This window comes from Brugia malayi, assembly GCF_000002995.4.
Source record: "Brugia malayi strain FR3 genome assembly, contig: Bm_v4_Chr1_scaffold_001, whole genome shotgun sequence".
NCBI classification, from domain to species: Eukaryota; Metazoa; Nematoda; class Chromadorea; order Rhabditida; family Onchocercidae; genus Brugia; species Brugia malayi.
The window spans coordinates 586,155-874,512 of NW_025062475.1; the positions used below are offsets into that span (position 1 = coordinate 586,155).

The window sequence follows — 288,358 nt, forward strand, 5'->3', positions numbered from 1 at the left end:
AGAACAATAGAAAAAATAAGTAATAAAAGCTTTTCTTTATTCAAAAGAATAGTTTATTGATTAGATTTTAAGAGAGTTTAAAAATATTTTCAGGAAATAAAGGAAGTATGATTCAGTAGTTATGAAAAAAACAAAAAAATCAAATTAGAAATAAATTAAAGTTAATATTGTTGGATTTCAAAAAAAAAAAAAAAAAAGAAAAAGAAAACTACTTTTAAAATCTACAATTCATGTTTATCTGTGAATAACTGATTAAATTATTATCAGTAATTTTCATAATTTCTCTAATCAATTAAATTTTAAATTCAAAAATTCTTTTTAAAAAAAAACACTTTTTTTTTAAAAATTCAAAACAATATGAAAAAATATTTGTAATTGAGTAATAACTTATTATTTTATCAACATAGGTGCTTTTTAAAAGAAAAATTCTAGCCCCTTTTGATTTAAAATATTAGTGAAATTAACTTTGTGACAATTTTATTAAGTGAAATTTTATTGGAATGAAATTTGCATATTTAAATCACAAAAATTGAAATGATATAAAAAAGAATACTTATGAGAGAAAAATAAAAAATTTATTCGACATATTTGATTATCTAATCGTTTAGCGAATAATTTTAATTAATAATTTCAATTTCAATTAATGAGAAAAATTCAAACAAGAAATTTTCATTGCTTGAGCAATTATTGATGATTAATCTTTCAAGCAAATGTAAATATTTCATTGCTGAAGTCTTTAATTAAAATGATAAACAAACTATTACAATATTTTTTATCATTTTATCATTTACAAAATGCTTAAATTTTCTTTTCTAAATTTTTGTATTTTATCAATTATTAAAAGATTTATTTAATACTGGTTGATTAATAATTAGAGATGTATATGTGAAATATCTCTTTCAATTTATTAAAAAAAATGAAATGAAAAAATGAAGAGAGAAAATTTTCTGTCAGATTAAATCTCGTTAATGCTAATACTAATTTATTCCACATTAAAATGCTCAGTGATGCATATCAGTGGAAATAAATTTGATATGATATGAAGAGAATATTTCAATAATAAGTATTACTAAAGAAAAAAAAAAAGAAAAATGCTATTCCTATTATATAATAATAAAAGTTTTTTTTTTTCATTTTTAAAAATTTAATTTTTTCTAAACAATTTTTCAACTTTTTTTTTCTTTTTTCTGCTTACTTTTTTAATAAATTTGAGAAGTGATAACTTTTTAAAAGTCATAAATAAAATGATAAGTTATCAGAATTCTTTTTTTTTTTTGTATTCAAAATCTTTTTCTACACTACTAAATATTATTGGCAAAGTAATAAAAGTATAATTGTTATTTCAATAATTTCATAGGTTATTCAATCTCTCTCTCTCTTTCTTTCTCTCTCTCCCTCTCTTCCTCCCTCTCTCTCTATCATTTTCTTTTCGGTAAACAAAGAAAAAAATTATTTTTATTGCTATTCGAAAAAAAAAAAAAGAAAACAAAGTTAGCATTTTGAAATTCTTTGCTTCTGTCTATTTTCTTTGTCTAATATCAATTTTGGTATAAAATTTCTGATAACAATTTATCACTCAATGATAAATACATAAATTAAAAAAAAAAAAAAAGGAGATGAAAGTGTAAGAGTAACTGATTACAGATATCAGTGATAAGATAAATCTTATAGTTAACGCTATTACATATTTACTTGTCAATTTTATGAAATTCTTATTCAACATAATTATTTGATGTACTAATTCATTAACTTAAGAAATTCTTAAATGACTAAATTTTAATGAAAAATTTTAATTAATTTTTGATTGTTCAAAAAATAAAATTATGCAAAACAACGAATTTCTTAGTAATCCGATTGTAATTTTTTAAATTTTAAAATTGAATTTTAATAATAATAATAACATATACATACTATTTAGTATTTTGCTTATAAATCGTTAATCATTTCTATGTTTTCTTTAAAAAAAAGACAAAAATATTTTTTGATAATTGCTAATTTAGTTTCTTTCTTTTCCTTAAAATTAGTACAAAAATCCAAATGAATCATTCAAATTGCTTATAAAATTTTTTGTTTTGTTTTTTTAAAATATCCAAATTTCTTATTATTTCTTCGATTCTCTATGAACAACAATGATTATTTGATAATTTATTTGCTAATTTGATAATTGCTAATTTACTTTCGTTTTTTTTCTTAAAAAATAACAAAAAATATTCCAATGAATCATCTAAAAATTATTTCTACCGAATTTTTTTTTTTTGTTTTTATTTTTTTATTCTTATTTTTTAGCCAATGGCTTACTGATTTAGGCCATTGGCTAAAAATAAAAAACATTCCTGTAAACTGTCACATTTAGATGACATCACATTACATGAAGGTCAAAGGTTTTCAAAGCTGTTACTTGTGTTAATTTTAATTGCGGAATTTCTAAATGCAACTGGAAAGATTCTTTTCAGTTTTTCCGGACGGTAAAACAAAAAAAAAAATTCATGGAACGAAGACAATTTCAAAATGTTGATGAATTGGGATATGAATTAGATGAAGCAACGGATAGTAAACAGTCTAATATTGCAATGGCTGCTGCTTCCAACAAATTACTTAAAGTAAGTAATTAAAAGTAAGTAAATTAAAGTATGTGTGGATTTAAAATGAAATAATTTTAATTTTTTTTTTTTCTGTTAACATTTAGAATTTCTGTATTTTTCAATAATTTCATTTAGCTGAATTATTATACCTAAGTAAAAAAAAAAAAATGAGTTATTATTAATAAATTTTTTTCAGTGATAAACAAAAGTTAATATTTCATCAATTTTGAATAAAACTAAATTTTATAAGTTAGTTTTTAAAAATATTTAAAGCAATTACAGCAAGAAATTCTAATAAATTCGCAGTAACAAATTTAGAGTTAATTGAAGAAATAAAAAAAAAAAAAATTAAAATGAATCATTTTCTAAATATTAATTTGCATATCAAAAATTAAGTAAGCCAAAAAGAAAGCACATTAATTTTAATTAATTATACTTAAATGTTGGTAAAGAAAAAATAAATAAATAAATGAAAAATCAGTAATACTTAAATTTGATAATGAAAAAATAAATAAACAAAAATTTCATTTAAATAAATAAATAAAAATTTCATCTATTTTGTAAAGTAGATGAAATTAATAAATGATTAAATATTTTTCATTACATAAATACTTTCTAAAGTATAAGTAATTTACCCCGATAAACTATAAGTAATTTACCCAGACAAACTATAAGTAATTTACCTAGATAAACTATAAGTAATGTAACCAAATAAATTATAATTAATTTACCTAGATAAACTATAAGTAATATACTGAAATGGACTATAAGTGATTTACCTAGATAAACTACAAGTAATATACCCAAATAAATTATAATTAATTTACCTAGATAAACTATAAGTAATTTACCCAAATAAACTATAAGTAATTTACCCAAATAAACTATAAGTAATTTACACAAATAAACCATAAATAATTTACCCAAATAAACTATAAATGATTTACCCAAATAAACTATAAGTAATTTACCCAAATAAACTATAAGTAATTTACCCAAATAAACTATAAATAATTTACCCAAATAAACTATAAGTATTTACCCAAATAAACTATAAATAATTCTTTTAGGCAACTGACCAGTGTTCATGCTGCAATTGTGCAAAACGTTGGCAACTTGCAATTTTGGCTAATTTTGGTTTTTTAATTGTTTTTGGCATACGTTGCAATTTTGGTGCAGCAAAAAATCATATGGCACGTGATTATACAGATCCATGGGGCAAACATCATGTTAGCATGCTTTTATCTTTTTTAAAAATAAATTTTATTAAATTTAAATTTTACAAAAAAAAAAAAAAAAAAGACAGACAATTTATTTTTATTAGAAATGATTATTATTTCTTTTCCAAAAATGAATGATTTTTTTCTTTGCAAATTTGCAAAAATTAGAGTTAAAAAAAAAAAAAAAAAATTCAAACTAACAAATTGTTCTGTAAAAATTTGAATTAAACTAATGTAAAATTTGAAATCAACAATTGAAAAGTCTCAAATTTTTAGGAGAAAATTTCCATTTGCGAATTATTCTTTTGAATAAAACAATCAAAATAAAAAACTCCAATTTTTTATACATAAATAATTGTTTTAAAAACAAACAACAAATGTATAACTAATGCTTTAAGTAATTAAAAAATGATCAAACATTGATAATAAATTAAAAAAAAAAAAAAAAAAAAAACATTTTCAACTAATGTTTGTTTGTTTGTTTGTTTTTTAACTTTCCAAAAATTTCTACTTCAATAATAACTGTTATATCGATCGTTTTTCTATAACTGAACTTATCATTTCTTATCACAACTGAATTTGTCAATTTTTTTTGTTATTTCAAATTTTCTTGGACTACTTTTAACAAAATTGAAAATATTTTATCAAATCGATTGACAAATCAATTTGTTGCATTAATTTTTCACTCCAAATTATTTAAATTATCAAAAATTTATTTAATTTAAAAAAAGCTTATTTAAATTATCAAAAAAAAAAACAAAACCTTAGCCATCTCTTTTGATTATTTCCATTGAAAAGAAATTTGTCTTACAGTGATAATACCTGGCATTAATACCTGGTGGTTACTTTACCTTTTATTAATGTTTTACAATTATGAAAAACTTTTTCTTAATGACTGTCAACAAAAAAGAAATGAATAATTTATATTCTTGAATTTATAAATAAAAAAAAAATTATTCTTATAATTCTGATTGCAATAAAATTTTAGTTTTCATTTTAAATTACTCATTGTACGCTTAAATTTCTAATAATTTACCTAAAATGTTAAAAAATTTAAGTTTTTCTTTTTTTTTTGCAATTCTATTCATAATGAACTTAATTTTTTCAAAAAAAAAGCTAAAATAATGAATGAATAATTTTATTAAAATAAAAATTTTCTAACTTTCATAATGTTTACAATTTGATTATTTGTCTCAATCAATAATCGAATTTTGAATAAATTTTTGCATTCAATGGGGTCATTTTTTTAAAAATTATAGAATTTCATAAAAAAAATTTGAGTTTTATCCTCAAAGTTCCATGATTTTCCCTTTCTTTCTCTCTCTCTCTCTCTGTTTTTTTCTAATTTTTTGAATTTTATAATTCTTAAAAGTATAATATTCAGAGGAAAACAAAAACTTATTTAAAATTTTTGTTTACTAAATTAACTAAGAGAAATATAATTTCTAATTGTTGACATTTTCTTTCATTCAAAATTTACTAATTTTTGTTGTTATCAGATATTTTCTTATCATTTTTCTATTTATATCATCAATTGTGTATATTTGAACCTTTTTTTGAAATGCACTTTTTAGTGAAATGAATTTTAATAATTTAAAATTTCAACTAAAATAGTTCAAAAGCTTTTAAACAAACTTTCTAACATTTCATGATAAATTTTCATTAAGTAAGTAGCATTCAGTATTTCTCTCCAATTTATGACATTTCATTTCTTTATTTCAACTTCAAAAATAACTATATCATAATTTTTGTTTGTGCTAAAATATAAAAAGTGAAATAATGAAAAACATTAAAAAAAAAAAAAAAAAATGAACAAAATAAAATTAAAAATATAATTCCAGATTAAGCAGAAAGCAATGCAACAAATTATTAATCTATAAAAGTTTGATTTATGTGAATTTAATTTATACTTTAGCTATTAGAGTTAAAAAAAAAGAAAGAGAGAAAATCATTAATAAAAATATTGCTCAATAATTCTTTTATATTTTAAAATTATATTTTGAAATGAATCATAAAAATTAGAATTGTATTACAATTAACAATTAATTATATTTAATCATATGATAAGAATAAAATATTTATATGGAATAATTCCGGAAAAGTTAATAAATCTTCCGGAATAATTACGCTAGAAACAGAAACAAATTGCACTGTTTTTCTTTTTCTTTTTTTTTTGTTTTATTTTTTCTGTTTTTGATTTTATTTTATTTCATTTCAAATATGAGAAAAAAAAATTTTTTTTTTTTTTAATATAATAAATTATAGAAAATTTTAGCGACGTGAATTTAATTGGACATTAACAGAATTGGGTGTTATGGAAAGTTCATTTTTTTATGGTTATTTGGTGACACAAGTACCGGCAGGCTTTTTAGCTGCTAAATTTGCACCAAATAAGTAATAAAGTTAAAATTTTAATTTCTAATTTAAACTTTTCATTTCAAATTTATTTTTCAATTCAAGATTAAAGGCTTTTTTCTCAGTTGTTGCTTTTTCTTCGTTTTTCTTCTTCTCATTTTATAATTCAATATTTTGAAAATTATTTGAAATTAATTAATATCTATTATTATTACTTTAAAGTAGTGAAAAAAAAAAAGTTTCCTGAAAAAGTAATTATTTTTTTTTTTTTTTTTTTTTTGTAGATTATTTGGCCTTGCAATAGGTTTGGCATCATTTTTCAATATTTTGTTACCATTTGCATTTCATGCAAATAATGATACTTTAATTGCATTAATTCAAATATTACAAGGACTTGTACAAGTATGTTTTTCTTTTTCTTTTAACTGATAAACTTTTACTGTAACATTTTCCTTTTTTTAATTAAAATGAGTATATTTTAGGTAACAGTTAAATAATTTTTAATTTCTTTGTTATTTCAATAAAATATCATAATAATTTGAAATGATTAATTAATATAAGGAAAGTATTATGATAAATTATTTGAGAAATTAAACATTTTTCATTAAATTATTATAAAATAGAGCAAACTTCAGGGTGTATCATATCCTGCAATGCATGGTGTTTGGCGCTATTGGGCACCACCATTAGAACGATCAAAATTAGCAACAACCGCATTTACTGGTTCTTATGCTGGGGCGGTAATTGGTTTACCAGCTTCTGCTTGGCTTGTTAGCTACATACATTGGTCAGCGCCATTTTATGTGTATGGTTCGTTTTTTTAAATAAATTTTCCTTTTTTTTTTTTTTTTAATCGTAAAATATTAAAATAATATTAGAGTGACGTATTCAAACGTGTATAAAACGTATCCTAAAAAATTTATCCATCTATAAATTTTGTCTTTTTCTTTTATTAATTTAATTTTTACTCATTGATATGTAATAATTATATTTTGAAATGTTAATACTTCTTTTTTTGAATAGGTTTTGCTGGCGTAATATGGGCAATATTTTGGTTTGCATTAACATTTGAAAGTCCAACATTTCATCCAACAATTTCAATGGAAGAGAAAAAATATATTTTAGAAACAATTGGACCAGTATCAACAAGTCATCCAACAGTAAGTTTTTTTTTTTTTTATAAAATTTTTATTTATTTGCTTATTTGATTAATTTTAATTTAATATTTAGCTTTCATCAATACCATGGAAAGCAATATTGCAATCAAAACCAGTTTATGCAATAATTGTGGCAAATTTTGCACGAAGTTGGACATTTTATCTTTTACTTCAAAATCAACTTACCTATATGAGAGAAGTGCTCAATATGGCAATTAATAATGTAAGCAATTTATACCAAAAAAAAAAAATTTCACTTATTTTTTTTCGATAACAGCAAAATATCACTAATTTTTCACTTTCTTTTTCTTTAAAAAAAAAAAAAAAAAAAAAGATAGGTTAACAAATAAGCTAAACAATTGATAATTTAAAAGCAATGGCTTAAAATTTTATTAATTCTTTCTTATTTTATCATATTTAATTTTGTTAATTAATCGATGATTACATTTTATTTATTGTACTTACAGAGTGGTTTAATAGCTGCTTTACCGCATGCAGTGATGGGTTTAGCAGTACTTGGTGGTGGTCAACTAGCCGACTATTTGCGCTCACGTCGAATTCTCAGTACAACAGCAGTGCGGAAACTTTTCAATTGTGGCGGTAACTGTTAACTGTTAACAAAAATCTCTCTCTCTCTCTCTTTCTCCTATCTAATCAATATATTTATTTCAGTCATATTTAATTATCAAAATTTTTCTTTTCTTTTTTTGTATTGATAATATCAAATTTTAAAAATAATGCGCATATTTTCTCAATTATTATTTTTTCAATTTTCAATCCTCATTAATTAATATAATACTTTTTGAATGTGATAAAGTAACATTTATAGGTTTTGGTGGTGAGGCTATATTTATGTTAGTTGTAGCATATACTAAAAGTGATGCAACTGCTGTATTTGCACTAATACTTGCTGTTGGTAGTAGTGGATTTGCAATTTCAGGTTTTTTTTTTTTTTTTTTATTATTAAATTACAACTAGTTGTTTTTAAAATTCTCTCTGAAAAAATTTCATTCCATTGCTTATATTTTGATTCAAATGAGTTAAATTTTGAAAGCTTTATCAATGATTGAAAAAGAAATGAAACGATTAATTTTAAAAGATTTAGTTTAAAAAAAAAATTACAATTTATCATATTTTTAAATTATTTATTATTTATTTTATTTTTTATTTTTATTTTTTTTTTTTGAAGGCTTTAATGTGAATCATTTGGATATAGCACCACGTTATGCAGCAATATTAATGGGTTTTTCAAATGGTATTGGTACCTTAGCTGGTCTAACATGTCCATTTGTAACCGAAAAATTAATCGCACGTGGACCACGAGGATGGGAAAAAGTATTTTTGCTTGCAAGTCTCATACATTTTACTGGTGTTACCTTTTATGCTGTTTATGCATCCGGTGAATTACAAGATTGGGCAGAACCAAAAGATGAAGAAGAACCATGGTTCAGAAATAATACCTATAAAAGCACCAGTAAGTTTATTTTATTTCATTTTTCATTCTAATTAATACAAAATAAATTAATTGATACTAAAAATTTTGTTGAAATGTTAAATTGAAATTTAAAATGATATACCATAACTGATTTTCTTTATTTTAAGGTATAGATACCAGTGGTGGTGGTGGTGGTGTCGGTAGTCATTATGGTACAGTAAATTCAGAACAACGACAAAATGATCCAATTCCTGATTTTAACAAAATTTGGAATGGTTGTATAGCATAATATTGTTGATCATTTCTTTCTATAAAAATTATACTTTATTTAAATCAAATAAATCATCAAACTATCAAATTGATTATTTCCATTTTTCTTTTTTCCTTTTTTTGCAGATTCATCTTCGACAATAGATTCAAATGAAATGAGAAATAGATACGACAACTTATCAACAACAGCTAATCCCACCATCTATAATGATTCGAAACGATATAGCAGCACAAACAACAATTACGAAGGATGGTGATCAATCATAAGAAAGTCATTTTATTTAAATCAAAAAAAAAAAAAAGAAAGTTCATTATTCATTACTTTCGAGAAAATATCGCCAAAAATTACGAATCAGTCATATCGATAAAGGGAAACTTAAGTAAAATGTAAAAATGTAACATCAGTTACATTCAAATATTTCTGATATTACAGTTACTCTCTCTCTCTCTCTTTTTTTTTTTTTTGCAATAAATTGATACTTAACTTATTTTAACTGTATGCTACTGTTTTATTATCAACTTGAAACATTAAAATTTATAAACGATACTGGTATGCAACGATGATCCGTTAACAAACATTGATAATACATTTAGTAAAATTTAATTATCTTAGGGAAAAAGAGAAAATGCTTAAAATTTATTTCCACTGTTAATATCGTATTAATAGGAAAACATTAAAAGCAAAGAAATTTTAACTTTTCGAATACTTTTAATTTTATTTTATCAAAATGTTTCGATTTCATAGAGCTCAATCGTTTACAGCAAGTTGGTAAAGATGCAACATATTTGCAACAATAAAAAAAGAAATCAAAAATCTGTTATCAAATCAAAAGCTCAATAAAATTGTCACTCAATTCATAACTTATGCTGACACTGTCAATAATTAATTAAATTATACTAAAACGCATATTCAAGAGATATAGGAGAGAGGGAGAGAGAGAGAGAGAGAGGGAGGGAGAGAGAGAAGAAAAAAGAAGGAAATGTCAACAATGCTTACAGTTTCTATTTTGCATTAATTCATGCAAATAACATATAAATGATAGAAAAAAAGTATTTCAGAAAGAGCAAAGAAAAGAATACATCTTCTTTTATAATTTGAGCAAATTCAAATTTAAATTTAAAAAAAAAAAAAAAAGCAGTACGAATCTCAAAATCCGGTAACAAACAGAACTTCTAAAATAAAATTATAAATAGTAATTATTACAAATATTTTGCTTTTTTCTCTTTTGAGATATCACATTTAATGTAAAATTAATCTATTTCAAACTTTTTGAACCAATTCAAAATATAATTTTTTTGTTTGTTTGTTTTTTATTGAAGTGTTATAGCTGTTTCCCAAAAAAAAAAAAATGATCACTAACTTATTAATTAATTGTTGATCCTAATTATGATATGTGATACAATCCTACTACATCCTACAATCATTCCTAAGCTTGAAAAGAAAACAAAGGAATACAATATCAATACACACCGGGCGCAACAGATGAGATGAGCAAATTTCTCTTACAATATGAAACAAAAAGATCAATCACATTCTATTACTTGTTGTTGAAGGATAAAAAAGTGAAAAGAAAAAGAAAGAAAAGAAAAAAAAAAATGAAGAAAAAAGAAACTGTTAGTAAGAATTTAAAATTTAAAACTTAAATGAAGGAATAATTCTGTAAGGCATCATTTCTATCACTTAAAATTTCAATGTTAAAATATGTATCAAGAGTATCATGAAAATTTGATGCTATCAAATAAGCTGCTTTACCCATCTTTGCGCTCTTCTCTCCGGATAATACTGAAAGCTCATAATACAATAAATACTTCATACTTTGCAAGCTGCTATTTCTCAAACATGATGAATATTTTCAGGTTTAATTCATATTTACATAACAGAAATCAGAGTTTGAAAATGAACCAATCAATTTCCTATGTTGTTCAGGATTGTATGATCACAGTGAGATCCATTATAAAACTTTCCCGCTCTACAAAAGGTTCTGGGAAGTTAACCAAATTTCTTTAATCTCATAGCAAATCTATTTTTACAACATTGGCCATTCCGGAAATACTTCAATAAATCTGCTAATCCCATATAGCTATGATTTCTGAATATATTTGGCGTTTTTCAATAAGCTAGCAATCCTCAGTTATTTTCTGAATATATTTTGAGTTTTTTTTTTTTTTTTTTTTCAACAGATAGCTCTTCAGTTCAGAACTGACCTGCAGAGCTATCTGTTGAAGTTTCTTCAATAAATTGGTTAATCCTTAAATACTTCAATATCTTCCCATCTCAAAATCAAAATCGAAATTTACATTAAACAGATAAATTGACAAAAAGAGAACAACTAAAATACTATAATAAAGTTAATACAATAAAACAATAGGAAATATACGAAAGATAAGAACGAATCTGTTCAGGAAAGCAATATAGTGATAATAACAACAATTACGGATATGAGATTGCACCTCACCGAAAATGCCATTCATTTCGATCCTCCTACGCCTTTGTCACCCTCTTTTGTCATTTCTTCCTTCTTTTTTTGTTCATTTGATACCCGTTTCTGCTTCTCTAATCTCTCTTTTCGTTCTTTATATTCTTTGTATGTCGTTATTACTAAAAGGAAAATGTAAGTAACTGGAAATTTTCATAGCTATTTCTCTGCTTTCAGGAAATATCACGACCACATTAGCTCAAATTCTCAGAGGAAGAGGTGAGGTGAGATGTAAAACCTAACTTACATTAGCTGAGCTACATTAGCAGCTTTTATAACAAACTGCAAGAGACAAAAATAATTGGCTAACCTTCTGTTGGATGTTCTGTGGACTGGAAACATTTCCACATTCCAATCGCTGTTATTATTTCAGGTCGTTGCCTTATATCGACAACGGTTGGTGAACCTGCAGCTGATGCATCACTTTCCGGAAGAACAACTTGACGACCTCCATCCAAATTGAGCACTATCCCGGAACATCGAGGCTATAAACATCATGTTATCCATAAAACATCACTGGAAGTTCCATAGCTTCACAGATTGAACAAACCAAGACTAGGACAATTACCTACTACTGTAAATACAGGAATATTTTCCGTATTTGACTGCTTGATAAATAGGAAGCCATATTGTGATTTATAAAAGTCTAAAACTTATAGTACAAGAGCGAAAAATGTGAAATTCAAATTCTATATAAAATTCCTACTTTAAAAGCCTTCGAATCCTCGTCAGTTTCCTTTGGCATAGTTTTAGAACTCTTCGATTCTGATTCTGAAAGACAAACATGCTATCTTTGAAATAAATTTATTAAATCAACAGAAGCTATTCTTGTCATGAATTTATTGTTAGCTTCATATAACTAGCAAAACCAAACGTTACCTTTCGACACAGTTCCAGCAGCTTCGTTTGGATCAAAAAAGAAGGAATAATCTTTCACTGCTGGGTCACTGCTTACCGATTCCACACTTACAGTTCGCTTTTGCTTGCTATATCCCGGCTTTTCTTCACTTTCCATATGACCTAAAATCATGAAACTTAACAGTCTTTCATGCATTTCCTGAACAATCAAATTGTCTCAGAAATGTCACATCAAATATATTTTGATAATAGCTCACCAGAAATGGAAATCCCACTAACGGAATGTTCTTCTTTGATCGATGCACGAAGATCCAACGATGCAAGAGGTGCTTCACTTGGACGTGTTTCAACATTATCGTACAATCGTCGCTTGGCTATATCTGCCCAAGATTGTTGAGCTGAAAAAAACCATCTTTAATGGATTTGCAAGAAAAAAAAAAAAGAAAAATAAATTAATCACTTTAAGAAATCCTTTAAAAAAAATTTCTTTAGAATATGCTATTTATTCGTTCGAAAAATTATAAACCTGGAGCTTTTGTATTAGGAATAGTACCACTGCCAATATGCTGCTCCGTTATTTTGCACTTCGCATCTGACAAACTTTCCGAAAGAGATGCAACAGCCGGTGAAGAGCCACTCTGCAACTAAAATTTTCGAAAACTGATTAATCAACAGAGTTCGATCACATAATGAAGTACTTTATCGAATGGTTTTTTTTTTTATATGCATATTAAATAAATGTGAAAAATGAATGAATAGCCAAAATAACAAATATGATTCACAGCACAAAAAAAAAAAGAAATCCAAATTCATCACAAAAATTGTGAAAATATTTTTGTTTGAAAGAAAAAAAAAAGTTACAGATAGCTTAACTTACGCTTCCAGCAGCGACAGAATATTTTAAAGTCAACGGTTGACTGCTACGATGATCAGGTGATGCTGTTCGACTTGTTTGAAGGGAAGATGGTAACCCACATTTTCCCTTCTTGTTCATCGATACTGAGGTAGCAAATTTAGAATGCTCCTGCTGTCTTTGCTGCTCTGGACGAGCACTATCAGTGATGCCGATAAGTTGACTTTTTCCACTCTAAAACAAAAACTTAGTTCATCATAGCACAGCATATGTGATCAAAATTGCCAATTAGTTTAAGAGATGATACAGTGATTAACAAATATGTTGATGGTGTAAATTATGAATATTTCGTTTCTCATATGTCCATAGTAAATATCGCAAAACTGAAAATAGTTCAGACATTTCGTTCAAGTCATATCGATCAGTCAGTCAGTTCTGACAAACCTTGTTCTCTTGTGCTTTCATAAGAGTATTATCAACAACATCTGAAATTAACATCCGAAGTCGTGGAGGAGTCGAATATTTTTGAAAACTCTGAAAAGTTAAATAAAATTAGAAAAGAGTAGAAAAAGGCTACGAACACAAAACCACAATAAATTTAGTTTTTCTGTACACCATAAATTTCTTCTTCTCTTCCTGTTATCGATCACTTCCAAATATCGAGTTGGATCGGAGCGAAACAGTGGCACACTGCATTAACATAAACAAAGGTCAAATTTTTAAGAGAATGAACAAGCACGAAACAAACCTCGCAATCAACCGATGATGGAGAAGTGTTTCCACGTGAAGATAGTTGGTTTCTACGGCTGTCCGGTGGTAGTTGTACTGAGCTTCGTCGCAATCTATCTGCATCACGCCTTACATTTGTCCTAGCACCTCGATCTGTCGTGCTGCAACAATGATGTAACACTTTCATTGACTAAAATATTTCAGTTTTTTTCCCACCATTTCATTAATTATTAAGCTTTTCTTGCAAAGTTATATTCTCATGATAAAAAGGTCATAATTCACTAAATTTTCCATACCAAAGCTGGACTGTAGAAAAACTTCGTATTTCTATCATACCTATTGAAGTACACGTTCTTCCTATCCATTCCCGATCCCGTAGTTTGTTGTTGATGTTGAGTCAGAGCAGTAGCACCTTTCCTCTTACTCTTAGCAGTGACCTGAATAAATTCAGATTCTTCGGATGTTACTGGTAAAGGATTTATTTCTTCATCATCAGCACGATAATTGGCGCCATCACTTATAAAGTCGCGTGAACCAGAAGCACCGGATTGTTCATCCGTATGATACTGCAACTCAGTTTTCTAAAAAAACACTTATTTTACATCGAAACAAAGAATTAGAAAATTTCTGTTAAAATCAACATAAGCTATTTTAAATCTTGAAATTAATTACAGATTTTGTTTTTGTTTTTTTTTTTTCAAAGTTAAAATTTTCTTTTAGTCCTTATTCGAAAGAGAATGATGCGTAACTTCACGGCAAATCTATAATTACTCATACCATAATTAATTTCAAAAAAAAAACATACGATGTCATCGGAGAAGTTGGAATTTGCACCTTCATCGGCACTCAAATATTGCTCTTCATCGTCCATACCTTCATCCACTGTGCTCTTCGCTGCGATCATAACACCACTCCCAGTTTCTTCTACCTTATCAGGTGATAATGTTACGACTTCCGTCTACAAAATCAAATTAGAATATAAGTTATAAATAAATTTAGTTTTTCGTTTTTTTAAATCAAATTTTATATTATTCACTACGCATTAAGAACTACCAATAAATACCTGCAGAATGGACTGAATTAACTTTTAAGTAATACGAATTTTCTACTACTTCATACAGAACTAAATTATATTTTATTGTTTGCCTTCTCAACTTTCTTTCACTTCCAACAATCTATTCTTTCTTTTTAGCTCACTTCATGGGACTTAATATCACATGCGTGAGTATAGATAGAGCGTACAACTAAAATCCAATTAAACCAAAAGATAACACCTTCGATGTTCTCGTCTCCGTCGTTAATGATCCATGTTCAGGTACATGGGTAGTTCCCTCCACAACAACCATCTCTCCTTTTTCTATATTTAATGTTTCCATGTTGGTTGAGAGTTCAGCTATCTCTTTATCAGTTATGGCAGAGCGTCTTGCAGCCTATTAAAAAAAAAAAAAAAAATATCATGTTTAATAAAAATACCAAAAGCAATAAATCAAAAGTTCCATCTAATCATAGTAATATTTTGACCTTATGTTTTTTCTTTTTTTTTTTATGGAAGTAGAAAAACAAATCTTTTCATCATTAGAGACATTCAAGTCTCGCTAACAATCTCTTCTTTTCTTCAAAATCATCACCTATAATAAGAATCACAAAATAGGCAAACAGATATATGATAATCAAAAGTTCTTGAAATACTGAAACAACTTTACAAAGAATGTATTTTACGGAAAACTTCTAGTATCGTTCTTTGTTAAATTAACTCAGATAAAGTAAATACTAATTTTTCGGAACCTTATCTGCTTGTCGATCTTTTTTGTCACCTCTTTTACGACCACCACTATTTTTAGAACCGTTCGCTACAACAGTAGAATGATCCTAAAAGAAAAGAAACGATATTCTAAATCTTAAATATATTATTGCTGGAGTAATATGTGACATGCAGCATCAGAATCACACGTTCATCTGCTGTTACAGTGATTGTAATTTTATAACAGCTGAGTACAATTACTGTTAACAGCAGCTATAATAATTGCATCAGTAATAGAAAAGGAAAATATCTATAAATCTTGTGAATATCGATCTGATGTTATCGCCTAAAATGATAGGAGTAATAGTAATAATAATAGTGACACTACAAGTAAATGAGTATCGGATCAATGATCTGCCGAAATATTGTTGCATATTCGGAACAGGTAGTAGTATCCGACAGGGTAATGGTACCTGGAGATAATGGAAATGGAAGAAGCTAAAAAGGATGGAGGAAATTGGATGGAAATAAATGAGAGGAGAGAAAAAAGGAAAAGGAAGGGAGGAAAGAAGGAGAGATATGGTGAGCAGTACTTGAAAATGCAACCATTATGTGGTACTTCACAACAATTACCTCATAGCAGCCACAGCGATTAATAGTCGCTAACCATCATAGACTCAATGGTCAACACATTGACCTCAATAGCATCCTACCCTTTGACCTATCAAAATATGGATTGCTGAGTATGCACTGCAAAACAATAATTCCTCTGAACTATCTCCTCCTCCTCCTCCTCCTCCTCCTCCTGCATCAAAAAGACCACCATTACTCAGTTTTAAAAATGCCAGAAAAAAATTTCATTTGAATAGAAGTAAATACCTTAGACGCATTTGTTCCATTCTTTTGATTTCCTTTAACTTTCCCTTTGTCATCTCCCTCGATCCGCTTCAATATTTCTTCAGGTGATAAATTACCCATATAGCCTAAATTAGTGTCATATAAAATGCAAAAAAAAAGTGAATTAAATCATCAATTTAAATAAGCTTCTTTTCGAAGTTCGAGTTGTCGGGAGGAGTAATAGTTAGGATCAGATTATGAAAACACTCAACAAGCCTATTCCATTTATCATATCTCCTTCTACATTTATACATACATCGAAATTTTATATGCAATACTTTTTCAAATTGTTTAAACAATTTCACAGCTATGCATTACGGCAAAAGAAATAGTTCCTGGAAATGGATGGATAGATGGATGTATCAATATTAACAGAAGTTTACTGCCAGAAGAGAAGACTGAACTTTTTAAGTTCTCATCTGGTAACATTATCTTCTCATATCTTTTACACTATGTCTCCAACAATGTACACATGAATATCAAAAAAAAAAAAAAAAAAAAAAAAGGATCAGAAAGCAAAATTAAAATGTAGAATTATAGATAAAATATTTAAAAAAAAAAAACAGGAAATGATAATAAATTAAGGGGAAATGGTATTTTCTAACTCTCGTTATCTTGAATCTACTAAACAGATAAATGGGAGAGAGAGAGGGAGAGAGAGAGAGAGAAAGAAGAGGAAATAGAAAAAGTAAATGAAATGAAATGAGATGAATAAGTTATCCCCTTCTTTACCTATTACCAAACGAAATAACAATGCAGAATGATGAAGCAAATCAACATTGATATAGTATGTTTGGTGTTAAAAAAAATCTTACAAAATATAAACTTCCTTAATTAGAATTAAACTTCTACAACAAACCACTGATGAAAACATAAGTGAACGTTTAATCCTATAAATATAGTGGAGGGTTTAATTTTTTTACACATTACCTATTATATCATTCCTTGTATACAAATTTATGAACAGCAGATTGAAATGGAAGAGCACAAAATATTTCTCATCTCATTACTGCATTCCATTCTCGAACAAATATCATTTTAGCAGCATACTTTACTCAAAAGATAAAATGACCATATCATATATCATTGTGATTGCTGTCATAGCTTTTTCTCTCTCTAAGGAGAAAAAAAAAAAATAAGCTGAACAATTACTAATTTATGATACTTTTTAATATTGTTTCCTCTAAAAAAATGCTTTACTTATAAGTTTTACACAAGTATTTCACACTTTAAATCACATAAATTACAGACAAACCATCTATAAATTTCTATATTTTAATTACTAAAGACAAATCAATGAAGTGCTAAAATATACAAGCAATATTATCTGTTGCATATGTACATAATAATATCTAATGCATTTCACTAACAATATATATATATATCAAAAATCAATTCCATTAAGGTTTTACAAAATTTGCTATTTCAAAACAAAGCTAAACGAAAGGCTTAACTTTCCGATATTTCAAAAATGTGTGTTTATATTCATTTCTTTTATCATAAACTTTTGAATGGAATGGTAGTTATTTTTTACTAATAAATATTACCACATTACTACCATTATTACAATTATCACTAGAACTAGTGCATATTCCATTATTCATTAAATGATGTATATCCGAAAATATGATGACAATGAATCATCATCTCTCATTCATTTTTTGCAAATCCCTTATTGTTGTCAACACCTATCACAATAATAGCTGCACATCATCCACTATCCTAATAGTTGTCTCTTTAAAGAGAAAGAGAGAGAGAGAGGGAGAGAGATTAGTAACCCTAATCTCACCGTATGGAACAAAATTGAAGTTCCTTTCGAGTAAATTATTCATACGTTACCTATACATGAATACCAAACACTTATTATTCGCATAACCGTCCCCAACTGAATTCTTTAGGGAAGTCTATCACTTTTCATCACTGTTCCTATCTCATATATCTTTTAAATGGTTGGGAACAAAATGTTGCTGTTATAAAAAAGAAATAATTTTTATAATTTAACCGGTAATTACGTATCTGAAAAGTAAAGAGATATAAGAAAATTTCAGAAATAATAAGATATAACCATTTCTGCCTACTTCAATTTATCTTACAATAAACATTTACTGATTACATTTACTGATTAGTAACACTCTTAATCCATTTCCTAGTAGATATTTACCTCAATAGTTGCAGACGAATAGTTGAACTTATTTCTTTATTGCCTTTATCAAAAACATTATTGCTTCCTCATAATTATAATTGCTTTTCCTTACTTACTGATAAACGATCGATTGATTCCTTTTACAAAACCATTTCTGTTATAGACAATTCAAAAATGAGATATGACAATATTGCTCCTGGCTGTAGTTCACCTACAGAAATGAAAATGGTCCTTTTATAAAAACAAATTCCGTTATGGGATCAGTGACATTTCAAATCTTGAAACAGAAGAAGCAAAAAAAAAAGCGACAATATGACTCATCAGAAAGAAAGGGACACAAGAAAAATTTGTGAAAAATTAAATGACTGAAATGTGTCATCAGTCAAACCAGTTATCATCAATCTATTTAGCTATTTCAAAAAATATGCTAATAATGGTTAGATTTGTAAAAACAAAAAAAAAAAAAATAACAATAACACCCAAATCTATCAGTAAATACGTTACAGCATATAAAATACTATTGCATTCAGTGACAAGCAGCTTTTAATAGATAATTTAATGGATTTCTATCCAACAATACGAATTCTATTCTTAAAATTTTCATCATTCATTCTTTTGATATCACAATATGGCACTCAGAAAAACTATCATACCAAAGGTAAATAAATGAATATGCGATGATAATTTGAATAATAAACAATGTTTTTTTTTTTTTAGTTTCAGTCATTAGCATTAAAAAAAAAAAAAAAATTATCAATACTTTAAAATTGAACACCTAAAAAAAAGGAAAAGAAAAAAATAAAAACAAAAACAGGGAAGCATTTAAATGATTCACTCCTTTTTTTTTTTTTAAATTCTTTAAATTTCAAAAAAATCTACACAAGAATTTCTGATTGAAACTACTAATTGATAATGCCTGGTATGAAATGTACAGTAAAAAAAAAAAAAAAACAATTCTCATTTAAACAAAAATAAAAAGTTAAAATGAAGAAAAATCATTTACAAATGCATATAGAAATGAAAATAAAAAAAAAAAAGTTTTAATTTGTATTTGCATTGTGTTCAATTTTATTCCTTTCATTTTGCAAAATGAAAAGGAATAATACGCTTAATTAGCTTAGATTACCTAAACAAATTTAATTCAAGAATAATAATAGTATGGGAAATGAAATGCGTTGTGGATGAAAAATAAATTTGCACAACATATGTGCATTAATTGACAAAAAAAAAAAAAAAAAAAAAAAAAATAAATTGATGATTTCAAGTTAAAAAAATGTTAGTTTGTTTGATTTTAACAGCATTTAAAATATCTACTTTCATATGAATTATTATTAGTTTATATTAAATTTTTGTAAAGCATATTTGAAGTTTTCTTAAGTAAATATTACTGTTACATATGAAACTGAGCAATTGGAGTTTATTAAAAAAATTATGAATTTGAAATGAAAGCTGAGAAATAATAAATTTTTGTGATTGGAATATCTGAAAATTTAGACTTATAAATATACTATAATTCCACTAAAATCTTTTTTCTTTTTCTAACAAAATTAGCAGTGAATATTGCATAAGGTAAGATGAATTAAATTTATCTAAATTATAAACATAAAAATCATAAATTAGTTAAACATTTTACACATTTTTTCTCCTTGCTATAGTACTTTTTTTTTTTTTTTTTAACAAGATTTAATAGAATTATTCAAAGAAGTTAAATTCGTTGATATCACTATGTAAAGACTATCTATGTTAATTAATAACTTGAAAAAAAAAAAAAAAAAAAAAGATTAAATAATAAATTTACAAGTAATAAATTTTGTATATATTTACCCGAAAATTTTCCATTTCGATGATTCATTCAAAAGTACGAATATTTTTTTTTTTTCCGTCAGTGCTAATCATACGTCACCGTATGAAATGAACCACACTAATAATATATAGCACGAAATATGATGATGATGATAATAGTAATAATGATGTTAATAGTATGCGACGATTGATAGCAATAAAAATGATAGAGATAATGATGACTATTACTGCTGCTAGTGATAAGATCAAAGATAAGATTTAGAGGAAGAAATGAATACCAAGCAAAAAGGTTAGAATATTACCTCTAAAATGATCCATTCTATTACTTCTTTTACAACCAAAAGATAGCACAAGGTCATACTCGTAAACAAGTCTACAAATCGTTTGTTACCTTTCCCAGGAATATCCCCAGTGTAAATGATATATAATATATATGATAATGAACTAACCATCTTTCGGTTCAACAACATAACTATTTTTTGCTTCTTTCGCTTTTTTATTCTCTTTGCGTCTTTTAGCAATTGCGCATTTGTCCTATAAATTATTCTCTTTAGCAATTTATCAAAAAAAAAAAACTTTCTGGAAATTTATAAAAGAGATGGAATGATGCCAAATTATTTCGGATTTAATGATATTGTTATATTTTAAAATGAGAAAGTGATATTTCAAATATTCAAATAAAAAGTTTCAAAAAAAAAAAAAAAAAAAAAAGAAAGAAATCCCTCAAACTTTTCATATGGCATTCTATTGACTCTCTCTCTGCTCTTTGCAGTGAACTTATCCCATAATTCTCTTACATGTTCGAATGAAAAGAGAAGATTGGAAGAGAGAAAAGTAAAACAAGAAGAAAAACAGAAAAAGAGGGAGAGTGACAGAGAGAGGGACAGAGAGAGAGAGAGAGAGAGAGAGATAAAATTGATAAATGTAAACCAACTGGTTGATTTTTCAGATTGGCCATTTCGTTATCCAAATTTGTCTGCTGCGGATTCTGAAATAAATTTTGTAAAATTATTATATTTGTTATGATAAGAAGAAAATATAAAATATAAAAATTGTTAACAATTATCATATAAGTTAAAATGCTTCTTTTTTTTTCTCTTTTTTTTTCCTGCAAGTAATCAATCCTTAAAGATATAATGATAAAAAAAAAAAAAGAGTAGTGTTATTATTAGAAAGATGAAAGCCAATTAAGAGAGTACAAAAAAAAAATAAAAATGCAAACTAAAATTTACATTCATTCACCTTCTTATTGAAATCACTCAGGTGAATGAATGAGTTATAAAACATTTTGCCAAAAGAAAAAAAAAAAAAGCTTCTTATATAATTTGTAAAGAAATAAACAGATGAAAATGAGAGTACGTATCAGAGATACTGTCCTTTTCACAATCTTTCTAGTCCCTGCTATTCCCTCCTCTTCTACAGTACAATCAATAACAGATTGATTAAATAAACATTTAGAGATTATGTTATTTGCTATATAAATTTAATTAATAAAAGTTAAGGCTAAGTAAACAATTTACAATAACTTCAAATCATAACTTTACCTAATTTCTTCAAACTATTTCCATTTTTTTATCTGTGTTAAAATGCAGAGAGAGAGAGAGAGATAGATTGATAGACAGAGAGAAAGGAGAGAGAAAAAGCTAACGTAATTCCTTGAAATTAATAATAATAATAATAATAATAGTAGTAGAAGTAATAATAATAACAATAATAATGATAATAATAATAATAATAATAATAATAGCCATAATAATAATGGTAATAATAATAATGGTAATAAAGTAATAACAATAATAATACTCCCGTCACATTTACCAAATATATATATATATATCAATTTTAGGTTATTATCAATTCTTCCCAAAATAAGACAGTAACTTACTGACATTTCTTAATAAGATTTTTTAAACCAAGAGAGAAAAAAAAAAAAAAAAGTATTATCAATGTTTACTGTGCAACTGAAATAGCACAGTTCTTTTTTTTTATCCATAAAACAATATAGTAAAGAAAAAAAAAAAATAAAATGTAAGAAAATGTGAAGAAAAGAGTAAATTCAAAAAAAAAAAAAAAACCTTAAAATACTTAATTACAAATATAATTGTAACCTATATATATATATATATGTAAAAGATGGAATTATTTTAGCATTTAAAAAATTGCTACAAGAATTGTTTTAGGAAAAGTTAGCACAACAGCATATAAGATAGCAGCATAAACATGACATTTTAAGCTGTAACTACTTGCAGAATCATTTCTCATCACTTATTTGCTGATTCACATATCGAATGAACGTTACTTTCAAAATGATTTCGAAAGAACGAAACATAAAAAAAAAAAAAGAAAGAAAAAAGAACAAAAAGAAAACGACGACAAATAATCACCAAAAACTAACACAAAACAAACTTTTACTGCGTAGGAATACGCTTAGAAATATTCTTCAATAAAAAAAAAAAAACCTACAAAAATTTAGGAAAATATATTTTTAAAAAAAAAAAAAAAAAAAAAAAAAAAATCATTTTATAAAATGATGCATGACAAATTTCTCCAATAAAGCACACTCATCTAAATCACTATTACTTTCAAATTTTATAAAATGAAAAAAAAAAAAAAAAAAAAAACAATCATTTACAATGAAACGGATAAAAAGAAATGAAAACAAAACGTATTAGTAGTTGTATTTTTTTTTTTCCATTAAAAAACATCAATGCTTACTTATCCTTTAATTCATTTAATTCAATAGAATTTTATATGAAATAAAAAAAAAAAAAAAGAAAAAAAAAAAACTAAGCATTTTTAGATTCTTAATAGTTCTAAGAAAATGATGTGAATTTAAATATGATCAAGAATTCTTTTCGACCAGTTTATTAGGAAAACATAACTATGTTCTACCAATTAAAAGAAAACCAGCAAATATTTTTATCCTAACAATCAAAAGTTTTTCATTTCTGTTTTTTTTTTTTTTTCACTCAAATACCGATATTAAATATAAAAGATCCATCGATAATTAATAGATTGAAATAGGAAAAACAAACCAATTCGATACTAATATAAAATTTAAAATTACTGCAGCTAGTAAAAGATTGATGATAGCAGTATTGATTAGCATTTGGATGCCTTGTTTTGTTGTATAGCATTTATTATTCAATTTAAGTGAAAAAAAAAAAAAAAAAAACTAAGACCAAAAGCAATTTACAGATTAAACCAGATTAAATAACATCATCATCAACAACAACAACTGAACTAACCGGTATGAAACAGATCATTTCCGGTTCTTTTCGTTTTCATCACCTACTGCAACTTCCATGAGAGCAATATCCAACAATAAAAATGACAACAAAATTCTGAATGTGCTGATGATTTACACGAATGCATTAACTCTTCCGGTTCAAGAAAACGATAACAACTTTTTTTTAATTTTAATAAAACGGCAATACATCCAATAGACATTTGATATATATATAATAGGAATAAAAAAAAAAAAAACCAAAAAAGAAACGATAGAGAATAGAAAAAAAAAATCATTTATATACCTATCGAGTATATCGGTTATTAAAAATTCAAAAATTTCAGGGATTCATTCATCACTAAATACTGATTCCACAAAATAAACAATTCATACTTAAACATTTGGAAAATATAAACCCGCCGAAAAGTTGGAAAAAGTTGTGATGAAAGTAAATATGTCATCCATATTCCTCTAAAACACAATCACTTTTAATCAGTTTTTTTTTTTTTAAAAAAAAGAAAACTGACAAATCATATCTTAATAAATATCATACACCTAATATTTTTACTAATAAAAAGAGCTACACAGCAATACTATTCAATTACTCATTTCGCCTCTAATATAATTTCTAATTCAAAAAAATTCAATCTATATATTCATTAAAAAAAAAAAAAATCACAAAAAAAAAAAAAAATAAAAATAATTTTAAACATTTTAAGAAGAAATAAAGGTAGTCGTATAGTTGATAGGTAAGAAAAGACATGATATAGTTTATTTGATGATTACCAGCAACCCTTTCCTGTTTTCTCTTTTCTCTCAATTAACTAAAATTATTGCAACTTTAGCATGAATAGAGAGAGAGAGAGAGAGAGAGAGAGGGAGAGAGAGAGAGAGAGAGAGGGTGGAAAAGATGGAAGGAGAGAGTAACGAATGAGGAAGATTGTTTATTGATGCCAATTGACAACTTATTCTATTTTAAAGAAATTTCACGAATGGATGTTACAAGTAGACAATTATATTTAAAAAAAAAAAAAAAAAAAAAAAAAAAAAAAAAAAAAAAAAACATTCTTTCCTATTACATCAAACTATGCCAAAATTTATACTTAATTCATCAATGAGTATAAAGATGTGAAAATTTTTGATATTAATGAAAACATGAAAAAAATTGTTAACAGTTCATTTTTTTGAGAAAGAATATCACTCCTAATGATAAGAAAAATTTTTCCTTTTATATTATCACTATCAGTCAATAAATGAAATGATAACTGATAACATCAATTTGCATATTTAATTTTTTTCAACTTGCAATCAATGAAATTAAGGATAAGTTAGCAAATAATAATAATAATAAATAATAATTAGTAGTTAATAATATAATAATAATAGTTGATGTTGTTTTAAACTATCTATGTCTTCTTAGAAATGAAAAGAGACAAAGAAATGACATTTTCATCCAAAACGAAAAAAAAAAAAAAAATATTGGAAATGCTAAATGCATGTCTCATTTAATACATTTGGTAGACTATATATAAATATGCCTGCAATAGTGAACTGAAAATAATTAAACTTACACATTTAATTTTTCTCAGATTTCATTTCTGAAAATTTCTCACTACAAATTTAATCTTTTCCTTTTCAAGAAAAGAAAAGAAAAGAAAAAAAAAAGTAGCAAAAGAGCATTTTTCGTGATGTATTTATAAAAAATAGCAAACCGGAAGAGTGGATATGGAAAGAAAACGTAATAGTGAAATGAATATTCTTGATGATATCATAACTATGACAAAAAAGATAATATATTAGTAAAAAGAAAGGATAGACTAGAACTAATCCATTTCTTAATCTTTCGTTTATTTTTTTATTTTTTTTTTTTTTTTAAAGTTGTTATTTAATTTGAAAATGAAATAAGAAGAATAAAACGATCCTTTTTCTTCTGGACATAATATGAATGAATAAAATGAAGAGCATTGAGAAAGGAACAAGAAAGAACGAAAATAAATGTCACCATCACCATCACCATCACCATCACCATCACCATCACCATCACCATCACCATCACCATCACCATCACTATCACCATCACCATCACCATCAACAGTATCATCATTCATCAATACTTATATACATTCCCTATCGGAACATTTCCTAGTTGTTTGTGCAAAATGATAAAATGACACAGTGATCAAATTGTAAATTTCAACTCTACTCTATTCCTATTGCATCTTTTTATTCATTCAATAAAATGTCTTTAAAAAAAAAATTATAGAATAAACGATGAAGATAATATTAGATCTTTGAAAAATAGATTAATCAGAATAATTACTATTAATAAAGTCTTAACTAGCATTCAATTCACACATATGTTAAATTAAATTTATTGATACTGAAAAATTACCTCTATAGCTATTTGATAGTAATAATGAAGATATTAATTACATTACAAATACAGTAAGTAATTTCATTTATTTAAATTCAGTTAATGAATCTATGCTAAATACTACATCCCTCTACATCCTTTTGAATCTTCCTTAAATCTATAAATTTCCATATTTTCAATTTCAAAAAATCATAGCAAAACACTTGTCAATTGAGGATTTCAATACCATTTAACATTTTAAAATGCTGCATAATAGATAACATTTTAAAATTTTATCTTCCTATATATATATATATATGAATGAATTACCTCAGGAAAAACTGATAACCAATGATTGCAATATAAGCTCGATATTTTTAGTTATATTTGTAACCTAAACCTAATATTTCAAAGACTATTCAATAAAAGATTAACGATCTATTATCTCTCTCTCTCTCTCTCTCCCTCTCTCTCCTCTTTTGACAAAATTATTTGTAACATGAAATAATTGTTCTGCTTATTGCAGTAATGATACTAATAATAATAATAATAATAATAATAATAATATTAAATATATAATAATAATTATAAAAATATCAGCTGAACATTTTTCAGTAATTAAGGACAAATAATTAATATTAACTAAGAAACATAATTTTAGTTCGATGCATTTGTGAGAAATACAGAGAGAGAGAGAGAGAGAGAGAGATAGAGAGAAAACTAGTAATGATTTCTACATCTATACATATTTAGGAACTTTGTGTTTAAAAAATTGGCACTTGATTATTTCAACACCTTTTAAGATACCTATAATCATCAAGAATAATCAATCAATTTCTGCAATGTAGTCTCGATGATCATAATCAAATTTCAGATTTGCTGAAAAAGATTCATGGAACTATTTTACACTTCCTCCTCTTCCTCCTTTTTTCACATTTAAAATTAGTCACATCAAATTAAGAAATATTTATTACTTAAGCATGAATTATACGGATTAATTGTATTGATTACACTTTTATAATTTCTTGTAATACATATAAAACATTTTGACGACTGTAAAAATAACACATTAAAATGATGCATAAAATATATCCCTTCAACAATAAGTAATGCTAATATTATATTAATAACAGTAGTAGTAAGATAATATATTCTTGTTTATCTTAATTTATATGTAAATAAAAGTGGTTAGAAATTTTTATATGGTTTAGATATTACAGAAATGAATTTATTCACAGAACATGTTATTTCACTATGAAAACGCAAAAAAAAAAAAAGAAAGCTGTCAACTTTAAAAGTCCAAATTCATCTGTAACTCTTCATACAATTGTACATAAGATAATTGCCTATTTAGATTCATTTTCAAATCTCTCTTTTCTGATTATTTCACGGATTATAATTAAAATTTAATCAGATATCATCCAATTCAATTAAAATTTATACCAAATTTTATTAAAATAGTCTCGAAAAATGATCGTTCCTCTCCATCGTCAATCATTTGCATTGAAAAAAAAAAAAACAGAAAAAAAAAAACCCTAAGAAAAACTGAATCATAAAACTATACATTAATATAAAATTAAAAAAAAAAAAAAAAAAAACAACAAAAAAGTGAACTAACAAGGCGAGTGTCCTCCGTTGGATCCAAAAGTCCTCTAGCGTAAGTTTCACGTCCATCAAAATTTGCCGGTACCAAATCTCGCGCTAATATCGAATTACATGTATTATCCGGTATGAAGTTAACTGCAATTATTATAAAAGTTAAAGTAAATTGGTAAAAGGAAAAAAATTAGTGGAATTTTAATGTTTTTTTTTTTTTTTTTTTTTTTTTTAAATTTTAATGCCAGTGAACAACGATCAGGCACAACCTTAATAAGCAAATAAAAGAAGAAAAATTAAAATTAAAATTTGCTACACAACATTAGACTATAACATATAACACACTTTCGTATAAAACTTTCCGACTTCAAACATTAAAATACTTTTTATACTAAAAGAACTATCAACATAGTTTTTTTTTTCTTAAAAAATTTAAAAGGAAATTACTATAAATGAATGACAATGTAATTATCATTTATTATTCTCAATAAAATAAGAGCAGAACTAAGAACTCTTACACTTGACAAAAAAATAAATCATTCCTATCTTTTCATCTCCTCCTCCCCCCCCCCCCCAAAAAAAAAAAAAAAAGTTGAGAAATATAATTCTTCTCAGAACCATTAACACCCAGAACTTGTTTTCGTTACAATCTTTGTTTTTTTCTTTTTTTTTTTTTTTAAGCAAAAATTTAAGCTCAACCTTTAAAATAAGATCAAAAAATCCATTCTTAAAAAAAAAAACTTTTTTTTTTCTTTTTGAATAAGCAAAAAACATTCCATAGATTACTATTAAGTTAACAGTTAATACAAGAAAATGTTAGTTATTCATATCAGCACAAAATAATAATTAAAAGTAAAAAAAAAAAAAAAAAAAACGTCCATGCAGAATTGATATATGTATATGTAAGAAAGTAAATTATATGATATATTAACATATAATAATTAAATTATGATAAAATTACATAATTCACAAAATATGAAAAAACTATCCGTTTTACATTCAACCTTACAAAGTAGTACTAATTTTAAATATTATTCATCATTAATCATCTATTAGAATAAGAAAATAATTTTCAAAATACTTAACTATAAGCAATGTAACCTTTTTCTTAAAAAAAAAAAAAAAAAATCAACTATACCACCATATTTTACTTTATTCAAATTGATAAGAAGATAATAAAAAAAAAAGAGAAAAAACATAAAAAAAAAGAAAAGTAATACATAGTTTCATTGATAACATAATAATAAAAAAAAAAAAAAAAAAGACGAATAGAATTAGAAAAGTTGCATTAATGTTATAGATTTGGATAAGATATATAATTTATGCTATATTTATAAATATTATAATAAAAAAAAAGTTATGAATAAGAAGGAAAAAAAAAAAAAGATATAGATGAGAATGAAAAAAAGTAAAAAAAAAGGAAAAAAATAAAAAAATTTTTTCATAATCTATCTAATAAATAAATAAATAATCATAGATTGTTATCAGATCATTAAAAATGATTACTTTGACAAACACCAAAGAACAAAAGGAATAAATTTAGAAGTTTTATGAGAAAAATAGAACAAACATATTAGGTGGTTAGATTTTTTCCAATACAACCGCATCCAAAAAATGATTAATGTATCAGTGTATGCTAAATTAAAATATTTTTTTTTTCTTTTTTTTTTTTTTTTATTTTTTTTACTGATTCATATAAATTAATGCCATTAATTTATCTATATCAATAAATATAGCCAAATTAAAATCATTAATCTAACAAAAAAAAAATATTTACAAATCAATCAATAAAAACACATCGTTATAATGTTTTATAAATTTAAATGAAATCAAGATAAAAAGAAACGAAAAAAAAGTATACAAAAATAATCAATTTGTTATAAATCGATAAATTAACATTTTGATTCCAATTTTATTATAATAATTTTAATAAGTAGTTATGCAGGATATTTTTATTATAATTAGAATTAGCAATTATTTAACAATTATTGCATATAATCTGCTTTATCATATCATGTTTTAAATTAATGAATATTCAAACAATTAAATATAGTGAAAATTTTTTTTGCAAACTAAGAAGTGATTTATTTCTTTATTTGCATGCATTGAATTTTTTTTTTTAAATAAACATAGATAGTACAAAGACAAAAAAAAAATTAAACTAACATATTCGTTTGTAAATATATAATCCATACTTACCATCAGTTGCTAAAATATCCCTTTTAACTCCTAATGAACGAGATTTTTGCATATCATATGTACCAACTCGATTTCCATGTAAACGTAATTGTCCTGCTGAATAAGCAAATGGATTCTGCAATAATAGCAAAAAATTTTTAAACAACAAAACCACTAGAATTAGTCTTTTGTTTTACTTTCAAAAAAAAAAAAAAAATACATTACCTTCTAATATTATCATTATACATCCGTATATTAATGAATGAATGAAAGTTTTACAGCTATTCATTTCTCTTCTTCTTCTTCTTCTATTTCTATCTTTTATTTCATTTTCAATCATCATTTGTAATTTTTGAAATTATTCACCCAACAAAACAAAACAGGCGCAAGCAACTAAAATTGCTCCTTTCATCATCATTACTTCCATATGTTTAAATACAATTTAGTTAAACTTATGCTAACATCATCATGCTTCCCTTGAGCATCAGTAGTTGCACTAGCTTCAATACTTTTTGGAATTCTATCAATAATTGCTTCAACATTTGAAATATTTTCGCTTTCCTTTTTTGAAACTTTCGACATAATATTCACCATCACTTCATCGTCATCGCTATCGTTTAGCGCTCGAATCTGTAACATAATCTCATTTCTAGTTTCTTTCTTTTTTTTCTCATTGATCCCTACTCAGGATATATATACATATATTTAACAATAACAAAAAAAAAAAAAAAAAGTTCGATCTGGATCTATACAAGTTAACAAAAAAAAAAAAAAAAAAAAGTGGGAAAATTTGGAATTCAAAAGATCTCCTAAATCATTGAAAATAATATACTTCGATTAAAAAAAAACAAAATGATCGAGTTAATGTTCAAAATTGATAACAAAATATTATGAAAGATGACATAATGCAAATAAATTATACTTAACTCAATTCAAATAAATTTGCAGGGATCAAATTAGTCAAATTATAACACTTTTTAATATCATTAGATACTGAAGTGATACTAGCACTGTCAAGTGATATTATTCAACTTATCTCTTCAAAACACTAAAATCACAAATTACAAAACGATCCAATATTTTTCAGGTGCACAAAGAGAGATTGTCCTAACGAATCAATCAATATATTATCAATAAAAAAAAAAAAAAACGACAGAATTCAAAAATGCTAAAGTTCATTTGGATTTTGTTTTTTGTTTTTTTTTGTTTTTTTTTAAAGCTTACCAATCAAAATTTTACTACGCTTAATAATGGAAAAAATGATAAAACTTTACTAGAAGATTCTTTATTATCAATAAAGAAACATTAAAAACTATAGAATTAATTAAATAATTATAAAGCTAATAATTATTTATAATGAAAAAAAAAAAAAAAAAATTCATGCGAATAATTTCAAATTCATTTGATTTCAGAGAAGAAAACTAAATTGAACAAGAAAAAAACATTTCAGCACAAAAAATTTCACAACAATTTAAACTCCTAAACTACTGCAATGACTAAGCCTTATCACCCATCATTACTCGATTTATTTATATACACACATTATATCACTAAAACAATCATCAAATATTGCTGTACGATCACAAAGGTTTTGTTGCATCATTTTTTAGCTCAGTTATTTGTAGGTCAAATATTAGGATAGACAATAAGAATGCAATACAATAAGACAGACAATAAGAAATTATTAAAGATTATAAAAGTCTGAAATAATTTTACTGCCTTTTTGAATAAAAATAACAAAATAAATCAATTAATTAATAAAAAGCAAAAATAATCTGGAACTCCAGCATCAATTTATGAAGCGAGCAAAAAAAATTAGCAGTACTTGGTTTAAAAATTAATTTTATATTAAAAAAAATTGCCCGCTTCCCCTTTTCCTGATCAAAAATCGTATTCTTAACATCACAAAATATTGAATTTAAATTTTGAAAAATGATCGTAATTAAACTTAATTTCAGCTATTCTATTTGTTTTTTTCTCTTTCATTCGATTGGTTATTTTTAAATGAATTAAAACTGAAAGAAAAATTTCATTGAATTATGCAGCTGATATGCACTGCTAAGCGGTGCTATAGGGTCAAAAGCAATCAATTAATTACAGTTTGTTATAATTAATTCAGTACAGCGAACTGCGAAGTACTTTAACTTGTCCTTCACTTGAAATGTGTCACAAAATTTTTATTTCTGATAAAATGAAAGCACAAAAATAAATTAATTACCTCTCGAACTGAATTGCCTTGTGTATAAAGATTCTTGAAATTACCACCATTCATATGCCCACTTTGATTCTCTCCACTATGCATATTTAAAGAGCTGAAGATAAATTTGAATTTCGAATAAGTTTAAAATATTTTTATCTCAGAACTGAAACTCAAAATTCAAGAAAATGCAATATGTTATTAATAAGATAAATTAATATCACACATTTGATTTCTGCATTTCTTTTTTTTTTTTTTTTTTTTGTTTTTTGAAAATATTATACTTAATAATAAACTTACCGAAAGGAATCAATTACACGTTCATCCTCATCAATGTATGCTATTTTATTCGTATCCAAATATCCATTTTCAACTGATGATACAGAATTCAACTTACTGCAACAAATCAATACGTTTATCGAGAAAAAAAAGAAAAACATAATCACTGATCTCTAACCTTCCTTTACTTACTTACTACTATAAAATTTAACACATATTCCTTATAAAAAATTATATATACATCTATATTTTATTTTAACTTCAATAAAACTTACTTGAAATTTACAACACCAGATGGCTTATCAACTGTTTGCGTTGCACGTGAAATATCACTCGAAATATAGTTATTACTATTAGTATTTATAGTATTACTATTGGTCACTGCATGAATAATTTTTTGTTCCACAGCAATCTTGGATGGTCTACTTGATGTCAAATTAATTCTGACCAAATTTTTGGTGTTGTGATCATTACTAGCATTACTATTTCCATATTTGCTATGTTTTGATGTTAGATGTGTTTCCCAGTTTTCCTGAAACAATGTTACATTACTCCATTAAAGTTTACGTACGATAATTCTGATAATTATTATTAATATAATATACTGTTTATAAGATCTAAGCCAGCAATCGATAATTAATTCAAACTCTCGATGAAATACAAGCAATAGATAGATATTAGATAATGAAGGACAAAACAACAACAAAAATAAATATTGCAAATATTCCTAAAATTCATTTGATTCTAATCATCTGATAAAAGCAACTTCGTAAGCTATACTAGGAAAATAAGCTCAAAATAGCATAAACAAATTATCACATTTTATATTTTGTCATGCACTCGATTATTTATGGCAATTTATTGAGTGCAATAATTAAATTATTAACATCATCAAGTATAACTTTATAATGAACATACTATGTCTAATCATTAATGAGGATAAGCATATATCGTACTTATTATTATTTTTAAATTCATTCCTATTAAATGCAAGTATATATTTCATAAAAAAGTTGGATTAAATTTTTGCAAAAATAAATAAATTTAATGCTAATATAACTGAATTGATTCAAAGTTAGCTAAAGAAAGAAAATTGTGGAATAAAAAAGCAAATTGCATAACAGCACAATTACAATATTAACTAGCAAATTTCAAAGAGGTAGAAAGATTTAAGAAGCAAGCAAGCAGGCAGATAAGAAAACAATCAGATGGATCAATTTTAGAGATGATCTGACTAAACATAAAATATTTTCAAGTTTTGTGTAAGAAAGAAAGAAAGAATGAAGGAAAGAGAGACGTTTAATTCATATCATTCAATAATTTCTAATCATAAATGAATTTGTAAACAATCCAACAAGACATGTCCTTAATTTATTATCAAATATACAAGCTCGAGATTAACAATTAATTATGTAGTTAATCCATATATAGCAATAATTATGATAATCAAAAATAAAGTTAAATAATGTGAAGTTCCTGCTTATAAAATATTTTGTTCGTTTAGAAAAAGAAATACTTCTACATAATCTTTCATGTCATCCTATTATCCTAACTATATATATATATATAGAAAGTTTTCAGCATGTTCAAACAAATCAGCTAAATTTGAATTAATTTCAATTATATTCTTCTTTAATTAAAATAATGACAAAAAAAATTTTCACATTCATAAATCTGTTCATTAATTTCACTCAAATTTTACGTTTATGTTTACAAATAATTAAAAAAAAAAAAAACTAAGATTACTAGTGATAAAATTTTGAACAAGAGAAAAATTTCTTATCTCATAAATAAATAGCTGATAAGAAAGTAGAATGAATTATTATAATATATTTTTAAAATGCAAAAAAAAGAAAAAAGAAAAAAAAAAAGGAAAGAAATAAACTAACAGCTTCGGTATACTTCTCCAGAAGTTCACGTGCACGTGACGTAGCTGCAGCTTCTTTAATAAACGCCGTTATTGTACGTTGTTGCTTTCCTCTTTCTGGAAGAAAAAAAAAAAAAAAAGCATAAATATATATCAATGACGCCGAGATCAATGAGCACTTGTCAACAAAATCATCAAATATAATGGCCATACTCAATTCCTCCATTAAAAGACAAATATACATCTTTTCATTAGAAAAAAAAAAAAAAAAATTAATCTCTAAACTCAGCAACAATTACATAGGAATGTTAAACTATTGCATTATGTCTTGTATAAAATTATACATTAATCGAATCAGCAGCTAAAATTTCATACATAAACAAAATGTTAGCTTTAAAACTTTAAAAAACCAATAGCATTTAGAAGAAAAAAAAAAAAGCAACAATTCATTGTAGTATTGATTACAGTGTATACATTTATTTAAATTTATTACAGATATTGAATGATATAAGAAGAATTGATAAGCTTAGAAATTAATTTCTGTATTAAGAAACTTTAAATAATATAACACAATGAAATTACATTTCGAAAAATTTTCATATTATTTAAAATTTGAAAATTTTTAACTATTAATTTCTATAATATTATTAAATATGAATAATTTGCAAATAATTTTATATAAGAATACAATAAAATAAACAAATTTGTTATACTAAAATCAGTTGTACATATTATTATATTCTGATATTAGCATTATTATGTCATTTCATAGCCGAAATGACATTTTCAACTTTTGGAACCTATCAAGTTAATTTGCAGTAAACATTTTGATTGGTTAATCAACACATAAAAAAAACTATTATATATATATATATATCAGAAAATAATGGAAATCAGGATTAAACATCAATGAATACTTTAATATTTCAGTTAAAGGAATTTGTGATTCATTCAATATTTTAAGCTTCCAATTATAAGAGGAATAAGAAAAAAAGGTTATAAACATAAACCTTTTAACAACCAAGAAAATTGTTCATGTGGTGTAAAATTTGATAAAGATCAAGATTGAGTCAGATTTTAAAAAACTATAACCGGTAAAACTGCTCAAATGTAACTTTAGGGAGTACACAGTGCAGTAAAAGTATTAAAATCAAGAAATAGACATGAATTTATATACAATAAAGTATTTTTGATAAAAATGATGAAAAGAAATCAAAAATTTTTTTTGAAATTTGCATAAAAAGAATGAAAGCAAATGAGAAAATATGAGCAGTAAATAAGATGAAATATAATTTGATCAAAAATTATCTCGTCATACTGAAAATAATTGATGTAAAATAAACTAATATTACTTTTCTCATACATTCATAAATGTTTTTAAGATAACAAAAATTTTTCAATATTAGTAAATCATTTTAGAATATCTTAATTTGTATAAAAAAAAAAATTTTTTTCAGAAAAATAGAATAAAAGAATTCTATAAATATCAAAGAAAAGAAAAAAAAAAACTCTGTGAAACAGTTTAAGTAAGTTTGGATAATAATAAATTGCTAACAAAATATCAAACTTAATAATAAAATAAATGATACCAAAAATTACGTCACTGCGACGTAATGACCTGAATAATTAAAATCATATTCTTGATAACAAATTGTCTAACTAATAATCCAAACTTTTCGTGTCACATGTCACAACAAAAAATTAACATATAATAAAGAAATTGAACTGAAAAAAAGAAAAAAGAAAATCTTAAATTCAATAAAAATAGTTTCAATAACAATTTTTGAAATCATGAATTTCCTAATCCATTAACTCATATACAAACGAAAATTTATGTAATTGTAACTGAAAATGTAATTTTCATTTTGATAAAAAAAAAAATAATAATAATAATAATTTCTTGTGCAATTTAAAAGTGTTATTAAAATCAGTAAAAAATGACTTAATGTCATGCTGTTAGTATAATTAAACAAGCAATTTCATCAATTATGTTAACACAACTTCACATATTTATATATCACACAACAAGTAATTTTAAAAGTAAACAACTTTAAAATAAAAAGAAAAAAAAGAAGAAAAAGAAATGATATGCATTGAATGAAATCAGAGAAATTTCTCAACATCATTACCATCATCAGTAACATCATCACTAAACTTCATCCTCCAAACATTTTGCTTTAAATTTTTTAAATTAAAAAAAAGAAAAAAAACCATGCATATGTATAAATGACCTTTATTTATATAAATTGCAGAATGTAAAAGTATAGCTATGAACCTAAATGGTAATTATTAAAATATATTAAGTGTATAAATTGAAGAAAATAATGTTAGAATAAAGTAGAGAAAAATGGGAGAAAGAAAGAAGAAATCTGTTAGCAATAAATTTAACAATTACATTAGTCAAAAGCATCTATCCTTTAAATAAATCTAAAAAAAAATTTTTTTTTTTAAAAATTAACAATGATACTTCCGATAATAAACAATATATAGCACACGTAGATAATACATATGCACATGCATTAATATATGGCTAAAATAAATAGAAATATGATATGAAATATCATAAATAATAATGAGAAAACAAGTAGTTTAAACACATTAAAACTAACATTCCTTTTACTCATTAAATTAAAAGTTACAATCTTTTTTCACAAAAAAAAAAGCAAGTCTAACTATAGTGATAATAATTATCATGATAATAATTAAAACGATAATAACATAGTTATCAATAAGATAATTATACATTAACATCAAAATGCAACATATATTTTATTCAATTATGATAAAAGAAAAAACAACAATACTAATTCATTATCGATTTCATCTTGATCAGAACAATTTACTCTCCTCTCTTCATATCATCTTTTTTTAATTCATATCAATCAATCAATCAATCAATCAATCAAACGTTATCATTTCCATAATAAAACAACAATTATCGATTGATGCATCATAGTACAAACATCAATATTTGTTTTCATATCTTTCTATCAATAATTTCTTCCAATCACATGCTACAAACACATTTTCGTCCTCTTTTCTTTATCTTACAAAAAAAAAAAAAAAAATTTTTTTTTTTTTTCCAATTTTTTTTTCAATTCACAATTTTATTTATTTCTTTTGAACTACATAGCTCTTCATTCTCAATTCTTTTTCTTTTCTATTACAATAGTTTGTTTAAATAAGTGTAAATTGAGATTTCAATTTTTAATAAACTTATAGCTTGCAAATATTCAATAGTAGTATAATTTGTTGTTATTTTCAACAAAAATATCTTCAATAAATACTTAATAACGATTATTACTTTTTTTTTTAAAAAAAAAAACTACAGCTACTACAGCTTATTAGTTATTTGATTTATACGCATAAATTATTTGAGTATTTTACAAAATTTTCATTAGAATGAAAATGATAATTAAAAAAAAGCGCACAAAAAAAAATAGATGACATAAGCAAATGTTTCAATTTAGGTTAAACTTTTATCAATAATTAATTTTTTTTTTTTTAATTAGTAAAAAACCAATCAATATACAGTTAAAAAAAAAAAAAAAAAATGGAGTGCTTGAACATACCAACTGCACTTAGTCATTCTCATATTCATTTCTAAAGTTAGAAAAAAAAATGATAAAAAAATTGCTTTTCTCACTAGTACATCTCTCTCTCTCTCTCTTTCCTCCTCTTTCTCTCTTACCCTCCTTCTTTCTTTCTCTCTATCATCCTTAAATGTTCAATTTTTTTTTTTTTTTTGTCAACATCAACCCCAAATTTTTAATTTCATTTTCTATTTTTAAATATTTGTTTATGTTTATCTATACATTTGCCAATTTTAGCAATGAAATCAATTCCTTAGCTTATCATAAATTCAAAAAAAAAAAACTTCATGCAAATATTTCCGAAAGTACTACTACTTACTCTCATTTTCCATTTCCTGTCTTTCTTATTTTCTGTTTTTTTTTAGGAGGATAATCTGTCGGTATGTTAACACATAAAGCATCGTTTACAATCTTCTTCAATAACAACTGCTTCTAATTATAAAAAAATGCTAACTATATTTGCTTTCTTTAAATTTCTTTCAAAAAAAAAGAAAATATAAATAGAATTAGACTGTATTCTATTTAAAAATCAGTTCATACTTTAATTATTTAATTAACCTTAAAAAAAAAAAAAAACCATAATTGGTATTACTAAATCTAATACTCATTTATCAGTGATCATTTTATATGAATGATAATCGATTTCTTACCAATATTGATGATTCATATCTGTTATAGGATAGGTTAATGACCAATAAATTCAATATTGTTGTCTCATAAATATTTCACATTTCGCTTTAGCAATTTCTCTCACCTGCTCAAATTTTACTGTCCTAATTCATTTTATATAATAGTGATTGGAAATTTAACAGTTGTAACAATTTAATAAAAGCATAACAAATAATCTTAAAATTATAACAGAAGAATAAGAAGTAAAGAACTTTACAATATATAATAATAAGAATATTACGAAAAGGTATTACAGGTGTGAAACATGATCAATATTTAATACATACGAAAGCAGTCTAGTTAAGCAATAGGAGGAGAAGAAATAAAAGCTCAATTTTAGATTTGTTAAACGATTATAAAAATTCTTAAGCCAAAATATATTCTCTAAAAAATAGTGTTATTAATATAGAAAATCGAAATAAGTGCTTTTCATCTGAACAAATCTATTCAAACAAAGAAGTAAAATTGACTAGATTTTATAAGTGCTTCCAATTTGAAGTCTTTAATTACTGCGTTTTCCAAAATATTTTCCACAATTCATTTAAAAAAAAAAAGAAAAAAAAGATGATTTACTATTGGCATAAAACTGAGATTTCCAATTAAGTAACTAAGTAATGCAGTATAAAACAATAATCGATATAAAATTGTTTTTAATATTTTGAAAACTCCACTAGTATTTGGATTATTTTTGTGATTTGATTTGCTTATTGATATGATCCTTAAAATTATGGACGTATTCACTACAAGCTTTAGTTGCATTTTAATTCCAGGTTTAACTTTCAATTTCAACACGACATTTGCTTCATCAATTTTACCAAACAGATAAACGAATAAAAGATAAATTAATAAATCAGCGCAGGCGTAAGATTCATGAAATTACCTCCATTTATGCATCTTATATTCCGTCTACTTATAGTGTCAACCTATTTTACATATGGTTTGTTTACTTATATTTTTTGGCTATGATTCATTGCTAATTTATTTTTTCATAAATGATAAAAAAAAATTCGCCAAATGGTCTTGATCAATACACTAAAAATAATCAAACAACCCCGGACACAGTAATAACGAAGATTAATAACTTTAATTGTAATCAATTGCTTACTTATTCACTGACTAATGTAACTAACGTAAGTGTAACTTGAACTTGACTATACCTTACTCTAGAACTTCCTAACTATCAAAATAATTATTAATATAGTTATTGATTCAAGTGGTTAACTCATTGAAATATCATACGACAATTACCTTCTATTATTTATCTCACAATTTGTCTTACAAGTTAGAGCAGATAATCATTTTATATTTTCGCTGTTAAATTCATTTTCATATTTATCGTTCACATTATCTCTTACAAAATATTTTATAACCGTCAATGTATTTTAAATACAACTAAACTGTCAGTGATTTAAATTATTATGTAAAACATCGGCGTAAATTTCAGAAGAATGTCTCAAATGTTACAGTTGTGATGGTCCTACGGACTGCGCTCATCCACGACAACAATTATGTCCCCAAAATAATGAATGTTTCACGGTTGCACAAAATTACGATACAAAACTAAACGGTTTCTAAAATTCTTTGCATTTGACATAATACCAAATTTACTGATCCAATTGTGTAAAAACTGATCAAATAGTGCTTAAATACAAAGCAGCTTAATTCCGTAGATAATACAGTGCAAATTCTTTACCTTTCCTATATGTAACAAAGTTTAAAGTGAAAAAAAAAAAAAAAAAAAAAAAACATTCCTCAAATCCAAGTCTAATGTATTTTGTTAAAATTTTTTGAATAAATTAAAACTTTAGGTTTACGAAAAGGTTGTGCACCCACATGCGATCGAGTAAATATTGAAGGAATGTTGTGCAGAACTTGTAAATTCGAATTATGTAACGGAGAAACAGGTAAAGAATAATCCATATAAAATGGATAATCTCATCAAGAATTAAAAATTCTTCCAACCAGCGTATAAAATGCTATTAAATAGAATCTAAATTGTTCAATTCTTTCGTATTTCAATTTTAATTGGATAAGCAAACACTCATTTCTGATGCCTTTTAAAGAATATTCGAGAATAAGAAAATCAATACTATATATGCTAGTATAATAATGGATCTTAGTTTATATGTTCAAATTTTGTATGAACAATAACAGATAAATAGAAATCAAATGGTTTGGTATTGATTGCAACAAACTTTCTTGTAATTTCGATCAAATATGATGTGGAATTCCATTTTCAGGCTTAGGTAAAGCATTCGAAAAACCTACTATTTTACCACCTCAGAGACCTTTCGGTATGTGTTTCTGATTTTTTAAGTATAACAGATATTACTAGAGCATTAAATATTTTCAATATCTATATGCTCACTGTGTCTTAATCCGCATTATTTTTTAAGATGTTATACAAATAAGAAAAACTATTGTAAGAAAAAAAAAAAAATTAAATCAGTGAATTTCAGGCCGTAAAAAAGATGCAAACGGAAAGAACAGGATGTATATATTTATAGTAAACTTGCTATTATTTTTGATTTGTGAAACATACTACATATTATAATTCCATTCTGATTTATTTTTTTTTGAAATGTTCTCCTTACTACTGTTTTTTTTTTTCCTTTTTATTTATGCAAATGCATTTATCCATCACAACCATCTAATCGTTTAATTGCTTAATATCCTGGAAGTCATTTAAAACTTTTATGTGTAAACTTAAGATAACCAAACTGAACAACTTTTTTCTACAAAAATGTTAACCATCATTCTTTGCAAACTACCGTAATTTGAACTTATTTGAAATAAGATTGGTAATTACTACTGTTATGAAATTATTCGTGAGCTTTTCCATTAAAAAAAAAAAAAGGTATTAAATAGGAATAAAGAAGTGATTGTGACATTACAGCATAAGATCATAATATAATTTTGCCTTGTAATATCAGATTTAATTTCAACTTATAATATCGAATCGCAATTTTAGGGAATCTTAATTTTTAATTTTAGTGAATTTTGCCAATATCAGTAAGAGATTACAATAAATATGCATCATATTATCTGTTCACCTCACTTATCGTATGTCGTCTTTTGATAGCAAAATTTCTAACCCAACGATTCTATTCTAATTCATAAATTCATAACAGTGTAATTCAACTATAAATGCCAAAATAGAATACCTACTATCAATATTTTGAGTTAAGAATATTAAGAAAATATACTTTAAAGCATGATCTCCTTATATATCTATGTTATCTATGTCTTATTCATTCCTTGCTATTTTTCTATCATGAATGTTTATCCATTTAAACTGTTAAGATAGTTATCTTGGATTTTTCACCATCTCTTCACTCAATTCTTTCTTTCTGTAAACAATGAAAACTAACCAATATCCGCGTTTCGCTGATTTAGTTCTGCTTCACGTCGAAATTGTGCGAGTAAATTGTCCGCTTCTGCTGATAAGCCAGTATTTTCACCTGCATCACTCAGGCGACGACCACCGTATTCCGCTGTTTTTTGAGATTTCTAAAATGGCTATGTCCTATCGATGTTAGAGAAGCTGAACTCAAATTGTATATAGTTCTTAAATTTTAAACACAAACCTTAATTCTCATATTCGTTTCATATTTGTTAGTAAATATTTTTGGAACTAACAAATGCCATACATGTAATATGCTTAGCATTTCAGTGCTAATAATATTTTTGGTAAAGTTGTGAGACTTAAAGAAATTCTGAAGACGAAAAAGAAAATGTTATATGTAAAAATGAGTAAATAAGGTAACAAGTAAGATTATATTTATAGAACAACATCAAATTTATACCACCATAAATGTCTTCCTCGTAACATAATCTCAAGAGGTACTACAAAAGGTAAACTGATAAGTTTCAAACTTGTTAACAATCAAACCTTTCTTTTTCTTTGAAGGCTACCATATTGCGGTTTTGCTGCAGTATTCAAAAGATTGCGGAAATCGTCGTCAGCCAAACTTTGTAACATCGCTGAGGCAGATGAATCGTTCGTGTGCATCTTACCCATCTGAAAGTTTTTTTTTTTTTTTTTTTAAATCATTACTTTTAACTTCGGAAAAACAAAAGTCCCGCATGCAGGATTTAACCCTACAAAAAGTAGTTAGATAATTCTTTCACCTCATAATCATTTATTATGTGCAATATTGAAGTAATTTTTCAACATTATTCCATTTCATATGAAAAGGCTGACAAACTGAATTAAAAGAAAAAAGAGCTGAAATGGAAGTATGGAAAGAAAGAATGGCAAAGCTTTAATTTTATCTTATTTAAAGGTTTTCCGCCTTCAACTCGACCTTCCTTCCTTAACTGATCAGCACTGATTGATGAATCTCATCAATCATTTTTTATGAGAAAACCACTTCCTATTTCTTTGTCTTTCCCTCTCTCTCTCTCTCTCCCTTCCTCTCCCTACTTTTATTAGTCACCGTTCTCTTTGGTTTTTTTTTTTTTTCTAGCCTAAATACTTGAAATATTTATAATTGTAATTCTATTAGGACCCTTAATTTTATTATATTTTATTGAAACGCTTTATTTTCTGAAAAAGGATTATTAGTAAAAGAGAAAATCATTATAATAGCTCTAATAGATCAAATTCATTTATTCCTACTAACTCTAAAAGTATTTATTATTACTGCAATTTAAAACCCATGAAAGTATTAGATACACAATGAAACCATTTTGAAATAGATAAAGGAAGAAAAAAAAAACTAGCCCCTTCAGTGGTTTCATTATTATTTTTCTCGTCATCAACTACCTTTTTGTCTTTCATTTTACGTTGGCCACCCAAAGTGTTATTCGTTACACATAAATTTTTATCATCACTTTTCTCGCTCGACATATCTTACCTCCAGTAGCTGTAAGTTAATATCTAATGGCTAAATTATCAGTGAAGATTTATCGTTTTGTGTAAGTTATTGAAATAAGAAATCTAAAAGGGAAAGTGGCCAATTAAAATAACAGGTAGATGAGTATATGGAACAACAGTATAACAACAAGTATATGAATTAAATATTATATTCATGAGTATTAAACGATAATCAATTGTTAAGATGATAAAAATCCTTCTTTGAACATTACATGTCCAAAATTTGAGAAAGGGAATATGAGAGAATTAAAATTAGATAACCTGAAATTAGTAGTGAATAATTCAAGTGATAGTTATTCTGCAAATGAACTTCCTTTCATTCCAATTCAGAAATAGAAAGTCTTCAAACTATTCCACTGATGAGTTGTCTGTTTGTGTATACGGAAATAAGGTCAAATGATTTCTGCAAGAGTAAATTTTGAATTTAGCTAAACTGAATTGACCAAACAATTCGTAAACATCAACAAACATAATAAATCTATAGTTAAGCTCATTCGATCAGTTAGGAACATTACGACTTTAAACAATTTTCAAAATATAATTCAATAAATTTATTGCAATTGAAAAATTTTCATCTAAAAACGAATCCATAATTATCCATAATTAAATGCATATTGTCTCGATTTTCTTTTTCATGTAAAAAAAAAGAACAACTTGAATGAATAAACGATCGAAAGAAAGATTAAACATACTACAAATATTATCGATCCTAGGCATGTTTATTTTACAGCTTCATTTTATTCAAATATTTATCTAATAAAAAAACTATCCTCCTTTATAAATTTGTAAACTAATTACCCTAAATAACTTATATTTTTTAACTAAGTAAAAGATATGCAAATTTCCATCTGAATCATTATCGTCATTCCATTCCTTCTTCTGAATAAAACTTATATTTTATTCATTATATTATATAATCGATTAATCAACGTTATGAATTACACTTATCTGAAATTCCCGTACAGCGAAAATAAATGAATACAGAAAAGAAACAAACAAACTATCCTAATCAACCGGATTAACAAAAGAGCAAGGAATAATCCGGATCATAGTACCTGAATAGATTCAGCACATCTATTATTGCTCGTCCAAAAGTGAAATATCACTCGTCCAAATTGGTTAGTTGAATGTTTCCGGTAAAGGGAGATGTGGTGCTATCCGGTTGTTCGGTATCTTTTCTTTATCGGTAAGTTAGAGGTTTATTCAGGAAATGATTGCAGACAAACTAAACTTATATAATTCATTAAAGAATTTCTTGAAATTATATAATTCATTAAATAATTTCTTGAAAATTAAAAAAATGCGATGAAATGAATTTTCGAATGTTTATTTTTAATTTTAATAGCTATTGTAAGAGATCATCAAAAAAAAAAAAATCTGTCAATAATAAGCATTAAATAATTTAGGATTGATTATTTGACAAAAAAATTTGAATAATAAATATGTGTGGTTGAAAATTTTTAAGTTAAAATGATTGTGAAAAAGTGTAGAAGTTTTTTTTTTTTTTTTTTTTGAACGATAAGAAAATTTATGACAGTTAAACAATTTAACTGTTTTTTATTCATTTTCCACTTATCATTTCATTCATTTTACCTTTCCATAATAGTTGCAAATAAAAGTGATAAGATTATTGACAAAATTTTTTCTGTTCAATTGAAGTGTTTGAGAACGGTCGGTTCTTTAATTGATCATTTTGAATTAAAATGGAGAAAAATAAACGATTAATAAGTTCAATGGAAAAGATGAAGCTAATGAGTAAGGTGTGTTCTGGATGTGATCATTTGATCGATTACTTTGTTTTAATTTGAGACTTTTTCACATTGCAAATTTTCATTTAAATTCATTGAACGATTGCTTTGTTCAGTTATTTTTTCTTTTTTTTGATTTTGATTTTGAAATTATTTAAAATGATGTGCAAATTAACTGTTTGAAATTAATCCATATTTTTATTTCGTTTTTATTCTGGACATTTTAGTGGAAAACAAATGGAATATTGTCTAATTTACGGGATGAAGAATCATCAAGTCATGAAGAGATTGATTTAGATTTACCAAAAAAGAAAGTTAAAAATGGTTCGCCTAAAAAAACAATCGGAAAATCGGGTGAAAAAATTGAGAAACAAATAGATCAAAAAATAGCTGAGATTTCTGAGAAGAAGCACTTTGATTCCAAAGAATCCAGTTCTTTTTCCGAAGAGCATATGACAGGAAATCTTGGCTTCAGAGAAACAACTCGAAAGATTTCTGGCTCAAGAGATTTTTCAAAAGAGATTTCAAACTTTAAGGAATACACAAAGGAAAGTCAAAATGGACACACGAAAAGCGAACCAAAAGAATCTAAGTATATTATTAGCTCAAGAAGCTTAGGAAGTACAGAAGGAATAGAAGATGAATCAATTAAATTCGACAAAAAGGTTATATTCAGATTAAGTACATCAGACGATTGACACTATCAGACATTTCAGTTGACAATTGAAATTTAAACAATTGTCGCAGAGACACAAATTACAGTTTACACTTTTCTTTTTTAGAAAGAGCACACTGTGAGCGAAGTAATTCAGACGAAGAAAAAAGCATCAAAACGAAAACCGGTAGAACTTTTATTAATAATTCCGAGCGTAGTTCACTTCGAACAAAAGGCATAAAACAGGGATTGAAGTGGTAGTACGGAATAGTAAATCGGAAGTCCGAAATAAATGATCTCCTGTAAACAACTTCATTAATTCTGCAAAAAGAAATATATATATATAAAAAAAAAAGAAAAGAAAATGATGGATTCCTTTTAGAGACCTTACTATTACAATGATTTGTTGGATGGAATTCCAGAAAGTCTTCGAAGTACGAACGACGATTCATCACAGGTTAAAAAAGAAACTTTCTTTAGTTTCATTTTCGACTATTTGCAAAAGTAAGCATATCAGTAAATAACGCTAAAATTCTGTTTGTACATTAAGACTAAAGCTTAAATCAAGTTTTCCTGAAGTTAGTTTAAGAATTCAATATTTCAAATTTAAAGCTGATCATATACGCTGATATATACCGATGTCAATATAATCAAAATTAGTAAATGCTAGAAAATTATTAAAGAGTTATTGCTATTTTCGTATTACATGTATTATCATTTATAAATATACATTAAGCTGATTTGATATGTTTTTTTTTTTTTTTTTTTTTTTTTTTTGTTTTTGATATGTTAAAGCAAAATATATATCATTCTTAGAGATCATATCCCTATAGTAGGACAATTCCGCCAAATCTTAGAGAGATGAAACTGACAACGCCAATTAGACAAAGAACACCGGTATGTTTATACTAATAGTTTTATCTTTTCGCATTCATCTTTTATCTCTAAAAATTTCAAGCAATTACTGAATTTGAATGTTTTAATGGAAAATTTTGAATATCACTTGAATTTCATAAAATTGATATAGCATTTTTTTTTAAAAAAAAAGGCTATACAAAGTTTTTTATAGCGTCCTTTTTACTACAATGAACTATTGGATGGTGTAACGGAAAGTCTCATAAACTTAGAGGAATCAAAAACTTTTGGAGTAAAAGATTTTAATCTTCCATTGATACAATCACAATCTCAAACAGAAGAGCTATCCAGAGATAGTCGAACTGTTGATGATGAATCGAAGGTAAAGCTTGTTCCAATAAAATGGACGAATTAACTAGGATAATAGAATAATTTTGAAGATTGAACATGAAAATTGAAATATTAGATACCGATGGAAATATCAGGTCATTTACATTTTGGAAATTGCTTGTTGATTGGATACTCAAAAGACTGAAAACCTTAATTTTACAGTTGCGATTCAAATGATTAGAGTAATCTTGACTCATAATTTTCCGTTTTCAATATCCAGCATTTCTGTTTTGGATATATTTTTGATATTTGATATCTATTTAGACTTATTTATTATTATTTTTCGAATAAGAAAATTAATCGTTATCAGAGTAATAACGCATAGACAATTTTTTTAAATAATTTTGAAAGTTTTACTACTAGTAAATAACTTTAAGGTAGCAGAATAAATTTAGATGCTTCAATTTGAAATTGTTCAAATTTAACAAGTGAAATTATCATTTTAGGAAAGCGAAATAGATTCAGCTCAGGGAATGCCAACAGAAATGGCTGGTAAGTTTAATTTGCTCAAAGACGTTACATTTGTTTTCAGTCGGATAGGTGATTGTTTATTTATCTAATTATTATTATTTATCCAAAAACAAAAAGAAAAATATATCTTTTTGCTTTTTTGTTTTGTTTTGTTTTTTTTTTTTGTTTTTGTTCTTGTTTTTGATCATTTCATCAATAGCAAATACCGCCTGTGATCGCTTAAGCCATTCGAAATTTTATTGAATTTATTTCAATGATTCTTCAGCCATTACCCACAATTATTTCCATAAGTTTCTTAATTATTTGAAAATTTAGAGAACTAATAATCTAATTAAATCTTAAAAAGTTTATGTAAATCTCAATTCTTTCCTCAGAACATTTAAACAGTTCTAAATGAGGAAGAAGAGGAAGAAATTAATTAAATTGGGAAAGTTTCTTCACTTTAGATAGAAATATTGCAAAGGATGCATTAAGTGCTCAAAAATTAGTAAAAGGTGAAAATGTGATGGATTTCACATGCAATTATATTTTCTCAAAGAAAGATCTAGAAAGAGCAATGAAATTTGAACATAAATTTTTATGGAAACAACAACAACATATTTCTAATTTTTGCCAAAGTGAAGAAATGGTATAGTAATAGTTTCTTCATGTTTTATTTACTCCATTTAAAAAAAAAAAAAAAAAAAAGCATAATTAAATAATTTCGTTTTTATTTTATAAAAATAATTAATATTTCATGTGCAAATTCGTTTTTCTTGGCAGAGCTTAATTCAATTCAAATTCAAATTCATTATTAAAAGATCCTTTCTAAACATATATTAACAATTTAAATAATATATAGTATAATCTGATAATTCGAAAAAAAAATCTCTTCCAATCTTCATGTTAACTTTAAAAGAAATGAATAGGATATTCTTTATAGAGTTAAAATGATCGATTACTTTATTATTTTAATAATACTATAATTGTGATTAATTCAAAATAAAACAATAACTTCTTTCTTAGTTTAATTTTAATTTTAAGAATGACGGAAAGAATCGATCACCGACTGTGGTTAACTTTAATGAAGGTGCTGTACATTTGCTACCAACATTAACAAATGATTCACGATATATTCATGCATCACAAATTAATATTCCGTATGGCAATTTTATCATCGCACAAGTAAATTCTGTTTCAGTTGTTTCAGCAAAGTTTTCCAAAAGTTTCAGTAAAAAAAGTTTCAACGAAGATTTCCGGACAATAATTGATAATAATAAAATAATAACAATGTAATATAATAATAATAAAATGATAACAATGTAATATAATAATAATAATAAATAATTTCAATGAGATAATTTGAATAAATAATAAAGCACGAAGCATTAAAATTAGTTATATATCAAATAAAAATATTGATGATGTATTAGTAAAGATGTTTATGATTTGACTACAAAATATAATCAAATTTTTAATTAAGCTCTATTTTTATTTTTCCTAATTCTTTTCATTCTTATTTTTTAAGCTACCTATGTTTTTGCTAAATCACTATAATACACATAGTGATTTGTATTACTACTCTAAAATAATTAATATTTTCATTGCATAATGATTCATTACTTCCGTCTCAGTTATTTTCTTATAAAAGTTAAGCATGAAAAACAAAATTATTTGAAATTTTTGCTAAAAATTAAAATATTATAATCTTTCTTGTTAAACTAAAGATATTCTCATCCTAAACTTCAAATGAATCATTGTAGATTAATCATTTCTAAATCAAGTAAAACTTTCCATTCTAATTTTTCATTGAATTATCATCAAGAGAAAAATTCCAATCATACTTAGCTGATTAGTATTCTTAATATATTATAATTCTTTATTACTTTTCCGATTTTATTCTTTATTACATTTCCGGAAATGATATTAGATGAATGATTTTTGCAGGGTCCAACAAAACAATCACTGATTGATTTCTTTCGGATGCTATGGCAATGTCATGTGCGACTAGTGATTTGTTTGGATCCACTTACTGATCCAATGACTTGTTATCCATATTTCAGTTTTAAAAAACAACAATTAGTTAAGGTCATTTTCAATGACTCATTTCCTCATCAAAATAACACAAAAAATAATTTAATTTTACATTTAAAACGATGAATAATAACAATAATTTAATTTTTTAAAACGATTTTTGATCTCTGCATCAAATGATTGATTGATTGATCGATTGATTGATTGATTGATTGATTGATTCACTGTAAATAATTATTATTCCAGGTAAGGGAAAGATTTTCTCTTGAGACTCGAGAAATTATCGATACACCTGTGGCAAATTTATTTGTTTATGAAGCCGTGCTTACAAATATGGAAATTAGAAGTGGTAGTAAGTGATAGGATTTATTGCTACAACAATAATTTCAATTTTACCACTTCGAAAAGCATTATTCTTTCTTAGATCAAAAACTTAGAAACAAATAATGTTGTTGATTGTAAATATTTGTTAAAACATAAATTATTTATTTACCTATGCAATAAAGTTAAAAATATTTTACTTCACTAATCATAGATACTATTATAATATTTTTTAATTAATTTTTGAAAATTTAAAATTGAAATGAATGATATAGTTTTGTGATCATCTGCAAATTCTACGATCATTCTACAATTTATATTCATTTCTTTCATTCAATTAATCGTAAAATTCTATGATGTAGTAAATTTATTTAAACTAATTTGCATATTATTTTAATTTAGTAAATAAACGATGCATTCATATTATGCGATATGATGAATGGACAGATGAAAAAGCAATATCATCGGTGCTATTAATTAAAATGATTACTGTTATGGAAGTAATAAATGAAAAAAGAAGAAAACCAATTGTTGTTCATGGTAGTTATGGTATTCGAAGGAGTGGTATTTTTGTAATTACCTCATTGCTAATGAGACAGGTATGCTCATCGAATAAATTTATATCACTTTATATATATATATCTTTTTTTTTTTTTTTATTTTTGTAAATTTATATCATATTCTTCCACAGGTTGATAACATTACATTTAAATTCACATTCATCATATTTTATTTTATAGATTATAACATATTTCATTTTATTTTATTTTTTATTTTTTTTTTTTTAAAATCAGATCACGGAGACACATCGTATGTCAGTCTTGAATGCAGCTATAGCGGTGCGCAAATGTCGTTACGGTGTTCTGCGATTCTTGAAAGATTATCGTTTAGTACTACAAACTGTTTTATGTTATGCAAAGCAATGTAATTTGATTAAAAATGAAAGAAAATTTATGGATGCTATAAATGTAAGTAAGGATTAATCATTGATCTAAGTTAATGAATTATTATTTAATTTAATAGTATGACAAAAAATGAGACATATGGTAAAGCAAAAGAAAGAAATAAATTGAAGAGAAGAGTTTGACACAAATATTACTTTTATAATTATTACTGTTTAAGTCAGCATATTTGTATGGTAATTAAATAATCAATTACATATTTAAAAAAAAAAAATGGAAAAAAAGAAAAGTTGAAAATTTGGTGTTATTGCAGATTTTGAAAGGAAACGATGATTATATGTGATAGCATATTTGGATGCAATTTATTGGCATTTATTTCATTTGAATTTAACACTGCTTAACAAGAAGCATAAAATGAAATTCTTGCATTAGCATTTTATTACATTTCTTTAATTAAGTACTCCAAAAAAAAAAAAAAAAAAAACGAAAGAAAAATTATTAACTTTTTAATATATAAATGTTGGATATAAATCACTGTAAATTATTTCAATGAAAGAAAAAGTCTGATTAGATTTTTTCACAAAATTCAAATTGATAAGCATTGTATCATTGAGTAAATCAATTGAAGTTGATTGTTCAATTGCATATCCACCAATAATAGGTAAAGTGATACCAATTTTTGGTACTATGGTACCAATCCAAGAATTAATTACTTTTATTGTTTTCATAAGCATATTAAACAATCTGGAAAAAAAAAAAAACTTTTATTATTACCATTTGTGACATATTTTTTAATTAATATATTTAAATTTAAATTTATTACATTTAATACACTTACAAAGTTGGAAGTTGTCCTATATTTGCAGTAAATTCAATTATCGAAACATTTGCATCAACAATTTGAAATAATAATATTTGATCATGAAATGATGGTAGAATGGTATAACTGGTCATTGTTGCTGAAAGTTATATCAATCATTTCTTCAATTCTAATTTAACTAATTTTAATTTAACTAATCAAAGAGAAAGAAAAAAAAAAGAAAGAAAGGACAAATAGAATTACTTTAAAATTGCTTTAATAAATAAAAAATTGAAACTTACTGAACTGAGCAAATCCATCAATTTCATTTTCAAAATTTGGAATGAATAATTCGAATAATAATACAGCATTTACTGTAATACCATTAGGAGTTGTAGAATAAACAGGTGGTTTAATTGCATGTAAACGTATCGTTGCTGTTTGATTAGGAAATTTTGTTGCAAATATTGGAAATAAATGACCAATGCATAATTCATAAAATAAACAACTATAAAAAATAATTTAGATTAATTTTAAATTAGAATTTAGTAATTAGCAGGATTAATTGATAAATATTCACCTCAAAATTTCCAGCTAACCAAAAAAGAAAAAGAAAAAATGATAAATGAAATTACTTTCGAATTACTTTAATATCAATTTTACTCTTGTAATTAGAATTACTTTAGTACTTTTTAGAGTAATTTTAATAATTATCATATTTGGACATTTTCTGATTTATAAACTTTGATAAATAATTGCAAAAAAAAAAATGATATAGAAATTTACTCATTCATCCAATCATAATAATATTTCAGTAATTTTAAAAAAAAAAAGATTGGTTGAAATTAAAAAAGTAAACATAACAATTCTAATATAAATTTGATTAAACTATGCTATGAAAGCTAAAAATTAAAAAATTATCATTTCATTCTTTTCAATGTATAATTATTATTAAATTAAAAAAATTGTTAATTAATTAAATATAACTGAAAAGAGTTTTAAATTTTAACTTATTCAATAATTCATAACTGTTACTCAAAAATCAAATATTTCTTTTTGGTTAATTTAATATCATTAATATGATTATTCAATTTAGTGTATTCCAGTAAAAATTAACTTACTTTGTTCTCAAAAATTTTGCAAATATTCCAGAATGGAAATTATGATCTATTGAAAGTATTAAATATTCATTTTCAAATAATGTATTAAATAATTTATTTGCAATATTATCCGATAACCAAATATGAAACATATGTTTATTTTCAGAGATATTATAGAAAGCTGTAAACAATTTGCAATGATTAGATAAACATATAAAAATATTATCATTAAATAATTTTAGTATTTTAAAAAATGTTTTAAAAGGAAATTAAATTTTTATTAATTAATCCTAAATTACCATTAGATGATGATTGTATAGTGGTATTAATTTTAATTAAACTTTTATTAATATATAATGAAGGTTGAAATGCTAATATCTGCCAAAAAGCATTAGCTTGAAGATAATTCTCTTCGGCAATCATATCTTCCTGTAATAATTTTGTTTTTTTTTTTTTTTTTATAAATTATATTTAAAAAAAAAAAAAAAATGAAAATGCAATTTCTTATTATTTAGTATTGAATAGGAAAAAAAAATTCTAACAGCTAATTTATTATATTAACATGAAATTGATGATAATATGAAGTTTTAACTTTTTTATCATACCTGAAATTCGTAATTAGTATACAAATTCCCGAGAAGTTTTGAGTATTGAGGAATGCGTAATATCATATCATTTACATTTGCAATCATTGTTTGATTCATTCTTTTGCAGAACTAAATGTAAAATTTTTGTAAATTTTTGAAATGAAGGAAAAAACAAAAAGAAGAAAACGAAGAAACTTTTATTTATAATAAATATTAGCTATCATTCATTATTAATAATACTAAAAAAATAATAATTTAATATTGATTTGAATATATTTATCAAATTTTATATATTTCAAATTAACAGTAAGTTTTTTTTTTTTTTCATTTTACTAATAATACATTAGCGCCATAAGCGCTTTTTTTTTCTCTGTCTCTCTTCACTTACCTCAGTGCTTATCTTTCGTACAATAATTTGTGACATTAAATTTTTCATCGTTGATAAAATATTTAATAAATTACTGTTTGAATGATAAACAACACTGATATTTCTAATATTCATTGCACATTTTCGTAATTTAATTAATGGATGAAGATTTCTTGTGAGTACATCCATTTCTAATTTTACAATAAAATTTGATGCATTAACATCTGCTTCACCGGTTACTGTTACCTGTATGAAAATAATTTCATTAATATATGTTTGTATTTTAATATAAATTTAAGTTTAATGCAATTTAAATTTAATTATTACCGTTTTGAAGATAAGTGGAAGAAATGTTGTAAAAAAAGAATGTGATTTCAATGAACCATTGGTAGCTTCAATGACAATACCATGCGGTGATTTTGGTTTCAATTTTAAATTTGGCGAAATAAATTCGCTAATAGTTGCATTTGTGATATTTATTTGTAATGATGGATCTGATAAGTCCATGAATGGTATCATAAAATTGCATTGTTGATTGAGCTACAAATTTTTAACTAATAATTTTAAATAATTGAAAAAAAAAAAAAAATGTAAATGAATCTTTTGTTGAATTTTAATCTATCATAAAAGAAAAAACGAATGTTTTAAAATTTTATATGAATGATAAAGCATTGTTAAATATTTAAAATAAAGCAATTTTTTGTTTTTGCAAATTTTACTTATTAAAAATTTGAAAAAAAAAAAAAAAAGATAACTGCTAACAATTTTGGTGATAAATTCACTGATAAATTCTAAACCCAAATTTGTAATTCTCATTTGAATTGTTGGTGTATGATTGCTCATTGATCCAAATTCAAATAATACTGTTAGTAGTAAAAGCCATAGCATTTTCTTCATTTCTAGGAGAAATGAATAACAAATTCATAAAATTTTAAATATTCAGAATTTTCATTTTATTTCAAGATTTCAAATTTTGATACAATAAAAGTTTATTAATTTCAAAATCTACTTTTCTTTAAGCAGATATAAAACAGTGGGATGTATTTTTAATTTCAAATTATTTGATCATATTTTAACAATCATTTTGCTATGGAATATTTGAAAAAAAAGAAATTAATGATCAATTCAATAAATTTATTTGATACATTACAGTTTTACAGCTAATTAATCATACAAAATGTCATTAGTAGATGATAAATAGAATTTAAAACAAAAAAAAAAAAAAAGTAATCCAATAATTTTTTACAAAAATATTGACAGGATGACAGTTCATTCCATTTTATCATTTAAATAATATTTCATTTTGATTATTCTCGATGAATGCTCTATCCATTTTCAATATTATTAAAATTACAAAAAAAAAAAAAAAAAAAAAAAAACAGAAACAAAACAAAATAAAAACTGAGAATTAGCTAAATTTATTTTTCATCTAACTATTCTGAATCGATCTGTGTAAATTTAATTACTTAAAATTCTTTAGAAAAATGAATTATTCGGTAATTCTTGAAATCAGTGGCTTTCATTTAAAAAAAAAAATAAATAAATAAAATGTCGCGGCAATTGTTTAGGTCAAGACAAAATGGTTGAAACAGAAATCTTCCTTTTTTTTTAAAAAAAAAAAAACTGAAATTGACAATTAGTGACAGACAATTAGACTTACTCAGTAAGACAATTTTTAAATATGATAATTTCACTGTGTTACATTCTTTAATATATTATTATTAACAAATTTACACTAAGCTATTGATATCATTAGAAATGACCACCTGTTTAGATCATTTGTCAATTAATTAAAAAATTATCACTGATAAATTTTCAACTTTTCCGCTAGAAAAAAGAAAGCAAAAAAAAAAAAAATAAAGGGGGCTAAATAGTAAGTAGAAATGATCAGTGATATCAACTGATGACTAGAAGATGATAAAGTTTAAAATTAATAACTAGGAAGTGATAAAGTTTAAAATTAATGACTGGAAAATGATAAAGTTTAAAATGTTGTGCAAATTTGAAATTTCAATACTTTCTCAGTGTACTTTTTACATTTTTACACTTTTTTTTGTAGTATAGTTAATCACTAAGTTTATAGTTATACGGTACTTATGCAATGCTTCATAAATATCAGATAAGAATGATAGGCGGAATTTCATTATTCTTATCAGTTTTGAGAGACAAGCATAAGATAAATGAAACATTTTCTTTTTTTTTTTAAATAAAATGGTGTTAAAATTAGGACTGTCTGCTGTTAAATCGTCTTATCAGTTTGGTATAATACCATAATAATGTTTCAAATGATAATAAATTTTTGAGCTTTTGATTTATTTTGATTTGAACTGAATCAGTTGCATTTTCAATTTGATCTATAAGACTAATTTGAATTTATTATACAGAAAATAAAGTTGTGATACTGGTTGAAATAGAAATTATAAATGAAATGTTACAGTCATTTTAATTGATCTATTGATAAACTGATAAATATTGATTGATAACTATTAGTAATTATATAAGCTATTGCTAGCATATGGAAAATATTATTTATTAATTTAAATTTTTATTAATTCAAAATATTATTTGTTAAAAAAAGATATTATTTATTAATTTTAAAAATTTAAATTGTTGAATTAATTTTTTTATATTATCATTAATTAATTGAAAAAAACTTTTAAACTTATGCAAAGTTTGTATAATTTTAACAATAATAGAGAAATTATTTTTTAGCAAACTAAAATTTTAAAATTTTAATTTCGACACATTCATGCATAAATTTCAATTTTGTTTACTTTGATTAAAATTTTTATTATCATAGTGAGAAAAAGCGTGAGAGGGAGGGAGAGAAGGAGAGAGAGAGGGGAAAAGACAAAAAGTTGACATTTTAGGATGGAAAAAAACTTTTAAAAAAAAAATCTCCTACAATAAGTTAAACTATTATTGTAAGAGCAAAATAATGATCTGATAGAAATCTCTGATATCTAAAAAAAAAAAAAAAAAGAAATTTGATAGATCTAGTAGAAAAGAAAATTCAATTCAATTTGAACAATTTAAATAATATTTAAGATGAGAGTAGGAAGCTTTTTGAATTTGCTAAGATTTAATTTAATTATATGAATTAATCAATTTAATTAGTAATAGTAATAATTTTTTAATCGAATTATTTCCCTAAAATTTTCAATGACTATCAACGCAAATATCATTTTAATGACTAAAAGCTTATTAAAAATTAATGTCATTTTCACAATCTAATAAGCTAATCTAAAATCAATATTTAATTAATACTTAACTTTTTAAAGTAATCAATATTCGATGATAATACTTAAATGAATAATTGAATAATTCTGATTTATCGCTCATCCTTGAATCATAACTCTTTGAAAGTTTATTAAAAGTATTTAACTTTTTTTTTTATAAAAAAAATTTTATCTCAAATACAAGAAACTTTGGGAATCTAAACAAACGATTATTTTTCATTTTCAATGAAATTCAAATTAGCTAACATTACAGTTTTGTTTGTTTCTATGTTTACATTTCATTTCATTTCATATTATAATAAAATTTTCCTAAGTGCTTTTATGAAAATTTTGATAATATAAAAAAAATTTATTTTTGAAAAAGTTTATTTAGAAAATTTTGATAAATAAGATTTAAAAAAATTTTGATACATTTATTACTAAAATTTTGATAAGTTTATTTGGAAATTTTGATAAATTTATTTTGATAAAACTCATTTTAAGTTTACCTCGATATCATTTGTTCAGGTGAAAGAGCAATTTTCCGGCATAAATCGTTTTTAAACATTTAAATTAATTTTTTTTTTCTTAAATATAAATCCAACTATATTTTGAGCTTAAATCACATTTTGATCACATTTTGAGCTTAGACATAGGTTTAGGCTTAAGTTTAGGTTTGGGCTTGGTTTAGGTTTAGGCTTAGGCTTAGGTTTAGGCTTAGGCTTAGGCTTAGGTTTAGGCTTAGGTTTAGGTTTAGGCTTAGGCTTAGGTTTGGGTTTAGGCTTAGGTTGGGCTTCGTTAACAAATTATTGGATCAACGCATATCTAAGAAATTGCTAAACTTTGCTTTATTTGAACTTTTTGTTTTTACGCAAATTGATTGGAACAAATTGAAGACTTTCATTTGCATTTGACAATGTCCAAATTTTTTTTACCATTTCGATTAATTTCGATTATTTAAACTTAGTTTGAAGCGATGTATGCTAGCAGCAAATATCGTTGTAATTCATTTTTTGCGATTTTTTAAAAGCCTAAAAATGAACTGAAATAATTTGCAATTTTTAAAAATTACTCTTTAGATGATAACATTTTGATATAAAATGATAAATAAAAAGTATGAAATAAAAATTAGCTAACTTAAAAAAAAAACTTCCAAAGTAATAGCAACTATTTAAATATTACAAAAGATTTTCATGAAATTATTAATTTAACTAACTTTTACTTTTAATTTTTTGTATATTTTAAATCAATGCTTGTTTTTTTTTTTGAATTTTCCTCTCTTTTAACTACGAAATTTAAAAATATTTGAATTTAAATCAATCGCTACATGGCAATTTTTTTTTTTTTTTTTTAAAAAGTAGAAACGATTTAAAGTTGTCGATGCTAATTTGCATATCTATTTATTTGTCATCTTATTGTTTGCTTCTTGAATGTTCCTTTCATTTAGAACAAAATAACTTAGAAAAAATAAACTTATACTTATTTACCTTTCTAAAATATTGTTTAGGTAAGAAATTATTTCATATTGTTGGTGGTAAAGTTTGTTAAGTATTATTACTTGTGCAGGAATTATAATTGAGTTATGGGTTTAATTTGTTATAGCATTTTATCAAATTTATAAATCATTAAATGAAATTACTTTCAAATGTCTCAAAAGGTATCTCAGGTAAAATTTATTAGCAAAGTACGAATAATACCCTCAAAATATGTGCAAAAAAAATGAATATTATTGAAGAGGAATTTATTAACAATTTGACGTTGAAAAAATTTAATTAAATTAATTAGTTATATCTTAAGTGGTAAATTTTTATAATTACTCTAATCTCAACTAAAAATTGACAAATATTATCACAAATGCAATTATTAGTCTTATTTTTTTTTTTTTTTGATTATTAAAAAAGAAATGGGATAGCAAGTGGTTCTTACTTAAACTTAGAATAATATTTAAAAAATCCATTTAAATTTATAGGATCATTTTATATTATTTTTTATCCTATTGTTTGCTTCTTAAATGTTCCTTTCATTTTGAACAAAATACCTTAAAAAAAATAAACTTATACTTATTTAATGAAATCAAATTATTGTGATAATATAAATTACTTGTAAAAATGACAATGATCGATGTGCTTTTAATTTTTTAATTACTTTTGAGAAATTTAATTTCAAATTTTGAGTAAATTTTATTTCATTTACTATATAGTTAAGCAATTATAAGTTTAAAATAACATTGTCATAGCCAAGTTTGATGCAAAAGTAAAATTTTATTATTTTTTTTTTTTGTTTTCTAAAGATTTAGATGAAAAATTTCTGTATTTCATAGATAGAGCATGAAACTTTTTTAAAATAACTTCTACCATTTAACTTTTATCATTTATAAAAGTATAAAAACTTGTTGAAGAATTAATTGAAATAAATTTTTATTTTTAGTTTTTAAATATTTTTCTATTAAAAAACATTTGTTTGTTTTATAAATATTTTAATTGGATGATAAGATATTGTATTAATTTTTTATTTAAAATTTGTTTAATTCTTAAACATTTCAGTTAAATGATAAAATGTTATGCCATTATTTTTGTACTATGATTAAATTTAATGCTAAAGATTAAATTACTACTAAATTAGCCACCTGTTTACCTTCTATGAAATCATTTAATTTTTTGTTTACATTTGTAAATCATAAACATAAATCTTATGCAATAACTGATTGACTGTATTGTAATCTTAGTAAGTAACATTTTTCTGTTTACATTTGCCAAAATCTGATATTTTTCATATATTTTCTATAACATAAATACTTTTATTGTATCAGTTGAATAACTTTTTGTTTACTCATTGGCTTATCACTTTGAGTGATAAGCAAATCAGTAAACACAAATGAAATACTAATTGATTCACTAACAATTTACATTTTTAAAAAGTTTTGCACCATAATATTATCGCTTCCTTTGATGTAATTTATGATGCATGCTGCAAGCTGCAAATTGCAGGTTGCAAGCACTTCTTTTTTTTTTTTTTTAATTTATTATTTATTTGATACATTCGTTTTTTTTTTTTTCATCTTTTTCATAGCATTATTTCATTATATATTAATAATTTAGTACCATTTTATATTTTCAATTCAAAATCTAAAAGTGCATAAAAGAGCTTTTCATTTTAATTCTATTTCAATAGTAATTTTTAATTTACAACTTTGTTTTCGATTAAATAATGATTTAGCATCATTAACATATCAGTGAATAAAATGCATTAATTAATTCATATTATTTGAGTAATTAATTAATTAATTAATTAATTCATCCTATCCTAAAATATTTTGTCTATTTATTATTATGAGTTATCGTTCATTGTTAAAATACCGAAAATTTTTGATCAAATAATTTCAACTTAAAATTTACACCATTTTTGAGAAAATACAAAACAGTTCCTTGGATTTTTTTAACAATTTCAATTCCAATTCAATTTTTAATACATTTCAAATAATTTATTTTAACAATAAATTAGCTTCTTTTGGACATTTATTATATAAAGAAATTGAAAGGAGAGAGACAGAGAGAGAGGGAGAAAGAGAGAGGGAGGGAAAAAAGTCTTTTCCTGCTTTATAATTCAAAATTTATCATAATTTTAGGACAAGAAAGAAAAAAAAAATGAAAGTTTTTTTGGTGACAAAAAAATCTAAACAAAAGATAAATTTTCTTATGACACTAAAAAGAAAGTTTATAATAAACGAGGTAAAGAGAGAGAGAGAGAAAGAAAGAGAGGGAGAGAGAGAAAGAATTACTGAGAGTAGGAAAAGCAGGGTAAGAAGGACAAGGCAGGTCAAATTTAATTAATATTACAAAAACTTTACGAATCGTTCATAATCTTCAGAATGTTCCACTTTGCATTCATATTTCATCGTCCTCTAACATTAGTCTTTCGAATTAACTGTAAAATTTGCTATCTTTTCATCAAAATAATTTTTAAATTTAAATTTATATTTTAATTTTTACAAGAAAAAAGAAAATTTCATTTTGAATTTATTTATAGGATGCAAAAAGTTCGCAATTATAATAAATTCATTTAAATACATTCGAAAGGTCAAATGAAAATGCGCTTTATTTAACAATTACAACATTGAAAATGACATATGAAAATGAATATGCTACATATAAATGGTAGAATTTATTATACTTTTAAAATTTTAAAAATTTTTAATTAAATTAAAAAAAAAAAGAACAAAAACAAAAGAGAAGAATTATTCAATTATTGATGAAATTTAATTTTTTTGTTTTTTGTTTTTTTTTTAAACATCTTAGTATAAGCCATCAAAATATTGGAACACTGTTATCAAATGTCAATTTAAATGCGACAATTGCCACTTTGTTTGGTTCAAACTGTCAAGTAAGAATTTTTTTTTTCATAGCATTTTACATATTTCAATTTCATTTCATTTTCATCCAAACATTACTGCAAACATTTATGCTGTATTTATCTAACTTTTATTAATTAAAATTAATTAATGGAACAAAAAAAAAAAAAAAAAAGGCACAGAAATTACAAATTAGAAAAATTTAATTTAATATTTATAGATATTAGCGGCAAGCTTTATTGAATTATTGGAAGAAGATTTTGAAATGATAAAATGGAAAAAAATTGCTGATGGTTTAATATGTTTTATTTATGATTTCAATCAAAATGTTACATTTTTGAATCTAATCGAACCAATCTGTCCACAGTCAAAATATATCATTCATAAATGGACAATTATCTTGCATGAGTTTTTTTTTTTTTTGTTTTAATTTTAAAAAAAAATTTTTTTTTTCTAAAAATCTCATTGAAAAATTTCACTTCCCTCTCTCACTTTTTCCTATCGATTAAATTTAATTCATCAATTTTTTTTTTTTTTTTAAATTCATTAATTATTTAATTTAATTCATTAATTGGAGAAAATTATTGCAGGAAATCAACAATGATAATTGAAAAGATAAGTGCAAATTTTATAGTATTATATGCAGATGATAATAAAATTTATGGTATGAATTTTTGCTTAAAAATTGAAGCAGAAAATTTTTATCAAATGTTACTCACAATTCGATCATATTTTTCATCAGAATTTGGTTTGTTTCATTGATATATTTTTTAATTTTTCAATTTTCTTTTTTTTTTTTTTTTTTTTGAAAAAAAAAAATGGAAAAAAGAAAAAACAAACAAATAATTAAAATTTTTTTTAATTCAAAATAATTTATTTTTATTTATTTATTTAATTCATTTAGAAAGTAAATGGAAATGTAAAAATATGGATGATTTATTGGATATGCAATCATTTTCCACCGAAAGCTTTTCAATTAAAAGCATTAATGTAAAAGTGAAATTTTTAATTCTAAATTTTTAATTCTTTTTTTGAAGTTTATCAAATTTTACTGAAATTACTAATTGTTTAACACTTTTTACATTGTTTTCTCATAATTTCGTTATTTTTTTTTTTTGAAAAATTTTATTATTTTATTTAATATTAAATGTTTTTTATAATTTTTTACAAATTTTAATAAATATATTAATATTAAATTAATCATACATTTTTAGCCTCATAATTGGAATAAATTATCATTAATAATGAAATTTTTGAGAAAACTCAAACATATATTTGCTGGTAATTAATTTTTGTTTATTACAAAAATCTAACTTTTTTTTTTCAATAATTTTTTTTTTTTTGTTATTTAATTTATGCAAATTTCATCAAAATTAATTTCTATAAAATTTTTATATAATACGAAGAGTTGAATGATCTTTTTTTGCCTTCAAATAGTTTTTTTTTTTTTTTTTTTTCTTTCATACAATACTGAATAAATTAATGTTTGAAAAAAATTAATAATTTTGAAAAGAGAAAAAAAGTAATTAATAAAAAAAAAAATTTTTTTATAATTAATAACCATTGAATATTATTAAAATATAATACGTAAATTATGAATTTATGTTGTTTTGTTGATGGAACAAAAAGAGTAAAACGTATTGAAATCAGTGAACCAGTAAATTTTGAGTAAGTTTTATTGTTTTCATTCTTTTTTTTTTTTTTTTTTTTAAATTGAAATGATTGAATAAATGCGATAGAATTTAATTAAATTTTTAAATTAGTTAAATTTTAAAAAAAAAATGGAAAAGAAGTGATAAAATGAAAGAATATAATCACTAAAGGTTCTTATAAATTTTTAAATTTTTTATTTTTATTTTTCATATTTTACAGACATAAAATTCATATTGGATTGGATTCAATACATGGATTTGATGAAAATAATGATGAATTATTGAAAGAAATTTTTCGAGAAGCACAATCACTCATTGCTAATTATTTTCAACAAAAATTAATAGCAAAAGAATGGTATTTGGTAAATATTTGATATTTGTTCTAATTTTATTTTTATACAAAAATTCTAATATTTCAATAATATCTATTAAAAATAACAATTAAATTTCATATTTTTCTTTTTCCTTATTGTTTTTTAATGTTTAATGTATACATTATTAAGTCTATTAAATTAAATCTATTGAAAAAAAAAAAAAAGAAAGAAATTTCTTATAAAATATTTTTAGGCAAGAAAAGATGAGTGGAAATTAATCAAACAACAGCGTAGTTTAAAAAATACAATGGATAGCATGTAATGAATTTTCATTCTAATAATTTATTAATAATATCATAATTAAAAAATAGTTATAAAAATGAAATAATAATTTCACCTTTAACCTTTCCTTTTTTATTTTCAGACGTCTTCGATGTAACAAACAATCAAGGCCAACTTTAAATATTGTCAAATATTTTGATCAAGTTAAGGTATTTCTCGTCATTTCCACATGTACTATTAAAATTTTAAAATAATAGAAAGAATTGTATTTTAAATAAATGCAAAAGATTTTGCAGCAATTTCTTAATTCTGATATTTCATTAAAATATTTAACTAAGATAGCATTTAAATTCTAATATTTTTTAAATTTTACATCCCAGCTATATAAATTTTTTTTGTTTTTGGGATTTTTTCATCGATTTGAGAATATTTTAACCAATTTATGATAAGTTACTACAGAAGATGAATCATCTAAAAGATAAAACTCTCGAAGAATATTACTATGAAAGTGAAAGAAAGCAGATAAAATGCACGATGAACTGTAGCAAGGAATTCAACAACGATAGTAATAGCTGATCAGAATAAATTTTTTAAAGGTAAGTAAGAACTAATTAACTGTTCATTTATATCAATCCTTTCATTTTAATAATAAATTAGGTAGGATGAAAATTCCTTAAACCAATAATAGGTTGATTCTTTTTGGAAAATGAAAGAAAGTTAAATTTAATCTCAATTTTAGTCTTTAACAATAACAGTCTTGTGTACATGTTTTTTTTTTTTTTTTTTTTTTCTCGAATTCAATTCTTGTCCTTATTTTTATAGAGAAACAATAAAAATAACAATGAAGAGGATTAATAGTATTCTGAAAAGGAAAAAAAAAAAAAAAGAGAAAGAAAACATTGCTGAAAAACTCCCGTAATAATTATTTATCGACTGTTAATAAACATCATACATATCCGTATAATGTTTGTTGTTTGTTTGTTTTTTTCTTACAATGATGAGGAAATAAAAGAAGAGTTTTAAACAACTGAAAGAGATTGAAGAAATATTTTGCAGAAAATTTTTGTGCCATATGATTTAAATTGTAAATATAAATCCTTCATCATAATTATAAATGAACATATACCTCCCTCTTTCTCGAATGTGAAACATTTATCATCTAAAATTTACTTTCACAAAAACGTCTAATCTAATTTATTATCCTCCGAAAACTATCGATAAATTATGCCTGTGTGTAAAATATAACAAATAATCTGAAAGAGTACGAGTATTAAAAAGACGACAATATTATCGAATCATACAGCAATTTAAGGAACCAGTTCTTCATGTTTAGAAAATGAGAGCAAGCTAACAAATTTTTAGGAAACCTTAGCAATGCAAATATCACATATTTAATTCTAACTTATTTACACTTCACTAAAAAGACAAAGGTAAGTAAGTTAATCACAGAACAAAAATACCAATCTAATCAATGATAATAATGAAACTAAAATTAAGCACAAATAACAATAAGCTTCCACTATGGAATGCATAATCCCAATGAGAGAGCCCCTACAAAATGTCTGTATGTAAATTAAAAAGAAATCCACTAGTAGTCCATTTTGCTTGTTTCTCACTCTCGATGGACCTGCTAATTCATTCTATGCCATTTTGGATGTTACCACCATATTTTGTTCTTCCTTCAGTGCTGACTGAAAGTTTCACTACTCAAAAAGATAAAAAAAATATGATAAAAGTAACAATTATCACTTTTATACAGCAATATTTATGATTATCATCATTGATTCTCGCGCATTTCTTAGAATTATTATTAAAAAAAAAAAGTATAAATAATATGAGTAATAAGACTAAAACTTTATACCTCAGCATAAGATACTGGAGGTGAAAATGCACTGTTTGGTGATGGAAACAAAGGTTCACCAATTGACATCATCATTGGCACTGGATTCGAAGTTAACTGATACGAGATTTGTGATGACTGTGAGTCCATAATTGGAGGTTGTTGTAATTGTTGTTGAGCATACAATAAATGAGGTGGCGCTACCTGAACAGATAAATATTTTAGTGGTAAAAATGAAGTTGTCAAAATAAAGTTAATTTTACATAAACTTACTTATGAATATGCTTACATAAATAAATTTGCTTACAACTAATTTCACATAAACAATGCAAATAAAAGTACAACTGATAAGAAAAGCACAAACTCGATATAGTTCCATTGATGACGTAGCAAACTGCGTCTCATCATTCACTTTAGTCACTCCGGAAGGATCGTAACGATAATCAGTATTGTATATTTGTGCAATTTGAGCACATGACAATTGTTGACCTGAAGACTGTTCATCACATGTTATTCCACTTCGACTATAAACAATCGATTCTGCATTTAAAGTTGGCATCGAAGATTGCACATTTGCTTCAGGAGTGATAAAATGAGACTGCATAGGCGGGGAAGTGCTACCGGGATGAACGATTACTTCTTCCTGTAAGTAATTCGTCAACATAAGTAAATGTAAATAGCTGGTAGTAAAAAAGTGAAATGAAATTTAAAAATAAAACAACTATTACATTAGTTTGACAATATTTTAATAATATAATATATAAATCATAAGATTAAATAACATAAAAATGTAGCATTAAACTTCGGAAACACTGTAACAACAAAAAGATAAAATTTTTCTACCAATTCTGGAATCGAAATTTCCACTGCAGCTTCTGATAAATTGGCACACTTAGAAATTTCGTTGTCATGGATGATATGTTCAGATTCCATCTGCTCAAGGTTTGGAGATTGTGACTGCGTAGTTAAATCGATTGGTGGGGCAATTAGCACTTGTCTATCAATAATGAATTGTTGAGGAAGTATTGATGCAGTTTCGCTAGAACCGAGGTTAGTAATTTCAGGGTTTCTGTTTTGTAGAGGTGAATCTGGAGTCTCTTGTAATTTCCTATCAGGCAAATCCAACCTAGAAAATATAAAAATAAATAAAACCTTACTAAAACGGATATTTCAATAAAATTCTAAACGTATAAATCCAAAGTAGAAACAATAAAAGCACCTTCTTGGTGGGCCAGGCATCACTTCAGCAAGTAACTCTGGCAAGAATGTACCAATACGTGTAACAGTCATATCATATAAATCAGGTATCGTATTGAACATTTCAGTATTGTCCATGACGAGAATCATATTCTTTAACGATTCCGGGATTGATTCTGATAAAAGTTCACTACGATCCGCATGAAGATACTGATTCATATAATCTAGCAAACGTAACCATAACGATCGGAATGATGGCAACAAACTCAAAGGCCTAAAAAAAAAAAAAAAAAAAAAAAAAATTTTAAATTTTTTTAAAACCTTGATTTGGCGACAAAAAAACATTTAATAGCCTTTTTACAGTAGTAAAAATGAACTTAGTTTTGGTTAACTACAACACTAACATTGCCCTAACTTTAAATCAGATTGGTGAAAAAGATTCTGATCCATCTTTTCCAAGAATATTTTGCTAATGTTAGCTTCCAAATCCAAAAAGATACGATAAATTTTAATCAGATTTCAAGGTAAAAATTTAAACCAACGTTAAATGATTGAGCAGAATTTTTGAGATAAGTTGCATAACTCGTACTCTTGTCTCCTCCATTCCAATCGGATCCATTGGTGATAAATTTTCGAGCAACTTTTGTAGCAGAGGGAAAAGTATCTCACCAAAACATTCTTCCCATTGTTTGCCTTTCATCACTTGCATTTCCGGTATTAGAAAGGCTCGCTATAAAAATTTGATGAGTTTGTGCTTAAAATTTGTACAATTAAAATATAAAAGGCTTACCACAAGGAAATTAAGCGCTTGTGTTCGTACTTGTCGCCTGCAATCACAACAGAGACGAGCTATACATTGTAAAAGTGGTCGCCAACAATGGTTCCATAAAGCTGGTAAACTAGCATCAATCTAAAGCATAATTCAATGTTCAGCAAAATCTGAATAATTAAAAATATTAAATCGATGACGCTACAAAAAAAAAAAAAAAAAAAAAAGATAAAGATGGCTTACCTTATCTCCACCATCAGCCCAACTTCGATATATTGCAGCACCTTTCACATGCAATGTGTGACACAAGTCAAGTATCTGGAAGGCAACCTGTAAAAAAAGAACACTCATTGAATTTTATGAGAAGAATAAACAGCGAATTATAATATTCATTTCATACTTTAAAAAATCACAATATTTATGAAAAAATTTTGCAGTTCAAACGAAAAATATGGAAGATTGATAAAGATAGCATTAATCAAATTTTCATCAGCACTTCAAATTATGTGTAGCAAAATTAAAAACATTAACCTGTTGATAGCTTGCTGATAACTTTTGTGGTTCAGCTTGAGCTGACATTTCTTCGTCCTCATAGCTACTTCCGGTTTTCAAAGACATGCGTCTATGGCTATTTCTATCTGCAATATAAACTCGAATATTTAAATTTCCACCTATCATATACAATAATAAAGAAATTTTCTTTAAAATAATCCATACATTCACAATATTATCCCGTTCCTACAGAATCTAACGAACCAATAACCTTGTTTAGCACTATGCTTTAACTTTTCATCTTTTAGAACACTTCGTAGCTGACTTTGAGCATCACCACTAAGCGGACCTGCAGCATATCTGCAATATTTGAAATTTATTTGGAATCTTAGATTAAAAAATCATCTAAAAGCAAACAGAAAAATCGCCATAACTTAATCCATTAAGCTATATATAGCAAAACTAGAAATAAAACATATGTATACCGTCCACCATCCAGACTAGCTTCAGTACATGAACGCAAACATTCAATACACGAATCAAAGTTATCAGGAGTGATGTGAGCTGCATCTCGTACCAGAAATGCTAGCGTTTCTCCCACTTTGAGAAACGCTAAAGGATCGTGTCTAAAATAAAACAATTTATTTCCAAATTTATCAAAGCATTGAAAGATTAACATTTAAAATTTTCATTTCGAAAAACAACTGAAATAGTTGTAAAATTTCGAAAAACAACCTGATGAGATTAGTCCGCAGCACAACAGTACCACGATCAAAAACACTCGAATAAAGATGCTGCTTTCCAGTTGGCTTAAGTTGGAGCTGCTGTTGCTGCGTAGCAAGTACTGCTGAAAACGAATATTTTTCTTTTTTTCTTTTTTTTTTTTTCGAAATCCTGTTATCTCATTCTCAACCAAGAAAAAAAGAAGTATCTATATTTGCTTATTTATTAAGGTGAAGTACCGATCACTGAAAAAAGATTGAAGAAAAGCTGTTAATTGATTTTGTTTTGTATGCAAATCAAACAACAATTAAGTAATAGCAATTCCCGATGAATAATGAAAGCTCTCTTGTTTTTTCTCATATCTCCTTTTTTCCTTCTAAAAGATTGTGCACACAAATACTAATCTATAATTAAAACAAACCATCTTTGTGATCAACATGTATCCATTCTGTGCTTGTCTCCTTTAATAATGAAGCTGCACTATCGATATGTTCTGAAAGAGTCGAAAAGGATGATACTGATCCTGCAAAAAATTACGCAATAAATTTTACAAAAATATTTTTGCATATGAACTTTAGTTATAAGCAAACTAACGATATAAAATGAAAGTAGAAATAATTGATGAATAATAATTAGAAATATATAGTATACCTTGAACAACATCAGATGTGTAACCTCTGTCGACAGACATTGTTTCATTTGTGTTATCAACTCGAGGACGATTTAAACTTGGTTCCGTATCACTATGCACTTGTCGATTTAGGATTTTCGATTTTCTTTGAGATGAAGCAGGCTAAAAATCCTAAGGAACTTTAAAAAATTCGCAAAAAATTGTTACACTTTCATTCTAATCTACGTAAGAGAAGTAATGCATCAAACTCATCCTAATTTTATTCGCATTAGTATTGCTATAATGAAAACAGAAAAAAAAAAAAACTACACACAACAATAATAGTATACTAAAAATAGCTAAGTGAAATCTAACAAAAAACGCATAACTAATAATTTACAGTATCAATATGTGTATTGAAATCCTCCGGATAGACACCAGCTCCTACAGCTTCCATTAATCCAAAAAGAATCGCCCAATGTTCACGTCGATGTACATTTGCAGCATTTGTGCGCAACAATTCATGTAATCCATATGCAATTTGTCGCGAAAACATAAACATAGCTGGAGGTGATAGTTTCTGAAGCAAAAATGACTAATTAATAAATATTAGACGAAACATATTGACACTATGTTGTGAGATTTTCAAAATAAGACAAACCAGTAAAATCCCTAAAGATTGAAGCACTTCATCAGCAATATCATCTTTAAGATGATACAAATTCCTATTTGCAATCCTTAATAAGCCAACAACAGCTCTCTCCACAATCAACGGATTCTGACCAAAACTACTCATAATCCATTTCAAATGCTGCTTGATTGGTGTCCATATTTGAGATAAACGATCTTTATTTTCCAGTGCTGTGCTAATCATCATTTCCAGGTAAAGTACAAGTGCATCTTCTTCCTGAAAATAATGCTTCGTTAATTGTACCCACAAAAACAAGACTGGTTAAAGGTTTGTAGTGAATGAAACTGAAAAATATAACCATGGATTTCTGCATAGATAAGGAAGTACTAGTAGTATTGCATAATAAATGGTTCAAAGTGATAGTAAACTTATAAGCTCACTAGTTACAAAGTCCTTGAGAATGCAGTCTAAATTAAGAAATCTGAGAAATTAGAAGATAAAGAAACCTTCCCCCTCCCCCCCCCCAAAAAAAAAAAAAAAAACACCAACCTGTTCTTTCAATTTTCTTGTCACAGGTTCACCTTTATCCATTTCAGTGTGAGCAACATTTGTAGAAGCTTGAATAATAGTACTAATGAGTTCAGAAAGTGCAGATGAAGTGAGGTATTTACCATCAACGATGAGCTGTTCCGGATGACATTCAGCTATCACTTCTTGAGCTACCTACATGACATAAAACTTTTTATTTGAAAAATTCCAAAGCTAACTGTTGATTTTATAGTTCGGTAATTACAAGCCACTTTATAGGTATCTGAAATGATTCAAATTTCAGAAAACGTAAAAATTGTACTTTAATAAGTTGTTGCTGATCGGCAGTTGGCGTAAATTCCTTGTTGTCATAATTCGAGCTAAGTCCAAGCCAGCTAAGCAAACCAGAATCGCTTCGATTAGTTGATAACTTTCTGCAAAATTTCATGAGAGAAGTAAACAAGCTAATGATTCAGAAATCGATTAAATTTCCTTTAGCTACGTTTATAATTATATAACAGAATTTACGGTGGTAATACTCGTTGTATCGATACCCATCCTTTGCTATCCACAAAGTCTTCTACTTCCGTCATTGTACTCGGCAATAAACGGGCATAAAATAAACGTAAAATACTGTCTAGCACATTTTTCCAGCCCTATAATTCAGTAAGGATAAATCCTTAAAGAAACATTTATATTACAGAAAATACTTAAGAAAAATTTAAAACTATTATAGAATAAAATTAGTTTACCTCTCGAAGAATGTCACCATGAGCATGTACCAGCTGAAACATAGCTCTTGCAGCCATTTGCGCTTTTGTGTTTTCACCGAAAGCAATTGCAATTTGCTCCGCACTTTGATTGGAATTTTCAATCAAAACCCCATGTTGCCGAATTTCCAGACTCTGTTCCGGATTCTCTATAAATTACAATAATAAACAAAGCAGTGCTATTACTACAAATATCCCAAAATTTCCATCACTTTTCTTCGTTCCAAACCAGAGAAACGACATAATTGACAGACAATTTACCTTCATTTGTAGCCATCAAAGTAGAAAATTTGCACAAATGAATAATTAAATTGTCGAAAACATCGCTCATTCCATAATGTGCAGCTATAGATGCACACTTGCGATATCCATTCAGCACTTTCTGAAATGTTGATCTGAACAACTATTTTTGAAAATTCTGCTGAAAATTTTGAAATTTTTTTTGAAAATTTTTTTGAAATATCTAAAAAACATCTCTGAAATCGAAAATTTCTGAAATTTTGAATAACCATTCACTGAATGATAAAAATAGCAAAAAACTTCACTGGTTATGAGAGCACTGATTTTTTAATACCTGCAAAATGGTATCTCTTCCACTTTTGTCAAATACAAACGATAGTGCCGCGGAAGCTGGACCCCAAGTGATACTAAATAAATCATGGTCATTCCATCCTGCTGGTACATGGATAAATTCACCTTCCTTCGTTTCACCACGTCGTAATAAAACCTAAAAAATTTAACATATTGTTAGAATAAAATTTTGAAATGTTGTTTTCTCTTTCCTACCAATATTGTAAACAAATCCTACTACTATCTTCCATACTTTGACACTATCTTAATGCGAACATTTTGAAATCAAAACATGGTTTCAGCAAAAAATTTTTCTGACCTTAATTTTCCTCCACTCTAAGCATGAAAAATTATATAACTATTCAAGTCTGTTTTCATTCTTATCAAAATATGTTAACTCCTAACTTAACAGTGTCATTTAATTAGAATTATTTATTATAGGAGCTTCTAAGTCAAACTTATTTTATCTGCCTTACGAATTACAGGAATTTACCTTCCATAGATAATTTTCTTTTACAATTCCAACCTGTTCAGCAGGCATCACAATTTCTTCATTTCTGAAAAGGATTTCAAGATTGAATATTATCTATCAATGTCAAATGAAATCATATTTCATATCTTGCAGAAGATCTAGCCTTTCCTTCTGCTCAAACTTTCAATTCAAACATTTTTATCACATGCCTGATAGCATTATACATTTCATCCAACATTGCAGGATCAAAATCCTGACCACCGTTAGTACCTGATAAATTTCGCTTAAAACATTCTGCTTGCATTGGTCGCTGATTTTTCCGCACCTGAAATCATATTATTTTACTTTATATACAAATTAAGGAATGTTTGACCAATTCTTAATGTATTACAATGAATAATTTCAATCAGTGATTAATTAAATCAAAAATCAAACTTTCTTGCATATTTTTTCCTCTTAAGTAAATTATAAAATAAACAGCATATGAAAAAAAAAAAAAAAAACCTGTGGATTGTGCTGATCAGTATTGAGCATAATGACAGCATAAGCTAATGTGAAAGCAGCATCAACGTGATTGAAGGGTTCACCATTTGCAATATACCAATGATCTTAACATTCAAAAAAAAAAAAAACGTGAAAAAGAAGCAAAGGCAAAAAAAAAGAATAACAGTTAATAATGACGCAAGCATTTTTAGCGACGAAATCCTAATTATTTATGTCAGATCACTGCTTGTTCAGTGACTAAAAATTTTAATGGAACAATAAGACAAAACAAAAATAAACCCAATGGAGATATTATAATTTTTAGTCATACTGAAAGTGCCCTTTCCACTTTCGCCAGAAAAACAAAATTCCAGCTAATTTTACAAAACTTTACGTTAACATTAAAAAAAATTCTGTTTTGTCAAATTCCGCATTCACATAAAACATTACTAAAAATTTGTTTTATTCAAGTCAAGTTATTCAGAATTAAACGTCAAGGCGAATATATTGTTCATAAAAATGACAGATAAGCCATCCAAATTTTATTAAGTGTTTAACATCACATTACAGCACTAACCTGCAAAATGCTGCATTACCATCGAAATTTCTGCAGCTTCTCCAGGTAATCTAAATGCTTCCAAAAACATACGCAAAGCATCATCCAGACGAGTATTTCCAAATGGAAATGACCGAACAAAAGCATCCAACACAGCGGCATTTTTTCGGCTGCAGATTATGCATGTGAAATAAGTAATAAATTTAAAAAGTTCCACATATGTTCACTATGGAACACAAAAATGTAATGGAAACTTTACTATCTATCAATTCCTGGATTTTTTCGTTTTTTTTTTTTTTTTTTTATTTCTGGATTTCTGGATTCTTTTCATTTATTATTTTCAGAATGCACAACAATTCATATCGGCAATCTAATAGAAGAAAACTTTAGTAAGTGATGTGCTTCACAGCTCTAATAATAAACCAAATTAATGATTTATAGGAATATCAGACTTCAATATATGCAATCTCATAAAAGGAAAAACAACGATTTTAACAATATAACAAAACAAATAAACAAACAAAAAAAAAAAGACCAAATTGCATTATGAGTTTTGAAATATAACAAACCTGCAGATATAATCAGCAATTCGCTTTTTATCGAGGCGTGGATTTTCTCTTAACCAAGATACAACATCTACAGGATCCAGCGGTGATTTTAAAATTTTCTTCTCTTTAAGAAATTCAATTCCTATAAAATCCACAATTATAAGCTTTTCTGACTATTTAACTTCAAATTATCATTTAAAATTCAATTTTTTAATAAAAGCAAGAACCTTTCTTTGGGTCCTGATTAAAAAATTCTGTCGCTTCTGTAATAATTCGTTTTTTCTTTTTCCTCTCGATGACTTCGATAATTGATGGAGGAGAAGATGATGGAGCCATTCGATTTGCGTGCAATGCTATAGAAAGTAAAAATGTTTCAAAAAGTGCCGTTCTTCCCGCTGCAGTAATTGCTTAACGAAAATGCAATACTGCAAGCGGTTAATTATCAAAGATTTAAAGGACAAATTATAAAAAAAATATGTTCCGCAGTGAAACTTCAGCAATGCCAATTAGCATCAATATTATGTCACGTTAAAATTTGACTTGCTGTGATTAGACTAAGATCTGTTCTTTCTCTTTTCTCCTCTCACACTGTTCTAACATGATTTTTAAATCAAAATTACAAATTTTACTAGACAAATTTCTCCGACTTTAGCAGCCCTTTGATATACGCATATCATCATTGTGATATTCAATTTTAACAACTTACATAAACTTTCATCGATTGCATTCTGTCTTCCAAAAGCATATCCACTAATAGCTGGTAAGTGCAACTGCGCTGATATCGAACTAAAAAAAAAATCCATAAACTGAGAAAAATGAGGTCATAAACCAAAACTCAACAAAGTTTGTGCAACAAACTAAACCTACGTTGGAATAGCGGTTTTCTGATGAACACCACCAGCCTGCCTGTATACACAATTGTTATCAATCGTATCAATTACAGTAAGTAAACCATCCAGAGATAATAGATTGATAGAACGCAAACCAAGAACAGGAAACGCATTTTCAAGAAGAAGCTTAAAGTAGCAAATTGATGAAATTTTATTTGTTGCACTTGCAATTATGGAATTCCTATGCTGCATAATACAATAAGTTCAAAAAAAAAAAAAATTTGACGAAAAAGCAAATGTTTACCTTGGTAAGATTTTCAAAAAGATTTGAGCAATATAAATCACAATCATAATTCAAGTAAATTTCCGTAACTAGTCCCGCTATACGCCATAACTGTACAATGCTTTCTAGTGCCATTTCTTTTTGTTCATAACTAATACGAGTCTAAAAAGTCAAAATTTTATTTTTACACATCAAAGCTTCGAAATGAGACATATTAATTTTTTACATGCCAATTTTTCGCGGCAGGAAGTTTTAAAATAGTTTAAGAAATATATAAAATACAAATAAGACCTGTTCACTAGTAACGATTGATTGTAATTTTAGAAAATACATTTCAAGTTGGAATTTCAGGTCTGAACGAAGACCCTCAAACAACAAAAAGCAAAGACGATTCGTCGCAGCAAATACGGGCAATTTTTCAGTATCCAACAGCTAAAACGAGAGTTCCAAATTATAGTTTCATTTTTAGGTCTGCTATGACATATAATTTGAACGTTTATTAATGAAGTTCTGATAGTTTGATTACGTATAAACAAATAATTGTTCGGAGCGGCTTCCAATAGTGATACGTAGTTATAGAAAATTGTAATACAATGATTAAGAGACAGCTGTACTTGAATATCTTGAACTATAATATGAATTAAATTACTCAAATGTGAAAATATTTTAAGTAATACTTGTAACAGCGAACGACAAAGTTCATCTTTCACCAATGGCATCAGCAACGAAAAACTGCGAACATGATCGGCGCCAGCTTCCAATGCAACGGTAAGCAAATTTAAACCCATCAAAATCATTGATTCTGTGTTAGCACGATCCAAAGGATTAGTGAGAGCAATTAAAAACCTATAAAAACTTGGAGTCCAACATTTTTAGCAAAGTTCCAAATGTAATTTACAGCATTCCTTGCTTAATAAATTGCTGAATCAGCTTGTCAAGAATTTATGTCATATATATATATATATATATGTAAATAATGGTTTTTTCTGATAAGTGCTCATCTGACTCACCAGATCCTTTCCTTAATTCCAGCTTTTGCTGGCTTGCACTCACCGCTGGTTCCTCAGCTTGTTTGATTTAACACGTGCTTTTATTCAAGAAATACATCGTTGATTTTTGTAATTAGAACTTTTACAACTAAAATTAATAATCAGTAATCATCTGCTTACTAACCTGAGTAATTCACGAACACATGGTATGCCGTAAGGTATATGAGCGGTTAGGTTTGAAGTAATTATCGCTGTAGATGGTGCTGATTTTTCATCATTTACTACATGATTTTCCTGAAATCAAACAATTCTAATCTTTTCATGGATTCATGCAGTATTTATCCTTTCAACACAAAAAAAAAATAGCAGTATACCAACTTTTTCAGAATCGGATATTGGCTTCACCATCTCCTCATGACTTTTCATCCTTTTTCTAATCACTCGTCCTTTTTCGTTATTCTCTTCCTTGGATGATGCAGAACTCTGCAAATTTTGACAACTTTAAACACAGAGCAGGAAATAGCTCACAAAGAGGTTAATCAAAACCTTATTATAGATCAACCTGCCCAACATATAACTAAAATATTAAAAATCAATAACATTTCGAGAGAAACAGTCTGTAACTGACATCATCATTATCTGGTACAACACCATCATCTGAATCAGGTCTTTTATCAGGTCTTGTTGCTTCGGGATGTTCTTCTGATGGTTTAGAAACAATAACGCTATCATAACATTCAACAGATTCGGGCCATTCCGTTAAATGTTGATGAGAAACAGCACTAGCTGTAACAAAAAAAAAAATTAACTTCTCCAAATTGAGTGACCACATTTAGAAAGTAATGAGATATTTGAATTTCAAATTCAATAATTGACTTTAAAACTCTGCAAATTAGAAATTTCTAGGTTTCTCCAAGATTCTACTTTTAGATAGGATATATATTTCCATGTCGCACTTTTTTTTTTCCACAGCACTCCTTCCTTGGTGATAAGCAACAAAGACAAACAAAATGTCTAATATTTTGGTTATTTTAAACATACAAAAATGTACAAATTTACTTTCTTTTGTTTTATTGATAATAGTAGTTTGAGAATTATCACTTTTCAACTTTCTGTCATCGTTACTCTGCAGAAATGGTATCACTTCAATCGAATTTGACAGACCAACGTTTTGTGGTGACCCAATACTGTGACCGCTTTCCTGGCTATTTTCTTCCTGCATCAAATCAGCATGTTCCTTTGATTAAATTCATTCGTGCAATGGTTAAAAAAGTTGATATTAATTAAGAATATCCAGTTTCAGAAGTTTAGAAGCAGTCTAAATCATAAAGAAAAGAAACATTAAATGACCAGATATTCTTAATGCTCACTCCAACATCTCAAATATTAACAAAGGATGAAATGAAAGTTATCTAACTTGTCGAGACGCTGTGATATTGCTTCCAGTGCTGTCCTTTTCCCCTTTCTCATTTTTTACAATATCATTAAAATAAGTTTTTCGTTTCTTTCTCTTCCCTGCTAAATGACCAGCACGCTTCACCTGGAAAATAGAAACCGAAATTACATTCCAATTGTGTAGAAAAATTGTTTTAAGTTAAACTGCTAAAATTAAAATCCTTTCAGTCTCTCAATAACATTTTTGAAGTCAAAAAGAGATGAGCTAATCTATTCACATATTATCAAGACATAGAATAGAACAACTTAATTCCGCGACGGTAAGGATGAAAAAATCATCTCTGGATGACGTTAACAATTCTGATTTCAAAATCAGTCATTATATTAAGATCAGGCATGTATTTTATGCCGAGAAATTTGAAGATACTTAATAAACGACATAAGTTAGAAAGATAATACTAGTTTTCGAATGTAAGGATGACGAATATCTTCTTGAAATGTAGGTAGCCTTGTGAATAATAGCTGCGTCATATCTGATAAGGTAGCTTCAGCAGCTTCACGTAAAAGTTCACTCAAAGCTGGCTCAAAACTGATCCGAAAGCAACTTTGCATCATTTCGCAAACGCTTTCATTGGATAATAATCGCCCAACTGGTGTAAGCAAAAGAGTACGCAACACCTGAAGAAATAAATAAAAACCGACGTTTTAAACAGCTATAATAAAGCCTCTACAATTTTTATTGCTTGAAATGGAAACAATCCAACTCATCATATTATGTAAGAGGATTGAAAAATAAATCATTTACCACTAATAATGAAGCTACTTACAGCAGAACTTCTACTACTATCAAAAATAGTAAAGAACTGAAAATTTTCCTAAAAAATCATAAATTCAAATAACCTGAAGAATTTTTAATAGAACAACTTCATCTCTACCACTGTCAGCACTACCAATAAATTTCGCATGCGTTACGGCATCCGCAATGTTTTCTACTGCATTTGATGCTTTTATACTGCAATATTTACAACGTTTGAAAATCAATAGTAAGAAAACCTTATAAATCATGGATTTAAGAAAATTTTACAAAAACTGAACTCATTGGAATGGAAAGTAGAAAATAACCTTGAACTATCAATTAATCCATAACTAAGGAATTTAGCAACGGATGACAAAGCCTGTGCCGTTACTGGACCATTGGTCTGATCAGAACGTATCACATCAAGAAATGGACTTAGATATGTGTCTGGATTCATATCCGATAAATCGTTTACCTTAATTACAATATTTACACTTAAAAAGAATTTAAAATGTTTTCATTCATGAATATAAATTTTAACGAAGATAATAAGCACTCTCTGTTTCAAGCACAGAAAGACCGTACCACAAAACCGACTCTGCAAATGTTTTAGTATTTGGTATACAATTAAAAAATGAAGCTTATGAAAAGGATACGGAGAAATAGTCAGCAGAGAAAAAATAAAAGAGATGATAAAGGAAACAGAGAAATTAGAAATTGCTAACATTACATATTCAATAATCATTTCTCCATCAATTTTTATTCTATTTCGGTTTTCATGTAAATAAGAAAATCCAAACAACTAAAAACATTCAAAACAAAACCTATTGCTCTTTCGCCAATAAAAGTAAAAATGTAATGAGTGCACAAAGTGGAAGAAGAAATGAATTTGATATTGTAATCTTCTAATTACCAGTTTAAATATTCAAAATAGAACTTCAATTTAGTGAGATTTAAAATTTTAAAGTATGTGAACTTACAGAATTGAAAACATCTCTTAAATCTGCGAAATTCCTTAACAATGGATCAGTTTCATCAAGCAATGAGTGTCCTAAATGGATCTGTTGCTGATGATGGGACCAGTTTCGGTGTGCTTTCTTCAGCAATGCTACCACAGCATTGACTTCACCTTGAACTACGTACAAACCATTCACCGCCATAGATTCACCTTGCAGTTTAATTTCACGACAGCAAAGATATATGGTTAATTTTACCTTAAATAATTTTTCTGTTACATTAGAAATAAATTCAGTATCCATCTTATCTTACGCAAGAACAAAGACGTTAACCGATTGTTTATGGAAAAGAAATGAAAACTCACAAATTGACACAAAATCATATTATTATTATTATTATAATTGGAATTTCAGCCATAATATGAAATATAAATATGAAATGTGAAATTCATAAATGTGAAATTGATGTGAAATGTGAAATTCATATACATAAATATGAAATGATTTTCCAGAAACAAGTGAAAAAAAAAGGTAAGGATTGATGGAAAATCTGTACCTGAAACGTTTATTTAAAAAAAATACCAAAAAGTAGAAAGGAAATGAAGTAACATCAAAAAATCAGTATTAAAAATCAAAAACATACATCAAAAAAAGAAAAGAAAAAACGCTTCACTAACTCTTGCAATGATTCAAACAGTGCAATATCAAAAATACATGCGAAACAAATTTTTGAATACAATAATAAATGATAACATTAGCAATAATAATAATATATGTTAATTCTATAAATAAATATAAGAATCAGGTAAACAGATAAAATTTATTGAAATTAAGGTAGAATTACTAGCAAGTAATACGGTAACAAGTAAAAAATGAAGTACACATAAGAAATAACTTCGCCCTCTCTCCAATTACGTGTCCCCATTTACGTGAAAATTAACACGTCAATATGTACCGCTATTATTACGTCTGCCCCTACGTACCACACGCGGCCCGTCACCATGGCGATAACGTAACAAATTAAGATCACAATGCAAAACTTATGATTCCAAACACGTCGATGAATGTTACTCTATTGCTATCGACTAACTCTATTGCAATTCTTATAATTTGCTTTTCCCTCTTTCCCTCTCTCTCTCTCTCTCTCTCCTACCTCATTTATCACCTTGTATTCTCACTTTACATTTCACGACGTTAATCCTCATTTCAAGACAACATACTTTTCAAAATTTCATTCTTGCAAACTCTCTAAAACAAGAAAATTACTGCAAATTGTTTGTTCGTAGATTTAGAATTTCGATAATCTTTTTTTTGGAGTTATTCAAATTAAAACAAAATGGAAAAGTGGAAATACGTCAGGTACCTCTAACGCAATGAGAATAGAAAAGTGTAAATGTGAAATTTTCTTGACATTTATAAATTTTATACCTTTTATGATTTTTCATTATTTAATTGTTGTATTATTTCCTGTACGCATTTTTATTAACATTCTCTATTAGCTTTAAACTTTAGCTGAAAATTTTCATTCGTACTTGAGTATTATTACAGTGTGGCAAAATTAAAGTACAAGGCTGCTTTTTTTTTTTTTAAATATAAAGGCATATTTTTGAATGAAAAGAAAGTGACATACAATATTTCTATAAGCATTTAACAAACTCTTCATTCATTTATAGAAAAAGCAATAGGGTGTCTTATGTGCATATTTCTGTTGTAAATGATTGTAAAAAAAAAAAAAAAAAAAAAACGGCATTATGTTGTTAATACTTGCAGATATTTATTGCCATCAATAGCACTTCCAGTTAATTTTTTTTTTTTTTTTTCTAATTATTTTCACAAATACTTGACAGAAATACAAAATCAGAATGACCCTAGTTCGCTTTGTTTGCTAGTCATTCAACCATATGTAAAAAGCGTAACATAATACATTACAGTTTCAAATAAAAGAAAATCTATACGATCAGAAATTCTGACCAAAAAAGGCCTTAAAAAATCTATACAACTAAATCAATTACTCATTTGGCTTCTCCCAGAACCAATGTGTCGATATCCATCCAGCCCTCGATAATGGCCATATCCTAAGTATTAAACGAACTTGTACCAGGCCGGCTGGTACCGGACCAAAGACCCGAGAATCGGTAGAAGCTACCGTGTTATCACCTTCCAAGTATACATGTCCCCGTGGAATCACCCCATTCGGTAACAGATAACAATTTGTCACTATATCATGCTCCATAGCCGTTAAGCGTTTACAAAGCATTTCGCTCGAATCATGAGGTGCCAAAGCGCCAACAATATCGCCACGTCGTAAGTTACGCAAATGGATACTCAACCGCTCAGCAATCACCTATAATTTGACTATTTAATCTCTCCCTCTTCTTATTAACAGCAGCATTCAAACCAAAAATAACAAATATATTATCAGGATAAAATGAAGATAATACAAAACATAAATTTGCATACATTAAGTTAAAGATAGAATATTTTAAACATTAAATTTTGGATTGGTAATTTTAAAACAAAACACATCCAACATTTAATTATTAAAAAGCTATCGAAATTCATTAATCAACAAATATTGAAACTCTCAGGAATTTTTGCACATAGCTCTATGAATCGATGAATAAAAGATACAGTTGAGAAATACCTACCAAATCACCATCTTGTATTGTTGGATGCATCGATGGTCCTGAACATATCACTAATTCACCTACATGACGACCTAGAGCATATGAAGCACAATAGAAATAGCCGAAATTTCGGATCAAACGCCAATTTAATAGTTTCCCAAACAACATACCATTTGAAGGAATTTATACGTTAGAAATCTGAAAATGAAAGAATTTATTTTGAAAAAGTGATAAATCGAAAAAGTGAGCATGAGAAAAAGCAACTATTTTAGCTGAACCATTCTACCAGTTGAAAAGAAAAAAAAAAAAAGAAATAATAGAAAATATGAAAAAATTAAAGTAACAAATCGTAGTAATATAAACTATCATACATATATCACAAATATTACAGTCCAAATATTTGAATTAAAAGAATAAACCATAATGATTATTTTCCTATATGAAAATTTTTGCAACTAATATTCCATCAAGCAATTTATTTAAGCTAAATTATCTTTGCATTCATTCATGTGAAAGCTTAAAAATAAGTCAATCATTCCCTATTTCGGAAGTCGTTGTTACCATATAATTTTCTTACTATCACATTAAGGATTAACAAAATTACTCCAATATATTTGTCATTTGTTTAACATTCTAAATGTCATCTACTTTGTTTTTTCTTTTTGCTCATTTTCGGAAAAAAATTAAGAAAAATCTAAATCAAAGACAAAATGTTAGAATATCTCGTCGGTCATAATAATATATTTTTCGTTGCAAATGTCTGTCTCTGAAGCTCCTCTTATAACACTCCATCCTAATATATAAGCTAACTTAAAGAGGACAATTTTGATAAATACAAATAAAACTCCTCACTTGTATTCTGTTATTACTAGTACTAATCATAATAACATCCATTTCCGAATCTTCTCAAAATTTTTTGTTTGATAGAGGCTGAGACAGCAAATGCAAAGTTATTGCATATATCAGTTAACGATGAATCAAAGCAAATATATCAGTCAACGATGAATTCAGGAAAAAAACATCCTCAAGTGAGGTTAACTTTTAATATTGTAAACGAAACGACAACACGACATCCTTTTTTAACATCTTTTTTATTGGATAATAAACTTTGAATTCACCAAAAGACAAAACTCTACTTTTTTACAACCTTTTCCAGAACAATACTCAAAAGTTTCCATAAAAACTTGTATTATATATCATTAATTTGAAAAATTTTAGTAGTAATCATCCTACGAAAGAAAACAATAACATGAACATTCAGAGAAAAAAAAAGTGAGATGTGCACATTCTCCAATACTTTCAAGAATCAAAACTGAATTAGAAGTACTAAATCATGAATGCATGGCAAAAACGAAGAACTTAAATTTCGAAGGTATACGATTGGAAACAAGTAAGTCTATAAAAAGCACAGAAACAGATGATTCCATGTAATACTGATTATGTTCATTTTGATTAAAATCTTTATATTTCCCTTTTTAAAATATTCAGAATTATGTTGGACCTTTACGTTAAAATCACACGTAAAAGACATATATATATATATATAAAGCTTATGTAAGTTGACTCGATTCATCATCTTCATGGAAAGTTCTTTGTTCTCTCGCCTGTGTTCGAAGTGCACGATCTGCAGCAACGGCCTGAAATTAAACATTGAAGAAATGAAAAATCTCATATCTAACGAACTATGTGGGTATATGTTATTTTCCAATACCCAAACAAATTTTATAATTCAGCAAAATTAAAATAAAACCAAGTTTGAAGAAGCTATCAACTATTAGTCTCCTATTTGTAATGATGGGAAAAAATAAATTATGCCTTTTCCCAACTTGTCAATCTCACTCTGTGCGAATTACCATCCAAGTCTGCAAAAATAGTAAACAACTCTATTAACTTTTGTTGAATCTTTTGTTTAACAAGATTGTTATGACATTATCTTCGGTTTGAATCTGCCAAATTAATCGCTAATAATGTTGAAGACGTTTTTCTGTGTGATAATCTCGACATAACCGAGAATTGAACTGCACCAGAAACAAGCATTTTGAACATTTTGTGAAACATTAAAAATCCTAATGAACAGCTCTTACTTCTCCGCAACATGCGGTAATCTTCTAAAAGTCTTGATACCAATACCCAGGATAAACTATCATTATCTGAAAATTCTTACCTGCGAGCTCTTCTCTGAGGAAAATCCTTTTTGAACCTGTTAAACAGAATCTTTATTTCGAAATTCATTTTTTGAAACTGCGAATCAGAACGTAACACCAATCTTCTTGCAGCTACAGCGTAACCAGAACTTACCTTCATCAAGAGAATTCCCTGCCGTGCTGCACGACATAAAACCAAGTCTACTTCCTGCCGAGAAATTGCTGTCATAACATTCTTCGTATATATGTCGTGAATTACTGTTCTGGGATCTGCAAATGAAAGCTTCAATAGAAAGCTTCACTGGGATAAGTTATCAATTTAGAAGACGGATTAGTTGAATCATAAGTATAATCTGGATGATAAATCATTATGATGCAATTATCTAATTTATTTATGAAATAAGGTAAAATCAGCAACGTCAGTGGTATGCCACACCTAAAAAAAGAAAGTTTAGGTAAATTAGTTCTACCTCTCATGGACATAATTTCGGAAACACGTCGAATCCTGCACATCATTTTGAAGATCATGGGTGTTTTCTATGTTTCCTATTTGTGAATTTTGATAATTCAGGATTTGTTCATGTCCAATAGTGGGCAAATTTGCGTTCGGAACTGGTACTGGTACCATCACCGGTAAAGCTACTGGCATTATCATCGGAAACGCTGGGGAACAATAAAACGGCCTGAATTAATGTGTGAAAACAGCATAAAAAGGAAATCCGGAATTCTATTCAGTTATAGTTAAATCTGCACAAGTATCATCTTCATATAGCAAATCCGCTTATCATAAAAAAACAAAAATCAATATCATAAACAGGGATAACACGACAGTCCGAAAAAAATTGCAAATACCAGATGTGTCGAGATTGCGTCAAATCACGATTCGCAGTATTCAACGTTCCCAACATCATCGATGTCATAAATTGTTGCCCATATGTTTCATTAGCCAAATTCTTGCTTGAAGAAATCCCGTCGATATCTCCCACACCACCTATAGAATCCTGTTCCTAATTAACTCAAAAGCAAATGTAAGAAATAAATTAAATTACTACTGAAAAAGAAATAAATAACGATGAACATCAACAGCACCAATTAGAAGATCGTTAAAAGTGCTGCCAGTTTCCAATAAATCAACCAAATATACATCTTGAGACAGGGATTCCTTCACTCTCATATAGCAATCTGCTCCCTTTGAGAGATTCTGTAAGACTCTGATAATATACAAAATCTCTTAAGACTGTTTAATAATCCAATAAAACAAATTTTTTAATGTTAAAGCTAGAGTATTAAAAAAGTTAACAAAACTAAACCTAAAAATTTATCATATTCAAATCTGCTTTAAAATATTAAAATAATGACCTTAGCGTGTAGCACACTAGTCACGTCCTCTTGACAATGTATCATTGCTACTGGCAGATTTCGAATTGGATTAGACTTCAACAAAATAAATTATTATATACAAAAAAAAAAAAACCAATAATGTAACTGCAGCGTAAAATATACTAGCAATGACAATTATAGGATATATACATAATAAATAATCGCTGATCATCCCCATATGCAATTGCTGAATACTTTAACTGACCTTATCCATGGCAGATATATCGATGACATCTTTAGCGAGCACCCATTTGAACCAACCAAAATCCACCAAGAAAATTGAACATCTAAAATATATTCAAAACTGCAAATATGGAGGAAATTTAATTTCTTGGTCCTAATATCAGAAAATAAACTTATGAATGGACTAGTTATTTTAATTTTCCGCATTAAATACCTCTTTGTGCGTGCATCGAATCGAGAGGGAACTGCACGGTAGTAAGCTTTGTAAGCACTTTCAGCTCGGGTACGCACTACACATGGTATTTTTCTCATTAGGATATCGTTGTCTAATGTTTGACGTAACACTGGGAACCCTGATATCTTTCTGGAATTTTCTTTCAATACCTAAAAATAACTTTAGCATTAGTAATCCCTACAGGGTAGAAGCAAACTTTAGGAGAAATTGAATTATGTTTACTGTATACTGTCTTTCTAGACTACAAATTAGAAAGGAGATAATGATTGTGAAATACGACACTATATTAAAGTGTCGCAGAAAGAACTTCATGAATAACTCACTCTTTCAACTGTTGAAAATATGCTCTTGTTTACAACCCAAAATCTATCCAATACTCGATCTTTCTTATCGAATCGAACACTGACCACTGTTGGAATCACATCAGGTTTGTACTGTTTGAACGCTGTTTGTGTGAACAATGGTTGGGCCTAATGAAATATACATAATATTGAAGTAAATAAAAAATCGAAGACTTCAAGGAGCAGGATTTTTAAGAATCTTCACCTTTACCGTTTCATATTCAGTACGTAATTCAGCATCCACACAACTTCCTGAAACAAAACATAACTTTAAAATTTGATATAATGTACGACTAAAGTAAGCTTTAGAAAATTTTCGGCAATCAACCAGTAGAAGATATTTCTGCGCTAAAAACAAATGAATACTACCCTGCTGCTGGCCGTACTTGACCTTCTTTGACCCGATAGACATTCTTCTGCGTGGAGTGCAATCTCGTGTCCTTTGCGCAACCTAAAGTTTTTCCGGATTAATTAGTACATTTGGTTTCAAGGAGTTGAGAAGTTTAGAGTAAATGGTGAACAAATAATGATAGATAAAGAAATTCTCTTAATTCTTTCAGACATATATTCAAAATCTATCCAAACCAGAAGATTGCAAATTTGAAGTTGTTCACCTCTTCCGTAGAAGAACAACGATAAGTCAGTTCGCTGTTGGAACTGTCTCGCTGTCCACTGCCTGTGGATGAAACTATGTCTCCTTCAGGTATCTTAGCTGGCGTATTAGATCTAATGGATCGTTTAGCTTCAAATAGATAAAGATCAATACTTTGAAAGAGAAGACAACTGATTTATATGTTAATCAGAATCGAGACGAAACAATGTATAACTAACAAGTTCCAAGTCGAACTTTCTCTTTAAGATTTCAGAGGTGAAAGCCCATGAAACATTAATTACACTGTAACACAAAATAAAAAAAAATAATCTCTCTCGTTTTACCGAAATTGTTCACTTCAATTGCCACATCTCCACAAACAATGTCTTGTAAATCTTTATAAAAGTCACCATTTTCCACCAATAACCGACCACGAACATATCCCAACACGACAAATGATCGTGATATGGTTTCTAGACAGAAAAGATATTCAAAGAGAAATTAATAATGCCAATGCAGCATGATTAACACTCCTCCTATTAACAAGCAATTCCTAAAGTTTTATCATGTCGCTGATAACAGTTATGAACTGACTCCTCGAAGGACTTTGATCATGCTAGGGAGAGGGATGCAATGTTTGGTGATGTTCTAACAAATTTACTAAAAAAAAGTTGGTTACTGGGTTAAATTTATTAAAAAAAATTGGTTACTAAATAGTACTACATTGATGATGCCGGAGCACAGATATATACGCTAGTTCGGTCGGTGCATTTGGCGATATAAAGAAGTCCTAGGGGAAAAAATTAGCATTTAAAAAGGCTTATATTTTATTGAATATTTAAAGCCACTGTCGATTCAGCTAAACCTACCCTTTGAAAAAGAACACACTGTATACTATTTTCTACCATGGATTGTATATAGACTTAAATACCAAAAGCTAAAAAAAAAAACCCAGAAACTAAAAGCACTACAGTATTCATATTTCTCCTAGACATAATGCCAGCAACTTACATTCCTAGAAAATAATTAAGTACTATTGTAAAACAACCATGTGTCATGATACCTACCCACTTCACACTTGCATTTGTGTCCTATGAAAGCTTTATAGACATTGAGTTGATCAGCGGATGGTACGAAGACAGGACAAACACAGCTAAACAATGCAAAATCCAATAATTCTTGTGGAAATTCATAAATATCATCGAACTGTGCTTCACACTGCATGCCTTTATCAATGAGGTAAATCTGTGAAATTTACAAAGTGCAGTTAAACGAGATCATTAATAAATTATTAGGAATGTTAACTAATATCTGCCATCATAAAATCCCACTTCTAACTTTGTATGAAATCGATGCATGCAGAGTACACGCATTATTAACTTCTCATGTAATATATGTAGAATAGTATTGCATCAGTAAGACTGTATATGTACGCATGTATGACCTTCATAATTACAAAATTTAAATAAATTTACGGAATATGTATCAGGAGTTGGTCTTCGGATAATATATGACCGTTCCAATGAACCTTTTACATTTGCAATATATACCTCACCTGAAAGGGGTATGGTGTATGGTTCATCGATCTCTACCAAAATACATGGTACTACGTCTTATATATTTGCAAGAAACAATGTTTTACTCTTTTTAAACAGGAATGGAAATTCTAAAGTTTAATCTCTGGTTAAATTTGAATACGTTTAATACGCTTTCATTAATCCTCCATCTAATTTATTGGCTCACTTACAACTTAAAAGGACCATATAAACATTTCTTAAAATTGGTTATATGTTATGTACAGTAATGAGTGAATTACACTGCAGATAATAAACTGTCAAGTTAAATTTTATTTGTCACTACTGATCAATGTCATCCTTTAAGTGTTCTGGAATTTCACCACTTTATTGACCCAATCTCAAGACGTATGACGGATGATGTATAATGTCTTATCCTATTTTTAACTAAAGTCTACTAATATCGAAAAAAAGAATTTTTTTTATTGAATTTTCATTTAATTTTAACCATAAATAAATTGTCAGGTAACTTTAATACGAGAATTTACCAGATTTCACCGCTGATAATGACTCGAATTTCTTTAATGATTGTGCTAAACTATGCAGTTTTAAGGAGATCTTCTTTCTTTCTTCTTGCCATTGAGATGGTTTAATGAAGGTTAACGTTTCATTTCCAGCTACTACCACATGGCTAATTTCACCCTCAAAATTGCTAATTGTTGTTGGCAACGAAATAGCAACCATTTTTGTGCACTCAACCAATTATTCCTGAAATTCTGAAAGAAAAATTGTTAATTTCTTCAGCATTATTATAATCTTCGTAGAATTTAATCAAGATATTAAAAAGATTCTGAGAGAAATACTGCGAAAGTACTAATTGTACCATAAGAATTGTCCAAAAATATTATGGAAATCTCATAAATCTCGAGAAATACTAATATTGCATTAGTAAAATGCCAAATAATTAAATCAAACCTTTTAGCGTTAAAACCAACCGATCACGGACACTCCAAGAATGGAAACTAACGCATTACACGTCGTATTACGCTAGCCTAAATTTAGGATTTACAAAAATCCATTTCAAATTATGGTAAATATATGTTTACAGTATGCGCGCCAATTAAAATGTGAATATCTCGTCTATACAGCCCAAGATTTCTCATTTTTTCTTCAAATTATTTCAAATTTCAATTCTTTATGAATTATTTTAAATTTGAATTTTCTCCAAAATCCTAAAAACTTTTCTACCATTCGTAGTTCAAAATTTCAGAACAAATAAATATTAAAAAAATAAGTTAACTCTTCAAAAAAAAAAAAAAAAAAAAAAGCAAACCATTAAATTAATATGATACATTCCATAGCCTCTCCTACTACTATTATCTCAGAAGGTTTGTTAGTTTCCCATCTCATATCACTTCAACTGTTTCTTTTTAAAATTTCCTAATAATTTCATATAACCTTCATGCAATTACCTCGTTTTTCATTTGTTAAATTTCTCAACTCTTTCGCTATTACATCTTTGTTTAATTATTTAAAAGAAATCTTTGTCTCTTTGTTTAACCATTGTTATACATTTTAAGCACATCACTGTATATGTCATATGACTATATCTGGTAAACAAACGTGCATTTATTCGCACTAATAAGTCACACATGTCATTCATAAAATATGAAACAACGTAGAAAATATGCAAATATAACAACAAACATTTTAAATGGATTAAAAGTAAAAACATTGTGCGGAAAATTTGTAAAAAAGGGTGATAAAAAAATGCTCAACAACTATCGGTGCAGTCGACTTGACTACTCGTAACCAACTTGATTTATCCCTGAAACGCTGAATGTCTATAGATCTGGAAATATAAACAGTCAAAATAGTAGAAACGTTTAGATTTTATTTTGAATGTATTTACAACTCTTTACCTTCGAACTTTACGTGCAATGTTGGAAACAAAGGATGCGACGAAAACAAAATATTAAAATATGTATAATAGATAATTCATTTCAATTCAGCTTTTTTTCCGTGATAATAAACCTCTTGTCTCTATTTCTCTCTCTCTCTTTCATTCCATTATTATTTATACTAACTGTATGATACTCGAATGGGATTAAAGTTCTGAAAGTGCAGTTTGTTATGACATAAGTAATGATTAAACTTTTAAATTGACAGATTCAAATTAACAGATCTCCTAGATCGTCCTCGTCTTGGCGTTACTTTACTAGAACCGGTAGAAAAAGAAGTTGCATCATCTGTAGTTTTAGTGACATTGCTTAACTCACTTTCCGTATATGATGCATCGGCAAGAGTTACAGCACGATTCCAAATCTGAAATAAAAATTAAAGTATGATGAAAATCTAATGATGTTAAAATTATTCCATTTCTCGAGGAAAATATGGAAATCTTCGGAGGACAATAAAGAAAGGCACAATTAAATCCATTTACTTCTGATGAAAATGGTTGTCCAAAAAGTATCTGTAAACGAAATTTCGGTAATATGGATGATACTCAACGACATAGCAATTTTCACAGAAGCGATGAAATTCATTTCAGTTTTATTTTAATGCGTAAGATGCACATCATTAGTCTGTATCCAACCATAAACCATTAAGAATTGCCATTTCCATCAAAATAATCGAAATAGTGCTCCTGATTACAGTTATAATCATAATGAAGAAGCTAAGTGCAACCTCAACAGGATCATCATCATATCCAGATTCATATCCATCCTGTACCACATCTTCAATCATTCGTGCCCATCGACTCAGAGTGTACAATGCACGTTTCGATAACTGAGATCTGTCAGTGATCATTTTAGCAGTAATACCACCTTTTGGCGTTACTCGTAAACATTTTTCGACTGTTGGTGAAGCAGAAAGTTCTTTCAAAGCAGTTTTAATCTGGAAACCATGGAGGATAATCAAAATATATAGCAATCTGACCTCTGCTTAATAATTCATGAGTATCCAGATTTTACTATATCTTTCCTATTAAAAGATTAAGCAAAAATAAAAAATAGGTGAGGACTGTCCAAAAAAGCTGCACAAACGACATCATTATCATGTGGCTCACTTCCATTTGCCCATCAATCACTTAATCATGAGTAGCTCATAGCAGGAGAAGAATAGATTAAGCTTGATCATATGAATCTTCTACACAATTTAATAACTGATCTAAATTTTAAAAAAACAGAAGAAAAAGTGACCTCATCATTTGTTTTCAGCGATTTCCTTGATATTCGCCCAATATGCCAAATAGTATAAAAAGAACGTAGTAATGCAGCACTATTTGCTGATGCGGATGTAAAAGTTGGCACATTTTCTAGCTCAACACCATTAGGTGATATGTGACTTTGATCCTTTGCAGATGAAGAATTAATTGGACCATTTCTTCGCTTCCTTTGCTCTAGTTTTCGTGTCCAATACTCCATTTTCTGCATATAACTCTTCCAATTTTCATGCTGAAATAACTGTTTAACTGTTTAGACTATGGATATAATAATGGATTTCTCGTATGAATTAATCACAAACAATTACAGCAAAAATTTGCATAAATTCTTATTTCATTATTTCAAATAAGTTAATGAATAGCTTTAAAAAATTAACTCACTCCACTGATACAGTTTTTTATCAAAAAAGGAGGTTCAGCTTTTCTTTTATGACATTTTTTTTTAGTGACTCGTGTGGCATAACAATTCGACAGGATGCTTGGACCACGGTTAATTACAAGTCGCCTGAATAAAACCGAAGAATTTATATAAAATATTATAAGTATGGACCAACATGGCATTTACCTATAGAAATTATCGTCTATTCGATAATTTAATCAAAAAAATGAAGGAATAAATGATAACAGTATAATAATGACAATCCCATATATAAATGTAATAATAATACCTGCAAATCCTATTAATATTTTGCGCTTTCTTACAATAGCTCATTCTATTCCCATCGTTATCGTTCACTTTACGCCAAGGTTTCGGCTTTTTCATATACATAAGAAGTTTGAAGTGCTGCATTGTCTGTGTCATTCCCTTCTATCGTCTTCTTTCTTTCTAAGAATTAATCAATTTTCTGCTAGCAAAACAAAGCATTAAAACTTTTTAAATGGCTACTAACACTGGAAATGTTTTTAATGATGTTAAAAATATCGCACATACATATTTTTATCAGTAAATTTTCATTTTAATTTAAATAATAATACAAAAAAAAGTCAAAATTTCATAAATATCTTCTTAATCTCAACAAATATTACCTAAAATCACTTCTACTCTATCTAGTAATATCCATTTTCAAATGATAAAAGTGGAAAATGGACAGTAAATTGTTTGAACAACAAATTTAAGTTATATCACAATCTAAAATTAATTTATCATTTATTCCAAATATTTTTATATATTTCAAATTTACCGCTTGATACGATATGCAAATTTTATGTCTCCTAAGAATTTAGATAATTAAATGTGAACGCTGTTTTTTTTTTTTTTTCTAATTTAAATTTGACAAAAAGAATGAATGAATAACTTGATTGATTTAATGCAAATTTGTTTAGATATTTTGATATGATTCAAAAAAAAAAAAAAAAAAAAAAAATTTTGGTATAATTAAAATTTGGCGCAAAATGTTATTTCATCTGCTCACTTTCAACAGTCTTTTTTATTTTATAAGAAGAATGAACCGATTCATTTTACTTATATTTTCTTTATTTAAATTTGAACCGGATTAGCTGTAAAACCGGAAAGCAGAATAATCAGTGTTCAAATAATAGCCATCTTTTTTCCTCTCTCTCTCTCTCTTTCTTCCTATCTCTCTACCTCTCTTTCTCTCCCATGTTAATTGATTTACAAATCAGATATCAATTCTTACTTATCATTTTGAGTATAACTATAAAATATTATTTATTACAATATAAATATTATTTCAAATTATTTAAAAATTAGCAAAATTAACCAAAATATTTCATAAAATAATTGAAATTTTAAAATTTTCCATTATTTGAAAGAAGTAAATTACTACGAAATTTTAATTTCTCCTTAAAAGTTTATTTCACTCCTCTCTTCTTTCTCTCTCTCTCTCTCTCTCTCTCTCTCTCATATTCAGGTTTCATCTACATTACTTTATCACCCTGTAATTACTATCGTACATTGATCCATTTCTCTCTCCCTCTCTCTCTCTCCCTCTTAATTTATATAACCTTTTAAGTTAAATAAAATTTTCACTTTTTTTTTTGAAATATTCTTTCGAATGAAATTTATTCATTCTGCTAATAACTACTATCAATTTGAAATGATCACATTTGTTATAAATGCATTTCAAATTATACATCAATAATAATTATTACTAATAATTATTACTACCATTTCAATTTGTATGAGCGCAAATTGACATTGTTAATATATTTGTAGCACATTGGCAAGTAATTAATTCATTTAATAATTGAAATTTTATAAAACATTAAATTTATAAAAGGAAAAAAAAAAAGAATTGTAAGAATTTAATATAATACTTAAGAAATTATATAATATTTAAGAAAGAAAAAAAGAAATGACAATTAATTAAAGGAAAAAAAAAAATTGATTAACTAATTTGATGTTATATTGTTATTATTTATTAAAAATTATTGATAAAATATTACTTTTATTAAAAAATTTTTGAGAGAGAGAGAGAAAGGGATCAAAAATCTTTCAACAATTACTTTTAAAAAATGTAATAATAAATTTTTTAATTTCAAATTAATAAATTTTTATTCAATTTCAAAAAGATTGTGATAACTTATAGAATTAATTTATATTGTATAATAAATAATCGAAAAGAATGTGATATTTGATAATAACACATAGTTCAATATGAAATATATGAATTAATATTTTAATTTTTTATTTTTGGATAAATTAAAGTTCGAATAAATTAATGATTTTGCATGAATTTAATCGAATAGAAATTAGTATATCATTGAAATATTATTGGAAATGAATTTAAAATCATTGCAGGAATTAAATTTCAAAAAAACTTTCAATATCTAAATTATTATTACTATTATTAGTATATTTTTTTTTTTCTTGACTCAAAAATTTTTGTTCAATTTCGATTATTCTCGAAAAAATATAACAAAATTTTGCAAAATAAAATTAAATTTTTTTTTGTATGCGCAAATTATTTGATCGCTGATAATTTCAATAATTTTACAATTTCAAAATTAATTGAAATAACTTAACAGAATTAATTTGTCATCTATTATTATCATATCTAACTCTAGATACATATGAATAAAATTTTTCCTATCCTATTTTTTAGCATATTTTATTTTTCATTTAAAATTCTAATTTAATTATTACTCAATTACATCACATTTTTTTTTTCCTCATTTAATTTATTTCTTCTCTTGTTTTTGTTTTTTTTTTAGCTTATTTATTTGTTTTATTAAAGCAAGTTTATTTTGGAATAGCTTGTTGAATCAATTCATCCTTCCTTCTTTTGTTGATGTCTTTTGAAGTTTTTTTTTTTTTTTTTTTGAAATCTTCATATCAATCAAAATTTTCATTTTTGCAGTTGAAAAAAAAAAAAAAAGTGAAAACATAACTCAGAAAATTGACTTTTGATATTTCAGCAAAATGCATTTTATTTTTCAAAGATTCGTTTTCTTTCTTTTATTTTCATGCTTTAGCATAAATTTTTTTTTTTTTTTTTTTTTTTAAAAAAAGCATTTATGGTTAGCAATCTCTCAAAAATAAACTTTTTAAAAAATCACAAATGACCAATCTCTTCTCTCTCTCTCTCTCTCTTGTTTTATTTAGCATATTAATAAGAGAAGAAGCAAAATTTGAAGGGAAATGTTATAAAAGGATTTGCATATATTCATGGATTTTGACAAATATAAATTTCCTTCATTACATTATTATATTAAATTAATCGATCAGTAATCGTACTACTACTACTACAATTTGAATATTTTAGGATATTTTTTTCTTTTTTACAGAATATTTTTAAGTTTTAAATTATTTTTTTTTTATTATTCAAAATATCAAGGACAAATTGAGTTACTAGCGGTAATAGTAGTGTCGTAACTTGGTAACTTCTTTTCAAATTAAACCCAAATGGCGATTTTTATGATGATATGAAGGCGGTGATGTCCTTTCTCCTTCCCATTTAACTAACACACCACACCCATTCTTGCTGTCAACCCTTGTCCCCTTTCTTTCCCTCTTCCCCTCTCTCCCTCTCCCTCCCTCTCTCTCTCTCTCTCTCTCTTTAATCCATTTCTTGATGACCCAAGAAAACTGCGACAAATATAGCGGATAACTCTAGAGTCACCCTGTATAACCACAACTCATTTAATATTATAAAATGGATGATGAATTGACCAAATGGTAATAGTTGTCGCATCCATTTGAAATTTACTAAATTTTATTAGGTACCAATCATTTTTTTTAAAATTTCTTCATTTTTCAAAAGTTTTAATTTTTTTTCTTTTTTTCTTTTTTTTTTTTTAATTTTCTTTCAAAAGTTTTATTTATTTTTTTTTTAAAATAATTTTTATTAATTTAGTTTACTATAAATGCATTAAAATTATATTTTTGATATTTTATGTTTATTTTTAAGCAGTACAATTTTAAGAAATAATAACAAGTAATGCAAGTAATATTTAAGTAATATTACTTACATTACTTATATTGTATCATTTCTTATTTGCTATATTATTTGTAGTAATTACTTATATAACAGTTAGGTTTGTAATTTTAAGTTAATACTTTAAATGAAGTTTAAGTTAATAAAAATGAATTGAATTTTTCACATTTTAACATTATCTCTTCGTGCATGCATTTTTATTTAAAAGAAATGAAATTGAAATTTGTATCAAATTAGACTTGCTGATAAATTTTACAGCAAATTAAAAGATAAAATGAATTTTTCATATATTTTGAATTTATTAACATTATCAATGATAACAAATGATAATATAATTTATTAATAATAATTTTAATAATTAATTATTTTCATTGAAATAATATAGTTATTTTAAAAAAATGAAAATTATGATTAATGTAATTTGATAATTATTAACTTTCGGTACTTTTCTTTCATTCATTCATTCATTCATTCTTCTTTCTTTTATTGAAAACGGATGAATGAATGCTTTTAAAATGGCACTTTTCAGATACTTCAAAAGTCATCTTAAATTTTACTCATCCATTCCCGTTCAGCTATTTTTCACTGTAATTACTTTTTTCAATAACATTTCATTTTTCTACCTCTCTCATTGTCAACATCATTTTAAAGCTGTAAAATTTCATTTCATTGTATATGTTCTCTTGAAAGCAATAAAAACATTTCTTTTGATATATCTTTTAAGTTAAATCCGTAAAGCTACCTTTCAGGTTAAATCCATTAAGCTATCTTTCAGGTTAAATCCATTGAGCTATCTTTCAGGTTGAATTAACCTGCTTTTCGGGTTAAATTCACAAAGCTATCTTTCAGGCTAAATTGATAAAGCTATCTTTCAGGTTAAATCGATTAAGCTATCTTTCAGGTTGAATTAACCTGCTTTTCGGGTTAAATTCACAAAGCTATCTTTCAGGCTAAATTGATAAAGCTATCTTTCAGGTTAAATCGATTAAGCTATCTTTCAGGTTGAATTAACCTGCTTTTCGGGTTAAATTCATAAAGCTATCTTTCAGGTTAAATCCATTAAGCTATCTTTCAGGTTGAATTAACCTGCTTTTCGGGTTAAATTCACAAAGCTACCTTTCAGGTTAAATTGATAAAGCTATCTTTCAGGTTAAAATCATGAAGCTACCTTTCAGGTTAGATATACAAAATTTAAAATTCGTTGATTGTCTTTTTCTAATACCTTTTAGCTTTTCATTTTTTAGTGAAAAAGGAAAAAGAGTTCATTCTTTTTTTTTTTTTTTTCAAAATGAAACAAATTAAACGTTTAACATTGTTGAGCAGATAGATTCAAAGCCAATTTATTTTTCATTAATTCAACAAAGTTTTAAATTTAGTACAAATTAAACTGAAAATTTCATTTTGCTTTTAACATAAAAAATAATACTTTTTTGTTTTTCAATTAGCGATTCGGAATAGCAAAAGTATTCATATTTTATCTTATCATGTCTTATCTTATCTTATCATAATCCAACAAAATTTCAAATGGTTCAATGAATGAAATAATTATTAGAATAGATAAGATTCAGTTAATTTTTTTATCACCAAAACTTCATTTCAATTTTTTATAGTTAATAAAAAAAAAAAAAAAAAAAAAAAACAAAAGAATAATTTTTGTTAATTTTTTCATCCAAATAATATTTCTGACTCAATTACAAAAAAAAAAAAAAAAGATTTGTTTTAAAAAGAATTTTTTTTTCTGTTTTTTAAAATTAACAAAGCTCAAGAAGCGATAAAAATTAAATGTACAAAAAAAAAAAATTGAAAAATTTTCACAATTTCTAAAATATTTCGAAAAATTTTAAAAAATATTTTATATATAATTCAAGCGAACATTTTATTTGTAAATGATACTTTTTTTTTTTTTTTCAAATAAACCTGTTTTTTTTTTTTTTAACAAATACAAAAATTGAATGTCTAACATTTTTGTTACCCTATCATTATGTGTCAAAGTAATTTTACTGATACCGATACTATCCATTTCTTTTTTTTTTAAATTGTTCCTTTAAAATATTCTCAGAATATTGTTATAAATAAAAGTAGCGCTGATCAATTTTAAATTTTCATAAAGAAATAAAACTTTTTAATTATTACTTATAGTTTGTGAAAAAACAAAAAAAAAAAAATAATGTTACCAATAATAATAATATGAAGTGATTTTAACATAAACAACTATTAATTCTTTAAATTTTAATTTAAATTGTTGAATTTTGTTTATTATTTTAAAAATATATTAAACATTGTTAAATTATTATATTTTCAGGAAATGTATAAAAATTTTCAAATTATTATTTTTTTTTTTTTTTTTTAAATAAGAAATATTTGAATAATTTTTTGCTAAAAACAGTAAAAAAGAAAGAAAGAAAAAATCCTATTTACTCAAAATGTCTTTTTAAATCATTTTAAAATGACCTTTGCAAAAAAAAAAAAAAAAAAAAAAGAAGAAAGAACATCAAAGTATTAATGCCGATGTAATATATGCATGTTAATGCGGATCGAATCAAAAAATGATATCTTACTGATCATTATCATTTATACTAATGATTGTTATCTTTTAGACTGACTATGATATGATATCAATGATGATGACCTTATTGATGACCTCGGGTTTAACCTATAAATAAAAACGATCCATTTCCATTATACTATAATAATTCATCAATATTTACTAAATTATCCGAATGTATATAAATCAATTATTGATAATAATTATTATTAGTCTGAAAAGTATCAAATGTGAACAACAAAGAATATTTAATGTTTCTGAAGGAGCATCAATTGGATATATTATTGGATATATTAATGGTACTTCATCAGATGGTATTCAAGCTAATTTTTATATTGTTTATTCGGATAATAGTGGTGAAACCGAAAAAGTAAGTTATTAACAGTTATAAAGTATATACGAATAAATAAAATTCAATATTTCATTTTGGTTTAAATTTTTTTTTTTTAAATTTAAGATTGTATAATAAATTTATAAGGTTATTACCTTAAAAGATATCTGATAATAGTGGTGAAACCGAAAAAGTAAGTTATTAACAGTTATAAAGTATATACGAATAAATAAAATTCAATATTTCATTTTGGTTTAAATTTTTTTTTCAAATTTAAAATTGTATAATAAATTTATAAGGTTATTACCTTAAAAGATATCTGATAATAGTGGTGAAACCGAAAAAGTAAGTTATTAAAATAAAATTAAATATTTCATTTTAGTTTAAATTTTTTTTTTCTTTGAAAAAAAATTCTAAAATTGTATAACAAATTTATATGAATATTATTAAAAGTTCCAATGTTGATTTTTGTTTGTTTTTTTGATATTAAACTTTTTTGAAGTGTAAAATTTGCTAATAAAAATTTTCATTTAAGCATTATAAATTAAATAATTCAGTTTAGTTTAGTGTTTTAAAAAAGAAATTTGAAATGCATATCAAATTTATAAAATGTTATTAAAAAAAAAAAATATTAAAAAGAAAATCAGAAATCCATTTCAATGTTGAATTGTTGTTTTTGATAGTAAACTTTTTTGAAGTGTAAAATTCACTAATAAAAATTTTCATTTTAAACATTATGCTTTAAATATTTCATTTTAGTTGAAATTTTTTTAAAAAAAAAAAAATGTAAAATGCATAACAAATTAATATTAAAAAATATTTTAAAAAAAATCAAAATTCCATTTTAATGTTGAATTTTTGTTTTTAACATAACTTTTCTTTTCTTTTTTTTTTTAAAAAAAATTAAATTAGGTTATAAGCATACTGTAATCGATAATTTGCTCTTTTTTAATTGTGAAAAATTTCAATTTTTTTTTTTTATCAAAATTTTAAAATTTATAATAATTTGTAGTAATTTAAATAAATTGAAAATTTAAGTATTCATAACTAGACGATAAATTAATTATAAATAGAGGTTAAATGGATTGAAATTAGTTAATTTGTAAGGTCATCGATGCATGTGCTACCATTATTGTTGAACAATTAAAATACTTAGTAAACATTTTAATTTTTCATTTCATTTGCTACTTTTATAAATTTTCAACAAGAAAACAAAGAGTATTAAATTTAAAAAATTTTAAAACTTTCGAAAAAAAAAAAACGATGAAAAAGCGCTATGGTTGATATAATGAATAAAACTTTTCTGTACAATCATTCATTCAAAAAAAAAAAAAAAAAAAAGAACTTTTTTATTTTAAACTTTTTCATATTATTTTTTTTCAATCGTATTTTTTTGAATAAATTTCATTTTATCACTTTTTTAATTTAATAATTTCTTCATTCAAATATTCGTTTTTTAAAGAGAGAAATTAAAAAAAAAAAGCTTTTCTCTACGAAGAATTCAAATTTAAACTTCGAATTACTCTAAATTTTACTGAAACAATCAATAAATAAATTTTAGTTTCATTTCTCAAAAGAACATTGCAATCTTTTTAAGAAAAATGCTGCAAAGTACATTTAACTAAAATTAAATTTGCAATTTTCTTTTTTTTTTTTTTTTTTTTTTTCAAAGAAGCTAAAAATTGATGAAAAAAATTAAATACTATTTGAACGATAAGTTAGCAAGCAGAAAAAATGACAAAAATAAATTGAAAAGCAATTTTCATTTTTTTTTTTTCCAAAGAAACTTTTTTTCTTTTTTCGAGTATTAAAAGATGATTAACACTTATCATTTATCATTTATCATTTGCTCTAATCGGGAATTTTTTAAAAGTTAAATATAAATGAATGATTGATACTTTATTGATTTCATTCTTTAAATCATTTATAAATTTTAAAATAATTTCATCGAAAGATTCAAATTGACGTGTGAATTACGTGTTAGCATTTGCTTTAATTGTAGTATTTGGCTGTAGAAGAAGTAAGTGGTGAAATACGTGTGTTACGTGAACTGGATTACGAACGTCGTACTTCATATCATCTAATTGCTGTACCCATAAATCGTCCACAACAAGAAGAAGCAATTCATGTTATAGTGAATGTTATTGATGAAAATGATAATACACCAACTTTTCCAGTTTCTTCGATTGACGTACGTTTTACTTTATTAAATAACATTACGTTAATTTACGTTAACTATCCTAACATTAGGTTAATTTACGTTAACTATCCTAACATTAGATTAATTTACGTTAACTATGCTAATATTACATTAATTTATGCTAGCTATGCCAACATTACGTTAATTTACGTTAACTATACTAACATAACGTCAGTTTACGTTGACTATGCTAACATTACGTTAACTAGGCTAACATTACGTTAATTCACGTTAACTATGCTAACATTACGTTAGTTTACGTTAACTATGCTAACAAATAACATTACGTTAATTTACGTTAATTATGATAACATTACGTTAATTTACGTTAACTATGCTAACATTACGTTGACTTACGTTAACTATGCTAACATTACGTTAGTTTACGTTAACTATGCTAACATTACGTTAACTTTTCGGACTTCTTCGACTGACTTTTTAATAATTCATTTGCAAAATTAATTAAAAAAAAAAAATTAAATAATCGAAATTAAACAAATGAATTTAAATAAAAATTTGAAAAGAAATAAATTATGCAATATAAGCTTATAATCGAATTTTCTTATCACAAATAACAAATTTTCTTGTAAGTAAATTACAAAAATATTTTTTTTTTTTTTTTTCATCTTTCCAAGCAATCAAATTTTAATCTTAAATTACGTTTATTATTCAGCAATTTTGGTAATGGTTTATTTTCAACGAAAAAAAAAAGTTAATTTAAAAAAAAAAAACAAAAATTAGTCAAATCAAAAATATTTTATAAATCATAATAACTCACTATTACCATTCAAATAACCATTAAAAATTAAATCATTTAATTATACTAATTGCAAGGAATAAAAATTAAATTAAATTTTAAGTAATCAAAAAATTGATAAACTGTAAATTCTGTTATTTTTTTTTAAATTGAAAAAAAAAAAAAATTTCTCAAATTATTTCTGTGCAAAATTTAAATCGAAATTCCGCATCTTTTTTTTTTTTCCATTTTTAATGATGGAAAATATAATATAAAATTTGTTTGCAGTTAAATTTTTGTTCAAAATGAAATAAAATAAAAACAAAAAAAAAAAAAAGTAAATAAATAAATTAAAAAAAATAAAAATTTTCCATTTTCAAATAATGATTCAATCTTTCCAGCGGAAGTATATGCATTTGACCTCATTTTAAATTGAATTCAAAGAAAAAAGCTTTTTGCTCTACTGTCATAGTAAAATGTCACTTTTATAAAATTACTGTAACATCGATGTTTATCGTTTTTTTGATTTCAATTAATGAAATTTTCAAGACATAAATTTTAATTTCAACTTATAAATGAATTATAATATAAAATGGAAAAAAAAAAAAAAGTATTTAGCTTAATTTGTAAACCCTTCATAAATGGAAAAAAAAAATTTTCTTTTTTTTTGTAATTTATTAATTTATACAAGTTTAATTTTATATTTATACAAGTAAATTGTTTACTAATTTGAATATTTGTTAAAATTTTGATAATTGAATTAAAAAAAAAAAAAAAAAAATTGAATATTTGTTAAAATTTTAATAAATTGAATAAAGTAAAGAAATCTTTTTACTGTAATATTAATAATTTTCTTTCTTTCTCTTTCCCTCTCTCTCTCTCTCTCTCGCTTTTTTCCTTTTTACTAAAATTCATTTCGGTATGTGAAAAATTTTTCAAATTGAAACAAAAAAAAAAAAAGAGAAAAAGAGAAAAATTGAATATAATGTAATGAAATAACCGTTCGTTCCCACATTCAACAATAAAAGAAAAGGGCGGAAGAGTGACACACCACCGGACAAGGTGACATTTATGTCCTGGAAGGAAGGAAAAGTGATTGTCACAGTTGGATATTTTTCTACTCCAATGAAATATATTTTGTTGTAAATAGGACAAAAGACATTATTACTAAATTATATGAAAAGGAAAATTTCAAATTTTCAAATTTACTAAGCAACAAAATAAAATATAAAATTGTTAATGTAATTTTACTTCATTTAATTTAATTTTTCTTTACAAATTTTTTTTTTTTACAAAGGTATCAAAAAATTTAACAATTTATTTAATTATATGTTTTGAGTAGGAAAAAAAAAAAGTACAAAATTTTTTAGGTGTCTATTTCTGAATTTGCTGCATTAAATTCGGAAATTTCATTACCACCAGCAGTGGATAATGATTCGCCTCCGTTATCAGTAATCCGGTATCATATCTTATCCGGAAATGTCAATAATGCATTCAAGTATTATATTTAAATATTTTTAATCTAAATTTCACCTTTTTTTTTTTTTTTTTTTTTTTGCTATGAGAAATGATAAAATAAAAAAAATTAAAGAAAAAGATTTATGATTGAAAGTGAAATTTCCTTTTGTTAAATTTAGCCATAAATTTATTTACTATTTTATCAAATACAAAATTTAAGTATGAATGAGTAATTGTTAATAATTTTGAAATGTTTTAAAATATACTTTATCAGTTATTCATTGTAAAAATAATTAGTAATTTAATAATTTATTAATTTTTTAATTTAAGATTATCAAGTAAACGAATCAATTCAAAATTATATGTTGATTTGATTGTAAATGGACAATTGGATCGAGAATATCGCAGCCAATATGAATTACTTATTGAAGCATTAGATGGTGGCAATCCACCAAAGTATTATTATTATTTTTTTTTCTTTCCAAAATTTTTTTTGTAAATTTAAAAAAAAAAAAAAAAATTGGCATAAATAATAATTAAATGTTTTTAGTAAAAGTTTTTAATTAATTTTCTAGCAAAATATCAAATATTTTCTATTCATTGATTAGCTTTATTTAATAGTAAAAGAGTTTTCTTTTTTTTTCATCAAAATTATTTATTAAAAATTATTTGCTATTAAAAGTAAAAAAAATTTTTGCAAATTATAAATATTATTATTAAAGTACAAAAAAATCTTAGTGAAATTAATGTTAAAAGATGTGAAAGAAAAATGAGAATAAATTAAAGGAAAAATAAAATTAAAGCAATCAATCGTTACAAATTTTAAAAAATTATTTAAAAAAAAAAAAGAACAAAAGAATAACTCTGTGCATTGTATAAATATAATATGTTATGATAAGAAAATAGCATAAATAAAATTTTAGTAAATCAAAAAAAAAAAGGAGAGAAACAATGAAAGTCAGATAAAATACTGATCAAATAAAATTAGATTGAATATTATCCCTGAATATGATACTTTGATTATTCAGTGATTGATTATTTATCAGTAATTGATTATTCAGATAATTGATTACTCATTATTATCCCTAAATATGATACTTTGATTATTCAGTGATTGATTATTTATCAGTAATTGATTATTCAGATAATTGATTACTCATTATTATCCCTAAATATGATACTTTGATTATTCAGTGATTGATTATTTATCAGTAATTGATTATTCAGATAATTGATTATCATTATTATCATTATATATTGATTATTTAGATAATTGATTACTCAATATTTTTCCTAAAAACATGATATTTTGATTATTCAGTAATTGATTAATCAGATTATAAATAATTGATTATTTAGATAATTGATTACTCAATATTTTTCCTAAAAACATGATATTTTGATTATTCAGTAATTGATTAATCAGATTATAAATAATTGATTATTTAGATAATTGATTACTCAATATTTTTCCTAAAAACATGATATTTTGATTATTCAGTGACTGATTATTTATCAGTAATTGATTATTCTGATAATTGATTTCTCAATATTTTCCCTAAAAACATGATATTTTGATTATTCAGTAATTGATTAATCAGATTATAAGTAATTGATTATTTAGATAATTGATTACTCGATATTTTTCTTAAAAACATGATATTTTGATTATTCAGTGACTAATTGTTTATCAGTAATTGATTATTCTGATAATTGATTACTCAATATTTTCTCTAAAAACATGATATTTTGATTATTCATTATTCATAATCTGATTGATTAATCAGATTATCAGTAATTGATTATTTAGATAATTGATTATTCAGTATTTTCTCTAAACATGATAAGAAAATAGAAAAAAAAAAAGCAAAATCTTAGTGAATGAAATGAAAGCAGCAAAAGTTAAAACTAATTTGAATGAAATAATGATCAATTAAAATTTGATCAATTTTAATAATTAATTATTCAATGATATTTTAGTAGTGGTACAATGCTTGTAAATGTTACAATTCTTGATGCAAATGATAATGCGCCAGAATTTAATCAAACTGAATATGGCGCTTTTGTCCCATTGAATGTATCAATGAATGATATTGTTGCAGCTGTTCATGCCATAGATTTTGACCTTGGCGAAAATGCTCGAATAGCTTACTCAATTGCAAAGGTTAAAAAAAAGAAAAAAAATAATTTAATAAATTCATTTTTTATTCTTTTACTTTTTTCCATCATTTTTATTTTACCTAATTTCTTTTTCTTTTTAATCATTTATTTTTTTTAAAAAAAAAGAAGTAAAAAATGTTTTTAATATTATTTTTAAAAATATATTTAATTTAAAATGTAAATTTCTTCTTTTTTTTTTTTTTGTTTATAGAGTCATTCTGATTTAAAACTTCCATTTGAAATTGATGGTGAAAGTGGTATAGTACGAGTAACTGATCCGGCACTTCTCATTTCTGGTTCAATTTATCAACTTTTAATTGTTGCAAATGATCATGGATTACCACAACCACTTGAATCAACAACTTTTCTTACAATAACAATTGAAAAGAGTAATCAATCAAAGATTAACTTTGATATCATTTGGCTTACTGATAATAATCAACCGGAAATTTATGAAAATATTACAGTAGGATATGTTATTGCTCGGATTACTGTACAAAATGCACCGCAAAAAAGGTTTGTACAATTTGAAATTTTTTTTTTTTTTAATTTAAAAAAAAATTTAAATATATGAAAAAAAAAAAGTAAAATTATTTAACATTTTCTTTTTTCTTTTATGTTTATTCTTTCTTATTTTATTTCAATTAAAATTTTTAATAAAATAAATGAAACTATTCATTGGGTGGAAAATTTTTTTAAAATTATTTTAAAATGAATTTTAAAATTAATTAATTTTAAAATTGTAGTGAATTATTTGTAAATGGATGTGATGCATTATGTATTAAAGAAACTGATTCATTGGATGTTTACTTAGTGATTGCATGTGGATCATTTGATCGAGAGCAAAAATCTAAATATAATTTATTGTTTACGATGAAATCACACGGAAAACAATTATTAGAGATTCCGGTATTTCTTGAGGTAAATTTTTTTGATTTTTTTTTTTGCATAAATTAAATTTTAATTTTAATTAATTTAACATATAATTTAAATGGATTTTTATAAGATTTCTAGATTTATTTGGTATTTTTTTTTATCTTTTTCAGATAATTTTTTTGATATTTTTTTTATGGAAATTTGTTAATTTTAATTTTAATTAATTTAACATACAATTTAAGTGGTTTTTTTTTTTATAAGATTTCTTGATTTATTTGATATTTCTTTTTTCTTTTTTTTTTTTTTGCTCATAAATTTTTTAATATTTTTTCTAGAAATTTTTGTAAATTTTAGTTCTAATTGATTTAATATATAATTTAAATGGAATATATGTATTACAAGATTTTTAGATTAAAATTTCATTTAAAAAAAAAAAATATTAAAAAATAATTTTTAGATACTTGATGTTAACGATAATGCACCTAAATTTGACAAATCACCAATTCATGTGATATTTAATCAATCTACAACACAATTTAAATTAATACGAATTCATGCGACCGATTTGGATAGCGGTAAAAACGGACGAATAAATTATAGTCTTTCCGGTACAAATCAATTCAAAATTGAATCTGATACCGGTATTCTTAGCATTCATGAAAATGTTTGTCCTTTTTTTTTTTTCTCTTCCTCTTTTATTTCTTTTAGAAATTTTTAAACTTACATCATTAATTATACTAATTAATTTGTTTATATCAAAATAAATTTCAAATTCTTTTAACAATTATATTTCATATAATTTTTATTGACTTTTTTTTTTGATTGTTCAAAAAAAGTTTTTTTTTTTTTTTTTTAAATTTAAATGTTACATTCTTTTATAATTTTTTAAACATACTATTTTTATATTATTAATTAATTTGTTTATATCAAAATAAATTTCAAAATTATTTTAACAATTATATTTTATATTTAACAATTATATATATATATTTCAATTTTTACTACCTTTTTTTTTTTAAGAAAAAAAATAAAAAAATTAAATTGTTTACAGTTTGATTGTTTACTAAATCGAGAATATCATTTTCGTGTTTGCGCCAAAGATTTTGGCACACCATCGTTATCAACAACTGTTGATGTTATTGCTGAAATAATTGATAGTAATGGTCAACCGCCTTTGTTTACAAAACCGTTATATGATGTGACCATTGGAGAGGATATCGAATCAGGCACTTGTCTTCTCAAGGTCATTTTATCATTTCTTATTTATCAAATTCAAAAAAAAAAAAAAGTAGAAAAAGAAATGATAAAAAAAAAAAAAAAGAAAAGTGCGCAAAACAATAAACGAATTGATTTTTAATAAAAAAAATTAAAAAAATGGCATGGATTTAATGTAGCAAATAAAAAAAGAAAGAATAATAAAGTGAAATAAATGTATTATATAAATTTAAATTGATACTTAAATACTTGAATACTTGAATTTATTACAAATTGATAAGCGTATAATACTATTACCTTCTTCTTTCTTTCTTTTTTTTTTTTCCTTTTCTTTTCATTTAGTGTAATATTTCGTTGAATGAAAGAGAAGAAGTTTTGATGATAAATTAATTGGAAATTAAATGGTTTACAATTAAAAATTAATTAATACAAGTTTTTAATTATTTGAAGTGTAATCCAAATTCAATTTCATGTTGAGTTTTCTTTTTTTTTTCTTTTTTTTAAACAGTATGTCAACAAATATAGTAATAAACATTCGTTTTAAAATGAAAGAGAAGTGTAAGTGAAACGGAAGTGGAAAATAGGATTTTATTGAATTGAAGAAGAGAATTTAATTAATTAATTAATCGTTTTAACTTTTTTTTTTTTTTTTTCTATGACAAAAGATCAAAAATTCTTCGTTTTACCTAAATGTTACAATACATTTTGAAAAGAATTATATTTGTTTAAAATAATAAATTCATTAGAAATTAAGTGGTAATTATACCGAATGCTACATAATTTTTAATTTTAAATATATTTTAAAAATATTTTAAATTCAATATTCTTACATTCAATTTTTTAAATTATACATTTTGATTATATGAATGAATAATCATTTGAAATGTTTTAAAATAGTTTAGTTTTTTTTTATTTAATTTTTAAATTATAATCTAAAATTTGGTAGCAGTTTATATAAGTAATTAATTACTGCTAAAATTTTCATTTTTTATTTTGAATACAAATGACTGAATAATCATTTAAATCTTGCAAACAATTCAATTGTCCATTGAAACTTTTAAACTATAATCTAATATTTATTTGGTAGCTGTTTATATAAGGAATTAGTTAAATAAACTTAATTTAGAAATTTATTAAAGTAGCATTTGTTTGGGTTGAGCTGTTAAGCTTAGATCAATTGATCATCTACTTTTGCTTATTTACATTTGACAAATTGTTGACATTTTTCCTATTTGCAATTTCATTATTATTGGTTAGTAGTAATCAATGCAAAATATTGAAATATTTACTTTACTAAAAGTAATCTCATAATTTATGATCATTGTTTAATTCTTTTTAAGCATCTAAGAAGCACAGTGATATATTAAATATAAATTAATTAGAAAGTCAATCAATTGGGGGTCATTTTTGGGTCATTTATTTCATTTTCAAAATAATCCCATCATATGGTACCATCTAATCAGGTCACTTATTTCATTTTTAAAAATAATTTCATCAATATATATATTTATTGAAAATGGAAAGGAAAGAATTGTATGACTTTGTATACAACTATTACTTCTCAGAAATAAATGTGGTAAACATATGTGACATGATGTGACAACTGGAACAGATACAGAGATAGATGAAACTTAAGTTTGAAAAGAATATATTGCTAAGGTCATTGACTCTTTTTACTAAAACAGGGATTTACACTTTACTTTCTCTACTTTATTATTATTGCTATTATTATTATTATTACTATTTCACATTCATTTTAATAATTATTCCTTAATATATTGTGTAGTACAATGGAATTAATAAGTCTTTTCAGTGCATTTTATTCAAATTTCACAAAATTTTATGCAAAATTTTAATAAAATTTATAAGAAATTTTTTCGCATATTCGCAACAATTTAAATTTATTCAATAGTTACATGTAATAATGCATAATTATGGATTATTTATGTAATTTTAAATGATATAATTATTACACAAATAATTTGTCATAGAAGAATGACATGGCAAAAAACAAGAGAGAGAGAGAGAGAGAGAGAGAGAGAGAGAGAAAGAAAGGGAAAAGGGTGACAATAAAAATTATTGTAAACAAAATTTGATTAGATCAGATAAACATTTAATTCATTCTTAAATGATTAGAAAGTAGAAATAATTCATTTTTTCTTTTTTTTTTTTGAAAATGATATAAAATAATCAAAAAGGAAAAAATTTCAAAAAAAAAAAAAAAGAAAATTGAAATAATTCGTTGAAAGAAATTAATTAAAAAATCTTTTTAAAAAATAGTACTGATAATAATGATAAATGTATTTAAGATTAGTGATAAGACAGTAAATTATTTTTTATTTAAGATTAGTGATAAATGTATTTAAGATTAGTGATAAGACAGTAAATTATTTGTATGATTCATCTGAAGGAAAAAAAAATAAATAAAAAATTACTTTTATTTAATTTTCAAATTATTTCTTTTAAATGCATAAAAAAAAAGAAAACAAAAAAGAAAAAATATTTTTTTTTATTGACAAAAAAAAAAAAATTTTGAAAATGCTAAAATTGTTATTAACTTTTAATCAATTATTTGAAGAAATTTTTAATTTTTGAAAAAGATATTAAAATTAGAATTACTTTATAATCTACCATTAATGATTTATTATTTAGTCATTTAGCAAGAATAAATTGATGTCACGCTAATGAACTTCCGCTTCAATGCCTTTTAGTGAACTTGATTAGAAATTTAATTTTAAATTAATTAAAGCCTCAAATATGATTTTACCTTTATGCTTCAATCATGAAACTAAACCTTTTAAAATATACAATTACTTTAAATTACTCATACTTTTAGCATTATAAAGTTATCATTTCAGGGGTGTTATTTTAGAAATTACCATCAAATATAAAATTATTATTTTATACATTTCATTGTTTGAATATTTCTTAATTATTATTTATTAAAAATTATTATATATATACTTTTAATTATTAAAGTTTTTAACCTTTGACATTGTGAAAAAAAATAATACTTTGATAATTTAAATAATTTTTTTATTTTGACGATGAAACAATTTGCTTTGTCGAATTTCTAGCTGATATATCTGAACGATTTGCTGCTTCATCTAATAAATTTAGCATTTCTTCGCCTTTTTTCGATTCTTTTTCTGGTATTTCCATTTTTAACTGAAATTTTGCATTTTTTTCAAAAAAAGAAAAAATTTTTTTTTATTAAAATTGAAATTAATTTATAGTAATATAAATGATAAAAAATAATTACAAATTACAAATTTAAATTTTAAAGTTTATTTTTAAAGTTTTTTTTTTTTTTTTTTAAATTAACAAGATGATATAACAAAATTTAAAAAAATTTTTTCCTATCTTAAATTTGTTTATTTTTTTTTTTTTTTTTTTATAATTTTTAGTTAAGGAGAAAGAGATAAAAAATTAAAAAATTTTTCTTAATTTCTTAAATTTTCATGCTTTTTTAATTTATGTAAATTTTAGAAATAAATATTTCAAAATTTTCAAATAAATATTAAAGAAAAGATGATAAAAGATTAAGAGTTAATATGCTAATGTCGTAGTGTCACCATAATCTTCAAAATGACAAATGTCACATTTAAAATCAATTCAATTTTTTTTTCTCATACAAAAAAAAAAAAAAAAAAAATAGTTTAATCTTTTTAAAGATGATAACAAAGTTAAAGTTAGTATTACTTTAAAGTATGAAACGTATTAATGTTGTTAAAAGTTGACAGTTTTAGATTGAGTGAACAATCTTTCTTCTTTAAGCGATAATAGATTTGAGTAGTAGTAGTATTGACGATGTGACATTTAAATGTGTCCTTGACAATAAGCGACACTATTCATTGCCATCACCATCAAATAATTTCTCAATGGAATTTATCTCTGATAATCTCTCATTTCAATTAGCTATTTTTAGGGACAAAGATAAAAGGAATAAGTAATAATCAAAAAAAAAAAGGATTTAATCTTTAGAAAATAATCCATTCTAATACTTTATGTAAATTTCAATTTCATTTAAAAAAAAAAAAAGTAGGTCATCTGTTCTAAAAAAAAAACAGTTAAATCTATTTATAAAAAACTAATTTCAAGGTTAAATCATACAAATAAAAACATCGTAAAAATTTTGATAGCAAATAAAAGTAATAAAAAAAGGAAGGAAAAAGGTATAAAACTTTTTTCATTTTTAGAAATTGAAAAAAAAATTTTTAATTTAAATTTTTGAAATATAATAAAAAAAAAAATTTTTTTTTTTTAATTTTTACATCAGCAATTGCTGCAGTAATTGTTTTACGATGTTTTCGAGCATCGATATGAGTTATTGTTGTGATTGTTTTATTACATTCTTGCAGAAATGTTTGTTCCTCCATTTCATCCGTAAATAAACTCAATTCAAATCCTTAAATTTTAGAATTTAATTTAAAAAGAAATTCAAAAAAAAAAAGAGAAAAGACAGATTATTAATTATTTTTAAATTTAAAAAATTATATAATTCATAGAAATTATTACACTTTACAACAATTTGTTTTTTTTTTTTGTCTGTAAATTCAATTCTTTTTTTTTTTTTTTTTAAATTATTTAAAATTTTACAAAAAGGAAAAACCTTTTTGTTGATTTCGTTGAGGACTGATAATTAGTGCTGATAATAGTTGTAACTCATCATCTGGTAATGGATTCTCAGATTTCATTATTATTCCATCATTTTTTACCTGAAATTTAGACATTGCTAAAATAAAAGAGACAAATTTATTTGAATAAAATTTAAATTCACTAAAAATTTGTTTTGATTAAAATTTAAATTCACTAAAAATTTATTTTGATTAAAATTTAAATTCATTAAAAATTTATTTGAGTAAAATTTTAATTCATTAAAAATTTATTTGAGTAAAATTTAAATTCATTAAAAATTTATTTGAGTAAAATTTAAATCCATTAAAAATTTATTTGAGTAAAATTTAAATTCACTAAAAATTTATTTTGGTTGAAATTTAAATTCACTATCATTTATTTAATTAAATAAAATATCACAATTAAATCTTTTTTTATTATGATAAAAGAATAGTATTGTATAACAGATTATTTCTATTAGTAGAAATTTCTTTCAATTCTTTCTTTTTTTTTTCTCATCTTTTCAAATTTAAATTTTTAATAAAATTTCGCAAAAAGAAAACAACAACAACCTGTAAAGTTTCTGGTGACACATACATATTACAACCTAATGTTGTACCTCTATCATTCATATTCAATTCTATACTTCCCTGAAATAATTAATAATTAAAATTAGCATAAAATTAATTTAGGCATAATTAAATTAAATTAGCATAAAATTAATTTAAGCATGACGTAATGATAGTAATTTTTTTTCCTATTACTTTTTTTTTCCTAAAATATTTTTTTTTCATAAATTTTTGCCAAATATAATAACTATAACATTTTATGCATAATCAGTAAAAATTGAATAAATTAATCTAAAAATGCTCAAAAATTAATTGTAACATTTTAATATTAATAACTTTTATTAATACTTTTTAAATTAAAATTATCCATTTCATTTCAATTTTTCAAATTAAAAATTAAAAAAATTTTAAATTTAACCTTTGTGATGCATGGCTTATATGAAATGACATTATCATCGGTTATGAATGATTCCGAAAAAGTTTTTCCGTCACTGTCAAAATATCTGATCATTCCAGGTGGTTTACCATTGTAGGGTAATTGATAATTTGTTTCCGGAAAAAGAATAAAACGTCCGTCATCCGTTTGCTTATTTTCACGTACGAACAATGATATATTCACACGTAAATCCTTAAAATAAAAATTAATTCATTTAAAACAAGAGATAATAAAATATTTAAATCAAAAAATAATAAAATAATATGAAATTGAAAAATTTTTCATTTCATTAGATCGAAATTAATAATTCATTGTCATTAATTTCATTTGTAAAATATATATATAATCGATTAAGTATCGATTAAAAATATTATTGAATATCGAATTAATTATATTTGAATTAGTTAAAATACTCATATTGCTAATTAGTATTATTATTATTATTTTATTCAAACCTGAAAAAAATTTAACAAACAGCTTCGAATCATTGCTTGCTCCCAGAGTGGAATTTTATGATAAGTTAGAATAACCTAAAATTAGTGAAATAATTTAGAATTGAATAATAATAATAATATAATTAAATTTATTATCATATAATTATTAATCATCATTATCATATTATGATAATATTTTATAATTTAAGAATTTTATTTTTTTTTTTTTTACATATGAATATAAAAAGGAAATTTTATTTCATTTTAATTTATCAATTAATTAATATTTTTTTTTTAAAATTACTTTTAACTTATTTCATTTTTTTTTTTATTTCTTTTCAACAATAAAAAAAAATTGAATAAAAACCATTCGATGAGCCACGTCCAAGAATTGATTTAATTTTTGATCATCACGTAAAATTTCACGGACGCAATCAAAATGATTAAGCGTAATGAAGACGATATTTTCAGGTCCATTGCAAAGTTGAAGTTGATATTTGTATGTCATTGTCATCAATGCATATAATTTATCCATGCTTTTAAAAAAAAAAAAAAAAAATGGAATGAAATGAATGAAATTGCATAGTATGAATAGAAAGTGAAATAGGAATTAAATTAGATTGAAAAATTAAAATAGTTAAATTACGATTATTAATCAATAAAGAATTATCTTTTTTTTTTTTTTTTTAATTAAAATAATTTGAAGTTGAGGAATATTAAGCGAAGAAAATGTAACAAATTTCAATTATTTCATTTTATTAATTCAAATAAATTAAAATTGTGAAATTTTAAATGAAAAAATACAACAAATTATTTCATTTTATTAACTAAATTTATTTGAAATTGTGAAATTTTAAATAAGGAAAATGTAACAAATTTCAATTATTTCATTTTTTAAATTATAGAAAAAAATTTAAATTGTGAAATGACAAATGAAAAAATACAACAAATTTCAATTATTTCATTTTTTAAATTAAAAAAAATTTTAAATTGTGAAATACTAAATGAAAAAAATAACAAATTTCAATTATTTCATTTTATTAATTCAAATAAATTAAAATTGTGAAATTTTAAATGAAAAAATACAACAAGTTATTTCATTTTATTATCTAAATTTATTTGAAATTATGAAATTTTAAATAAGGAAAATTTAACAAATTTCAATTATTTCACTTTTTAAATTAAAAAAAATTTTAAATTGTAAAATATTAAATGAAGAAAATGTAACAAATTTCAATTATTTCATTTCATTAATTAAAATAAATTAAAATTGTCAAATATTAAATGAAAAAAAAATGTATCAAATTACAATTACCTCATTTTATCAAGTCTCATAATGGTTGAATGAATAATTTTTTCAAAAAAAATTCGCATAATTTGTTTGCTACAAATATATTGTGGCTTAAATAATTCTTTTAAAAATATCGTATTAAATAAAATATGTGAAATATCTCGTAGCACTTGTGTCATCCTCTCTTTGTCAACATTTTGAGCCTAAAAATTTAAAACAAAACAAAAAAAAAAAAAAAAAAACAATTTTTTTTTTCACATCCAAAAATTTAAATTTTTACTTCCTAAAATTTCAGTCTTATTGATTAGTGAAAGAAATTTAAAATTTTACAATATTTAAATTAGTGTAAAAAAAAAAAAAGATTTTTTTTTTTTTGTTTTTTAAAATATTTTATAAATTTTTATGAAAATTATTAAAAAAAAAAAAAAGAATTAAAATACCTTTAAACGTTGCTGCAAAATATAAATCATTTCGCTGCCCACATTAAGTATTAGCAAAGGCATACATTTCAATGACATCCTTCTGTTAAATTTTAATTTAATTAATTCAATACTTAATAAAAGTTTAAATTATTTAATTTTTAATCTAATGATTTGATCTTTGATCTATTTATCTGTAGAATCTGCGTAGATTATTTGATACTCAAATCAATTTTATTTTGCTAAAAGATAGTTAAAATTTAAAGTAATTAAAGAGAGAGGAAGAGAGAGACAGGGAGAGAGGGAGAGAGAGAGAGAAAGAAATAAAATATGTAATAATCGTTTCCATGGTGATAAAAGGGAAAAAGTGAAATTTAGGGAATTATTGAATAAAATTAGAAATGATTTACAGCAAACGTTTTTAAGGTAACAGCGAATAATAGTTGTGGCAATGAAAGTAATGTACAGTACAGTTTATCAAAAACTGATCCGGTCAACGAACCATTCCGAATTGATGCACAATCCGGAACAATATGTCTCGAATCAATTCTTGATTATGAACAATGCACCATTTATCAGCTTCATGTTTATGCTCATAATATAAGTTAGTGCTTAAGTTATACTTTCAATAACATATTCAATCACACACGTAGTTTACACGTACGTTATTTAAGTGTAAACAATTTTAGTACGTGTAGGATGAGTATTTTTCATAAATTATACTATACTATTTGTTATTCATTTATCAGATATATTCTTGCAATGCAGCATGCATTTGAAATGCATGCTGCATACTGCATGCCGCACAATGAGCGCTTTATTACTACTCATCATAAAATGATAGCAGATGGCATTTAATTAATTGTAAATGAAATTCTCAAAATGCACAGACAAATAATTTATGCATAATACTCGCAAAATGCAAATGCAAAATGCAATCTTTTAAATACTTTTGCCGCATAAGTAGCAAAAATGACAGATGGATGATGCATTTCTTACGAATGAGATTTATGAGCTTTAGACAGGACAATTGCGCTTTTCTTTTTAATATATTTTGCAGATGGTCACAAAAAAAAAAAAAAAAAAAAAAAAATGAAATTAATTAATTAAATTAATTTGCATAAAGCATTGTTATAAAATAAATTAATAAAAAAAAAAAAGAAATTAATAAAAATTGCTATGTTTTAGATGGACGATTCAGTCGAGCATTAGTAAATATTCACGTGAAAGACGTAAATGATAATTTACCAATATTTTACACGCAACAATATAACGTTTCAATACGAGAAAATATAGCAATGAATAGTTTACTCGTATTAATTTCAGCTAATGATGCTGATAGTGAAATTTATGGAAAGGTTTGTAAAATTATTTTTATTATCAAAAAAAAAAATTTTTTTTGTTGCATTTACTGAGATAAAAAATTTGATTATAGTTATAGGAGAAGAAAATGAATTGATAAGATATGATAAGAGATTAGAAATTATTTTTTGTTAACTATTTTCAAAAACATTTAAATATTTGAGTATTTATCAGCGAGTATATTTAAGGTAACGTGATTTACGTGAAAAAAATATCAATTGATTTTAATGTGATTTATGTGAAAAAGATATTAATGGATTTTAACGTGATTTACGTAAAAATGATGTTAATAGATTTTAACGTGATTTACCTGAAAAAGATATTAATAGATTTTAACGTGATTTACGCGAAAAAGATATTAATAGATTTTAATGTGATTTACGTGAAAAAGATATTAATAGATTTTAACGTGATTTACGTAAAAATGATGTTAATAGATTTTAACGTGATTTACGTGAAAAAAATATCAATTGATTTTAATGTGATTTACGTGAAAAAGATATTAATAGATTTTAAATTGCCATTGCATTTTGTGCTTTTCATTGAATTTTATTTGTTTTAATACTTGGATGAAACAATTGACGTCATTTCTAAATTCTATTTTAATGCTATTTTCAAAATTTTATTTTAATAACATTTCTAAAATTCTAAATTCTGTTTACCTTTCAGGTAACTTATCGATTTGAAACCGGTCAGTCGGATACGGATGCTTTCCGATTGGATGAAAAATCAGGTCGCTTATATGTAAAAAATAAATTATCAAAAAGAGATTATCATTTGAAAGTGGAAGCTATTGATGGAAGTGGATTAGTTAGCGAGAAAAAGGCATATTCTACAGTTTTTTTTTTTTTCAGAATATTTTCCGGAAGAAAAAAATAATAGTAATTTATAATTCGTTGTAATTTATCTAATAATTTATAAAAGAAAAAGAATAATAAAATAACTTACTAGAAAATTTATCTTTTATTTTAAAGTTAAAATGAACTATCTTTTATTTTTTATGTTAATTTAAAAAAAAAAAAATTTCCAAATTTTAGGCTACTGTTCATATCAGTGTTATCAGTAAATCCATATTAACACCACAATTTACAAATGCATTGTATGAATTTAATGTTTTAGAAGGAACTCTTCCAGGTATAATAATCGGTGAAGTAAGTTTTTGCAATTTAAAAAAATTTTTGTTTTTAAATTTTCCTTTAATTTTAAAAAATTTAATTAATCTTTTCTTTTTTCTAAAAAAAATTTTTTTTTTCTTTCTTTCATTTGTTTTTTTCAGGTTAAAGCTAAAGGATTTTTTCCGATAAATTATAATGCTTATTCCGGTGATCCGGATCATTTCTTTTCAATTAATGCTAAAAATGGTCAAATTAGCATTGCTCAATATTTAGATGCTGATAAATGGGAACAGTTATTACTTAATGTACAGGTAAATTAGTAATTTAAATTTTATTAAATTATTTACATATGCAAATTGAAAATCAAAATTAACTGATATCAAATGATAATATTATCAAATAATAATAATAATTTTTGTAGGCAATAATGGAAAATGGTGAAATGAATTATACGCAAGTTCTTATCAAATTAACTGATAGCAATGATAATGCACCAATTTTTGAATTAAATAAAATTGAATCATATGTTTATGAAAATTATCCAACAAATGTGCCATTCTTTGCTATACAAGCATATGATAAGGATCGTGGAAAGGTTATCAGTTAATTTTATTCTTTTTTAATTTAATATCAAAAATAATCAAATAAATAAAAGATAAAAATTTTTAAGTTTGTTTCTTTCTTTTTTCTTTTAATTTTTATTGCACAAATTCTTATCAAATTAATTTGATAACAATTTTTTTTTCTCGTTTTTTATTTTTAATATATAATTTTAAATAGTTTTATTGAAAAATTTTTATTATGTAATTTTAAAAAATAATTTTTTGAAAAAATAATAAATTGTTTTATTAAGTAACAATTTATGAAATTTAGAAAAAAAAAAGTAATTTGAAAATAATTTTTAGAATGGCGATGTGAAATATGCATTATTAGAAAGTGAACCAGAAGAATGTCCAATTTTAATTCAACCATTAAGTGGTGAATTAATATTAACAGCTAAATTAGATTTTGAATTAATCAATAAATATTGGTTAATAATAGAGGCGCAAGATGACGGAATACCGCCACGTTCATCTAATATCACTGTGATTGTAAATATTCTCGACATTAATGATAATAAACCTGAATTCAAGGAACAAATGTATTTTGTTGATGTAAGTTATTTGATATGATTATTTAATAGAAAAAAATGATTTTTTATCAAATATTAATTTAATGTATAAAATTTTTGAAAAATAAAAACATTTAAAAAAGAGAAAAATTTATGAATAATTTTGTTTTTTTTTTTTATTATTTTTTGCATATTAGCTATTTCAATTTAATTTTTAAAATTTTTCAATTTGTAATTAGGAAATAACTTTCAGTTTGTGATTTGTTTTTTCTTTTTTGGTTTTTTTTTTTTTTTTTTAATTTGATTTTTTATTTACTTATTTTGTTTGTTTGCTTTTAAAGATTATTCTTGATGTAATTGTTTGTTCTTCTTTTTTGATTTTATTAATTTTTTTTTTTTTTTAATCTTTCAAAAATTGGTGAAAATTTTTAGGTACCGGAAGATGCTCAACTTATGACTGATATTTTAACAGTTCAAGCAAAAGATTTAGATAGCGAACAAAATGCTAGGATTTCGTATCAATTCAGTGAAGAAAATGATAATTTCGGCATTAATTCGGTAACCGGAAATATTTTTGTGAAAGGAATACTTGATCGTGAAATGATTCCGGAATATCATTTATTTGTTATTGCTAGTGATAACGGAAAAGTGAAATTTTTATGTTTTTTTTTTTTTTTTAATATTTAAAAAGTTAAATTTACTTATAATAATATTAGAAATTCGTTAAATTAAAATGAATATGAATTTTGAAAAAATGTTTAATAATTTCATTTTTTAAAAGAAATAAATTGAAATACCATAAATATTACAAAAATTAAAATTAAAAAAAAAAAAAAAAAAAAGATTTCTTACTATATTCAACTTAAACTACCACAATTTTTTTAATCAAAATTATCAGAAATTAAAATTATATTATTTTTTTTTAAAGAAAAAAATTATAAATTAAAATATTGTGAATATTTTCAAAATTAAAATTTTAAAAAATTTTTTATTATAGACAATAAAATTACCTGTAAATATTAAATGAGAATTATATCATAAACTAAAATTTGAGAGTTAATAATAATTAAAAAATGTGATTAATTGTTAGAATATTTTTTTAGCCACAACTTTCATCTCAAACAAACATTCATATCAAAATTTTGGATGTCAATGATAATTCACCGTTATGTCCAGTGATAAATTCATTTACACTTAGTGATAAAATTGATATTGGTGTAACATTTGATAAAATAGTTGCAACGGATCCGGATGAAGGCTTAAACGGAAGCTTATTGTATCGATTAAAAGTAGAAGATATTAATTTTGCTATTCAGGAAAACGGTACGGATAATTTAATCATTCTATAACTCTTTACAAAAAAAAAAAAAAAAAAAAATGATAACCATTAAATGTGATAACAAAAAAAAAAGACAATGAAAATATTAAATTTTACTAAAAATAAAATTAATGAATGGATAAATTTTTCTTTTAATAATTAAATTTAAATAGGAAAAGATAATATTTTTGTAACAATATTTGCTTTTTTTTTGCTATTTTTGCTGTTTCAGAATTCTTTCTGATAAGTGATAATCATTTATGATAACAAAAAGTTATTTATTTACTTTATATAAAATTAAAACTTTTCATTAGTATTATAGGTGAATTATTTATGAAAAGAAAAATTACGATGAAAGATCACAGAAAAGAAAGTCGCTTATCAGTGATAATTTTTGATCGAAACGGTGATATGCAAGCACGATCAACTATTTGTCCAATTCGTATTATTATTGGAAAGTTAAATTCTAAAGTTAAATTATTGGAACCAATAGATCGTATTATTAGGTAAGAAATTTATTATTAATTTAAATTTATCAATTTTTTTTTGTTTAGAGATAAAAATGATAAATTATTAGTTAATTTTTTTTTATTAATTAATTTATTAACTTTTAAATTTTATTTAAAATTTTATATGACAGTTTATTAGTTAATTAATTAACTAATTATAAAATTTAATTAATTAATTGTTTTATTAGTATTATGACAGATTATGGTATAGTGCTATATATATGATTGTTAAATTAAACTATCACTAAATTTTATGCAAATTTATATAAATTAGATTTGAGTTATCGTAGATTACTTTAATATTATAAAATTATAATTGTTTCCTTTACTTTTCATTTTTTTTTGAAAAAATAAAAAAAATAATTTTAATTAATATTTATTAAAAATTTTGCAGAATTGATGAAAAATGCATATCGAATTGCTTGTTAAAAATATTGAATGCAACAGATGTTGCAAGATGGGAAATTAAATTGAGCGGTAGAAATTTCAATTTAAATTTTAATTTAAATTTCACAAAAAAAAAAATAAAAATTATCAGTTAGAATATTGTAAAAAAAAAAAAAAAAAAAAAAAAATTAACACTTTTATTATATTCTTTAGTCTTTTTTTCGATTTTTTTTAAAAAAAAAAAAAAAAAGAAATAAAAAATTTTGGAATAAAATTTGATAAATTTCAAATGACTGATTTCATTACTATTTTTTAGATATTTCAAATAATTTTGAAATTTGGAATAATACAATTCGTACTTCTGCATATTTCAATAAAACCACAATCAATGATAGTCAAACATTATCAGTGATAGCATTTGATAATGATAATCATCAACAACAAATTGTATTTATCATTCGTATATCAAAATTAGGATTGTCACATCGAGATGATAAGACAACTGTGATAAGGTTAAATGTTTTATATTCTCATCAATCAATTTAGGTTCATAATTGATCTATCAAGAAATGTTTCTGCATAATTTTTTAGTTTTTTATTAAAAAAGAAAATTTTTTTTTTAACTTATAAATAAATAAATGATAAGTTTTAACTGTTAAGATAAATGATAATGATAAGTTTTAACTGTTAAGATAAATGATAATAAATAAATGATAAGTTTTAACTGTTAAGATAAATGATAATAAATAAATGATAAGTTTTAACTGTTAAGACAACTGATAATAAATAAATGATAAGTTTTAACTGTTAAGATAAATGATAATAAATAAATGATAAGTTTTAACTGTTAAGATAAATGATAAGTTTTAACTGTTAAGATAAATGATAAGTTTTAACCGCTAAGATAAATGATAAGTTTTAACTGTTAAGATAAATGATAAAAAATAAATGATAAGTTTTAACTGTTAAGATAAATGATAAGTTTTAACTGCTAAGATAAATGATAAGTTTTAACTGTTAAGATAAATGATAAGTTTTAACTGCTAAGATAAATGATAAGTTTTAACTGTTAAGATAAATGATAATAAATTTTAGAATACCAAATACTATATCAGTTGGTTCAAAATTAGTAACACTAAGTAATGAAACGAATAATAATGCGACAATATGGCATTTAAAAAATGAGGTAAATGTTTTTTTTTTTTTTCCATTTATTTAAATAAATTTAAACAATTTTAAAACGAACAATTTTTTTTTTTTTTTGCTTTTCGTTTTGTATGAATGAAAAATTATTATTGTTTGAAGTGAAAACAATGTAATTCAAATTTAAATATTTAATTAAAATTTAGACAGATGCATTTTACCTGGATAGTATAACATCAACCTTATATTTGGCAACAAATATTCGTTGGTTTCATCAAAAAAGTTATCTTCTTAATGTGGAAAAATGGCATTCATTAAATTATAAGCAAATTGAACAACAAAATATTTACATTGAAATTGAGCCAACAAATATTCATTGGCCTCAATTTTTGAATTGTCCACGTTTTTTAACAATTAAAGAAAATGAGCCAACAGGTAAAAGTTATTAAAGATGCTAAAGTTAAAGGTATTAAAGCTAAAATTTTTGAAAAAAAAACATTCAATTAGCTGCAAAAAATTAACAAAAATTTTTTCTTTTCAAACAATTTTTTTTTTTTTTTCTTTCCTTTGTTTGTTTGTTTTTTTTTTTTTTTTTGTGGGAATGAAAAAATTATTATTGTTGAAATGAAAACAATGAAATTTAATGGAATATAATAGTTTTTATTATAGAAATAAAATAAAAATCTAAATGTTGAATTAATTTACATAAATTTTTTAATTAATTTCAGCGAAATATAATTTTGAATTAAATTTAGGTTCAATAATTGGAAAAGTATCTGCTGAGGATACGAATGATGATGATGATGATGGACAATTGAGCTATTCAATAGTTCAAAGTTCAACTGGATTATTTTCAATTGATCCAGATACTGCTGAATTATTGCTCATTCGTTCATTACATTGGGAAAAGGTTAATTAAATTAAATTAAATTAATCAAATACTAACCTAAAATATTATTGGTTTTTTTTTTTTCCTCTAATTCTTTGATAATAATTTTTAGAATATTCAAATTAGAAATATTAAAAAAATATTTTTGTAAGATTTTAGAAAGATAATAGATGAAACAAATAGAATAGCATATGAATAATGATAAAAAAAAATTGCAAAAAAAAAAAAAAAAATAAATTAAAATATAATTAATTTAAGTTTAATTAAAATTTTGAAATTAATTATTTCTAATTTTACTAAATTAAACTTTTTTTTAAAAAAGAAAACTATTTATTAATTCTAGGATTTATCATTGTTTCTGGTCGTTGAAGCAGAAAATAGTAACAGCGATGTGATAAGACGTTCACATTGTGTTGTTTTTATCAATGTTGAAGATATCAATGATCATCAACCACAATTTCTAAGGTTTCTTCTAATTTAATTAGTCGTATTTAATTTAAGAGTTTTTTTTTTTTTAAAAAAAAAAAAAACAAAATAAACATTATCGAAGATAATTTTTCCTTCGTTATTTTCATGGAACCAAAAATTTCGGTTAACTTTTATAAGTTTCATTTTTTAATTTTACTAAATTTAACTTTTTTTTTTTTTGTTTCTAAATTTTATTCATTTAAATTCATTTAATAATAATAATTTCATTCGTTTCAGTTCACAAAAGATAACGATTGATGATAATTTTGTTAATGATGATATTATCCATCATATTGTTGCTATTGATGATGATGCAGGCGGTAATGGCAAAGTCACATATGCGCTTATCGATGGAAATACTGATAATGCATTCAGTATTGATTCCAATACTGGTATTTCTTATTTATTTTTTTATATCATTTAAATTGTTTTTACATTAAAAGAAGCTTTATGAAATAACATTTTAAAAAAAAAAAATTAAAAAAGAAGAAATGAAATTAATTATTAATTTAATTATATTTAAATATTATGTATAGATGTCACCAGTTATTTCCTAAATAAATTTAATAATTTAATTAAGTTTATTCAATTTCGAAATAATATTTTAATTGAAAAATTATAAAATTTTAATTGAAAAATGATAATTAAATTTTATAACATTTATAATTAGTAATTAATTTAAATATACTATTACAGGTGCTTTAATTCTTAAACATCGTTTCAACAATGAACGACGCATACGCATACGCGCAAGCGATAATGGCGTTCCGTCGAGATATGCGGAAAAGGATATTACTGTTAAATTTGATTCAGGACATCAACAATGGAAATTTTTTCCGCAACGGAAATATTTCATTAATATGAATGGTAGCGCAACACCCGGAACTGTTCTACATGATTTTTTTGCAAATAGTATGTATTATTGCTATAAAAAAAAAAAAAAATTAGAAATTAATTTTAGGTGGAAGAAAATTAAACAAATAATTTGCAATATTTATGCGTAATCATACGATAATTTATTTGATAATAATATAAATTAAATAATTAAATTGTCATTTAATAATTATTTTTTAATTATTTAATAATTCAAAGAGATGACATATTTTTATTATTTAAATTTATTATTTATTAATATAATATAAATAAATATTAGGAAATGGATGGCCACAGATGAAATTGTTTCCATATTTTGTTTCGGAAAATGATATTTTACAATTATCAGATGATGGAAAATTGATAATATTAAAGGCAGTTACACCTGGAATCTATGATTGGCTTGGTATAAGTTTAAAATTTTTTTAAAAATTTTTTCTTTTTTCCTTTTTGTTTTTAAATTTTAGAAAGATTAAATTACTTTTTGAACAAATTAGAAGGAAAATTTTTAATAAAATAAAAATTTTAGTTTGAATTATTCACACGTAGAAGTGAAACGACTAAAATGATAACACATCTTTTAAGATGATTAAATTATTTTTAGAATAAAAATTTCAAAAAAAAAAATGAATAAATAAATAAAAAATGATTTCTTTTTTCACTTCAAAAAATTAAATATATTTTTTTTTAACTTTTTCAAAAATAAAAATTTTTTTTTTTTTTTTTTTAGTAATAGCATTAGGAGAAGAAAAATTGATTGATTGGACATTTGTTCATCTAAGCGTAATTGGCACTAATCAATATCCGCCACGAATCACGTCATCAAATTGTGGTAATTTAACAATACGTGAAAACGTTGCTGCAAAACATCTCACACGTATTTATGCATGGGATGAAGATGCTAGCAGTGATAATAAAATTTTTTACAAAATAGTCGGTGAGTATCTGATTAATTTAATTATTTATTTATTAATTATAAAATATACTTTAAAAAAAAAAAAGTCCATAATTCATTTCTTGAAATTTACAAAAGATATTAGCAAATATTTTTTAACATCAATTCTAAATATGTTTTCCTGAACATATTTTAAATTATTCGAATTTAATAAATCACAGATATACTTTAAATTATTCGAATTTAATAATTCACAGGTATTTTTTAAATTAATGGAATTTAAAAAAATCACAGGTGTGTATTTTAAATTATTAAAAAAATCACAGATATATTTTAAATTATTCGAATTTAATAATTCACAGATATATTTTAAATTATCCAAATGAAAAGAATTAAAAAAAAGAACAAAATTTTTCAATATTAAATAATACATTTTTTATTGTCTTAATTATCATTTTCTTGATTAATTAGCTGGAAATGAAAATTCGGCTTTTTTCCTCAACTCTACCACCGGATTACTATCATGTCGTGAATTGGATCGTGAACAACAATCACAATATTTTCTCGTGATCACTGTTGAAGATCAAGGCATTCCAAATCGTGCTGTAAGTTATATAATGTAAAAAAAAAAAAAATAATTAAAATAAATTTCAAAAAATTTAAATTATTCTCTAAGTTTATTATTGTTTTTCGTTTTTTCAGGATACTTGTGCATTACGGATTACAGTAACGGATGAAAACGATAATGTACCTGTTTTTAATGATAATAATCCGACATTGATAGAAATTGATGATAATAAACGAGTTGGTGATATATTAGGAAGGTAAATGACAGTGACAGAGAGAGAGAGAGAGAGAGAGTTATTCTATTTGCTAAAAAATTTTAAAACGAAATAATTTTTAAATGTGAATAATTCCTAATTTAATAACTTTGCTTTTTTTTTTTTTTTTTTTTTTTTAATCAAATAAATCAAAAAAAAAAAAATAATTCAAAAAAAAAACGAATAAATTTTTTGCTTTTTTTTTTTTTTTTTTTTTGAAAATTTTTTTTATATTTAAATATTTTGTTCAAAAGAAGCAAATTTTTTCTTTTTTTTTTCATTTAAGACTATCAGCAACAGATGATGATGAAGGTTCAAGTGGTAAAATATTATTTAGCATTATTGAAGATGCTAGTGGTTTGTTGGATATTCGTGCTAATACCGGCGAAATTATTTTTGCTAGGTTTTTCTTTTTTTTTTAAAAAAAAAAAAAAAAAAAATATTTCAATTTATTAAATTTTCATGATAAGAGAAGATAAATTGATAATATGAGAATTAACAAAGAGAATGAATGTAAGAATGAAATAATTTATTATTTGCTTTATTTTAGAGATTATCCAACTTCACAGAATGAATATACAATTAAAGTTAAAGCAGAAGATCAAGGTATTTCACGAGTATTATCATCAGAATTAAACATTAAACTTCATTTAATTCGATCTAAATCGGTGATCAAATTAGACGAACCACAATTTTTAAGTGAACATTATTTTGGTTTTATTAATGAAGGTGAACAACGTGGACAATTTGTGCTTCAGGTATTTGCTATAAATCAAATTATCACTTTATCACAAAAAAAAAAAATATTAGAATTTAAAAAAGAAAAAAATGTAGTTTATATGAAAAAAAAAAATCAGATTAACAATATCATTTCAATCAATTTTTGAAAAAAAAAAATGTAAGTTTGATACATTGAAAAAATAAGCAATTTAGATTAATCAAAATTTTATTTCTTTTTTTTTTTTTTATCTTTCTTTTATTTTTTTCTTTTTGAAATAAAACTTTAAAAATTTCCTTTCTTTTCCCATTTTGTATCTAAATAAATTGTTGATAAAATATGCTTATGATAATATATAATAATAACATATCATATGTATACATGCATAAATTTTCAATAATTTATTTTTAAAATTTTATAATAATCATAAATAATAATTACAAAAATTAATTTGCATAAATATAATTACAAATAAATAATTTACAAGAAGAAAAAAAAAAATTTTTTTTTGTTGAAAATTATTTTAGATTCGTAGCTCAGATCGTTTAACAGAAGATGCACCATTATCATATAGCATTATCAGTGGTAATATGGATAGAGCATTTGATATCGATGATAACGGACGTATAATAACCACTCAACAATTAGACTATGAAATTCAAAATATTTATGCGTTGAAAGTGATCGGAACGAGTAATGTAATGAAAATATCTGAAACAAACATACATATAAGAGGTTTCTTCCTTCTTTTTTCTTTAAATTTTATTTTAAATTAAAAATTATTGCTGTTAAATTAATTCTTTCCTATTTAAATAAATATATTAGAAAATTTATGTTAGATTATTTTAGTTTATGTATTATTATTATTGATTTTTATATTTTAATTATTATTTTATATGCATTATTAGCATAAAATAATTTTAAAATTTTGATAATAATAAATGTTAGTCAAACATATAATAATAGTGAATGAGTTGAAAAGAATAAATGAAAAATTGAAATTAGCCAATATAATAATATTTTTATTCATTCGTAAAAAATTCAAATTATCATTTCAAATTAAAAATTTTTTCAAAGTATTTTCAAATATTTCTATGAATTATTCAAAAAAAATTTTTTTTTTGAATTCATTAATTAATTTTAAAAATTGATTGTATTTAGTAATCAATACAAACGATAATGTTCCATCATTTCCAATACTAAAAGATGTGAAAGTACTTGAATGTTAGTCATTGTTTTAACTTTTTTTTTTCTATAAAATTTTGCATTTCCTTTTTTTTCTTTTATTTATTTTTTATTTAATTAATAGTTAGAATGAAATGGAAATTTTCAGAAATTTAAAAAGTAAGTTTTTATTTACTAATTTTTTATGCTACAAAAATAAAAAGTATGTTAAAGTATTATACTTTAAATAGTTAAAATTAGCCACGATAATATTTTTGTTCATTTGTAAAAAAATTCAAATTATCATTTCAAATTAAAAGTTTTTTTTTTCAAAAGAATTTGAATTTCTAGCAGCAACGTATGGTACCTTGATAGGAACAGTAGTAGCGACAGATGTTGACATTGATACACAATTGGAATATAGTTTATTATCATCCAATGATCTATTCGAGATTGATCCATTTACTGGAAAAATATTTCTAATTCAAAATTTGGATTATGAAAGTGATAAGGAGCATATAGTTCATATTCAGGTATCACTTATTATAATTAAAAATAATTGTTAATTATTAATTTAAGATAGATGTATCATCAAATTAAATGTTTATTGCACTAAAATAATAACATTCAATGTGATATAGTTATGAAAATTTAATTTTACATTATTCAATTTAATTTGAAGTCTTTTTTACAGGTAACAGACGGTGATAATACTTCAAGTGCTACGTTACGAATAATTGTGGTGGATGTTAATGATAATGCACCACAATTTGAACAACAATTTTATCTAATTAATATTGTAAAAAATATTGAATTAGATTCGGTAATTGCTAAAATACATGCAAGTGATCCGGATACAGGACTTGCTGGAACAATTCGCTATGAATTAGTTCTAGATAACCAGAAATATTTCAGGATTAATCCTGAATCAGGTACAATTATTGTTATATAGGAAATAATTTTTACATATTCGAAATGAAATTTCAAATGGTTTATCTAGCTAATTCATCTTTAGCATCTGATGGTTTAACATTGATTTATTGCTCAGATCAAATAAAATTTCAGGTGATCTATTGATAAATGGTAAATTAGAAGATCAATCAACATACTATCTAATGATTCATGCATTTGATCAAGGTAAACCAGTGCAAAGTTCTGCTGTTGCTGTTCAAATTAATGTTGGAATTGACGATTACAATCGAAAACCCATACAATTCACTAATGAATCATTCAAGTTTGACTTTTGAATAATTTTATGCTAATTCTAGCCAGAAATTATTAAGCACTGAACTTAATGAAATATTTCAAGAAAAGCTTTCCGATTTCAAATTCCTTTCATCATTTATGTAAAAATAACAATTTAACATTTGAAAATGCAGCAAAGATCATATTTCAATCTGTTTTCAATCATGGAATAATTTAAATTAACTTAACTTCCAGTTTTACGATACCAGAAAACATACATCCATATATTGAATTTGGTAAAGTAACTTTAATAGACGAATTACCAGTATGCACATCACTGCGAATTCAAAATTTTGAATTTTCCAATATTTTTGGTATCTCCCGTGATGGTTCAATTTTTCTGAAATATCCAGTTGATGCTGAATTTAAGAGTGACTATGAATTCTTGGTTAGTGCTATTTGTTAGATGTTTGATTATTAAAAACTGATGAAGTGAAAAGTTTACGTGTAAAACTTACATCATGAAAAGCGTCCAGAAATATCACGTGAAGTAATTTTTAGGTTGAAGCATCGTCGCCATATGCAACGTACAATTCATCCGTTAAAGTATACGTGAAAGTGATGGACTTAAATGATAATGCGCCATATTTTATTGAAAAAATGGATGAAATAACAATCAGTGAAGGAATGATAATAAATGAAGTTTTGGGAAGGTATGTCATACGTAACTTTTACTTTTATTTAGATATCAGAGAGTTTGGTGATAAATTTGTTCGATTAATGCTTTTACAGAAATCTAAGCATAGTTCACGCATCACTGTAATACCATAACATTAACAGTACGTATTACAGTAACAGCAGTATGGTAATACCACGTATATGGTTGAATCATAATGTCAGATATTACCATAATACCATAATATCATGTATTATGACAACGTGATAATACCACGTATACGGTTAAATCGTAATATCAAATAATACCATAATATCGTATGATACGATTATACTACTATAACATTATTTATTCTGACAACGTGTTAATGCCACGTAGACGGTTAAATCATAATGTCAAATATTACCGTAATCCCATAATATCATGTATTATAACAACGTGATAATACTACGTATACGGTTAAATCGTAATGTCAGATATCACCGTTATATCATAATATGTATCATGGCAGTGTGATAATAGCAACATGATAATACTACGTATACGTATCACGGTTAAATGACAATGTCAGATATTACCGTAATTACCGTACTGATAAAACCGTAATACCATAATATCATTTATCATGACAATATGATAATATTAAGCATACGGTTAAGTCAAAATACCATACATTACCGTAATATCACAAATCATAATATGTATTAAGTAATGTATGTTATTACTTTGTAAAAGAAAAAAAAGATAAAAGATAAAAACTTTGCGAAATATATATTTTATGAATAGTAAAAACTAATCAATTTGATTCATTGATAATGTTTCACCCATTTACATTTAATTGAAATTTTTTATAATCATAAACAAATGTTATATTTACAAACATCACAAATAGTTTGTCATTAGGAAGTTCAATTTTAATTTTATTGTTTCAATTTTTCATAAAAAATGATGTGGAGTAATTTTGATATAAAATGTTAGCAATGATAAGATATAAATTTTAGTTATTTTAAGTACAATTATATAACAAATTGAACAAATGAAATTATTATATCATATTGTCAGATTTGTGGCTGTTGATAATGATAGCGATGATAATGGACGTATTTCTTATCAAGTGTTATCTGGAAATAATTATGGAATATTCAATTTGAATAGCTCTTCGGGAGTGTTATATCTCGAGAAAAATATTGACATTGAAGAAATGAATTTCAATGATGCTTTAGATAATTTATTAATTGCTGCTATTGATAATGGCATACCAAGTCGATTAAATTGGACTTCAGTTCGAATTAATTTTAATTCTAATTTTTCATCAGCTACTGCTCCATTTTTTATCGTTTCACAATACGAAAGAAGTATATTTGAAAATTTACCAAAAGGAAGTATTGTATTACATTCAAAAGCTGTCAATAAATTAGGCCTACCTGGTGATAATTGGATTTATACAATAACAGATACCAATGAGGTAACTACTTTTGTACTTAAATTACTAAAAAAAAAATTTTTTTTTTCACTTTCCAAATTTATTTTATCTCTGAACAAAATTATTTTCAGTAAATTCATAAATCAAAAAATTACGATTTTTATTTATTTATTATTTTTTTTTTTTTTGAAACAATCATTTTTTTTTTCATTATTTATCTGAAATTTTACTTCGTTTTTTTTATAATTACTTAATTATATGTTATTACTTTAGTCATTTGTATGCAACAAAAGTACTGGCCATATAATACTTAGCAAAAAATTGGATTTTGAAATGCAAACAAAGTATGAATTCATCCTGAAAGTTCATGATAATCAAAATCGATCAGCGATGGTATCAGTTCGGATCCGAGTTCTTGGCATTGATGAATATCCACCACTTTTCACAAAAACTAATTATATCTTTCAGGTTAACCATTATTTATAATCTATTAATTAAATATTGCATTTAAAATTTAATTTTATCTGCCTAATTTTAAATTTAACTTTATCATTTATCAATTCCAAAGATAATTTACAATAATTAATTCTCCTCGTATTCATTTCCAACTGATGTTGTTAAATTATAGTAGTATATATTTCCTTCCAAAAAATAAAAATGAAAAACAAAAACAAAAATGAAATCATTGATTTAGAAATAGCAAAGAAAAAAAAAAAAAACTTAAAATGAAGCTTAAAATATATACACTGAATAGAGAGTAAATTTTGAAAAAAAAAAAAAAACACCTGAAACGAGTAAATATTTAAAAAATTTGCATTTTTAATAAAATGTCGGCAACTTCAAAGCTATATTAGATTTCGAGAAATTTACAAATTGGCGAATATATTGGTGTTGTATCAGCAATAGATCATGATTCGGGTATAGATGGTATTATCAGATATGAAATACAGGGAAGTGCATCGCAATATTTAAGTATCGATTCAAATACAGGACAAATTATATTGTCACATCAATTTCCACACAGGTACTGATGACAAAAGATAATTAGAACTTTTCAATATATTCTTTATCAATTTTTAAAATTTATAATTTTCATAAATTTTTTGATTCATAAAATTTTCTAAATTACTAATTTTGCTTATGTATTAGCATATGAAACATTTGATAATATGAGTTAAAAATTTTTGATGATTGAAATAATTGAATAAATTTTAGAGCAAATACTAATATTACAAATGATGAATTCATCGTAACTGCTAGTTCTAGTGCAAAACAAACTTCTCGTACTAAAGTAATTCTTCAGGTGGACTTTTTAAATTTTTATTACTTAAAAAAAATTAAAAAAAAAAAATTTTTTTTTTTTCAATACTAAATTTTTTTCTTGTTGAAATTTATAAAAATTTACATTATGGCAATTTTTTTTTTTTACTCTTTTACTTTAAATTAAGTAAATTTGAAAGTAATAAAAAATGCAATCAAATATGAAATAAATTACTTTTCAGATTGGTGAATTTTTACCGCGTGATGTATTTTCAACGAGAAAAACTTTAACAATGACCCAAAGTTTGACCATTGGCTCATTATTATTACTTTTTGTCCTACTAATTACTCTTATTGCATTGGTCATCAATATGAGAATAAAAAATCGTACAAAGTCAAAAAAAATGGTAAATAAATTTTCACTTTTTTTAAAGAAAAAAAAAGAAGGAAAACTTTTTTTAATTCTATTATAATTGAACGAATAATTTTGTATGAAAACAAATTAAATGAAATTTTTTGATAAAAAATTTTTGATTCTTACTTTTTGTTTAGTTTTTTAGAATTTTTGTAGGTAAAATATGCTATGAAACTTGTGTAAAATTCTTATTTTATTATTTTACAAATGATTAAGAAGAATAAACTGAATAAATTTAATTAAAATTTGTCGAATTAATAATTAGACAAAATGATAAAATGAAATGAGAAAGTCTTATGAGAGTGTAGTAGTAGTAAAATTCATTAATAAACAATGCTTAATTAATTCTAATTCTTAATTAATTCTAATTAAATTCACAAAGAAGTATTTGCTTAAAAGATTTTTTGTTTTTTTTTTTTTAAATACTTAAATTTTTTCCAATTTTTAAACATTTTACAGGTACATAATAACAAAGGTAATTTTACGGTGATAAGAAATACGAATGAGTCATCGCCACGTTTTCAAAATGAAACACAAATTGCTCCACTTCCATCTTCATCATATACCAAATTTAAGGTATTACTTTTTACACCAATATTTTCAATTTTTCACTTTACTTACTACTATTTATCATTTACTCTAAAGTAAACGTTTATTCACGTTTTTACGTTTACAGAATTCTTCCATAACTTCCACGCATCTCAACAATAATACTACAAAAATTCTATATAAACCGTAAGTTTTACTTTTGATGAAAAAAATTTTGAAATACAAAAAAAAAAAAAAAATTTACATTTTACAATGTTTAAAATTTAAAATTGTTATGAGTAAATATTTTTTAAGAATTAATTTCAATTTAAATATATTTTCTTCAGACCAATAGAAACACAAATGGGAAATTATTCCATCACATATTCAATGCCTGATTCCGGTATTGATCCGGATGAGATATCAGTGACAAGTTCAGTTACTGATTATCTTAATCAAGTTGGTGTAACACCAAATAAGGTAAATTATTCATTGCTATCGGTTAAAGATTATATGTTTACAGCTAATTGATATTCTTATCAGAATTATAATTCAAATTAATAAGCAAAAATGATAAAAACTAGTTCATTTGTTTAAATCAAATTTAAATATTCCAATTTTTCATTTTCCACCGTTTTGCAGTATTTTGAATCAAATCAAGGCACATCCAGAGAGTTTTTTATGGATTACAAAAATGATGCAAACAACGATCCGGAAATTAGTGAATTAATTTATGCTAAAGTTGATGAAATTTTAAGTCCGGCAAACCGGATGAATGCATATTTCACATCAAATAATTCAATTAATATTTCATCATTTAATGTTAGCTTTTTAAATTTCTTTGATAAATATATATTAGGATAATAATGAATTAAAATTAAAAAAGTATTTCTAGACTAATCCAATATTTAATTCCAGGCTAATCTAATACTTAATTCTAGGCTAATTTGATTAGCACTGATTCAGTACCTTCATTTCGACCGCTCAGTGAACTTTTATTGGATATGAAGAAGCAACAACGTTGATAGATTATTGATATATCATTTTGTTTTAATTTTAATTTAATAAAATTTTACTTTTGTACAAATAATAAATTGACAATTTCAAGTGTAATTTAAAAATTAAAAGTAAATTATAGGTAAATTTGAAAAAAAAAAAATTTATGTAATTATAATTTTCAAAATTTTATTATCAATAATGAAAAAAAGAAAACAATTTTTTGCACTTAAATCAAAAAAAAAAATCACAATAAATTGCTTCTGTTTCCCAAAATTTATAAAAATTTATGTTAATTTAAAAAATTTCAAATTTGTTTTGTTTTGTTTATTTGTTTGTTTTTCTTTTTCTCTCATATTTTTATACGGGCAATACTGTATTAATCTTACATATATATATTTTTTTTCGAAGAAAAAAGAATGTATTAAACAAAAAAGCATAAAATTGTTGTAAAAATTAATTAATGAATAAACTTTTTTCACATTACTATTGAATTTCGTTTTTTTTTTTTTAAATTATTAAATTAAATTCTAATTCAATTGAATATTATTTTAGTGGTTGATTAAAACTAAAAAGAAAATATATTATTAATAAAACTTTTTTCATATTACTATTGAATTTCGTTTTTTTTTTTTAAATTATTAAATTAAATTCTAATTCAATTGAATATTATTTTAGTGGTTGATTAAAACTAAAAAGAAAATATATTATTAATAAAACTTTTTTCATATTACTATTGAATTTCGTTTTTTTTTTTAAATTATTAAATTAAATTCTAATTCAATTGAATATTATTTTAGTGGTTGATTAAAACTAAAAGAAAATATATTATTAATAAAACTTTTTTCATATTACTATTGAATTTCGTTTTTTTTTTTAAATTATTAAATTAAATTCTAATTCAATTGAATATTATTTTAGTGGTTGATTAAAACTAAAAAGAAAATATATTATTAATAAAACTTTTTCATATTACTATTGAATTTCGTTTTTTTTTTTAAATTATTAAATTAAATTCTAATTGAATTGAATATTATTTTAGTGGTTGATTAAAACTAAAAAGAAAATATTTTATTAATAAAACTTTTTTCATATTACTATTGAATTTCGTTTTATTTATTTATATATTAAATTAAATTCTAATTCAATTAAATATTAATAAAACCTTTTTCATATTACTATTGAATTTCGTTTTTTTTTTATTTATTTATTAAATTAAATTCTAATTCAATTAAATATTATACAGAATTAAAAAAAAAAAAAAAAAAAAAGGAAAATGAAAATATTTTTTGTTAATATTAATTAATATTTTGTTTATTTTTGTTATCATAGATGAATGAATTAATATCATTTTGCCTTATCACAAATATTACTACTAATCAACCACTAAGATTACCCGCAATTTCAAATTTATTTTATTTTAACAAATTTGTCAAACAATTCATTCCAACAATTTACATTTTTTTTTTCCTTTCAATTTCATCAATCATTAATTTCATTTACATTTACTCTAAATAATTGTATTATTACAATTATTTACTCTCAAATTGCGGTACTATTCCTTTGATGCTTTTTAGTAATTCTTTTTTTTTTTTTTTTTTTTAAAAAAAAAGAAAAGAAAAGAAAATTTAAAAAAAGAAATACATTTAAGCAACTGTCCTATTTGATTGTCATCTTCATCCTATTTCATCTTAAAATTATTTCCCTTTTTCCCTTTTTCCTTTTTTTTTTTTTCTTCTTTCGGAAAAAGATAAAATGAACAGCCGTTTAAAATTGAAATGAAATCATTTTTAGCTTCATACTAAAATCGTATTTTCAATATTTTTTATTATTGTAAAAATTTAAAAAAAAAAAAAAAAAGTTTTAAATTTTTAACAAATTGTTTAATTTTTTATTCAAATGAAAAAGAAAAATTCATTTAAAAAAAAAATTTACTTATTTTCAATGATTAAAATAATTTTTTATTGTAGTCTTTTTTTTTTTAAAAAAAAAAGAAAAGCAGAAAAAAATGTTTTTTAATTTGAGAAATAAGTTAATTTTTAGAAATGATTACATCTGATGCATTTCATTTTTATTTTTTAAAATTATTTAATTAAATTTATAGTATGAATTAAAATAAAACAAAAAAAAAAATATTTTAAAGATGAAAAACGAATAAAATGTGAAAAAAAAAATGATATTCCTATATTTTAGTTTAATTTTTTCCTTTTTTTTTTAAAAAAAAATTTATGTTTTACTAACATTAATAAGCATACATTGTTGATTCATCAAATTTTGATTAATTTAATTTCATTAATTTTCTTACTTTTAACAATTTAAAATAATTCATTCTTTAGTGCTTTATAAAAAAAAAAAAAAAAAAAAGGAAAAAGAAAAATTATTTCAAACAAAAAAAAAATTTACACAATTTATGAATGAATTTCATTTATTATTTACTCATTTTTAGATAAATCAAATTTTGTTTATTTTTTTATTTTATTTCAATTTTTTTTTTTAGTTTTAATTTTTTCTTTTTTAAAATTTATTTTAATAAGCAAAATAGTATGAAATGAAAGATTGAACTATACAAATGGAAATTTGTTAACAATGAAATTATATGAAATGACAGAAATCATATAATTAATCATTTTTTTTTTCAAAATTTGATAATTTCATTCGAGCAAATTTATTATCATTGAAAATTTACATTTATTTATCTTTAAGAATTATTTATTAATTTATCAATTTTCAATTTTTAAAAATTTCAATTCATCGTTACAATATTCAATTATATAATTAAATTAAATTTCTATATGATTTACTTAATAAGAAATAGTTATAAAAATTAATTTATAATTTAATTACTTCATTATTCGATTCCTTTGCTTTTTTATTTTTTCATTTTTTATTTAAAAAAAAAAAAATTGATAAAATTGGCTTATCAAATTATTTGTTTATTTTTCAGAATTCATCAAAACTTTTTTTTATTTATTTTTTTTTTTGATTAGTTTTTAGGTCAATTATTCATCATCTTTAAACTATTTTCAATTGCTTTGTCATTTTATTGATCAAAAAATTTATCGATTTGTTGTTGATCAGTTATTGATTAGTTGAATTCATAGAAAATAATTTCTTCTTTCGAATTCGTAAATTTTTAGGTGTTTTCAGCTTATTTTAAAACTTTCAAACATTTGAACAATCAACGAGAAAAAGAAATGAAAGAGAATAGATAAGTGCAAATTGATACTGCCACCTGTTATTTGCTTCTCAATTATCTTAGCTTCATTAACCTTTGACCTTTCAAGTAGTTATGAAATAAATTTAACAAATTTTGCAAAAGAATTGTCGGTGAATAAATTGAAATATATTTCGAAATTTAAAATTGATTGTGCTTTTTTTTTTTATTAAAATTATGTAATTTAGGTGACAAATTTCATTTTTAAAATCGCGAACTATTAGAAATTACTTTGAGTTACTTTAAATTAAAACAAGAGTATAACAAATTTAATTGGAACAATGAATTAAGAAAAAGTGTTACTTAAATTTTCCAAATTTTTTTTTCTTTGAAATTTTGGAAAACAAAGTTTTTTGTTTTTTTTAGAGCAATTAAACTTTATTAAATTTTTTCTAATACCTATATTCTTTCTATTCTTCTTTTTTTTTTTTTTTGATGCAATCTTTAATAGCAATTTTATTTTTAAATTTAAATGAAATTCAAATAAAACTTTTTTCTTGTGAATCGATGATTTATTTGATTAGTTTTGTTTTCTTAATCAAATTTTATTAACACTTAATGATAAAAAATATATTTTCATTAAACTTCAAAAAAAAAAAAAAAAAAAAGGAAAAAAGAATTTAATTTAACTTAAATTTGATAAATCACAGTTAATTTACTACATTTAACTTCCACACATTGTCCACTCTCATTGTCATTTACTTTTGTTCACTGCCATTTTTGATCATTTTTTTTTTTTTGAAATTTAAATGAATTTTGAAAAAAGATTCATCCATTTATCATTTTTTGAATTTTTAGTTTTTGTTTTTTTCCTACTAAAATTTACTCAATTTAATCTTTTATTTAAATTAACATTCTTTTCAGTTTAATTTTTGAAAATTTGTTTAAAAAAAAAAGAAAAACATTTATTCATTTCATTGTTTCATCAATTTGTTCAAATAGTTAACATTAATCTCATATAATTTTACTTAACTATTATTAATTAATTAATTAAATTTATTAATTAAAAAAAAAAAAAATTTGCATTACACTAATATTATCACTGTGATCATTCATTGACAACAATTTATTTAAAATTTTATTAAAATTAAACAAAATTTTGTTCGATTGTTTCTTTTCTTTTTTTTTTTCTTACTTTTATTTAAATAATAAGTATCAGAAATCAAAATTTTTATAATAAAATTAAATTTTGTATAATTTTTGTAATAAAATTAAATTTTTATATAATTTTTAAATATTAAATTCGTATAATTTAAATATATGAATAAATAAAAATAAATTTGTATAACTTTTATTATAATAATTTTTTTTATAATAAAATTAAAATTATAATTTAATTTTGATTTGCCTGAACAAAACATTAAAAAGGAGATATTTTTGAGAGAGAGAGAGAAAAAAAATTGAAATGAAATTATGATTACTAAAATGATTGATGATGATAATATAAGATAAATAAACAAAATTAAATATATACAAACACAAATTGCTCTATGCTTTGCATTCCTTTTTTTTTTTTTTTTTTTTTTTTTTTTAAATTAAATTATCAAATTAAACAATGCAAATATTTGTAATTGATTTCATTTTTCAATAAATAATATTAAATTAACATTTGTTAAATTTTATTTTCATTTTTTGATTAAATAATTAAAAAAGATAGAAATTGAAAAAAATTTTTATAAAAATGAATGTTTTGTTTTGTTTTTGTTTTTTTATTGCTTAATTAATTAATTTCTAAAATCAAACAAAAAAAGTAAACAAAAAAATAAGAGTAAAAAAAAAAAGAAAAAATTTGTTTAATAAAATAGAAATGACCAATGGTAGACAGAAATAATAATCGAATTATTTGAATAGCAATGAACAAATGATTTGAAATGATCTGATCCGATCTGATCTGATCTGATCTGATTTTTTGATCAATTTTTTATCATGTTGAATAGTTTTTTTCATTTTCTTAAAAATTTTACATTAAAATAGCAATGAACAAAATTCATATAAAATTGTATGGGCGGTTACAATTACCGCCCCAATAATTACTTTCATCAATTCCGAAATGCTTTTCTTTACATTCTTACAACAAATTGCAAAATCCATTTCATTCGCCGCCTTCCTTCAACAATTTGCGCCTTAGGCAATTCTTGTCCTAAGCCACTTAACTTGTCATCTTTCTATTAAATTTTCATTTTAATTTAGCAACTGTTTACCACTTTCATTACTTTTTCTTATTAATAATAAATAACAAATAATGATAAGCAATAATAATAATCTTAATTAATAATAATAATTAATATTAATAATAGTAATAAATTTTACATGTTAAAATCATTTTAAAAAAAAAAAAAAGATTAAAATTTTTTACTTCTTTTTTAAAAAATTTATTCAAATAAATTGAAGATTAAATTATATGTCATTTGATATGAATCGATTATATTCATTTAAATACTATAATATGAATAAGTTGCAAAATTATTTTGCTTAAAATATTTTTCAATAAATTTTACTTAACGTTTATATTTTTAAATTATTATACTTTTTGAATTAATATCAAAAATTTTTCCATTTCATTTTCAAATATATATTATTACAAGCATTATAGTTATACTTAAATAATGAATGTAACTTTTTGATAAGTTAATTTTGTTTTTATTTATCATTTATTATTTTCTTAAAATTCTATCCCATTTATTTTGGCAAATACTTAATGATATTTATAAATTTAAGAGAGAGAGAGAGAGAGAGAGAGAGGGAGAGAAATGAGAAGAAAATTGATAAATGATAAAGCTATTTTGATAAATGATAAATATTTGAATGTAATGAATTACATTCAAATAACAAAATTAAACATTGATAATTATTATTATCACTATAAATTAAATATGATATGATTGACAATTATTAATGCTTATTATTAATGCTAATGCAATTGTTATAATTAAATTATTCTCAAATTTACAATTATTGTAATTGCAATAATATGTATGTATAAAGTTGTTAAAATCTATTAAAATAGTTTAAAGTATTGAGATGCTATTATCAGTGATAAATTTGAAACATTTGTCATTCATTTAAAACTTTCCTCAAAATGCTTTCATTAATTTTGCTAATTCAAAATTAATGCATAAAATTTTTGCATAAATGATTTTAGCTGTAAAGTATTTTAAATGCTTATTTAAATTTTATGATTAAAATTTAAATCTATTTCACTTTTAATTCATTTTGTATCTTTTTATTGTCTGATAGAATATGCATAGAAATAGATCTATGATATAATTAATATTTAAATTCATAAGTTTTCGATATGTTTTTTTTTTTTTATTTGAAAACAAACAGACAAAGAAGGAAGAAAAAATTTCAATTATTTGCTTATCAATTAATTGATTGATTGATTAATTAATTAATTGATTTATTGATTAATGCGCAATTTTTCATTCCAATCATTTATTATTGCTTTTTCTTTTCTTTCTTTTGATTTTTATTTGATTTACATAGATATTCGATAATTAATTATTGAATTATTGCAAAATTAATTGTTTGCCTTCTATGATTTATCAGTTTTCAAAATTTTTTCATAATTTTAAAATTTTGAAGAAAAAAACGAATTCTTTTTAAATGCAAATAGTATCAATCATTTATCAGTATTATTATTATTACTGATTATTAATATTATTATTATTATTATTATTATTACTAATTACTATTAAAAATCAGATTGTTACTTTAAAATAATGCATTAATTTTTGAGAAAGAAATTAAATTCATTATTTCATTATTATTTTAGAATTCGAAAATTTCTTATTTTTTAAAATTTTGCTTCGTTTTTTTCCATAAATAATAAATGAATAAAATAGTTGTAATTGACATTTTGTTTTTTTGTTTATTTTTGTTTTTTTTTTTGTTTTTTTTTTTCTAATTGATCTAATAAATAAATGATTTGAAAGTGTAAACAATAATTTAACAAAATAAAAAAAAATAAAAAGGAAAAGAAAAAATTTGGATATTTTCATTCTTTTATCTTATTTGAATTATTTATTTCCCAATGGATTATTTAGCAATGAAATGAGTCATTCTTGAAAAAAAAAAAAAAAAAAACCATAAATTAAATTTTAAAATGTCAGTTATCCTTTTTCTTCTTTTTCTCTTTTTTTTTTTTTTTTGTTGGTTTGTGATATTTTATTATGAAAATCTTTTTGAAAAAAAAAAAAAAAAATTATTATGGTTAATTTTAAATAAAAATTTTTTAAATTTTATGATTTAAACATTTTTTTTTTTGACGAAAAGAATAGAATGAGAAATTACACAAAAAATCGATTATCGATTTTAGTTTAATTCATTTTGTCAATTTTTTCTTTTTTTTTTTTTAACAAAGTTTATACAAAATTTTCAAAAAAATTTTTAAACTATTTGCAATCAAAATTTTTGAATATTTTTTGAAACGATTAATCTTTAATTTAATTTTTTAATTAAAATGTGAATTATTCCGGAATTAAATTGTAATAATATTTCATCAAAAACTCGATTTCAGTTTACAATCATTTTTATTGCTTTCATTTATTTATTTATTTTTTTCATTAATGCATTTATATAATTAGTGTTTCATTAAAAAAAAAAAAACAAAAAAAAACAAAATTAAAATATTTAATTAAAATTTTGTAAAAAAAAAATTAAAAAATTGTTATCAAAGAAAAATCTATGAAAAAAGTTAGAAAAATTAATGCAATAAAGAAATGATCAACAAAAATTTGATCTAAAAAATTTTGCATCATTAATTAATGAATAAATCAATAAACCAATAATTTGAATTTCATTAAAATTTTATAAAAATTTAAGAGTAAAGAGAATTTCTTTCTTTGTTTTTCTTTTTCTTTAAGGCGAACTGAACAAAATTTCATACAAAATAAAAGTTAGTAAAATAATTTAATAAATATAAATTGTTGATCGATTATTAAAAAATATAGCAATAAAATTTTTAATAAAATTTGAGTATTTGAGTAATAAAATATTGGTACCATTTGATGCTAAAGCAGCTGTCATTTATTATTATTATTTTTATTTTCAACAATAATAATTTTTTGCTTATCGTTAATTTTAATTCTCATTTATTTATATTCCAAAAAAAAAGTTTTTTATTTCTAAAAGTCAAAAGAAAAAAACAAATGAAGAAAGTGAGAAAACGGAAAAGCCAAGAAAAATAAATAAATAAAAAGTTTTTATAAAAGAAATTAAAAATTTTAAATTAATGATAGTAAAACTTTAAAAAATTTTTTTTTCCTTCTTCGATTTTAATTTTAATTATATAAATGCATCTAATTTCTCATAAATTTATTTTCCACTTTTCTTCATTTCTGAAATTTATAAGTTTAAATTGTAGTCGAAATTAGAATATATTAGAAATGAAAATAAATTTAGTACTAAGAAAAAAATTGAAATGTTCACTTAGAAATTATATGTGATACACTTAATTATATATCATTCAAGCATTTCAATTTTACCTTAGTAATTTACCTTAGCTTTTTATACTTACTTCTATGACCTTTGACCCAGTGCTATTTTAATTATTTAAGTATTATATGCAAAAATTACAAATACATATGAAATTAAATGAAATTAAATTTGCAATATATTAATCAATAATTATCAGTTATCAGAAAGCAGAGAATTTCAGGATGATTATTGCAAAACTTTGATAAGTTCATCTTTCAACCTTTCCCCCTCTCTCCCCCTCTCTCTCTCCCTCTCTCTCTCTTAGCATCTTATCATCTTCTAAACAGCTGTCCAGCTAACCAAATGGCTAACAACAACAACAACAACAATAATAATAACGACGACAACAACGACAATAATATTATCATCCATTTTGCTTACTTGCATTCTTCGCCATTTATCGTTCACTCTTCTATTTAATATTACAATTTCCTATTTTATTGATTTTAAAATTTTAACATAAATATTCTGATATAGCTATCAATTTGTTTTTGCAAAAATAATTTCATCAAATTAACAATTGCAATAAATTAATTAGTCAAACAAAATTCTTTTCTTTTTTTTTTAAAAGAAAAATAATTTTAATTTGAAAAGAATTAAAATGAAATTTTTTTTTCCAAAAATTTCATCTATAAACTTTAAAAGATTAAAAGAAATGATGATAAAAAGTGTTGAAAAAAAAAAATGATCAATTTATTAATACAATTAATTCATTATTCTAAACTATAATTACCAATGTTATTTTAAATTTAATCATTCATTTCGATTATTTTCAACAATTTTAATTTAATTACAATTTTTATTCTTACTACTTCTTTTTATATTCTTGTAATGCTATTGTTTGATTTGTTTATAGTAAATGTCATTTGTGAGGTTAGTTTTGATATTGTTGTCACCAGTACTAGTCATTGTCAATTGTGCTGGCTATTGTCCTTTTATTATTTATTTATTATTATTGTTATTGTTATCAATTATTTGTTGTTGTTGTTGTAAACGTCAATTATCATTTTCTGATATAATTGAAAGTTTAATTTCTTTTCTTTTCCATAATAATTGTAATGCATTGATAAATTCAACCATATCTGTAATAATCAAACATAATCATGATTGCAATGCAATCCTAAACAAATCATAATAGTAATAATAATAATGCTAATAACCATAATCATAATAATAATATAAAATGGTATTAATAACAATGATTATAATAACAATAGCGATGCCAATAATCATAATCATATTAATAATATAAAATAGTATTAATAAAAATGATGATAACAACAATAACAGTGCCGGTAATCATAATAATAATAACAATAGTAATATTAACATAATAATAATGATCATAATAATAATAATGATCATAATAATAATAACAATAATAATAATAACAGAACCAATGATCATAATAATAATAATAATAACACTACCAATAATCATAATAAATAATAGATTATAAATATAGTAGAATGTCAATTAATTCATCAAACAAGTCATTTTTTCCATGATAAATTGCATATAATTTATACTCAAATAATTCTTTCAATTTTTTTAATTTTTAAAAAATTAGAAAATTTTTTATTTCAAATTATTCTTCGAAATTTGTCGAGATATTATAAAATTTATCTAAGATAGTATAATATCATTTACAAGGTGTAATAAAAAAAAAAAAAAAAAAACAGTAAATAAATGATTGGATGAAAATATTTTGATTAAAATTAAAATTTTTTTTAATTGGTCAATTTGACCATTTCCATTTCTATCAGTGAAAAGTTGTTTAACTTAAATTAATGTTATCAATTAAGGAATAACAAATTTTGATTTTGTTGTTATGATAGAAATAATTTTAAATTTATGAAATTAGATAAATTATTTGCTAATTGTTATCAATTATCATAAATTTATTATTATCAAAATTTTATTTTTTTTTTTTTTTTGTTTCTTTTTTTTTTTTTTTTTTTTTTTTCAATGAAATTTTCTTGTTTTCCAAATATTTTTATAATTTAATTAACAAAACAAAAATATTAATTTATTATTTGCCAATTTTGTTTCCTTTTTGAAAATTTAAAATTTAAAATGTAAAAAAACAAAAAAATAAATAAATTTAATTATAAATAGCAAATATTATTAAGAAGTAATTCCCTCTATGGCATTATTTTTAAACGATATTCTTTCTGATTTAATTTCATATTAATTTTATATTTGATATTTAATTTCATTCCTATTTATTTTGCTCATATAAAATTTATTCCTTTTCACTTCTTCTGTACCACAATAAGTGTAATTTAAAGTTTAAAAAGAAAATTGCAGTAATTTAAAAACATTAATTCAAAATTAAACTTATGTACTTATTTTGTTGCTTCTCTCTTATGTCTTTCTCTCCCTCTCTCCGTCCCTCTCTCTTCCTCTCTCTCTCTCTCCGAATGATAGAAAAAGGATAAAATTAAGTATTAAAAATAGAAAGAATAGTTAAGTAAAATATGATAAAAAGAATTTATTACGTATAATTTACTAAATGCAATCAAAAAATTTTAAAATTGAAATTTTCAAAAAGTATTTTAAAATTATTTTATTTTTTTTTTTTGAAAAAAAAAATTTATATTACAATTTTTTATGTTAATTTAATTTTTTTATTATTACTAATTAATAATAGGAAAATTATTAAAATACACTTTAAAAAAAATTCACTACAATATACTTTTAGTTTTTTTTTTTATATATCCTCAAAAATTAGTTCGAAGAAAATTTTTTTTTTTTTTTGAAGTTAAAAAGAAAAAAATTTTTTAAATAATATAAATGAGAAAAGTTATGTTAGCAAGAATTTTTCCAACATTTCCCTTCAATACTATTACTTTTCATTTCATTTCAAAAATTTTTTTATTTAAAAAAAAAAATTTGCAAAAAAGAATTTTAACAAATAATATTAAATGTCAAAATTTGATACTAAAATTGTTACTCAATAATTTTCTTTCTAATTTTTGTTTTAACTAATTAATAAATATATTTTAAATTTTTTTAATAAAAAAAGAAATATTGAAGAATTGTTTTTCTTTTTATAATTTTTTTTTTTTTTTTTTTTTGTATTTTTTAGTTTTAAAAATTTAATTTTACATTAATAATAGAATATTCAATTGATTAGTAAGTAATTTGGCAAACAAAATTAGAAATATTCAATGAATAGAAAAAATTTAATTAATAAAAAAAACGACGAACAAAAAGTTTTTTCATTTTTAAATTTTGCATTATTATTTTGCAAAATTTTAAAATCTTTTTTATTACTTTTTCTTTTTTTCGAAAAAAAAAGAAACGAAATTAAATTTTTACTTTTAATTATTCATTTAATTTTATCAAAAATTAATTATAATATAAGAATTTATTTTTGTTTAAACAAATCTAAAATTTTTATTTTTTTCTTTTTTTTAACATTCAAAAATTAAATCTTAAAATAATTAATTCGATTTTTTCCTCAAAATATGTTTAGCTGATTATATAATATTTAAAAATATTAACGCATAAATTAATCAATCAATTAATTTTTAATTTTTTTTTTAAATTTTAAATTATACATGTAATTTTATGGTTCAAAGGTCAAGTGACAAATTTTTTTTTTCTTTTTTTGAAAACTTTCGCATTTTGTTGTAATTTCATATTTCATTTCCTGTTGTAAAGACTAGCAGTTTGCTTGTTAAAAAAACTTTTTTTTTGAAATTTTTATTTTCTCTTTCATTAAATTCGTCTTTTTTTTTTTTTTTTTTAAATTTACCATTAACAAATTTGAATTTTATTTAAAAAATTCATTTTATAAAAAATTAATTTCATCAATTTTTATATTATAAAATATATACTTATTTTTTATTAATTAATATTTTTTTTTTTTTAAAATATACAAAATTTTGCTAAAATTAAATAATGATAAATGGCAAAATGATTAAATTAAATTTTATTTAATTGCTGTCAAAACTTTTTTTTTTTTTTTTTGAATTTATGAAATTTTTAAAATGAAATGCAATAATTATGGTATCGTAAATATTTTTATTACTATCAATAAAATATTAATAAAATCATTTTTTTTTTTTTTATAATAAAATTCATTTATTAACAATTTAATAGATTTATAGTTTTATTTTTATAGGTTCAATTCTTTTAAAATATATGTTAATCTGTTCAATTTTAATTAATTAAGATTTGCTCCGTTAAAAATTCTTCCTTCAACAGCTTTTTCTATTTTTTTAAATTTACAGAATTTATAATTAAAATATTTATAATTTAATTTTAAGTATAATTTTTAAAAACAAAAAAGATATGATAATCTTAGCATTTCCATTTATATATTAACATTATTTTAAAATTTATATTTTATTTTATTAATTTTGAAATAGTTTAAATAGTAAAATAGTAATTAATTAATTTTTATTTTGTTTTTTATTTTTTCTTCTTGCAATGAATAAAAATAATAAAAGAGAATTTCGCTTAATTAATTTTATTAAGTATTAAATTTTTGTCCAAAATGTAAAACGTATGTATGCGTGTACGTACGTGTACGTGCGTGTAAGTGTAGGTAAGTACGTTGTATTTATGTTTGCAATTCAAATACGAATACTTTACTCAACTTTGCATGTACTATTAATTGTTTTATATTTAAAATGCGAATTTTAATTTTTATTTTTTTAAAAATTAAATTATTTGATAAATTTTGAAAATGTTAAATTGAAATTCCACTTTTTTTTAAATTTAAATTTAATTTTTCAGATGAAAATATTATCCATTTTACTATATATTTTAATGTACAATAGCAGTACACGTTGGAGTATATTAGCACAGCCACGTAAAGCATTCGTTAATCCGCAAAGTGAGTGTCGCATCAAATGTCTCAACGGTGGCTTTTGCGCATATTTAGTTGACGATCCATCGATACATACGTGTCTTTGCTTACTTAACGTATATTACGGTGATCGATGTCAGTATGCTGGTAAAATTTTAATTAACTTAATTATTTTACTATTGATATTTTATCATATTTTATCATTGGTATCTTATCAGTTTATCATTAATTTTAATTAATTTAATTAATTTATCATTGATATTTTATCATATTTTATCATTAATTTTAATTAACTTAATTAATTTATCATTGATATTTTATCATATTTTATCATTGATATCTTATCAGTTTATCATTAATTTTAATTAATTTAATTAATTTATCAATGATATTTTATCATATTTTATTATTGATATTTTATCAATTTATCATTAATTTTAATTAACTTAATTAATTTATCATTGATATTTTATCATATTTTATCATTGATTTTATTTAAACTTAATTAATTTACTATTGATATTTTATCATATTTTATTATTGATATTTTATCAATTTATCATTAATTTTAATTAACTTAATTAGTTTATCATTGATATTTTATCATATTTTATTATTGATATTTTATCAATTTATCATTAATTTTAATTAACTTAATTAATTTATCATTGATATTTTATCATATTTTATCATTGATTTTATTTAAACTTAATTAATTTACTATTGATATTTTATCATATTTTATCATTAATTTTAATTAACTTAATTAATTTATCATTAATGTTTTATCATCGATATTTTTGTCAATTCATCATTAAATTTATTTAACTTAATTAATTTATCACTATCAATTGTACTTATTTAACAACTTTATATGATTATAACTGTAAATTACTAACGTATAAAAAAGTAAGTCATTTAATAAAATGTTTAAATTTTATTATTATTAATTTTAATTGATTGAAATTGTAAGTTAGTAAAGTGGAAAAGAAAAATGATTAAATCATTTAACAAAATGTTTAAATATTATTATTATTATCAATTTTAATTGATTAACACTGTAAGTCAATAAAGTACAAAAAAGTAAGTTATTTAATAAAATGTTTAAATATTATTATTTTTTTTTAAATAATTAAAGCTATAAGTAGTAAAGTTAAAAAAAAAAAAAAGAAAAAAAGATAAATTATTTAACAAAATGTTTAAATATGAAAAATGTTTAAATATTTTTATTATTAATTTTATATTATTAAAACTATAATTAAGCAAAGTAAAAAATTTTAATTATCAATTTTACATAATTAAAACTATAAGTTAGTAAAGTAAAAGAAAAAAAAATAATAAATCATTATGTTAATTACTTTAAATGATAATTAATTTTTATTACAATCATACGTCTATGTCTTTTGTCTTTTTTTTCTTTCTTAATTAGATAATTTTTTATCATCAAAATAATAAATTTTAACTGTTAAGTGCAAATCTAAGTTGTAAGTTTCTTTGTTTTTTAAAAGTGATTAATGATTAAATAAATGTTTCAGACAAATTTCATTAATTTACTCTAACAAATGCAATTTATTATCATCAAAAAAGAAACGAATAATAAAAAAAAAAAAATGTCAAATTTTTTTTTTTTAGTTTAAAAATTTTAAATAAGCAAACAAAATACTTTTTAAAAAATCAATAAGTGAAAAGTTTAACTTTCACTTATTGAAAAAAGAAAGATATGATAATTTTTCTTTCCATCTTTTTTTTAAAATATTTATTTATTTTATTAATTATTTTCTTCAACTTTTTCATAGATGACTGAAAAAGAACAAAGAAAATTGTTTAAAAAAAAAAATTTGAATTATTTTTTTAATATTACTTTCGTCTACTAAAGAGGAAGAGAGAGAGAGAAAGAGAGGGAAAAAAAAGAGAATTGAAATTGAAATGATTGCTTGGTTGTGTAATGGAAATAAAAATGAAATAAATTGATTATTTGAACAGTTGTTGTCTTAGCATAAATAATAAAATTTATTCAAAAAGAGTTTTTAAAAAAAAAGAAAGAAAGAAAAGAAAAGAAATGAAATGAAAAATTGAATATTTAGTCTTTTACAAAAAAAAAAAAAATTATTTTTGCAAATAAATAAAATGCAAAGTACAATTTTTTTTCTTTTTCCAAAAAAAAAAAAAAATATTTAGAAAAATTCTTTTTATTTTTATTATATATTATAATTTATTAATTTTTGTAATATTAAAATTAAAATCGAACAGCAAAACAAAAAAAAAAAAAAAAAAAAAAAAACATATTAATAAAATTTTGCAAAATATATATTTGAATTTATAAAATTTGATTTTGTAATTAATTAATTTAATAAATAATTGGTTACATATTTGTAAACAAACATTTTATTCACTTATATTTATACAATTTATTGGATTTAAACATTTATTATAATTTTATTTAAGCATTAATTTCATTTTATACATTTTTTTTTTTATATTTCAAAAAATTTTTACTTTTAAATTCTAATATTTAATAAATAAATAATTAATTAATTTATGGAACAGAATATTGCATTTTGATTTTTATTTATTTGTTTTTATTTTGCTTTTTCACGTATAATTTCATTTTTATTAATTCAATAAATTTTTTTTTTTTTTACAGTTGTTGAAACGACAACGTTAGCAACGTCTGTTATTCCGGAACGTCCGTTTTTACATCATTCCGGACGTGAACGATCAGGAACTGAACAACAACGGTATGAATTATCATCACCGATTAAAACAGAACAAAATTTTGATGATAAAACAATCAAATATAATGAAATGTCACAACTTGATCACACTAAAGTATATCAAATTAAACAATCAAGTAAGTTAATTTTTATATTATTTAACAAAATTTCATTTATTCAACTTTTTCATTTGTCAAAAAATTTTTTATTTTAATTTAACAAATACTTATTTATAATTTTAATTGAATACTTATTCATAATTTTAATTAAATACTTATTCATAATTTTAATTAAATAATTATTCATAATTTTAGTAATTTACTTTTAAATTATTTGAAAAGAGATAATTAGATGATGCGAAATGATTTTTTTTTTTTTTAAGTATTAATTAACTCTTTGCTTCTATGTATGCAATCATTCTCACTGACAATTTATAAAGTCTTTGATCTTATTAAAATTTTAATTTGTAAAAATTTACAAATTAATTCAATTAGTTTGCTTCTTCAATGAATTAATTGATTTTATAGCTGTGTAAATCTTATTTAATGAAGTATTAGCGTGAATTTTTTAAGTAATTACTTCCGTTATCACTTTAATACTTTCAAAATTAGCTAACATTAACCTTTGACCTATCAAAATCAACAGATAAAAGTTATGAAATAGAATGAGATTAGAAAGAGTAAGAAATGAAAATGTAAAAAAAAAAGATAAATTTAAATTTAAAAATAAATTTGAAAAATTAAATCAAAAAAAATTTAAAACGAAAACGAAAAAGTACAGAGAATATTTATTGTATTTCTATTTAAATAATTTTTTTTTTTTAAATTGCATGGAATTGAATCAAATATTATTTCCTTTTTAATTATATGATTAAAAAAATTATCATTTAAATGATATGATAAGATGTTATCATTATCACTTGCATAATTTACACTTTTAACTAATGCAAATCAGAATAATTTCACACAATTCTCATTTAATAATTAGCATGCACAAAATAATTTACGCAATATTGTTATCATTATCATTATCACTATCATCACAATATTTAAATTATCAAATCATACAACAATTGAAATTATCAATATGATAATTTACAAAATTAAATAAAAATTTTTAATTTGAAAAAAATTTTTTTTTTCCTCTTATTTACAAAAAAGACTCTAACCATTGACAATTATATTTTAAATGAAAATTAAAATATAATGTTTTTTTCTTATTCTTTCCTTTTTTTTAATAGCAATTTTTTTTTTTTAAATTTTAAAGAAATATAATAAATTATTGAAATTTTTTAAGAATCAACTGAGGAAACAAAATTGGAAGAAAATGATTATACGGAAGGTTGGGATACAAGAACTGGTGAAGATGATGAATATTTATATGAAGATCATGCTACCGATCATTCAGGTTTTTTTTTTTTTTTTTGGAATATGAATTTGAATTAATTAAATAATATTATTTAATTTTGAAAATGTTTAAAAATGTGAAATATATGAATTAAAAGAAAAAGGGAAGCAATTTGAACAACAAGAATAGACTATGATTTATTGTATTTATTTATTCCGTTTTTCCTTCCTTTTTTTTTTTTTTTTAAACTTAAACTTTTTTTTTTTTTTTAAACTTTTTTTAAACTTTTTTTTTTTTAAACTTAAACTTTTTGGAATATGAATTTGAATTAATTAAATGATATTAATTAATTTTTAAAATGTATGATTTATTTTGCTTCTTCATTTATTTTGCTTATTTTTAAGAATCGACAAGAACTGAATCATCAATGCCAGCATGGTTACAAGGATCAGATGATTATCAAATGATAACAGAACATGGAAATGCACAACGAATTTATTTAAACAAGAAAAAAACTGATCAAATGATAACACGTTTAAATAAAGATAAGAGAATGAAGATTAATGAGGATGCATTAGTACCATGGACAAATGAAAATGATAATTTTGATAGTGATGAAACAATGACAGAAACAGATTCGATGGATGATGGTTGGATGATAAGTAAACGACGACGTGTTATCACTAATGGTGCAACTGTTATCACTAATCACTTATTGCAATCAGTATTCTTTAACATTTTCATTGTGATAATCTTATTAAGGTGACAATAATTTATCACAAATGGTATTCTAATTAAACAAAAGAAAAGAAAAGAGAAGAAGAAATGAAGACAATGAGTAAATTTGGAGAGAAATAAAAACAATTTTAATTAATGAATTTTAAATTTTAGTATGATAATAAACTTGGTTATTATTTTTTCATTTTTTTTTTCTTTTTTTTTTTGAGATCGTAAAAATAAAAATAAGTAAAATGCAAGAAAAGAAATGAAACAAAACAATGTAAAATTAATTTGTATTAAATTTGTTTGTAAAATAAGCAAGAGTTGATGGTATTGAAATTGAAAAAGTTTGATGGAAATTTGAAAATAATAAAATTTAATTTTTAAAATAAAAAATGAAATTTTTTAATATTTTGCTATAAAATTAATTTGAAATTTTATGAGGAATTATAATAAATTATTGGAAAAATTATATAATAATTAGTCTGTTTTTTTTTTTTTTTTGTCATTTATTCTTCAAAGCATAAAACATACCATTAAAGTTTCGAATTGAAATTTTAAACAATTAAAATTTGTAATTTTTTGATAATTAACAATTCAGCAAACTTTTTTTTTTCAATTTATATTTTTGTTAAAATGTAATAAAAAATTATCACATAAAAGAAATTGTAAATATTGTTATAAAAAAAAAAGAAAAAAGAAAAAATTGAACAAATTTTCTTCTAAAATTATCGAAATTTATATTAATAAATTTATTTTGTTTTTTTTTTAAATAAAAATTTCAAATATTATTGATTTTTTAAATATAAATTTAATAAAAATTGTTTGTTAATAAATAAAAAAATATTATTGCCAAATGTTTAAAGTTTTTTTTTTTTTTAATTTTTACTTTTTTTTTTTTTTTTGCATTGTTGTATAATTTTTAATTATTGATTAATTCAAATGTTTTCATTTATTATGGATGAAATAAGTTTTTTATTTTATTTTAATTTTGCATTGATTGTATAATAAAGCATTTTTTTTTTTTTTTTTTTTTTTATTTACTATTATTACAATAAATCAAAATTTGTGTGTTATTTAATTGTAAATTATTACTTATTGTACACTTATTTAACTGTGACAAAATTTAATTCCATCCAAAATATAATTTTAAATTTCAAAAATTTTTCAATTTATTTGGAATAAAAATTAAATTAGTTCTTTTTTTGCCCATTTTTGTCATTTTCAAATTTTTTCACTTTTTATTTTTTTTTTATATTACCGAAAAAATTCATTTTAATAGAAATATTGAAATAATCAAATCATTTCCCTAGCAATGTTAATTTCGATACTTAATTATTTCAGGAAATAATGATTATTCATTATTTCTGTTAAATAATTACTAATTAACTCATAATTATAGGTAACAAATTGTAAGTGTTAATTATATATATTTCGAGATTTACTACAGTAAATTTGAATTATTTTCAAAATTTTATGAAATAAATTATTATCACTAAAAAGTACACTGATAATGGATAACAATGAAATCTGATAAAAAATTTGATTTGATAAACGTTTACATAAATAAAGTTAATATTTTCTTTTTTTTTTTTTTGTTTTTGTTTATATTTACAAATTTTTTTTAATCAACAAAGAAAAAAGAATAATATATTATCATTTTAAATAATATTAAATATTGTTTTTTTTTTTTTTTTTAATAAGAAATGTTTCATTTGCATTTTGTATTATTGAAAGATAATTTTTAAAAACTATAATTGCAAGAAAAGAAATGAAAAATTGATCTCAGTTTCTACTCTTTAATATCATTTAATAATTACTAAATAATCATTGTTTATTTTATTTATTTGTTTATTGTTTGTTTACTTTTTTTTTCTTTTATTTTATTTTTTGGAAAGAAAAATTGTTTCATTCATTGCATCTTTTTTCTTTTCTGGTTTTCTTTTTTAAAATGTTAATTAATTATGCTAATTTAATTGATAAATTCAATTTGAAATACGTATTTCTATTAATTATAATTAATTATGATTAATTTTTTTTTTTTTATTTCCTTCAGAAAAATTTTAAATATTTGCTTTTGTTAGCGAAATGAATGAATCAATTTGACAAGTTTTAAGAATTTTTCATAACTGATTGATAAATGTGACATTTTTGATAGAAATGATAAATGCGAAGAATGAAATGTTGAATTAAGCTGTCACAGAGTATTCTATTATAATTGTTTGCAATAAATATTAATAAATTTTGATAAATTTTATTTTTAACTAATAACGACACATTTTTGACAAATGTCACAAATGAAATTGAAATGTTGAATTAATAGCATATATTATTGTTTGAAATAAATTTAATAACAAATTTTGATGAATTTTAACATCAAACTAATAATAATATTACATTTTGATAAATATTCGAAATGTTAAATTAAGTAATCATTGCATATAATTATTTATAAAATAGTTTGAATTAATTTACTACTATAACTCAATAAATTTTAATTTAATTATCATATTTGTTGTTAGTTTAAAAGAAAAATATTTCAGAACTTTTTTCATATTTAATGATAAGCAATTGATATTTACACTAACATTTCATTTTTTTTTTTCTTTTCAATTTGAATTTTAAATTAGAAAAAATTTTTTATCATTTTTGTTTTTTTTTTTTTTTTTTATCAAATAATTTGAGTAATAATTATAGCATTTTATTGTTATTATTATCAGTTAAAATAAATTCATACAAAAAAAAAACATTGGAAAGAAAAGAGATTCAATCTATCATCAAAATTTTTTTGTAACATTTTGATAACAAAAGGGGATGCTACGCAGCGGGCAGGATTCGAACCTACGCGGGCAGAGCCCATTTGATTTCGAGTCAAACTCCTTAACCACTCGGACACCACTGCACCGACGAATCATCGCCTCAAATTCGATTGATAGAGTTGAAGCATTTTCAAATTTAGATTTAAATTAGTGGCATTTTTTAAAATTGAATAAAATTATTTTTGATATATCGAAATTTCTGTTATTTGTATTTTACAAACAAAAACAAAAACAAAAAAAGTTATCGAAAAATATTAAAATTAATTAAAATAAAAGAATAATGGAATAAATGTTAATACTATGATTTAGCATAACAAATGAAAATTTGTCTGCCAATGTAATGTTTACTGCTAATTTGTAGTGAAATCGTTAGCTGAAATAATCGATGCGACGATATAATGCAAAATTTTATCATAAAAGAGACATTATTTAGATAATATTCGTAAGGTTAATGTTGTCTTTTCTCTATGACACACAGATCAAAGATTACCGCCATAGATGGATGACATGTCACCGTGTCGCTTTATTTTGAAATCAGAATGAATTATTGATGTGTTCTAAGCGAAAGAAACGTTTTTTTTGTAGTACTTTTTTGCTAGTAGTGAATGAGATGATTATAGAGTTAAGATTTGAAATTAAATGGAAGTAATAATTTTCCGTATTGAAGACGTGACCTTACTGTTGACCTCTTTCATTGAGCAGTTAAAAGATAACCATAGATAATCTGTGATTCTGATCCCTACAGAAGAATGTACACATTGATTTTGATGCTTTTTTCCTGGTATTTTTGTATTCTATATTTTTGCTGAAATTTCTCGAATGATCATTGGTCATTGCTAATCATTAATTTAAATATTAAACTTTCAGGAAATGATATTTGTTAGATAGTTAAATTGATCTTAGCCTTAATTCATCAATGATAATGTGAAAACGATCATCTACCTGTAATAACAGGTGGATGCAAAACTTTTGACTTCTTTAAGTTGATCATTAATCTTAAAAAGCTTCTTTAGCAGAACAGGAAATAATGTATTGAAAAGATACACTTGCTTCCCTACGGGTAACGAAGGCATAACTACCATCATATCCGGGATCACTCTCGAGCAATCAAACTCTTGAATTAACTACCTACATGTACCTGTAGGGTTGGGCCCATAATTTCCAGTTTCCTTCGCGCATCTCGTCACAAAGTCTAGTGAAAATGTACGCAATTGCTGTCATCTTTTACACCTAAAGTTCATCCCTAGGCCAAGTTATATAGCTTCACGATGCTATCAAGACCTAAGTGAGACTTATTTGCCCAACCTTGAAAGACACAGTTGCCCTTCTAGGCATCTTACCCATGCATACACCTTGTCTGAACCTTCTGTTGAAGCCTGATTGACTTGGGTAACACTGCTGCAAGCAAATGTGTCAACCACCTCAACTTCATACGGGTAGGTAAGCAAGCGCCTTGCCCAAGACACTGGATGCCCGCAGAGGTGATAGTGCTCTTTGTACACAGTTAAGAATGTAAATAAATACTATATCAAACATGAAGTGTCATAACCCACGCAGCGGGTAGGATCCGAACCTTTTGATTTCGAGTCAAACTCTTTAACCACTCGGACACCGCTGCAACCACCCGGCCTCGCTAACCACGAAATTTTAACTGAAAAATTAGTGGTATTTTTCGATGGAAGAATTTAATTAAAATTTTCAAATGAAAATTTTCCATTAATAAAATAATCTGGAAAACCATAAAAATTAAAAAAAAAAAAAACATTTTAAACAAAAAATATTTAGTAAAATTGTTTGAAATTTTATTTAAATTTGAAATTTTTCGTTCATTAATATTAATAAAGTAAATTGTTGAAATTTACAATAAAAAAAAAAAAGAAAGGATAAACATAAATATTTTGAGAATAACAAAGACGAAAATGACTAATCGTTTTAAGTTGCAAATTTCCAATATTTGCATCTAAAAGGTTCCGGGCGCAGCGGGCAGGATTCGAACCTACGCGGGCAGAGCCCATTTGATTTCTAATCAAACTCCTTAACCACTCGGACACCGCTGCATCAGTACCACATTCACTACAACGCTGTGATTCTTTTTCATAAAATAATTTTAAATTTTATCTTTTTTTCTTTTTAATAATTTTTTCCAACATTTTTTTTTTTAATTTGAAATTATTTCAATAATTTTAGCAAAAAAAAAAAAATAGTTCAAATATTCTTATCAAAAATTTTCCAATAAAAAATTTTATGTTTAATTTAATTTTATTTAAAAAAAAAATAATACATTGATAATTTGAACAATTTATAAAAAAAACAAATTTGTTATGATGGAATTTATAACAAATTATAATTCTATAATTATCAATTTATCATTATCAGAGAGTAAATATTAAAAGTTTCCTATGAGATAGTCAAAAAAAAAAAAAAGGAAAGAATTATATTTGATAAGCAAATGATAAGCGAAAATGTAGAACGAAATATTTCCTTATCAAATTCACTTAAATTAATTAAATAATCAAAAGATTTACACTGAAAGTATGAGGATAAATGCATAAAATTGAAGCATTTTAATTCTCTTTAAATACCATTCATTTTTAGGATTAATATTAATATAAATGTAAAATTTTTCTAATCTTTAAATATATTCTCAAATTCTTAAAATTCTTTCATAATCAGTCTGATTATACTTTTAAACAACTAATTGATTAATTTTAAATAACTGATTATAATTATAACTATTTATTGAAAAATCATAAAAGTTGCATATGTACATCTATGTCAAAAAAAAAAAAAAATCTTATCATTTTCCTTTTTTTTCACTTAATGAAAATAGAAATTAGAATCTTTTTTTACTTAATCAAAATAAAAATTGGAATCGTTTTTTACTTAATTAAAATAAAAATTACTATCTTTTTTTACTTAATTAAAACAAAAATTAGAATTTTTTTTTTACTTAATTAAAATAAAAATTTAGCATCAGTGTATTTGATATGTTTAATGTGTTATTCTCATAGATTTATGTGTTAATTAAAATGTGCTAATAAAATTTAGTTACAGTTTGAAAAATCATAATGCATTTGAAAATTTTAATGCATTTTTTATTTTAAAATTTACATAAAAATTCATTTAAATATCAATTAATTTTCTTTTTTTAAAATTTTATTTTGCTATCATTTTAACTGTACATAACGGTACGCTTATTTGATGCAGCAAAAATGTCTAACTTATTAAGTAGTAGTAATAGTAATAATAAAACGATTAATCATGAAATGACACATTTTACAAAATTGAAATTATTGAATGAATCATATACAATTGATGATGATTCATCAGTGTATGCACTTCGAACTTGTCATAATAACAATAGTAGCAGTAGTAGTAGTAGTACTGATGATGATGATCAATCATTGGCTAAATCAAATAAAACATTTTCAAATTCTTCAATTAAATTGAAATCATCAATTCAAAATCAAACAGGCGATAATTGCAGTAAAAAGTAAGTAAATTTTTTTTTTTTTTTTTTTTAAAATTACGTCATAAAATTTCCATTTGTAATTTAATTTGAAGATAAAAATTTGCAATAATCTAAAGCTAACAATTAGTAAATTTTAGAATTCTTTTGTGATATTTTCCTCATTAATAAAAGTATAAATAATTATAATGCTAGCAACAGCAATTGTATTTTAAAGTTCTTCTTTTTTCTTAATTATTATTTGAAAATGAATTGTCCGTTTTTTTTTTTTTTTCATTTCATTTCAGTTCAATTTATAAGATTGCTTTAACGCAATCATCGGAAAATACATCGGATAATTTGAAAAGTTCTGAATTTGATGATGAATTGTCGCAATTGTCGCAGCTGTCACAACTGTCGCAATCATGTTATACAGCTCGTGTTATTTTATCAGAAGAAATTACTAATCCTGAATTTAATTATTCTCAAATTTTAGATGTAAATTTTGAAGAAATAATAATTGAACACTTCTTTCTAAGCATAAAAGAGGGAGAGAGAGAGAGAGAAAGAGAAAGAGAAAAAACATTGAACTATTGCATTATTGCTTTGAACTTTCTTAAATTATTTAAATTATTTAATTAAAATTAATTAATAGAAATCAACTATTAATTCATGTTTTTGATTTAATAAATAATATGTAAATAATGCAAACATAATTATTGTCAGAATTTTAACATAAAATTAATATAACTGTGACTAATTATAGTGTTTTAACCGATATATAGAGCAAGTAGTCCAGCAATTTGCTTGTTTCCATGGAAAAGAAATAAACAAAAAAAAAGAAAGAAAAATCGATTATAAATTGTTAAATTTATTTTTAAATGTTAACAATTATAGTGGTAATGCCTAAATTATTTAGTATTAAATGTTAAATTACTAATTTACAATGTTTTAGGAACAATTAACATCACAACAATCTAATAATAATAATAAAAGCGAACAAACAAACAACATTCTAAGTGAATCTAATATGTAAGTGAACAAATACATCAATTTTTGGCTCGAATATATTTTGAAGTAATCGTATTTTCAAATTTAATTTCTTTTAATTTAACTTAATTTAATTTCACTTACTGATAGCTTTTTAATACGAAAAATAAGAAATACCTGTAATGGAATTGATTCATACATTATCAGATAAAATGGTTTATATTATTCATACTATCTAATTTTATAATTTTGTGAAATTTGCTTTTTTTTTTTTTTAGAAAAGAAACAAATGACGGTGCTATGCTAGAAAGTACTACTCGAAGTGTAAAAAGTATATTGAAAGCTACAGAATCATCATCAGACTCATTGGCAGTAATGAATTTGAAAATCTTGAAAAATTTTCCAAATTTTTTTTTTCTTGCATTTAAAATTTCCAATTATACTAAATCAGAAACAAAACTTTTTCAAGCTTATATTACCAATTTCAATTTAAAAAAAAAAAAAAGCCTGAATATTTAAATTTTAAGCTCTAATAGAAATGTGAACATATATCGAGGAAAAATGACCTCTCAAAACTACAATTTTTCTTTTACTCATTCTTCTTTAACTTCTTTAATTACTGTTTCATAAAATAGTAAAATAAAAATCATTTTTGTATTAACTGTAAACAATGATTGAAGATTCACTTCTAATATAAACATTTTTAACCTAAAAATTATTATTTCTTTAAAAAGATAATTCAATTAGTTTGAAATAATTTCATTTATATTGTTGCCATTGAAATTTTATTAATTACATACAGTTAATACTTAATTAATTTATAGAATGTAAACAGTGAGTACTGTATAGCAAGAATGAATGATACTTCGGCAATGATTAACACAGGAACATTATCATCAATCTATTTTTACAAAGAAACTGATCCGTTTCAAACATTATACAATACCAATGAAGGTATTCACAATTCTTTTTTCTTTCTTTTTTTTTTTTTTTTTTTTGAAATAAATTACAGCGTTTTCAGAAGAAAAACAAAACAATAAGCAAACAATGAAAAATTAAGCTAAAAACATGATGTAAAACAGCGATAAAAATCAGAAATTGCTAATTTTCTGATTTAAACTAATTTCTAAAATTCAAAATTCACACAAAAATTATATATGCTAATTATGAATTGTTTATATTTAAAAAAATTTTGCCATTTTCAAAATTTCAAGCAGTACTTTATCACTGTTGCTAATTTCAATATTTCAACAAATATGATAAGTAAAAGTAAGCAAGTCAAAAATTGCAGCACAATGGAGTTCATTTATACCGCATTAATAATAATAAAGCATGGCGTTGAAGAGAAGAAAGTGAAATCGAAAGCTAAATGATCAAACTGGTTAATTCAAAATAGCAAAGAAAAAAATCAATTTAAACTTGGCAAAAAAAAAAAAAAAAATAAAGAAAATAAAGCAAAAACTTCAATGACAACCTGTAATCACAAAAATGATCAACCCAACCCTTCATATTCTTAGATCAGATATGATCATGAATACATTAAATATATATGTATAAAAAAAAAAAAAAAAAACACCAAACCCTAAATAGTTCAAAAATTCATGTCGAAAGCACAAACGACGAATAAAGAAGGATTCCTGCTGTAGTAATTATATGTAAATAAAAAATGATAAATGATACGCAATAAAAACGATTGCAACTAGTTATTATATGCTAGTTGAATAGTCATCAAAAACTTTTCTCAATAACAATCCCACTGCGAATTTTGAATGGTTAGAATTTATACACCAAATACATACAAAAAAAAAAAAAAGAAGAGAAAAAAATATGAAAAAAATATTATATTGATAAATGCAATATAAAATAGATAAGTGAGAATAAAAATTTAACTTCCCAATTTCTTTCAAAGCTATAAAAAAAAAAAAAGCTAGAAAAGATTCAGCAATAATTAGATAAAACCTATTTGAATGAAAAACATACAAAACATATAAAATCAAAAATATATGTAAGTATACAATATACTAAAAAATTAATCTGATCAAAATAACTGCAATGATTTAAGAAATAATACAACCACTATCAGTTTGTGACGACAAATTAAAAACTATCAAAAAAGCTCAAATTAGTAATTGATCATTCTTGTTTACTGTATGGAGAAATTTTAAAAATCAGATATGAGGTAGCTAATTCCACAAATTATATGCTAACTTCTTACCATTTATTAATTTCGTCAGTGTTTATACTATCATAATTTTATCGTTATTTTTAAATTATATATCAAGAATTTATTTCGTAGGACGAAATCAACCTAACAATTCAACAGAAAGCAAAAAAAAAAAAAATGAAAGTATTTTTGCCTACTCGCGAACTTAATAAAATTAGAAGCAATTTAAAAAAAAAAAAAAAAGAAATTGGACCACAATAAAAGTAGATACGCACAGACTGGGAATTATTATGTAAAGCAGAGAGATGTAAAAGATTGATTAGATCGAATATCTTTCCAATAACTAAAAAGCATTGTCCTAATAAATAAATATGATGAATAAACGTTGAAAAATAGCAACATGACAAATCACTTTGAACGAAACATTAAGCTTATCATTCTACTGCAAACTGAAAGAATCAAAATTAAATAGCTGATGAACCACTTGAAACATGTTCGGGAAGGAAATGAAACTTATTCGTCCTGGATCAATTAATTGTTAATATTTATTTTTCGATGTTCAACTAATTTCCGCACCTGAAAAAGAAATCAATTAGAGATTATTGAAATTTCAAATTTATTTCTCATTATTAGAGCAATTTAACTATTTTCAAATGTTCAGTTAGAAAAGAGGTTTATATAATGAACAGCATATAACAGCTCTCTAATTTAATATGTAATTAAAATATCCCTCTATCTCTTTAGCACCTCATTAAATTCATCGATTTTCACAACTCAGTCACATCTGAAGCAAAATATATGCATTCCCAGGATAATTAATCCTGCCGACCAATATTGTCTCAAGAATGTCATGTCACTTCACAGTGGAATTAAAAAAAAAAACGATGCAATTCAATAGGAAATCATTATAAAAAAAGTAAAATTAGCAGAAGGTAAGCTAAGGTAACTCAACTGTGAAAATTGATTTAAAAATTTTTTAATAATTAAGGACTTATAACTTTGCAGATTCTAGGACTCAAAAGCCTAGGATGTTATATAACTTTGAATTTCAAACCAACAAGACTAAACAAATCTTTCTTGATTTTATTGGAATACATCATAAGAAGATATGAACTACAGCAAAAATGAATAGTCACTAGATGAAGGCAAATAAAAATGAAAGATTTCATTTTAGGAGTAAATAGTTAAACGTAATTTTTTCTAGCATATGAATGTGACTAAATGGTAATTAAGATAACTACTGCTGCTGATGAGTTTAACAAAAGTTTCTGAAAAATTTATGGATTTTTTCCATATGAAAAAAAAAAAAAATTTCCTATAACAATCTTTTTATCTTCTAATTTAGCCGTAAATAAGCGAAAAAAAAAAAAAAAAAAAAGATAAATTTCAAATCGAATGTTCGTGGTTGAACATAGTAAAAGAATGAATCAACACAAAGGTTTCGTCGATATCGATACAAAGATCAGAGATTTTAATTAAGAAAAGCTAAAAGCTACATAGAAATTTAATTCTAATATCAAAATATATTCAACGCTTACTTCACGTCCTTCTTCTATCCATCGTTGTTGCTCTGATTCAATTAATCCCTCAATTTTATATTCACCAACTGCCGTCTTATCGATATAGCCATACAGTACTGCGTAGAGTTCGGGTATCATTTTTGGAGTCAAACAGAGACAGAATAGAGGTGAAAGAAGTTGGCAAATTGGAAAATACAGCGCTGTGGCATCTTCCGGAAAACTAAATCCATGAAAGCGGCTTTCTGATATCCGGAAACCATTGTCCTGATATAGATTCAGTGCTGTATACAAGATTTCAAGTTGCTTTTTCATCACACCGGTGAAGAAGAACCGTGAAAATTCATGCATTGGAGTAGAACTGATTTCTTGAGCGTCATAAATCAATCGATAGCACAAAATATTGTGAAATATAAAATGGCGGAAAAATGACTTCTGCAAAACAGAACTACTGCGCCCTTCCAAATGAGTACAGTGATAAGTAGTAAAAGCTATCGTTGCTTTGAACTGTTGCAAATTCATTTGTATGCAACTCAATCGGAACTGATCAGATTGCCAGTTAACAAATGGATTTATGATTCCATCCAATGATTCTTCCAAAATTTGATTTAAATTACTGCAAAAAGTAGAAGTCTTCAGAGTTAATAACTGAAATCCGCAAAGGAGTAACCGCAAATTAAGCAGCAAAGATTCTTTCAAATCGTTTTGAATAAGCTGCTCAACCAAACTTCGGACATCTTCATGGTTATCATCAAAGTTCAACAGCACCATGATAGTATTTATAATACCATCAACAGATTGTGGTACAGATGACGAATATCGTGAAATGATTGTCTCCACTGCTCCATCCCAATCATAACTATTTCGTTCCAATTCTAACGGCCATATAAAATGTGAGAAATATGGCTCACCGCTTCCTTCATCCAGCAGACCAGTATACAAAGCCAAAAGCATCCGAGGCACAATATCATCCATTCGTATTGGTAAATTAGTGTATAAATATAGATTAGTCTCAATAAGCATGGTTAGAAAACTACAGCTTGGAATGATTTTTGTATTTTTATCATATGTTGAACCTGACTGATACGATGGTATTTCAAAAAAATTGACGAATTTCAGAAGCTCATCGTGATACCATTGCCAAGATGTCGTACTAGACGAAGCTTGATCAATGTCATTCCAACATTTTGTATTTGTCAAATCAACCACAAATGGATCATTTGTAAAAGAAGATTCATTCAGAGGATAAATTTGAGCACAATCCGTACCCACCAATGGTATTTTTTGCAATGCATGTACCGTTACGCTATTGCTTGCAACTGCAGCTGATGGTTGAGATTCTTGTGAACCATCAACAAATTCGTTTGCATTCATAGCATCGTGATTTGCTGTTGTACCATTTTGTGTCAATAATCGATGAAGCTGTCTGAAAGGAAAAGATAACAGGCTTAAGTTCAATGCGAAACGTGGACTGATATTTTTATGCATACAGTTAACGAAATCCAAAACTAACTTGTCAATACTTTCTTCTATGTTATTGTTTGAGCTGGTCTCGTATTTCACGGATGCTTGAAAATCTAATGGATTATATTCACATGGCTGCTTTCTGAAAAAGGTCTTTCAAAACTGCCCTGGTAAAACAACCAAATCCGAATTTTTCATAAAAAGAGTTAAAAACAAAAATATATCAAATGGTTTCGATGATGAAATTGTTCAGTAAACGTGATGCAAGATTTAAAAGCGATAAAAAGGTATGTTATTCAACTTTGATGAATCAAATCTACCCTAATGCGAAGTCACTACACTAATGCGAAGTCACTATATACAATGACGCATTGAAGATATTTTCAAAGCAGTAAAAAAAGACATTGCTATTGAATGTCCTATGGCAATATAGCACCAAGATCATCTCGAGGCATAGCAATATTAAATAAAACAAAACCATTATTTAATATAAAAGATGCAAGTGTCGAATAAGCGATAAAGGCAAAACAAAGTTTAAATTTAGCAAGAAGGAAAGAAATAAGAAAAAAAAAAAACTAACTGAAGCGAATCAGGCAAAAACGGTTCCACAAATTTCATTGCAGAATAGAATGAAAATTTTGGAACATAAGGCAGTGAATTTGATCTCAACTTTTTTAAAGTATTTCGCTCCCTCACAAATCGTCCCTTCAAGCAGTTCCAGCGTTCACGACATTTCTCACCTGCAACATCCTTAATATTTATGATTACTAACGTTATCTTACCACAAAATTCTTACCTTCGATAAAAACATTCAATAACAGAGAAGGCAAGTAATCAAGTGCTGACTCATCGACAACAAAGATCGAAATAATTGCAGTAGCAGTAGCTGATCAATAATCTCCTTTATTATAACTGGCTTCATCCTGTATGATCCCAAAAAAAAACCAAATATGTAGAAGCCATGAATTTAAGTTTTAAAGTTTGTAGCACCTTGCAATTAGCTGCTTTTTATCCAGTATGCCGAACAGCATAAATTTGAAGTAATTTTACTGCTATATCACTGGTGATTTCCTGACAACATGACGAATCCTTTTTAACTTTAGTTTCTTAACTTTCGCAAAACAAAAAACACAAATATATCTGTTTACAAATAATCATCAAAAACGTTTCAACCTTAGTCTTACCTAATTTCAATTATTTTAGAATGAAAGAGGCAACTATTCTTACTGCCAACTAAACAATAATAATAACCTGTAGTTTTATATCCCATCGCTTGAAGCTTCTTCGATACTTCCTCCCATAATTCCACCCTTGACCGTCCTTTTTTGTAGTGTTTATTGGATGGATCATACAAATATGGCGAATTACGGACGGTGTGAATTAAAGCATGATTATAATCCTTAAATTCCATCCTGAAAAGAAAAAAATGGGAGGACATTTCAGTAATAAAAGATGTACATTTTTGATTACAAAATAATGTAATGTTTATCGTTAATCAGGACGATAAGCGAAGTATTAAGGGAAATGGAAAAAAAGTAAGGAACGATCCGAGAAATGCAAACTGAATTCACAGAGATATGAATTAATGACAACTAAGTGGTATAGAAAGTTCTAAACTTCTTATATAATAAACATTCTGAACTAATCATAACTAAATAAATAATCGCCATGAAATATTGTAATTAGGAAGAAATATGAAAAACAAAATTTGCGGGCAAATAAACATGATCAGCAATAGAAATATTGATAGATATCTGTAAAATTCATTTAAAAAAATCTTACAAAATAATCAAAATTCAACAATTCCAAAAATGATAATTCTATCATAAATGAGATAATTTTTATTTATGAATACATGAAAAAGAAAAAAAAAAAAGGAAAATAACATGACAATTATTATAAGCATTTTGCTCATAATTTGAGACCAAAACTCATATCACTCACCACAGAATATTTGATGTAATAGCGAAAAGCGGAAAATGTCATATGCAGCGGCAAATGTTCTCGTAAACGTAAATTCAATTAACCTTAATGTTTACTGCCAATCCATTTTATCAAGTTATGATGTCAAGAAATCAAAAATCATAAAAACTAAAATAAACGAGCAATGAATATTTGACGGCCTAAACGATGTTCTTTATGTAAAGATGTTGTCTCATAGTTAATTATTTTCATTTTTGGAAATGAATAAATTCGTTTAATTTTTATGATATTAGCAATAAATTTAGAAAATCCTTCTCTTTTTTTCTTTTAAGAAAAATTTATTTGAATTTTTGCAGCAGCATTCTGAGCAATTTTTTAGAAAGAAGAAAAAACAGAGATGTGTTTGAAATGATTGAATGAATGATAATAGAAAATTACTAAACATTAAATAGCAAAGCAAAGAGGTAAGCTTTAACTAGTTTTCATTGACTAAAATTAATTTAATTGTTGAGTGTTCTTTTTTTTATATGCATTAAGACTTTACTAGTATAATAAAATTGATGGTAAGTAACATTGAAACCTATGTAAAAATTCATAGATATTGTCCGAGCTTTTTTGTTCTTAAAAGTTTAATTAATGGAATATAAGTATGAATGTTGAAAATTTATTGTAGTAATATGTATTGTTGACATTGAAGTATGCTTGGTGTAATTCATTATTATATTTTATACGTAACATAATTTTTCGATGCATTTTTATTTCACTGATAATTAATTGGCTAATTTGTAGATGATGGAAATTTTTTGCGCCTTTATCGATGAAGCGGTATTTACACGTCTTATTGGAACGATCGGTTGATATTTAGATAATAATGAAGGAAGACAAGGACACGGTGAAGAAAACTCTTTTACGACGTCGTAGTGATCCAACTTCGAGCCATATTGGCACACTTGATGCGTAATCATTTTATCTTTCTTATTATTATTAGATATTATTGGACAAAATTTTGCTTATCTGTCTTTTGTCTTGTTCTAGATACCAAAATTGACGATGATGCAGCTAGAAGTCTTGAAATTTACGACTTATAATTGAAGAGTTAATTAAGTATAATATTTCATCCATCATTCTTTTTAATGGATGCTGCTATTAAAGTTTTTGGAAATCACTTCAGTTTTCCATATAATATCTCGCAAAGAAGATGCAAAAAAAGTAAAATAGGATCGCAGCATTCATTTCAATTCATTATTTCTTTTTTATCTGTCATATTTTGTAAGAATATTTCTTCATGTTTTTATGTAACATTGTAGAATATTTTGTATCATATATCTTCTATTACTGATAATTTTTTTTTTCTTCCTTCTCCATCGCATTCGCTATTTTCATATACACACTCCAAACACATTCACAGAAATGTATACATTTCTGAAATAGCACAAGTGTTTGTACTACTTAACATAATTCTGTATTAATCATTAGTCTTGTCGATTTACTCAATTTTTCACTCTCATCCCTTTGTAATTGATATTAACCTTGAAAATGCTATTTGGTGATAGCACATTTTTTTAATGGTTATATAAGAATTTTCACAATACATCTTGAAATTTCATGGTTTAGTATTAATTGAAATTTTAGAATTAAACAGTTTTATTTTTTTTTTTTTTTTCAGGGTTGTAGCAGCTGAATTGCCATGGGGTTCGTTAAAAGTTGTCACTACAACTGCCGTTGATTTTGCATCTCCACCAGGTCATTTCGCTGTCAAGTCATTATTGCAAGAATTATTCATTGTTTTCGATCGTCGAATTCAATCTATCGAAGATGGCGACATCGTAAGTGTTAGCTGCTCGTTGCAATGTTTTTTTTTTTTTTTTTCAACTAATTACTTTAAAACTAGTTAGACAAAGTTGTTGCTCTTTCATTCATAATATTATACGTTTTAGATTACTCTTTATTTCATGAGATTCTACTTAGATTCCTGACCATATTTTTCATAACGTTATGCTGCTTTGTTTCTACTAGTGGCATTTACCTTCTGGGGTAGATCAAAATGGTTTTATTATGATGAATCTTTGTTTACATTTTTTTTGGTTTAACAATTTTCCTCACGTATTTTTTTTTTTTTTTTTCATTTTCTTCAATTTACTGAAATAATTCAGTCATTTTACGGAATATGTAAACCAAAAATTATGGTGATAATGAATTTGTTGTTTGTTTTCCTTTAAATTTACGATGAATCTTTGCTGTGAATATTTTTCTGTTTACATTTTTATTTATTATAGGAACGTAACATTAATAAAGCACTTCAAATTGGAGAGGATACATACGTAGAAAATCTTCTACGAGTCTTGAATACGCTTTGTGAACATTGCTTACCTTCTGTTCTGGCAACATTAGTCAGTTGGTATGAAAAACAATTGGACCGTTTCAAAGAATTGAGGTATAAGTTGTTTTATGGTATATTCTAATGTAACACTTTCATCTGTATAAGTTTTTCATTGGAACAGCTTTAATATTTGTCTTTGATCTTATTATATATTTTTTGATTTATAATTTAAGTGACAAATTTATGTTTTGTTTGTCGCATTAACTGCGTAATTTAGAAATCAATAATTTGAGTTGTGTTATCTTTCTTTAAATACAGTTAATAGTGATTTTTTTATATAATGGAAAGCAACCAGTACTTAAATTATTTGATTCTGTCATTTCGTTATGCTGATCACTTTTTTTTTTTTGAACGCTTCAAATTGCAGTGAAAAAACCGCAAAATCAGATGAACAGCGTTTAGCAATCAATTATCTCTTCTGCATCGTATTAATTGAAGTTTTACCACAGTTACACTTTTTCCCTACTATCTGCGATAATTCCGTCTCATACATTGTGTCTTTGGCATTTGACGAAGTTGCATATCGTGATATGTATGTTTTTATGAAGTATCTCTGTGCTTAAACTAGTGGAAACTAAATTTAAAAAATAAGTCAAATGAATTTATATAAATTAAGTAAATGCATAACTTCTAGACAAGCTAATGATAAGTTAATAACAACATTAGTGTAATAAGTTAATAATATTGAAATAGCAAGTAAATAATTGAAAAATTCAGGTCATTAAGATAATGTATATATCGGATGCTATTTTCGATTTACATTTTTTTTTTTATTATTTACTTCATTATCTTGATATTAGAATTTGAATTAAGTACTTGTAATATTTGATGATTTTGAATAGATTTATTTATTGTTAGTATGATTTCATTTTGGTTTATAGATTTAATTTTTAAGTGCAACGTATGGTTCAAATTATAACAATTATTTGCTGGTAGCCGAACGTTATGCTGAAGTCCTTGGTGTTTTATCACAAACGCATGCTGTTCTAATACAGCGTACATTTCTTAGCACATTAGATGAACTGCGAAAAGAGAATCCAATGACTCCATTTGGTATGAATTGCATAATCGCTTTGCTGATGGCTATGAAATTTTACAGAATAAAGGTAGAGTGCTTTTTAATTTAATTTTCCATTTTAGAAGTGAAAAGTTAATATGTGTTATTAAACTTTCAAATTAAATATGAGGTAGTTAAATTTTTATGATTTCACTATATAATTCTTTTTCATTTCTTTTTAGACCAATGACATCATTGAATTTGAAATTGGTGTACGTTTCTTAGATGAACTTGGACAGTATTATTTGGATGTAAAACAAAAAGATATCAAGCATGCAATCGCTGGATTACTGGTTGAGATTCTTCTTCCAGTTGCAGCAGTTTGTTTTTTTTTTTTCTTTTTTTCTTTCTTTGTATTTTAAATTACAATAAGTTTTTTAGTTTATTAGTTATGATAGCTTTCGTTACCTGGAAATTTAGACTGAACACACTAAAGAAAAGTTTTTTTCACTTAGATATTTTTTATTTATTTGAAAAATAGTTCCATTTTGTCAATTCACTATGTATATTAAATTAGATAAAAGGATAACAAAAGATCATTAAGTTGTATTGGACATATCACAGGTAATTTACACTAGAATTCAGAATCCAAGTCAAAGGTGCTAAGAGGCAATTAAAAACTTTGTTTTTAGCAGTTTCCTCGATAATGTATAAAAATTTAAACGCTTCAAAATTTTCAGCAAATCAAAACAGAAGCAAATATACCCGCAGTAATATCATTTGTTGATAAACTTTATGCGCCTACATTTGAATTGGTTAATAAGAAACGCGACAAAATGGTAAGAATAGCTGTATTCTTTTTAGGATTTTTGTTAAATATAATTTGTCTTTTATTGTTAAAGACTTATTTCTCTTCAGATCTTTGCATAATTTACGCTGTTCTTTTTATCATAACTATTCGTTCACCTTTTAAATGGAGTATCTTTGCAAAAGATGATAATTGTATTTTAGGCAGCATATCCGTTGCTGACATGCTTACTTTGCATTAGTCAGAGTAAATTTTTCTTGATGAATTGGGCACAATTTCTTAATTCTACATTAGCTAGCCTGAAAAATAAAGATTCGAAAGTTTCGAGAGTTGCACTGGAATCGTTATATCGGCTTCTCTGGTACGTTAGTTTTTTTTTTCTGCAGTGAGTAGGATTAATGTATTAGTAATTTTCAGTGCTAGCTTATGCTACATCTTGGAAATGAAATTTGAATGAGTAGTCAGTTTTTTTTTGAAGTGATTTATTTTATAGGGTATATGTGATACGAAATAATTGTGAGGGTAATACGACCACGCGAAATAGACTGGAATCAATTTGTAATTCGTTATTTCCGAAAGGAAACCGAGCTATTGTACCACGTGATGCACCGCTGAATATTTTCGTTAAAATTATTCATTTTATAGCACAGCAAAAGCTTGATTTTGCTTTCAGGGTATGTTAAATAATAAGCTTTCAGTTTCCTAATTTTAATCTACATGCATTGTCTTTTATTGGAATCTTAATACTTTACGTTTAGCTTACATATGCAGTAATTTTGACTGGGCATAAATTTTGTTTTTTTTTTTTTTTTTTTTTTTTTCAGCCTGTTTTGCAATTATAACATTATTAAATATAACTATCATCAGCTTCGTTAAAGGAGGAAGAATTATAATTAGATTATTCCCTAATCTTAATTTTTTAGGAAATCATATTTGATTTGTTGGGTTGCAATAGGGCGCACAGTGTACTGAAGAGTTCAATTTATCCGGAACGTATGAATATCGGAATACGAGCCTTGATGGTCATAGCAAATAGTTTGCAGCAGAAAGAAGGACCACCTGATATGCCACGTTCAATGAGTAAGAAAACACTACTAGTAATGAATAGTACTTCACTTTGCTTTACTTTTTCAATTTAGCTAATTTATACCATATTTCAGCTTTAAGTTCTTCTCAAAGGTTGAGGAAAACATACATTTCTCGCCCTCTTACAGCAGAAATTGCTCGTTCAATAGGCATTGAGCTATACTATGCACCATGTAGACGAGCTTTTGATTCGATTCTACGATCGTTGGATTCACAGGTATATTACCTTATTCTTATTTTATTCGAATCATACTATAGTATTCATTTGTCGAAAATACATTCAAATCTACTTGCTTCGTGGAATGAACATGATATGTACTGATGTCTAATCAGTTACTTAAGCCTTATTATCTTACTACTATTAAATAGTTTTGATTTAAAATAAAAGTGGGATAGAAATTGCGAACTAAAGATTCCATTCATTAGTTGCTTATGTTTCATGATAATTTGCAAAAGTATAAATTTTGTTATAGGTTGGGAAGCCGTTAATGATGACTGCCGCACATACGCGAGGGAAAGAACCGGAAGAGCTGTTAACGTGAGTTGAGACATTAATTGAGTTTTGGACTTTTGGAACTAGGTGTGATATAGCAATGCTGTGATATATCTGAAATGACGTTAGATTTCAGTGGTGACGTGAGACCTAAGTTGGATCTATATCGTACGTGTATTGCAGCAATTCCTCGCCTTCTTCCTGAATCAATGAGTCATTCGGTATGTTTTCCCTAATTGAATTTCTTGGAAGAACGAAAGAAAGTACGCAAAGTCTGTTCGTTTTTGAACTTATTATAGTTCAAATATAATTCTCCTTATTACCTTCAGATATATTTATCCTCAGAAATAGAGCGGGTTTATTTTTATTTCGAGTTTCATCTTTTTCTTTCTTTGAGTTTTGATTTTTTTAAAGGAGCTTGTCGAGTTGTTAGTACGAATGAATGTGCATATCGACGAAGAATTGCGAGTACATGCAGCACAAACGTTGCAGGCGCTTATGAGTGAATGTGCGGAATGGCGTGAAGATATTGTTCATTCCTTTCTTAATTATATGACAACTCAATTTTCTGTAAGACTCTCTTAATTTTTATTCATTATCGAATACTACTTAGGAATTAAGAAATTTATGTTCTTTTATACGCTGACTCTTATTTCTCCTGTTCTTCTACTTAATTCTTATTATTCCAAATCCTATAGTTTATTGTTTGAATATTTTCTCTATAGGAAATATGAAATTCGAGAAGGTCGAAACTTCTAATATTTATTCTACGATAATTTATAGCTATAAAATAAATTTGAGCTCATTGTTATACATAAAGAAATCTTTAATTTTTCCGAAATTTAGATCTTTTTAGAATGCAACTAATTTTCCTACTCCAACAATTAATTTTTACAAAATTTAGTGATGTTTTTATAGGACACATATCCGCTTCTACTTGATTCATTATTACGACTTCTACATCAGTTATTATTTACGTGGAAAACAGCTGCATATATGGAAAAGAAACGTGAAATGAGTGGTAGCTCCGAGCGAGATAGCGGTTTTATCAATCCTCTGAGGTATAACTATTTAAATTACTTTTGGAGGAATTGTATGAAAATTTTAGATATTAGGATTTATAGCATTGTTGATTAGCGAAGTGTGTTATCATTATTTGAAGATACATAGAATATAGTGCATGATACATTTGAAATAAAATTATGAATTATACAGTAGATTATTTGAATTTGAAAATTGCAAGAACTGTTTGCCATTTCAGAATGCAGATTTCTCCGATGCTAACAAATTCGATTGCTATCGCATTGCATGCAGTAGAAGGTTTTGCACTTGCAATGATGTGTCAGTATAGGACACAGTCCAGAAAAATTTCTATAAATATTTTGAAAGAGGTTATTCAAAGTTCAAAAGATTTTGTGATAGCAGTTTTTATATAACAAGTAAAGTCTGTTGTAAACATGTATTTATTGCAAATATTTAGGTACGACATTTACTAACACTTGTAGCATCACAACAACATGATACACCTGTAATTGAAGTATTGGATAGTGCGACATCTTATGTGATTAATAAATACATCGAGCATGTTCCGCTATATGAAAGGGTAAACTTTTCTTTTTAATTAAGTCAGTATTTTCTTTTTTTTTTTTTTTTTTTTATTTCGAAGATAAGAATTAACTGATTTCAAGTTTATATTTTTATTTGCAGCAATCATGGAATCATGACTTTTCATCGGCTTCGGATAAAATTGCATCAATTGAAACAGATAGCTGTTTGGTAGGCTAATTTTTTATGCTGATATAATAATTAGTTGGAAAATTATAATTATAGGAATAGTACATTAGTATATATGTTAATCATATGACGAAAAAAAAAACGCGAATTATTAGTCATCTTCTCATTCAATTTAATGTTTTGAGTTGTTTTATCTTGGTTGACCAATTTTTCATCGCTGTGACTTGTTTATAATTTATTTAAAACTTTCGGTCCGTATTTCTACATATATTCAAGTTATTGATTAGATATGGAAGATAAATTGACAAAATATCCGATTTGTATCACAAATGATCATATTTAGTGATTTAACTCTTAATTTTAATGCTAATTGTAGATTATTACAGGTGAATAGTGATAGAGGTAATGAATATTTTCGATGGGATCCATGGGCTTCTGCACTTTCTGGTTATTGCGAACATCGTTTTCTCTTAACGCAATGTCCAACAGCAGTTTTTCATGCTTGGCCTGTGGTACAAGCTCGTTTAAGTGCATGCAGTAGTTTTGTGGATCCCAAGTACGTTTTGTTTTAAAGATAAATATATACTTTGTATATTTAAGCATAAAAGTATTTTCAAATATATATATATATATATATATATATACTTTTATATTTTTATTTACTTGTTTATATGCATTTTTTTTCAAGTTGCCACCTTCATGTTAGTTTGCTAATAATTTTTTGGGGGAAATGAATTTTGATTAGAAGAGAGATTTGAAGAATTATTTTTAATATATATATATTAAACTTCACTAAAGTGCATTTCAAAAACAGCTAAAACGTGAAGTACTCAACTAAGTGACAATAATTTGACAAATGCTTAAGTTATACAATATATACTACAATATATACCACGTGATCTATTCATTCACTTACCGCATTGTTATGTATAGCAGTGCCATAATAAGCCTCTATTTTCTTGTATATCAAAACAACATAAATCAATCGTACGTGAGACAAGTTCAGTTTAAATCGATCATATTCATTCATATTTATTAAAAATGTGAGATATGTTTAGATTTATTAATTCAGATTTATTGATAGTAATCCACTTTGCAGTAATCCACAAAATGAAAATCGAGCATCTTTGTTGCGGTCATCAAAAAGTAAAGCAACAGCTTCACCATTATGTGGTGAATCACTTGGTCAAGATAGCTATTTATCATTATGGCAGAAGTATCTTGTAATGGCTTGTGCATTAGCACCACCACATACTGATTATACAGCTACACATAGTCGAGGATTTTCACCTACTTCATCGTCAGTTTATTTTAGTAAAATTTTTTGCAAACAAAAGGGAAAAGAAATATTTTGTGATCAATATGTATATAAATTCAAATTGAATTATAATACTAGTAATCCTAACGTTTGCAAAAATATTTGACAATGAGAAGTATAATGATATACTATGCTATATCTGAATAGTCCACTCGAAATATGCATGAAATTTCTTTTTTTTTTCTTTTTTTTTCGTTGTTTTGAATTGATTTTTTAGTATTGACGCAATTTTTATTAATATCATTAAAGTCCTTGAAATTTAAATATTTTTTTTTTGTGGAATTCAAATCATATTTCATAGAATTTTTGATTCTTTGCTTCTAAACCAGATATGAAGTATATTTTTAGATTATTTTCGTTTAATATCTATCGTTTAGGATAGACAATGATGTATTTCGTTCTTTGGCATCATCCGTTCGTGTTCCACGACCATCCGCTGCAGTGAATGCTACATTCTTCCAAAAAGTTGTAACTATGTTACGTTGGGATCATATGACTGATATGCGTGATAGTGTCGTTTTGGGTATTGGATCAACAAATCCTCTTTCATTTGAGTTAGTATTTTAAACATTAAACATTAAATTTGTGATGCAGGAATTTTGCTTATAATTTTTATAATTAAATGCTATAACCGTCAGTCTAGATTTTTGCAGCAAAAAAAAAAAAAAGAAATCAAAAAATGATATCATAACATATTCATCTGCAAGAGATGAAATATTTTCCAGTTTTTTTTTTTTTTTTTTAACCTAAGTCATTGATTTACAGAGCGCTTCTTGATGAGATGAAAGGACTTCTGAGAGAAGTAATGGATCGAAAGAACGATAATAATGCTCGAAGGAAGAAGCGGAAGGACTTGTTGCGACTGCAAATTATCCGTATACTTCAAGTTGGTTTTTTTCTGCAATGACTAACCTACTATTTTGTTACGATAAACATTTGATTTTTTTTTTTCATATTGTTTTATTAGTTTTCTGCTTATTAGTACAATAAATTTCAAAGAAACAAAAAAGAAAGAAAAGGATGTATATTTAAAATTAGAGTATTTCATTTTCATTTGATTAGAAATGGAGTACATTTCAAAACTATGAGATCTAAAGTATGAGTATCCTGTGGAAAAGCTAGGTCAGAAAATATAATGACTGAGGAACTATTATCAAAGTCAAAGATGAACCATAAGTATAAATACGGGAGCATAATATGACTTTCTACTATTAGGCATTTTTTTTTTTTTTACATTTCATTACATTGTATTATAAGTTTAAAACATTAAAAATTTTTTTGCTTCAGATTTAAAAATGATGCTTGGATTAGAACTAAAAGTTAGCCAGAAAAGGCCATGAATGAATCATTCACTCTCGTACTCATCTGTTGAAGTCCCAATAAAGAAAACTTTTTTTTTTTTAGGTTGCAACATTTCGGGGTGTACTGCAATGTTCTGGTTGCATTGATGTTGAAAGTGGACTTTGTTCTGTTCTTGTCGATTTCTTGGATTCAATGCGGCAAAATTTAGAATCTGATCAGGTTTACCTTTTGTAACAATATTATCACTTTATGAGCATGAAAAGAAAAAAAATATATATATATAAGTAAGAATGATTCAAATGATGGTAGCAACATTAACAAATTGATTGAGTTATCATTATTAAAAATGCGTTGTTGTTAAACATTTTACATGTACTGTATTAGGATTAGCTTTTATTTTATTTTTTTTTGTAATATTTTTAGGATCGTGATATGTTATTATTAACGAATTTGCGACTGCATTTTGCAAAAACAATGGCAATGATTATTAACAGTATTACACGTATGTTTATTTATCTTATAAGAAATTAAATATGTAGTGAGCGGCACTATATAATTAAGTAGTTCGTCTAATTAGTATTTATTTTTTTTTCCATCGATTACTATTAATATATGTTTTTTTTTCCATTAATTAATATATTTTTCCATTTTTCAATCTATTGAAATCGTTTTGGATTGAGCATAACTGCGAATGCAATATGAAGCGTATCAGACGTTACATTGTTTTAAGATTTATTTTTCTTATCTGTTTCTTTTTTTAACTTATTATAGTTTTATGTTTAATAGCATTTGTTTGTGAAAATATAAGATAATAAGTTTGTTTGTAAAAAATATAAAATGATATAAAGCAATTTATTTTGCAGCAGAAAAAAGGCGAAATTTGTTGGGAAATAATTTGAAACAGAATTTATTTTTCCTATTTACTTCATGGTGTAGTAGAAGTATTGCATCCGATAAAAGGTTAGTTTTGAAATTCAAAAATTAGAATGGATTGAAAAATTGTGTACTGAAGGGAATTTGTTCCTCAATTATTGCAATGCTTTTATATTCAGACACGATGGTAACGTTGGAACATACGTAGAGCAAAGAGCTGTTGAAGCAATGTGTGCTTTATTATGTTGCGGGCCAATATTTGAACCGATTAAATCTATTGGAGAAGATGGTTATTTATATGGATGGCTGGAAGCTTTGCTTGATTCCAGTAATCCGGTGGTAAGATTTATCATTAAGAGAAAAATTATAAAAATTTATGTTATATTAAAATTTTCCTATGAAATGAAATTCAATATTTTTTAAGAATTTAAGATCAAATTCATTTTTAATGTAAGTTTTTTGTAAATTGCTACTTTTCGTCAACTTATATTATTGATATATGAAGTATTGCATGATACATGAATGAAATAAAAAAAATTCTTTTTTTTTAGTTATAAATTGGTTGCCCTTGAGGAGGAGAAATTTTTGTCATTTGTTGATTACATCAATTAATCATAGATATATAAATATGAATTAATAGATTCTATTTATGTCTATGGTCTAGATTGATTAATATAATAGTATAGGTAATAGTAGTTCACTCTTATTTTCATACTTTAAATTATTGATATTGGAAAGAAGAAAAAGAGAAAAATTGGCTAATTGCAGCTCGAAAAACTATTTGAATCTACGTTGAGTATAATGCTTGATTTAAATGACGAAACATCGCAACTTCTCGAATGGACAATTAACGTTTGTTATTCTAAACCTGCTTATGTTGCAGCAAAAAGCTTTCGTTCATTGGTTATGCTTTTCTCACGAAGGTAAGTTAGAATAAAATATGAAATTAAAGTATAGAATAAAGTAGATTTATTACTAATTTGCTTTTAACACTGAGTGAAATCGACATTTTTTGACTTAAATTGCATTTTATTGAATTTATGGTTCGAATTAGAAAAGATATTTAAGATTATAGGAAAAAAAAATTGGTAATAAATTTGGTAATGGAGCAGAATTTCTCCTCCTCATATAAGTTTTTTTTTTTCTTGTTTTAATAAAAAAGGAACGCTGTTTATTTTTAGAGAATATCCTTGTGAGTTCGATTCATTGTTTGTTCTCTGTCAAATGTTAGCAGGCGATAGTGATGCACGTGTTTCTGAACTAGCAGTACAGCTTCTTCATCTTTTGCGACGACAGTTTCTGGATGATTCGTTGACCATACCAAATCTAACAAATTTGCATAATTTTTCATCGAATCAAGTTGAAGTTTGTCGTTTGCTAGCAAAAACATATCCCAAAATAACGATGTCCGTTTTTTCAGGTATTTTCTTTTTAAGGTGTTTTAAATTTCAAGCATTAAAAATCAATTTAATTAGTTTATTAAGAAATACTTAACAATTTGATCACAGAGCAATAGAAACAATAGATAATATTAAAATGAAGTAGAATATATATGTTAGAAATTTAATAAATTCAAAAATGATATTGAATGCGAAAATAACCGTGTGCATTAGTACTCATATCAAATAAACATGAATAAAACTTACTTCATCAGCAAGCAACAGTTTTTCTAAAAATAAATTATTATCAATTGTAGTTATTCAACTGTAAGTAAGCTAACAATTTCTGAAATAATAGCTTTTGAATTATCTAAACTCTTGATCGATATATTAATTTGACGAAACAGTTTGAGTTTAATTGTTGTTATTCTCTTCGATGCATTGAAATGTGGTACAAAGTAAATTAATATAACTTATTATGATACCAAAGTTTTTGACAGTTTATTCTGCTTTACGATTTACTTCTGAAAAGTACAAATTTAAATGAATTATTTCAAAAAATTTTTTGGGAATAAAGTATTTTAGAAGTTTGTTCTCGTGTTGAAAATGCTAAGTGCAACAGAAAGACTGCTATATTATCGCTGCTTTCCGCATGGTTGGAAAATGTTCAACTTGTAGATCCTCAAGTAAGTTATATTAATTCATTCTTTTTTTTTTATTATTGTTGATTGTTATCTATGTTATCCGTAAGTAAACATAGCTGAAGTTTATCCTTATAGCAAAGTGATAAACAACTGATATAAAGTGATAAGTTGTATAAGAATGATTACTTTTAGGAAGAGAGTGCCACAGATGAAAGTAATGGAGTAAAACCAGGATGGGGTTCAATTGAAGCAACTCAACTGATCCTTAACAATCTTCTTTATTTAACAGCAACATTATCTGATAAGCATGTGAAAGAAATTTCATTGCTATGGAATACATTAGCTATATCACATCCAGCAAATTTATCAATAATTATAAATTACCTATTTGTGATGGCTTCCTTATCTCCTGATATATTATTGCCATACGTATGTTTTTATTAAATTTTTGCTATTTTATAATCAAAAAAGCATATAATAGTTAAGTGCTACAACTTTTTGGATTTTTTGAAAATAATATTAAAATTATGAATTAGAAAAAATGAAGTGATGTTATACAATAACTTTTGCTACATAATTGATCGTTTCATTGAAGAAATAATAAGTGATGAGTAAGAAATAAAAGTTATTTAATTCAATTTACTTCAATTAATTTCAAATATCTTTAGACAAAACGTGTATGCTGCTTGTTAATGGATTCAAATGCGCATAATTTGCTGAAAATTTTAATGAACGATATGGATTGTATAAATGAGCAATTCAAAGCAAATTTGGAACGATGTGAAATGCCACCATTTTATCGTTTTCAAAATACTTTGGAAACAGCACATGAAAAGCATGCAGTAGTAAAAATGAAAGAAACTACTTCTTGTACTGCAGAAGTGGATTCAACTAGTCCATTAAAGGTTTTCATTTCATATTTTTGCATTTTAAAATACATTTATGAATTTATTTTTGAATTCTAATAGAACTTTTGTCGAAATATTAGTTTAGTGAAATTTTCAACACTTTTCTTGATTGTATAAATCGGCTTTGCTGTTCCTTACGGTTTATAACTTATTTAGTTGTCTTTTTTTTTCCTTGAAGATCAAACTAATCCCAATTTTTTCCTCAAAGATGATTAACAGAACAAATCTTATAATGATTTTTTAATTTCTGTTTTTTTTTTTTTTGGATTTTATACATTTAATTTTTATTTCAGATCAACGCATCAGATGAAGACACTGTTAGTATTATTCATGATTTACCAATGCCAGCTTATGGAGGACATTACTCAAAGCTATCGTCTTTTTTGCCAACCACTACTCAACCAGTATTGTTATTTACAAAGTAAAGTTTCTTTTTTTTTATGTTGTTGATATTTTTGTTGCATTTTGAAATTGACAATTAGTTTTGTCCGCTTGAATTTTTTTTTTTTTTCATTTCTCCTTACATTCTCCAGCAGTATATATATATTTAGCAAGAAATTTTTATTAAACCAATTAAAATTTGAACATTGTTTGATGATCAAAATATGTTAATCGAAATTAATTGAACATTATCTGATAATTTCATCCTAATTTTCAGAAGTAGTGTGGCATTACTTCATGTAACAGATTTATTGCGATGCTCTTCATCAGAAGAATGGTGTGATCATATACCATTGTTGTTACATATTGCTGTCCTAGGATTGGATTCATTACGACCACTGATATGTCATCATTCACGACAACTTATCATTAATATTATTTTATTGCAATCTGGTGAAATCGTTTCTGCTTCACAGCTATCGAATATTTTACTTACTAATCAGGTTTGTATCGTATAATTACAAAATCCAGTAATATTTATCGTTTAAAAATTTTTGAGAATGAAGTTAATTTTCTAAAATTTGTCTAAAAATCAATGTGAGAAATTGCTAGTGAATTAATTGAGCATTTTGGTTTTGTTTATAATTAAAAATTCATGTAACATGAGCGATCATTCAAAGAGCTGTAAACTTAAGATAATTAATTGAACAGCTAAGAAATTAAAAAAAAAAAAACAAACAATTCGATAAAGTATTATTCAATAAAGCAATGTGATCACAATTATCATTTTTGTATCTCTCTAATTCATTATGTTATGTTACTACTGATCATGTTACTTTGTTTTCTTAGCTTTATGAAAAAATTGTTTTCTTTGTTTTATGAAATTTGATTTTAGATAAATTGGGGCGATCAAGCAAGTATCACATCGAGTGCTGATGATAGTCGTACTGATAGTGTTGCACGTGGTGAAACACCTACTTTTTCAACAATGAAATGTAATGAATACCAACAAATGCTGCTAGGCAATAATGGTTTATTTAGTACAACATCCGATCTAATTCAAGCATTCATATGTTGCTTATCTGATAAGTTAGTTATATTTTAATTTATATATATTTTTGCAAGTATTTTAAAAGGAAAAAAAAAATTATGATATTAGAAATTCTATAGTAATAATACTAATCACACTAAAAATGGGTCATCCTTTCTGAATATTGTGATTATTAATGAGAAATAGATAGGTTGGCATGAAGTGATACTTCTTATTCTTACTAATAAATGTGGAATCTAGGGCACTGAAAAAATTATTTTTTATTTAAAACAATATGTACAGTATCGAGCAAAACATTCATTATTAAGAGTTTGACTGGAAAAAAATGAAAAGCACTTAAAACGTCGTTTTTTTTTTTTTTTTTTTTTTTTTTTAAGTATACTTAATTTAATGAACTAATTCAAATTTTGATGCACCAGTATTTTCCTTAAAGCTTATTTTTATAATTTTAAATTTATTATTGTCAAATTTTCGAATTCATTTACTTGCATAGCTGTTGATATCATTTAGAATGGATAAACCTCTTTGGGCTAACGAAGATGTGACACCACGACAATGGCGAATTGAAAGTGCAGCACAGCTCGAATGTATGGTACGTCATCTAGCTGAACTACTGATTGAAGCAATTCCAAATTTAGCATTACGTTGGTCACAGCTATCAATGGGAATGGCATTATCAACTTCAAATCGTCATATTGCTGGTCGTTGTTTCCAGATTAATTCTGCTCTTTGTCAGGTTTGTCCTATATATATAGTGATAAAAAAGTTGAATTAAAATATCTTTTTTTAAATTTTAAAATTTATATTCAATTTAATTAAATAATTTCAGTCATTATCATCATGGATTCCGAATATTTTGTCACGTTTAGCAGAAACAATTGGTGAGCCACATGAAGAGACACAATCCTATATAACAGATATAATGCTTTGTCTTCAAATAGCTGTCTCTCATTTAGTTTTAATACCTCATGCACCAAATATTGTCCAATGTCCTACTCATACACGTTCTACATCCTATACACCAGCTGTACTTCATCAAATTTCAAATGCAGCTCTTTCAACTGTGTTATCACCAACTCGTGAACGAAAAGGTTTTCTTTTTTTAATTTAATTTAATTTATAGTAAGGTCTAATAGCATTCATTTGAATTCTATAAACATCTTTTGATTTTTTTTTTCTTTCCTTAAAATCTTTTTTAAAAAAATTCTTTTTATACGAAAATTTTTCTTTTACTAACTGCTAACAGTTGAGTGAATTTTTGACAATTTAAATATACTGACTCTTCTACTAGATCCTTTTGTTTTAATTCATAAAATTGCTAAAAGGAAAAATACACTCTATTATATCTAATAATTGTTCAATTATTGCTAGTTCTGAGGATTTCCCTAATGTATTTTATTGATTCGTCATGTTTTGTTGAGTTTGAGGCTGTTTTGCCGAAATTATTGTGAGTTTTTGCCTTTTTTTTTTAGCGACAAAAGATAAGATTTTTTAATTTATTAGTTTCATATGATTTGTTATGACATGAGCTTATTTTTCAGATATGCGACATTCAGTTTTGGTAACCAATGAACGTGAAGTGCCGACAGGTTTAAGTCGAAGTAAAAGTGCAACAGCTTTGAAAACTATGGATGTTGGTGCTGGAGAAGAAAATTTCTCAACACTTTGTCAGTTATTCTTAATTGCTGTTGCGATGCTTGAATCAAATTTTGATAACGAATATCTTCTTGCACTGCATTTATTGGATAAGGTTATTCTTATTAATTTATGCTATCATTTAGGAGTAGAATTCTGGATAATGTGACATATCTTCAAATTTTGTTGGTCATAAACTAATGTCACAAATATTGTTTACTTATAAAAAAGTGCCGAGTTTATTATCTAGTTCATAGTTCTTGCCTTCTTTTTTTATTAACTGTTTTCTTGTAAGCCATGATTGTTTCAGAAACAATCTCTCACCTGATATGTTATTGGTATGGGTTTGAAGTTTATGCTCATTAATTTAGTCGTCTATGAAATGTTTTTATTCTTGTAATTTCAAATTCAATTTTTCAACTAGATGACTAGCAAATTATCAGTATTATCACTCCTTTGTTTCATTAATGATACTATTAAATGTTAACTAGTGACTAACGGCATTACTTTTTTTTTTTGCATTCAGTGTTGTTACTAAGTCATTAATACTTGAATAGTATTATTAATAAGAAAATCCGTTGATAAGAATAAATTTAAGTTGTAAATTAATCAACTTTTCTAAATGATTTTTCTCATTTTGTTTAAACAAAAGAAATAACTAGTTCGTTGATTATGAAAGATGCATTTCAAAGTATTCACTGAAAGTTTTTTTCTTTTTTCTTGCAGGTGTTTGATACAGCAGCTTCAGATAAGGCATTATGCTTGCAACGTCTGTCAAAAACAGTTTCACAATTAGACTGGAAAAATTATAGTGGTATTGCTGGCTTAATCGTAAAAGGTGAATTTATCTATAAATAATTTTTGAAAAATTTCTACCTTTACTATTTTTGAAAAATTACCAGGTCTTTTTGATTTGTAACTTTGGTATTGAAATCAAAAATTTCTTCATTTTTCGTAACCTTAATATAAGGTAATAAAATACTATAAACAAGGAAAAAATCAAAAAAAAGAAAAAAAAAAGCTGAATATCCACGCATTATTTCATACTTTTTAATAGTATTCTAAATCAGATTATCAGTTTATCACCTTTTATCGTCTTATATTTGAATTAAAATCTAAAATTTGAGAAAGATTGCTTGACTTAATAGTTACAATAATGTTAAATTTTTTGTTATATGTAATTTACTTTTATTCATTGTGGAATTTCTAGGTGCAACGATACAATCAGGTTATGAATTATCTCTGTCATTGCTACTGAAATGTCTGGAAGTAATAGATGAACCAGCAATGGGACCATGCAGTCTGTTACCTTTACTGATTACTTCATCTATGCCATTACTTTTGCTTAATTTTGAAACACCTACACCACTTTGCTTATTGATTACCAGGAAGTTAACTGAGGTAAGTCAAATTTTAAATGGAAATTATAAAATTCATTATGCTATCTTAGTGTAAAAGTCTTTATTTTATGCTGTACTGAAGAACTGTGAGAGTTAGTTACATTTCAATTATAATCTAAAGATTCAGCTAGGTAATTTCTTGTTGGGACTTTAGTAATCATGAAAAATAAATTCATGATTGTGCAAATTTCAACTTTTTCATTCAAATTAATTTTTAATAATTGCATACTAGATTAAGAATGAATTATGTCAGTTCACTGTTTATTATCAAACAAATTTGTTTATTTTGAAGAAAAGCATTTTGTTGTTTTAAATCGTACATTTCCACAAAATAGGTAACATTTCATTTTAGTTTCTTTCGGAACGGATAACAGAAACGGAAGAGCAATCAGTTGATAATCCACTTTCCCATTTATCATCTGTATGTTCTCATCCAATAAATCTATATTCTGTATTAAAAGCTATACTAAGCTTATTTATCAACCATTCTTTTCAACGTTTTGTTTACTATTAGTTTTTCAATTTTTTTTTTTGCTTTTCACAGTTTGTTTTAATTTTATTTTGATTTAGTTCTTTTCTTTCCAAGTTCAATTTTAGATGATGTACAAATACTCCGAACGTTGTTTTCCACGTGATCGTTTCCAGTGGGCAAAATGTGTATTCAAATATATGTATGATGGCTTAACACCTGATCATACTCAGCTGTTCGTCCTTCTTGCTGAAGTTAGTAATTCTAGTTTTTTTTTTTTTTTTTTTTCTCTGATCCATCAAGGTTGATGATACATATATGTATATTATATTATACATACATATATATATCATATTTTAGTGATAGAATGAATTAAAGTTTAGATATATCTTATTCTATTATTTGATTTCGAAAGAAAGTTATTTTTTCAAATTCACTATCAAAATTTATTTGTAAAATTGAAACAAATTAAGTGTATAAATTTTAAAATCTTAAATTGATATAATAGTACTTTGGTACAATTTTTATGCATATCATTTTTAGATTATAGATATTGTTAGTTTTATTGTTCCTTTTGGTTAGATTATTCTTCTAATGCATATTATCAAGTCGTATATAGTTTGACCGATTGATGACCGCATGATATGTGTAGTAGTGTGACCTATAAGAAGTATATATGGTAGAGTGATGATACTGTTGCAGTGTTTAATATGAAAGATTTGAAGAGAAAGATATGCATAATTTTATGATGTCACCGCCAAAAGGTCACAATCTTTCATCATAGCTTTATGGCGGTGTATCGAATAAATTTGGAAACCTATGTTTAAAGAACTGTAGTAATAGTAGTAGTAATAGGTAATAATATGAGATTAGGATTGAGAATGATTGAGGATATGATTGTGACAAGCGGCACAAATAACACAAATTATTTATGAATAATTGCAATTTATATATGCTCAATTACCTCGAGAATTGTCATAAAACAATTATGACTGTATTCTTCTCCTTTCTTATACCCGAGTTTTCCCAGAGGAATTTAAATAATGAAAAAAAAAAAAAAGAGAAATGATAGGAATATTATATGCTATTGCTGTATTATCTTTGATGAATTCATCATTTAACTACAGCACTTCATTATATTTAATTTTGGAAAGTGTATGGTAAAATTGTCTAAATCATAAATTATTAAAATATTACAACGAGAAGTAAAATAAGAGAAAAAAAAAAAAGAAACTATTCGTAGATTTTACAATTATCCATCAATCTATTTTGATAATCTATTTTGATTATCATCAATGTGCTCTTATTATCATTGAAATAATTGGAGACGAGAATACTGTAAAAAGCAAAAAAAAAAAAAAAAAAAATGAGAAAAGAAAGAAAAAGATAAGCCTAATTATAAGATGAAATGAAATATAAACAAGATTCAATTTTTTGCATTTTTTAAGAAAATACTTTAATCATTAGTTGACCATTACATTAAACAATAAATGCATTTTATATAATATATATTTAAAAAGAAAGAAAAATACTTTAGAATTAAGAAGAAATAGATGTTTATGAAAAAAAAAAAAAAAAAAGTTTGATGTGTATCTTTAGAAACATAGATTGAAATTAAAATTTTAATAAGCATAAACAAAGTTTGTCTTTTACTTTGATAAACTTTAATGTGCCTTCAATAGAAACAAAATATTTGAGATAAAAATTAAAATAATTCAAATTATGAGCAATTGAAATATTCTCTAACATAGAAGTTATAAATTTTGATACTATATCATTGTTTATATTAACAACAAAATTAAACAAATTTGATTTAATTAAATTAGAAAGCATAGCATAGATTTATTTTAATAATTGCATTTTAATATTACAAATGTTTATTTTAATATTACAGATGTTGGAAAGAAGTATAACATCATTACATACTTATATACTTTCTTGTTTACATTTATTGGCTGGTAATGCTGATTTATCACGATGTTCACCGTTATCTTTAAATGCTCAGGTAATTTTTTTCTTTAATTTGATTGTTGTTTGTTTAATTTATGCTTTACCTTTTTTTTGTTTTTTTTTTTTATGAGTTGAAAAAGTTACTTGAAATTTTATAAGAAAAGTATTATTTTTTTTTTTTTTTTGACAATAGATAGGAATCTCTTGTACAAATTTTTATAATAGAAATAATGATTGATTAAAATAAAATTTATATGTGATAAAGGATTGTGTTATTTTTAAAATAATTTTACATATATCATTTTATGCTGAATGATATTTATAAGATTTATAATTTTTAAAAAATACAACAGTGAAAAGGTAAGAAAATAACTGAACGAAAGATAAGCAAAAGATTTGTGTGAAAAAATTTTAAAAAAAAGAAAAAAAAAAAAAGATCAGTGAATAAATTTGGAAAACTTTTACAATTTTGATAGAAATATTAATAAATTTATTACATTTGAAAAGAAAAAAATCCTTTTCATACTTATTTGATTAGTTTTAGTTCTTAATCCAATTTTTTTTTTTTTTTTTAATGTCAAATTGATTTTTTTACATATCGTAATTTTAACAATATTTTATAAAATAATAATAAATGCAAGGATTTGTTTTATTTTTTTTAAATTTAAACGATTTTTTTTTTTTTTTGAATAGAAAAGATAATACATACCCTTAAATTATATTATGTATTATTTTCAAAAATTTAACATTCAAATTTAAAAGTTCATTTATCAGTAAGTGTAGATTGTTATCAGTTTTAGACATAAAGTGCTATTATTTACTGTTTGTTCTTTATATGAGATAGTTATTGAAATAAATGCACCTGTTGTAATGAATTTTAATTTTACTTCCCCTTTCTTTTCCCTTGTTTTCTTCCACCGATTTTTCACCATATGTTATTGAAATGATGTATGTTTGATTTGAGCCGCCATTAAAATAATCGCCATTAAAATTTTCCTTTGAAAATTCTTTATAAAAGATTTGCCGATTATAATCTATCCTTGAAAAATTTTTATAATGTTTTAATATTATCTAGAAATATATTTGTATATGTGTGTGTGTGTGTGTGTGTGTGATTTTCGTCACCAATTAAAGATTTATCTTAAAATACTTTTGCACATGAATTTAATGCTCTAAAAAGACAGATTTTAAAAGTTCCTTATAATAGTTCTCTTTGTCACCTGTTATGCTTTTATTTGTCCATAGGACATAATAATAGTACGAAGGACATCTGTCAACAACTGAATTATACTTTATTCAAATAATTAAACAAAAAGATTGCATAGTTGGAAAATGTTGAAGTGAGTAAAATCACAGATTATTAGAAATGCTATGTGTGTTAGTTTAATGAGATTGTTTTGGGTGAAATTATTGATAAAAAATAAAAAAAATAAAAAATACAAAATGAAATTTTGATCCATTATAATCATTTCATATATTACTGATATAAAAATTCATCATATTTCAATCAAATTCCACAAATCGATAAAGATAGTTCTGCAAAAAAAAAAAAAGGTGAATGAAATTTAACGAAAATTTAAATTTAAAATTCTACTTATCTTTCATTTTGTTTTTGTTTATCAAATATTATAACATTTTTACATATCATTAATTTGTAGAAATTAAATTAGCATATGTTGAAGTAAATCATAAAAATTATCATTTTTTTTTTTTTTTTTTTTGCTGGAAAATTTTTAATAATTTATCAGAATTAATTGTTCCCTTTTCTTATATGAACATTTAAAAATACTTATAATAAGTCAGTTTTATGATTATTCCCATGGGCAAATTATCAATCGCATCTGTATCAGTTTTACTTTTATTATTTCTCATCTTTCATTTCTTATTAATACTTATATATCGATAGTGGTTATTCCTAAAATTTAATGTCTTTTTCATAGCTCATCTACCAAACATATTATGGTTTTTCGGTATCTTATATTTATTTATCCCAGTAAAATTATCTCTTTGATAGAGTCTCTCTACATCTTTCAATGATCTATATTTGCTGAATTATTGTAAACGTATTTATATTACTCATAAAATTATCCAATTAATCTTTAAAATCTACTTTTTATTATTACCAAACATTGTGCATTAAATTCATTGATTGAATAAATTATGCAAAATTTGAAGTTTAAAAAAAGATTAAATTTTATTATTTTCAATGTTCTTTTTCGCTTTCTTTTTTTCAGGTTATACGAGTTGTATCAAAACATCTACAGGTTAGATATTCCTTTAGTTTTTAATTCCAATTAAGGAATGATTTATTTGGATTTTAAATTTATTCATTTTGAGACCAATATCCAGAAGGGTTTTTTTTTTTTTTTTGTTATCGTATACTTAAATTAAAGCAATATTGTTATTAATTTATCATTGAAACATATTGAATCATTTTTTTTTTTTTTTTTACATTATCTACTCATCGTGATATAACATTAATCAAATATAACAAAATAATTAAAAAGAAAGCATAAATTTAGGGTCCAAATTGGAAGGATGCTTCGAAAATTTTGAAATGTTTTGTACAATATGATAGTGTCGCTATTGATGGTCATATATCAGTATGGTTTATTTGCATTTATAGTTGAATATTTTATTTGTCCAATTTAAATGACCCTGAATAAATATCCGTACCATTTACATATGTTTTTCTTATTTCTTTCCTCAAAATGTTACTATAATTATCGAAGTAAGATTAGAGGAAACCTTTTATCCTTTGCGCAATAATCTGACGAATTTAGGAGTAACACATATTTAAGGATCATCTAAAAGATTGTTATAATGGTTCCATTCAGGTACCACAATTAAAAAAAAAAACGTAAATTTTAATTACACCGCATTATAAAATTGACAAACATGTAGTGTAGTGTTAATTACTCGATTACTTTATTGTAAAATTTTTTTTTATTTGTTAATTTATCAAATTCAAATTTAATTCCTACACTTAAATTCAAGAAGATGTTTCAGTAAATTTTGTTAGTACCAATTGTCAAATGATTCTGCTACATGGAAAAACAGTATGAAGGAATTTTTTTTTTTTTGTGTAATTCAGGATGGACCAGAATCAGATGAAGTTGCTCGACCGGAAGGACTTCAATTGGAAGTTCCACTACGTGGTTGCTTTATACCTTCAACTTTACATAAAAGTACTCCAGAAACAGCATCATTACGAAAACATACTACATGTAACCAGGTTTAAGTTTAACATAAATTTGTAAAACTTTACAATTTACAGCTAATTTATTAACTATATTTGAATTTCAATTTTAAATAAAATTAAAACATAATTAAATTTAAAGATAAAAGTACGAGAACGTTTGATCAGTTTACTGAATGCTTCCGGACTTCGTGTTGGTTTACCAAAAAGTGCTTCGGTAATTTTTTCACAATCATTGCATGATATCTCTTATGAACCACCAAATTCAAATTCCACTTCAACAGAACGAATTTCACCATCATATGTTGGTGACGCTGAATCAGCATCATCATTAGCAGTGGATCAATCTGTTACCAGTTCTTTTCCTCGTGTATTCCGGTAATTTAGCTTTCTTTTTTTTTTTTTTTTCCTTTTTGTAATTGAATTAAATTTTAATTATACTGAATAAAGAAAATATTCAAACTTTATTTTTGAAAAGATGAAATTATAATGTAGCATTTAATAATAGTGCAATTATAATCAGTGGTTAGCATTTTTAGTGAATTTGATTTCTTGGAAGCGGAACATGATACTGTATCAGAATCAACAGAATCATGTTTTAACTGGCTTTCAACAATACGACCACATTCTATCAGTAAAGTTGGCATTGATGTTGAGGAGCAGTATCAGGATGATGAATGTACCGAAATTGCTGGTGATCAACGTCCATCATCAGCAGGTTAACATTGTGCAGATGCAAATTTCTTCTTTTCTTTTTTTTTTTTTTTTCTTTATTACACTTTTAAAATGTGCATTATTGATGAATTTACCTTTATTGATGCAGCTTCTGATTCACTCGAAGTATCAAGTGAAAGGACACCACTTGAATCAGGAATTCGTAGTGAAAGTGTTTCCGAAGAAGAAAGTTGTGAAGAAGAATTAGATGAATTTGCTATCGATGACGAAAAGCATCGGTAAGTGCTTTTTAACATCAATTTTTTATGAATTATTAAATTTTTTATGATTAACCAGAAATTCATATGTGTTATAAAATTTATAGGATGGCAGATATGTCATCATTAGCCGAATCTATTCGATGTAGTCATTCGGTAGCATCGGTAGAAAATGTACCACTGAAACGACCTCCTCTATTTCTACAATGTAATCATCATGCTTCAACTCAAGTAAGTTCATGTTGTTTGTATTTGTTTGTTTGTTTGTTTGTTGAAATCCTATGTGACATTTATAAAGTCCAATTTGAAATTGATATTTTATTTGAATGACCTATAAAATTTTTACACTCTGTATTACAATTAATCTTTATTCCTTTCTACGAATTAAATATGCATTAATTAGCTTAAATGATTATCATTATATAAGTACTCTTAGAAGTTCCAAAGTATAACTCTTAGAAAAGTTAGTTAGTTCTTTGGAAAATTTTTGTTTTTTGTTTTTTTCATTTGTTTATTCAGAACTTTACTAGATTTTATGTGAATTGATTTATTAATCAGTAATTGATTTCATCTTTTTATCAATAAAAATAAGATTATTTGAAAACTTGTGTGCGATGAAACTTTGTTGTTATTGATATTGACAGAATGTTATTGAAATATTTGAACTTGTAAAAATTTTCAAGGGTGAGCATCAATGGCTTTCAAGTTTTGTGGATTTGAGTGCTGATGAAAGTGGTGATTTGACGGCGCATGCAACTTTACTTTTTACCCAGCTCTATCGAGTAAGTTATCTTGTATAAGATTTTTTTTTTCTTTTTTAAAATCGATAAAATATATTTAAAATATATTTTCATATTTTGACTCTTTCTGTTCTACATCTGTGTAAAGAAAGTTTGTGTAGAGTTGCCCTAAAATCAGGCATATATCCGAATCCATAATAATCATAAACCAAAACGAAATATTTATATTAAATTATATCATAATTCTTTTGTTTGGTTAGTATATAATCACTAAACGATATTAACTAAAAATTTATCTTGTATAAAGATTTTGTATTAGATTTCGTAGTTCGATGAATAATATAGTCGAGAGAGAGAATAAATTTTAATTTAGTTGAGAATAAATTTTAATATATTCGAGAATAAATTTTAATTTATCATTTCATTAATAAAATTTAAAAATTTTCCTTTTATAAAATCTCAATATTATGTTCATTTGTTCCCTTAAATATAATTTTATGAACTAAATGCTTAAAGACTTTTAATCTGTATTATAATTTCTCGGTATATCATATTACAAAATAGAAATAAGAGAAAAAATCCATCCTGTCGCTTTCATTTGCACTGCTAGTGTTAAGCAAATAAAACATACAGCAGCAAATTGCTTGACTTCATCCATTCAAAATCATCAATATCAATTTCATTGTCCATTACTTATGAGAGAATAAGTTAAATAAATATAAGAGTACTTACTTCATTCTCAAATTACCTGTATGATATCTTTTATGCTACTGGAGAGAGAGAGAGAGAGAGAAAAGAAGATGATATATTCAAAGCAGGTGTTAATTAAGTTTTATATATATTATATATATATATATATATATATATATATATATATAATATCAAAATTGAAAGGAAATGGAAAAGAAAAAGAAAAAATCGAAATGATAATATAATAAAGTTTGCAAATTTTCTCAATAAAACTAAATTAAATGAAAATTTCATCTCCATTTCTAATTTGTATATAAAAAATAAATTTTTAGGAATGTTGTTTGAAATTATCTGGTATATTGCGAGATGCATCACAAGTACTTTCCACATCTCATCATGAAATTTCTGCTCAATTCAGTGAAGCATTGGATCTTGTTCTTAAAATTTTCGACTGTCCATTTCTGTTTGTTACAACTCAACATGTATGTTGATTTTACTAAATTTTTATCCACAAATTTTAAACATTAATGAAAATAGTGAATAATAGGAAAATGAATACTTTAATTTAAAAAAAAAAAAAAAAAATTGAATAATGTTAATTTGGAGTAATTAATTTTGTGAATTCATAGTCAATCAAATGAATTTAATAATAGAGAATCAAATAAGCTTAAAATAAGTTTAATAATAGAGATATTTAATTATTTGACTATTTTTTATTGATCTTTTCTACTTTCATTTTCCCAACCAAAATGGTTTATACTGTTAATATTTCTTTAATTTTTTTTTGTTTTTTTTTTTTTTTGACTTCCATAAATTTTTTAAGGAATTATACATATATATATATATATAATATATAATATATATATATATATATATATACATGAAAATTTCGTTTTACAGTGATTTCAAATTATTCTTAAATATAATTTTATTTGAAAGTAATTTGGAAAATAATCTATACTGCTGAACTGTAAGAAGATATTTTTCAACTGAAATGAAATATTTAAATTTAAATGAAATCCAGTTCCAGAGTTTTGTATTATATTAATTTAATTTTGTTAACTAAAAGTTGTTAAAATTATTTGTCTACTAAATTTGCTGGTCCCTATCTTCATCATTGTCCTTATTTGGTAGTTATAATAATACTAAAAGATAAGGTAAGTATTAGTCATCATCTATTAAATTCCATATTTATTATATTTGAAACCATATGTAAAAAAGCAATCTGTTGATTATTTAATAGCTAAAGGATATAATGAAAGAGAGAGAGAGAGGGGGGGAGACTGAGCTACTTATTAATCAAGTGAAATTTGAATCCAGCATGCATTTTGCATTTTAGCACTACATCTGAAGTAATGCATGCACACTTCAATTGCGCAAACATCAAATACTTTTTACGATTAAGAAGAGCTTACCGCGATTATGTTACCAACTATTATCACATTGCATATGCTATAACATTATCACATCTCAAGCAAATAATTTGCTCCTTTTTTTTAAAAAAAAAAGTATTAAAATAAAAAAAAATTTTTTTTTAAACATAAATAAATATACATCTACTGTCATACTTGTATTATTTGACTTCTTATAAACTATGTAATTAATATTTTTTTTTTTTATTTCGAACGAATTTATATTTTAAAATATTTTGAAAACATTTGAAGAAATAAATTTTTTAGTTAAAAATAAGGTGAAAGTTTTTTTTAAATTAAATTTAAAATTGTTTAAATTTATGATTTTTAATGATTTAATATAAGAGATTTTTATAATGAGAAAATTTCAAAAAAAAAAAAAAAAAAAAGGAAAAGAAAAAAATGTTAAAAAGTTATTTAACGAAGGATAGAGAAGAAATTATTGGTGAAATTTATAAACTTTTAAAGATTTTTTGTAGTAATACTTTGTATTTACTTCAATCAAACAAAAGCATTGTTATAAAACAATATTAGGCATTCAATAGTTATCACTAAGAATAGCACAGTACTTTCATTGAGAAATTTCCGGAAAATTTCCGGAGTAATAATCTTTTGTTTACACTTTTAGTGAAAAATTTTCCGAAAAATCATTTACATTTTACAACAATAGTTTATTATATCAATTATAATTTTGAAATATTTGATTCAATGTATTTTAAATCTTAAAATAAAAGAACAAATTTAAAAAAAAAAAATCTATTAAATTTTGATGAAATAACTACTACTGCTAACTACTACTATTACTCTTAGTTATATCCATAGTAATAATTTCATTATCTTACTGTAATCATTTCATTTTATTTTATTTCATTTTATTTTTGCCATTTTATATTAATGTTTTTTTGTTTTTTTTTTTTGCAGTTACGTAACATTGAAATGTTATCACAGCAGAAATGTTTATTACTAGAATTACATGAACATTATGAGATATTTGTGGAACGAAAAGAACAATGTATTCGGGTAAGTTTTTTTTTTTTTTTATTTATTTATAAAATAAATTAAATTAGAACAAAGAAAAAAGGAAGAGAAGAGAGAGAGAGTAAGTAATGAGAATATTGGGTTATTTAGAAAAATTTTTAATGAGAATATTGGCTTTCCTTTTTTTCTTTTTTTTTTTTTTTTTTTTTACGATTCATTCAATTGCTTAGTAGTTTATTTTAATATTTATCTATTAAAATTTTCAAAATTAGGCCTATTTAACTACTATCAAATATTACGTAAAGCTTTTTTTTTTCTTCCTCTCTCTGTCTCTCTTTCTCTCTGTATCGTTGCTAATTATTTATTCATTTTATATTATTTATTTGTTTTATAGACTTTGAGTCTATAAAATTTTTTTGTTCATATTAGCACAAATAAGAAGCTAAATGCATGAGTGATTTTTAAAAAGTCCATTTAAATTTGATAGAGTTTTGAAAAAAAAAAAAAGATTAGCATTTTGTATGTTTTAAAAGAACAAAAGCAAGATTATTAGAAAGAAAGATTATCTGAGATTGTCGAATTTTTGATATATGATTAGCAAGCATAATAGAAGGATGATTTAAAAGTGTGCTTCTGAAGTTATGCTTTGATATTTTTTGATTATTTTTGTTTAGTATTATATGTTTAGTACTTTTATTTATATTATTTCATATGGTATAACTTTCAATTTTTACGTAGTATTTACTTTGTTAATAATTGTTTAACTTGTTTACATCAGTTAATAAGATAGATGGATATAAAATTTTTTGCATGAAATTCATACATAAATTAATCTATCTATTTAATTAAATCATTGTTGAATTGATTTACACTATACTATTTGTTGAAAATTATATAGTTATATCTTATGGATACACTGTTATGTATGATATATTTCACTAATTCATCTTTTCATTTACTTTTAAATTACTGAAAAATTTTTTGATTTTTAATATCATATGCTAAAATTGTATTTTTTTTTTGACAAAGGAGGAAAAATAGATTCATTATCAGAAAGTGAAAGAAAAAGAACTTTGGTATTAAATTATTTGTTAAAAATTTAAAAATAAGACAAAGAGAGAAATGTGTGAGAGTTCAATAAATGAAGCATCCAATAATTTGTTGTTTGTTTTTATTGTCATCTTTCCAAATATCATCTAAATATACCGATTATAGATTTGTATCTAACAATAAATTTATTGTCTAACGGTTAGTACCAGATATTTCCTTTCCTTCCTTCCTTCCGTTTTGTTTTGATCATTCCGTTTGCATAACGGAAGCAATTCATAACATTTTATGGAACGGAAAATAATTTCCATCTTTTCTTTGCTATACTATCATCAGAAATCAATCCACTGTCATTTAAGTTTTTCAGTGAAATTATCAAATCTGATGATGTTTGATGTAAAAAAAGTTAAGAATAGAAAATTCACATCTAATTTACATCAGATTATACTGAAAAAGTTTATTCAAAAAATTATGATACAAATAATTTATATTCTTACTGTTATATCAATTATTTGTATCATAATTTTTTGTTATATCATGCTATACTGTATGAATAACTAATTTGTTAAGTTATTACCAATAGTTTAGATTGGAAGATTAATTTGATATAATTCGGAAAAAAAAAGGCATAGAAATATGTTATTAATATTTTATACAAAGTAACAATAACAATCGATTAAAAAGATCGGAAGAATAAAATTTTTAATGTAAAATAAATTGATTGGAAATTTAGGTTTATTTAGATTAGAATAATCATTACTATACTTTACTTATCGTTATCTTTAACATATCTCTTCATTGATAATATGATTGCATGCTATCGAATATAATGATCTATCTGATAGCATGCAATCAAGATATTTAGATGATATCTAAATGATTTTTGTAAGTATAAATGATAGATGATAGTAGTAGGTCTTGTAATTAATAATTTAGATAAAAATTTGTAGTGTGAATTTTAGACTATTTTATTTAGGATTATCTTTTTTTTTTTAATATTTGTAAATTAGAAAAGTATTATACATTTAGAGTGATAATTTTTAGGCTTTAAATGCGATAAAAGCAACAATGAAATTAGCCTTAATTGGTGGTCCATCATTATCAGCGATTACTTCAAATCAAGTTTGTATTCGTTTAATTTTGTTTTCATCCTAAAATTTCATACTTATTTTCTTTTTTCTTTTTCTTCATATTTTTTTTTTTTTATTTGTATCATTAAACTACTGAAATTTGCATTTTCAGTATTTAGAATTATGTCGATCGGTGCATAAATTATTCTTCCAGCTACTTCAAATTACGGATAAATTTGATGAAATGGTAAAAAGTATAGTGAATGCATCTGATGTTCAGGTATTAATACCCATTCATCTATTTTTATAATGAATTTTTTTCTCTATTAAATGATGTAAACAATCGTTTTTTTTTTTTTTTTTGATTCAATTCTTTTTGCCAAAATGAATTTCTATAATTATAAGATTGCTTGTGGGGTTTGCTAGCTGTATGAAGTTAACTAGTAACTTTGTATCTGTCAAATTTTTTAATAATTATTTTGGGATTGAATGCACCTTAATTTAGTATATTTGTTTGCTTTGACTTAACATTGACTTAAAATCAATGTATCAGCATTTTGTAGTATTCGATTTGATACATTATTTGACAATATGAATACTTATGCTTAAAATTATCTTTAACAATGTTTGTTTATAATGATTTTTTACATTTTTTTCAGAGATTAATTAATAGCTATAAAAACATAATGAACAAAAATGATAGTGAATATAATTATAAAATAGCTTTAATTATTTTATTTTATATATATATAGTATACGTATATATCTATGGCGGTAAATTAGTAAAGGATTAATAAAGCTAAAGTAGACTTTGTCAAAATGTAATGACATTTAAAAACAAAATTATATTAATATAATCTTTTTTTTCATCGCTTAATTGAATAAGCAAATTAGGATTACTGAATGAGTAAATATATTAATTTTTGCCCTTTTTCTTTTTATCTTTTCATACTATTTCAAATTTATTTTTATTTTTATTTTTTTTTTTTGTCGTTTTTGCATCGATTCTTGAATCAATTTTTTGTTTCCTTTTTTTATCAGTAATTTTTTTTTTTTTTTTTTAATCATAAATAAAATAGTTAGTTAAATCAGATATATTATATTATTTTTGAGCTAAATATATGACCCATTTTTTTTTTCTTTCTTTTAATTATGATTATTAATGTTTGTATTACTTTTATTATGGATGAATGTTTGATTGATGAGAGAATAATCCCATCACGAGAACTTCATCGTTGTAACTTGTCAACACCTTGCATTGATAATTATCCGACTGTTAGTTGCAGTAATTTATTACCAACATCAATAATTCCAGTATTAGATATGATTATTAAATATGATTAATATAATTTAAATTAACTGAAATATTCACTTTCTTTCGTTTACTCTAAAATATACTATTAAATTTTATGAATTAAAATACATATATATAATCAGTTGCAAATTTATATATGTATACAAGTAATAATAGTTAAAATTTCACCTGAAATTAATTTTTTTTTTTTTTTTGCAAGATAGTAAACAATCTCAATAAGAAGATTTAAATAATAAATCATAATAATAAGATACAAATAATATTCATATAAGAGTGAATTGAGTTATTTATTCAGTTTATTGAAATGATATAATTGAGGTCAAAAAGATCGATGATTTGAAATAAAAATTTTAAATAAAAAAAAAAAAATATTCCAAGATATATTTGAGAATCTTAACATCGATGTGGGAAAAGATTTTTTTTCTTATTACCAATATGAAATTAGGTTGAATGGTAGCGAATTCACAAAATGACCTTCTAAAATTGCTATAATATAAGCAAGAATAATTATTAACCGGAAATTCATGTTACTCGAAGAATGGTGAATCCGGTTACGTTATAGCAATAAATCTTTTATTGACCAAATTTAGAAAATAATAATTGATTTGAAAGGATAATATTAAATAATCGAAATATATATAAAATATTATTAATGTTTAATGTTTCATTTCAGAATGCTGATATATCAGCTGAAGTATTATGTTTGCATAGATGTTTACTAGCAAGTATTCCGGATTCGGTACACGGTTTAGAAAATGGTATATCAAATGCAACAATTGAATCAAATACGGATGCATTATTAATGTTAATGCAAAAGAAACAATACAGGAATGCTTTACATTTGCTACGGCAACTCAGGTAATAGTTGTATTTTACCTGATGAATAATTTTAATTTCTTTTTTTTTTTTTTTTTTCTAAATTTAAAAAAAAAATGCTTCAACAATTATTATATAGCCATTTTCAAAAAAAAAAAAAAAAATTGTTGAATACTTTGAAAATAGTTCATCGATTAATTTTTTTCTTTTCTTCAATGAATTTCAAATTGTATTTCTCAAAAATGAATCATCACTTCTGTTTGACTTTTTTTTTTTTTTTTTGCAATACATAGTATCTGTTTCTTTAAAAGATTTATTATCAATTTTACGACAATTATTCTTAGCTATATTATTTGTTATAAATGTATAATGATGGATAAGTAAATTAGTTAGCCTTAATAGGATTATGTGCTATTTATTGAATATTTTTGTTATTTTTAATTTTGCAAATGTTTACTATTTAATTTTCTAATTTATCAGTATATCAAATAGATAACATGTATGTAAATAATTGAGAGAAAAATTAAAATGTTGAATTTCAATATTTTAATTATTAGTTTGATTTATTCAATTTAAAGATCTGTTTGATATTAGCATTTAACAAATTACTTCATAATTTTTATTAATCAAATTAAATAAGAAGAAGTTTACATTTGAGATAGATGACTTAATTTTAGCATACAATAAAAATAATATGGTGTAAAATTTTCGAAGTTTTTTTTTTTTTTTTTTTTTAGATTATCAAGAGAGAGAGAGAGAGAGAGAAAAAATATTATCAGTAGAATATAATCATAGAATATGTATATTAATGAAAATTAATTAAATTATTTCTATCTCATCTGTTTTTTTTTTTTATTCCTCTTACTTTCACATCCCTTTTTAAAAATGATAAAAGAAATTGAACAATTTTAAACGTTTCTTTTTTTTTTTCGGCATAAAAAAAAAAAAAAAAGAAAGAAGAAAGATTTGTTTGATGATTTCGTTATGGTAGTAAAAGATTTTATTCATGATAAAATCATTTACTATCTTCAGCTTTTCTCTAAACCTTCTTTTTAGCAGATGTTATTTGTGAGGAATATTGGCAAATAAATGATGGAGTGAGTGAAGATGTCAAATAAGTTTTCTTTCCTCTCTTTTTTTTTTTTTTTTGTTGTTTTGAAGAATTCTCAGTCATCATGGAGCCAATCTAACCTATTGGTGATTTGATTGACCATTTTTTAACATCTCATCAATATCATTTTATCTCTCTCATTGGTAATTTTTTACTATATTTATTACATTTAGATAGAAATTTTATGATTAATTTATTTATTTTTTTTTTTTGAAGTTTTTACAAAAAAATTTGCAAAATGTAGGAGAAATATTTACAATTATTATCAACTATAATTTACTTTTAAAATGATTTTTTTCTTTTTGTTTTTTTTTTTTGTTTTTTTTTTGTTTTTCCAAGAAATTTTTCAACAAATGCTAACATTAGTTTTAGAAATATGAAAGAAAAAATAAAGTAAAATAAAATCGAATTTAGCTTTAGCTTAACTTAATATTAATTCATATTCATAATTAGTTGTTAATTTGAGAGAAAAATGCAATTAAATTCATCATTTTATATTCCAAAATTGCTTCCTAAAATGTTTGATATGATATGGGAAAATTTTGTGATGCATATAGTGTTGGAAGAAAGTACTGTAACCCTAAAATTTATTTTAACAGAATGAAAATATTTATAAAATTTGACTGGTATAAATTAAGCAAACAAGATTAGTATTTAATGCACTTATAATTCTCGAAAACACCTTCTACTGTAAATGTTTTTTTTTTTTTTTAGTTTTATTTAATCAAAAAAAAATAAATCAAAAATTACGTTTCTCATAGTAAAAAGAAATATTAGATTAGCTGAGAAATGTTATGATTGAAAAAATAATCCTACAGTATGATTTCGATGAGAACATTTTAGCATTTGTTGCATGGTAATTTACATCATAAATAGATCGGTAAAAAAGGGAGAGAAAAAAAAAAAGAAAAAAAGGTGAAAGGTTAAGATAAGAATCTGCATATGGCGCGTCATAGGTAAGATTACATCGATCATCTCACGACTTAATTAATTTGTACAAAATCATCTTTATCCGTTATTAACAACAGATGTTTTGTTGTCATATTTCAACCTTTTTTTTTTTTTTTTTTAAGGAAATTTTTTATCATATTTCATAATTTCATTCCGTTAGAATTTATTATAAATATAATAAATTATCATCATCTATGATGCTGATGATGATGACCATCTATAATTACGAAGGTTAAATGATGACAAGTGAGCGAATATAATCTCGTTGTGATCCTTTTGTTTGTTAGTGTCCTTGATTTGACTACGGTGGTGTGATGATTTTCCTAAAAGTGAATTACAACAAATAATTTTTGTTGTAATTATATATCATATTGAAAATTGAAAAAAAAAAAAAGAAGAGGAAAAGAAAGATCAAAAATTTCAAGATTTAGCCAATAAATTGTCTTTCACTTATCAGGCTATCATTATCATACTATCAGGTTATCAACTGGAAAAACTACAAAATAATGATATAACTTTGAAATGATACTATTAAATTAGCATTCGAGTTTTGTAATTGAGTTGTAGCAATATAGTATTTAGTGAAATGTAATATAGTTAAATGAATTGTAGTAATACTTTAATTACATGTAGTATTTAATTTATAGTATAGTATTTTTAATACGAGAAAAATATATGTATGTATGAATATATAGTTAATTAAAATTTTAGAATTTTAATTTTAACTACTAAAAAAATCATACGTAGTCCCTAAGTTTTTTTTTTTTTTTTTTTTTAACTCATTTTTCTTGCAAAAAACCACAAACACGTTCTTTTGTTTGTTGAACAAACTTCTTTTTCTTTTCGTTTCATCAATATTTATCATTAACTAGCAACAACTGACTTTAGATGAAAAATGTTGATAGCTTGAAGAAGAAATATGTTAAAGGAGTAGTAGTTATGAATTCAGAACAAAAGAAATAACAGATATTTTAGATGATTGTGAAGAGTCCAAAAGACATTATAAACTAAAGATTTATTGATGAAAAGATGAAATAATGGCAATTCTTTGTCATGAAAAAAGAAAAAAAAAATTGTAGTCTTTCTTTTTAAAAAAAAAAAAAAAAAAAATTGATATATTAATTTTATTGATGTAATAAAATAAGATTTAACATTTTGTAAAAATTGTTAGTAATATTAACAAGACAATGTGATGATAATATTGCAAACATTTTTTTAATTCATTTCTTTGATTTGAAAAAATTTCTTTTTTACTTTTTCTTTATGATCTAAAAATATAAATTTAAAAAAAAAAAAAAAAGACAATGAAATGTATACTTTTAATAAATGAAGAATAAGATGATAAAAAAAAAATAATAAATACATATAATTTATTTATCAAACTTCTTATTCTTCTTTGCAGCTTTTATAATTTTTTCATGAACATATTTTTTTCTTTTTTTAATTCGGAAAAAAGAAAACAATTGTGAAATGGATTAAATTGAATGATATATGAAATTTTTAATATTTTTCGTTTCGTCTTTTTTTTTTTTGATTCTTTCTAACATTTATTTATATATTTGTTGTTGTTGTTATTTAAATATATCACAAAAGAATGCTTAAAAAATAATTTAAAAAAAAAATACCAATCATAGCATATCTGATTTTCTGATTTATAAATTGAAAATTTCATATGAAAGAAGAAAAAAAAATTTTTTTTTCTTTTGATTTACTAATTTACTTTAACAATATTTTGTTAAAGTAAATAGCTAGGAGGAAAAAAAATAGAGAAATAGAAAAAATGTAAAGGTAAGAAAAAAAAAAAGATTAAAAAGCGGATAAGTTTTGCTTAAATACATTATTTATTTGTTACACATCGTTTTTTACTCTTTTTTAAACCTAACTTTTACTTCCTATATTTCATTGTATTTGTTTTTCTTGACTTTATTATTTTTTAAATAATTCAATCTGTTTTATTCATAATTATTCACATTTAAATTTATGAAGAAAGAATTAGCAATACTTATTATCAATCTTACCTGGCTTCATATGTTATAATATGCTTACTTTTAAACATTTCTCATCTTTTTTTTTTTTTTTTCGGAAAGTTTTCCAAAGAAAAGAAATAAAAGTTAGATGATAATTTCTTTGAATTTTTTCCAAACTAATTGATTCGATTTTCCTTCTCTGTTTTTGTTATATTTAATTTATCATTACCAGCTGATGCTTAACATTTCATAAATGCTATTACTGCGATTGAAATGTTTTCGAAATGGAAAATTAGTCAAAGAGATAAGTAAAAGATCTTATTTCATTGAATTTTCTGCCTATCCTACGGTAGTTTTAATAATATCGATCACATTTTTATTGCTCAATATTTAATAATTTAATGTGTAAAAAGAAAAATTTTTTTTTTTTATTTTAAGATATAAATAAAGAATCTAAAAATTTTCTAAGATTTGAAAATTTGTAAGCAAAAGAAAAAATTACTTTATTGAAGTATAATTCAATGTATTGTTTTCGAAATTTCAACTATTCTATTGCTAAAAATTCCACAAAAAAAAAAAAAAAAAATGTCCTAAAATTGTTTAATTTCAATGCTTAGTTTCAAGTTGTATTAATTTAACTAATAAAAAGATAAGAAATTGATTAACTAATGAAAAATTGATTATTGTTAGACTGTTATATGATTTGCTGATTGATAATTTAGTGATTACTTCTAGAAGTTTTATAAGCTTTAAATAATATAACGGAAGGAATTTGAAAAAAAGAAAAAAAAAAATGAAAATTTAATGGTTGAGGAAAAATTTTTTTGAGAAATAAATGCTAACTTCATTTACATTCTAAAATGAAGGAATGTGATAAGTGAAAATAGAAATATTGAAAAAAATTAAAAAAAAGAAAAGAAGTGAATATTGTTTTGCTTTTGTTAAAATGATAAAAGCTAAACGTCCTATAAAATGATTTAATGAGAGCAATTGATGATAAGAAATTACATTTCTCTCCTTTTCTTTATCAGTTATCATTTATTGTTAGTGCTTAAAAAGCTAAGCATTTATTAGCAATCTTTTATGCCTTATATTCATAATACGAAAATGATTTTTTCAAAGTGTAATTTTGCTGAAAATGCTATTTGCGTCATTTCAAGTTTAATTTATGGCTTTGTTTGCTACCTCTTTCGTTTATATCCTTTTCTCTCTCTCTCTCTCTCTCTTTTTTTTTCTTTTCTTTCACTACTTTGATATCAATATATATATATAATATAAAAGAAAATAGAATTTTGAAAATTAACTATAACTGAATGATGTAATAATTCAATAATTTTATTTTTAGAAATTTTAATGATAAAGATAGATAGAACATATAACTTTGAAAAAAAAAAAAAGAAGGAAAGAGAAAGAGAAATAATTATTAGATTTTTATCAAATTTTTTTATAAAAAAAAAAACACTGTAACGTTTTGCAAATGATAAAATGATAAATGATACAAATGATAAAAAAAAAAAAATATATGACATATATAATCTATTAATTTGATAAATATTATTTTGCAGACAACAATTTGGTGCAGAATATGGTTGTTGTGATCAGGTTGATGTTGAAGTATTACTACTGATATATTGTCGTAACTATCAGAATTCTTGTTGGGCTATTTTGGGAAGTGATAAAGCATTAACACTTAGTTGTAATCAATTAAGACAGAGTAATATGCAAATGTCAACTATTGTTCGTGCAATTGCGCCTGAAGCGCTTAATTTACGATCATCTCGTGTTTCCAGTGCTTCTGAATCGTACAGATCTTGAATGTATATTTCTGTTAATATTTTCTGTTATATCTTTTTTTTTTTTTTTTATTTCATGAATATACAATCTTATCTATTGTCTTTTCCTTTTGAAATTTTTAGTTAAAATTTAATACATCATATAAGAATTACTTGTACAATTAAATTCAAATATGTTTAATTCTGATTATTGTTCAGGAATTTGTTTCCATTTACATTTTAATGATTATGTGATATTATCATTATAAGCTTTATATGAAAGTTATAAATGAATAATTACATTCATTTATCTCTTTTTTTTTTTTTTTTAATTTGATGTCTGTTTTAACAATTTTTGATTCGAAATATAGTTTTTGCATAATTAATTATTAATTATGCTGATTACAATTTGTGTATGGTATATCTTATCATTTGATGCTTTCTTTTTTCTTTTTTTTTTTTTTTTTTCATTCGCAAAATTATAAATAAATACCTGAATGATATATTTTGGTTAATTAGTTTAATGATTTTTTTACACTTTAAATGACTAGTTAATTAGTTGATTAGCTAATTTGTATTTTTGGATAATTAATTTCATTTCTGATTATTTCATCGTACTTTATGTATTCATTTTGTTTATATTTGTGCTGATAAATTTGTGATCGTTCATAATTTTTCAATCTTTTTTTGATGCAAAAATTCGTTCAATTATTATGAGTGATGAAAATGCAATTAACACTCAAAATGCTTGAATGCTATTTTGAGGTGAAAAATTGGTGAAAATAATTAAAATTTGAAAATGATTAAATATTTGGTACAAGATGTAATCAATTATTCATGATTGCATAATCTAAAAATAGTCGAAATTGCAACTGAAAAAAGTGGTAACATTATAATTGTAGCGATAGTAAAGATTCATGAATAAGGAATAGTGATAATGATAAGATGATGAGTAAGAAATAATGATAATGATAAGGTTATATCAGTTGGGATGATTGTGAAATAGAGAGATGGAAAGATATATGGTGATAATTTATCAGTGAAAAAGAAAAGGAAGGGAGGGATGATTATGTCAATAATACAGAACAATGAACAAAAAGAAAAAGAAAAAAAAAATTCATCGAATAATTGAAAATGATTCTTTCAAATTATTTATGATAAATTATTATTGTTTTAACACAATTATTATAGCTATAATTAATAATAATTATTTATTATTATTTTGTCACTGTTATTGCTATTATTATTATTATTATTATTATTTTATTCTTTTCTTTTGTTTGTTTTTATTTTTTAAATTTTTCTTATTGTTTGACTTAATTAATAATCGTTTTTTTATTTTATTTTGCTTTTTTTTTTTTTTCAAAATTTCTTCATTTGAAAAAATTTACATTCTATAAAGATGAGAGAGAGAGAGAGAGAGAGAGAAATATTTTATATTTATGATATACGGTAGATCGAGCGGTCATCATTGATGAGACAATATTGTAACAGGAGTTGCTGATAGTATATGGTATGTAATGTTGAACAATATATAGGGAAAAATTTATTAATAAATATAATCGAAGAGGAGAAAAGAAAGGGAAAGAGAGAGAGAGAGAGAGAAAAAAGAATAAAATATCTAGAAAATAATTATCATGATATATTAGTATTATTATTCAATCGATATTAAACGATAATCATGATAATTTATAGTAATAATCATTATTATAGATTAAATATTGAGTGAAAAAAAAAAAAGGAAAGGAAAGGAAAAAGGTTGACAAGTAATTTGGAGAGAACAAAAAAAAAAAAAAAAGATGAAAATTTGAAGATGGGAAAAAAGTTAGAAAATGAAAAGAGTAATCTCTTTGCAGAGGTGACATCTTTCACAGCCATTATGTACCTCTCTCTCTCTCTCTCTCTCTCCTTTTTTTGAACCTACAAACATTTGATTATTTAAGTTTATTCCCTCAATTACACTCTCCCATCTCTTTAACATTGTTATCCTGTAATTATGTGACAGTCATCATTTCATAGATTGATTGATTTAGTGTCACAGAAATGATCAAAACATTGTATCAAAATATTTGACAGTAATTCAGAGAGAAAAAAGAAACCAAAAATACTAATCGTTTCTTTTTTTTTTTTTTTTTGTTTATTAATTATTTATTTTTTTTTCTTCTATTTATTGATATATAATTATTAATTTATTTATTTATCAATCTTTCTTCCTCTTTTTTTTTTTTTTTTTCATTTTAAATTATTGATATATGAAACAATCAAATTATTATTTAAAATTTGTTAATAAACTATTGTTTGAAAAAATTTTTTCTTCTATTGTTAAAAAATGTTTAAAATAATAGCATAGTGTGAGTTTAATATTAAAATTTATTAATTAGTATTTTTTAATAATTAATAATACTATCAAATTGCTATTAATACATTGTATTAAAGAATAAATTGAAAATATTAAAAAAAAAAAAAATGAAAAATAATTATGTAATTTAATGAAAGTATAAAAATGCAACAATATTTTAAAAATTTCGCGCAAATTTACTTATTGCAATTAATAATTAAAAATCAAACGATGAAGAAAAAAAAAAAAGCTCAAATATTTTTTACAAAATTATTTTTAAATTATTAGTAACAATTTGATAGTATTATTAATTAGTAATACATTTGATTTATTAAAAAAAAAAAAATTAATTAACAAAATAATTTATATAAATTATTTTCATTTCATATATTAATTATATCTTTACTTTTTCTTTTCAATATTTTGACAAAAAATATATTGCATTTTTTGTTTTTTTTTTTTTTTTTTTCCCATCCATTGCTAAAGTATAATATTACTAAAGTTTTTATGGTTAAAAAATATTTGTTAGCAGTTTTTTGATGATATTTTACAGGTTGACTAATGGATTAATGGTACTTGATCAAGTTAAAATACAATGATATCGGATATTCTAGAAATATTCGAAAAAACATTTCTAAAAAATGTAAATATGTTTATATTCTTAAAGCGTTAACTTTTATGATAAAGTATTCAGGTTACTATTGATATTTTATTTGTCTTGTTTCACTTTTCCCGGAAATACTTGAAAAAGCTTTACGGTATATTATAATAACCAATGTGCGCAAAGAAAGTGTATTTATTTGTATGTGTATGTATGTGTGTGTGTGTGAGTGTATGTTTTAGCTTGGTACTCGAGAATGAGTACACAATGTTTCAGCGAATAAATAAACAAAATCTATGGAAGAAAGGGAGAAAGAGAGGGAGAGAGAGAGAGAGGGAGAGAGAGATTGTTATACATTGAATTGCTACCACAACCATCAAAATTTATGTAAATTTGAAATTGGATATTTTATTGCTTCAGAGTAGAAGTATCAACTTATAAAAGCAACACTGATTATTTATATATTCTCAGATGCTCTAATATAACAAGTATAAATTTGAAATGATATAATATACTATGAAATGTTAGAAGTATTTGATTACTTTCATCAATTGCTAAATTTTATAGGGATTAATTGTAATAAAATTGAGAAGAAAAACGAAAGAAAGAAAAAGACAGAGGTACAAATTGTTTTTTTTTTTTTTTTTTTTTTTTTTGTTCTTTCAGAAAAATAATTTTAAAATTTAAATTCAAATTAAATATTTTAATTAATGTGAAAAAGAAAAAAAAAAAAAGAACATTTACATATTATATTGCTGATGGAAGAAAATGTTTAATATTGTGTTATAGTGAATTTTTTTTTTTTTTCTTCTTTTTTATTTCATTTATTTTGTATAACATTTTACTTAATACATTATTATTATTATTAAAATTTATGGCTATAAAATGAAACAAACAAAATGAAAGCAACAAGAAATTATTCATTAATGCAATTTCATGTGTACAATTAAAAATGATATTTAATTTTTTTTGTAAAAAAAATTTTTTTTTTTCTTCTCATTTTTTTTGTTGAATGAATAACCAAATACAAAAAGAAAATGAACACATTTCTTATAAACAGTAAAGCTATATGAGCATTGCATTTCTTTTTTTTTTTTTTTTTTTTTTTTCAAAAAAAGATTTTTTAAAAATTGTTTAATCATTTAAATAACTAAGTAATTGGCAAAAATTTTTTATTCCTTATCTGAGCTTCGTTTTTCTTCTTTTTTTTTTGGTTTTTTAAAGTTTTTTTTTTTGGTTGTTGTAAATGATTTAACACTATCTTTACAAACCGTCGATTTGTGCAATTGACAACAAAATAGAAAGATAATGAACAAATCGATAATCTGAAATTTTGAAATGCTCAAAAAGAAAATTACTCTTTAGTTACAATTAATATTTGTACATTTTTCAGTTTATTATGTTACCATAATTGTAAAAGTATTAGAAAATGATAGTGCTAATTTATCATTTCAACAAATGTTTTGCTATTTTCTATTCAAATTGCTATCATAAATGAAAATAATTGATATGTCAGTTAATTTCCTAGCTAATTTTTACAGCTTTCTTCTTCTTTTTCTTTTCATTTTTTAACTTACAAAAAATAATTTCAAATTTCAAACATTCTTGTCTTTTTTTTTTTTTTTTTTTTATGTATTAACCTTATTTGCATCATTTTTTTGTCGAAAAATTATGATAATAAATAAGAATTCATTTGATGAACAAGAAAATTACTTAGAAATATCACGATTAAGCAAGGAGATCAGATACATCGAATCCTCCTTTTTTAGGAGCTACTACCGATTTTCTTGTTGTAGAAACTGGACATGATGGTATACCATTAGTGCTTGACGGAATAACGGTAGTTGCAATCATCGGTGGTAGCGATTGCGATACAGTAACGGAAGCAGGAGTAACAACTGTTGATGGATTAATTGTCTGAGGTGTAGTAGGAAGTGGTGGTGGAGCGGTTAGAGATGGTCGAAGTAGGTAGGGAGAAAATTGCGCCGCAGCAGCGGCAGCAGCTGCCGCTTGATGCATTAAAAAATCACGAGGAAAAGGAGCAGAAGGAAAGAAAAATTCTGTAGCGGGATGAAACCCGTAATGTTGAAAGAATGGTGCAAAATGAGATGGTGGTGGTGGTGGTGGTGGTGGCGGACCGCCGCCTCCGCTTCCTCCGCCACCACCACCACCACCTCCGATACAACCCGGATGAAACAATTGAAAATTGGCAGCATCTTTGGTTAGTAGTCGATGATTTTGTAGAAATTGAAGATGTTGTTGAAGGTTATGATTCTGGGATAGGTGATTATTCTTATTTTGTAATGAATCATCGGTAGTACTTTGACTACTTCGAGTTCGTTTTGGAAGTGGCGATGAGTCATCGTCATCAGAACGATCTGAATCCATTGAGCTACCAGCTCGTGCAGCTGGTGATTCCGATGTTGCAGGATCATCATTCAGGGAAATCACCGATTTCGACGAGATACCAGTAATGACTGCATTACATTCCGTTCTATTCAGTAACCGTTTCTTCTCACGTTTTCCGGCACCAGCATCACGGAATCCTTTGGCAAACGGATTATTATCGATTTTAAGTTGCGTTACCTGCAAATGAAAAAGAAAATATAATTTTTCTGATTTTCTATTATAAAATATCATCCTAAATTTTAGGTTTAGAAATATTTTTGCCTAACATTATCATTCATTTAAATTATAACCTGAAATTAATAATATTAGTGAATATTTGACAATCAATCAGGAAAAAATGTTGCCAATTTCAAAATAATGCTATTTTTGAATTTGTGGTAAAGTTAAACTTACAAAAAAATTCAAAATGCATGATTATATCATTCAAAAAATATTTGCAAACGTTAGTAATATATGAAAAAATAAACATTTGATTAAAAAAACATTAAATCATAATTTTGAAAACATTTTATGCACATAATAATTTTATTTTGCATAATTTAATTCGTCAAATTTTGAATCAAAATTTTTATATTTTGAATTTCAAATGAAAAAAAAAAGTATATATGCTAATATTAATTTTCTGAATGATAAATTATTGAAAAAAAAAAGAGAAAAAAGGAACAGTAATGATGATAATAAATGATAGATTGTTTCATTTTTTAAATGCAATAAATAATTAATTGAATTAATTATTTACTTTCCTATTTGATCTATTTTACTGTAACTATTGATTGGTTTATTTTTGCTCTTTAAATATAATTTCAATCTTTTAATTTTTATTTTTTTTATTAAATTTATAACTTTTCATAATAGCACAGTATAATAGATAGATAGATAAATGTAATATAAAGAAAATTATACTTTTATTACAAATTATCATACCCTCTTCAAATTTTGATATATGAAATCAATAAAAGCATTTACATTTTATTTAAATCATTTTGCTATTAAGCTTAACAGTAGTAGTAATGATGTTTAATAGATAATTATACTTACATTTGTTGTATACACTCACTTTCTTGCCCAAAAGTAGTGAAAATACCCTCAATGTAATACTTTTACCCAGCTAAAATGAATTGACAATTTTGGAAAACTACCACTTCCTTTTATTCAATTGCCTATTCCCACTGGAATTGCTTTCCTCTTCCGAAGCTTCAGTTTAACCTTCTGTTATTTTAAATACACCGTATACCATTCGAGAATAGGAAAAAGGGTGAGAAGGATGATGAATAAAATGAATCGAGAAGAACCAATAAGACTTTTATTTCATTTTTCGAACTAATTTTATATCAGCTTTATTTCGTGTTAAAGCTAATATTCTTTAGCATGTCTCTTTCACTTCCGTTTCCTTTGGTATGTGAAATAATCTTCCATCTTTTTAATCCAAATTCTTTCATTCATTCATTCTTTTTTTTTTTTTTTTTTTTTTTTTTTTTAAGTTTATCTTTTTGTTTACAGTTCATTTATTCTAACTGACACAATAAAAAGTCAACTATCAAAAACAAAAAAAAAAATTCAAAAAAGATGAAAAAGAAATGAGAGGAAAAAAAAAACTTAATTAAAAGTAAATTAATTATAAAATACAATTATAAATTTAAAATACAGCCAAAAAATATAAGTATGAAATTTATAACAAAAAGAAAAGATCGAAGTAAATGTAATGGAATGTAAGAATTGCTAGAAATTTCTTCTTTTTTCTTCCTTTTCTCTCTCTCTTTCTCGTTTTTTTCTCTTTCATAGAAAGAAGAGAGTAGCAAACAAAGTCACAATGAAATGTTAATAATTCAATTAAATTATTTCTTCTAATTTACAATTTTATCTTATTTCATTTGTAAATTTGTAAATTAATTAAATTTTGATTTTTATAATTCATTATTAAATTTAAATGGAAGTATCAATAGCTTTTATAATTGATATAAAATTTAAATTATTGAAGTATCAATAGCCTAACTAATAATAAGATTTTTTTTTTTTTAAATGGACGATTTAACCGTTAATCAATTTGTTTTAATGGGTTGGTATACCTGTTGAAGGTAGATGACCGGATAAGATGAATGGGCATGATAAAATCAGTGCTCCGGTTTTACTTTCTCATTTTATCTTATAGATTAGATTAGGCAAAAAGGTAGACTTTAAAATTGATTAACTACAACCATTTGATAAACAAAATCATTTCCGTCTTAAAACTAATTATTTTTTGGCAATAGAAAAATAAATACAAACATTTCAACAAAAAAAAAAAAAATGGATAAATAAATAAATTTAATTCAAGTGCTTTGAATTTGTTAATATCTCTAAAATTACAATACTTTATGCTATATTTTTTTTTATTTGTCTAAAAAAAATTTTTTTATTAAATATTAATCAATTTTTAGTATTGTAGTAATTGATCTAAAATAATTCAATAAAGCAAAAAACAAATGTAAAAATTGTAAACAAAGTAAAAATAATTAAATAAATAAATGATTGAAGCAAAAGAAAAGGCAAAAATTTGCTAATCTACAAAATCTTATTTAATTAATTTTTATTATTTAATCATATATTTTCTTTATTCAAATTTAACTAATCTCTTTTTTAACTTCTTTCATTTAAATAAAAATTTTAAATGTATTTTTTTTTTAAACAACTTTTAAAATGGATTCTTCAAATATATATATTCAAATATTAAATTTGAAATTTTAGATGGAAAAATTAAAGATTAATATGAAGAAATTATATTGGTTATTGTGCACAGCTGATAACATATGTTCTCTTTATATGAAGAATTACAGCGACAACATACATCATAAAATTAACCTTTACAGATGGAATGCAAATTGATTTTACTATTACTACTACTACAACTGTTAACCTTTGTTATCATTACTATTGCTATTATCACCACAACTACAGTAATGTTAAATGAATCATAAAAATAATTATCTAAAATAAGTACTATCACTAAGATAATAAATACTATCAAGATAATATACTATCAGTAAAATATCACTAATATGAGATCATAAAAGTATCATTTTTGAAAAAATAGATCGTATATATGTGATATGATATGAGTAGTAAAAAAGAAATTAACTGATAAAAGTGATAATAGTAGTAATTAACATTCATCACTGTGCTAGTTTATTGTTACTTTTATTTCTCATTATCATAGCTGATATGAAAATATTATGACTATTTTTATTCTTACCATTATTATTTCTAATCTTATCAATTACTATTATTATTACTGTATGTTTACTTCCAAGACTTATGGTCATTAAAAACAAAGCAAGTGCTCACTGTGATAATCAGAAAAAAAAGATATCCAAGTCTTATCTTTATTATCATACATCAGAATTTTCTAAATTTTATCACCTCATATCGTGATTTTTCAGCATCAATTTTTGTTTAGCATTATTATCAGTGTTAGCATTATGTAATGAATATAGTGGTTAATTTAAACATTTTTCTTGCAAAATAATTATACCTATCGCTTATCACTAGTATAGTTTAGTATAGTTTGTAATCTTAATCATTAAAATGATTATTTTATAAAGAAAAAGCTCAAAAGAAGAAAAATGAGTTAAAAGATAGCGACAATAAAACTGGTTTATTTTATGCAGTTCGGAAAATTATTTCTCAATTTTTGCATCAAAAAAAAAAAAAAAGGAAAGATGACAAAAGGAAGAAAGGACAGTTGGAAATGTCAACAACGAAAAAATACGGTAAGCCAATATGCATTATTAACGATTGATATATGTATATATAGCTCAGCTTGAATTAAAATTAATAATAAAAATTTGTTCTAATTATATAATTTATAAAGATAAATTTGTGAAGAGAGAGAGAGAGAGGGGGAAAAAGAAAGTGATAAAAAACAAATAAGAATGAAAATAAACATATTTTAAAATGTTTGTAGAAATCTTTAAAGAAATGCTATTATATACTATTAAAATTCAAATCTACTTTTTTTCATCCTTTTCAATCATTCATTACTTTTCGTTTTTTCTAATAGTAATAATAATAATTATTATTGTAATTTAAAAAAGATAAAAACATAATAAACTTTTATAAAATCTATCAAAAAATGGAATCCTTTTTTTTCTTCAATCTTTTCACCTCGTTGTCCTCTCTCTCTTTTTGCTTAATTCTTTACTGATTTACTAATTAAAATAAGAATTGTTATGCAGAGAAAAAGTTAACAAAATAACTAAAATATAGTGAAATAAAGCGAAAACATTACAGTACGATTAAAATTAGTAAACTTTTAGGCTTTCCTATTTGCTTACGAATGCAAATGAAAGCGGAAGGAAAATCGGTTGCGGTCAATGATAAATAATTCCAAGATGGGAAATAATCATTATTCTATTATTCATCCATAGGTAAACAATAAATGCATTAAACTGGTAAATCTAATGTTTATTTCCAATAAATATAGCAAAAGTAAATAAATGAAATAAAAGATGAATAGATAAAGTGTAATTTAAGTTAGACGTTGAAACGTGTAGAAGGTAGTATAAAAGTTTAAGATTACATCATTAATTATTTCGTATATTTTGATATTTTTTTTTTTTTTTTGTTCACAATTTGCAAATAATAAAAAAAAATGAATAAATAAAGCAAAAGAGGAAGAAATGATAATTTATGTAATTTTATTTAAATAAATTAATAAATTTTTAGGACTATAAAAGAGAAGAAATGATTTGATAGTTAATTTAAAAAAAGAAAAAAAAAAAAAACGAACGATTATTGTTAGCATTTCATTCTGAATCATTATGTAATCATTTTTCATTTTCTTTCTACCACTTAAAAATTCCTGACATATTCCATTAGTTGAATCATTGTTTTTTTTTTTTTTTTTTTTTCTTTCTCGATTAAATATATTTAAATTTTATTTTGTTTTTTTTTCTGGAAATTTTTAAATAATTATTGATAAGGAAATGATAATTGTTGTTGTTGTAATAATAGTAGTACAGTAAAGTAGTAATTTTCAATTTTAAGAATTTTTTAGTTAGCCAAAAGAAGAGAGGAAAGGATCAATTCAAATGGCACAATGGTCACCAAACAATTTAAAAATATATGATAAATATATGTGTTTGTTTGTGTGTGTGTATGTATATAATCGGTAGGACGGCATGGGAATTGTTGTTGGCGGCATTTGATTTTACGATTTAATTATTCAACATTTTCAAAATTTCGTTAATCGATTGAATAGGAAAGATTATTGGAGAATGAGATAAGGGAAAGAAAAAAAGACAAAAGGTATATGCATAATGTAGAATAAAATGGATGTTAGGAAAATTTTACACTTTCTAAAATTTCCTCTGCAAGTAATAAAAAATGAAAGTAATCCATTTTTTGGAAATATAGTATAGTATAATATAAACATTATAGTATAATATAATATAATTATAACATTCACGGTATAGTACAGTATAATATAGTATGAACGATATAGTATAGTATATTATAATATTCACGGTATAGTACAGTATAATATAATTACGCTAATAACAGTATAGTACAGTATAATATAATAGTATGTACGGTATGGTACAGTATAGTATAATTATATTAATATTTTACTACAGTATGATATCATTATAATACAAACGGTATAGTACAGTATAATATAATTATAATATAAACAATATAGTATAGTATATGACTCATCATTTCTTCAAATAAAACAAAAAAAAATAGGGCAATAATGAGAAAAAGATTAAATTGGTTGGATGGTATACGATATTAAAGCATTTGATTTTTACAGCATAAATTTGATTGTATGAATGGACAAATTTTTTATTATCAATAAAAAAATAATAAAATATTGAAAATAAAATATATTAATTCGAATTCATTTCGCATAGATCATACTTTAGTGTAATTGAATTTAAAAATTATAGCAATTCTATTCAAAGTCATAGTAATATGATTTTAAATTATATTTTACCATTAATTTTTTTGTTTTATCATTTTGCTAATATTGCTTATTGAAAGAAATAAAATTATTCCAATTTCTTATTGTTTAACGATTTATGTAAAGCTAATTAACATTATGACTGTTGACCAATGAATGTTAAATTAGAAAGGTCACAGTAACTTAAATTGAGCTATGCTAATAAAATTTTCGATTATGAATTTGTGTACGCCTTGTCATCAAACAGTATAAAATGGTTTAGGAGTAATTAGTGGTTGTTGTAATATGAGACAATTAATTAAGGATATACTACGAGTTGGTTGATTGATTGTTGTTTTGTCCTATGTCTATTAAAAGCACAACACAACAGTACCAATTGGTGCAGAAAGAAAAAATTGTAGCAATTGATGAAACATTGAAAATAAACTAAACAAATTGATTAGTAAGAAATTAACCAGGAAAACTGAAATAAGATAACTAAAAATAAATACAATAAAATAAAGCTGTAAAAAATAGAAAGGAAAAATTTTTTCAGATGGATAAGTTAGAAATGAATTGATTACATTATTTGTTATGTTGTCTCTAGATTGAAATAAATATTACATAAATAAATGAAATTTAAAAAACTTTTTAAAACAAATGCACAAAATCTAAATTATAATTTTTGATAGAATTTAATTGAAAATATGTAAAATTTAATTGTATAATTTAATTCATTGCATAATAAAAAAATTTGATTTTTAAAAAATTTTTTTTAATTTATTTCAGTAAAAATAACATATTTAACAAATTAACCTTTTCATTTTGATAAGCAGTAACTGCGATGAATTCGGTCTCCTTGAAAACAAATGTACGAAAAGTTGAATATGGTAAATTAATAAGCTCTGCGCACCGGACAACGTGTAACCGCGGTTGATATTTATGCATTGAATTTAAAATAGTCTGAAAAAAAGAGAAAGTCAAATAATTAAAAATATATTTGATTATTTCATTATTTTTAAAATTTTTTTTTTCGTACAAACATATTTATGCAAGCGTTGAATTTAAAATGGCAACTTGTCACTTAATAATAAACTTATATAATTGTAAGCAACAAATATTCAATTTGTTAAAATTTAGTAAATTATTTAATTTTAATTTAATCAAATTTTTTCGTTTTTTTTATTTCATTTTATACTCTGATATTAAGTAATATGGTGCAAAAAATTTTGATGTCTAACATATGTTTTATAAAGAATTGTAATTTATAATCATTTTATTTGAATAATATTTAAATGAATTAAGAACTTACATTTAATGTTTACGTATAAATTGATAAAAAACAAATATTTAAATTTCATTTAAATGCAAATTAATGCACTAATTTGAATTATATTTTTAAAAATGCTAATGATTCACTGAGATTAACTTATTTTTCAATTTATTTATATTCTTATTCTCATTTCGCTCTTTTTTTTTTCCTTTGTTCTATGTATGTAACAAATTGTTGAAATTAGTTTAAATTTTAAAACACAATAACAAAGCAATTCCACCAATGATTTTGCTTTCTTCTTTTTTTCACTTAAAAAAAAAAAAAATAAATTTAAATTTAATATCAAATTTCATTTCTTCACCATTCATAAATCACTTTGGCTAACACAATTTCTAATCATTTGTTATTTTTTTGTAAAATGTTGAAAAACCTGCCAAAATCCGTGTGGCAGCACCTATAACAACACTTTTTGTTGCACCCTTCAAGTCATTACTAACTTTGTTATATCACTTTTTAAAATGATATCATTAAGTGTTTCGTTTAAGTTCAAAAAGTTTTTTTTTTAAAAAAAAAAAAGAGAGAGAGAAAACGAGAGAAGAAAAGTATGTAAAGTTTATTATTTGAAAATTTTAGCGAAAAAAATAAAAGAAAAAAAAGAAGCGAAGCTTTATTAAGTTATAATATTAAAAGTGAAAATCTGGAATTTTTGTTAAATTAATAATATTTTTGATACAATTTAATTCATTCCAATCATTTTTTTTTTAATTGGTATTAATGTTTTAAATTAAATTAATTGAATTATGTATGTGCAAACAAATTTGTTTTATTATTTCTTTTTTTTTTAAAAAAAAAAAAACCTATAAATTTATTAGAATAATAATTCGATTAAATCAATAATTGCAATTAATTACAATTGCATTTTTCTTAATTAATTCATATGTATGAAAGTAATATTATATTACAAATAGTAATAATAAGTAATTTAAATCTTTTTTTTTTTTTTTTTTTTTTTTTAAAGAAATTAAATATTCGAGGGAAAAAAAAAAGGAGGTGGAATATTCAGTCCCTTAAAGTAATACATATATAGTATCATATATTGTCATTCCTTATCACTGTTATCATTAACATTATCAATGATCAATTAACTAAAGCGCATTAGTTAGAGCAACTGTTCGTGTAATGGATGATGTTTAAGCATTGTTGCTTCATTAATCTTCGAAGTCGTGAAACCACCATTTCCCTGACAATCTTTTAACACTCTCAGGAAACCCTCAACTTATTCTCAATTCTAATTTCTTTCCGCTCATCTCAACTCAACTCATCATCACTCTCGTTACAACATTCTTCGCATGGCGCATTATGTATTTATACACATCTTTTTGACATTAACAAATTTCCTTCAACAATTTTCAAAAGTAACAAAAGAAAGAAAAAAAAAAAAAAACCGAAGAAAAAGATTTGAAAAGATGAGCTAAATTAGTTAATTTCAAAATTTAGTACAAATGCAAATATTAACAAATATTTTTCTGTTACATTATTAATTTTTCATTAATATATTAATTAGGAATTAAAATTTTTGTTATTAAATGATAGCATTGTTAAATAAAAAAATAATTGTTAAATAATGCTAATAATAATTTTAAATTTCTTCAAATAATATTAGTATTTAATTATTAACAATAATAGTAATAAATATTTAAATTATTTTTGCCTTTGCTTTTTCCTACATTTTTTATATTTTGTATTTTTTTTTTTTTAAATTATATTTAGGAAAAGAAATATAGAAACTGAAATAAATATTGAAAATTTTTAATGATAAATATTTTTGTTTAAAAAAGAAAAAAAAAACGTAAAATTTTTGTTTAATTAAAAAGTTGATAAATGAAACTGTCAAATATTATTATAATATGAGAAAGGTTTTTTTTTTTTTTTTTTTTTTTTTTTTGTCAGTAATAATTTATCAGTGATTATTCTGATATTAATCTAAGTAAAAATATTAAAGAATAACATGCTGAAATAGTTTCCGGAAGTAATTCATAATTCATTTATGGATTGTGTGTAGTAGCTTTTCCGATTTTCCTGTTAAACTTTTAACTTTCCCAAATGGCTTTTTATATCTTTTGCCTTTTTATGAAGTCATTGTATTTATGAATTAATTCTTTTTGCTATATTTTCAGTGGGGTAAATCGGTGTCATCAAAGCATTGAAAGCTAAAATAAGTCTTAATGGATTTATAAAGTTAATTTGTAGTAGCAAAAGTGATGATGATGATGATGATGTAGAATGAAATAAGATGGGTAGAATAAGGGAGACAGGGGTAAGAAAAGGGTAAGGTGTATATGAATAATGTTACCCATCAATCAACCCGAAATAAAAGAGGAATTGATGGGACACAATAAAGCGGTCACTGTAAAAGTTACTCTCTTCCCTATCCTTCGACATGTATCACATCTTGTTACTATGATACATTGACGCAACAGCTGTCGTTGTCCTGAATTCATAAAAGCCGCTTAGCAACCTATTGTCAACCTAGTCGTCGATCTTGCTAACCATTTCTCTTCAAATTTTAACAATTTTGTTAAGCTTTTCTCAAAAAAAAAAAATTGTTTAAAAAAATAAAATAGAAAAATGAAGCAAAAGAAAAATAACAAAAAAAAAAAGAAGAAAATACAAAATAAAAAAATAGGAAATAATAAAATTTGAGAAAAAAAAATGATCAAAATTATGATATTAAAAAATTTAAAAATTTTTTTATTACTTTCAAAAAATTTTTACTTAAGACAAAAAATAAGAAAAAATAAAATAATTTTTTCTTATAGTTTCACTTGATAAAAATTAATTGAAAATTAATTTTTTCTTTTCTTTGCTTTTTTTTTTTTTTTTTTTTTTTTGTAATTTTAAAAAGTCTGTCACTGTGATAAAAATTTTTGTTTAAAATGTTGTGCAAATGTTTCATTAATTTTCATTAATATATCTTTTAATTTAAAACGATTAGAAATTAATTTCTGCTAATTAAGAAATGGCAACAACAATTGACATTGTTGAACTTTCCTCAACTGCGCAATACTTTTTTATCGTTGCGATTTACAAAAAAAAAATGAAAATTTTATAAGTTTGAAATTTTTAAAAAATAAATAAAAATATATTCAGAAAAAAAAAAACAAATAATCAATTTTATTTAAAAATAACTAACTTTTTTGCTACTCAAATAAAAGAATTTAATTGGTAAATTAATTGTTAAGCATTAAATTAAATAGTGTTGTAAAAGAAAAGATTTAGTTGTAAAAAGATGAAAAAAAAAAATTTTAAAAGAAAAAAAAAACCCAATCATTTTGTCTTTTCCATTTTAAAAATTTTTGCAGAACACAAAAAATAAATTAAGACGAAAAGGAAATTTTTTTTTAAATTTATTTTAATTAATTTATTTTTTTTCTCAAAATTTTTTTTTTTAGTTTAACATTGCGAAAATTTTTGTCTTCAGAAAAGTTTTATGATGTTAAAATTTGATTAATTTGATTTTATTTAAGATAAAAAATGGCAAATGAATGGTAAATAAAAACAATTGCTTCTTAGTTTGACTTAATAAAAAATTAAATGACAATTAATTAATTAATCAATTGTTATCATTCACTGCTGACAGTATTGTTTGATTTCTATTGCAATATATGTGAGCTTTGTATATGAAAATAAAAATTTTATTGAAATTTTATTTTGCAAACAGAAAGAAAGCTTAATTCGATATTTTTTCGAAATATTTTAGAAAATAGAAGAAAACGAAAAAGATAAAATAAATAAAAGGAAGAAGAGCAAGTTCAATGAAATTTCCTTATTGTTAATTTATTTTAAAACAATTTAAAAAATATGTTGATGAGAAGAAATGAGTGAAAGATACAAATATAAACTTGATCTGTTGACATGTTTTAGTGTCATCTTTCTTTTTGTTTTCTTTGTCCTTTTTAATTTGATCTAATAAAATGACAATTAATGCTTCAATCTTTTTCGTTCAAATTTCCTTTTTTTTTTTTTTTTTCTCATTTATTTTTGGTCGGTTAATCTTTAATAAAAACAAAAAATTAAAATTATAGTAAAATTGTAAATTTACATTGATAATGAAAATTATTTTTTGGTATTTTTCAAACAAATATAATTTAATGCAAAAATTAGGAATTTTCAAGTTGACACAATTAATGAAAGTATGTTGGTTTAGCTATGCTACAGTATCCTTATGAATATTTCTTCATCATTAACCTATTCATTCATTTACTTTTTCACAATAGATTTCATTTCATTTCATTTTTAATTAATCAAATTTGGATAAGCAAAAAAAAAAAAAATTGTCAAATATTTTTGGTTTAATTATATATTTTACTTTTTCAAAAAAAAAAAAAAAACGAACAAATGAAGTAATATACATTGCATAATGTATTTTATTGTCATTTAGTATTATCCTTTTAATTTAGTTATACAATTAAATTTTAATAATTTTCAAAATTTAGAGTTATTTAAAAGTTAGAAAACAAAACAAAAATTTTTTTTCGTTTTTTCATTTTTTTTTAAAAAAAAAAAAAAAAAAACGTAATGAAAATTTGTTTATGGGTGTGAATGCTTGCAATAAATGAAATATTCTGAAACGTCAGATGTTCCGTTTTTTTTTTTTTTTTTTTGCCTTCTCTACCACCGTTTCAATTTTATTTAACACATTTAAAAAAAAAAAACGAAGAAAGATGCGGCAAATTTTGGAGAAGAAAAGATGAATGATGAAATGATTTGAATTGGTTTGTGATGGATGATGATACGATAGAAATTGAACAACTTAACTAGGATTATTCTCGATCAATCAGGGACTATCATCATTTACCATCGATAATGAACCATCCATTTTGTATTAGTTATCATTTTGACAAGAAACAAACAGAAAATCAAGATAAATAGATAAAGGGAGAGAGAGAGAGAGAGGGAGAGTATAAAGAAGACAGAAAAAGTAAAAGTTAAAAAAAAAATCACTTTTGTATTAATAATGAATTATATAAATCTTTTTTTATATATAAAGAAATATATAAAATTTTTCGTAATAGATTTTAAAATTGTTTATATATTTATGAATGATAATATTTCGGTGATAATAGTGATAATAGTATAATTAAAACTTTTTGGATTAATAGATTTCAAATAGTAGTATTATTAATTATATTTTGCTGATGCTTTTTCTATTTAATTACCGCTTTCATTTTTTCAACTATTTTTTTAATAGTTGACATAACATATGATTTTATTAATATTATTTCAAATAATTTAATTTAAATCTCAAAATATGAATAAAGAAAAAATTTCTCCACCTATCTTAGAGCATTTACAATTATTACTAATGTTATTAATAAATGTTGTAGTGCAAAAAAAAAATTTTGCACGAAAATTAATAGTAACAATGTATCTCTCACAACTATTATTATCATTATCATTAATATTGTTATTATCGTTATCATCATCATCATTAGAAAAAAGTAATATTATTATTTTTATGACTATCAACAATACTATTATTGTCATCAGTTATTAATACTGTTATTTTCGTGATTACCATTGGTATTATTATTATTGTCAACATTATCATTATTGTTGCGATTATTATTGTCATTGTTGTTATTGATATCATTGTCATCTTCGTCATCATCATTATCATTATTGTCGTGATTATTTTTGTCATGATTACAATTGATATTATTATTTTCATCGTTATTATCAGTAATATTATTGTTGTAATAATAGTTATTAATAATAGTATTACTATTTGCTACCATTATAATCATTAATATTATTGTCGTGATTATTCTTGATATTATTATTGTCATAATTACAATTGATATTATCATTTTCACCACTATCATCATTAATATTATTATTGTCATGATTATTATTAATAATAGTGTTATTATTTGTTGTCATCACTACCATCATCATCATCATCATCGTCATATTATTGTGAATTGCATCATTCCTCAAATCTCAGCAGATTAAAGAAGAACCAGACAGACAGTGGTAAATTTTGAAATGTACAGACTGACAAACAGACCATTCTCCTTTCCTATTAATCTTCCTCTCCCTTGTATACATAAACAGAGACAATGACAAGGGACAGACAGAGAGACAGACAAGGAGACAAAGAGATACATTGTAGTGATCACTATTTGATGACATCTTATCTTCTTGCCATTACCGTAGGATAATTTGTGGGAGTTGACTTCATTTCATTGTCAAACAATGAAAAGACGATAGTTACACCTTTTTGAAGTACACAGCACATCATTTTAACGGTATTTTAAACAAATTTATAAAATCACAAAGAGTAAGGGAGAGAGAGAGGGGAAAAGGTAAAGAGAGAGAGAGGGAGAGAGGTAAAGAGAGAGAAATTGATACTGAAAAAATGTTAAATAAGAGGAGATAAATGTTTATGTAAGAATGAAATTTTGTATTGCTTAGGAGAAATTTTGAAAAATTACCTTTTTTGATCAATAATCGATCAATCAATCAATCAATCAATCAGTTCATTAAATCGATTTATATATCATCTGATTAATACATATCAATACACTATATATTTCACTTTTTTTTTCCTTTTTTTAACAACCAAAGGAAAAAAAAAATTATAACTTAAAAGATAAAAGTGCAAAAAAAAGCAAAAACGAAAAAATATTTCATTTCAAACTATTAGTTTTTGATCACTTTATTTTTTTTTTTTTTTAAATGATGCAACTAAAATTTACGTCAACGAATGATCTAACATATAATGACTGATTAATATGTTAACATATAAACAGAAAAAAGAAAAAAAGAAAAAAAAAAACGAAGTAAATAATTATTTGTAAAAGTAAAAATAAAATTAACAAAAATTTTTGTTTTTTTTTTTTTTTTTTTTTTGCTTAAACCTAGTAAATTTCTCGTTACATAATTCTTGGAATGATTAAATAGAAATGTCCAATATAAATTTCCTATCTTAATATTATTGTTGTTGAGAATTTCTCTCAAATTTTTCTGCTATTGCTTAAAACCAATTTACTGCTTTATATATTAATTCTATTCCATTGGGGGTTTTCTTTTTTTTTAATAGCATATTCACAATTTTCTTTTTCTTACTTTTTTTTTTTTTTTTGTAATAAATTTAAATAGTGCTTCGATTTGAATTTGAGTTTGAAAGCACTTTGTTTAGTATATGAGCTGCCTAAATGGTAAAAAGGTGTCTATTTACACATCTGCTATTAAATTCTCTCCTCTTTTTTTCTCTCTCTCTCTCTCTCTCTCGCTTTTTCTATTGAAATGGCGGTGATGAACAATGCGGAGCGCAGAGATTAGCTTGAAAAGATACCGGTAGCTTTTGATTATTAGTTTGCTTGCTTGCTTGCTAGCTTGCTAGCTTACTTTTTAGCTTGATTGTTAGCTTCTGGCTAATGTCGGTATGCTTTACTTTAAAGTGTTCACCGCTTTTCATTTCTAACTTCTTTTTCATTTTCTCTCTCTATTGCCGCTATTATCCCATTGCACTCATTCTCGACAAACCTTTGCTAACAACCACTAACACTTACAAATGTCGAACAAACAATCATCTCGTGATAATATTTCAAAATAGAGAGGGAGAGAGAAATAGAGAGAGAGAGAGGAAAGATTATGTTTAATATTATTCTACTTCTAATACTTGCTCAATAAAATCCATCATAATAATAGTAATCTTTCAAAACTATTAGCATAATAGTTGAATAACTCGCAAAAACATATAAACGTAAAATACGTGAAATAATTGCGTGAAAATATAAATTCAATAAATCAAAAAAACAAAAAAAATTTGTATCTTTTGTTAAAATTTTAAAATTTTTACTTCTATTTTATGCTTTTTTTTTTTTTTTTAAGAACTAAAATTAAAAATATGTAATGTTTGTATTTTTATCCTGTTTCTTATAAATTTGTAAAAAAAAAAAAATTTAGTTCAAAAATTTTTGACAATTTTTTTTAAAAAAAAATAAATAAATAAGTAGCAAGAAGTAAATTAAAAAAAATGGAAGATGTTAGATTTGTTCGATGAATTGATTAAATTGAATCGGAAAGAAAAAAAAAAAAGAAAATTTTTTTTCTTTTCTGTTCAATTGTACATTTGTCACACTAATTAAATTGTCTCCATTAAGAAAAATGTTCAATGAAAAATTAATTTTCCCACTGAATGAACAACGACTTTTTAATTTTGACAAAATATAAATTATCACTAAAATTTATTAATTTTTGTTTTTCTATTATTGCACAACTGGGATAAAAAAAAAAAAAAAAAAAAAGGTAATTACTACTGAAAAATATGATATTATTTGAAAATAGAAAAAAAAAAACAATTTTTGCAAAAAAAAAAAAGAGGAAAACAAATTTTTATTTATAGAAAATCGATTTTGGATAAATGAAAAATGCAATCATATGAATAGTAATGTTACCGTATGTATAAAATATGTTTTAGCAAAAATTTTTAAAACAATTTTTAAATTTTAAATTCCTCTGCAAAGTATTCCACCAAGAAATGGAAATAATTAATTTTTAAATTGACACTTACCGTTTTTACAATTAACAAATTTACGCCAAGTACATCAATTATGGTATGAATCATTGCTAATATATTTGTTTGTTTATTTAAATTCAATTATTTACTTAAATATTTATGCGAAAAAAAAAATATATGCAATGCTTGCATATATTGCATACAAAACGAAAATGAAAATTTTCAATTTTGAATTAATTCCAATAAATAAATATTAACAATAGAAAGGAATGATTGTTTTTTTTCTTTTTTTAGTCAAAGAAATAATTGTAAATTTTTTACTTTTATAGTTGAAAGATACGAATTTAAATTTTAAAAACTTTTATCATTCCTCTAATTATTCATTTAATTAATCTTCTTTTTAAGTAATTAAATTAAATGGTTTTAATAGTTTTTGGCTCTGTCCCAATAGATCTTTGGATCATTTTTTTTTTGTGTGACCTATGATTAACTTTCATTAACAATGAAAAAAAAAAAGTCAACTATTGATCTTTGTTAGAAATACTTGATGAATTTAAAGAGAGAGAGAGAGAGAGACAGAGAAAGGGAGAAAGAAGAAATGAGAGAGTTAAAAAAAAGGAAGAAAAATGCAAAGATTTTTAGATAAAAATTATTTTTTCAATGATTAAGCAAATATCATTGAAACTTTTTATCACATTTTGTATTTTGTTAATTAATTTAAATCAAAATTTTATTATAAATCAAACAAAATGACATATAATATTATATAAATTTTCTTTCAAAGTTTTTAAGAAAAAACAAAAAACAAAGTGAAAAAAAAAAAAACTTACAAAGCCGTGCTTATCGGAGATATTATTTGTTAATTTCAATTTATGAAAATTTGCTCCCTTTGTCATCCAATGTTCACCGGTTGCCGGACTATCCGGATGTATGTACATACGTTTTGGCATTTCTGGATCTGCTTTACCTGCTACCATCCATCGAGAATTGTGAAATTTGTAGCGACATTCATCAGCCGGTACAATGTCCATTAACAAAATATATTTGGAACGTTTGTCCAAACCGGAAAGTTTTACTTTGAAAGCCGGAAAAATCCGCCTATAATGTAAAAATGTACGAGCTAAAAAAAAAAAAAAGTCTGGAAATATTAGATTAAACTTTTTATCTCTTAAGATTTTAAACAAAAATTTTGAACTAATTCAGGATGTTTAATTAAAATAAATTGTTTCGAATTTAAATTTTGACTTAATAAGATTACTGTGAAATTTAATGCTGCCATTAGTAGGAAGTATGCAACAAATAGAATAGTTCGAATTAAGCAGTTTTTTCGAGTTTAAACTAAATTAAAATTTAATAAATCAAATAAAGCAATGCTATTGCTATTAATAATTAGCCATTATTAAATTTCAAATTTACAATAGTTAAAATTGAATTATTCAATAGATAGTGCAATATGTTTTCTCTTCACTTATCTTTTTATTTATTTTACAGTTATGCAATTTTATCATGATTATATTCGTTTTATAATAGTAATTATTATTATAATAATTAAATGTTTCACAATAATAATAATTATATGATTTTATTTGCTACAATTATATCTGTTATCATCAAATTATCGTCTTTATCAATAACATTTTCTATTTTATACTGCCATCAATATTATTTCTTTTCTATTAATATAAATGTATTAAAAAATTTTTCTATGTAAGCCATATTTATTCTATCAATGAAATATTTTAAATTTTAAAAATAATATTTAATTAAAATTGTATGAAGAAAGTTTTGAATTAATTAGACAAACAGATATAACTGTAATTAAAGAATGAAAATATATTTAAGTCCCCACATTCACACCCATCAAAATACATGCTCAATTCGTTGGAAAATGTCAACCAGATAACATCAATAAAATCATTTCGATCTGTTACATCAAATTTTCTTCTTACCTTTTTCCATTTATTTCATCTATTGTCTTCTCATTTATGATACTAACTCATTTATATCCTTTCATCTCTTTTTCCTCATTTAAATCAACAATGTTTTGTAAATTTTCAAACAAAAGAAAATTTCACGAATGATAATGTCACCATTTAACAATAAGATGATAATATTTAATATAATTCGAAAAGTATCAAAATGTTAATAAAAATTTTTCATTCAATTTAAACATTTCATTTCAATAAAAATTATTGTTTTATTATAATTGTAGGAGAAATATAATAAATAATTTGTTTTTTTTTTATTTTCCAAAAGTTTTGAATTATTGTTACATTAAAATTTTTGATTTTATAATTTTTAAATGCATCGATTTTAATAATAATTTATTTTATTAAGTATTAATTCATTAATTTTATTATACGCAAAAAATTTTTCAATGTTGCAAAAAAATTTTGATAATTTTAATTTGTTTATAATAAAACTGATTGAAAGAAATTGTTAAAGTTAAACAAATTTGGCATAAAAATTTGCATTAGTTTTATTTAAGCATTTAAATTTGATTAATTAACAAATAAATTGGAGTGATAAATGAATGATATGTTAAGGTAATATAATGGCCATACATGATTTTATCCGGAATAAATTTTCACTTGAGATAACCGGATTCATCACAATTGCTATTAACTGGATAGTATTGATGATATATTTGCTAATTCATTATGACAATTTTAAATGGTTAAAATTATAAATTACAATTGATTAATTAATATAATTAATTGACTTAAACTTGTTTTCGTTTAAAAGATGTAAAAACAAAAATTATTTTATTAAATTTTGTCAAAAATTTATCAAAATTGTTCAATTATTTTGCTTCTTTTTTTTTTTTTTGTTTCTTTTTTTTTCTCTCTCTCTCTCTCTTTGTCTTTATTACATTTCTAACAATTAATTGATGAAAAAAAAAAAAAGAAATCAGGAAACTAATCTTATTTTCATTGTTTCAATTTCACACCCATTAATTAAATTTAAATTAATAGATTGCAATGTGTTATCCATCTGATATACACCATCTTATTCACTTATAAACTGTCATAAATCTTTTTAACACAAATGAAGCAAAATTGAGAAAGAGTCAACTACGGAGGACGACAACGACAGAAAAACGGGACGATGGAGAAAGATGGGTAAAGAATTGATAAATGGAAAAGTGAGATAAAATTGGATGAATGAAATGTGAAAAGGATTGTTGATCAAAATTTGAACAACTTTTTCAAATTGATCATTTTGTTTGTGTCACTGATAAGTGTCAAATGTCACAATGATACAAACAGATTTAGATAGACATGCTTATCAGAAGTGTGTGATCTTTGAAGTGAAGTGATAAAGAAGAAAGGAAACTTTTAAATTATTTTCAATTAAATTTTAACTAGCATGTGTTTGTGTGGTTATTTATGATAAATCGTATGAGTATGGAAACTTATGATATGATAAAGTTATAATTTCAATATATCAAGTATGATAAATCAGAAAAAAAGGACAATTTTGATAAATCTTATTCTCTTTTGTTTTATCAGTGATTAAGACTGATTAAGCAAAAAAACAAATATATTAAATTCAAATAAAAAAAAAAATTTTTTTTTTGATTATTATCTGTTTTAAAATTCATTAATTTCATCCATTGTTTTGTTTCTTTTTACTTAATTTTGTAAGAATGCAAGATGAATTTATATGAGTTAGAATATGGTGATAATATCACTGCTTTTTGATAAATGATAAATTAATCAAAAATTTATCACATTTTATAAATTGAAACTTTTAATTCTTTTCTTCAAATAATTTCATTACAATCATTGATTTAAAAAAATGAAAAGATTAAATGATTTTATTAAAATTTAGAATTGTTTTTTAAAAAAAAAAAAAAAAAATTACTCAACAAATTTTAAACAATTCTTACTATGTTAAAAATATTTTAATCAAAATAATTTTTTTTTCTATTTATAAATTAAATATTGTGTAATTTTTTTGTTCTTTTTTAAATGTTGTGTAAATTATATCAATAATAATTTGCAGTGTAAGTTAATTTAAATTATAAATAATATACTTTCTATGCTAATATTAAATTGTAATATTAATTTATATGTAAAATTTCATATTTTATCAATTATAACTTGTAAGTAATAAAATTATTTCTATTCTAATCTTAGAATAATTATGAAATTAAATTTTTAAAATAAAATTTAAGTATAAAAATACAAAAAGAAAAAAAAAAGATTAGAAACAAAAAAAAATCTCTCTTTTTTTTTAAAAAAAAGAGAGAGATAGAGAGAGAAAGAGATGAATCAATGAAAGATAACAATGAATAATAATAAAATGTATAAATTGTCATCATCTTTTGTCTGTCATTTAATTGAGTAATTTGATAAGAGGAAAAATCTTTTTGGTTTTTATTATCTTTTCAAAATATCTTTTTTTTTTTCCTCTTATTTCTCAAATAAAATTAAAAAAAAAAAAAAAAAGAAGAGCTATTCTTAAATTTTACACACAGATACATATATACGCAGAGAGAGAGAGAGAGAAAGTGGAGAGAGAGAGAGAGGGAGATAAAAGGAAGAAAAATTTGTCTGCCATTTTAATCGTTCTAAATTTTCTTCAATTTATACCAATTTTAAACATATGTTGTCTTTATTGTTAGTCATTTACGACATTCCACTGTCATTTCCATTTTTAATTGTGCTGCTTATCGATTTGTTTCAAATTTTAATATCTAAAATTTAAGCGAAACTTACTCATTCATTCAATCATTCATTCACTCATTCATTCAATCATTCATTCATTCATTCATTCATTCATTCCTTCAATCATTCATTCATTCATTCATTCAATCATTCATTCATTCATTCATTCATTCATTCATTCATTCATTCATTCATTCCTTCAATCATTCATTCACTCATTCATTCAATCATTCATTCATTTCATTCCTTCAATCAATCATTCATTCATTCATTCTTTCAATCATTCATTCATTCATTCATTCAATCATTCATTGTTACATGTTTATTCGTTCATTTAATACATTTATTGATTTAATCCAAAAATTGATAGTACAAAATATTTCTTATCTCTTCATATCTTTATATCTTTTCTTTCTATCTGTCATTTTCTCCCTTTCTCTTCTTTTCCTTTTTCTTTCTGTTGCTATAAATAAAGTAATTATCAAAAATAATAATTGAAATTTGTGCCAAAATAATAGTTAATGAGGCATTTTCAATTCTCATTTATCATTAACAAGCAGATTTGGTTGTTCAAATTGTTCATTTTAATGTGAAAATTTTTTTTTTTTTTTATTTTATTTTTTTTATCCATTTTTTTTTTTGATAGAAATTCTTGAGAGATTAGAATGCATGTTAAAGATATGTTGTAAAATTGTATAAAATAGTCAAAATGGATGAAAAAAAAAAAAAGATAAGAAAATAATGATTAAAAAATGTTTGGCATAAATATCTTTTCATAAATAAATATATAATATATAAAATACTAAAAATATATATTTATAAATAAAGGTACATTATCTATTCATAAATAAATATATAATATATAAATACCAAAAATATATATTTATAAATATAAGTACATTATATATTCATAAATATATAAAAATATAAATACATTGATTATGGAAAAAACAATGCTAATTATATGAATTATCAACTTTTATTTTTATCAAATAAAAAAAAAAAAAGTTTTTAACTTAAGGAATAAATGAGTGCATTAACTTAAAGTAAGTAATAAAAGTGTTCGAGTGGTGAATAAACTATTAATTATGAGTTATGAGATTTTTTATTTTTAAATTAAAGCTTAAAGTTTGTTGAGTATTTGTAAAATCAGAATAAAGCAAAAGAATGAATTGTAATTTTATTCAAAATGGAAAAAAGTTATGTGACAGTGTCCGAAATTAAATTATTAAAAGAAGAAATAAAAAAAAAAAAAAAACGAAATGAGGAAAAAAGAAGTTGAAATTACTTTAAAGCAAATGACGTAACTAATGATCTACGTAAAATAAACATATGTAAGTTTTAAGTTAAGATTAATGAGAGTACTGTAAACGTGCTTACAAATGATATATGAGGGATGCAAAAATAGGAAGAGTGAGGAATGTCAAGGAAATTAATGATAATGATTTAGTTACCTTGGCAAAAACATGATTATAAAACGATCAATGATTAGTTAAACTATTGGATGATAAATTATGATCTTTAGTAATTCAAATAAAAGGAAAGTTCCTTTTTTCTACTTTTTTTTTTTTCTTTTTTTTCTTAGCAACATTTTATACTAAAAATTGAATTTTAATTTAAAGCTAAAAATTTAACAATATTAGCTCATTTTTTTTTTTAGTATTAATTTAAAAAAGAAAAATTATAATAAAATATTTGTAAGATTTTCAAATTTAGAAAACAAAAATTTCGTTTTTTTTTTTTGATTTGCAAAAAGAAAAATTTTATGCACCTTCCACTTTTGGTGATAACCATTTCGGTACCACAATTACAAAATTGATCCCAGAGATTTTTATCATCCAATTCCACTTTTGGATCATCAATTATACCATCATCATCCATAATTCGTGTACCTGTTGATGGTAATGATGGAGTAAATTCGGTTATTTCAGTTGGTAACCGAGGAAAAAAACCCGTTGGACCAGGTAATGATGGAAATGGTGGCGGTTGCAGATAAGGTGGTAGCAAAGCTAATTCTGGCCTTGCCAAAAATGGATTAAATGCCATGTGCATACGGTACAATAATAATTTTAACACATTACTAAAATGATTAGCTGATTATGATAGTAATATTATCGGCTTTCTTCAGTGAATATTGCCAGTACAATAATTGTAATAGTAATAATAATAACAGTAATAATAATAATAATAATAGTAATACAATAATAACAATACCACAGGCCTTTTTCTTTTTTCCTTTCTTTCGATGAAATAATAATCAAATTACAGTAATTAATCAGTAAATCAATGAAATTATTGATAGTATCATTTTAGCGACCATTTGATAACCATCCGTTAATATGCACACTGTAGAAGTAATCATTTGTTTTGTTTTGTTTTTTTTTTTTTAATTAATTAATTAATTTTTTTTTTCATTTCAAACGTATAATTTTTAAATAAATTCATTTGAAACGTATATAATTCTAGTAAAAATTTGTTTGTCTATAATAAATAATTAAAGACAAACAGCAATACTTGCATACATGAAAAATAGGTAATGATTAATTAATTAATTAGTTGATTAAAATTATCACTTATCAACAATTAATTATTGTAATATATTGTATTAGTAATATCAAAAATGAATATATTAACCAAATATATGAATGCTATCTAATGTTACCAAAAAAATAAACAAATAATCTAATATACCGTATCAAATGATGCAAAAGAAAAAAAAAAAAAAAGGAAAGAAGCAAAAATTTGATAATTGAAAGGTTTAAAAAAATTTCAATAGATAATAAGAAAACGTAATCACTTATTGATATGTCACATACATACGTACACACACACACACACACACACACACATACATACACACATACACAACTACAGACACATACATACATTTGAATACAGTACAATTCATTATTGTTAATGATAAGTGATGAGAGGTAATAAATGTTAATTGTGGTTGATTAGTAGTGGACAGATGGACACATTTGGTTAACATGCGAATGGACAGACAGCTTTTCGATGGGAGCGGTAGCAAGGACAACTGACGAAATTGACACCTTTGGAAGTTGTGTTTACTGCTCTCTGGATCTATGTGTGTATGTATGTATGTATGTGTGTGTGTGTGTGTGTGGTCTGTATGTATGTGTATGTATGTATGTATGTATGTATACTGGAATTTTGTTTTATGAATGGTAGTATTTAGGTGGGCAATTCGATAAATTTTGCATCTTATTGGTTGCTTTAACATCTAAAAGGGGGTGGAGTAGGGGAAAAATCTATTCAGTATGGAAATAAAAAGATAGGGAAAGAGGGAGGGAAATTTTTAGTAGGAGGGCGGGGAAATGGGTAAATTTTAGGAGGTGGGCATCTAGATAGGTAACAATGGGAAAAGGGTGGAGTGGAACGGCTAAAGATAGCAAAAAAAAAAAAAAAACCCTACCTAAGATAAGCTGGGAACTGTTGCTCCACTGATATATTTCTCTGCTTGCTACTGCTGTTTGGTGCACTTACTTTTTGCTATTGCTTGGGCATAACTTGGGCGGTACCATTTTAACCCATCCCATTTCTCATTACCGCTAACACCAATACCACACCTTTACTACCATTGCCACCACTTGCTAACCACTTGCTACCATTATTCGACTACCACCACAATTAATATTGTCATTGTTTAATGAAATTAAGATTTCAAACTTTTTTCCTTCTTTTCGAAAATTATTTCTTCTTTTTTTTTCATATCTTTTCCATATTTGCAAATGAATTTGTTCATTTTTTTTTTTCTAATTGTCTAAATACTGTCATTCAATATTTTCGTCTTTTTTTGATGTGAAAAGTACTATAAATCAAAATTGTTAAATTTGCACCCTAAATATTTGTTAGGTTAACTCAATTTAAATTTATTAACGAAAAGAAAAAAAATTTTTATGTAAAGTATTTGTAAATGTAACATTTACTTTGATAATAAAAAGTAAGAAAAAATGCTTATTACGGCTTATTACGTGATACGTGTGGGATTGAATGATAGGGTAATAAGGTGATAAAGTGATAAGCTGATAGGATGAATGAATGAATGAATGAATGAATGAATGAATGAATGAATGAATGAATGAATGAATGAATGAATGAATGAATGAATGAATGAATGAATGAATGAATGAATGAATGAATGAATGAATGAATGAATGAATGAATGAATGAATGAATGAATGAATGAATGAATGAATGAATGAATGAATGAATGAATGAATGAATGAAAAAAAAAAAAAAAAAAAAAATAAAAAAAAAAAAAAAAAAAAAAAAAAAAAAAAAAAAAAAAAAAAAAAAAAAAAAAAAAAAAAAAAAAAAAAAAAAAAATGAAAAAAAAAAAAAAAAAAAAAAAAAAAAAAAAAAAAAAAAAAAAAAAAAAAAAAAAAAAAAAAAAAAAAAAAAAAAAAAAAAAAAAAAAAAAAAAAAAAAAAAAAAAAAAAAAAAATGAATGAATGAATGAATGAATGAATGAATGAATGAATGAATGAATGAATGAATGAATGAATGAATGAATGAATGAATGAATGAATGAATGAATGAATAAATAAATAAATAAATAAATAAATAAATATTTTTGCTAGCAACTTTTATAGGATACGGTATGTTATATTATATTATTTGCATCAATCAGAGGTCAGTGAAGAAATTGTGGAAAGTTACTTCTTATACTGTAATAATACGAGAAAATGAGACGGAAAGTTAATTTTGACGTACGTGATTATAGATGGAACAAATTTTCGATATTGCTTTTTAACAGATTTTTATGCATGAAGATTTAGTCAATATAATTAACATAAACTGACGTGTAAATATCTTTTAAGTAGCTTGTCTTTTAGGCTTAATTTATATGATAATGTTATAGATTAGTATAAATATGATAAGTGACGTATCTATTGCTAAGCGTATACGAAGTCAAGCAATTTAATTGACGTAACAGACGTGTTACTTAAGATGTACTTTGTGTTTACCTATGTTAGCATTGCTAAAATAGGTAAAATTAACCGGATAGGATATAAAAATGCCTATATATGCTAATAAACCAAGGTATACGGTAATGCTATCAATCACCATGATATACATAGCATATTTTAGTTATGTGGTAATAATGGTGCAACAACGGTACCTCGGTGTCACAACATAATATTATAATTGTACACAGCGCTACAACATTAAATTTTAGGTATGCGGTAATGTTGGTGCAACAATGGTACCTCGGTATCACATCATGGAAGCATAGTTCATTTTTCCAAATTTCCATCATTGATATTGGGTATGATTTAAAATTAAATAATGAGTGGTACTTATAAAAGATAAACATCGATTATTTATTATTTGATTCAAATTGTAATTAAAATGTTTTTTGGTAAAGCATATATTTAATTAAGATATATTGAATTTTTGAATGATAAAATAAAATGTAAATGAAAATGATAAATTGCATTGGTATATTTATACTTTATATATAAGTATGGTAAAATGAATTTATATAATTATTTATTAATTAAATATATTCACTGTAAATATATTAATTGATTATTTATGTAATCAATTACTAAATTTCACAAATTTATCAAAAACTTCAATCAATATTGTACTTTTTTTTTCTCCTATTTCGCTATGCTTTTATTGTGTGTGCATTGATTGACTGATTTCATTTTTTGATTTCCTGGAAAACTATTTCTGCAATCCATTACAATAATATTTATTACTGCATTTTATTTTAATTATAATCACTAATATATAGAATAATATTTATTATATATACAGTTAGTAGTTGTAGATTTTAATTTGATTATTAATAAGAAATTATAATTCTTTATGCAAATTTAAATTTGAAATTTATCTAATCTATGTTAAGAGAAATGTTTCAAGTAAGGTTTTATTTTATTTTTATTTTTTAAATTATTGTCATCTTTCTTCTTTCCTTTAAAATTCCCAAATTTCAGTATTGACATTTTTCTTCTAAAAAAACAATTTAATAAGTTAGCTTATAAATAATAGAGATAGAAGAAATTTGTTGCTTCAATATGCTAACAATAGTTGTCTTTAATTAAAATAATTATTTAATTTACTAAATTATCTAAAATATAAGTAATTACTTCATTTTGAATTACTAATACTATTAAAGGAAATGAACAAAGTAACATTTGTGTTCCTCTTTTCCGTTCAATTTAATTGCATTTCAAAAATATTGGAAAATTTTGTTATTACTACAAAATTTGATTAAGCAATCAAATTGATAACAAAAAAAAAAAAAATTGTAATTTCAAAGAAATTTGATGAAATTTTGATATATATATACAATGATGTTAAATGAACTCATCGATTTTCTTTCCGCACATTCTTCTCATTTTTGCAATGTTTCAATTCGTAGATATTTGATTACTTTGTAAAATCATTTTAATTTTCAACAATCTGTTACACATACATTTAATATGGATGTATATATTATCTGTGTATGTGTGTGTATGTATTAATACCGTAATTTCATCAATAATTAAATAAAATTATACGGCACTTGTTTACTGTATTACAAAAATTATTTGAATTAAAATTTAAGTAAGTATCCTTCATTTTAGTCTTACTATTATTACAATGAAAAGCTATCATGTAGAATATAAATAAAATTGATTATATATACATATATGCGTATAAAACTGTTTATTGTTAATTCTTGAATGACACTTTTTCGCGAGTAATTCAAGAAGCGACAGGCGACAGATAACTGTACCATCTGTTTTTTTTTTTCGTATGAAATGAAAAAAAAAAAAAGAAAAATATAGCTCATTTGCCTGTGTATTACTTCAACCCATCCGTCATCATTAACAAACTCATTTTTATTGACATAACATCGAAACTTCTGTCAAAATGTAACACCTACAGGACGATTGGCACGATCGAATTAGATCTGATTTAATTGCGACATATTTCTGGTGTGACAACAAGTTTTTAACACCATATGGTGAAGATTGTCGTCGATTCAGACGCTTTAAGTGAAAGATAATCGATGTTAAAATGTCAACATAGCGTATCATTTTTTTTTTTTTTTTAAATGAAGAAAAAGAGGAGTATAAAATTTTCTTTTTGATGAAAATTTTTTTGAAACTTTCATGAATTTACTAGAAATTTTGCTAGATTTAGATTTACTTTTCTAATGGTTACGTCAAATGTTTGAACAATTATTGAGAAGCGTTTATATCAAAATCTGTGATAATATAATGCATAATAGAAGGATGACGCATAACACTTAATCATCCTTGTGATGAATACTTCATCCGGTTGAAAACAATAAAACAAAACGAAGAAACGAGAAGTAAGAGAAAGTTGAACATGAAGCAAAGTGCAGAACAAAATAGCTTTAACGAATGCAGAGTAATTCAAATTATTTGTGCTAAATTAAACTAGATGATTTTGAGCCTCAATATTTCTGTTAGTTAAGGTTTGGAGTATTTCGCCCAAATATTTTGGCCGTTAAAATAATTATTTCAATAGTGACTGCTAATAATACAGTATTTCAAGGAATTATTTCATAGAATGGAATTGATATCAAGAAAAAAAAAAGTTGCAAAATAGTAAAACAGTAACAATAAAGCAAAAAAAAAAAACAAGACTTCATCCACTAAACTTACATTGACCTTTACCTATTTCTTTTTTCTTTATCTCCATTGAAAAACTAAAAATCATTATAAGCACAAACCTCCATGGTAGCTAATAACCTTAACAGCAATTCATAAAGCATTAGAATAGTATTCAATAGAAATTTTCTTATCAGCTTTTTTTTTTTTTTTTCAAGTATGATCAGAAAATGAGCAATTCTAATTTGGATCTTGTTTCACAAATCACAAATAAAAATAAGATAAGAAAAACAATAATAATAATTTGAATCTTGTTTCATAAAAAAAAAAAAACAACTTAAACTCTCCATACCCCTCTCCCCTAATATCTACATATACAGACTTAAAATTTCAATCCTGAATAAGTAAACCAATCAATGCATGTAAAGTCGAACAGTTTTGTCCATCTATGTATATTAAATTTTCGTTTTCATTCATAAATTCCATATTTTGCATGTTATCACATTCTATACTCAGTTCCTGAATATTATGAACTGTTGACACAACTTGCATATCTTTTGAATCATCAATTCCAGACTGAGAATGATTATTCGTGATGTTATCCACATTATTCGATATCATTGGTGATGTAATCATTGAGTCCTCCTTCTTCTTTACTGATAATAATGAAGATGATGAAGCACGATCAAATTCTCGCAACAATGCATAGATATTTTTGATGCGTAGTGTTTCACGACCAACTTTACTTTCGCATAACTGTAACAAAAATAAATTCAAAAAAAAAAATAAATGAATAAATAAAATGATAAGACAAGATAAAATAACAAAATTTGGAGATGAATAAATTATTTTAAATCATTTGAATAAAATATATTTAATAAAAATAACATGATTTAATAAAAATTTTTACATGTAACATGCAATATGGTCATCTGTAACGTAAAATTGAAATATGAACTGTATTAAAATTGTGGATCAATTTTTCAAGAAATTTATATTACATTATTTTCATTAAAGAAAAAGTCAAATGTGATCTACAAGGTATCCATTCTTTATCAGTTATCCGTTTTTTTTTCAATGCTTTAGTTGCAATTTTTCCAAATGTAAACAGATTAAGCATAGAATAGTAGAATAATAAATCTAATATTTGAGAAAGTCAGAAATCGAAGTACGCATCAATGTATACATTTGGATTTTAATAAAATCTAAAAGATTGTATTTCTTTCTTCATAATTTAATTCCCATTTGTTTTTAATTTTTTCGACTTCTGACTTTCTCAATGACAAATAGTAATATTCTGCTTTAGAAATGCTTAAAATATCACGGAGGAAAGAAAACTTTGCAGAATACGAAAAAAAAAAAAAAAAAAAACTCGTTCAGTAGATATAACAAACGATATTATCAATTTTCCATAAAATTTTCATCGTCGGCATTGATTCTAATATTTGGAGGAAAATATGAAATAAGATGAAAAATATCTTAAAAACAGTAACATTTTATATGTTAAGAAAAGTAAATAATGCTGTTGAATTATATGTTCGGGAAAATTCTTGTGTAATCATCGGACAATGAAAGCAATGATAGCACCAAATTTTTCTATCTCACATTCTTTCCCGATTTCTTAATACAAGATTTGAAGATTATTTTTGGAATATGTGAATTACGAATAGTGAAATCGTTATTCACAAATCATAAAGGTAATGATATTGAATCGAATAACATTGATTTATTAAAAAGATAGAAGCTAAAATGATAAGTGATAACGATGATAACTAAAATATGAATTATCAATAGAGTTAGCTGAATAACTTTCAAACAAAATAACACATTTGCATACATCAACAATTTTGCACTTTTATCCATGTATTATTATTATTATTATTATCATCATCATCATCATCATCATTATTATTTGCTGTCATCATAAAAAAGAAAAGAAAAAAAAAAAAAAAAAACGGAAACGAAATAGTATCATCAACAATAAAAATGTGTGAAAGGAAACGAAGAAATTGACAGACTGGTTCCTTTTTCCTCACTCCTATTTATCTTACCTTTATGAGTTGCTAATTTGTTAAAACGGAAAACTGAAAAAAAAGAAAAAAAAAAAAAAAAGAAAAAAGAAAAAAGGTTAAACTGTGCGCTAATTGACAAATAACATGAATTTTCCGAATAAAAAGGGGATGCTGAATAATTCAATATTTGTAGTAATGTTTCGTCGGTTCCTTCGCATTTTTCTATCATCATCAATGGTACTCTTTTGATTCTCAGACATTTCATTCTTCATTAAAACTAAAAACTCTTTTTGCACCAAACACAGTTATAACCGTCAAATATTATCCATAATAATTTAAATATTAGTATTGCAGATTGCAACTTGCAATCATATCTATATCTATATAAAACTCCTATAAATAAAATTAAACAAAGTACAGAATTTCACAATTTTCAGTATGAAATAAATCTATGAAAACTTCCGCATAATCGAAATACAATGCATGTATGCGAATTAAAATTAAAGAATTCAAATTTTAATGAAAAATGAATAAATGAAATAATGAACAATACTATGCCATTAATTATGTAAAAAATAGAGGTAATATCAAAAGATAAAACTTCTTAAATAATAGTTTAATTTTATCTGTAAATAGTTATTTAACGCTAGTTGAATAAAAAGATGTTATTCTTCACCTCGTAAATTACTATCTTGGTTTTTCTTTTTCTTTCTTTTTTTACCAGAATAAAAGTTGATTAACAGCAAATTTCGTATTACAAAAATTGACAAGAATTCTATCGTTAATTTACTATCATATTTCTTCGCTCGTTTTATCTTTAGCAATTTCATTATGGTTCTTTTTAGTGTTATATTTCATTAGAGAATTTTCGAAAGAAAAAAAAAAAAATTACCTTTTCCTCGCTCATTAATAATTTCAACGGATGAGTAAGAAACAAAAAACACATACAAAAAAAAAAAAAAAAAAAAGAAAAGATTAAAAAACAATCATTGAACATCCAAAAGAATTTAAAAAGTTATAGAGAGAGAGAGAGAGAGAGAGAAAAAAAAAGGTGTTAAATCAATCGTTTTAGTTTCTTGTATCTTCTTGATTCAATAAAATTTTCCTGTCCTTCAACTCTTCTCTTCCTTTAATTATCCTTACTAAAGAAGTGAGAAATTGTGAAAATTTATTCATTTTTTCTTTCAAAACCTAAACATACTCCTCCTATATATCGCTTCTGTTGAACCACCCGAAATGAACAATTTTTCATTTACATGAACAAGAAATTTGCACCTCCAAATTTGATTATTTTTCATTCAGCACAACAATTTTTGTTTTATTTGTATCTCGTATTATTTCTTTTTTTTTTTTTTTCTCTTTTCTTTTCAGCCATCAAATAATACTGGTCTATTAAAACGCCACTCAGCAATATCACTTGTCTTCAACACCTTCTTCAACACCCGATTCATCTCAAAAAAAAAAATTACTTCAATTCCCTTTGAACTCTTTCATTCCATACCCTACTTTAGCATTCAACTTTCTCCTATCATCTTGTTTCCTAACACCTTCTCTTTCGTTTATTCACCCTATTATTTACAATCTTTTCCTATTTTCACAACTTTTTTTTTTTTTTTTTTCGCCATCTTTTTCCTCTTTTGGTACATAAATAATCAAATAATCTTTTTAACTTATCGAAATTTGTCCTTCCGTTAAATCATAAAAGTCTACTACTGAAAACACTAAAATACTATCGTGAAATGAAATGATGGTGCAAAATTATCTGGAACCATCGTTACTCCTCTTTTCCTTTTACTACAATAAATATGATTAAAAAAAATTTTTTTTTTTTTTTTAAAAAGAAAAAACCTTGGATAGAAAAAATTGTCAAAAAAAAGTATAATGTAATTTTAAACTCAAAAATTGGTACCAATGGTATACATGCAGTCTTTCCTGTTGTGATATCATCGATAATAAAAGAGTTAAGCAAAATGACAGCTGTAAGTCTTTTATTACTATTGATACTGCAACTAATCATTGTGATATTATCTTTGCTACTATGGAAAAAAAAAAAAAAAAAAAAAACTTCAAGGGTAATATTTAAATATATTTAAAACGATGCAAAATAAGTTAGTGAAAAAGGATGATATATCAGTGAAAGTATAATCTATCAATGATAAATTAATAAACACTATGAATTATTAATAATACGAATATAGATTTAATGATTTATCAAGCTATATAATATTAAATACTTACTGATGATTTTTGAATGAAAAGATAGCTCTTTTTACATATTACTATAATCATAAAACTAAACAATTTTGCTGAAATAATCCAAAATATCTGTTTCTATGTTCACAAATAAATAATATTTGTCCAGCATATCATTAGCCGTTGTCTTCTGAACGTTATTTCAAGCTTCTTATCTAACGCCAGAAGCAATTAATTGTCAACTTATTGTAAACTTCTTGTCGGCATAACCTATGATCGTCTTTCTAATCAAAATATAAACAACTTAATTCAACTCAGTGATAAACTTTGCCTATTCTAACAATAATTCCTATAACTATAGCTTTATTTCATGAAGGGATCTGCAAAGATCAATGTTATATAGATAAATTTATGAAAAGTGTGTCCGGAAAATTGATATTCAATGTTGTGAATAGTTATTTGACAAATGATTTTATTGATTTCAACAAAATTTAAAGTTCACAATTTTTTTTTTTTTTTGAATTAGACTAATCTCGCATAAAGAATCTAAATTTTAGTAAATATGTATCCTTTCACAGCAAATCATATTTGTCGGCATTGAGGGAATCAGTATTACTGAATTATAGCCATCATTTTATCATCACTCTTATCACTTATTTTATTATCACAACCATTAACATTATCATTACTCCTCTCATTATGCTTATTATCCCTGTTGCTATCATGATTAATTATAATCAATATTATCATCATTATAAGAAGATCTATGCTCTCCCTTTTCGTCATTTTTTTTTTCAAACAAAATTTGTGGTAAATTTGAGAAAACAGAAAAGCGCAAGCATCAAAGTGTAAAGTCTAACAAAAAGCGCTTTTGTCAAAAGTTGTTGTGAGCAACAACTTTTGGAATTTGCCAGAGACAAGAGAGAGAACACCGAAACAATCCATTATATAAAAATCGGTATTTTCTTTATTCCTTTCTCAAGTATTTCTGTCAATTTATTTTGCAAATCTGAAGTTACTGAAAGAACTAGTTTTACCATAGAAAATGTATTAAAGGTAAACTGTCAGGTTGCAGATGAAATTTGAGTAAATGCTATCAGCTCGAGCTCAAGTGCTTCTCTCCTTTTCTCCTCTCACATCTCCATTATAACACCATTATCTTACTGAAGTAGATATGCTTCCTGACAATAATCTAGTAAATCTTCAATACAAACAAAACAAGACATATGAACGAATGGACCTCTCTCTCTCTCTTTCCCTCTCTCTTTCCTCCTTCAGTTTTTCCATTCTTAACGATAGCTTTATTCAGTGTTAAAATATTAAATTTTTAAGCAAACGTCTAAATTCTTAATTTAAATCAAATCCTATGAAAAATTGTCTGATATCCTAACAACTATTTATCCTACAGTACACTTCTTTTCTCTCCCTGATATTTTAATGGAAGACAATTCGCCATTATGAAAATGATTTGGGAAGAAAAAAAAAAACATTGTCAGATAAGAACCAATGTTAAAATAATAATGTTAAGTAATAATAATAATAATAATAATAATAATAATAATAATAATAATAATAATGTTAACCAATGTTAAGTATCATTTTATTCAATTTGTGAACTGATGTTATATGGTAATATGAAAAGTTAGTCGTAAATTCATAAGTAATACCTAAGAAATAAGAAAGTATCGAAGTAAAAAATTATTCCACAAAGAGAGATACAAAATCCAATCTTTAATCAATTAAATAAAGTGTATAATCAAAATCTAGGTCTAATATATATGATCAAAAAACAGAAAAAAAAGAAAAGAAAAGAAAAACAACTGATAAAAAGATGAATTAATATCTGCTTTTTGGAAGTTTATTTACAAAATATGCGATAATTTTTCTTCACAGGTTTTTCTAAAAATGAATCATTCCATTTGGAAAAAATACAAAAGAACAAGAAGTGAATCTCAATAAAAAATATAGATGATGATCAATGATATTCACAAATATGGCTGATCTTCCCTTCTTTATTATAATGCTACAACATTTCGACATCTTTCTAACATAAAGTTGTTTTGGTCAAATGCTTTAAAATGAATATAAACTGATGGTAAATAATACTCAATTTCCAACAAGAAAAATAACACCAAAACTATTGAAATAAATGACAATATGATTTCTAAATGTTCGAAAATAACACTTCGATGAGTTAGCTATATTATTACTGAGAGCAAAAGTACACTTAATACACGCATCTTATTTGTAATAGCAAACGTAATAATAGTAAAGAACAAATTATTAACTTCAACTTAAACATGAATTAAATTTTATATGTTACATGCTAATATTATTACCATTATTGGTTCCAGTTTAATAATTAAAACCATTTCATGGCTTAATATTACCTGCTTGCTAATTTTTAGTTTAAATATTAATATTACCAATACAAGCTATTTTACAGATAATAAAACAAAACCATTCCAAATTAAGATGTAAAGAATTATATCGGAAAAACTGATGCATTATTGCACTAGTTTTTTTTCTACTATATTATTATAAACTATCTGTAATTTATTGTAATTGTTTTATAGAAATATACTCACCTGATAGAGTGCTTCGACAACTTTAGTTGTGATTGAAAAATCTTGACACCGGTGACCTTCATAGTATTGCAATTGAAGTGGTAACTTTTCAATCTCATCATCCTTCAAATTATCATTTATGTCAGCTAACGGTTTCAACAGTGTGCTCAAAAATTCATCATTTTTATCCAGAAGTATCGAATGGCAACCTGAAAAATATATAATTTACTCCTTATTCAAAATTTAAAACAAATAGTGAAAAAAGAAAACAACCAAAGCTAATCGTTTTCAGACTGAAAAAAGATTTTTTTTTCCTTAATTTATAGAAGAATGAAATTTTATGCTAGATAAATAAACAAAAAAAAAAAAGCAAAGTTTTTATTCCGTGATAAATTTAAGGCTAATTTGGAACATTTATGCTAATATAACATTGCCAAATATGGTAATGCCAACTCTACACAGTTTCGTGCATTCTTTAATGAGCGTTATCAATGATAACATAAATGGAAAATGATCAGTGACATAAAACCTAGAAATCTGATAATAAAGAAAATAATGCTAAAGCTGCATTTCAAGAGGGATGATGATAGATAAATGACTGTTGCATTATAATTATAATTTTGAAATATTCGAAATAAATAAGCAAAATTGAGAATGACATATTTATAAGCAATTAATGTTCTGCTATATTGTGGTCTATTATTGTTATCATTATTAATATCGCTATCGTTACTGCTATCATTCGTACCATAATATCATTGGTATCATGAAACTGAATTTCTGAAAGTATTATAATCATGGAGATGAATTAATAAAGGAAAAAATCAAGTCTACGTTATGTCATCAAGCAAAATTTAAAAATTGTCACCATTGAAATATATATATGCTATTATTCAATTTAATAAATTAGTAAGTGTGTAAGTAAACTGCCTTCAATTATTAAGATGGCTTATTTCAATAATTGAAGAATCGCCAACAATGCATTTATTCCAAGTGTTGAACTGGATATAATTATATGTGACGGAAGTGAAAATATGATGATTAGAGCATCAACATATCAACACTACTCAATAAACTTAAATATTCTGTCCATAAATTAAGGTAAATTAAGTTCTTAACTTTGTGAGTTTGAAAAATAAACAAAAAATCAACTTAAGTACGGTACTACAAATGAGGATTTGATTTTTAAATTTCAATAATTATACCCACTTTCATATATGGAGATACATTCCTAACAGTTCTTGTATTATCAAATACCTTGCAAGAATATTTTAATAAGTGTTATAGTATCAATAAATTTGCTAAATTATCTAATAGACCAAAAATCAAATATTATTTTAACACAATTACAAAGAGCAAATTTCCATTTAGTCAATAATGATATAAACAAAAGACTTTAATCCCCTCTTCTGTGCTTTAATTCTATTGGCCTATCATTTTTAAAAATTCGACCCTGCAAGTTTACTAAAGAATAACTATTACTAACTACAATAAATAGTAATAGCAACAATAATGTAATCAAGAATAATAATATTTAATAAAAATAATAATAATAACGTTCATTAAAACGTAAATTTAATAGTCTGAGCCCATATGCTTACATTATTTTGCAACAAAGACAATGGCAAATAATAATTAACTAGCAAACAAATCATTCTTTATCTTTCAACTAATCTTCATACCGTTATTGATGTGACTAATTTCTTACATTTAATATCATATTATACATAGATTTATTCTTTCTTATATGTAAATAAATATACAATAAATAATTTGAGCCCATATGTTTACATTATTTTTGCAAAAATAGACAAAAATAGGCTAGTTCCATTAGCTTGTCAATTTTTCATAATGCTACTTTTACTTTTGATAGTAGTACCGTATTTCAAGCAAATACCTCTTTGTTTTCTCCATCTTAACACTTTCCCTATTAAATATAACCATCAATTTATCAGTTGTGCCAAATGATTTGAAAGGTGAAAACAAAACAAAAAAAAAAAAAAAAAAAGAAGGAAGAAAAAAAGAAAACAGGTCCTTTCTAGAAAAGTAACAATCCATTTCTCAATTCTTATGCAAGTAACAAAACAAAAAAAAAGAAAAGAAGAAAAGCAACTTTTCACTTCGGCCATATATCAATTGTATTTGAGTAACCAAGCATGATATCACCATTAAGCTTTTTCCTCACCAAATCAAAAGAATAAATATTTAGACGTTCAGAAAGAAGAGTAATCAACGATTTATGTTCAAACTACGATAACTTTATTTTGTGAATAGAAGCAAAAGATTGTCAAATAAAACATACTGCATGATTTTAATAATATTATTCAAGCTACCTAAATAAGCACCACAATTGTAATATTACCATCTTACAACACTAATTAAGTTAACAATAAATTTCTTCACTATTTTTTTGCACCAACTATAGATAAGATAATGAATAGTTTCAATGATATAATCTAATAATTCAATACTTGTCTATGGTTAAAAGTTAACCAAAAATGCATTATTATATTTTAATTGATTTTTTGAATGATCAGTAGAATTAAATCACTAATTATATCAATGATATTTAGTAGTGACAGTAAAAGAAAAATGTGACTGATAAACATTATATTCGAAGGATATATAACAAAATTATTTGTGCTACAGTACATATTTACGTAACCAACAAAACACTTAGAAACGAAAGAAGTAGCAAATTATATTGTAGTAATCAAATTACATTTGTGTGTTAATGCTAATGAAGCAATTAGTCGTTGTCGTAATTCTAAGTGGAATGAGGACAGTACTTGATGAGAAAGTGAATGAATAAGCAGTAAATAATGGTATTTGACAAGTTAGCCAAAAATGCTCACTTAATAACAAAAAATTTGAATGATTTCTTAAATAAATGATTGCTGGATATAAAAATCCCTTGACTGCATCTCAGATTACATCAAATATAAAATCAATCACGAACTTCTTTTTATTTACTTAAAGTAAAATAACTAATTACTATGCGAAATGGTGACCCAGCAAGATTTTTAGCATATTATTGTAAAGTAATACATATGGAAATTAAGCAGTTATAGATAATCCAAAAAGAGAATTCTTCATATCTAAGGTTCTAAAGCAATAGCAGTGATTCATATTAGCATCTCAGAGTCTGTTTTGGTTGATCAGTAGGAATACAAAAAATCCTAAATAAATAACTAATTACTATGCCAGTTAACATTCTCACAAAATGTTTCTGTTTGAATTAAACCTAGTCATTGAACGCAAAATGCTGTCAATTCTGCATAAGATTATTTTAAGAAATGACTCACTGAAAGATTGAAATATAAGAACATACTAATAATACTGATATCTACAAAGAGATGGCTTATAAAAATTGGGTATATATGCACAGATAAAAAATGAATGTGAAATTTGTTTTATATCTTTTTCTCTTAAAAAAAAAAAAAAAAAAAAAAAGGAAAAAAAGATTTAACGGTATCCCATCACTTCCAAGATTGTTGATTCATTGTATTTAAATTTAAAAAACTAATTTCATCCATGTTTCATTACTGAAATGGGAATGTAGAACATTCACACTTTACGCAGAAAAGTTCAAAATCCATTTCTGATAGAAAATTTAATCGATCTGTTACAATGAAATTCGATGGTTATTTGAAAATTTTTGAAAGGAAATAATATTAGTATGTTTGCCTTTTTATTACCATCGTCGAAATTTTCTAGAAGCATCTTTGAGGCTTCATTCCTAAATTTCACTTTCCAAAAAAATTTTTGTCTAGTGAATTCTAAGACCTTCTGTGTAAGGATTTCATCACCAAAATCTTCCATGTAACAGTTGCATTGAAGTTTTTAATTCAATATTAGCTATCTAACTCAAATAGTGATGTAACGAAAAATTATGTATTAAAATTTAAATTAAATTTATTCCTTGGTTATTTATTTAGATTTGAATCATATTCATTCTTTTTCACATTCACTCATTAACCTACCTGCTTAAATTATATAGGTTATCAGTCGTTACTACACGTGTAAATCATCGTTTCTGTCCGTCAATTCTTAACCATTGAAGTGATAAAAGAATTTGCAAACTACTTGAAATTGGTAATAGCAAGTAAAATACTAAATTCAAAAATAGATTCTCTTCTATAATATCCGTTTCTACTTCACAAACTATCAACAACAAATATTTACTTCAAATCCAGAGCTAATTTATTTGCTGTATGTTAATGTTCCAAATATATATGATAACTATTAAATCATTACAGAAATTTGAGCATGTTCATGACAAGGAATGCATGATAGGATCATCATAAACACTTCATTAAATAAAGATCAAGTGTACTGATCGGATTGAATCAGGTTTCATTCAAATATTCTGCAAGATAATCCGTTTGCAAATAAAAGTAAAATCAACTTCCATCTCCCTTCAGAACACTACTGTGATATTTATATTTAGCGCATTCCAAGCCATTTATAATCCCTCATTAAGCTCTTTCATTCATTTACTCCTTTTTTTGTATGTCAGTATTTACCAGTACAAATGATAAGAAACTATACACCGTCTCACACTTTTTCTTCATTTTTCATCAACTCTCTCTCTCTCTCTCTCGTTCACTTTTATCTTTTACTGTTACTTTTTTTTGTTAAATAAAGCTAAAAATAATATTTCTCCCTCCTTTACTATAATAATCTTTGTACGATATATTACGACTTAACGTTTTCATCTGAATGATATCTTATCAGCTATTAGGTCGGAATGAATTCAAACAGAAAAAAAGCGTCACATCTATGCCACTTTTATTTTGCCATTAATTTAAAAAATGCCATTAAACTACACGGAATAAAATATATAACTGTACAACTGTTTCTACTACATATTAAAAAAAATCAAATATTAACAGTCTACGAGTATGTATTGTGCAATAAAATGTTACCAATCTTTTCAAAGAGGGAAATGATAACATAAACTGTTAAAGGTAGCAATAATGTTAATAAAAAAGAGATTAAGCTTTATCACTTGCTAACGGCAGAATAGATATTAACTTTTTGTTGATATCACTAGTTTAATAATACATATATGTAGAGCTTTTTTGTCTTCTATCGAAAATACTTTTAAACTTTAAGCAGTGAAATATTAACTTAGACGTTTATTCTAATATTAAAGAATTTCAATTCAAAAAATTTCTCTTATTTCATTTCCTCTCTATTCGATATAATTATACCGAATCGAGAGGAAATTCAAATTTTAGTAATGTATATGCAGTCCAGAAAAAATTTTCTCATTTAATGAGAAAGCAAATAATGCAAAAAATTCTTCACTTTGACAGTGAACAAACAAAAAGTGTTGAAGTGTGATGATAGATGTTATCAGCGAAATATGAATATTCCAAATAATATAATCGGCTTAGGTGCTCCTTGGCGGTAGCCTGTTTGATGTTTTCTATGCTTGCCGTGTAAGCAAAACGCTTCAATGTACCGCTCCTTACTGATAACCTAGTACGACAACCTTATCAGCCTTTACAGACACCGCTATTTAACTTACGCATATTTCTTCATTTGAAAGAAAGCGGGGGAAAATCTCATCAAACTTTTTTAAAAGACTAGAAATGAAAAGTAAAGACATAGACATATTCTGCAACAAACACTAATTCTACTCTACCCGAGAAACTATTATTTTCCACCAAAATTTGAATTTACATATAGAATGGTAACATTCTACTTATAGAACTGAGAAATTTTCTCTTCATTTTCAGCAGAAACATGGTGAACATGCAGCAAAAAAAAAAAAAAAAAGAATCTATCAAATCGATGAAAGTATCGCAAATCTTATATCCCACAACATAACCCTTTTTCCAGTGAATTTATGTATTCAAAAGCAACACTAAAAAAAAAAATTCTGCAACTTACTGATTTCAAAACACATATTCCGTAAAATATCAGTCGCAATTAAACACCTTCTTGGTCTCTTATTCCAATCCACCAGTGGTAATATTTGTCGAACATACTTCTCACATAATAAACAGCGGACATTTGCAATTGAAGTAAAGTTTACAAGCACGTAACCAAGATAATCAGCAGCCTCGCAGGACGTTGAATCATTTAATCTTCCTGCAATCATTTAGTGCATAATTAAAAAACAAGCATAGGATAATCAAAAAAAGACTGACAAAGAATTTAATTTTTCACAAATTATAAATCTTTATAAATTCCTCGCTAATACAATTTACGTATTTTTTCATTTGCATTAATCATATTTGCGAATTAGCCTCAGTTAGAATTATTCGTTGCAGTTTTTATTGAAAAAGAACTCGAAAGTAACTTACTTATTGTATCAGAAATAAAATCATCCCAATCTTTTATCAAAGCATCGTACAACTGAAATGTCAAGAAATTATATTACGGAAACCAATTCAAAAACGATATAAGTGACTGAAATTTTTTCAACTTATCAAACAACGACTTCTACCAATGCAACAATCAAATTAAACTGTTCAACTGTATCCTGGAAGGACCGCTAAAGTATTCGACAGCATTTCGAAATCATTTGCTGCCAAAGAAAAGAGAGAAAAAGGGACAAGTGCACTTATATATTCCAAAAAGTTTGTTTTTCATTTAAAACTTTATCTCTTCATTTTTTTTCCAGATGAGAATGACAACATTTATTTCCGAAAATAATGAAATCAATTCGGACAAAACACGACTTTACAAATTTAAGTCATTTTATTCAAAAATAAAATTTGTCTTTCACATAACTAATTCTTGAAACAAACGCGATATGCTAAATGTTAATTTCTCAGTTGGTAAAATGTCACATTTATATCCGAATCACTTCATCTTTAGAAAACAAAGAACTAAGAATAAACCTTGCTTAAAACTATATGTATATATGTCAATCTAATATATATCAGTCTAATATATTATGCAATATGTCAATATAAGTAAAACCACGACGTATAACACGTTATTAACTATAACGTTATTAAGTATAACAAGAGAAAAAGAAAAAACAAACGTTGTCTGGAAAATGTAACGATAAATTGGTTAACAATTTTGCTGCATTCAATGAATATTGATCATTGCAATCTCGACAATATTCAATACATCGCTGGACAAGTTCGGTGTTATCAGTTACATATTTAGCACAAACTATCTCGGTAGCAGTTGCATTAATTATTGCAGGAAGTACATCAGTGTCATCTATGTGGCCTTCGCAGATTAATCGACACAATGACCGTCCTAACAAGAAATCATTTGCCTACAAAAAAAAAGAAAAAATCACGATAAAATTATGCCAACTTTAAATCTTTGCATAGGAACATTCTTTTATTTTCTGAACGGAAGGTCAGTATTTGGATAAGATACATGAACTTTGTTAGATATGATCTCACTAATGATTACAAAATCAAGTCCTAATAATAACGGCTATTCCGCCAACAACCGCAATTACCTCACTGAATATAATATTCACTGTATTGATATATATATACCACTATTCTATTTAAATATGCAATCATGCTATGAGTTCATTAATAAATATAATCAAATCCGATTAACTTATTCGTCAGAAAAACTAAACTGATATTTTACGAGAATTTTTAGGAAAACAGAAAACTGACAACAGTTAAATAATGTAATAAATAATGTAATCAATTAGTAAATTCTGAAATAATAATAGTGGAATCAATCGGCAAACTTCATGCACCTGGAAAATCCAGGTACATAAAATCTACTTAATACTGCATCTTATCGAAATCGTAATCAGGTATATCCAGTATCCAAAGAAGATTCATAATACTGCTACCATTTATTTCAGTTCAGCCAATGCTTTACAGAACTATGTCTGTCTGTTGTAAATCACTAACAAGAGAAATCCTTCCCTACAAAAAAGAAAACATTAAACCTGAAATATCACATCAAAGTGATCAGATGCCGAAAGACCAATAACATAGTCCAACGCTTGCTGTCGCAAATTACGATCTATATTCGGCGAAAGAAATTGTATCAGTTCATTGATAACTTCTGGTGATACTTCATGTTCCTTCATTACCTATAAATTAGCACAACATGTGTACATAAACTATATTTTCTCGTAATTCTATTAGTAACTAATTACTCATTTTTTGCAATTCGACGTCAACATAATTTGATAGCAACATTGCATTACCGATATAATGCAAGAAAAAAAGAATATATAAATATAAAAATTGAATAGGCATTGTGAAATCTATTTCGGTAGTGTTATAGTTACACCGTTAGGTGTATAAATGCTGGAATTCTTAAGTGAAATAGGAATTTTTAAAGATTGCTTTTATTCCCATTTTTTACTGACCACTTGAAATTCTGAAATATTTGAAAAATATCATACGTTCATTTTGACTTACAACATGAACATAAGCACCTAATTTCCACGTTCCTGATTTACCAACGTAAAAAAACGTGAAACTTCAATGCTTGAAAGTTTAGAATTTACTTTATCATTTCCATCCTTACTTCCTCACAATCTTAAATTAACTAAATCGACAACCGCGTGACATACCTGCAATTGTCTCGTAAAATCTCAAAGAGAATTCCGGTATTGTCGCTTTATGAAACAATAAAATATCACCATTGTTGTCTTCAAAAAAACAAATAAGTGCAGAATCTACGCTCAAATTTCCCGGTAAAATAAATTTTGCTTCAGTAACATCAACAAATTTTCTAATGGAAAGTGAAATTTTTAAGTTTTAGGAATAATTGGAAAGTTTTTTTTTTTTTTTTTAACTTTTGTAAAAATTAATTAATTCAATAAACAAATTCCAAACTTCTCATATCGAAAAAAAAAAAAGAAACTTATGTTTTGCACTATCAAAATAAAATAATTTTTTTTCAATAGTTTTTAAGAATAAAGAAAAAAGAAAAACTGTGTAAAAACAAATATTTTTTTTTTTTTTTAATTTTATTTAGTTAAACATAACAATAAACAAATATCAGTTTTTTTTTTTTTTTATTAAACATAACAATAAACAAATATTAGTAAATCAAATTTAGAGACATATATTAAGACATATATTTAATTATTATAACAAAAAAAAAAAAACATTTGTTATTTATTAAATGTGAACAAGAAGAGAATATGATAATAGTAATAATGAGCAAATAAATTTTTTGCTTTATTTACCGGATTGATCAGTCCGGTTAATAGATAAACAATGATCAAAGTGGTAGATTTTTTTTTTTTTGTTGCGTAAATTTAGCATAAAGAAGAAGAAATCAAATAGATTTAAATCAAACAAAAAACCGAAAATGAACATAAAAAAAAAAAAGGAAAAAAGGAAAAAGACTGAATTGTTAATATGATATTAACGTTAATGTTGTAATGAATCGGTAAAAAGCGCAAAAGTTTTTAGCTTATTTGGAACAGATTTTCATATTTTCCTAACGGATCATTTCCGGATTATCCTCTCTCTCTCTCCCTCCCTATCCCTCTCTCTCTCTCCTTAATTTCATTCTTTCCTTTTTCTATTCCTAATTGTTGGAGTATTTTTGTCAGGTAAAGAAAAAAACACGATAATAGTATGTTGATTAAGTCAAAGCTTCTAATATTTGCTTAGATTAAAGTTAAACATAAAACTACCATAAAGTATTTATTTACATATTACTTAGCAGTAGCTATAAAGTTGCAGCTGAGAGAGAGAGAGGAAGAGAGAGGGAAAGAAAGGGAGAGGGAGAGAGAGAGAGAGAGAGAGAGGTTAACCAAATCTCAATTAATTGATCATAATTAAGAAAAAAGAAAAACATATAACTTTATTATCTTATCTTTTAAGCTTAACTTATTTCATTTTGATAAGCATTGAAGCAAAAAATGAAAGTGAAAAAAAAAGCGATAAATTTGTTGATGACATTAATATTTTGAAATTATTTTAAAAAATTTTGAAATTATTTGTTAGAAATTTGAAAAAAAAAAAAAAACATATTTCCTTTGAATTAATATCATTTAAAAAAGAAAAAGAAAAAACTGTTTTTTTTTTTTTGCTATTTTTTTTCTTTAAATTCCTATCAAAAATTTCAATTTTTCTTTTTCAAAAAAATTTTTCTTATTTATAAATTTTTTTTTTTTTTTACAAAATTATTATTAAATTTAATCAAATTATTTGTGAAATATGAATGACTTTTAAAGAATTGCATAAAAGTAATTAATAACTCAAAAATGAAAATAAAAATTTTTAGTTTTCTAACATTAGAATGACTGAAAAAAAAAAAGCTTTTCAAATTGAATAAAAAGATTTTATAAATAGAATTACAAATAATCTTATTAGAGAGAGAATGAGATAATTAATATAATTAACAAATATTTAATTGGAAAATAATTTTTTTTTTTTTTAAATAAAACATTAAAATGAAAAATATTTCTAGTCGAAAAATAAATTTTGTTAAATTTTTGTAAAAATTTTAATTAATACTTGTTGCATAGCGTTTATAATTGCTATAATAATAAAAAAAAAAAAAATGGTATATTTTTTTTTAAAAAAAATTACTTAACCCATAATTTAAATTAAATATGAAAAAAAGAATATTTGAAAAAAATTTTTTTTAAAATGACAAAAAAACATTTTCAAAATTAAAAATAATTTATCCATTAAAACAAAAAAAAAAATTGCGGAATTTATTAGACTAAAGAGAAATTAGAAAAAGAAATGCAAAAATGAAAAATCTAAATAAAAAACAAATTTATTATTTTAAAATAAATTTATTAAATTGTAAATTCAGATGAATAAAATTTTATCTAAATGCTTGTTATTTATTGAAAAATTCATGAGAATATTTTTTAAAATTTTCAATTTATTAACTTTCATATATTACTGATAATTAGCTTTCTCATGAATTTTTGCTTAATTACAGTTAAATTCTTCATTTTAATTTGCGTTTTTTTTTTTCTTTTCTTTTCAAATTATTTATTAAAATTTGTGTTTGAATTTTTTTCAGATAAATTCATCAACTGACACATATATATTTGCTAAACAATTAATTATAGTTTAAAGAAGATAATATTACTTGCACCTTTATGATAATATTGCATTTAGAAATGCACGAAGAGAATGAATGATATGCTAATTTGATGACCCTATCAGGTTGACCTTTGACCTTCCAGAATGAATATTATCCATCAATTTTCAGTGCTATCAATTGGATAGCGAAAAGTCTTCAGTTTACTTGCCAGATAATCCACAATATGCAATCGACCATTTTCATAAAGAATTTCCGACCAAATTGTCAATATTTCATCGGTTGATATCGCCGATAGATTATGTCGTAATTGACCATTCTAATAAAAAAATAAAAAATAAATAATTAAATTTTAATTATATTAGTAAATTAATTTCTTTTAAATAAAAGTAATAATTAGCATTGCATGATAACAAAAAAAAAAAAATTAATAATTATACATGTTTTTATATGCATTTAAAAAAAAAATAGTTTATTAAAAATTATAATTTATATTTAAATTTCATTTTGAAATTTAAATTTAAAAAAATTTTTTTTTCATTTTAAATATTATAAACTGAATTATTATAAACAAAAATTCAAACTTGAAAAACTTGAAGAAGTGGTTGTCCTCTAACAATTGCAATTATTCGAGATTTATCATCAAATGTTATACCAAGCGAAAATGTTCCATTATTAGCGCTAATTTTTTCCACAATTTCACCATCCTAAATAAAAACAAAAAAAAAAAAAGAAAAAAACAAAATTAATTATTAGAATAAATTTTATAATATTAAAAATAAAATGATACTAATTTAAATTTGAAAAGAATTAAATTTTGAGAATAGAAGCAAAAAAACTGAAATTGTAAAATAATTTATTGATTAAATTACTTTTAGTCATATAAATTGCACTGAAATCAGTCATAATATTTTAAAATTTTTCAGAAAAAAAAAATTTGAAAAATTGAATTTTTTGAAACTAAAAAAAAATTTATTTTTTTTAATATTATAAATTACAATGGAAATAAATAAAGCAAAAAAAGAGGAAGTTTTTTTTTTTTTTTTTTTTTTTTAAAATTTTTTTTTTTCTTGTAAAATTACGATAATACTAGAAATATTTTCAAGTTACATTTATCAAAATTAAATTAATCTTTTAAAAAAAAAAAAAAAAATTTGAATAAATTAACCTCAGAAAGTTGTAAAATAGCACTTTGACAACTTATATAATAGTAATTTTGATACCAAATAGCAAAATTACATGTCTCTTTGGCATCATTTTTGTAATAGATCTCCTCGAATGGTTTTAAATCATTCGTAAAAACAAATAATACATCGTTACTTCGGCCAAGCGCAATTATCCGTTCTGAGCCGCTCTATAAGTTATTTTTTAATTATTAAAAATTAAAATTTTTAAATTGCTAAAGCACTGTTTTCTGTTTTAAGCTAAGTTGTTGTTTAAAAAAAAAAATAAGAACAAATTGAAATAAATGTTCAATTGACCTTAGCATTGATTTTTTTTTCTTTTAAATTGATTAAAATAAATAAAATAAAAAAGCAATTAAAAAATTTTTTATTGCAAAATGCTTAAAATATTTTCAAAACAATAAACAAAATTTAATTCAATTAAATTAAATAATTTTTAGATGCTTATTAAAATTTAGTCAAATAAAGTATATTTTAAGTGTTATAGCATTATTATCCTTCTTCTTCAGCTTACTTTCTAAATTGTCACTTATTTTTTATTTTTATTTTTTTATACTTTAACTTTTTTCAAACTTTCTTATTCATTCATTTATTTAAGAAATGAATTTTAACACTGTCAATTTCACTTTTTTATTTCTTTTTTTTTTTTTGAAAGCTTTGTTTATTTTTTTAGAAATATTTTGCATTAAAATTTTTAATTGGAATTTTTTACATTTCATTGAAATGTAAATTTTTCATTAAACATAGTTTTTTAAAAAAAAAAAGAATTTTTGGTGCAGTTAATTTATTATTCATTTTATTATTTGTTTAATAAAAACAAAAATGTGCGATTTAAATTTCCTTTTTTTTTTTTTTTTTTTGAATGTTAACTTATCAAAATATGATTTTAATTTTGCTATATTGTTTATTTAAATTTGTTAATTAAATAAAATTTATGTTAAAAGTAATTAAAAATGAAATTACCTCATCTTCAAATGTTGATAAACTTTTACCCGGTATAGGTAATTTCATTTGCCTGTATTTTTGCCCATTTCGAAATGATATTAAATAGGTACCATTTAAGATAATAATATCAGTATTATGTGTCACTGTCATTCGATTTATTTTACCATTAACATTGATAATTCCTACCTGAAAAAAAAAAAAACAATTTTGTAATTTTTCGTTTTTTTTTTTTTTTTTTTTTTTTTTAATTTTATTTAAAAATCAAAATTTACTTAAATTTTTGCATTCTCTAATAGATAATAATAATTTAAAATATTGCTACTGCTACTTTTGTAGCAACAATTTCCTATCGAACTTTTGGAATAAATTAAAATTATTAACGTTAAAGAAAAATTTTGACAATAAGTTATAATTATAAAAATTTTTAAATTATATTATACACAATAAATTATATTATAAAATTTAAAAAAAATTCAAATTTACAACTATAAAAATTTTATCATTTAATTTCTAGGTTAAATTTTAATTGCTTTAAAATAAAAATTCGAAATTTTAAATGACTAATTCATTGTTTCTAATAATATAATAAATTTTTTTTTTCAACCATTTGGTTAATTGAAATAAAATGTATATTTAATATATTACTATGATTATTAAATCGTCCAAAATTAAACTCATTGAAAAATAAATAAAAAAATAAAATTAAAAAGTAGAAATTTAATAAAAATATCGAAACAAATTTTAGTTTTATTTTTTGTTTTTTTTTTTCTCTCAAATAATTTAATGCAAATACATTTCAAAATTTCTTTACAATGTTAAATAAATAAACTTATAAGTTAAGATATTAAATTGACTTGTTTGTAGTATTTGAAAAAGCAAAAGAAAAAAGTTTAAATAAATTAAAAATGGCAATCAAAGCAATAAAAAAAAAAAAAAGTTTTCGACTTTCTAACAATTGTCTAACATTATTTCGCACTTTAATATCTAATTGAAATCATTAGCTTAAATCATTTAATTTAGTAAATTTCTAACTTTATTTTATCCTTAATTAATTAAATTTCATTTGTTTAATTTATTTGTTTATCATTTCTGTATAAAAATAGTATATTAAACTGATAATATCATACGTTTTCTGATAGAAAAATATTACCTAAAAATAAGCATTACCTAAAAATATTACCTTAAAATAGGCATTACTTAAAAATATTACTACATATCTATTCATACAATATTATATGAAATATTTTTTCTTTTATTATAATTTCTACAAATATTTTTACTTTTTTAATATATTTGAAATTTTTAACATTTTGCAAACATTTCAAAAAATTTCTCACATATCAATGTTATCATATCATATTAAATACTCTTTCACAATTAGCAAAATTTTTCAATTTAAATAGGAATGAAAAAAAGGAAAAAAAAAGGCTGATAATACTAATCTTATATCATATCATATCGCTATCCTATCATGTCGTATCATTACAATACCATATCATTATCACATCATACCATTATCATATCATATAATTATCATATCACTCCCATATGATAGCTTATCATATCAGTATCATTTCATATCGTATCATTATCATTACCACATCATAACACATCACTATCATGCCATATTATAATCATCATATCATATCAGAGTTATGCACATAGCTATCATATCATTATCATTACCACATCATGTCACGACATATCATCATCATATCATATCATTATCATATCATACCTGTCTGCTAGTTTCCGGATTTATCATCATAATTTGACCATCGCTGGTAGCAACATAAAGAAGTGTACGTTGCATCGTCAATCCAACCACTTTAACATCATTTGAAAATGTTATTTCACGTAGTAATGTCATTTGTGTCACATTCATCTTATCTTGTTTACTTCTTGCTAATTTGTTATCATTTAGTGATAACTGTTCAATATGATTATGTAACATTAGCGTTGCTAAATTTTGTCGCGAATTTTTTGAAGCTAATTGATTTGTTGTTGATTTGATCGATGATTTATGATTATTTATTGTTGTGTTTTTATCATTTCCTATTATAATATTAGTGCTTAAATTTACTGTGGTACGTCTCTGTGATGATTGCTTCTTATTCCATTTCCAATTTTTCATTGGTATTATTGTTGATGATAAAAATGATTGATAAGAATGTTTATCATTTTCTAATTTAACCTTTAATATTTTAGCTGTATTAGGAATGATAATAAAATCAGTAGCATTAGTAATTGTTGTAATAATAGTAGTAGTCGTAGTTGTTGTAGTAATAGTATCAGTAGTAGTTATAATTACTGATAACGTATCATTTTTTAAATTTGATAAAATTTTTTTATTCGGATGAAAATTAAAATTGTTAGTTACAGCGGTATTAGAATGAGTATTTTCACGATTAACCCAAGCTTTTGGGTAATGCGATTCATAGGTAATTTCAGTTGGTATTGTTACCAAAATAATAACTACAGTTAATGCAGCAGAAATAATTAAACAACAGATAATAATCATTGCGCTTATTGTGCCCATATTTCTAAAAATTTTTTAATTTTTATATTTAACCAGAAAAAAAAAAAAAAAAAAAAAAGAAAAAAGAAAACGATTTTTGGTATAATTATTTTATAATTAAATTATAATAAAAATTTTTTATATTCTTTAAATTTTATTTTAAAATAAAAAAGGAGAAAAGAAAGCTTATTAACATATCAATGTGAGTACGATTTAAAAAAAAAAAAAAAAATGCTAATATTAGAATTTTAATTATTTCTTAATGATTGAAAATAAATAATTAATCATAAATTTTGTTGATAAATTATCATTAACAGTGATAAAAATAACAACAATAATCAATATGAATAATTAGGAAGGATAAATTTTCAAAGATTTCAAAGAAATTGCATTCATTCTTGAGAGAATTGAATAAATGCTTATCAGAATGCAATCAGTAATTTGGGGTCAATGAGCGATTCTAATCAAAATTCTGTGGAAATTTTAACATTTACCTAAATTTCTTATCTTTTATTATCAGTCTGTAGCTTATCCATATGCATAATACCAAGATTTATCATCAAAAATGCGTAAAATAAACAATAAATAAAGTTTGCGAATAATTTAATTTGTATTTAAATTTAAATATTAATCCATCTGTACATATAATTTCATTTATTTCTCAAAACTTTACAATTAAATAGAATTAAATTTTTATTTGCTCTTTTTTTTTTTGATTTTGATTTTGTTATTGATTATTTTTGCACATAACAATATTATTTTCTTTTTTTTAAAGTCTTATTCAATTTTATTTCAAAAAAGACAAAAAAAAAAAAAAAAAAAGTGAGCACAATTGAATTTATGAAAATTATAAATAAATTAATATAAAAATTTATAAATAAGTGTTAAAATTGACTAATTTCAAATTATCATTAATAAAAATTAATGTTATCATATTGTAAAAAAGAATAAAAATAAAACGATTAAAATTGAAATATTATTAAAAAAGTTAAATGATTGTTACAAAAGTAAATGGTTTAAAATGTCGCAACGAAATTGTCAACCATCATATCGTTTTCTGTTAGGTTGACACAAAAAAAAAAAAAAAAAAAAATTGGAACGAATTGGATTAAAGAGAACATTGGATTTAAATTGTAACGACACATTGAACAACAAAATAATACAGTTAGTATGAGTTGCTTTCAAATGTTAGTGAAAAAAATAAAATAAAATAAAATTAGGACAAGAAGTGACAAATTGAAAAATTTTTTCTAAAAGTTCAGTTCATTAGTAAAATAGAAACTGATACCATTGATAAACATATCATTTAAATTAATTTTTAATCGTTTTTAATTTCAACCACTAATCATTAATTTGAACTTTTACAAAAGTTTACTGAAAACAACAACAATAGCAATAGCAATGATAACAACAATGATAATATCAATGAAATAATAATTATAAAATAAAATTTATTCAGCAAAATAATTATGAATGTGTTTTTTTTTTTTTTTTTAATGAAATATCAAATAGAATGAAAATTATATTTTTAATGATTAATTAATTAATTTTCATTGCTTACTTATTGATTGACTAATTTAATATCAATGACTGATAGTTTAATAAATGTTATTAATTTATCATTTATATCATTAAAAAAGTTGTTTATATTTATTTCATCTTTTATAGTTATTTATTTATTAAATTTATTACAAATTGGATAATGTGCAAAATCAAAAAAAAAAAAAAAAATTAATGCATTTTTTGCCAAAGTTAACCAAATTTGCGCAATTTGCGCAATGAAATTTAAAGTAATTTAAATTTGTTGAATTTTTTTTTTTTTTGATTTAAATTTTATGCCATAATTTTAAAAGGTTTCTACTAATAGTATTACCTAAATTGTGCAAAAAAAAAAAAAAAAAAAAAAAGATAAATTCGATTAGATAAAGAACATAATGCTTTTATTATTACTGATTTAGATCAAATCGAAGAGATAATTTGCATAGATAATTTCTTTTTCTTTTTTCTTGGATAACCATTACTTAATTATTAATTACTGATCTATTAATAATTAATAGATTTAATAATTAATGAAACTATCAGTAATTAATCAAACATATAGGACAGTTATGATAAGAAATTTAAAATTATTGAAATTTCAATATTTGCACTGATGTTTATTTGATATTTTAACAAATTTCATGAAATTTAAAATTATTAAAAATTTAAATATCTTTTTTAATGTTCATTTTGTATTTTAATAAATTTTATATGATTCTTCGTTAGCATTCCTGTCACTATTTCATTAATTCTATGATAAATAATGCGTATTTGAGTAATACTTAATGTACGTATTTGACGCATTTTGACGTAAAACACGCATATACACATATTACATTCTAATATATATAATTCAAATAATGCTAATTAGCTTAATTATTGATAATGAATTGAATAATACAATGAGTAAACGGAATTAAAGAAATACATTGATAGATGATGAAACTGAAATCACAGTTATGCTATCAAAATTACCGATCTCATTTCAAAACACAGACAAACAATCATTAGATAATAATCAGTTCTCTTATCATCTAACTGATAACAATCGCTTATAATATTACACCAAATAAAATTAGCATAAAACTTTTTTTCTGATTCTAAATTTACAATACAAATTTATTATATTACAAAAAAAAAAAGAAAATAAAAAAAATTTCAATTTATAAGTATTACAACATAAACCACAAAATCAAGAATGTCATAACTTAATTTTAATTAATATAACTTAACTTAATAGAATTGAAATTGTGCAATACTATGATGTTTAATTTATCATTATTAAATTATATTTGATTGAATATTTACAATGGAAATCAATATTGATCGATGTCTAATTAGGAACTTTCTAAACTTTCTTATCGTATATTTCAGAATAAACATTGATATTTTTGGTACATTTCATCAAATTGTCATTCATTATTATATTTTACGTCAAAAAGAAAAACGAAAAAAAAAAATAAAAATAAAAGTAATTCAATTTGATTTAAAAATTTTAATAATCAAAAGAAAAAATTTTGCTTTTTCTTCAATAAATCATTATCAATGTGCTGATAAAATTTATTAAAATATGATGGCAAAATTTTTAAAACTATTCACCAATCAGTAATTTGTTTAAATCTTTTTAAAATTTTAATATGGTGCTTATCATTTATTTGTTCACTAAAATTACCATCGTCCATTGGGAATTAAATAAAATAAAAATAGCAAAATTTGTGTCATTACTATGACTGAGAAAGGTCCCGGGGAGATTTGAACTCCCGTCGCAGGATTCAAAGTCCTGAGTGCTAACCACTACACCACGGGACCCACAGTTAAAATGAAAATTTGATTTCTCAAATTAATGAAATTGTTGAAAATTACAAATGAAAATTAATTTTAAATCATTTTAAAACACTAAAAAAAACGAAAAGAAAGTTCGCATTCAAAATTAAAATTAAAAGAGAAAAAAACGAGAAGAAAATTTACATTCATTAAAACTATTACCAAGAATTCTCGTTTACAATAAAGTTACAATTATGGTTTTTTCACATTTCAAAAGATACATTTTTTTTTTTTGAGAGAGAGAGTTTTCCCTCCTTTCCCTCGTTGAAAAAAGCTAAAAAACTTTGAGTGTGTGATTATTAGATAATACTTTTTATATCACAACAAATCATATTGTAATTTCATTATTAGTAGGGAAGGTAACAATAATTTTTGTTTGCATTAAATTAAAATATTGTAATCATTTTCAATTAATATTACCTTGGTTTATCTGAATTAGGTAAGTAACGATTTCGTGTACGATTACGTAGTTACACGTCTGATACGTTTGAATTGACCTGTTTGTGCTAAAAATTCATCATAAAATGATGCTAATAAAATTAAATCAGAGAAAATTCATTTTGCATTAAGATAAAAAAATTTCAATTTAAATTTTGTTATTTTTATTGTGACTTAAAAAATTTTCTAAATTCAAATTTTTTTTTTCTTTTAAATTTAAATTTTAAATTGATGAAAATCAAATCTAATAAAGAAGTTTTTGTTTTTCTTTTTTTTTTTTGTCAGCAAAAGAATTATTGGCATATTTTACAAGCAATAATTAAATTTACAATTGTTGTTAACGTTGAAACGTTAGCATTAAATAAGATATCAAAATTTGAGTGTAAAAAATTGAATAAAATTATTTTCAAACAAAAAAAGCACTTAAAACTTACAAATGGAACATAAATAATAAATGAATTAAAATTGGAAATAATTAAATTTAAAAATTAACATAAAATTATCTAAATTAGGCAATATTAAGAAAGCTGTGGCCAATTTATTAATTGATAAAATGGAAAAAAAAATAATTTTTCTAAATTTTAAAATTAAATTTGTTAATTAATAAAATAAAAAATAACAAAGATAATTGTTAATTTTAGAATCAAATTTGTAAATTAATAAAATGAAATAATAATGGTGACAATAATAATAATAATAATAATAATAATAATAATAATAATAATAATAGTAATAATAACAATAATAAATAATAATAATGATCATAGTACTCAAATTTATTAATTGTTTGAAGAAAAAAAAAAATTATTAATTTTGAAATTCTAAATCAGTAAATATATCTCTTCCTGTACCAAAAGTTAGAATATATTTGATGCAAAAAGATCATTCAAAAATTATTCCAATGATCAATCAAACAAATCATTGTACATTATCTTAGTTATACTATCACTAAATTATTTCTTAATTTTATTCAATTAATAATTTATGTAATTTGCAATTAATCTTATTCTCAAATTCTTAATTCCTCAAAATTTCTCAAATTTTTGTAACATTTTGAATTTTATTATTGCAAAATAAAATGAAAAAATTTTTTCACTTTAATCTTTTCAAAATTTTGAAAAAATTAAACATTTATTTTTTGTATAAATTATTATCAGGAAGTTTTTGCTATATAATTTGTTCAGTTTTCAGCTATAGCATTAAATTTGAATTTTTGACTCATTTCGATATTTCATCTTTTGTAAGTACAAATCCGCTAAAACAATTATCTAAAATTTAAAAATCCCATCAAATAAATAATTTTAGAAAAGATTTAATTTCTCTCTAATGTATTTCTATCATACTCGATAATCATTAACAACTCGACTTCACACTTAATTTAAAAAAAAAAAAATATTGAAATTGTTTGAACAAGCAAAAATGATCATTAATGATATGCAAATATATACAGATTAAATCTTCAATCGTTTTAAAAAGAAATCATTTCTGTTAAATTTTGTTAAATTAATAAAAACTTCAAAAAGTTACATTAATCTAATTAAGAGTTATTTTTTAACTTTCTTTATAGTATCATCATCATAATCATCATCTTTTATTTATTCATACTTCTCCTCTTTCTTCAATGCAATGTTGCTTTTGTATTATGTCGATGAAACATAATTACCACCAACGTTATATTTTCAAAACAACGCAAAAATAATTGGAAGGAAGGCATACAACATAAAACTAACAATATTTCAGCTAAAATTTCTTAGCAAATATTGAATATTTGTTCATAACATATAACCCGAATGTATACAAAAAAAAAGAAGAAAAAATAGCCTAAATAAAATATCTCTCTAATGATAATTTCCCCTCCTCTCAATTTCTAGATAGCATAATTACTGATATTATAATATTATAGTTATGGTCAGTATGTCAAAAGATATGGTATGTCAAAATTACTAACCTAACCCATATATAACAGTTGTACCCGAAAATATTAGTACCGATGAATATATGCTTCAATATAACCCGTATATTTATCCGAAAAAAAAATTCCAAATATAGAGGGGAGATTTCAAATGAAAATTTATCAAATTCCCTCAAAAATCTTTTTTTTTTTTTTTTTTTTTTGAAGTCTATTTAACACTTTTCTACAACAACAATCCATTATGATTTAATTACTAACATATTCACTTCTCATATAACTTGCGTTGTATTGAAAAAAAAAAAAAAAAAAGTTTAAAAAATTTGATTCCATTACTGTCAATTAACTAATTAGTAACAAATTTCTTAAAATTTTACGTATTTTGAGACTTAAATAATCCAAACGATGTGCATTTGAAATTGTTTGAAAATTTGACATTTTGAGATATAATATCAAAATGATGCAATATAAGACGTGGTGGTATTTCTACAATTTTTTTTTTAACATCTACTTCACATTATTGATTTACTGAAGACCAGAATCAGCTGGTGAAGGTACTAGTATGGTGTTAGTAGTTGTGGTACCATCAGAAATTTGCTGATGCTCCTGGCAACAAACGCATCCTTCTCCCGGTGTCATAGGCTTGTCATCATCCGACTTAAAGGTCAGATCAGGTCCATATGTAAGAAGCAAATCTAAGACAACACCATTAGTCCATCCAAACCCTTCTTGCACTTCATATTCGCCACCACCTCCAGCCGTATTATAGTTTTGCGATGCAACATTGTACTGAAAATTCAACATATTCTCATAGAGTCAAAAAGCTTAATTTATATATACATATATATATATGATTTTTCCATGCACAAATTTTAAAAATGCTAACTTTTTCAAACATTCGTCCACCAGAAACAAGCCACATGCTGTAATTTCGCTTGATCCACTTCTCGGCTATTTGACGAGCTAGTTCATGCTGACCAGTAGAACGCAAACCCTGAATAACAACCCAAGTTGTTGGTGCCCAAGCGTTCGGGAAATCCCATTGTTGTCCGGATGCTATAAGTGAACTTGGTAAACCACCAGGGAATGCCAAAACACCCATGTTCGTCATATATGTTACTATCTTCTGCGCATCGAAATCTGAAAACGAAATAAGATTTCCACAAAATTCTTAGCACATTTATTTTCTTTTACCCATAAACTTTCTAATTAGTACAACTTAGATCAGACTGCTGTATTTGCAAAAAAAAAAAAAAAAAAAAAAAAAAGAGATTTCAAATTTCGAGATTACTGATTAGATTTGAAAGCTATATATAGCATCGCGTATTTTCATATATTTTAGTTAATATTCCTATAATTTCGAAAACTCCATAAAAATGTATTAAGCACTATCGATAAAAGAACATTTTCATATCAATTTTTGCAATTAAATTTTCAGCGCATTCTACACCAGTGCCTAGTATATATTTCACTTAATGAAATCTGACATTATTTTTTTTTTTTTCTCAACAAATTGAAACGATCGTACCATCATGCGTACATCCACTGAACAAAGGAAAGAAGTTGGTATCCATATAGAGATTGACATGACAAGCATGGATGATGTCATAATCGAACCAGCAACCGTATTCCTCATTCCAGAATACCTGATGAATTGCTTGCTTCATACTTCTGAACTGTTCTCGACATTGCTCAGCATTTGATATATCATCGATTACTTCATACAAATTAGCCATTAAACGAAGATTTCCGCAAATGATTGCATTCAGATCGACTGGTAAGATCGAACTGGTCCTGAAAACCAAAATAAACATATCTCATATAAATTTAATAAACACAATCGTCGTGCCTATTAAATTATTCAGCAGTTTTATTTACAAATCTTGTAGTAACTTTGCTTTAAACTAATAAGAGTGAACTGATTAATGCATTTAATCAATTGAAAATTAAAAAAAAAAAAAAAAACTATAAGATTTTTAAACAAAACGAAGTAAAGTAAATTTAATGAAATAAATTGAAAGTAATATACCGTGTGGAACCCATTTTACCAGCTACAGGCCCATCTTGAGAAAACCAACGCGAGCTGAAATCTCGTCCACTTTCAGCTGCGGCCGCTATATCACCCCACAAACGTTGTTTCTCTAAGACATCCTCAATATGATGAGCACTTTCAACGTCTTCACGGTAGCTTTCCGGACGTGGACCAACAGCTACAACATGATAGCGATATAGCAGTGATGTTACACCGGGCAGCTGAATTGATCTGAAATTTTAACAAGCAATATTTAGCATTAATCACAGTCAAATTTCATTCCAAAATACAAATTAGTTTATCCAAGTTGAGCAAAATGTTTACCCTGTCGAATTCAATGCTTACTTATGTTTTTGAAAGAATTCAAATTCTCTCTCGAACCAGCGAGCACCAGTGAAGACGAATTTTTTATCACCCGTTGCTTCGTAATATGCAGATAGACACCAAGTAAGCAACGGAGGTTGAGATCGATTGAGATAATATACGCGATTTCCATTGGGCACGTAACCAAATCTGGAAATTTAAGACTATATTCAAATTTAAACTTACACATGTTTAATTCATATAGTAAACAAATATTTTGAATCTAAAATTTTAGTTTCGAAATCGGATTTGTTACAGGAAATCTTCTAAGTTTTAAGTATGTCAAAACAAAATTACCTTTCAATGAGACTTCCCATATTTTCGATCATTCCACGCACAGTGTCATGCATGCCTGAAGCTAAAAGACCTTTGATGGTAAAGAAACTATCCCAGTAGTACATTTCCCGGAAACGTCCACCGGGCACCACGAATGGTTTTGGTAGCGGAATTAATGAGAATTTTTCCGGATCCGCAATAACACGATCGGACACCTGAAATTACAAATAAATCAGGAAAACAAATTGTAAAACTAAAAGAAAAACAACAATCAAGCAGTTACCTAGAATTACTTCCACTTACTTTCTCATAGCAACATCAACAAGTGCAGTCTTTTTGATGAAATATTTTTATGTAAATTTTTTGGTACGAAATTTCAGCACTGCAATTACAATCCTCCGTTTGCAATATATGCCTCCTTTAGTCAAAATGCAGTCTTAAGTCATAACTGTTAAGCTCAGTTAGGTAGTTACATATAAAACTGAGGAATAAATGAGTTTGAGATTAAACTGTTAACTAGTATTGGTAATAGAGAAATCGAAAAATTTTAGCATTACTGAAACTGCTTCATAATTAAGAGAACCAAAAATACAAAAAAGAAAAAACCTAATTATGTCCCTATAACTATCTAGCATCAAGGTTTCATAAGTTGATGCAAAAAAAAAAAAAAAAAAAAAAATCAAACCTTGAGCAATACCTGTTTAGCGAGAAACCTAGGATTCAGATGAAACCTTGATGCGTTCCCTAATAAACTACAAATGCCTAATTCCTAGATGCCTATGTGATTTCTAAGATCCTTTTAGTCTTCATTGGATGACAATGACGACACATCAATCCATTCCATTGCTCACTGCTGACGATGTGGAATTCCGGAAAACTCCGGAATGTGATGATCTCCTGTTGATTACGCAAACAGTAATTGTTTGTATATGTATACATATATGTAGTCTACTGTTGATGTTGTCGTTGGTACCATTTAGAAGAGCGATTCAAAACGTTTCCGGTATACACATATCGGGCTTCTGAATGATGTAGATGATGATGATGGCAGCAGGAATTCCTAAAATATTTCAAGGAGTCCAGGGAGAATCAAATTTCAATTGTAAACCTTGTGTACGACATACGGAATTCCTACTTGTAAAATAAAAAGAAAAAAGGAAGAAACAAAAATAAATCCTAATTCGTTTCTAGATGAAACACTTTCATGAAGATTTCCGCTACAATTTTTTTTTTCTTTTTGCGATTTATCATAATTTCTAAAAAAAGTTCTTATTCACTTCGTGAAAAAGTTACACCTAGAAACGATTCGGTGATGCTTTTCCGAACTATCAAAAATTCGTAAGTTTTTCCCCATTCTGTGGAAGAATTTTCTTCGACAGAATTTCCGCAAAGGTTTGCCTTATTGCGAAGCAGAAAAAGATACCAATTTTCAGAGGATAAATATGTGAAAAACTTCAGCAGTTGCAGTAAATTGAAACTTTAGCAGTACCAGAACAGACTTCTTGCTGATACTGATGCACAGAAGCAGAAATCGTTTGAATGAAATTTTGAAATTAATAAAAACCAAAACATTAATCACTAATCTGCATTACTTGAAGCTCGGAAAAGTATCACGCTTAGTTTAGATGAATTCAAAACATGAAAATCAAGCAGCATTACCTGGAGGAGAAACTTAGATATTCCGGATGTAGGAAGTTATTGGAAGGGATAATAGGAGGCATAATCAAGGGAAAAATTTAACCCTGAAGTAAGAGACCCAAAATGTGGTGGTAGAGGCCAGAACTTTCTAGGAGAATTTCCGTATAATCAAATCTATAGAACTAGGAACTAAGGGGAGGAAAAATTAAAAATGTATGATACCCCTCTCCGACTTACTCGAAACTATTCTTCAAGCCTAGATATATACAATTACTAGATAAAATTGATCTACTTATACCACTAATAATCACCAAACTTCTAATGAAGCAAGGTGAAATGGCATTTGTTTAGTCCATAGTACTTTAAAATTATTCGAGTCCAAGTTAAAGTAAATTAAATTCCAATCGTCTTTTATTTTGCAAAAAAGAAAAAAAAAAGAAATCTAGTGAAACAAAATGATCAGTTTTTGGCTTTTTTAGTATGTATAACTTTCCATGCGCACACATTTTTTAAAGTCCGTTCAACTCCAACTCCTTTTTGACAAAAAAAAAAAAATTCTTGTATCCTTGAACCCCTCAATTAGTAAGTCGGAAAAGAGGCATTGGTTTTATATATTCCACCCAAAATGTATATTTTAATGGTTGTAATCATTCTCTTTCTCTGTAACAAGTAATTAGTGTTAATGACGTTTGGTGATAAGTTGGAGAAAAATTACATCCTGATGTCAAAAAGAATTTTTTCCAAATTTGGAGAAAAAATTATCCATTTATTTTACAGGGAGGATTTGGGTAGTATTAGGAAGAAATTAGGAAGCGTTAGGAGCCACCCACAACTAATTTTATCCTTTAAACTTATAGACCGAAGCAGTTGACTGCAAGCTTTCGAGGGAAAAAAACCCAAAGCACCAATATAAGGTGTCAAATTTCGTTGAAAGTCAGATTTCAAAATGTAGCAGCTGATAATCTAACTTTCACATCTTCTTCATTCTCGGAAACTTCGTATGTCACTTACCTGGATACGAAACTGAAAAAAGATAACAAAACGGATGCTTACCTTACGGCATAATGTAGGCCATTTTCGATGAAGTTCCTTAGCCCATTGCCGATATGATGGTGAATTAATAGATTCAAATTTGCCATATTCTGGGTCAAAATCACTTGGTTCACATGTGTCTAATTCGCCACCTGGCTCATCAAAATGACTTTCAACAAAGTGTCGCAACGAATTTTCATCAATTTGACCAGATTCAATTAACTCGTGCCAATCGTGCAATGTCGATTCTGCAAAATTTCGATAAATAGTAAAGTTAGAAATGACTAAAAATACCACAAAATTTTAACATAAATTATTAAAAAAGTATTACAATTATATAGGATGATGAGTTATTCCTGAAAAGAAAAGAAAAGAAAAAGCAGAATTATATATAAAAGAATAGAAAATAATGAAATGAATAAAATTTAATTATCTTTAACTTTGAATTCTCAATTAACTATGCTTGATAATTGCGCTAACAAAATCACTACAACACGTAAATATCACATGCAAATGCGCGTGCGCTATGCAAATGAATCGATTATTCAATAAGATGAATGTGTAATAAATGCTAAAAAAGAGATTGCTAGATGTGTTACACTACATATGCTTATTTATGCTTTCGATAAAATGCTTTATACTAATCCTTCTATTCAATATTCTTTTTTCTCTCTCTCTCTCTCTCTCTCCGAACAAATATTTGCATATCAATAAAAGAAGAAAAAAGGGATACACTGATGTAATCCTAATAAAATATTATCAATCAATCAATTAATAAATAAAGTACACTAGTAATTAATTATTCTCGAATATAATCAATTTTTTCTTTCTTTTTCTTTTTCAGTATTGATAAAATAGAAAATAAAATTCAAAACTATATCCAAAATAACTTAAAAAATATGTTAAAAAAAATGCAGAGTTTTATAAACTTTCTCAATATCTCAACAAATGATTTTTCATTTCAAATAATTACATTTCATATGCAATTCGCATATATAAAAATTATTATTCAAAAATATATGGCAATTCTTACTCAATCAACCAAATTTCTTTTCTTTTCCTGAAACCGTATGCGTACCAAATCAATCAATCGATCAATCAATTAATAAAATACTCTAGCAATTAATTGTTCTTGAATATAATCAATTTCTACTCTTTATAATCTGGATTTCAGTTTACCGTATATTTACCGTACGCATACAGTATCGAAAAGGAAAAGCCAAGAATGAAAGAATAATAGAAAAAATAAAAAAATAAAATAAATAAATAAATAAAAAAGAACTAACCAGCATCAATTTTGAGTGGCATGTCGACAAAATGTTTGCAATCATGAAAGATGTTAGCTTTTTGGACCGCTTCAAGAAGTGAACCACTACAATAGATCTCTTTCATAATTTCCGTTTTGATGGTTCCTGTTGTTATCGGTGTTGGCGGTCCCGAAACACCGAATTTACGAGATACCGGGATATCTCTGGTATCATTATTGATAATTTGGGCTTCGGTGTCAGCTGATGTTTTAGCGGTTGTTGTTGAAATTGACGTTGTTACTGGTAAAATATTTGTTGTCTTAACCGCTGTTGTATCAATGACAGTCATAGTTGATTCAGTTGGGACAAATAATGATGACAATGATGATGTTGATGATGATGATGATCTTTCTTCGGGAATTGAAATAGCTTTACGGATGATGTAACAGCACCCGATACGTTGATGAAATATATTGCCCGGATTTGTGAACGGAATAATTGTAAACCGTTTCTTCCTTTTTTCTTCTTTTTTGTGCTGTTAGACTGAACCGGGAATTATTTTACCCGAAGGGGAACAATGAATGAATGAATGAATGAATGAATGGATGAAATTGGACGAGGAGAAATTTATCTTTTCGTACGAAATGGATTTGAAGAAAACCAAATCGAACAAAATTGTATTTGTGAGTTAGTTTAAGCGAACAAAATGAATTCACTCTGTCTACCACACAATCTTTTCTTTTGTTCTTCTTTCTTGTCCCTTTAAGCCCAAACAAAACAATAATAATTTGGCCCTAAAGGCCTTTGTGAAGTGCTGCCGCTTCCGCTGCCGCTGCCGCTGCAACTGTTGCGGGTCACCAACTGCGATTGCTGCTTGCTGAAGAAATGATGAGCTAACCTAATGGTTTGTCTCATTTTTATATCGATTTCCAAGACAAGATTTTCTGGCTCCGCCTTATTGTTCGGTCCGTTTCAGCCAATGACATTAATGCTACTACTACTATCGCCACGCCTTCTTCTTCTTCAAGCACTGAAATTTGTGAAATTGAAATAATTTATATTTCAAAAATTCCTATATAATGTATGTGTGTATGTATGCATGTGCATGTATGTGCACACAACACACACACACACACACACACACACACACACACACACACACACACATACACATACACAGACACACACTAATCATATCTTTTGAAAGCTTCATTCTTTTTTAACTTTTTATTTTTCATAAATTCCTCTGTTTCTTCATTCTTTTCAATCTTTAATGAATCAATTTTTTTGTTCTTCCTTCTTTTTTTTTTCTTTTGCTCCTTTATCCTCCTCTTTCGTACTTCTTTTTCTAACTTTTTTTCATCCTTTTATCCTTCAATTTTTGAATTTTGCTAATTCTTTTTTTTTTTTACTCAATTTTTCTTACCTTTTCTCTGCATCACTCCTTTTTTTATTTTTCCATTGTTTTTTTTTTATTGCTTTTCTTTCTTTCTTTCATTTTTTTCTTTAATTTGTAGCTTGTCTGTATTTCTTTTCAATCTTTAAATATTTGCATTTTTTCTTGCTTTTTTTTTCCTTTTTTTCTCTTCCCCTATCTCATCTCTCTTTTAAATTTCATTTATTGCAATAATAATAATAATATACTCTCAACATTTGTAAATTTTCAAATGATTATTTTACAGATTTTAATACAAATTAAGCATAAACTTTTTTTATTTGACATAGCTGTAACCTTTGAACTTAAATGTGTATTATTTTAGCATTGTTGCTATTTTTTATCTGCAATAAATCATTGCGTAACTTGAAGTTCACTTTTTTTTTTTTTTTTTTTTGCGAAGACAAATAAATCATTGTGATAACTGAAAGTTCACAGTTTTACTAACTTTTCAAAATTTATATACTGTGATCAATAACAATAGCAATAACAACAACTATCTGACAAATGAATCTAAAAAAATTTGATCTAAGAAATTTTAAATTTCATTAAACTTTCTTTAATTTATTTATCTGTTTGTTTTGTTCTTTCACTCCCTTACTTCTTTTTTGTTTTTGTTTTTGTTTTAGCAACCCTATTTAATTAAAATTTTATCTCAAATTCTTAATATTGTTTTTTTTTTTTTTTTAGTTATAAATTCTACTAACTGAATAGCATTTCAATTTTAATCAGCAATTTATTAATAATATTTTGCTTGAGAAGAGCAAATATGAATAAATCTTATCATATATTCTTTTGCGATAAAATATATCAGTGAAGATGATAGTGATAACAATCATTTTTGTGATTGTGGTATCTAATTTAGGCGGTGATTTTTGCGATGATAATGATGATAATAGCATTTCATCTTATTAGATTACTTTTGGTTTCGATGATGATGATGATAGATCAGCAAAGTGTTGTAATAATTGAAGTGATTGAGTGATATGCAAAATTTGAATAGTAATATTTTAACTTTCGATTGAATTTATGATAGTGGGTGATAACGAAATCAAATTATTGAAATTATCATTTCCTTCTAGCAAAGAGAAATCATGTGAAGAAGACAGAGCCAAATGATTTAGAAATTGAAATGAAAAAAATATTTTAATGGAATGAAAATTGAGAGGACGAAGAAAATAGTCAGTCAAAACAAATTGAATTAAATCAAACAAATTTTACATTGATCCATTAAGGAATAAATACTATTCGCTTTTGTTTCTTTTTTTTAGTAAGAATAAGAAACAAAATTAAGAATTGAAACAAAGTAAGAAGCATATTTGAAATAAGATATTGGCAATTTTGATGAAAAGAAAAAAAAAAAAATTATTTTCGTTTAGATAAATTGTTGAGGTCAAATGTTAGCAATGTATATATGAATATGACCTAATTCCTTCCTTTTTTTCTCTCCCTCTCTCTCTCTCTCTCTCTCTGTAATAAATGCTAATATATTATATTCAAAAATTATTTCAATTGCATATCAATTATCTGTTATAATTGAATATTAGCAGAGAAATATGAAATTTTTAACATTTAATAAAGAATTTATTTCACATAGAAATCTTTTTTTTTTCTCCAATTTTTTTTTTTTTTTTCTCGAAATGATTTGAAGATGAATTATATTTCAAAAAATGCATACACTATGTAAACTAGTTAAAATAATATAAAAAAATAATAATATGTGAAATCGATAGTATAAATTGAAGGAAAAAAAAGAAAAACAAAACCATATTGTCAAAGTGATCAAAATGAATTAGATGGCATCAAACAAAATAATAATGTAATATAGTTTTTTTTTTTTTAAAAAAAAAAAAAAAAAAACGACCTTTCAAAAATTTGTAAATAGAATACAACAATTCTTTTGTAAATTTACACAGATGTTTGGTAAGCAAATAGATTGATTAGTATTTTTATTTATAAATTAATATTTAAACACATTTATGAATTGATTTAAATTCATTTTTGTTAATTGGATATCGATTAATTCGATATATTGGTAATAAATGATAAGATAAGCTTTAATTTAAAACTAATTAGCACAGATTATTTGATTAAGAAGTAGAAATTCATGAACAATCTTTTTTATTTCCAATCTAAATGATTTTCAAAATATTTTTGAAGAATTGTAAAATAAAAAATTGTAAATTTGGAAAAAGTATTTTGAATTTCTCCTTTAAATGAAGCCATTTCCATAACAACAATCAATTATCATTAGAGACTAATAATAATGTTATAGAAATTAATATTTTTTAATTAATTAATCCTAAAATAAATCTCATTTATTCATTTTCATTTGCATATTTACATTTTTTAATTTTTCTGTTATTATTGAATCATTTTTTATTTATTTATTTATTTTTTTTTGTTGATTGACAAATATTATTATTTCAACTTTTTGCAACTTTCATATATCCTTCAAAATGATTGTTTTCATTTTTCTTATATCATTAAACATCAAATTGAAGCAAACATTTCATTTGTTTACTTTCTTATTCTTCTTCTCAAAACGAAGAACAACAAATTCATCATTACACATTTTTGTTGTACTTCAATTTTCCTATGATTTTTAATCAACGATAGAAATTAAATTAAAATACGTCTAATTTGACATTTTAAACTTTCTTTTTCTGTGCATAAATTAATTATTTTAATTAATTTTAATAAATAGATTGAAAAATTTTATTCGAAATTTCTCTTTACATACACATATGTAATTTGTAACAATTTTTGCACAATTGTTTAGAATGAATGGTGAAATATGATATTGGCAAACCATCAGTTCACCACCTTTCCTGTTTCACTTATCAGTTTCACTTGCGAAATTATCAACTTATCACTACCTTCCTGCTTTCCCTTATCACCTGTCATTGTACACACACACACACATACACAATCCTATGAAAGGATATAAATATTATATATTGAAAATTGATAAGAGATATTCCTTTTAAAACGATTCAAACCTTTGCATAGATGGAATTTTACAATTTCAATAATCAATCATTTCAATTTGAAAATTATGCAAATAATTTATTTTCGATAATTAAAATTAGGAAAATATTAAAGTTCAAAAAAAAAAAACCAAAAGTGATGTGAAAAAAATATGATAATAATGAATTCCAATTTGAAATTTCTGCATTGAAAATAATAAATTTTGAACGATGAAAAATTTTTTTGAATGTTTTTGATTATCAAATTTTAATAACACATAAATTTTAGCATACAAAAATTTTATTATCATAAATTTTAGCATTTTAACAGCAAAATATAATCATAATAAAATTTAAAAGTTAACTTAAAAATTCTTTGTTCACTATTAAACACTCCAAAATGCTATATTTATATTAATAAGTAATAGCAATAATTAATAATAATAATAATAATATAATGATAAGATTAATCTTAATAATACTATTGCTAATAATGATAATAATTTCAATAAAATAATAATAACAATTAAATAAATAAGTAAACAAATTCTTTCATTATAATTTTTAATGAAAAAATACTCCAATAAAATGAGTGCAATTTTTAAATTAAAAAAAAAAAACAATTTTACATGAAAATTTTCAATAAGCTATAACACACATTCACGTGAAAAGATACTTATTTATGAGCAAATTTCACGTGACTATTTCTGACACGTTCACGTGATCATATAGTTTATTAGTGTAAATAGATTTTATGAAATTTGTGAAAAGCAAAAAAAAAAAATGATATAATATTGTGAACTAAACCATTTAAATGCTTTCTTCAACCAAAAAAGAAAATAAAAAAAATTTTTTTTTTTTTTTTAAGTATCAAAAAAATGGGAAAAGTTAACTAATATTTTTAAATGGGAATGCTAAAAAGAATCGTTTTTCTCACTTTTTTTTCTTTTCTTTTTTTTTTTTTTTTTTTTTTTTTTTTTTTTTTTTGTTAAAAAAGCTTACAGCGATACTTTGAAAAGCAGAAATGACACAAAAGATAGATAAATTGAATGATAGCTCAAAAAAAAAACTTTAAAAAAAAAAAATGAAAAGGAAAAGGATAAAAAAAGAAAATAATTGATATTTTTATATAAGTTTATAAGAAATAATTTGCAATGTTTAAGTTATAAAATAGTAAACTAAGATAAAATTATGCAATTTAAATTATAATAAAAATTAGTGTTTGTAAAATTATTAAATTAATAGTTGAAAGAAAGAAAAAAAAAAAATGAACGAAATGATTCAAATTTAAGAAAAAAAAAAAATCTAAATAAAATAATTTAGAGAAAATTTGAATAATTGGCTTAATTAAAATGAAAAAAATTTTAGTCAAATATAATTTGTATTAAATAGTAGGTAATGAAAAATAGAATAAATAAATATTTTTGAAGTAAATTAGTATTTTTAATAAATGAAATACTGAAAGAAATGAAGATATAAACATTTAATTAAATTTTTTTAAAGTGATACTTACTATAATCCTGTTAATAATTGTTATAGTATAAATTAATTATAGTAAACAAATAAACTTCACCTCATTACTTGTTAATCATTAAGTTAGATGCAAATTATTTTTTAAATTAAAAAGAAAAGAAATTTATTAAGTCGTCATTTATTAACTCATTCATTTTACTTACTAATTTAAAATTATTAAAATTAAACTAGTTTTTTTTTTTTTTTTTTTTTTATTAAAAACTTAAATTTACTAAAATTCATACATACTTAACATTTATGTCTGATAAACAAATCCATTTTATTAATTTTCTTTTTCCATTTTTATAATCCATTTTCTTTTTAACTTCTTTTATCAATACAAATACTATTGTATGAATGGATTGGATTACTAAAATTAATCATATCAAATTATTTGATTCAATTTTAGTATTACTAAAATTCTCACAAACAAATTATTCTAACAAAGAAATTTTTTTTTTTCTTTTTTGAAATTGTAAATAATTTATTCATTTTTTTTTTCTTTTTTGTTATTGTTTAGTTTTTATCTAACATAAACATTTTTTTTCTTCATGTTTACTTTGTTATTATTGTATTCTTTGTTATCTATTTAACAAATATGTAAAACTGTTTATTTGAAAAAAAAAAAGAAAATATTATATTCAAAAATGCTTGAAATGATAAAAATAGCTTTGGAAAAATCATAAATTAAAAAAGAATCAAACAATATTTGAAAATACAAAAATGATTTGAAAATATTATAATGGAAAAGTAAGATAATCGATTATTGCAGTATAATTAGACCTAAATAAATTTCATTTTAATTGTCGATGAATGAATGACTAAATTAATTAAATTTCAAAGGATTGAGAGAAAAATTAGTCAAATTTTATTACAAGTAATGAAGTTATTTGATGTTATCGAATACTGATATAATTGAATAATTAAATATAATTAAATACGAGTAATATGCTAATTTATAATTCAGTTAATTTATTTTCATTTTTTTTGATTAAATATTAGGCTGAGAAATTGTTAGCAATTTTTGATTATAATTTTTTAATTATTTTAAATACATTTATCATTTAAACATCATTTTTGTCAATTTTCGTTATCATTTTTTTCATTATCTTTATTATTATTATCATAACTTACTTCACTAAACAATCATTTCGATTTCAATTATTAGTTAAAATATTTATTTAATTGCTATCTCTATTTTTTGCCTTCTGTTAACTTTTTATTTAAATATTTTGAATGGATGAATTCATTATATTACTTTCATTCTTTAATTTCTAATTAATTGCTTAATCATTAATAGCAGTAATCGAATGCATCATTAATTTATTTCATTTTTTATTTCAAGTTTTTTTTTTTTTTTGAATAATTATTTTTTAAAAAAATAATTTCTCTTTTTTGACTTTTTATAATTTCTAAAAAAAAATAATTTTACTTTTTTTTTTCTGACTAAAATTAAATTTTTTACATTTTTTTTTTTTTTGTTATTTCTTTCTTTTCATTTTGTTGTAAATTAGCTATAAGTTTTCGTTTATTTTGTTTATCATTCCTTTTAGTATAACTTAATTTTTTCTTCTTCCATCCATAGCATTTCTCTTCTTTTTCACTATTTGTAATTCATTCCTTTTTTTTTTTTTTTATTTTGCTCCAATAAAATTGAATTATTTCAAAAAATTGAAGAAAATTTTTTGCAATGAAAGAGAGAGAGAGAGAGAGAGAGAAAGAAAGAAAAAAAAAAGGAAATATTAAATAACAGAATTGATTAAATGCAGGAAGAATAATTTAAAAGAAGAAATAGCATATGATTTTCTTGCATATCAATAAAAATTTATGACAAATTTTGTTTACATTTTAAATCATTTCATGTCGTTTTTTTTTAAAAAAAAAAAGTTTGGTATTAATTTATTTGTTAAATTGAAAATTAACTTCGCATATAACATGAAATGTTGCACTAAATATTGGATAATGCATGCAAAAATTAATTTTGATATATTTTTAAATGAAAATAGAATATCAAATGATTTAAAGAAAATATATATTTTTTAATTTGGTATTTTGGTTATCAATAAATCATTGATGAAGATAATAGAAATAAATATTAAATATGTTTAAAGAATTATATCAAAATAATAATCATAATTTGAATTAAGAATTGAATTTATATCATTGTAATGGGATAATATTTTTGAAGCAACAATATTATATATATATATATTAAAAAAGAAAATTATAATAACAAGAAATCAATATTTATAGTATTTCTAAACTAAAACACATAATATAAAGAAATTTTATTTAAAATTTTTCAAATTTAATTTAACTTCTTATTTCAAAAAAAAAGAATTTAATTTTTAAAAAAAAATTACAAGTAAATCGTTATAAAAATCACTATCATAAATGACATTTATGAATAAAATTTATTATTAATATTAAAAATTCACTAATTTTATTGTTATAGAAAAATATCAGTGACCGATAATTATCGTTTTTAAAAGAAAATTTCTCCTTTTTCTTTTATCAGTAAAATTATTCCTCATCCATTCAAGATATTTAAAGCTAAATAATATTAATAACAAAAAGATTTTTCAAATTTAAAGTCAAAAATCTTTCCAGCAAAAAAAAAAAAAAAAAAAAAAAAGACGAAAAGTTTTTGTTTCTAATAGATTTTATATATTGAAAATTTTAAAACGATGAATTATTGCTTCAAATAAAAATTTCTCCTTTTTTTTTCTGCTATTTTACATTACGTTGGAGAATTATTTCGATTTTAACATCCAAAAAAATTTACCACTAAATTTCATTTTTTGAAATTTTATTATCATATTTTTGCTTCGTTTTTTTTTTAAACTGTTTGAAAAGTTTGAGCAACAACTGTTTTTTTACATTCAATTTTGATTGATTTCATTTAAAATAATTATTAACTGCAAGCTATGCTATATTTCTATTTTAATTTTTTTTTTTTTTTTTGTTAAATTAATTAACAACAACATTTTTAAAGAAAAACATTTTTTTATGATTAATAACAAAAGTATTTATTAGAAAACTTGAAATTAGTAACCATAATTTAAATTAACCTGAAAAAGATTTACATGAAAATTTACATAAGGTCATATGAGGAACTTTTGATATTAATAATAATAATAATAATAATAATTAATAAAAACAATAACAATAATAGCAAGGTTCGAATAAGCTATAAAAATTCCAAAAATCTGATATTATCATAGAAATAAGCTGAAATATTCAAATTATTTGAAATTGTACAAATAAAATAGATTTTTAAACTTTCTTTTTTTTTTTCGTTTCCTGAATTCTTGAATAAATATAAACACTTTTAATAATTAATGCATATTGGAAAATAAAGCAACGATTGTTGTTTGTCGTTTGGAAATTCTTTCATTACAATGGTAAACAAATTACTGTGTAATTTATATGGAAAATATTATTTAACACAAATTTATTTACAAATAATTTTAATTGCACAATTTATAAATATAATGAAAATGTGAAATATTTAAAATGCTATGATATTATTTTGCTTTTTACTTCTTCTTTTCTGATTTCTTTTTTAATTTCTATCCCACTTTTTTTGCATTAATTTCCTATAAATAATACAGTATGCAAACAGAGGAGTGTACAGTAATCAAGTACAGTATCCATTTGAAACTGCAATAGCTTATAACTTTATCATTTAACGATTTTTTTTTTTTTTTTTTATTGAGAAATTAAAATCAACAATTTATTATGTAAATAAGACAATTCTATGAAAATTGAAAATTATATGAAAAAAATAAAAATTATCGATTTATATGTTCGCAAAGAAGTGGGAAATAAGGAGAGATAATGTGATTAATTTTCTTTTTTTTTTCTTTTTTTTTAGTGATAATAGAATGTTTGTTTAATAAATGAATGCATTTTGTGATTTTTACAACAAGAAAAAACAATAAATTTAATTTATTCTCATCAAACATTGATGCAAAAAATTTTCAAATAGATTTCAAAAGTTAAAATGGCTAATTGATGATAGATTTGTTGGTGATAAATTTTTTAGTCCATTGATTTAATTTTGTCTATTGACATTAATAGAAGAAAAAGGAAGTTAATAAACAATAATAATAATAATAATAATAGTTTGTCAGAATTTAATTTTTGTTCAAATTTTTTAAGATAAAATTTTCTGATATTTATTATAAAATTTTAAATTTGCAATAATTTTGATTATTTTTGGATTAACATCGATTATATTTAAAAAAAAAAAAATATTACCAGCAGTAATTAGTCAATTATCAATTGAATCAAATTTAATTTATTACAATGTTCAATTGATAATTACAAATGTAAAAAAAAAAAAAAAAAGGAAAGCTTAAAAAGTTGAAAAAATGAAAAGAAAAAATTTTATCAATTTTTAAAATATTGAAAATTAGTATCAAAAAAAAAAAAAAAGAAATTGCATACTATTAGATAATTTTATTTTGATTTCTAATTTTTTAAAAGTTATTATCACAAGTTTATGCAAATAAATAATGTCAAAGTTGAAAAATATCGCGGTGTATCGAAAAGAAGTAACCAATTACTTTTTCAATACTTCGTCCTCAGTTCTCGGTCCTTGGTCCTTGATCCTTGACCTTTAGTCGTTGATCTTCGGTCTAGCAGTACCTCATCCATTTGTCAAATATATTAATAACATTTACTAACGTTGACGAAATAATCAAATGTAATTTTTAAAATGCAATTTAAAAAAGTTTTCGCTTTTTTTTTTTTTTGATTAAAATATAAATTCATAAAAGGATATTTACTCTTTTCAATTAGTTAATTTAAAAAGAATGAAAAAAAAAAGCCATTTTAATTAATTTGTGAAGAAAAAAAGAAAATAAAAAACTTTAAAGAATTCTTTCTGCTAAAAAATAACAAAATGAATGGTAAAAAAAATATGATAAAATTAAAAATTTAAGCAAATGAATTGACATTTTCCCTCGCATACTTCAAAGAAAATGTAAAACGATCATTTCTCACAAATATTTTGAAAAAAAAAAAAAAAAAAAAAAAAGACTGAAAGAAAAATCAAAATGAAAGAATGCGAAAAATGAAAATTGAAATATTGGAAAGAAAAAGTAAAAAAAAAAAAAAAAAAAGAGAATTTTCTAATGATAAACATTTAAAATTTCATTTACCTCCTAGCTAATCAATTAATGACTAATTGTGTATTTTCATTTAACTGACTCAATTTTAATTTTTTTCTTTTTTTTTATAATAATTGTTTGAGTGAAATATCATTATGTACTCAATTTGTTTTTCAAATATTTTATTTCTTTTTGACGATAATTTCGAGATTTGTTCTGAAATTGTAAATTAATTTGTCATTTCCTCAACAATAATTTTATTGCTTATATTCAGCCAATTGATTTTCAATTTACAATAAATTATTTAATTTAATTTAATCATATAACATGCTGTAATTTATGGTTTATTTTATTCAATTTAAATTCACAGTTTAATTAGTAATTGATAATAAATAATTGAATTTATTAATATGATTTGTTCAATTATTAATTTAATAACAATAATTTATTGAATATTCAAATTAATTAGTTTTAATTATTGCGAAAATATTTAAAAATTTCTGCAATCATTTTAATTATAAATTAAATTGTTTATTTTCAATAAGTTTAATTATAACAGAATTTTCGTTTTCCATGTTTACCTAAATTTTGCTAAGGTTTATTTTTACTGGTAACTTATGATTTTTAAAATTACTTTTGATGAAAATTTTACGAATATTGAAGCATTTTAAGATAAATCTCAAAAATTTTTTTCTAAATTAAGTCAATTTTTTTTTTTAAAATTACATATATGAATTGTAAAAATTTAATTAGTTGTAAGATGAAAGTTATCAAAAAAAAAAAAAAAAAACTCTGAGAAATGTTTTAAATCTATTGAAATTAAGCGTAAGTTCCAATCAATCTAAAAAGAAAGACGTCACTTGACCTTATCAAAAATTTTTTTTCCCGTATTCAAATTGTCAATCAAAGCACAAAAAGTTATAGCAAAAGGTCAAAGGTCAGTTTTAATCAGTTGGAATACATTGCAATGGGGTCACTTGTTCAAATCAAAATTTCATCACTCTTACTAAAGTCTATCGATTTGTGAGCAAAAAGATTATTTGAGAAGGTCAAAGATTCTGATTTAATTAAAGCATTCATAAAATAAAACAATTATTTGCTTCTTCAAACATAATCAAAATTATCACAATCAAAATTTTTGTTAACTTTTTGTTGATAAAATCAAATTTGATATCACTGATCGCTTTTTCTGTTTGCTATAAGACAAATTAGTTATAATTCATTCAAAATAGAGGGAAAAAGTTTTCATGAAATTGCAAAACAAAAATAACAACAGCATAATTTCTTATCAAACAAATAAAATTATTAAATTAAAAAGCAATTAAAGTTTTATTCAATAATAGAATGACATGAAAATAGCAAATATTTAAGAATTACAAAAATAAAAAATGAAAAAAAAAATAATAATAAAGAAAAAGATGAAAATAAAATTGAAATTAAATGAGTGAAATCTTCTCTTAAACTATTATCAGTTAATCATTTATAAAATAATCGTAATAATATGAACTTCGATGATTGTAATTTTTCAGTTTAAACTAAAATTTTAAAACAATATACCTTATTCGGTTATAAATATTTTTCACTATCATTAAGTGAAAGTAACTAAAAGTAATTATTATTTAATTCTTAAATTTGCATTTAATCAGACTAAAAACAAAATAAAAGCACTTGAAAGAAATTTTCCAAATGTTTTCAAAATAATGAAATTGTACTAAGCTTTTATTATTGTGTTTTTATTATTATTGTTATTATTATTATCATTATTATTATTAATGTTATTATTATTATTATTATTATTATTATTATTATTATTGAAATATTTGGTAAATAACAGAATAAAAATGGATGAGATAATTTTATTACTGGCTTATTAATTTACTCATTTTCATCTCTACTTAACTTTCCATTAGTTCATTTACTTACTGATATTAAATTATAAAAAATTTAATTATTATTACTCAAATTTTTTTTCGTTTCTTTTTTAAGAAAAATATTTTAAAAGAATGATAGTAAAAGAGGAATTTTGCCACAATGGACATGTTGATTGATAAATAACAAAAGAATTAGGCGGTAATGAGTGGCGCTGATTGATCAATGAATGAAAGATGAATAATAGATGCAATTAATTAGTAACACAAATAATTTAAGGGAAAGGAATATTTTGTTATAATTTTTATTTTCTTGAAATGATATTAAATTATCAATAATAAGAAATGAAGAAATCAAAAATAAATAAATAAATAAATAAATTATAAGGTAGGCAAAAGAAAATTATTTGGATGATAATTTGATAAATTCATATTCTATTTTTTTTTTTTTTGATCTTTAGACTTTAATAATCTTTTATGATGTAATGTTATCACTTAAAAATTTTAAATTTTTAATCTTTAAATGAAATATTGGTAAATGTAATTATTTTCTCAGAACAAAAAAAAAGAAATATATTTAATATTTTAAAAAGAATTTTTTTTTTAAATCATTCAATTATTTTTTACGAGAAAAAAAGTAATGAATTGTTTTAAACAAAGATAATGGATGAATATAACAAATTTTTTATTACACGTCATTCATTCTTTATACTACACAATAGAGCGTTAAACTTGCTTACGTACATGAAAATTGACGTAGGTTATTCAAAAATGACGGAAGTAGTAAGTTCTTGAAATTGATATATCGTCGTTTGCATGCACGAAATAATTTCATAGTGTTTAAATCAAATTTTAAATTCAATGAGAAATGAATAACCTAAATCAATTTTCAAACAAATACGTCAAATACACCTAATGAGCTGATATTTAATTATCTATCAAATTTCTTTCATTAATTTTTTTATTTTTTGTCCTGAAATCGAATTTTTTTCAAATTCGTCGATTATTTATTAAATTTTAAAGTGATCAGTTGTCCCGAAAAAATTATCCATAACCGGAAAACATATATTATTTGTTTAAAATGTACTAAAAATTTAAAAAAAAAAAAGAAATTATTATTGACAAGGAAAAAAAAAAAGTATTTATTGAAATTGTAAAATTAACTATTGCTAGGTGTGAAGTCAGGGAAAAAAATTAAAATTAAATGGAAAAGTGAAAATAAAAATTAATTTAATAGTTTTGCAAGGAATAACAATGTGATAAAGGAATCAATTTTATAATTTAAAAGTTAGAAATCAAAAAATACAAAAATTGTTGAATGCAATGCTATTATCATTCTTTTTACTTGAAAGCTTTATTCAAATGTATTTTAATTTTAAATTTAATCAAATTTTTCGATGAAGTTAACGAAAAAAATCGATTAATTTCTTTGAAATTGATTAAAATGCATATAAAATGATATATTTATAAGAATAGAAAGATATTAATGAAGGACAGATAATGAAGAAGCGATAAGGAATAGATAAAAAAAAAAGAACAAACTGATAACAATTTAACTTATCACAATATTAGATATAATTTGAAGTAGAATTAATTGTATTAAATATTTAAATAGAAATCAGAATTAATGGAATGCATTAGATTTTAAGCTACAATTTTTTTAAATCTGAATTAATAAAATAAATTAAGTTAAATCATAGTTTCTTCAACTGGGAACGTTCTTCTTGAACAATTTAAGTTTGCAAAGAAAATAAGTTGTTGTGATTGCTAAATGATTAACAGACGCTTTTTTTTTTAATATATTAAAAAAATTAAAACTTTACAAATTCGAAAATCATCTGCGTAGTATGTTTTTTTTTATTAATTTTGAACTAAATTATCAGTTAGATTAATGAAGATTTTAACAATAGTAGCAATAAATTTTTTAGTAATTAACATTTTTGTATTTCAGATTTTAATATTTTATGGTACCATTGAAGAAGAATAAAGTATTT

At 24.1% G+C, this 288,358-nt stretch overlaps 20 protein-coding genes and 3 non-coding genes across 28 annotated transcripts; 8 read left to right on the forward strand and 15 right to left on the reverse strand.

Annotated features, from left to right (window-relative positions):
- Positions 1-2,486: 2,486 nt before the first annotated feature.
- On the forward strand, positions 2,487-9,276 carry Bma-eat-4 (conserved hypothetical protein,hypothetical protein; the record flags this gene model as incomplete). Its single annotated transcript, XM_043076124.1, has 12 exons — positions 2,487-2,600; positions 3,653-3,811; positions 6,078-6,196; positions 6,442-6,559; positions 6,793-6,967; positions 7,181-7,317; positions 7,388-7,537; positions 7,782-7,914; positions 8,144-8,254; positions 8,504-8,788; positions 8,917-9,024; positions 9,146-9,276. The coding sequence occupies 12 exons, from the start codon at positions 2,487-2,489 to the stop codon at positions 9,274-9,276; spliced, it is 1,740 nt and encodes a 579-aa protein (XP_042932058.1).
- A 2,211-nt stretch (positions 9,277-11,487) lies between these two features.
- Positions 11,488-42,502, reverse strand: Bm8666 (Uncharacterized protein; the record flags this gene model as incomplete). Of its 4 annotated transcripts, none has more annotated exons than XM_043076125.1 (25): positions 11,488-11,618; positions 11,807-11,981; positions 12,203-12,267; positions 12,376-12,516; positions 12,612-12,752; positions 12,881-12,992; positions 13,232-13,441; positions 13,652-13,741; positions 13,956-14,097; positions 14,273-14,502; positions 14,742-14,894; positions 15,211-15,366; positions 15,722-15,805; positions 16,557-16,660; positions 20,970-21,054; positions 21,455-21,508; positions 27,721-27,842; positions 29,898-30,012; positions 30,339-30,506; positions 32,095-32,188; positions 32,374-32,469; positions 32,628-32,884; positions 34,242-34,336; positions 41,853-41,991; positions 42,374-42,502. In XM_043076125.1, 25 exons carry the CDS (start codon positions 42,500-42,502, stop codon positions 11,488-11,490), a joined length of 3,288 nt encoding a protein of 1,095 aa, XP_042932059.1. The 4 variants fall into 4 exon arrangements, with proteins under 4 accessions (XP_042932059.1, XP_042932060.1, XP_042932061.1 ...); XM_043076126.1 differs by having other exon boundaries at positions 14,273-14,517; XM_043076127.1 differs by lacking the exon at positions 13,652-13,741.
- Bm14094 (Uncharacterized protein) lies at positions 39,352-41,035 on the forward strand (the record flags this gene model as incomplete). The annotated part of the gene is made up of 5 exons (XM_043076129.1): positions 39,352-39,418; positions 39,926-40,048; positions 40,290-40,385; positions 40,722-40,775; positions 40,941-41,035. 5 exons carry the CDS (start codon positions 39,352-39,354, stop codon positions 41,033-41,035), a joined length of 435 nt encoding a protein of 144 aa, XP_042932063.1.
- A 2,561-nt stretch (positions 42,503-45,063) lies between the features above and the next one.
- On the forward strand, positions 45,064-51,058 carry Bm7856 (Uncharacterized protein; the record flags this gene model as incomplete). Its single annotated transcript, XM_043076130.1, has 14 exons — positions 45,064-45,120; positions 45,336-45,773; positions 45,891-45,950; positions 46,146-46,220; positions 46,580-46,660; positions 46,833-47,000; positions 47,455-47,500; positions 47,926-48,107; positions 48,503-48,643; positions 49,406-49,546; positions 49,739-49,844; positions 50,216-50,412; positions 50,608-50,781; positions 51,029-51,058. The coding sequence occupies 14 exons, from the start codon at positions 45,064-45,066 to the stop codon at positions 51,056-51,058; spliced, it is 1,896 nt and encodes a 631-aa protein (XP_042932064.1).
- A 163-nt stretch (positions 51,059-51,221) lies between these two features.
- Bm795 (Uncharacterized protein) lies at positions 51,222-54,411 on the reverse strand (the record flags this gene model as incomplete). Its single annotated transcript, XM_043076131.1, has 9 exons — positions 51,222-51,459; positions 51,554-51,674; positions 51,817-52,022; positions 52,636-52,795; positions 52,914-53,043; positions 53,220-53,330; positions 53,590-53,814; positions 53,896-54,108; positions 54,331-54,411. The coding sequence occupies 9 exons, from the start codon at positions 54,409-54,411 to the stop codon at positions 51,222-51,224; spliced, it is 1,485 nt and encodes a 494-aa protein (XP_042932065.1).
- Positions 54,412-62,728: 8,317 nt separating this feature from the next.
- On the forward strand, positions 62,729-63,958 carry Bm359 (Uncharacterized protein; the record flags this gene model as incomplete). The annotated part of the gene is made up of 5 exons (XM_043076132.1): positions 62,729-62,802; positions 63,007-63,148; positions 63,354-63,418; positions 63,525-63,591; positions 63,842-63,958. 5 exons carry the CDS (start codon positions 62,729-62,731, stop codon positions 63,956-63,958), a joined length of 465 nt encoding a protein of 154 aa, XP_042932066.1.
- Positions 63,959-65,022: 1,064 nt separating this feature from the next.
- Positions 65,023-79,024, reverse strand: Bma-gbf-1 (Sec7 domain containing protein; the record flags this gene model as incomplete). 2 transcript variants are annotated; one of them, XM_043076134.1, is made up of 42 exons in its annotated part: positions 65,023-65,073; positions 65,244-65,426; positions 65,587-65,865; positions 66,066-66,348; positions 66,442-66,693; positions 66,962-67,149; positions 67,210-67,329; positions 67,432-67,518; positions 67,720-67,826; positions 67,952-68,040; positions 68,166-68,306; positions 68,416-68,527; positions 68,825-68,926; positions 69,055-69,196; positions 69,414-69,593; positions 69,675-69,920; positions 70,194-70,367; positions 70,495-70,606; positions 70,701-70,828; positions 70,925-71,091; positions 71,204-71,324; positions 71,517-71,669; positions 72,006-72,069; positions 72,194-72,309; positions 72,489-72,592; positions 73,045-73,193; positions 73,593-73,713; positions 73,799-73,924; positions 74,278-74,357; positions 74,439-74,587; positions 74,706-74,846; positions 74,976-75,116; positions 75,362-75,530; positions 75,858-75,967; positions 76,052-76,156; positions 76,302-76,459; positions 76,775-76,889; positions 77,091-77,213; positions 77,528-77,746; positions 77,969-78,080; positions 78,191-78,339; positions 78,845-79,024. In XM_043076134.1, the coding sequence occupies 42 exons, from the start codon at positions 79,022-79,024 to the stop codon at positions 65,023-65,025; spliced, it is 6,048 nt and encodes a 2,015-aa protein (XP_042932068.1). The 2 variants fall into 2 exon arrangements, with proteins under 2 accessions (XP_042932068.1, XP_042932067.1); XM_043076133.1 differs by having other exon boundaries at positions 76,733-76,889.
- A 1,804-nt stretch (positions 79,025-80,828) lies between these two features.
- Bma-immp-1 (Peptidase S24-like domain containing protein) lies at positions 80,829-81,615 on the reverse strand (the record flags this gene model as incomplete). The annotated part of the gene is made up of 2 exons (XM_001894482.2): positions 80,829-81,164; positions 81,469-81,615. 2 exons carry the CDS (start codon positions 81,613-81,615, stop codon positions 80,829-80,831), a joined length of 483 nt encoding a protein of 160 aa, XP_001894517.1.
- A 1,382-nt stretch (positions 81,616-82,997) lies between these two features.
- Positions 82,998-88,580, reverse strand: Bm9335 (Uncharacterized protein; the record flags this gene model as incomplete). Of its 2 annotated transcripts, none has more annotated exons than XM_043076135.1 (17): positions 82,998-83,084; positions 83,263-83,309; positions 83,746-83,861; positions 84,062-84,274; positions 84,444-84,582; positions 84,681-84,792; positions 84,951-85,025; positions 85,177-85,258; positions 85,369-85,538; positions 85,713-85,859; positions 85,942-85,982; positions 86,100-86,181; positions 86,345-86,472; positions 86,667-86,795; positions 87,390-87,567; positions 87,798-87,877; positions 88,385-88,580. In XM_043076135.1, the coding sequence occupies 17 exons, from the start codon at positions 88,578-88,580 to the stop codon at positions 82,998-83,000; spliced, it is 2,022 nt and encodes a 673-aa protein (XP_042932069.1). The 2 variants fall into 2 exon arrangements, with proteins under 2 accessions (XP_042932069.1, XP_042932070.1); XM_043076136.1 differs by having other exon boundaries at positions 85,936-85,982.
- Positions 88,581-89,993: 1,413 nt separating this feature from the next.
- On the reverse strand, positions 89,994-91,864 carry Bm9334 (Uncharacterized protein; the record flags this gene model as incomplete). Its single annotated transcript, XM_001894484.1, has 5 exons — positions 89,994-90,161; positions 90,525-90,734; positions 91,040-91,294; positions 91,444-91,567; positions 91,731-91,864. The coding sequence occupies 5 exons, from the start codon at positions 91,862-91,864 to the stop codon at positions 89,994-89,996; spliced, it is 891 nt and encodes a 296-aa protein (XP_001894519.1).
- Positions 91,865-98,179: 6,315 nt separating this feature from the next.
- Bma-cdh-1 (Cadherin domain containing protein) lies at positions 98,180-134,031 on the forward strand (the record flags this gene model as incomplete). Its single annotated transcript, XM_043076137.1, has 50 exons — positions 98,180-98,374; positions 100,338-100,526; positions 102,642-102,769; positions 103,060-103,185; positions 104,710-104,893; positions 105,101-105,405; positions 105,636-105,810; positions 106,223-106,429; positions 106,817-107,008; positions 115,173-115,350; positions 115,935-116,104; positions 116,778-116,933; positions 117,146-117,259; positions 117,385-117,534; positions 117,645-117,818; positions 118,129-118,377; positions 118,767-118,982; positions 119,438-119,657; positions 119,975-120,158; positions 120,556-120,638; positions 120,865-121,060; positions 121,644-121,734; positions 121,898-122,126; positions 122,447-122,601; positions 122,924-123,045; positions 123,286-123,440; positions 123,745-123,960; positions 124,202-124,327; positions 124,652-124,858; positions 125,288-125,421; positions 125,519-125,640; positions 125,924-126,040; positions 126,188-126,395; positions 126,883-127,090; positions 127,517-127,579; positions 127,871-128,052; positions 128,214-128,451; positions 128,585-128,753; positions 128,960-129,152; positions 129,266-129,417; positions 130,443-130,845; positions 131,077-131,271; positions 131,658-131,827; positions 132,019-132,106; positions 132,306-132,470; positions 132,938-133,054; positions 133,155-133,213; positions 133,354-133,486; positions 133,649-133,828; positions 133,948-134,031. The coding sequence occupies 50 exons, from the start codon at positions 98,180-98,182 to the stop codon at positions 134,029-134,031; spliced, it is 8,472 nt and encodes a 2,823-aa protein (XP_042932071.1).
- On the reverse strand, positions 110,017-113,571 carry Bm17320 (Uncharacterized protein; the record flags this gene model as incomplete). Its single annotated transcript, XM_043076138.1, has 7 exons — positions 110,017-110,148; positions 111,255-111,388; positions 111,593-111,698; positions 112,170-112,247; positions 112,585-112,794; positions 113,058-113,132; positions 113,404-113,571. The coding sequence occupies 7 exons, from the start codon at positions 113,569-113,571 to the stop codon at positions 110,017-110,019; spliced, it is 903 nt and encodes a 300-aa protein (XP_042932072.1).
- A 13,445-nt stretch (positions 134,032-147,476) lies between the features above and the next one.
- Bm5589 (Uncharacterized protein) lies at positions 147,477-152,343 on the forward strand (the record flags this gene model as incomplete). The annotated part of the gene is made up of 4 exons (XM_043076139.1): positions 147,477-147,663; positions 150,161-150,367; positions 151,527-151,637; positions 151,982-152,343. 4 exons carry the CDS (start codon positions 147,477-147,479, stop codon positions 152,341-152,343), a joined length of 867 nt encoding a protein of 288 aa, XP_042932073.1.
- Positions 152,344-155,117: 2,774 nt separating this feature from the next.
- Positions 155,118-155,199, reverse strand: Bm14526. Its single transcript has one exon. It is a non-coding gene; the product is annotated as a tRNA-Ser (tRNA).
- Positions 155,200-157,091: 1,892 nt separating this feature from the next.
- Bm14525 lies at positions 157,092-157,173 on the reverse strand. The gene has a single exon. It is a non-coding gene; the product is annotated as a tRNA-Ser (tRNA).
- A 1,209-nt stretch (positions 157,174-158,382) lies between these two features.
- Bm8387 (Uncharacterized protein) lies at positions 158,383-160,874 on the forward strand (the record flags this gene model as incomplete). Its single annotated transcript, XM_043076140.1, has 6 exons — positions 158,383-158,609; positions 158,873-159,062; positions 159,520-159,596; positions 159,833-159,926; positions 160,379-160,508; positions 160,846-160,874. The coding sequence occupies 6 exons, from the start codon at positions 158,383-158,385 to the stop codon at positions 160,872-160,874; spliced, it is 747 nt and encodes a 248-aa protein (XP_042932074.1).
- Positions 160,875-162,249: 1,375 nt separating this feature from the next.
- Bm8388 (Uncharacterized protein) lies at positions 162,250-166,110 on the reverse strand (the record flags this gene model as incomplete). The annotated part of the gene is made up of 5 exons (XM_001891639.2): positions 162,250-162,294; positions 163,257-164,661; positions 164,749-164,841; positions 165,280-165,439; positions 165,951-166,110. The coding sequence occupies 5 exons, from the start codon at positions 166,108-166,110 to the stop codon at positions 162,250-162,252; spliced, it is 1,863 nt and encodes a 620-aa protein (XP_001891674.2).
- A 1,383-nt stretch (positions 166,111-167,493) lies between these two features.
- Positions 167,494-205,473, forward strand: Bma-sax-2 (Uncharacterized protein; the record flags this gene model as incomplete). The annotated part of the gene is made up of 56 exons (XM_043076141.1): positions 167,494-167,579; positions 168,289-168,448; positions 168,899-169,056; positions 169,370-169,534; positions 169,898-170,108; positions 170,242-170,379; positions 170,740-170,838; positions 171,011-171,168; positions 171,301-171,481; positions 171,731-171,887; positions 171,968-172,110; positions 172,367-172,431; positions 172,523-172,607; positions 172,801-172,956; positions 173,305-173,447; positions 173,648-173,777; positions 173,867-173,989; positions 174,094-174,162; positions 174,507-174,676; positions 175,220-175,420; positions 175,816-175,992; positions 176,204-176,324; positions 176,843-176,959; positions 177,164-177,242; positions 177,604-177,700; positions 177,793-177,952; positions 178,382-178,536; positions 178,795-179,033; positions 179,578-179,678; positions 179,829-180,065; positions 180,305-180,541; positions 180,838-180,965; positions 181,203-181,428; positions 181,821-182,014; positions 182,487-182,712; positions 182,806-183,067; positions 183,518-183,726; positions 184,338-184,449; positions 184,822-185,012; positions 185,364-185,432; positions 185,609-185,734; positions 187,375-187,485; positions 189,665-189,694; positions 189,953-190,033; positions 190,525-190,665; positions 190,772-191,007; positions 191,169-191,347; positions 191,453-191,582; positions 191,669-191,792; positions 192,245-192,343; positions 193,324-193,473; positions 195,325-195,423; positions 197,473-197,550; positions 197,671-197,778; positions 199,487-199,671; positions 205,224-205,473. The coding sequence occupies 56 exons, from the start codon at positions 167,494-167,496 to the stop codon at positions 205,471-205,473; spliced, it is 8,262 nt and encodes a 2,753-aa protein (XP_042932075.1).
- A 4,624-nt stretch (positions 205,474-210,097) lies between these two features.
- Positions 210,098-233,217, reverse strand: Bma-tbx-2 (T-box protein 2, putative; the record flags this gene model as incomplete). Its single annotated transcript, XM_043076142.1, has 4 exons — positions 210,098-210,955; positions 217,515-217,661; positions 227,329-227,596; positions 232,943-233,217. 4 exons carry the CDS (start codon positions 233,215-233,217, stop codon positions 210,098-210,100), a joined length of 1,548 nt encoding a protein of 515 aa, XP_042932076.1.
- A 5,942-nt stretch (positions 233,218-239,159) lies between these two features.
- Bm9372 (uncharacterized protein) lies at positions 239,160-253,579 on the reverse strand (the record flags this gene model as incomplete). Its single annotated transcript, XM_043076143.1, has 6 exons — positions 239,160-239,525; positions 245,563-245,750; positions 251,443-251,643; positions 251,859-251,910; positions 252,548-252,790; positions 253,436-253,579. The coding sequence occupies 6 exons, from the start codon at positions 253,577-253,579 to the stop codon at positions 239,160-239,162; spliced, it is 1,194 nt and encodes a 397-aa protein (XP_042932077.1).
- A 3,099-nt stretch (positions 253,580-256,678) lies between these two features.
- Positions 256,679-260,601, reverse strand: Bm798 (Uncharacterized protein; the record flags this gene model as incomplete). Its single annotated transcript, XM_043076144.1, has 5 exons — positions 256,679-256,837; positions 257,103-257,225; positions 257,687-257,872; positions 258,666-258,833; positions 260,386-260,601. 5 exons carry the CDS (start codon positions 260,599-260,601, stop codon positions 256,679-256,681), a joined length of 852 nt encoding a protein of 283 aa, XP_042932078.1.
- Positions 260,602-264,441: 3,840 nt separating this feature from the next.
- On the reverse strand, positions 264,442-264,513 carry Bm14553. Its single transcript has one exon. It is a non-coding gene; the product is annotated as a tRNA-Gln (tRNA).
- A 2,887-nt stretch (positions 264,514-267,400) lies between these two features.
- Positions 267,401-273,812, reverse strand: Bma-tre-2 (trehalase I, putative; the record flags this gene model as incomplete). The annotated part of the gene is made up of 8 exons (XM_043076145.1): positions 267,401-267,664; positions 267,762-268,015; positions 268,404-268,669; positions 268,905-269,138; positions 269,253-269,420; positions 269,568-269,761; positions 272,238-272,464; positions 273,503-273,812. 8 exons carry the CDS (start codon positions 273,810-273,812, stop codon positions 267,401-267,403), a joined length of 1,917 nt encoding a protein of 638 aa, XP_042932079.1.
- Positions 273,813-288,358: the final 14,546 nt, after the last annotated feature.